General features: G+C 42.2%; 2 protein-coding genes across 2 annotated transcripts in view; both read right to left on the bottom strand.

The window, feature by feature from the left end:
* Positions 1 to 10,228: 10,228 nt before the first annotated feature.
* On the bottom strand, positions 10,229 to 214,283 carry xkr4 (XK related 4). Its single transcript, XM_078397396.1, has 3 exons — positions 213,388 to 214,283; positions 58,138 to 58,337; positions 10,229 to 12,991 (listed from the first exon to the last, which is right to left on the bottom strand). Exons 1-3 carry the CDS (start codon positions 214,179 to 214,181, stop codon positions 12,063 to 12,065), a joined length of 1,923 nt encoding a protein of 640 aa, XP_078253522.1. The 5' UTR covers positions 214,182 to 214,283; the 3' UTR covers positions 10,229 to 12,062.
* A 5,571-nt stretch (positions 214,284 to 219,854) lies between these two features.
* LOC144593101 (lipoxygenase homology domain-containing protein 1-like) overlaps positions 219,855 to 220,140 on the bottom strand; it is a 4,613-nt gene continuing 4,327 nt past the window's right edge. Inside the window, exon 5 of the mRNA XM_078398557.1 lies at positions 219,855 to 219,898. Coding sequence (XP_078254683.1) covers positions 219,882 to 219,898 — 17 coding nt within the window. The 3' untranslated portion in view covers positions 219,855 to 219,881. The remainder of the gene's footprint in view (positions 219,899 to 220,140) is intronic.

Raw genomic sequence — 220,140 nt, 5'->3', positions numbered from 1 at the left:
AATTGAGCCCAAGCTTTGGTTTCAGGAGCATGCCTTAACCCAGAGGTACATTAAAGAGCCTATCTGGACAGGATTCCTTCATGAAGCCCCCAAGATTGTCCTGATGCAAGCTAAACACCATTTTTTATTGGTTGGGGCCACTGGCCAGCAGGGTTGCTGACTCAGGGACCCTCTTTCTGCAATGCAGTCTCGCTTCACCTGCAATCAGACACAGGTGGTGCCTTTTCTCTCTTATCCATCCACCATTTTAAGGCAGCATCCATCCCAAAGCTGCTCCAGCAGTTGAGGAACTGCCACCATTATGGGAGATTGCTCTCCAAATTCTGTACCTCTCGTGCCACCTCCCACAATGCCTGAGATTGGCACGTCTAATGCGCACAATCAAAAGCACACAGTGTACATTGGAGTATTGTTTCTCTGTTGCCTCAAGAGAAATTGGTGGTTCTTCAATATGTGTTATTTCTACTCTTTCAAATCTACCTTTTCAATGGAAACTGATGCGGTGAAGATTTTTATAAACGATGCAATCACCATCTAGCAAATTTATAAAGGAAGTTTCTTTTATCAATGTGGATATTAGAATTTACATCAAAACATAAAATTGAGACAATGCACAACTCTAACAATTCAAATCAGCTTTATGTGAAGTCCATATTTAGCCTTAATGTGATATTTTCTCCAATTTATTTTCTCATATTTCCATATAACACAGGAGTAATTTGGCCCATTTGGTCTATATTGTCACTTAGATCACACACATTAGTTCCATTCCCCAACTTATCTCCCTGCAATCTACTCTCCCCTACATAGCCATCAACTCCCCACCTCTTCTCCAGCCACCCACCTATATTGTATTAGGGACAATTTACAGTAGTGAACTGGCATATCTGTGCATTCTTTCTGCAGAAGCCATGGCAACAGGGAGAAACACGTGCAATGACAATGAGCATGTGCAAGATCCACACAGGAGTAAACCCAATTTTAACTGGAGTTGTGTGCCAAGACCACATGCAAGATCTCGAGAGATCAACTTGTTTGAGAATTGCCTGGGTACATGTGTGCTTGTGTGAAGAGGACTTTAGGTCGATAATGTATAGGCTTTTGGAACCCGGCTTTCCTTCTCCTAGTTTTCTCTCTCAGTCTTTTCATCATCAGCGATAATCAATATCTTTAGCTTGGTCCGATAGCCAGGTTGTTCAATTTTAAAGAATTGTGATGGAATTTACATCTGATTTTCTGTATATTTTGAGTAAGATTTTGGTACTATTCACTTCCACAAAATGTAATGTGTTGAGGAGAAAGAAGCTTGTGACTGATATTATGCGTGATTTTAGCATTAACAAATTTTTCTTCCAGAATCGTAGAGCTGGAATTTATACTGATAAGCTAAACCGTACAAGCAGTGATTTACAGCTGACCTTTCATATTTTAAATTTGGATAAACATCAAATTTGAAATTAATTTTAATGCTTATTAGTTGTAATCCAAGATTAATAATACAACTAATCCTATTGTTGCTAACAAGGTATTTATGTATTATTCTATTCATTTAGTCTGAAATGGTAGTAAACCTGATGAGGATCTATTTAAGGCTCAAAGGTTTTCATGAGAATCTGAGAACTTCAATATCAGTTGTAAAACAATTATTTTTCATAAGACTACAGTTTTAAGGAAATAAAATAATTGAGTTTTGACTTTTTGTATTGAACAATGGAAACTGTTCTTCATTGGGTGCAGTTTCTGGTTTCATGCAGGGCCATGGCACTGTACTTTTTGCCCAGAAAACCCCCCCAGAACTCTGGACATGTTGATGAACATTCATGTGCAGAGCTTATTTCTCAGACATACAGATGTCATTAAAAGTGACTACTCACACTGAGTTAATGGAATAACTTAGTCTTATTACTAAAAAGGTGAAAATCTATTTCTAATAAATTCCCATGCAATTGGCTCTTAGATATATTGCTTTATATTGTTGTTATACAGTGGGCAGTAAAAGTGTGAAATTAACTGGTTGAGTTAAGCAGGCCCAGATTGGAATTATATTACATTATACATGTCAACATCAATCACTTTGCATCAAAGTATGATGTATACTAAAACTTACATAGGTAACGCAAATACACTTGTACATTTTACATCAATGTATAGCTAAGAAGAACTCTGCTAAATCAAGTGAAGTAGGCCACCCAGTTGGATACAAAATGTTGCAATTGTTTTAATTTCCTCACATTACACAATATATTTATACCTCCTAGATTGGATCACATTTAAAAAGTGGGCCTGCAAATCTGGATTAAAATATTTTGACAGGAAAAAGAATAAAAAGTTTATTCACACAATAACATTTAGCTCAATAAAAAGGGAAATCATGTCTGGAAATCTCTCAGTTTTACCTTTTTGCATAGCTGATGGTGGAATTGATTACTCAAGGTGGAAAAAATGCTTATCAATACAAAACCAAAAATCTAAAAAATCAGAAATGGGTATTTACAAGTTATATGCAACATTATGATAAAAAACTGATTCACAAATGACAAACAGAATGAATCACAATTACTAAAGTTATTGTACATCAATTTTGGGTGCATACATTTACTTTCACAGCACAAAATGGATCACCATTTTAACAGACAATACAAAGGTTAGGTTGAAGTGCAAACGTGTACATAATTAGCAACTAATACAGTCATATCAAAACCCTAGGATTTCACAAAATTCTTTTTGAATATTTTTACATGATAAACATTTTACACAAAGACAATGACAGTACACATACTTATTTTGACTGTGCCCATTATAGCATTGTTTCTGTTATTTAGGCCACTGTTGCCTATAATGTAAATATTTTTTTATGGCTGCCACTCCTTTGTTGAAGTTGGCAATGATAATGCACATGATGGATTTATCTTCAAAATAATACAATAAAATGGAAATGTGCAAATGCTTTGCAGGGCAGTTTGTCATTTTTATAGTGCTATTTTATGATTGTGGTGCATTTAAAAAAATCAATTTAGCTTTTTAAAATATTTTCTCATCCCCTGTAACTGTGATTTAAGGTGTACTGTGATACTCTGGTGGTGGCTAGCCATTGTATATCACTCAAGCGGACATTTTCTCCATGTGTCACCTTTGATGCTGAGTGTTAGAAACATACAGCTGGATCTTCTCTGTTCTCATCTAAGGTTCACACATGCTCTTTCCAATAGATGTCAAGGGAAAGTAAACAGAAGTGGGACTATCAGATAATTTCATTTCCTCTTTAGCCCTTGGGTAGTGAGGTCAATTATGGCTGCCTACCATTTATCTTTGTTTTCTTCTCAGCTATGGCCGAGACTAATTAAAATGGTGCACAGCAGGTTAATAATTTAAAATTGATCAGGCATAAAAACAAAATCCGTTTGTAATTTAAAATTATCACGATTTGACATAACTTTAAGAGTATTGTACAAGCTGTCTTGTGGTAAACCATGTAAACTGGGATGAAATGCTGATGTAATTTTTAGTCCATGCTGATAATAGAGTTTCTCTCAGCTGGAATGCATTGAAAATTTGAGAATAGAATATTTCAGTGTATACCACAAGATTACAGTAGTAGTAGTAAGTCAGGAACACATGTTTTTGTATCAAATTACTACACTTTGTTCCCTTCTAATTTCAAATAAAGTCAGTTTACTTCTTAACAATTTTTGCTTCTAAATTAGATCTTAGGTCCAGATCAATGTGACCAGATGTAATTAGAATATTTGCAATAAATTAATTCTTATTATAGAGATTGGGTTAGCAAATCTGAGTGCTTTGCATTGCAGTTGCTACTTAGAAAACATATGTAGTAGTGACTGTGACAGATAACAAGTTGGGTTATGGAGAAACCTTCAGAGTCTTAATGCTGGCAGGTTGTTCGCCTGTTGGGAAACCACACTGTAAATTTAATCATATGTAATTTGTAACAAGAGTCTTACAATCAAAATCAATGTACTAGGCTAGATGTATTAAAACTTTATAAATGAATCAGCATAAATAATTAATGATTACATTGCAATTTATATGTGCCATAACATTGCAAAGTGCACAATGCCTCAAATGCCTTTCCCCAATGCTTTAAACCTCTGATTCAATAAAATGGAACTAAAGTTCGACTTAAATGTAGTTTCTCGCAATATTAATTCATTATGTGAATATGAGTGCAGCTATTAAATATTAGCTAAAGTCAATGTGCAAATGTTGACTCTCCACTGTACAAAGGAACTCATTTTCAATCGTCATTTGGCGAATGGGCAGTCTGAATTTCGCTTAGCTTAGTTTAGACTAGAGATACAGCATGGAAACAGGCCCTTCGGCCCAACGAGTCAGCACCGACCAGCGATCCCCGCACATTAACGCTATCCTACTAGTATAACACACTGGGGATAATTTACACTTATACCAAGCCAATTAACCTGCAAACCTGTACGTCTTTGGAGTGTGGGAAGAGGAGTGTGGGAGGAAACCGAAGATCTCAGAGAAAACCCACGCGGTCACGGGGAGAACGTACAAACTCCTTACAGACAGCATCCATAGTTGGGATCGAACTCGGGTCTCTGGCGCTGCAAGCGCTGTAAGGCAGCTCATGAATTATGGTAGGCTCGGTTACGTTTTGTTCAAATTGCACAGCTGCACATTATCTTTTAGTAAAAATCTTGGTTTCATATTTTATGGCATCGTAGGAGCACTTTCACCAGAAAGACCTAATAAAATGGCCCCTAAGTAACTTTTCAGAATATTCTGGAAAAAAATGTCAGCATTGTCTGCATTGGCCACTTCCCAATTATAAATATAAATAAAAATGTAAATAGTCAGGTGGATATATCTTAATTATTTGAGTTATACAATACTTCTTAATTGTGGGTATACACTGAAAAATAGGCATGCTAGTAGTTGTAAGCACAACAAAGTAGGCTAGATTTTTTAAAACTCAGCAAATGAATCAATGTAAAGAATTAATGATTACAAAAGAATTGTACGAATAAAACTGTTGACAAGAATACACATCATGAGCCCAGACCTCTCTCTTAGTCATAGAGTCATAATGCATGGAAACAGGGCCTTTGGCCCAGCTTGCACATGCCAAACGGGCTGATTCATCTGCACTAAACCCACTTGCCTGCGTTTGACCCATATCCCTCTAAACCTTTCCTGTCCATGTACCTGTCCAACTGTCTTTTAAATGTTGTCATAATATCTGCCCCAACCAACTCTATATACCCATCTCTCCCTGTGTGCAAATTTGCCCTTCTGTAAATTTCCTATGTTTAAATGAAATGGAGCAAAAAATAAATTAAATGTGCTTTAAAACAATTTTGGACTCTTTGGTGCATTGTGTGAATTTGCAATACAACTGTAATTATGGACATTCTTTTGGTGACAGTTATCCCTCTTCTTGCCCTGATCCTATTTCCTAAAGTATTTTTGCAGATCTTTGATAAATGCAGAGCTTAGAATTTTTCAAAGTTTGAATGAAATATTTGTTATGCTAAACTGCTACAAATTTCTGTATTGCACAAATCATTCACAAAGAGTTGTTTTTGAAATGTTTGACTAACTGGAAATCAAACAGCATCATGGAAATGCTTGGAAGGTTGAAGAAATTTAAAAGTCAAAATATCATCATGAATAAATGAAGAGACCAGCATTAAGAGCTGGAGCATAAAATAATAAAAAGATAATTTTCCAGCCGAGTACTTCTATCAAGAAGCTTCACGTGCCAACAGTACATATTAAGATCTGGACATGCCTTGGGCATGACTTCCCGATAACTTAAAATTTATGGATGTAAAATTGTGCACAGGAATTATATCTTTCAATTTATATTCTCTTTTTGTGCGATAGGTTTGAACATTATGAGCCTATGTTGCAATACAACATTTCTACTCAGTATTTGAACAGCCTAAACACATTATTGTAAATAAGTCATTATGTTAGGAACAAGACTTCTTCATAATTGCATTGGACTCTTAGATCCTTAAATTTGGAACAAGATCCTGGTGCTTTATTGTAATTAAGGAAAAGGCACAACACTGAGCTCATGGGTGAGATATTAGTTGGGGGAAAACCTTGGTCAAAGAGGTAGGTGTAAAAGAGGGAGGGATGACAAATAGGTTTGGGGAGTGGGGTGGTATTGAAATTCGGGAACATTGAGCTACAAAGTATATAACTTATCCTTAGCAACATCAATGAGGCCTGTGTCTATTAACTGTGTAGAATGCCAAACTGTGAGAACAGAATCATGAGTGTGTTTGAAGTGTGTGCATGAGCTACACATTTCCATACAGAACTGGAGTAGTATTTGTTGCTGAATTAGTTGCAGCCCAAATGGATTACATTTCTCATCAGGCACTTCAAATCATTGGAAGGGGTATCATGACAGTCATGGGACCCACTGAACTAATCAGATGATGCCTTGGGTAAAATTTCCAGGGGAACTCCTCTGCCTTCGGTACAAACGCCTCAAAAAATTACAATTTATTTTCAATTTGTTCTCCTCAGGATGAAAACTAACAGACACAAGACCCTCCCTCTTGTTTTTGTACCCCTTTGGCAGCAACATCAGAGGGAGTTTGGGGCCTGAGGGCCATTTTGAGCCCTTGAATCTTATTAAAGAGTTTGAAGTATTTTCTGCTTGATGCGATTTTTGGCACAAACAGTTTGATGTTCTTGTAATCATCCGACATTGCCATCGACATATTATGGAAGTCAACATTAACACGGAATTCACAAAGTTCACTCGTGTTCTCCCTCAATTTTCACCATTAGGTTGCCTGATGTGTAAATTGTTCTCTTTAACAGCACTAGTATTTAAGTATTTAAATTATTTTGAGTACAAGTTACTTTTGCTTAAGACAGATAAACAAGTCAGGAAATTAGATTGTTGAATTTTGCTTTGATGACTTGAAATTTTCAGATTTTACACAGACTCCATCTTCATGAATATCTGTTTTCAGTTTAAATTCCTATAATTCTGACATTAAATACAAGCTTCTGCACACAGGTCATTTCATAAATCAGCATTCTTATACCTGATCATCGATGACTGGGCTTTTGTTTCTTCTATGTTCTTAAAAGGGAAAATGTTTTTTGCTGGGAAACCAGATGTAAATGTGAGGCCAATTATGTAAGATCACTGGCTGAATAGAAAAGACCCCAAAGGAAAACAATGTGAGTTGCAACTTCGTGAATGCAAAGTTCAAGACATCAGAAGATTGTTGGTAAAGGAAGGAAGGAACTTGATAGTTTTGAGAAAATTAGTTTGATGAAAATATATGGAATGAATTTTGATTTTGATGTTATGGATTGCAAGCAGGAGGAAGGACCTAACATTCGGAACAGTCCTCCTCACCATCAGGCATTGCTTCAAGAGGGTGGTATTTATCATCACTGTCCAGTTCATGCATCTTCTTGCACTGCCAGGTTCAAGAACTGCTACTTTCCAACAACCATCAGGTTGTTGAACCAACCTGCACAATCCTAATCATAGTTCAGCAACCATCCACCTCTTGCGTTGCCATGGACTTGTTTCTAATTGTGTTCTGCATGTTGTCTGAGTCTATTGCTGTGATGCTGATGCAGGCAAGCTTTTCATTGCACCTGTCCCTCACCATGCATGTGCATATGTCAATAAATTCGACTTGATTTGACTTGTAATAATTATGATGGTTAGAGTAATGTGGAAAGTTAACATCAGTGAGGAATCCCTAATCACAAGCCCTGTGTCATGGAGTTCCTGGGTTCCGAGAAACAAAGTGGAAAGCCAAGTGTTTCCCTCCCATCGGCTGTGACAAGTGCAGAGGGCCTGTAGATGGATCACCCTCCTGACCAAACCTTCTGGGTAGAATGTAGAACATTCTTTTAAGAAGGAGATGAGGAGGAATTTCTTTAGTCAGAAGGTGGTGAATCTGTGGAATTCATTGCCACAGAAGGTTGTGGAGGCCAAGTCAGTGGATATATTTAAGGCAGAGAAAGATAGATTCTTGATTAGTACAGGTGTCAGAGGCTATGGGGAAAAGGCAGAATGGGGATAGGAGGGAGAGATAGATCAGCCATAATCGAATGGCAGAGTAGACTTTATGGGTCGAATGGCCTAATTTTTACTATCATTTATGATTTTATGATCTTATGATCTTATGAAATAACAATAAAGCTTCTGCATGGTCCCATGTGTCGGGTGAGTGGGAACATGAAATTATATATAATTTTCTCTATGGATCTGCATTTCCAATGTGATAACAATGCAATGTTTTTGAAAATATTTAGCTGCATATGTAAATTATAGAAAATAAATGCAGTGGTAAGTTTCACTTTTATCTTTTTGGACCCAAGTTCAGAAGTTCTGGGAATTGTGATCCTTCGGCTCTTGGCCAAAGCATGTTTGTTGGTTTTTCACTAATATTTTTTACACACACAATAAGCTTGCTCAAGAGCAACCTTCTCCTCCTTAGTTTAGTTTAGTTTACGGATACAGCACGGAAACAGGCCCTTTGACCCACCAAGTCCGCACCGACCAGCGATCCCTGCACACTAGCACCATCCTACACACTGGCAACAATTTTACCAAAGCCAATTAACCTACAAACCTGTACGTCTTTAGAATGTGGGAGGAAATTGGAGCACACAGAGAAATCCTACAGGGAGAACGTACAATCTCCATACAGACAGCACCTGTAGTCAGGATTGAACCAACTTCCCAACCTAATCTTAACACTTGACTTTAATGAAAAGCTTTTTGGAGGAGTTGGTTAATTCATTCAAAGATTGAGGCCATAATCCAATAAAATAATGTGTCACTTGCTATCTTAAAGTTATCTTGGGAAGAACATGTGTTGTCTAGACATTATAGTGGGCTGTTATCGATGTGCTACATTATCAATGCAGCTGGGACCTTGAATGCTGTCAAACTGGCACTGCACTATTGCAGAGAGCACTAAGGAAAATGCAACACTCGCCTCATACAGTCTGAGTTCGGGCTTGAAGGGAGGATCCAGAGATTGCAAGCTGTCTGAGGCCCTATCAAGGGATGGTGAAGGGGGTGATAAGTTATGTTAGAGGTTTAGAGATCATGGCTACAGGGGGGAGGGGGGGGGGAGGAGGAATGACTTTGTACTGAATGGATGGGTAATCAGTGACAAGGAAGGAATGAGACCTCAGCGAATCGGGACCTCATGAAACTAAGGCACGAGGAAGTCAGAGGGCAATCGACCAAGATGGAGCCGAAGCCAGGCGACTCTTTACGTGCTGACCCCAAACGTGGATCTGATATCATTCATTACAATCACTCCACTCTTCAAAATCTTTATTTCAACAGCAGCATTTCTTGCACTAACTGTGCTCTTCTTAATCTCACTAAACCGTTATTCCCGTTATCCTGTATCTGTACACTGTAGATGGCTTGATTGTAATCATGTATAGTCTTTTTGCTGACTAGATAGCACACAACAACAAAAAGCTTTTCACTATTTTCACAAAATGCTGGAGTAACTCAGCAGGTCAGGCAGCATCTCGGGAGAGAAGGAATGGGTGACGTTTCGGGTCGAGACCCTTCTTCAGACTGATGTCGGGGGTGGGACACTTGACACTTCACTGTACCTCGGGACACTTGACATCAATAACCTAAACTAAACTAAACTAAATGAGGCATCAAATCGTTTGTCGTTTGATGATTGGGCCTGGTCTGATCAGGGTTTTTGGGGCTTGGATCAGCACAAGGTGAGATCAGATCCTCTGTTGGGTTTGGGTCTGTGCAATGAAAGTATGGATCACTTCTTGAACAATATGGACTAGGTTCCCTGAGAACACCTCAAAGCAAGTGTTGCATGGGAAAGTACGTATTTGATGTAGGTCTAGCACTGAAATTATATCAGAATGCTTTCAATTCATGCTGGGAATTGTCAGTTAAATTTCTAGCATGCCCCAGTTATTAAAGAGTTTCTCTTCATCTCATGTCTACTTTTAATTGCATAGCTCTGAAATAAGTGGGGCTTTATGATCTAAATTTTAGGCTTGTGTGTTTTTTTCTGACAGAATTTGTCCACTCTCTTAATGACATTCTGAAATGTTACATGATATATATATATATATATATATATATATATATATATTAAATAAACCTTTCCTTGCTAATTAGTAAGTTTATAGCTTGTTTCTTTAAAAAATGTTTTAATAGATGAAACATTAATGTCATCAACTTTACTGCTATTTATACGTGTAGAGATTGTGACACAGCTAAGATCAGTCAGAAAATCATGTAGATTTGATTGATGGAAATAGCAGGTGGTGCAAATGAATCAATTTATTCCCTTTACCAAGACTCTCTGGGTTACAAATCATAGCCCATGAATTTATGATAGCTGTCAATTTTTCTGTAATTTGCTATGCATTTCAAATAATGATCTGTCTCTCTGATTCGAGACCACCCTTCTTGCCAGAGAGCTCTCGCTGAGGATTGGCAAATAATAATATGTTATTGAGCTCATTTAATATCTGCACACTTGATTATCGAGGGCTGACATGTACGGCATACTGTACAACCAAAATATTAATGTAAACTATTGTAAAATGGGACATTTTGGTGTATCTTACATTAAATAATAGATGCAAAAACTTTTAACAAGTTATGTATACACATCGTATCGAATAATCAAGAAAGTAGTATCTCAAGATTTTCCCTAAAAAAAATGATAATTTTATGACAATGGATAAATCTTTTTGTGAAAAGACAAAGCAATTCCTTTGAACCCATTCTTTGCATATTCCTGTTGTATTTAGATTTTTCAGACAGAACACTTATACAGGTAAAATTATTAATAATTGCAACATAAATAATGTACAGTAATTTGAACAGTTTCCACTGACAAGCAAAATCAACCTTTTCTAATGCAAAGTATCTAAAACTATATTCTGGCACAGAAGCGTATGCCCAATTGTTCATCACTGATTTATACAATTACATTACCGCGGAATGCAGGGCTATTGTACGCTCTCAATAATGTCTACAATAACAGTGGAAACAATTTTATCAATCTTCTCTTGCAACTATTTACAATTAATCAGTTTATTGCATCCCCCATTATACTCTCACTCCATGAATAGTGATTACACTGACATTTTAGCCCAAGCACAGCTTCCAGTACTGAGGAATGTATCATAGTCAGTTATCAAGACTGGCTTCAACTAGAACTCTGCCCAGTAGCTGATAATCTGTATGAAAGTTTGTGCTTTTTTATTCAGCTAAGTTGTTTCCACTGAGTGTAGGTATGTCTCTGCATTTGCATGTTGTATCTCGACTGTTCTGGTAATTTTACATTGTTTTCTTGGCTTTCACACTGAGATAATCGTGACCCTGTTTCTCACTAAAAATGCAGGGACTTGTGTTCAATCAAATTATTAAACAGCCACAAACTGCAGGCTGATGTTTTGGTGCAGACACCTTTACTTAAGCTTTATACATATATGTAGATAATTAAAATTCCATTTCAGTTCCCACGATGATACAATGTAGAAGCTGCCAACATTGTATTCAATATCTGCATAAAATTTAGTCCACAATATCACGATTATCCATTTAAAAAGTTACTTTCTAGCATAGTTCACAATATATAAAAAACCCCAACAAAATCACATATTTTTAACTCTTACATAAATCAAGGAGACGTAGTTTGCAAATGCTGTTCAATTATAGATACTAAAAAAATGTGCATGTTCATACTGCCAGCAAATAATGCATTTTGAATTCTTGACAGGTTTGAGAAGCCCAATTTTGGAAAATTATGCTGGCAGATGAATTAGCACCATATCACTGAAGCAATATTAAGAAAACGCTAATCATAGCACTATTTCTCTGCCTCTCCACGTTCATAAACATCGATGCTCTTGGCATTAATGTACCATGCGCATCAAAACCACAAATTGCTTTATGGTCTCACTAGATGCAACACCCAGAGGAAACTTTCTACTCACTGTTATCACCACAATCCTAGTTTCAGCCTCTGTTTTGGCAACGTGCATCCTTAACAGAACCACTTGTTAATTTATCACAGAGTTGTTTCATACTCCAGCCGTTCTTCAATGAGGGCTTCATTCTTGTATTGGAGCTGAGGTGGCGAAGATGCACACTCAAAACCAAGGATGGCTTTTCGCAGACTTCTGTCCAAAACATGTCTGTCCCAAGCTGGATACTTGTTTCTCAAAAGGTCAATTTTGATCACTGTTTCTTCTGTTCGTGGGGTGCGTGAAGACGGCGTGGAGGGTGCTGTTGGTCTGACCTGAAAAACAGGCATACAACTATCCCTTTCTGGGAGTTTCTGTTCCCTGTTTTGAGAAACAGACCTCAACGCATTTGCCGACACATCTACTGGCAAATTGAAAGTGGTCACGGGTTCCTTACAAGCGCAGCTTGGCGACTGGCCAAACCTTGGTCCATTTGGATGAAAAAAGGCATAATACATCAACATAAAAACGATTCCAGTCAAAAAGCTACTAAATACAACACAAAGCGCTGGGATGGCGAAAGCATCAGTTATTTGAGGCGCTCGGTACAAGTACCACAGAGCACTCAAGGCCGTGTTTTCCAAAAGGATTCCAAAGTAGTAGATAAACAGGCGGCACCGAGTCCTTCCTTCTTTAACATTGAACCAACTGAAAATATAGATTATTCCCACCACCATGTCAAATACAATCTCTTCCCACTTGGTAATGCAGAACTCTGTTTCACAATGAACGATCCAGAAAGTCATGATGCACCAATGTAAAACTATGAAGATCCCAAAATAGAGTTGGAAAACTGATGCGAACAAGGCAAATGTGATAACTCTGGCTGCAATGGTGAAGAAATGCCAACAGAACTGAATGATAACAGCCAGGTAGCTGATAGGTTTTTTATCATTTCTGGAGTCTCGAAGTGCCTTCTGGTACGATGCCAAAGCCCAAGCCAAAGATATCAAGGATGCAGCAGCTGTAAGGCCTGTAGAAAACATAGAAGTGCACAAATGGTAAGTGACTTTAGGTGATCAAAGGTCAGCCAGACCCTACGTAAAACATGACAAATATGAAATTAGCAAGATCTTATCAAAAAGTACTTCGCCAAAATATAAATTATATTTTCACATAAATGTTATTTCTTTATTAGTCTTTTCATAAAAAATCTTTCATGAAGAATGATTGCCTTGGAATTTTATTCAGGTTGATAGCACAAAATGCACTGTAACACATTGAAGTCTGCCTCCAAAATTGACTTTTATTGATTAGTGAGATGAATTTCAAGGCAGTCAACAATGTCTTGCTGTTGCTACAAAGCAGCGTGTAACATCACTGAAATGGATGAATTTCTTTGGCAGACTTTGTACTAATTATCATCGAAGTTAAGACAGGTGATAAAAATATTCACTCTTGCACTAAACGTTATTCACATTATTCCCTTTATCATGTATCTGTACACTGTGGATGGCTCGATTGTAATCATGTCTTTCCACTGACTGGTAGCACGCGACAAAAGCTTTTCAGTACACATGACAATAAACTAAACTAAACCATCATTTTCAATTAAATGTCATGTGAGTCCTAAACCAGGAGACAAAATTGGATTAGGGGACTTGGCTCATCAAAATGGTTGGACCAAAATTCTTCTCAAAGGCACACCAAATTCTACAGTAAGGAGCAGGACATCAGCGGCAGGAGCGACCAAAGGTGACCCGTGCAAGAATGCTGAGAGGGCTCTGGATGTGTGTCGTGTATTGCGACAGCTTTGTAGCAAGGAAGATCTTACGTATCTTCCACGACAACCCATCTGCTGGCAAGTGAATCTCAAGGGTAAACTTGCTTTGATTCTGTGGCAGCTCTTTGAAAAACATATCAGTTCAGTTCCATGATGTTAAACATGTACAGTACTTAAAAACAAACCCCTCTCCCTGCAGGTGATCTGCCGCCGGGCTCGAACGATTGGGTTAAAATCAGGTCAAGGCAGGAAGGCAGCAGATTAAGGTTAAGAGGTATTAAGCGAATGCCCGCTTCAAGATCTCCTTGCACCATCCATCCCTCCACCCCACCAATCAGACCAGGGAAGTGGGGGGGAAAAGAGCATTTAAAATAGTGTCAAATTCAATAAGGTGCCACAGAGATTCTTCAGCCCAGAATTTCCTGGCAAGTGGAGTGTCATCCATGCTTGTCGACCTGCCAAGACTGGATTTACATTCCGAATTCAACCACCTAGAGCGTAAATAGCCGCTATGCAGCTGGGCCAGAACAAGCCCCGCCCACCACACCGCAGGAAATATCTGAGAGCCAGCCAGGCTACCGACTCAGGGTTACTTACCCATTTGTTAAACCTATCAATGATTCGATGATTTCTGAATGTCAGACAACCAGGGAGAAACATTCACATTCAGAATTTAAATAAAATTTGAAAGGAATTACCTTCAACTTTTTTGCCTCACTGAACTGGGACAGGATTTAACTCAATGAATGTGTTAAATGTGTTGACTCACCTGGAATAAATGCTGAAAACTCAAAGGAAATTAATGTCCCTTAAGTGGAATTCATGGAATATAGTCAGCAAAACTATCAGGACTTTGATATGAAACCATTGGCAATGCTGAGAAAGATCTGGCCCAGATAGTTCATTACATAACATCTTTCTCCTCTTGTAAAACCTATTTTACAAGTAATTTTATTTCTTCCTCCTTTCAACTTCTCTTGAGTCACAGTGTACTCACTGAAGTACATTGGTACAATTATAAGTTCCACTGCCACAGAACTTACCAAAAGGGAACATAGATTTTCTGATAGTTTTGATAGTTTTATCACATCACTTTACCTAAATTTACTTGGCACCTATATTAAATGTCAAATCTACATGCACAACCCTGAGAAATGACATTATAAATGATTGGGATATGAGTGCATCAAATAATCAACTTGTTTTAACTATCTATCTAACTGGTTACCATGAGTGGTTATTTTAAATTTGACCCCATTGAATTCCATGGTGCTTTGGTCTCTCACTAAAAATCAATAACAAGACCTTTTAAATTCAGTCTAATATTCACAAATGTCAAGTAGGTCAAAAATCTCTTTAGTGTTATAAACTGCAATAAAGATTTACTTGCACCATTACGCCGATTGCTCCGATTATTTTTCATTTACCGTAATACCCTTATAAAAATATCTTTAAAATTTGTTATCAATTTTTAGGCTTGCTATTTTAATACTATGTTGAAATCTTTTGGTGAGAAATATCATTACAAAAATTAGAAGAAAACCTTGGAATTAGAAGAAAACATTAAAATAGTAAATTAATTTCAATGTGACAATAAATTTCAATGAGCTCAAATTATCCATAACAACGGGGGTAGTTTATATTCTAAATATAGCAGTGAATTATTTTATTGACCATCTTGTAACTCATTTACACACACATTCACATCTATTTAAAAGCCCTATATGTTATTCATTACCCTGCATAATTATGTTCTTTAGCGTTTCAGTGAATTGAGTTGGATCCAAGTTACTCCTTAGAGGAAAAGACTCCAGCAGGCGGTATGAAGTGCTTGCTTGACAATAACAATGGCTAGCGTGCCTGTTAAAGCTAGATATTTAAAACAACCTTGAAAGGAGCTAATGCTCGGCAAGAAATATTACACACAAATTTGGCTGTTCATTGTGATCTTTATTTTAAGTGCTGCTTTGCAAGATAATCTATTACCTTGTGACTTAGATAAAAACATGAGGACACAGAAGAATTATGATTAACCCAGTTAACTTAAAATCTCATATTCATCTCTAAATCAAGGCAACTTGAGAGGAATAATTCCTGTATAAAGTAATGCAGTCTAAGAAATTAGATGGGCTATGGCTAGAAAATATTTAAGGATGCAGGTTGTTTGGAAGAATCCATTTTCTGACATTCCTGCCATTAAAAAAGGCACTTGTCATCCCTACATGTGAGCTAACACACAGCTTAATACATTATAACCAAAGAGTCAGCCATTTGTTAAGTAGAAATGCCACACACAAAAATTCTAAGCCTGCAACTATAGAAATGCCAGGATGCTCAATACAATTTATAATAAATTCTGACTTGTGCGAAAAGGCTGATCAGAACTGGTCTAAATGGAACATATCAAGAACAATTTATGATAACTCAGGCCTCAGAAGCTTGGTGATAAAACCCTTGAAGAAATAATTACCTTAATGTACATTAGTACAAAAATATGCCAGCAGTAACTTCATATTCCCAATAAAAAGCTGACAAGGTGAGCTTTATAGTAATTCAAGTCATATTGTCAACTGGGTACTGCGATTACTTTTGGCTGAACTCTTTTGTTACATTAATTCCCACAAAAGGTTTGCCAATAGGAAAATATATGTTTTTAGCTGGAAGTATATGGAAGAGTTGGATTAGACGTGGACCTGCCCCGACATTTCTTCCTCATTCTCCCTCCCTTTTATTTGTAAAAGCCATCTACATTCTAGAGAGTCATAAAGTCATTTTACATTTTCAAACATAAAAACAGATAAAATAATTACAGCTAAAACTGCCAGTGTCATCCGACAATCCTGACAATCTAAAATGTATTAATGAACTCCTAATTCTAACTGAATGTCTTGACTTTGTAACCTGGCAATTTCTGATTGAGTAAATTGCCATAAAACAATATATTTGGTAATTTACAACAACAATGAACTAGTCAACCTTTATTGGTTGGTTTGATTGAATCAGTCATAAACATTGCACAAAATTATATTTTCTCTTCTGCAATGAATGGAAAAAACATGAATAAGTTAATTCAATCATGGCTGATCTATCTTTCGCTCTCAACCCCATTTGGGCAGTCACAGTGGCGCAGTGGAAGAGTTGCTGCCTTACAGCGAATGCAGCACCGGAGACTCGGGTTCGATCCTGACTTTGGGTGCTGTGTGTACGGACTTTTGTACGTTCTCCCCATGATCTGCACGGGTTTTCACCGAGATCTTCGGTTTCCTCCCACACTCCAAAGACGTACAGGTTTACAGGTTAATTGGCTTGGTAAATGTACAAATTGTCCCTAGTGGGTGTGGAAAGTGTTAATGTGCGGGGTTCATTGGTCGGCGTGGACCCGGTGGGACGAAGGGCCTGTTTCCGCGATGTATCGCTAAACTAAACTAAAACTAAAATTAAAAAATTCTAATGAGTCCATATCCAATAACTCTCTTCTTTATGAAACTGAGGTAAGATAGGCATTTTAAATTTCTGCCAATCCATTATTCCCCACTGCAATCCTGTCTTTATCATGGTTCTTCCCCGTACCTTACCTATTCCCATATAATGTGAACATAAAAGCTTTTGTTTTATAACCCACAATTATTTTTAATCATTTTGACTGCTTCTCAAACATTTTGTTTCCTGTTTCTTGCTTTCCTATATTCTTTATCTATGATTTGGCTTTCAGTTTTATTATCAGCTGTGTAAGTGTTCTGGATGTGAGACCAATGATGCAGGGAATTACTGGAATGGGCATTCTAGTGAGCTCACACAAAAAGACAATCAAGCTGGTTCAATTTTCTTCATAAATGCTGAATGCTTATTTCTTTTCAAATGTTCTATTCGAGAGGTTAGAATAGTGCAGGAGATAATGAGGCCATTTGGTCCATCATCATTCTGCTGGGTTTTTTTTCCATGCAATCCCCAGCAATTCCACAGAATTTTCTTTTTTAATAAATATTTTGAATGGTCCGATAGCTAAAGTTATTCTCCTTAGAATAATTAATCTCGGATACCCATATTTTTGTTTCTTTGCATTGATCTGTCGTGGACTAACCAAGTTCATGCAATAGCCAAGAAGGCATATCAATGCCTCTACTTCCTGGGGAGACTGAGGAAATTCAGCATATCTCCAGTGACTCTTACAAACTTTTACACATGCACCATAGAAAGTACACTAAAAAAAAGGCACAAAATGCTGGAGTATCTCAGCGGACCAGGCAGCATCTCTAGGGAAAATGTTCGTGGTTTCTTCAGAAAGCGTACTGTCAGGTTGCATCACAGTTTGATTTGGGAACAGGTCTGCCCGACCACAAGTAATTGCAGTGAGTTGCAGATCATCACACAGTCCATCACACAGACTGGACATCCCACCATTGACTCCATCAACACTATGCTGCCTTGTAAAAGCAACCAACATAATCAAAGATGTCCCACTCCAGTCATTCCTTCTTCCCCCTGCACCCGTCCGGCAGACGATACAGAAGCTTGAAGGTGTGCACCACCAGACTCAGGAACAGCTTCTTCCTTCCATTATCAGGCTTTTGAAAGGTCCTTCCATAAGCTAGGGTACTGTTCAATTCACCTCTACCCCATTGAGGACATTGGACTTTGTCTAAGAAACTGATGCGAAAAACAAAGCTATTCACTGTACCTTGGTACATGTTACAATAAAAAATCTTAAACTTAAACCTAAAACAAAACCTGGCTCTGCATTTAACATGGGGGTTTGTCTACATTACGTCTCCAGGGACAGGGATGTTTTTTGAGTGCAATCATTCATAAACACATAGCACATATGGGATATGCAGTCCATTTGTAGTGCTGCTTGCCATGCAAGGGTTTATAATTGTCACTATATTTTATTTCAAGCATGATTTCTCATGCTTGGGGTGAACTGGGCAAATGCAATGCCATTCCAACGTTCCTCTCGTTCCACTATGCTTCTTCAGAGCCATGGAAGTCTCCCCTATTTGATGGACAAAGATCTCATAACTGATTTAAAAGAGGACAAAACCCATCAGAAAGAGAGAGCCAGTGAGCAGATCGTACATGCCAATCCAAAAAGTCCATGAAAACTCATAAAACTAAAAATAAATCCTGACCCAAGCTCATTGCTTCAAGGAAATAAAATACGTTCTATGATTATCACTATATTTTAGGGGCTAAAAATTCTAGCCTAAAAATTCAATTGTACTCGATGTTCTTTTCAGCATTATGCAATTTCAAAATGAATTTACCACAAGTGAAGCGTAATACATCCATTCTGGGTTGTTTTGGGTCATTGCAAACTTTGCCCAGGCACTGAGTGCCTCAAGTTACTCTCTCGATCTCAATTCGATTCCCATCTCAAAATCGCACTGGATGACAACTTTTCTGGTGTAACATTCCTTTTGGAGCATTACAGAGGCACCTGGACAATATGGCATGGGGACATCTTCGTGGAATGGAGACGAGGAAGAATTTTGTTAGGCAGAGGGTGGTGAATTTGTGGAATTCACTGCTGCAGACAGCTGTGAAGGCCAAGACATTGTATATCTTGAAAGCGGAGCTTGATAAGTTCTAGATTAGGAAGGGTGTCAAAGGTTATGGGGAGAAGGAGGGAGAATGGAGTTGAGAGGAAAAAAATAAACCATACATGAGTACACATGATGGGCTGAATGGCCTAATTCTGCTCCTATGTCTTATGGTCTTCTGGACATCCATTATTGGGTACACCTAAGACAATGTGGTTCTAATTGCAAATCTGTGGAATTCTTTGCCATAGAAGGCAGTGGAGACCAATTCACTGGATGTATTCAAGAGAGAGTTAGATATAGCTCTAACGGCTAACGGAATCTAGGGATATGGGGAGAAAGCAGGAACGGGGTACTGATTTTGGATAATCAGCCATGATCATATTGAATGGCGGTATTGGCTCAAAGGGCCGAATGGCCTACTCCTGCACCTATTTTCTATGTTTCTGTCCTGGAGCTCTGCATGGGCAGCAAGCAAATAAATATAATACTTGACAAATTTTCTTCTCATCTACCTAACCTCCACAATATTGGTAATACAATCTCCACCCTTTCCCCTCCCACCCCACACATCAGCATGAGAACATTCCTGACCTGTTCTTTACATCTGCACAAGCTGCAGAGTATTGGAAGTGGCATATCATTCCTTCCTTTACCACAGTGTTGGGGCATTCCGCATGTCTCTCTCCACATCACCACTTCTCACTTCCAATCCTCCCACGTCCAATTTTCTCAGGAAAGGAGGACCAAATGATACATTTTCAAATATGTTTGTTTTGATGCAGTATTACGTGGGTATCATTTTGATACGTGGGTTTTCTCCGGGGGCTCTGGTTTCCTCCCAAATTCCAAACACATGGAGGTTTGTAAATTAATTGGCTTCTATAAATGTTCCCTACTGTGTAGGATGGAACTAGTATATGGGTGATCATTGGTCGGTGCAGACTCGGTAGGCTGAAGGGCCTGTTCCATGTTGTATTTCTAAACTAAACTAAAAGAGGAAAAAACATTTTTTTAAACAAGATCCAATGTAATATTCCGTCTATGCCGCATCTGCGCCCAAGATGAGGTGTACCATACCAGGACATCCTCATTCCCCTCTTCCATCATAGATGAGGCTTGCACTAGGGTCTCCTCGATATCCCGCAGCTCCACTCTTGCTCCCCCTCCCCCCAGTGGTAACAGGAACCGAGTCCCCCAAGTCCTCACCTTCCACCCCATTAGCCGTCACATACAGCACATAATCCTCTGACATTTTCGCCACCTCCAATGGGATCCCACCACTAGCCACATCTTCCCATCTCCACCCCTTTCCACTTTCTGAAGAGACCGTCCCCTCTGCAATTCTCTGGTCAACTCGTCCCTTTCTACCCAAACCACCCCCTCCCCAGGTATGTTCCCCTGCAACTGCTGGAGATGTAACACCTGTCTCTGTACCCCCCCCCCCTTGAGTCCATCCAAGGACCCCAACAATCTTTTCCAGTGAGGCAGAGGTTCATTTGCACCTCCTCCAACTTCATCAACTACATCCGCTGTTCCAGGTGCGGACTCCTGAATATCGGCGAGATTAAGCTCGGCGATCGTTACGCTGAATACCTCCGCTCAGTCTGATTTCCCAGTTGCTGAACACTAACTTCCCTTCCCATTCCCAAACTGACCTTTCTAACCTGGGCCTCCTCCATTGTCAGAGGAGCCCCAGCACAAATTGGAAGAATAGCACCTCATATTTTGCTTGGGCAGCTTACACCCCAGCAGTATGAACATTGACTTCTCCCATCTCCCTCTCTCTCCATCCCTCCCCCTTCCCAGTTCTCTGACCAGTCTTCCTGTCTCCGACTACATTTTATCTCTGGTTTGCTTTGTTGTTACCTTGTCCCAGCTAACAATTCTACATTTTCCTTGACCATTCCCTTTGCCCTGTTTTCACACCCTCACACTTCCTGATCTATCTACCTCCCTCCTCCCTGATGTCAGTCTGAAGAACAGTCTCGACCCGAAACGTCACCCATTCCTTCTCTCCAGAGATGCTGCCTGTCCCACTGAGTTACTCCAGCATTTTGTGTCTATCTTTGCTGAAATACTAAATCTCTACTCTTCTAAAAGTTAATTTCCAGTGCCAGACAGGCTTACTGGCAGTATTTAGCACATCTCACTACTGTAAAGGTACTCACATTTTAAATGGCATAAAGCCTTGAGCTGTGTAGGAAAATAACTGCAGATGCTGGTTCAAATTGAAGGTAGCACAAATTGCTGGAGTAACTCAGCGGGTCAGGCAGCATCTCAGGAGAGAAGGAATCGGTGACGTTTCGGGTCGAGACCCTTCTTCGGACTGATGTCTGCAGAAGGGTTCAGTCTGTTCAGTCTGAAGAAGGGTCTCGACCCGAAACGTCCCCCATTCCTGAGATGCTGCCTGACCCGCTGAGTTACTCCAACATTTTCTAAAGCCTGTAGCTGGTTATCTTGTTTCATATTTAGTGAACAAATCATCAAGATGCTCTATGCATTTCAATGGGAACCAGGCAGACAAAGGAGTTTTATGATTTTTATGGAGCAATAGTATATACAACAGAAGATTTTTAATTTCTGTATTTAATTATCTATCAGTCCCTGTGCGAGGTTGCCATGGTGCTTCCACTTAAATAATGGTGAGCACAGTTAACTGTGTTACTAATGTAACTGCAATTCCTAGATTATTCATTATACGCAGTCATTAAAATAAATGTGAATTATAAAGATGAGTTTATCGTTTTAGGACCCAAAATAAGAAGCGAGAGATGAATGTCACCTTGGATTATCAGGATACAGAGATGTGCTCATTGGTGCACGGCTACTTCTTTGGGAGGTGAACCAAAGGTAACAAACACGTTTTTTAGGTGGACATTTATCAGGTGCTGCCCGGTTCTCTGTTGGTCTGGCCATTGCTCTGATCAATTTACTCTTCAACATAAATTAAGGGTGGCATGGTGGCACAATGGTAGAGTTGCTGCCAGAACCCGAGTCCGATCCTGACTACGGATGCTTATCTGTATGGAGTTTGTATGTTCTCTCCATGACCTGTGTGCGTTTTCTCCATGAGCTCCGGTTTCCTCCCACACTCCAAAGACGTAAAGGTTTGTAGGTTAATTGGCTTGGTATAATTGTAAATTGCCCCTAGTGTGTGCAGGACAGTGCACATGTGTGGGGATCGCTGGTCAGCATGGACTCAGTGGGCCGAAGGGCCTGTTTCCACGCTGTACCTCTAAACTAAACTAAACTAAATTGATGTCCAAGACATTTTTATGCCACATATTATATATAATAATAATAAACATTTATTTTTTATAGCGCTTTTCCAAATGCTCAAAGACGCTTTACAAAAACAGTCAAGACATAAAAACAAACAGACAAACTATCCTGATGGAGAAGCGGCGAACAAATAGCGCCAGCGTCCTCTCACGTCAGGGTCCGGCAGTAGACAATAAAGAACACAAGACACACAATTACAATTTTTAACACAAACAGCCATCGAAGTGATTGCTCCAGGCACACCCTCACTGTGATGGAAGGCAAAGAAAAGTCTTATCTCCTCCTCATTCTTCTCCCGTGGTGCCACGAGGTGATCGAGGCTCCCGACTTTTGAAGCCGAGCAGGCCGATGAAGGTCCTGAGCCCCCACCGGGCGATGGAAAGTGCCGCGGCCAGGCCACGCAGGGCGATGAAGGGCCTGTGAGCGGGTCAATCAAACCTCGCGCTTCGGGGTGGTCGAAGCTGCTACGGCTGGAGCTCCCGAAAGCTGGTCGCCAGCCAGTGACCTGCGAGCTCCCGATGTTGCGGTCTGCAGGGCCCACGATCGAAGCCTCCGAGATGGTAAGTCCAGGCCCTGCGACCGGAGTCTTCAAGGTCAATCCCAGCTGGAGGCCGCCGACTCCACGATGTTAGGCCGTAGTACGAACGGAGACACAACACGGTAAAGGTCGCATCTCCGTTGAGGAGGAGATTAGAAAAAAAGGTTTCTCCCACCCCCCTCACCACCCCCCACATATACAGAGTTAAAAATAAATCAAAAGAAACATTTAAACGATAACAAAGACAAAAACAAAAAAAAGACAGAGAGACTGCCAGTGAGCCGCAGCTGCAGAACGCAGCCACACCACCCTTCTTCAGACTGGTCTGGTGTTTGTCGGTGGGGTCATGGTCCAAGGATAAGTAGGAAGAGGTGTCTGAGAGTTGTCGTCTGGCCTCGGTCCGGTAGAGGTCAGCCGGTCAGACTACCACAGCACCTCCCTTGTCAGCGGGTTTGATGACTAAGTCAGGGTTGTTGCAGAGTGAGTGGAGGGCTGCACGTTCAGGAGGGGAGAGGTTAGAGTGAGTCAGGGGAGTGAAGAATTTGAGGCGGTTAATGTCACGCCGGCAGTTGGAGATGAGAGTCTGAAGAAGGGTCTCGACCCGAAACGTCACCCATTCCTTCTCTCCTGAGATGCTGCCTGATCTGCTGAATTACTCCAACATTTTGTGAATAAATACCTTCGATTTGTACCAGCATCTGCAGTTATTTTCTTACACTAAGTAAACAGAATTCCAATATTTATTGAGAGAAAACTGGCCTCTTCTCAGTGTCTTGTTCAGTGGTACCTTGTTACCAAAAACACTTTGTTTTGCAAAAGATATTGTAATTGACTGAAGATAGACACAAAATGCTGGAGTAACTCAGCGGGTTGAGCAGCATCCCTGGAGAACAAGGATAGGTGATGTTTCGGGTGGAACCCTTCTTCAGACTATCATTGGCTGAGTCTGAAGAAGGGTCCCGACCCGACACATCACCTATCTATTTCCTCCAGAGATGCTGCCTAACCTGCTGAGTTACTCCAACAATTTGTGTTCTTTTGTGATGGATGGCCCTGCACCAAAACCCTGCCCTGGGCTGGATTAAGGTTCAAGTGTATGCACAACTGATGTCAATTGCAGTCAATGAACGAGTGGCTGGAGGAATTCAATGGAGATCATTATGCAATTCTGCAATGGTTCTGATGCAAAGTCCTCAGTCATTAAATGACTTCATAACCATTAAGAAAACATTATATGACTAGCAGACAGAAAGAGGAATTAACTTTACACTGAAACTAATTCCCCTTAGAATATTTTCCCCCTTGAAAGTCAGTTACTGTCATTACTTGTAGACCCATTACAATTAGATTCTAGATTAGATTTAAGTTGCATTTTGTATAAAGAACCTGGCTGATATTTTATAAAGGGAAAAATAATGTTACGACGACCTATTTAATTGTCATTTAATGGTCAGTGCATTCTTGCCTGTGAAAACCATCTCTGTTAAATACTGCTGCTGGCATCTAATTATCCTGTAATTATGATTTCATTAAAACATGAGAACTGAAATGAAATAAAAAAGTGTAATGTAAGGTTTTACTGGATTAGTCAACCGAACTGTTAAATTTTCCATGGCAGATGTCCTAGGTAAGATATCACTCGAATGTGGATAATTCAGTGCGGACTATAAAACATAAGAATTTAAGTCCTTCACCAACAACTCCAAAAGTACGGCATGGTGGTGTAGCGGTAGAATTGCTGCCTTACAGTGCTTGCAGCGCTGGAAACCCAGGTTCGATCCCGACTACTGGTGCTGTCTGTGCGGAGTTTGTACGTTATCCCCTGACCATGTGGGTTTTCTCTGAAATCTTTGGTTTCCTCCCACACTTCAACGATGTGCAGGTATGTAGATAAATTGGTTTGATATAAGTGTAAATTGTCCCTAGTGTGTGCAGGGTAATGTTAGTGTGCGGGGATTGCTGGTCTCTAAACTAAATAAAAAAAACTAAACTAAACTAACCGTGTGCAAATCGGTGATTGATTAAAAAATCCTTTTGTTTTGTGTTTTTGCGATTTACTAAACATCCCCTCCTCCACCCTAGTCTTTTAACCAGTTCCACAGTTCGCACCAATGTATCCCTCTTGAGATCACACCTTCCAAAGCCAACAATTGGCCTAACAGGGAACCACCCTGCCTGAGATCATTTGTTGCCTGCCCTGATTTGTCCTGGTCTTTTCTCGCCTCTATTTCTCTCCCCACCCACTATCAGTCTGAAGAAGTTTTTCGACCCGAAATGTTATCTATCCTTTTTCTCCAGAGATGGGACCTGACAGTGTTTTTTGTATCTATCTTTGGTTTAGTTTTAGTTAGGTTTAAGGGCCTGTCCCACTTAGGCAATTTTTTAGGCGACTGCCGGCGACTGTCATAGTCGTAGCAGGTCAGGTGTGCCATAGCACCTACAAACAGCATAGCAGTAAAACTCAGTTTATCTTTGTGTTAGTAGTGTCTGTCTATTTGTGAGTTTCGGCCTTTAATAAACGTAGTGAAATGCCTGTGTATGTGTTTGCCTCATTGATCTAAATAAATGAATGAAAAGTGTTCTCATAATGCAGCACGTGTGTCAGCATTTGATTTTAATGGACAGAATGAATGTGACTAGAATCTTTGAATGAGATGTCATGATAAAGTACTTAGAAATTCAATAAATTCCGACACCTATTTTTTTTTAAATCACCAAAATCAACTTTATTCAAAAACTCTTTGAATGAGATGTCATGATAAAGTACAGGCGACAACCTTGCAAACCTGGGGACAGCATGCGACAGCGCCTGCAATAAGCAACAATACCTGCCGACAAGCCAGCTGTCGCCGAGAAATTTCACACCGGTTGATTTCTCAGCGACGCGTCGAGATCCACTACGATTTTTGGAAGACTCCTCACGATTATGCCCGCGACACCCCGGCGAACTGTCGGCGACAGCCTAATCGCCGGCAGTCGCCTTAAAATCGCCAAAGTGGGACAGGCCCTTTAGTTTAGTTATTACAAATCACAAAAAGCATCCATAGCAAAAAGATGAATGAAAGAACTGCAAGTTTTGATACATGATCTTTGTAGTTAGCATTTCAATCTTTCTAAAAGACTAGGGTGGAGGAGGGGGCAAGGGGAGTGGGGAGGGAGGGGGGAGGGGAGGGAGCGGGAGGGGAGGGAGGGGAGTATTAGTAGGAGTTACTTAAAATTAAAGAATTCAACGTTCATATCACTGGTAAGCTACCTAAGCAAAGTATGAGGTGCTGTTCCTCCAATTTGCGTATGGCCTCATTCTGGCAATGGAGGAGGCTCAGGACAAAAAGGTCAGCATGGGAATGGGAAGGGGGAACTAAACTAAACATGGACCGGCAGTCTCTGCTGATCAATGCAGCAAGCAGAAAATCAGTAGCTTAGGGCTTCTAACCAACCCGTGCTCTCTGGTGTCCAAGAATATATTTGGGTTTGGTTCTCAACCCAGTGCCACAATTCATGAGGTTTGATTGTGAGGAAGGGAACAAAGTGGGGGACGTAAAGTCTAGGATTGCCACACGCCTTAGTATCATGCAAAAGCTAAAAGCCAGAAAAAATGGAATAAAATTTATCATGAGCATCTCATGTGCCTGTGGAAACAAGGGACAGCAGATGCTGGTTTATAACAATGATAGACACAAAGTGCTGGCGTAACACAGCAGGTCAGGCAGCATCTCTGGAGAAAAAGGATAGGTGACATTTCGGGTTGGGACCCTTCTTCAGACTGAAAGTAGGGGGTGGGGGAGCGGTGTACTTCCAGTTCCTCTTTGATTGCAGCAGTGCCATTCTCCTTGGTCAGCAATGCAACTACCCCACCTCTTTTACCTCCCTCTCTATCGTCTCTGAAATATCAAAATCCTGGGATGATGAGCTGTCTGATCCATTCACAACCAATTCTCTGTCATGGTCACAACATCACCCTCCAGCCCACTATTCATGGTTTTTTGGATGAGAATATTACAACAGATCCAGGCTTTAAGTTTATCTGCTTTAACCATAATACTCTTTGCATTGAAATGCCAACTCCTCAGCCCATCAGCCTCACCATGTTCATTAACTTCCCCCTGCCTGTCCTTCCTTTCATACTTCCTTGTCTTAACCTCCACCTTTCAATCAATCCCTCTGCTTGCTGACCTACTTCTCTGGTTCCTACAGCAGGGAAATCTCGTGGTATGTGCTTTCAAGCCTTTGTATCATCTGTCCGACTGAAGAGGGGAGAAGAGGGAATAACTCTGGTTATGTTGGCTGCTTTCCCGTGGCAGCATGAAGTTTAGATGAAGTCAATGGGGGGGGGAGTGGCAGGTCTGTGTGGTGGACTGGGCTGCATTCACCTGCATTCACCACTCCCCTGAAACTCTGTAGGAAAGGACTGCAGATGCTGGTTTAAATCGAAGGTAGATACAAAATGCTGGAATAACTCAGCAGGACAGGCAGCATCTCTGGAGTAAAGGAATGGGTGACGTTTCGGGTTGAGACCCTTCTTCAGACTCTTGCAGTCCTGATCCGAACAACTGCCACATCAAGCTGTGATGCATCTAGATATAATACGTGTTTAATTATTAAAAACAATTGTAAAAGTTTAATAAAATTATTGAAAGGTTCATGTTCTGTGGCAGAAGGTTAAACTGAACTCCCAACCCGACCTCCTGATAGGACATTCAGACAAGTCAGGGAGAGTAGGGGGGGGGGGGGGGGGGGGGAGAGGGAAGTGACGTTGGGGGAAGGGGGGAAAGAATCTCTGGTCGACAGCAGGATCACGAGGCACAGTATGACCGGGTCCAGATAACAGTACAAGATTATGATGGGCATGGGGAGAGCGTGAGGGTGACTTTGAGCAGTTAGACAAATGAAGCTCAACTTTGCATCATTATAGATCGGGGTGAGAGGGACATTGTCATGGTATTGGAGCTATGAAGTGGGAGGAAGCAAAAGTTGTTCAGGGTAAGTATAACCCCATCAGAGTAACTGAACCTTTCTTATTCCTGTGTTTCAGCCCTCTCTTAGTGCAGCTATGACATTCTTCCCCATCAGTAATCCAACGCTCCCAATTTTCTTAGACCCCTCTCTGTCATGTCTGAAATATCTACACCCTGGATCAATGAGCTGCCAATTCTGCACTTCTCTCAACTATGTTTCTGTAATAGACACAATATTATAGTTCCATGTTGTAATCCAAGCTCCAAATTCATCCAGTTTAGCCCGTTATACTCGTTGCATTAAAATAAATACACTTCAGGCTATCATTTGTCATCCTGACCATTCATTATCCTGGCACTGGCAGGTTTTCCTATTAGACTTACACAATTTTACCTCAATCACTCCAGCCTCTGACCTACTGCTCTGGTTCGACCTACCTGCCACCTATTAAACCTTTTTCCAAGGAAATTGGTGGCCCTCCAGTTTAGGTGCAACCAGCCCTTTTTGTGCAGGTCCCACTTGCTCTGGAAGAGATCACATTGACCCAAATGGCATTTTCAATATTTTTGAAAATGTGACATAGATCCAAATATTCAATTAGGCTGTGCAGGAAGGAACTGCAAATGCTGGTTTACACCGAAGATAGACACAAAAATCTGGAGTAACTCATTGGATTAAGCAGCATCTCTGGAGAAAAGGAATAGTTGACGTTTGGGGTCAAGACCCTTCTTCAGACTGGAGTCCGAAGAAGGATCTCAACCCGAATTGTCACCTAATCTTTTTCTCCAGAGATGCTGCCTGACCTGCTGAGTTACTCCAGCTTTTTGTGTCTACCCACTATTCAAATAGGTTTTTGATCTTCCATGATCTGAATGTTTCTGGTTTAAGTCTCGTACACACTGAGAATGGCAGCTCTCAAAATGGCTACCAACTTCTTCCATTATTGCCCATATAAATCATATTTAATTTAATTTTAAAATATATATTGTACATTATAAAAAGCATGCATTTTTTTGGTGGAGCGCCTGATTAAGATAACTTTAAATGGCCATTGAAAAACGCAGCTTGGTGCCTCAATTCTATTTATCATCCTTTAGCACTTTGCACTGTTATGGTAAGTTACATTGTTATCAGCAACAAACATGCTGCTCAGAATATCATTGAATTTAATTGTTTCCTAGTTATAGATACCTTAACCATTTGGGAATTTTGTTCCCTTTGGATAAGTTTAAGGGCAAATAATGTCATTGCGTTGTGCAAAAATTATACAAAACTCATTGTAACTTCGAGGCAGCACTTAGGGGCAGTGGTGCAGCGGCAGAGTTGCTGCCTTACAGCGCCAGAGACCCGGGTTCAATCCTGATTACAGGTGCTTGTCTGCACGGAGTTTGTAATGTTCTCCCCGTCACCTGCGTGGGTTTTCTCCAGGATCTCCGGTCTCCTCCCACACTCCAAAGACAATTTGTAGGTTAATTGGCTAGGCATAATTATAAATTATCCCCGGAGTGTAGGATAACATCAGTGAGCATGGATCGTTGGACGGCATGGACTCGGTGGGCTGAAGGTCCTGTTTCCACGCTGTATCTCTAAAATAAACTAAACTAGTGGGTTCCAGCCAGAATGTTATCCGAAAAGTTCAACCATTTTAAAATTTGAACATCTTAAAAACTGAAAAAGATTTTCACAATTAAATCTTTTTCTGAATGGGGAAAGGGCACATTTATTGTCTATCTATACCTGTCCAGTGACCAATGACAACATGAATTAATTTATTTGTCAATGGTCCAGAGGGATCATTGCATTTGGAATGATGTCATTTGATGTGCATCTGATATGTAAAATAACTATTGGCCAGTTGGTGAAGGGGGAAATAGTACAGGAGTCACTGCCTTGAAAAGACAACCAGCATTGTCAGAGACCCACACCACTTTGGCCACATTCTTATTGCACTCCTGTCATTGGGAAGAAGGTATAGGAGCCAGAAAACTGTAACATTCAGGTTCAGGAACAGCTTCTTCTCAACAACCATCAGGCTATTAAACACACTGACCTCCAAATAAGCTCCAAACTACATTGACTTGGGTGCATTGATTTTGCCTTTGCACTAATATTGTTTATTTACTTTTTAATATACTGAACTGTTTTGTTGTTTATTATGGTGTTTACAGAGTACTATGTTCCCATATCTGTTGGACTGTTGCAAGTAGGAATTTCATTGTGCCATTTTGGGATATATGACCATAAAACAAGAGTCTTGACTTGACGTTTGAAAACCTAACAGCGGACTAGGCGTCTGGGAGGGGTGCTGCATTGATCAAAGTATTGGGGAAGGAGTTATGGATGGATTAGGACTAGAGGATGGATGGGGGTCTTCAAAGGGATGGAAGTTAAGGCTCCCATCGGGGCAACATCGAGGTGTTAGGTACTTGGGGGGAGGGTCTGGGTCTAGCATTGATTTGATAGCCAGGGCCAGAGACAATTGGGAGTTGGAGCTAGCAGTGTGTGTTTCAAAAACACAAAATAGCATGAAAACATTAATACAACCTATTGATTGAAAATGTGGACTAATTTCCCTGTAAATGTTACAAAAGGAAGTTCAAACGAAAGCTTTTCCTTTATGAGTCCCCTCCATGAAAGATAGAAGTGGTTATGGAAGAAATACACATGAAGAAATAAGGCAGCGCAGTGGCACAGCTGGTAGAACTGCTGCCTCACAGCACCAGAGACCCAGGTTCAATCCTGACCTGGGGTGCTGTCTGTGTGGAATTTGCATGCATTCCCTGTGACTGCATGGATTTCCTCTGGGCGCTCCTGTTTCCTCCCACATCCCAAGGACATGTAGGATTGTATGTTAATTGGCCTTTGTAAATTGCCTCTTGTGTGTAGGGAGTGGATGAGAATATGGGATAACATAAAATAGTGTGAGCAGGTGATTGACGGTTGGCGTGGACTCAATGGGCTAAAGGGCCTGTTTCCATGCTGTATTTCTAAGTTAAACTAAACATAAGGGGGACGGCTACAGAGATAATGACTGTGGTGCGGGTGAGAAATAATGACAGAAGTCGGTGGTAATTTACAGCTCAGGGTTAGTGGACGTAGTGAATACTCACAGACAATTGTGAGAGTGGCAGAAATGCACACAGGAAATGTTGTATGTGAAATACACACAGGAAACAGTGATGTTTCTTCAGACTGAAAGTAGAGGGGCGGGAACTGGAGGTAGGAAAAGGCCAGAACAAAGCAGGACCGATAACAGATGACCAAAGAAAGGATCCAAGGATGGCCCATTGTTGGCTGGGGATGAGGTGATAACAAAAGGATACAAGGACGCAAGCAGTGCAACTAGTAGGATGACTGGGATGGGGGAGGTGGGGAGAAAGGGAATGCAGGGGTTACTTGAAATTAGAGAAATCAACGTTCATACAGCTGGGTTGTAAGTTGTCCAATGAGGTGCGGTTCCTCCAATTTGCGTTTGGCCTCACTCTGACAGTGGAGGATGCCCAGGCAGAAAGGTCAGTGTGGGAAGGGTAAGGGTAAATGTTTGGAAACCGGGAGATTGCACAGGCCAGGGCTGACTGAGCGTGTGTTCAGCCAAACGATCGCCCAGTCCACAACGGATACAGTAGACGAGGTTGGAGAGCTGCAAGTAAACCTCTGCCTCACCAGAAAGGACTGTCAGGGACCCTGCATGGCGTCAAGGGAAGAGGTATAAGGGAAGAGGTATAAGGACAGGTGTTGAATCTCCTGCGGTTGCAGGGGAAAGTTCCTGGCGAGAGGGTCGGAAGGTTGGGATGGGACGATTGAACCAATGGTTCTCCAATCCCTTCGCACCTAAACGGTTCACTCATCCCTTCCTACCCAAACCACCCTCTAGCAGGGGAAGAGGGAAGCATAATGAAGTTAAAAGACTCATACAGAATGGAAGGCTAACAACTTTACTGCAGAATAGAATTTCACACTAGTAACATTAAAACCAGGACTGCACGCTAATTGATGTCACTGGTCATGCTCAGCTTTGCAAACAATCCACACAGACAAACAACCTGGAACATAACATTTTCAATAAAATCTACCATATGGCATTCAAAACTATTGTCACAAAATTGCAACAAAATTTCTTCCCTGAGATTTATTAATGAATTTGCCATGAGTTAACAAAATCATGCACCATTTTTAACTTAAAAATGTTTTCCACAGGTACAAATTCCTCAGCGCATTCAATAATAAATTAATTAAAAAGTTTTCAAGGTTATTGGTTAGTGTCCATATATTCAAGTTATTACTAAATCTTTGGAGCGGAAACTTCCGATAATGATCACCCTCTCTGTGGAAGAGCGAATTTTATGACAGAGCTTATTTCTAGCATAATGATTTTTAAACTGGTGTAAAAGCTTGCAAATTTTTCAATAGTTTGCATTGCAGCCATAGAATTGTGCACTTTGTGTAGGTAGCAGAATCGTGTCAAAAAAATCGAGCTTGATCAAAGAGATGCTGCCTGAAAGGTTGAGTTGCTCCAGCACTTTGTCTTTTTTTTATGGACCAGCACCTGCAGTTAATTTTGTCTCTCTCTCCACTCTGGGAATCTCTGGCCCTGTCCCATTCAAAGCAGAGAATGAGCTTTTGGATCGGATGGAAAACGACAGGCTTTTAATGTATAGGAAAAAACTGCAGATGCTGGTTTAAATCGAAGGTAGGCACAAAATGATGGAGTACCTCAGTGGGACAGGCAGCATCTCTGGAGAGAAGGAATGGTTGACGTTTTGGGTCGAGGCCCTTTCTCAGACCCGAAACGTCATTAATGCCACGATAAGACTCTATATATTTAAGAACTTTGAAACTTGAAGGATACTTTGGCGCTGGAAACATGATGGTCAAGTCAAGTCAAGTCAAGTTTATTTGTCACATGCACATACACGATGTGCAGTGAAATGAAAGTGGCAATGCCTGTGGATTGTGCAAAAAAAGAAATACAGTTACAGCATATAAATAAAAGTTAATACAGAGAAGATAAAATGTAGTCCCTGGAGTTATAAAAGTTAACAGTCCTGATGGCCTTGTGAAGTACCTAAATACAATCTACTGTTCTTACTCTCTTGAACTTGGGCATGAATGTGCTCATGTATATTAAGATTTTATTGAATTGTATGCAAAAAGGAATTTCACTGTACCTAAGTACATATGACAATAAGGAACCATTGAACTACTGAAGTGGAGACTCCTGGTAATAGTATTTAAATGCTTAGTCAATAATGTTTTAGTGGCTGATCACAGCTATCAATGGTTATGTAGGAATTATATTGGATTTGTTACTGGAATAATTAATAGTATATGCATTACCTGTGGTGTCTAGCATATAATTGGTCTTGTATAACAGCCAGCAAAGACAATTGGCCTACCCTGATACGTTTGTCTTCTTTCTTTGAATATACACATTATTCAAATACTACAAAATCATGAGATTTGGGAGGAGGAAAATATGTCAACACCAGCTGAAAGGCTTGATCTGCAAAAGTTTGGTTTTACAAGGCTGCTAAAAATCAAGAAATTGTGTGCTAACTATCCTGTGACAGCTGATGCCAATGGAGTTTTGATTAAACATTATCCAATTTGTATAATATGCAAAGAAATTTGCATAATGTACTCAGAAATTGGATTGTGTCACACATTTTCATTCAGCACTATCTGATCCAAAATCGACTTTACCCCATGTGAATTACATTGGCAATCATTCCCGAGTGATCCTGTGCCATTTCTGGAGTTCAACTGCAAATTTTCAGTCATGATTCACGTTAGCACCTGATGTTCGCTCAGCATCATCCTTCCACCTGCCGTGAGTTGTCAAGCAACATGTTTCAGTCCATTGTGACGTGAAATTAAGTTTCCGGGTCCAGTAAGGAACCGTTGTTTAAGTCTCAGGAAAACAAGCCACACAATGTACTGTGTACTTTACACAGGTCCCATTTAAAGGATCATGTTGTACATATCAGCTCCAAACCCCCTTGGAGATTGCCCGTACACATTCCAAACTGTTCAGTCCACATGCTAAAACTAACAGCAATTGCTTCATAGAAACATAGGTGCAGGAGTAGGCCATTCGACCCTTCGAGCCAGCACTGCCATTCAATATGATCATGGCTGATCATCCCAAATCAGTACCCTGTTCCTGCTTTCTCCCCATATCCTTTGATTCCTTTAGCCGTAAGAGGTAAATCTAACTATCTCTTGAAAACATCTAGTGAATTGACTGCCTTCTGTGGCAGAGAATTCTGCAGATTCACAACTCTCTGGGTGAAAATGCTTTTCCTCAGCTCAGTCCTAAATGGCCTACCCCTGATTCTTAAACTGTCAATAGTCAATAGTCAATAGTCGTTTATTTGTTACATACACATAAATGTGTAGTAAAATGAAACATTACCCGCAGTTGAACAATAAGACCAATAAGATTAATCAATAAAAATGCAATAACACATACAATCACAACTAACACCAAACAAAAAGAAACATCCATCACAGTGAGTCTCCTCCAGTCCCTCCTCACTGTGATGGAAGGCCAAAATGTCTTTTTCTCTTCCCTGCCGTCTTGTCCCGCGGTCAGGCTGTTGGAGTTACCACGTCGGGGCGGTCGGGGCTCCCGATATTGAAGCCCCCGCTGGGCGGTGAAAGGTCAACGGCCTATTTCAGGCCGCGCCGGATGGTGAAAGGTCCGTGGCGGGCCAACCCAAGCCCCGCGATTCGGGGCGGGCGAACACGCTGCCTCTGCCGTTGCCGGAGCTCCCGATGTCGGCCCCCACCCAGGGGTCTGCGGGCTTCCGACGTCCACGCGGCCCGCGCCGGAGCCTCCGGAGACGAGTCGCAGCAGCGCCCGCAGCATCCGCAGGCAGCCAGCGCCGCAGGTGGTGAGTCCGCGCCGCGGGCTCTGCGAACCAGGGCCCCAGGTGGTCCCAGGTGAATGGCCGGTGGTAGGCCGCAACGGGAACGGAGACACGACACAGAAAAAAGGTCACGTCTCCGTTCTGGAGAGAGAATGTTACAGTTCCCGTTCCCTCCCACCCCCCCCCCCAAACATAACATACAACACTACATCATATTAAACTACAATTCAGACAAAAACAACAAAAAACAGACGGACTGCAGGCAAGCCGCAGCTCCCCCAACATCAGGAACATTTTACCTACATCTAGCCTATCCAATCCCTTAAGATTTGTAAATGTTTCTATAAGATCCCCTCTCATCCGTCTAAATTCCAGTGAATATAAGCTCAGTCGATCCATTCTTTATAAGCCCAGTCGATCCATTCTTTATAAGCCCAGTCGATCCATTCTTTATAAGCCCAGTTGATCCATTCTTTGTGACAAATGTAACTAATATTTGAATGTGATAAATGTGAGAAAATAATTGTTTCTTTAATTCAATGCTCATCCAACAGTTAGCACTAGAGGTTACATGTGGCAATTGACCCGGTGAAACAGACCCTGCAGGACAAAGCACAGCTGCACAAATGATCTGTCATGCAGTCTCTCTCCCCTACGGCAACCCCGTGTGCTACTGATATCTCACTGCCATGGGAATTGTGTCATTAAGGACTGGACATCTTTTGTAAAAGCTGCACTGCAAAGCCTCTGAGACTGGGATCCAGTAATTCTTCTTCTCAGGCCTGTGCAAGTTGCAATTCCACACATCCAATGATTCAATCATACTGTATTGTCACATGTGCCTAGGTGCTTTGTTCTGCGTACAACCTGGTAGAATCATGTAGTAGACCTCACCCAGACAGTACACAAGTTTCTCCCCCCTGCCGGTCCCCCCCCCCCCCCCCACTCCCCCGCTGGGTTCCCCCTTCATCTCGGACCCCTCCACCCCCTGCTGGGTTTCCCCTTTGTTATTAGCGCCCCCACCTCTGCCGAGTGCCTTAATGAATCCATGTTAATACTGCTGCACACTTGGTTTTTTTAAAAACTAAGTTTGTGTTCTTTTAGGGAGGATTTGGAGGTAGTGTTACGTGCAGTAGTGTTTTAGTGCTTCAAGAATTGTTTAATTCAGTCTCTCGGAAATGTTCTTTTAATGGATTTTTTTAATGCAGCGATGTGCTGCTATTCTGGGGCCCTGGGATTACAGGGAAAAATTGTTTTGAAGAAATGTTAAGGTTAATATAAAAATGTAGGCCCTCAAAGAATCAAGCAAGGTAATGGAGTGTTGCTTCGGAATAGATTTGTGAAGAGATTTGTAAGAATGTTGACACAATCATTTCAAAGAAAGAAGACAACCTTGTCAAGGTGTGCTCATTTGTCTTCACTGGCTATAAGACCAATACCATGCTGGACACTATAAATACTAATTAAAAGAGGGAGGGCATCCAATATGAGTTTAGGATGGGTTGTGAAAAGTATCCATCCGAGACAACGAATAAAGCAGGATTAATCTTTGGCTGGTGCCTATAACTTACTTCTTCTGTGGGATGAAACTAGTACTACCAGTAATGTAAATATATTATAGAAATAAAATCAATGAAGCACACAAAAGGAGATAATGCCAGCTCTCCAGAAGATTAATATAGCTACTCCCACTCTTCCCGTTACCCTGAAGCCATGCAGTTTCATTTTCCCTTTCAAGTTAATAACCAATCCTACTTGGGAAGCAAGTCTGTCAAGCATTTCATTCCATACACTAACCTCTTGCTCCCTGAAAAAGATTTCCCACATGGCACGTTAGTTCTTTTACCAATCATCTAAAATGTGAATCCTCTGGTTATGAAATTTCCAAAATGCCAATAGTTTTGCTGTATCCACTGTGACTGGGCACCTTATTATATTGAACACCTGTCTTACAGCTCTGCTCAACCCTCTCGACTCAAAGGAATGCAATGCCAGCATTTCTATTTTCAGAACCATTCCAGTAATTATTTTTTGCACCCTCCACAAGGTCATCTCATTCTTTCAAAAGTACAGCCTTAAAATAAATATAGAACTCTAGATGTGGCTGAACCAATTTGTGTAATTTATTTGCTTTTGTGCTCTTATACCTCTATTTCTGAAGCCTAGCTTCCAATGTGTTTTTTTGATTTCCCTGCCATCTTCAAAGATTTATTCCAGAATACACCTACTTTGCAGTAGTTATACTTCTTACAGTATATTCTAAGATGTTTCCAAGTCTTTCATCTACTCAGTCTGAAGAAGGGTTCCGACCTGAAATGCCATCCATACTTTTTCTCCAGAGATGCTGTCTGACCTGCTGATTTACTCCAGCACTTTATGTCCATCTTCATTAATGTACACCTTTGGTACAAAAGCCACGATCTCAGCACCAACCCTGGGAATCACATTGCATACCTTCCTCCAGATCAATAAACAAGTGGATACCATAGGTCTCCACTTCATGTCACTAAACCAGTATCACTTCCTGTCCATACTGCCTCTTCCTATTTTTATCTCATGGACTTCTTATGGATAAGCAGCCATGAAAACGTTGTTTGCAAGTTGTACATAAACTGCATACTGTACATGATTGAAAGTGAGGAAGAAAGCTGCAAATGTAAGAAAATAGAGATGATCAAGTCAATTGGACAGGAAAGAGTCAACTGGACTTCAGTCTGGAGAAGTCTGAGGTACGACATTTGAGCAGGTACAGTAAGGCAAGGGAATACAGAATAAGTGAATAATGAGTGGTATAGAGGGGCAATAGAGTGAGTACATATCAATGGATCTAAGATAGCATTATAGATCAAACAGATGCTTAAATAGGCACTTGAAATAGAGTTGTATAGATGCCTACAGCATGGGCCACCTTGTCCATGCTGACCAAGTTGACATATTGGGCTAGTCCTATCTGCTTGCATTTGGTCCGTAGTCCTCAAAACCCTTCCTATCCATGTATGTGTCTACATGTCTTTTAAAGTCATAATTGTATCAGCACTCTGGATTCCTTTGGCATCTCATTCAAGTTATGGACTACCCTCTGAGTGAAAAAGTTGTCCCTAAGGTCCCTTTAAATATCTTCCCTTTCACCTTAAGCTATGCTTTCTAGTTTTAAAATCCTCCACCATGGGAAAAAGACTATGAGCATTCCATACCCCTCATGGTCTTCTACACTTCCATTCATTCACCCCTCAGCGTTCTAAGCTGAAAGGAAAAAGTCTCAGCCTATCCGGCTTTTCCCTATATACTCAAGTCTGCAAGTCCAGGTATTATCCAGGTGAATCTCTTCTGCACCCTTTCCAACTTAATGACATCTTTCCTGTAGCTGGGCGACCAGAACTGCACACAGTACTCCAAGTGTGGTCTCACAACGACCTTTACAGCTGCATCGAGATGTCCCAATTCATTGTACTCGATACACTTCCCAATGAAGGCAGCCATGACAAACGCCTTCTTCACAACAATGTCCACCTGATGTGGCATTTACAGGGAACCGTGCACCTGTTCTCTCTGTGTTATGCAACACTCTCCAGGGATCTGCCATTGACTGGGAAAGTTCTGCCTTGGTTTAACATATTAAAATGCAACATCTCACATGCAGAGGACGCTCCCTGAATTAGAAGGGTTTCAGCAACACGAAGAGGTTGATAGGCTTGGCTTTTTTTTCTCTGGAACGTTAGGGGTTGAGGGGAAAAGTAGATAGAAGGATATAAAATTATGAGAGGCATAGATAGTGTCAACAGTCAGAACCACTTTCTCAGCGTGGAAATACCCAACACTAGAGGGCATAGCTATAAGGTGAGAGGAGGAAGGCTTAATGGAGATATGAGGGGGCAAGCTTTTTTAAATGGGGGGGGGGGCTGGAATGCATTGCAGGGGTGATGGTGGAGGCAGATACGATAGTGGCGTTTTAGAGACTTTTAGGTAGGCACATGGAAGTGCAGGGAATACAGGGATATGAATCGTGTGCAGGTAGACAAGATCAGTTCAGCTACGCATCATGTTTGGCACAAACATTGTGGGCCGAAGGACCCCTTCCTATGCAGCACTGTTCTATGTTCTATGTTACCTGAATGGGCTTGAGTTATCAGGAGAGATTGGATCTGTTTTCACATAAGTAAAGAAGCTGAAAGGTGGTGTGAGAGAGATATAAAATTATGAGTGGCATAGATAGGGTCTGTCTCCCATGGTTGGGGTGCTAGAAACTAGACAGCATTGATTTCAGGTGGGAAGGGGGAGGTTTAAATGGGATCTGAGAAGTACATTTTTCAAGATAGTTGGCATTCGGAATGAGCTGCCACAGAACATTGTGAAGGCAGGAACAGTAACAACATTTAAGAGAAATCTGAACAGCTACTTGAATGAGCAATGCATAGAAATGGAATTGATGCAAGCAAGTAGGAATAGTATAGATGAGCTTGACAGTCAGTAGAGATGCAGCGGGTAAAGGTCCTGCTTCTGAGCTGCACAACTCTAACACTCTACCACATTAGTCAGTCCGCATAGATGCTCTATTCAGTTTTGGTCAACATGATAAGAAGGCTGCGTACACTAGAGAGGCTGGCAGGGAGATTTGAGGATGTTGTTAGGACTGGAATTTTTTTAGCTGTAGGGAAAAAAATGGATAGGCTGAGGCTTTCCTTTTTGCAATAAGAAAGCTTGAGGGAAGATTCAATTGATGTATATAATACTACAAGGAGAGTAAAGGAGGATAAATAGGTTCTTCCTACTCTCTAATTGAGGAACCAAGGGCCAGGAGATATAAATCTAAAGTCGTCGGTAGAAGGATTAGAAGTGAGATAAAGAAACACTTTTTCATGTAAAGGTTGGTATTTACTGTTTGAGAGGGTGGCAGAGGCAGGAACCCTCATCACAGTTACAAAGCACTTGTGGGACTCAGTGCTAGATGAATGGAGTAGGTAGTGTAACTCTTTCTTGACCAGTATGGACACAGTGGGTCATACATTTTCTAAGTTACAAAGACTATGCACTTATTGCAATTGTACAACAAAGGTCACAATTAAACAATTAATACTACAACACACTTTTCCCTCACTCTTATAAAAATATATTACTCAGTAGCACAACAAATTTTCCAACCAACTAGGTCGGGTTTCAAGGGAATTAAGGAGGGAGTATTAAGTGTAATAAAGGGATTGCAGGAACCATGGCTCCACCTCATGGGTACCAGGGCCCTAATCCATAAGAGAGAGCAGGAGAACAGTGGCCCCAGTGCATTAAAGGGAGCACAGGAACCGGGGCCCCAGAGCATTCGAGGGAGCAAAAGAACTTAAGCCCTGGTGCATTAGAAGGAGCATAGATGCTGAAGGCCTGGTGCATTAGAGGGAGCAAGAGAACCAGGGCCCTGGTGTAGCAGAGAGAGGAGAATGGTGACCCTAGTGCATTAGAGGGAGCAGGATGACTCGGACATTGGTGCATTAGAGTGAGTATGGATACTGGGGCCCCAGTACCTTGAGGGAGCAGGGAAACCAGGGGCCCCGGTGCGTGAGTGTGGGGGTCATCACCCAGTGAACCAGAAGCCAAACTGCCAGGAATTCCATATAATTGGAATGCGGTTTTGCCCGAGTTTTACTCTTAGTATGTCTGAATATAGGCACTTTCCTTTCTCATAGAGTGATATAGTCATATAGCGTGGAAACAGGCCCTTCAGCCCAACGCCTACACCAACCAACGTGTCCCATCTACTCTAGTCCAACCCGCCTCCTTCACACAGCCTTCCTAAGGCTGCCTCAGCAAGTCCAGCAGCATTATCAAGGATGAGTCACACCCTGGCTATTCCCTCTTCTCCCCTCTCCCATCAGGCAAAAGGTATAGAAGTGTGAAAACGCACACCTCCAGATTCAGGGATAGTTTCTTCTCCACTGTTATCAGGCAACTGAATCATCCTACCACAACCAGAGGGCAGTGCTGAACCACTATCTTCCTCATTGGTGACCCTTGGACTATCCTTGATCGGACTTTGCTGGCTTTACCTTACACTAAACGTTATTCCCTTATATATTGTAAATGGCTCGATTGTATTCATGTATTGTCTTTCCGCTGAATGCAACAAAATGCTTTCCACTGTACCTCGGTACACGTGACAATAAACTAAACTAAACTGAACTAATTAGCAAGAATATGTTTTCAGCATTGTTTTGCTTTGTTTGTCAAATGCTTTGAAAAGGTGTGCATTAAGTTTGCTTACTTGACATGCATGAAAATGGGTGAATGCATGAAAATGGGTGAATGCAGACTCATTTCTGATCCCTTTCATAGTTCAATATTCTGCCAAGATGTATTTGTTAGCATATAAAGAATAGCTAAGCCCAGGAGGCATACAAGTAAATCACCCAAAATCACAAGAACCCGCTATTGAACGGGGAGGTAAATTGGAATTATATTTTCTACAGGAGAGCAAGTCCACTTTATTTTAAACATTTTAATAGATTTGTGAGGCCGAATGTACATTTAATAAGTAATACCATATCAAGAAAGTCACCACCATGCAGCATGACAGTGGTTAAACATTCTGCTTTCTGGTTAAATGCTTAAATCAATCACTGCAGATACAGAAGGAGAGGAAAATGCATTACGTCATTGCTTGATTTCACAGCTGACTGTACACCAAATTTATCTGCATTCGGTTTCCCAAACCCCTGGTGAACAATTCATACACAGAACAAAGATAAATAATCCAAACGCAGCCTGAACATGCCGAACATCCTGCTGCAGAACACTATCAGTTGAAAATTAATGTACTTTACAAAGAAACACTAATAAAAAAGGCTTGATTCTAACAATTTATTAATTCGATTAAAATGCTTCAATTTCTTTATCTTATGTACAAGCAATTTGTGTCCGTTAACCAGACCACTAAGAATCAATCTTTATCAAACCACTTCTGTGCATCTTTGTGTGGTGTCCTTGTGCTGATACTGCAGCGAACAAATTAGTACATCCTTGGCACTTTCACACAGCAGGTGGATACCATATTTATATCTCAAGTGGGAAGCGGCATCTGCCAATGATTTCATGCAGATCCTTTTGCCCACTTATAGTCCTTTAAAGGTTAGGTAATAAATCTCTCAGGTGTAAGATAATATTCTATTATGTATTATGAAGATTTCTGCTCATTTGGTACATGTTAAACACAAAGCAAGAAAAGTGCAACGTGATAAAAAGCACAATTAAGTCCAATTCAAATCACAAGTGTGAGAGGAAATCAATAGGTCGACAGAATGGACAGATGATGTTTTGGATCGGGACCCTTCTTCAGACTGAAGAAGGATCCCATCCTGAAACGCCGCCTGGCCATTTTTTACCCCCCCATGCTGCCTGACCCGCTGAGTTCCTCTACCAAATTCTGTTTTATTCAAGATTCCAGTTTCTCATGTCTCTAACGAAGTCCAATTGTTATCTTAAGAAAGCTAAATACTATGTAGGCTAATACATTTTCTGCACGAAGTAGAGATTGAAGCACTTCATTTTGTTTAGAAATATCAATATGTCCAATGAATTCAAAAGTTACATGTGTCTAAGGACAATTATTTTCCACAGACACTGGAAATTCTGTAGGAATTCATTTGAACAACAGGATATAAATGTACAAACCATTTTAAAGAATCCGTTGTACATTTCCAAAATATGAAGCTAAAAAGTGCAATATTCAAAAAGAATCTTCAAATTCAACATCTTTTGGGTAAGGAAGAAAACATAAGCAACAGATTGGGAAATCTTTAAAGATTTTCTCACAGGGAAATTATGCTCTTGCCATGAAAATAACTGAAAATGAAAATTAGCTTGCCTGAAAATAACTGTTTTAAGTGCACACTTGCACACAGCATTATGTAATGCATTAAAGCTGAGAACAACTGGAAACAAATTGCTTTGGCATCAATTTTCAGGAAATAAAATGCAGCACGCCAATGAAAGCAAATGGACCCATGACACCACTGATCTTAAAACATTTGTCGACCGTATTAATGAGAAATTAATATATCGAATGTAACAACACTACTTGAGCACAAGCCAAAAGATTTTACTCTGTAAATTGCAAACTGAATGCAATGGATTAAAAAAAACCTTACTAAAATTCCTAAACTGATTGATAATTAGTTGTCACATGTACTGGGTACAGTGAAATTCTTTGTTTTGTATGCAATACACAAATGCAAAGAGTAAACCTGCATCTGCCGCTCCTTAGATAGACACAAGGAGCTGGAGTAACTCAGCAGGTCTAGTTTAGTTTAGTTTAGAAATACAGCGTGGAAACAGGTCCTGCAACCCACCGCGTCCGCACCGGCCAAAGATCCCCGCATATCAATACTAATCTACACGCACTAGGGACAATTTACAATTATACCACGCCAATTCACCTACAAATCTCTACGTCTTTGGAGTGTGGGAGGAAACCGGAGATCCCGGAGAAAACCCACGTGGGTTACGGGGAGAACGTTCAAACTCCGTTTAGACAAGTACCCGTAGTCTGGATCAAACCCAGGTCTCTGGCGCTGTAAGGCCATTGTTGGACACATAACAGATAACGATGAGTCAAAGTAGGGGGAGGAGATTGATAATATAATTTAATGGTGCCAGAACAACAATCTTGCTCTCAATGTTAACATGCCCAAGGTGCTGAATGTTGATCTCAGGAAAGGAAATCTGAGGATCCATGATCCTGTCTTCATTGATGGGACGGCAGTGGAGAGAGTCAAATGCTTCAAGTTCCTGGATGTGCGTATCTCTTAAGATCTGTCCTGGACCCACCATGTTGATGCAATCACAAAGAAAACATCAATCTCCTCAATCTACTTCCTGAGTAGATTGAGGAGATTTGGTATGTTGTATCTCTGCCTGGTTCAGTAACTTGAATGCCTAGGAACGAAGGAGGCTGAAGAAAGTGGTAGAAGTTACCTGGTCCATCACAGGTATTGACCTTCCCAGCACTGAAGGGATCTACAGGATTCGCTGCCTCAAAAAGGCAGCTAATATAATCAAAGATCCATACCACGCTCTCATTTCTACTACTATAAAAAAATAGGTACCTGAGAACCATGAACTCCACATTCACGAATAGTTTCTTCTCAGCAACCATCAGGGTCTTGAACAACACCAAGCACAATCCTACCTCAGCAAATATGATGTACTATAGACTTTGTTTTGCTTGCACTTCAGCCTTTGGTTTTGCACTATTAGTGTCTGCTTACCTAGTATTACTGATTATTAATTTATTGTATTATTGGTTATTGCATTTATATCTGTTGTGTTATTGTGTTAATGGGCCTGTAAAGCTGCAATAAGTATAAATTTAATTGTTCTGTTGCTGATTCATATGATAATTGAACACTTGAAATCACTGTTTAAAATTTCCTGTATTTTGAATACTAAACAAAAATATAGTCTTTGATGCAAAACATTGTTATAAAAATAATTATGAAAAAAAAGTCTAGATTTTTGTAATTAAAAAAATTGTTCTCTATTTTTATTGTAATGCGTCAAACATTCTTGGCTTGGTGGACAAATTGTATAATTTATCTTTACGATGAATTTGTACATATTGCAGTATCATGTATTCAGCAGTAGAGGGTCCTAATGGGTTATCTTGGTCTTACAGTATACTTCAGTGCTGGAAATGTGTATTGTCGATTTCTATGGGTATTTGCTGTGGACTATGGTTCCTACCAGAACTACCAGAATTCAGTCATTCAGAACGATGCAAGTCTGTGAAGCAGGGCTTCCTGACTGATCGGGAGAGGTAATCTGTCAAATTCTTCCACTGCTGACTTCCCATGGGGTTTGATGGTGGGGCCATCTTCCACAAGATACCTCAGCATTTGTCCAAGAATAGCCACTCTGATCCTTCATCAGCTGGGCACCAGGCAAAACCCAATTGATTTCACCAGGTCTTCCACACTCCCAGAAATGGAAGGTATAGCTAAATTAGATAATTTATTCCCAAATCATTATATTTCTTTTTCATTTTAATTGCCTCTAAAGTGCTTTCGCTTTTTTTGTCAATTAACTTTAATTTTTATTTTAGCATTTTGTGATTATTGACCTGAATTATAATAGTTATTGTATAACAGTTGTAAAAACAGTTAAGAGATAGCTTTGGCAGAAGACAAAGTTCCAAGCTCAGGGTTGCCTCCTGAGAAAGGTGCTTTGGGGACATTCCGAGCATAGGCCTCCACATTTCCCATTCTTAGCACAATTTCTATCTTATGGGTGTGAAGGGCCAGTGATAGAAGACAGACCCAGTCATGTTTAGGCTGGCAGAGACCACAGATAGCAATTTGAGGCGGGGAGATGTGGTAGACTTCATCCACCCCATAATTGTCAAGATAATACCCTTTCACACAAAGGGTGGTGGATGTAGGGAACAAGCTGCCAGAGGAGGTGGTTGAGGCAGGGACTATCCCAACATTTTTAGAACCAGATAGACAGGTGCATGGATAGGACAGGTTTGGAGGTACATGGACCAAATTCTGGCAGGTAGGTCTGGGACATGTTGGCCGGTGTGGGCAAGTTGGGCCGAAGAGCCTGTTTCCCCACTGTACCACTCTATGACTCTATGATTCTACTAAAGCTTTTGTCACATTTTTGATTGAAAGATACAGCATGGAAACAGGCATTTTGGCTCACTGAGTCCTTGCAAACTATTGATCACACATTCACACTAGTTCTAGGTTATCCTACTTTCTCATTCACTTAGTACACACTAGGGACAATTTACAGAGGTCAATTAAAATACAAAGCTGCGTGTCTTTGGGATATGAGAGGAAACTGGAACACTTGGAGGAAACGCATGTGGTCACAGGGAGAACGTGCAAACTCTACACGGGCAGCACCCGAGGCTAGGATCAAACCGGGATCTTGATGCCGTGAGGGAGCAGCTCCACCAGTTGCGCCACTGTGCTGCCCCTCATTTCTATTTCTAAATAGATTTTAGCGTACACCAATGCAAATGTACCATTATGTTTCGGAAATTATTCCTGCCATTCAATACTTAAACATATCTACAAAGCAATTTGCATGTAGTTACTGCTAATTATAACTGTGGAGAGTAATATATCTAATTTAACTTTTGCATAATCCAGATGCTGATTTTAGTCTGGATACTGTAATATAAGAAAACCTACATTTAGTTCGAAGTCTGATTCTGTAGGTATTTTTCCCACTCAAATCCAGATTTCCATTTGGTGATTTTCTTTGCAGTACATTCAAGATCACAACTATACAGTGCATGAAAAAGTTCCACTATTCTGTTTACTCTCTCTGTAAGAGCAAAAAAAAAAGCCAAATTACTCTGAAGAAGTCCAATCTAAAAGACAAAATCCCATTTTATTCAAGCCATCTATCTTACTGTGTCATATATTGTTGGCTCCAAAATAAATTACTTATAAACATCCACTATTTGCACCCTTTTGCCTTCTACACTTATCACCTCCAGCCTTAGTTGCTCATTATTACATAACTCTTAGACTTTATCCTCATCAGAAGCATTGAGAACTATTAAAAGAGTTTGAACACTGAATCTTTACATAACCCTTCCATTTCTGAATGGTAACCCATTTCATTCATTCAAAATTCTTCTTAATTTTGGGGATTCATCTTCAGAAATATATATTTTCTAAAAATGCTTTGTTCCCTGAATTTGATATTTTTCAGCTATCTCTTGGCCCTCCCCTCCCACCCTCCATAAATGAGAACTCCATTCTGCTATCTGTTTGCTTACTTAATACAAGTTTCTCATCATCATCCAAGTGCTGGCAATGGCATGTGCATTGTTTCCTGATCTGCCAACATGTTGTTATTAAATGTTCATTCTTGTTTTCAAATCCTTCATTGGCTTTATCCCTTCGTATCTCCAAACCCTCTTTAAGTTGTTGGGGTACACATCCTCTGTGATCCTGTGATAACCTTTTGTCCACCTCTGACTACCCAATGACGGCAGTCATGCCTTCCATTGCTTGGATCCTGGAACCCAGGATGCTATAAGCTGCTCCAAATACTTTCCTCCTTTAAATAACTTCTTAAAAGCTACTTTCTTGATCCAGATTTTGATTGCCTGTTCCAATATCTCTTTAGTGGTGCAAGGGATCGTAATCGGTGGAATCTGGAGCAAAAAAAGCAAACTGCTGGAGGAACTTAGTGGACCAGACAGCAACTGTGGAGAGAAATTGACAGATGATGTTTTAGTTATTTGAAGGGTTCTGACCCAAAACGATGTCCATCCATTTCTCTCCACAGCTGCTGCCTGAACCTCCAATATCCTGTTATGTTGTTTCTCAATAGTTTTTCAGATTCTGGATATTTCACATGCAGCCTGTGGTGACTCTCACTCCAAGTCCCAGTTGGTGTACTTCTGGCTTAACCCACAGGAAAACACAAAGTGGTGGACTCAGCACTCAGCAAGTCAGGCAGCATCTCTAGAGGGAACGGATGGGCAACGCTTTGGGTCAGTTCCCTTCTTCAGACCAACCCAAAACACTGCCTGTTCATTTCCTCCACAGATGCTGCCTGATCTACTGGGTTCCCCCAGCACTTTGTATTTAACGCAAGATTCCAGCACCTGCAGTTCCTTGAGTCTTTTTGATCCATCAGAGCTTTTTCAAACTTACCCATTGTACTCCTTTCGATATCATTTGAATGTGTCAGAGTCCTGAGATTCTTAGACCAAATTTCATAGGTAACCTGTTAATTGATCTGTTTACTCAAACTGGATGTCACCTGCACATTTATTTTATATTGGTAGTGTATTATCTATATGAAGAGTTCACTCTTAGCCTTATCCACAATTTACAGCACTGCACAGCTAATTTGGCCATAAATCTCTGTAAAGAACAATATGATCAATATAGCCCAACAAGCCGTGTTGTAACAATATATGCCCACAGCTAACAGTCATGACAGGCCAAGCTGAACTTCCTCTCTTTTTTCAGCTTCTCTTTCATTTCAGACCCTGCAGAAAAGTATCAGGTTTAAATTTATAATAGTTTATTAGCACAGAGGCAACTCTTTAGAAAAAGGAAACTTGACACCAATGTTTCATTTATCATGGAATTGTCATACCACCACCAGCAAAGTCAACTTTAAAGGATTCTCAGTGAAGCTAGAAACTAAAGATGATGCAAAACACAAAGTATTGGAGGAACTCAGGGGTTTTAATTATTTTTTGTTTCCTTCATTCCTCCTTCTCTTGACTCCCCCTGCCGGCGTTCTACCCTCTCTTGACCTTTTCATTTCCAACTGCCACAGCGACATCAACCATCATGACTTCTCCACTCCTCTTACCCACTCCAATCTCATCCCCTCCTAATGTGCAGCTAGAGTTGCCAACTTCCTCACTCCCAAGTACGAGACAAGGTGACGTCACTGCCGAGCGCCCCACGTGACCTCATCCAGCCAGAGGTCACGTGCTCCAGCTCCACCGATGGTGGCTGCCCGGGCCGGGAGGCGGGTTGCTACGCAACCTCCGTCAGGCGGTGCCCGGGCCTCCGGACCTAAACTGTCCGGAGCTAAAATGTCAGAAACATAGAGTGTCGGGACCTAAACTGTCGGGACCTACAGCGTTGGGGTCTACAGTGTCGAGGTCGAAAGCGTCCGGGCCTACAGCACCCCCTGGGCCTAATACCGTATCAGGGATGTCACCCCTTTAACCCTTGTTTGGGAGTGAGGTAGTTGGCAGTCCTACTAATATGGGACAAGGGCGGTCCCGTACGGGACAAACCAATTTAGTCCAAAATAAGGGATGTCCCGGCTAATATGGGACAGTTGGCAATCCTATGTGCAGCCCTCCACTCACTCAGTACCAATCCCAAAACTGGGAAGTGCCGTTATAAACATGACTTCAACTGTGCTGCAGCCTGACATCAGCCCTTGGTTCCCATCTGATACGTACCCCTTGACCATGACCAAAAAAAGAAAAGATCGATCTGAAGAAGGTTCTCAACCCTAAAGTCATCTGTCCATTTCTACCACAGAATTTGCCTGACTCACTGAATTGCTCCATCACTCTGTTTTGATTAAAGAATTCTCTTAGGGTATTACAAAATGCTGGAGTAACTCAGCAGGTCTGGCAGCATCTAGGAGAGAGGGAATGGGTGACATTTCAGGTCGAGACCCTTCTTCAGACCGAAAAGTCCCCCATTCCCTCTCTCCTAGATGCTGCCTGACCTGCTGAGTTACTCCAGCATTTTGTGATACCTTCGATTTGTACCAGCATCTGCAGTTATTTTCCTAAATAATTCTCTTAGGTTTGCTGCTTTTTTGTGGTGCGATTGACAAAACACAGAATGGTTGCTTTTACTTTTACATCATTACAACAAATCACATTCCGCTGTGAACCTGTAAAATGATTTTTGCTACTGTCTCTGAAACTCTTTGCTCTACAGCTCATCTTTCATACCTTCACTTCTTTTAAAGCCATGGAATATGATGTCATTATTTTCCTTTGCGCTTTCAAGCGAGTTAAGTAAGCCAAATGCATTATGCAAAAGAAAAGAAACAAAAAAACTGCTGGAGATGCTTGAAATTTGAAATAAAACCCAAATGGAAACATTCAGTAGGCATTGGAGTGTGAAGAATGGTGGGTTAATATTTCAACTTGTGACCTTATTTCAAAGTGTAACGTTGTGGTTAATTCTGCATCATGGGTAGAGAAATCGGCATGTCCATATCAAAGTATGAAAGCAAAAATGGAAGACAGATAAATCAAGAGAGCACTGAACCTAATCTCTTGAGATTAAGTGTAAGTGAAGTTGTTCTGTTGAATCAGATGCATTTCATTTGCACTGTGGAACACTTGATTTAAAAAAAAAATAACAGGTTCACCTAGAAGTTCCTCTTAACACCCTTGTATAAATATTTTGCCTGACAGCTGATGTTGAATTAAAGTATGGGTAGACTTGATGGGCCAAATGGCCTAATTTTGCTCCTATAACTTACGAACGCATGCACTAGTTTATAAGATTAGGACTTTGTGAACAGCACAATGTTGCTCTGCAACAATATGAGTGAGAAACATTTCATCCGATTGCCATTATTTATTGGTGCCTACATCCAATAGTGGTTGCATCACAAGGATTTTCTTTAGACACTTACAATACAATTTGACTCCAACTTTAGACAATGTTCAGTACGTTCAAAGTGATCTATCAGCATAGAGTATTTTTCCCAGGTTGGAGGCTGATTGTAAACAATGAGCCAAGGCCCGACAGTTGAAATCCCTTTAGTTGTACTCTGCCACTAGTCAGCAGTCAGCAAACCAACTGACACCAATCAACTCTACTGAGGCTATTTTAACATAAGCCATCAATCGTGAAACTGACAAAATCAGCTGTAACGCTGGCTTCGCTCCACACCAAACTGAACTCAATCAGTGTGACAACCGGTGAGATATAACCGTGCATTCCGCCTAAACCTGTGGGTTTCATACCTTGTAAGTTAAAGTTCACCGCCTTAATTCCACATCCTGCAACTATGCCCTCTAGTGCTTTCCGCCTCAAACAGATCAAATAACCGCCTCAAACAGATCAAATTCACCTGAATAGAATAAAGAAACTACGCAAAGCGCTGGAGTAACTTAACGGGTCAGGCAGCATCCTCAAAATGCTGGCGATGCTGCCTGACCCGCTAAGTTACTCCAGCGCTTTGTGTCTTTTTTCTGTAAACCTGCAGTTCCTTGTTTCAACTCTTCCACCTGAATGCAATTTTGTTTTAATCATAGATCTGTGATATTTCCATTTTTGTAATGGAAAAATAGAAACCATCTTCCTGAACCGGTGCTGATAACAAAGATGGAACCCATTCTGATTACTCTGGTATTTCCCCCCCCTCCCCTCCCCCAGTCTTTACTGGGAAACAAATTACCTGGAAATGTTGCAACCTGGGATCAGAATTACAAATACAGTGGGAACAAACTCTGACTTTGCGTCAGCTGTATACAACTAAGTTTCCAATGTTATTATTTTAAGTTTAGATTTTTACACGTCATTAATTTTTTCTGTATTGGTGGAATATTGGTAATGAGTGGGCAAGTTCCTGATTCATTAAATTAAGATAATTTAAGATATTTCTGCTTTTCTTATACTTGGAATGAGTGACCTACATTACCCAAAGGCTCTTTTCCTCGCAGATAACATAAAACTTCATAAAGGTTTGTCACACTTGTTTGAAATTTACAAAGATCAGTTTATTTTGGGATTTCTGTTTAATCTCAAAAGGTTTGAATTGTGACGTTGCCCAATCTAGGGCAGAATTATTTTGAAAATGATTATAGAACGGTGCGCAATGAAAGTACTGTCACCCCCCACAACAACACAAATTTCTAGAGTATTCTGAACTTAAATGTTCCAGGGCAACAAAATAAATGGGTGCAAATAAATAAAAATGGGTAAAAAGAATAGGAAACCAGTTGTATAAATTATGAATCTGGCAGTCGCGTTTTCAAGTTTAAATCATGGGTGAGGTTTTCAGCAGCTTATAAACTTAGGCTGGGAAGGAGTCAGCTTCACTGATGATACAATTATGTGTTCTGAAAATCATTTAAGGATGCATACAGAAATGTTGCAAATAACCTGGTTCTACCTTCGACACGTTATCATGGAAAAGGGTGGAGTTCTGGATGGCAAACTACATTTTAACACAGGGTCAGTTTAACATAAGCTTCTCTTCACCTCGGACTACATGTGAGATCACTAGACATAATTTAGAGGGTGTAAAGGGAAAAAGAGACAAGGTGCTGTTGTACATCTAAGTATCATTCACTAATGTGTGCAAAACAATAGTGTATTTTCTGATAATGTAACGAGGGGTAACTAATAAAAGTTTGTCTTTCATTTCAACCAAATCCTCTACTGTTTGCATTTCCGGCTAGTTGGTAAAAATTGTATGACAAAATCTAAACACCACCACATTTCCTAGACCCAGTAGCAGCAACTTACAATCCAAATCTATAACAGTTCCTTATATTGCATATTTTCTTTAAAACTGAACTTATCAGCTGTGGTCATTATGGGTGGTAAAATCTTTCGAAACTCTTCCTGAATAAAAAAAAACATGATAGGTATTGTACCCTTCTTAAATTTATTTGAATGGCATTTCCAATTTCACACAATAGGGAATTAAATCTATATTTTAAGTCAGATTACTCATGAACAAAATCAATAATCGTTTTATGGTTGAGTCTTAAATTGAAACTGTTCAAGCTCATTTAATTCTGCCATCTCAAATCATTAAAAAATTTGAGACTTTTATGTCATTTTTAAAGAACAGATCATCAAATGACAGCTTGCTACAGTGGACTGACACTTTCTGGAAGACTTTGGTCAACTGGCCCTTTGAATCTGCTCCTTCATTCATAAAATCATAGACTGATCTCATTAACCTCAATGTCATTTTTCATCATAATGCAGATGATACTAAAGTGGGTGGTTTTGCAGAGAATGAAGATGGTTGTAAAATATTGCAGCAGGATCATGATCAATTGGCCAACTGGGATGAGGAATGGTTGATGGAATTTAATGCAGAAAAATGTTGTTACATTTTGGGAAGTCTAACATGGGCATGAATGTTTGGGCTCTGGGGAGTGTTGTAGAGCAGAGGGATCTAGGAGTGCAGGTGCATAGCTCCCTGAAGTTGGAGTCACAGGTAGATCAGGTGGTCAAAAAGGCTTTTTGCACATTGGCCTTCATCAGCCAGAGTATTGAGTATAGAAGTTGGGAGGTCATGTTGCAGTTGTATAAGACACTGATGAGGCCACATTTAGAGTATTGTGAAGATAGACACAAAAAGCTGGAGTAACTCAGCGGGACAGGCAGCATCTCTGGAGAGAAAGAATGGGTGACGTTTTGGGTCGAGACCCTGTGTCTGTTTAAACAAGTATCTGCAGTTATTTCCAACACATTTAGAGTATTGTGTTCAGTTCTGGGCACCGTATTATAGGAAAGATGTTGCCAAGCTGAAAAGGGTATAGAGAAGATTTATGAGGATGTTGCCAGGACTAGAGGATCTGAGCTATAGGCAGAGGTTGAGTAGGCTGGGAATCTATTCCTTGGAGCGCAGGAGGATGAGGAGTGATCTTGTAGAGGTGTATAAGATCATGAGAGGAATAGGTTAGGTAGATGCACAGAGTCTCATGCCCAGAGTAGGTGAATCAAGAACCAGAGTACATGGGTTTAAGGTGAAGGAGAAAAAAATTCATAGGAATCTGAGGGTTAACTTTTTCATACACTTTTTCAGGGCGGTGGGTGCCTGGAACAAACTGCCAGGTAGTTGTGGCAGGAACTATCGTAACATATGTTGAAAGACTGGAGCGACTAGGTTTGTATACACTGGAATTTAGAAGGATGAGAGGGGATCTTATCGAAACGTATAAGATTATGAAGGGGTTGGACATGTTAGAGGCAGGAAACATGTTCCCAATGTTGGGGGAGTCCAGAACCAGGGGCCACAGTTTAAGAATAAGGGGTAGGCCATTTGGAACAGAGATGAGGAAAAACTTTTTTAGTCAGAGAGTTGTGAATCTGTGGAATTCTCTGCCTCAGAGGGCAGTGGAGGCCAATTCTCTGAATACATTCAAGAGAGAGCTAGATAGAGCTCTTAAGGATAGCGGAGTCAGGGGGTATGGGGAGAAAGCAGGAACGGGGTACTGATTGAGAATGATCAGCCATGATCACATTGAATGGCGGTGCTGGCTCGAGGGGCCGAATGGCCTCCTCCTGCACCTATTGTCTATTGTCTATTGTCTATTTAAGAAGCAGTTGGACAGGAACATGGATTGGACAGATTTGGAGGGATATGGACCAAATGCTGGCAGGTGGGACTAGCGTAGCTGGGACATGTTGGCCAGTATGGGCAAGTTGGGCCAAAGATCCTGTTTCCACACTGTATCACTCTATGACTCTATCCCTTGATTCCCCTTAAAATCCAGAAATGTATTGATTTTTGTCATGACGAACACATTGACTGTGTCTCCAGAATTCTCTAGAGTAGAAATTCCAATGATTCATCATTCTCAAAGAGTGAAAACGTTGCCCCTTAGTTTTAAAGTAAATCATGTCCCTCTCACCTTAAACAGATGGCCTCTTGCTTTCCATTCCCCTACTCTGGGTAAAATTAGCTGATACTTTTCCCCTCAACAGCACATTAGAATTCTTGGTTTTGACGTTGTCCTTTTGAATACTCTTATGCAATATCCAATCTGCATAATGTGCCTTTCTGAAAGGTGAGTAGCAAAAAGCAAAGGTATCTAGACTGATGCATTAAAATGTAAAAATAAGGGACTGCAGATGCTGGTTTACAAAAAGTAGTTCTGAAGAATGGTCTTGACCCGAAACATCACCTATCGATATTCTCCAGCGATGCTGCCTGACCTGCTGAGTTACTCCAGCAATTTGTGTTGTCTTTAGCCTGAAGCATTCCTTTATTATAATGCAATTTCTCAGTGGGATCAGTCATTACTGGTCCAAACAATAGCCTGGATCTCCTAAAAGAGACGTTTGATCAATGATTTTCCTCTTTCATTTCCAATGAGCACTACACTGCTTACACTGACGTCAACGTGATTAAAAGCAGTCATTTGTTGTTAATGGTGCATCTTTGGTCAGCTATCACTTTAACACATATTCAGTGCAAATCAATTCATGACGAGCTAATGTTGAAAGCATTGTTCCTCAACTGGGACCTGTCTGCACTTAAAGGGATCCCACAATCCTACATCCAGTGACCCTTCTTTGCCCGGCCAGCTTAGGTCTTGAAAATTGATGACATTAATTCCAAACAAAGCATCTGTTGCTTCTGTTACACACGGTATGAATGTTGCCCTGGGTCACCAGAGAGGATGTGGTAACTGGAGATATTTATCCTGTGGTTAGCTTCACACTTTCATGTTGTGCACAAATCAGTGTTTAGTGGTGGGTAGAACTGTGCAGCAGCCTGACAGTGGGAAGCATGTGGGCTGATGCTTGGGCTCTTCCAACCTCTGAAGCAATTCTGGTGTGAGACCTGTGATGGATTTGCGAATGAGACAAGTCAAAACATTCTCAAGCAAACAGCTCTTGTGGCAGGTGCAAAGTCTTTTCATTGGCATAAATATAGCAGGGTTATTTCAGTTAGTTTAGAGATACGGCATTGAAACAGGCCCTTCAGCCAGCTGTGTCCATGCTGACCATCCGTTCACATTAGTTCCAAGTTATCCCACTTTCTCAACCACTCTCTACACTAGGGGCAATTTGCAGAGGTCAATTAAACTACAAACCCGCACGTCTTTGGGACATGGGTGGAAACCAGAGCACCTGGAGGAAACCATGCGGTCACTCCACACAGACCATGGCCAAGGTGAGGATCGAACCCGGGTCTCCGGTGCTGTGGGATAGGAGCTATACCAGCAATGCCACTGCGCTGCCTAATTAAGGATGGAATATCAGGGTGCATAGTTTCATAACATAGGTTACAGGTACAGTAGATTAGTGCTTATGATGCTCAGGGGACTGGGACGAATATGGTTCTGCAAAGATGACAGATGGGAAAAAAATCATTTAGTCAGTTTCACTCATCTGCAATCCCTTCTGGATCACAGTGTAACATTACCCAGTTTATCCAAAACCTTTATGATCTTCTGGGAGAATCAAAGGAATGCAGGTCAGGGTTAAATGCTGAAACCCTAGTATTAATTGCCTTAAATGCCTGGGGAAATAAATTCTCACTGACATTTTAGATAATTAAAATGTCCAGAACTTTGTATAGACTTTTATTTACTTTATGGAATATCCACCTGTTAAAATAAATGATCTTTGTCATGGACGGTTTTGTTGTAAGCATCTCAAGTACACGGTGAGAACCCTCATACATCACCTGCCTGCTTGTCTGTCTTTATCGGAGGGACATTATGAAATGTCTGCAAATTAGCATTGGTGCATAAATACAGAAGAAATCAGTTCTCATAAATTAAGGAATATGGAACCTTTCCAGAATGACATTTCAGCCGTGGCAAAACTGTTCTCATTTTTAATGATCCTGAAAAATGATTTTGAAATAGCCATTACTGCAATTTCAGAAACATCTGCACCTTGAACAGCTGTAATGATGAAAGCCCCAGTCTAATTTCTCATTCAGCCTTGTATGCTTGTAGTTTGTGATTTATCATTTCAAATGCCTCACTCTGCAATTGAAACTGTTGTCATTAGGAGCTTTTCAAGCAAAAGAACTGGGTATTTGCCACTGTCATCAATATTTATAAACCCTCAGAATTGACAAAACAATTATCCGCAATCACACTGTAGTCTTCAGATCTAGGTCAAAAATCTGAGGTGACCCAGGCTACATTGGCTTGATTGGATTGAATCAAAACTAAGCATTCGCATTCAAAGCTGAGCCCTGGCACTTGAGGATGAAATGTGGTGGTAATGGTCTATTTTTAGCTACTCAGCTTCTTCCAAATGATTACATCACCACTAGCAGTACACTGCAGTCACAATACGGAAACAGCACAAAGAACAAGAGGTACTGCTGCAGATGTGCTGAATAAATGGGTGGGGGTTAGAAATTTGCCATGCGTTATGGCAGTGCGGTATAATGTAAAACAATCCTACAAAGCTTGGGATTATGGTTTTGTTGCACCAAAGCAAACTTGCCCTCTGTTACAAGTGCAGAATTTTAAATCCATGCCAGTATCCAAAATAAACTGCAAATCTTGTTCATTTTCGCATTTGCAGACAAAGACGATGGTTCTCAGAGGGGAGTTCAGCAGATTAGTGACAGGGCAAGGAAAGGGGCAGTCGGATAAAGTTGGTAATGAATTTCATTGCTAATCCTTGATCAACTGGAGATGGGAGATGAAAGGATCACTTTGTGTCCAAACGTAATCCTGATGGTTTCAGTTTGTAATAATATGGCATTGATTCACCTGCAATATAAATCTTTTCTGCTTCGTTATACCTCACGGTGTGTGTGACAAAGATGTATTTTGACACTCAATAGAATACAGTCAGACAAGGGCCAGGTTCTAGTTAATAAATCAGACATATTTTGGATAAAGATAACGGCAACTAAAATTCAAGTATTGCAAGGTGGTGTTTATCTTATTTCTGTAGTTACCCTTCACCGGAAAAGAATGAGAATGAGACGAAAAGTTTCCCCAAGGATAGATTTGAGGACTGCAAGGAAGTTTTAACATGCATGACAAGAAATTGTTACTGAACCGGAGATTTTAAAAGGAAGTTAATCCATTGTTTGCTTCCATAATTTTTCATGAGAAAGAGTAAAAAATCCCCTCCCTCCTCAGTTGCAAGCAAAAGGAGGATTACCACTTCATCTTAGGGGTAACAGCTCTGATATACAGCAACGACTGTTCTACCTAAGAACACTGAAGAAGTCTGGTCTACTCCAACAGCTGCTGACGACATTCTACCGCTGCACCATAGAGAGCATCCTAACACATGGCATCCCTGTGTGGTACCTCAGCTGCACGGAGGCAGAAAGGAAAGCTCTTCAGCGGGTAGTCCATAGAGCTCAGAGGACCATCGGAACACAGCTACCAGCCTTGGAGGGCATCTACAACACACGATACCTCAGAAAAGCCACCAGCATCCACAAAGACTCTTCACACCCCTGCAACAGTCTGTTCGAACTCCTTCCACCGGGCAGACGATACAAGGCCTTCTACGCCCGCACCTCCAGATTCAGGAACAGCTTCATCCTCAGGGCCATGGCTGCTATGAACTGGTCCTGCTGAGCCGGATGGTCACATCGCACAGTGATCCGGCACAGATCTACTTGCACTTTATTCTGTCTTAACACTGTTACAATTTGTTTTGTTGGGTTGTTGTTGTTTAAATTAATACTGACTAGCTAATTAAATTATTGCATCGTATGGGAGGCGCATTCCCAATCTCGTTGTACCTCTGTACAATGACAATAAAGATATATTTTATTATATTGTATTGTATTGTAGTAGAGATAAAGTGGAATAAAGGAAAATGTAAGAAGGTGGGACATCTGATTAATATCAATGCTGGAGTGGAATTTTTTGCTTCCATAATTTTGGAAGTATAGTTCCACACTAACACAAATGGCCTGTGTTGCTATTACAACATAATTTTATATACCACAGGCATGGAAAACTTGGGTTTTAATCACATTTTCAGCATATGGATCATTTCTTACCTTGAAGTGCTTCTAAGCGATGACTCTGAATCACAATGCACAGCTGCAGCACAAGCTGTGGAGCACTTTCCAAAAACGTTGCCAGCAGATGTAACATACTTACATCCGCATACTCATACACCATGTTCCAGTAAAAGCGCCAGCGGTCAAGCTCCCCACTCTGCCGGCTTCTGATACCAAGATATATGGTGCGCAGATATCTGAAGAAAAAGGTAAAAGTGTTAAAGATAGTTACGCAAATTAGACTGATTAAAGACACAACCTAATACAGTGAACCCATGTTATAATGGACCATATGGGGTGGGGGGGAAGTATGGTGTCCGTTATTGTCGATGTCCGCTTTAACTGAGTAAGGTATTATCATTGTATGTTCAGAAGAAATAAGGAACTGTGGATGCTGGTTAATACACAAATGGACACAAAGTACTGGAGTAACTCAGCAGGTCAGACAGCATCTCTAGAGAACATAAAGTGACTTCTCGAGTCGAGATAAGGGTTCCGACCCGACTCGCTGAGTCACTCCAGCATTTTGTGTCACCCTTCTTCACACTCTCGGCCTGGAAGTGGGCCTGTAATCTAGGTGAGTTGAGGCAAAGACAGGTGGAGGCACTGCCGGCTGGAGTGCAGGTAATGGTCGGCGGTGGCGGTGACGGTGACGACAGGGGCGGCTTGGAAGCAGCTAAGGAAGCGCTGCAGGCCAGCAGTGGAGTTTGCAGCTCGGTCTGGAAGCAGCCGGAGAGGTGGTGCAGGCTTGTGATGGCAGCCTGGCCTGGAAGGTGGTGTGGGCCGGGATGTTGTCAGCAATCCTGGTTGGAAGTGGCTGGGAAGGTGATGCGGGCATGGGGTAGTGTCAGCAGTCCCGGTTGGAGGTTGTTGGGGAGGTGGTGTGGGCTGGGATGTTGTCAGCAGTCCTGGTTGGAAGCGGCTGGGAAGCTGGTGTGGGCCGGGATGTTGTCGGCAGTCTGGGTTGGAAGTGGTCGGGGAGGTGGTGCGGGCTGGTGTCGGCTGCACGGCCTGGAAGCAGCTGGGAAGGTGGTGCGGGCTGGGATGTTGTCAGCAGTCTGGGTTGGAAGTGGTGTGGGCCGGGGTGGTGTAGGCAGCCTGGGTTAGTAGTGGTCGGGGTGGTGTCGGCAGCCCGGCCTGGAAGCATAGAAACATAGAAAAATAGGTGCAGGAGTAGGCCATTCGGCCCTTTGAGCCAGCACCGCCATTCATTATGATCATGGCTGATCATCTAAAATCAGTACCCCGTTCCTGCTTGTTCCCCATATTCCTTGATTCCTTTATCCCTTAGAGCTAAATTTAACTCTCTCTTGAAAACATCCAGTGAATTGGCCTCCTCTGCCTTCTGTGGCAGAGAATTCCACACATTCACAACTCTCTGGATGAAGAAGTTTTTCCTCATCTCAGTCCTAAATGGCCTACCCCTTATTCTTAAACTGTGACCTCTGGTTCTGGACTCCCCCAACATCCAGAACATTTTTCCTGCATCTAGCCTGTCCAATCCTTTAAGAATTTTATGTTTTACTAAAAGATCCTCTCTCATCCTTCTAAATTCCAGTGACCCGTTCTTTCATCATATGTCAGTCTTGCCATCCCGGGAATTAACCTGGTGACCTACGCTGCACTCTCTCAATAGCAATAATGTCCTTCCTCAAATTAGGAGACCACAATTGCACACAATACTCCAGGTGCAGTCTCAACAGGGCACCTGTACAACTGCAGTAGGACCTCCTTGCTCCGAAACTTAAATCCTCTCACAATGAAGGCCAACATGCCATTAGCTTTCTTCACTGCCTGCTGCATCTGCATGCTTACTTTCAGTGACTGATGTACAAGCACACCCAGGTCTCGTTTTACATCCCCTTTTCCTAATCTGACATCATTCAGATAATAATTTGCCTTCCTGTTCTTGCCACCAAAGTGGATAACCTCACATTTATTCACATTATACTGCATCTGCCATGCATCTGCCTACTCACCCAACCTATCCAAATCACCCTGCAGCCTCAAAGCATCCTCATCGCAGCTCACACAGCTTTGTGTTATCTGCAAACTTAGAGATTCACATTTAATTCCCTCGTCTAAATCGTTAATATATATTGCAAAATAACTGGGGTCCCAGCACTGAGCCTGGTGGCACCCCACTAGTCACTGCCTGCCATTCTGAAAAGGACCCGTTAATTCCTACTCTTTGCTTCCTGTTTGCCAACCACTATCTATGTCAATACCTTACCCCCAATTTGATGTGCTCTAATGTTGCACACTAATCTCTTGTGTGGGACCTTGTCAAAAGCTTTCTGAAAGTCCAGATACACCATATCCACTGGCTCTCCCTTATCCACCCTCAAAAAATTGTTACATCCTCAAAACAATTCCAGAAGATTAGTCAAGCATGCTTTCCCCTTTATAAATCCATGCTGATTGACTGATCCTGTCACTGCTTTCCAAATGCACTGCTATGACATCTTTAACAATCGACTCAAGCATCTTGCCCACTCCTGATGTAAGGTCAACTGGTCTATAATTCCCTGTCTTCTCCCTCCCTCCTTTCTTAAAAAGTAGGGTTACACTGGCTACCCTCCAGTCCACAGGAACTGATCCAGACTCGAAAGAACATTCGAAAATTATCACCAATGCATCCACGATTTCTAGGGCCCCTCCTTGAGTACTCTGGGATGCAGACCATCAGGCCCTGAGGATTTATCTGCCTTCAGTCCCAAAGGTCCCTAAGGAAGCAGCCGTGAAAGTGGTGTGGGCCGGGTTGGCGTCGGCAGTTCGGGTTAGAAGTGGTTGGGGAGGTGGTGTGGGCCTGATGTAGTGTTGGCACCCAGGCCTGGAAGTGGTTGGGGAGGTGGTGTGGGCCTGGTGTAGTGTTGGCACCCAGGCCTGGAAGTGGTTGGGGAGGTGGTGTGGGCCTGATGTAGTGTTGGCACCCAGGCCTGGAAGTGGTTGGGGAGGTGGTGTGGGCCTGGTGTAGTGTTGGCACCCAGGCCTGGAAGTGGTTGGGGAGGTGGTGTGGCAGCCTGGCCTATCGGTGAATGTAAGTAGGTCTGTCCGCTAAAACCAAAATCCGTTATAAAGAGGTCCATAAAAATGAGGCTTTACTGTATATATAATTATGTATGTGATAACAAGGAACTGCAGATGCTGGTTTATTCCAAAGGTAGATTCAAAATGCTTGAGTAACTCATGGGTCAGGAGCATTGATATTGCCTGACCCGCTGTGTTACTCCAGGATTTTGTGACTAATTACGTATGTGTCTGAGGATGTGATTAAAAAAGAGGGGGATGGAGAGGTGAGTAGTGGTGCACCAGTGCCTCATGGACCCAACTGAAAGTGGATTAGACAAAGTGACATAAAATTGAAAATCTTTCATTCTTTTTTGGTACAAAAAGGTTGCTGGTCAGAAAATAGCAACAGCCAAAAAAATGCAGATCAGAATTTGATGAAGCAATTCAGATGAAAGGTCATTGACCTGAAACGTTAGCTCTGCTTCTCTTTCCATTGATATTACCCGACCTGTTCATTATTTCCAGCATTCTCTGTCTTTATTTTAAGCAGGTACAGAAGAAGAAATTGGAGTAAGGCCATTTTGATGTTTTTGTTTACACGGGTCGAACTGTTATATGAAATAGGTGGAAAAACATTTCCTCCTGTTTGCAACTCCTTGACATTTTCTCTCCATGACAGTGCCTGGCAACAGGGGCACTGGGTTAATGCTGTGGATAGGATGCTATGGATCTCAATGGGCAGGCTCTTACAGCTGCTACATGGGGAAAGGGAGAGAGATATCCATTCAAGAACACTTGCACAAAGTACAAGGGAACTGAAATGAAGTGGACTCCAACTTGGAAATTACTCGCATCACCTTCTTTTGGAAAATGTTTCCCTGGTCATCCTTGAATATACATGCCTGGAATGACTGTGGGAAATCAAGACCCAATTAACGGAAGGCCTTGTGTAATCCAGTTCCTATTCCAGGCTCCCTTTGTCATCTAGTCTTGCTTTGAAAGTAAACCAGTGTTTTCAGTTTTATCCCTCTTATATTATTGCAGGCAGGAAGAGCAGTTGACAGCATTGTCAGTGATCAAAACTCAGACAACAGCCAAATGCCTGTCTCACATTTCCAAGCCTCACTGCACACGTGAAACAGAGTAACTGACGGCGACATTATGCCAGCGATATTACTATGCAATTTCCCTTTGAAAAGGCATCACTACGTGAACACATTTAATATTTTGAGGATGCTAAATCATGTTACTCAACCATCTTACAGTTAAACACTTCTAAATTTATATAAGAAGCTTTCAAAAAAGTTGCATGTAAAATATTTGCAGGAACATGAAAACAAATGGATAAGTGAAAAAATTATCCAAAAAATGAGTGATGTATCTTTTCAAATTTTAAATCTCATCAAACTATGGGGTCAATCTTGATTTACTCAACTATTATTTAGTCAGAAAAGAGGTGAAATTGCTGTTCATGCTGATTGATCATCTGTTCTTTAGCTCTGTGACCAACACACATTAACCCTGTGCTGGCCTGGGGGGAAGCAAAGGCACACTGTTGGAGGAAATGGTGATCTTTGCAAATATCCCTAAGCAGATGGCATAGCTATACAAATAACACTTGTGCTACGGCAACTCCTCCTACCGGCAAGTACATCTGAGTTTATAAATATAATCAGTAACCTTCTGGCGAATACAGGTTCTTGCTGTTTCCCTAGCATGGCTTGGTTCATCTTTTATCATTTTAGGTTTGAATAATTCCTAGCTGTTCTCCCTAAAAAAAAAAACGTCTTGGATTAGGACTTTAGGCCACATTTGGAGTATTGCATGCAGTTCTGGTCACCCATTTATATGAAGGACGTGGAGGCTTTGGAAATGGTGCAGAGGAGTTTTACCAGAATGATGCCTGGCTTAGGACATATTAGCTATAGGGAGAGGTTGGACAGACTTGGATTATTTACTCTGGAATATCGGAGGTTGCGTGACATGCTAGAAATATATAAAATTATAATTGGCATAGATAGGGTAGACAGTCAGAATATATTATCCCAGGATGGAAATATCAAATACTAGAGGGGCATAGTTTAAAGGAGATGTGCAGGGCAAGATTTTACCCAGAGGGTAGTGAATCCTGGAACGTGCTGCCAGAAGTGGTCATTGAGGCAGATACGTTAGTGGCATTTAAAAGGTCTTTAGATAGGCATATGGGTATGCAGGAAATTGAGGAATATGTGTTATGTGAAGGTAGTTTTCCTCTCCCCGCCCCCCCACAATCAGTCTGAAGAATGGTTTAGACCTGAAACATCACCTATCTTTGTTCCCCAGAGATGCTGCCTAATCTGCTGAGTTACTCCTGCACTTTGTGTCCTTTTGTTGATAAGCGATGTTCTTGGCATCATGTGCAGCAGAGACTTTGTGGATCGAAGGGCCTGTTTTTGCTCTTTACTGTTCTATGCTCTATCAGGAAGCCAGTTCAAAGAACATATGACTGTTCCAAATGTGGAGCATGTATAGGCCACATGGACCCTTGAGCTTGCTCTGGCATTCAGTAACATCATGGGAGGGGAGATGCTGCTCTTGCAGAGCTGTTCGGTGTAACCTAAGTGCAGCCATGACCTTAGCAGCCTGTCTGTTCTGATTTCAGTAATACAAGTGCACTGGCTGGATACCAGGGTATAATATGGAGCCTTAACTGACAGGTCAACTGAAAGTACTGCAGGATTTTAGAACCTTACATTTTCACATGGTCAGTTATTGATGAATTAACGACAAATTTCAACATCAAATTAATACTGCAGGAAACTATTACATGACAGTAATCTTCATTATACACTTAAGTATGATATCGCATGCGAATGAGATGGCATTGGTCTACTGTAGGAGGGAGACACCTACACTGCAAGCAGTTTCCCTGGTAACCCTGCCATCTGTCATGGAGGATAGCTCGGAAGTGCCAAGTAGTTGCTGGTGGAACAAAAGAAACTGGTGTGGGATGATGGGACAGGAAGACGAGGATGATATTGGCTTGACGGTGATAGTTTAGTCCACCGAGTCCGTGCTGACCAATGATCACCCATCCTACACACCAGGGGCAATTTACAGAAGCCAAATAACCTGCAAACCTGTAGGTCTTTGGGATGTGGGAGGAAACCAGTGCACTCGAAGAAAACCCACGTGGTCACAGGGAGAACATAAAAACTCTGCACTGACAGCAGCCATAGTGAGGATCGAACCCAGGTCTCGAGGTCTCCAACCCAGGTCTCCAAGGCAGCAACTCTACTGCTGTGTCACCATGCCACCCCCAAGTGATGTTTCTATTTTTTGTTAATTCTAGATGGCACAGTGAAGAGATGGGGAATTCATGCCCTGTGTGAGAGACACAGGTATCAGTAAAAAAAAATAATTGGTAATTAGACCACTTTTCATTCCAAAGAAAGGTTAATTACACACAGTTGCACATTTTGCCAGCATAACACTCCTATGCTTATAAAATTGAATATTTGCAACACAAACAGTGCCATGGGAAATCCATTTGTGATTTAAAAATGGAATGGAGAACACTCCAATGTTTGAATGGGTGTGAAGCAGTTTATAATCACACGTAGCAGTGAGATCCAGTCCTTTTCTATGGTTCAATTAATTATTCTTGTTCCAGATTGCAGAAATCAAAGCTAAAACACCCGGAATTGATATTCCTGTTTAGACTTTAATCACCAATTCTAGAAACGGACACAAGTGCACAAAACTGACCTCAGTGTCATCCAGCCCGGTTATCCAGCCCAAGCTTCATGGTGACATAGAACAGGGTACGATGGAAAGCAGAGGGGTAGAGGGTTACAAGTGATTTCATTCCGCAAAATGCTGACATTTTGATCACATGAAATGGTTCACATGATAAATTTAAATGTTCCTATTTTTTTTAAAGACACTATATCCAGCAGGGGAGAAAGGATAAAACGATAATTAAACAATAAAATTGGCTAATATTTTTTAACAAAACTTAGTTTAATGATAGCCAGGGGCATAAACCAAGTTCTTCCACTGTGTGACACACTTTATTTGGTCTTTATATCACCAGTGATTGCCCATTTTACACCTTTCAATCTACTACTACATCAGGTTAATTGTCTGTGTTTTATGCTGTTAAAACCAAAGCACTTGAATCGTAATGATATAACAATATATGAGAAGGTGTGCACCTTATCCCACATCATGTGTTATTTTTTTTCTCTAATACTTGCGAAGTGAACACCACATTGTTCGGTCTTTCATGTATATTTTAACAAAGAGTATATCTCCAATGAGAGTCAGAGATGGGAAAATTGGGGAAAAAACCCCCCTATCGGCTCTTTATCTGAATGCACATAGCATTCATAGCAAAATTCGGAACAAGAGAAACGGATGGGACTGATGAAAGTAAATAGAAGTGATTTAATATTCTGTATTGAGACATTGTTGCAAACTGACAAAGGGGAGACATTAAATAATCCAGGATACTTAACTTTTAGGAAGTTAGGAATGGGAAATGGACGTTTGCCTTTATTGCAAAAGGATCAGGGGGCAAGAGTAAAGATACTTTACTACAGTTATGTTGCTGTGGTTAGACGGGAACTGGTCTGGACTTCCTACACGAAGGATATTCTTGCAAAAGAGTGCAGCAAAGATTTACAAATTCGGTTGGAGGCTACTGTTCTGTGAGGGATGATTGAGCTGATACGCCTGGTGTACAGAAGAATAAGAAGTGATCTCATAAAGTAATCAAAATTATTAACGAGCCTGGCAAGATTATTGCTGGGATAATGATTCCCTTTGTGACTGTGTGCAGATCCAGCTGTTACAATCTCAGTACTGAGAGGAAATAAAATCTGAAAGGTAGTGCATTTTTATCATTCTCTATCCAGGAAGCTTAATTGCTGAGTGTATTTAAGGGAATCAAGGGATCTGTAGTTAGTACAGGAATCAAGGAGAAGACTGGCCACCATTGGAATGAATGGGGAAGTGTGTACATGGAGCTGTGTGGCTGATACCTTCTGTGTCTCGTGTTCTTTATTTGTGCACACCATCAAAATTGAGTCAATGTTCCTCAAACATTGTCTGCCTGATGGGACAATGTGTACAAATGGCCAAATATGTTTTATACGTCCTGCTCTGTCCTTACCAGAGATCCCCTGCTGGTCAAAGTAATCTCTACAGACACACACTTGTAGTTATCTTGTCTGTAAATACCAATGCACCTTATCGTATGTACTGAAAGGTCATTAATTTGGTGGGACTGTGACCATCCTGTCTATCTGAAGTCCGAGATCTTAGTCCCAACCAACCGACCGTTGCACGTTGATTCCAAACATGCCACTCAGTGTCTTCTCCCAAGGCCAGGCTTAGGAGGTTGCCCACTGACCTCAACGGGCTTGTGGCTAGGAGGTAGGGAAGGCCTCAGAGGTTGTTGATTCATTTGCACCGTGGAGTTGTAGGAAGGGCTAGGGTGATAGATGGCACAGAGCTACAGCTGGTAGCTGGCTTCAATTCTGACTTTCCTGCTGTCTGTATGAAGTCTGCAGAATCCCTGTGACTGCACAGATTTCCTCTGTGTTCTCTACTTCCTCTTGCATTCCAAATACATACGGATTGGTAGTTTAATTCGCCACTACAAATTGCCCTTGGTCTACAGGTGTGTGATAGAATTTGAAGTGAGATGATGAAATCTGAGTTAGTCTGTATTTGTGAGGTGGTGAACCTGTGGAATTCTTTGCCACAGAATGCCGTGGAGGCCAAGTCAGTCGATATTTTTAAGGCAGAGATAGATAGATTCTTGATTACTACAGGTGTCAGAGGTTATGGGGAGAAGGCTGAATAGCCTAATTCAACTCCTATCACATGATCTTATGACCTTATAAAATGTGGGTAGAATAGAAAATCAGATTAAAGTATGATTAGTGTTAATTGGACAAATTGGAAATACAAGGATGGAGTTTAAGGGAAAGAGAGTATAGGAAAAGTTAAGAAAGACACCAGAATTAACAGGACAGAAAGCTCACGAAGGGATAGGAGAGTATAGCCAAGTGAAATAGGAATCGATGTGAAAGGTGAGGTGAGTAATGGATAAAAAGTATTATATATGAATGTGTGAAGTATAAGAAGTAAAGTGGATGAGATTGAGGCTCAGTTAGAGATTGGTAGATATGACATTGTGGGGACATTGTGGCTGCAGGAGGATCTGGGCTGGGAACTGAATATTCGTTATACATCCTGTAGAAAAGACAGGCAGGTGGGCAGAGGAGGTGGAGTAGCTCTGTTGGTGAGGGATGAAATTCAGTCCCTTGCGAGTGGTGACAAAGGGACTGATGATGTAGAGTCGCTGTGGATAGAATTGAGGAATTGTAAAGGTAAGAAGAGCCAAATGGGAGTTACCTATAGGCACCCAAACAGCAGCCTGGATATAAGGTGCACGTTGCAGCAGGCGTTACAATCGGCATGTAAGAAAGGTAATGCCACTGTGGTTATGGGATATTTCAATATGCAGGTAGACTGGAAAAATCAGGTTGGTTCTGGACCCCAAGAAAGAGAGTTTGTAGAGTGCCTCCAAATCTGGATTCTTAGAGTAGCTTGTATTGGAGCCTACCACAGAGAAGGCAATTCTGCATTTAGTTTTGTCTAATGAACCAGATTTAATAAGGGAACTCAAGGTAAAGGAACTGTTTAGTGGTAGTGACCATAATATGATTAGTTTTAATCTGCAATTTGAGAGGGAGAAGTGTTAGTGTTGCAGTTGAACAAAGGGGACTATGAAGGCATGAGAGAGGAGCTGGCCAAGGTCGACTGGAAAAGGATCCTAGCAGGAATGATGGTGGAATTGCAATGGCAGGAATTTCTGGGCATAATCCAGAAGATGCCGGATCATTTTATTCCAAAGAGGAAGAAAGATTCTAAGGGGAGTAAGAGGCAACCGTGGCTGACAAGGGAAGTTAGGGACGGTATAAAACTAAAAGAAAAGGTGTAAAACATAGCAAAGAGTAGCGGGAAGCCAGAGGATCGGGAAACTTTCAAAGGACATTAGAAGGTAACAAAAAGGGTAATACAGGGTGAAAAGATGAAGTACGAAGGTAAGCTCGCCAAGAATATAAAGGATGGTAAAAGCTTCTTTAGGTATGTTAAGAGAAAAAGATTAGTAAAGACAAATGTGGGTCCCTTGAAGGCAGAAACAGGTGAAATTATTATGGGGAACAAGGAAATGGCAGAAGAGTTGAACAGGTACTTTGGTTCTGTCTTCACTAAGGAAGACACAAACAATCTCCCAGATGTACTAGAGGACAGAGGATCTAGGGAGAATGAGGAACTGGAAGAAATTTGCATTAAGTGAGAAATAGTATTGGGTAGACTGATGAGACTGAAGGCTGATAAATCCCCAGGGCCTGATGGTCTGCATCTCAGGGTACTCAAGGAGGTGGCTCTAGAAATCGTGGACACGTTGGTGATCATTTTCCAATGTTCTATAGATTCAGGATCAGATCCTGTGGATTGGAGGGTAGCTAATGTTATCCCACTTTTCAAAAAAGGAGTGAGAGAGAAAATGGGGAATTAGAGACCAGTTAGCCTGACATCGGTGGTGGGGAAGATGCTGGAGTCGATGATTAAAGAAGTAATAACGGCACATTTGGATAGCAGTAAAAGGATTGGTCCAAGTCAGCATGGATTTATGAAGAGGAAATCCTGCTTGACAGATCTTCTGGAATTTTTTGAAGTAAAATGGATGAAGGAGAACCAGTGGATGGAGTGTATCTGGACTTTCAGGAAGCCTTTGATAAGGTCCCCTACAGGAGATTAATGGACAAAATTAGAGCACATGGTATTGGGGGTAGGGTATTGATCTGGATGGAGAATTGGTTGGCAGACAGGAAACAAAGAGGAGGAATAAACCTTCAGAATAGCAGGCAGTGGTGAGTGTAGTGCCGCGAGGCTCGGTGCTGGAGTCGCAACTATTTACAATATATATTAATGATTTAGATGATGGAATTACAAGTGACAATAGCAAATTTGCAGATGACACAAAGCTGGGTGGCAGCGAAGAGGATGCTAAGAGGTTGCAGGGTGACTTGGACAGGTTGAGTGAGTGGGCAGATGCAGTATAATGTAGATAAATGTGAGGTTATCCACTTTGGCGGCAAGAATAAGGAGGCAGATTATTCATACATCATCATCATATATATACAGCCGGAAACAGGCCTTTTCGGCCCTCTAAGTCCGTGCCGCCCAGTGATCCCCGTACATTAACACTATCCTGCACCACTAGGGACAATTTTTACATTTACCCAGCCAATTAACCTACATACCTGTACGTCTTTGGAGTGTGGGAGGAAACCGAAGATCTCGGAGAAAACCCACGCAGGTCACGGGGAGAACGTACAAACTCCTTACAGGGCAGCACCCGTAGTCAGGATCGAACCTGAGTCTCCGGCGCTGCATTCGCTGTAAAGCAGCAACTCTACCGCTGCGCTACCGTGCTATCTCAATGGTGTCAGATTAGGAAAAAGGGAAGTGCAACGAGACCTGGGTGTCCTAGTAGACCAGTCATTGAAAGTAAACATGCAGGTACAGCAGGCAGTGAAGAAAGCTACTGGCATGTTGGCCTTCATAACGAGAGGATTTGAGTACAGGAGTAAAGAGGTCCTTCTGCAGCTATACAGGGCCCTCGTGAGACCACATCTAGAGTATTGTGTGCAGTTTTGGTCTCCTAATTTGAGGAAGGACATCCTTGCTATTGAAGAAGTGCAACGGAGATTCACGAAGTTAATCCCCAGGATGGTGGGACTGTCATATGAGGAAAGATTGGAATGACTGGGCTTGTAATCACTGGAATTTAAAAGGATGAAAGGCGATCTTATAGAAACATATAAAATTATAAAAGGACTGGACAAGCTAGATGCAGGAAAAATGTTCCCAATGTTGGGGGAGTCCAGAACCAGGGGCCACAGTCTAAGAATAAAGGGGAGGCCATTTAAAATTGAGATGAGAAAAAACTTTTTCACCCAGAGAGTTGTGAATTTGTGGAATTCTCTGCTACAAAAGGCAGTGGAGGCCAATTCACTAGATGAATTTAAAAGAGAGTTAGATAGAGCTCTTTGGGCTAGCGGAATCAAGGGGTATGGGGAGAAGGCAGGCATGTGTTACTGATTGTGCATGATCAGCCATGATCACAATGAATGATCGAAGGGCCAAATGACCTCCTCCTGCACCTATTTTCTTTGTCTCTATGTTTCTAATTAGTGGATGTGTGGTATGGACTTGGTGGGCCGAATAGCCTGTTTCTGTGCTGTATCTTTCTATGATGGTTTGACTACCATTGCAGTTGGAAATGAGGATAAGTTCAGGACTGCCAGAAACATTGGGGGAGAGATTGGGAAATAAGCATTAAGTTGGGGGGTCTGTTTCCCATCCAGCGACAGGTTGTTGTGCTATTATGCCTTGGATGTTTGAATATCTTATCAGAATTTTATTTCGTTTATATAAAGAAAATACATGGATCTTGAAAGCTACCAAACTACTATCAGTATCCTTGTCAGCATCTGTAAGGGCATAGGAAGCAACAAAAAGGTCAAGGCAAATGACGAAAATAAGTAATGGTTTAATGCCTCTGCAAACGATATCTTTGATTTTGAACAAATTTTGAAGGAGCTCAGCATTTGTTTCACAACAAACTACAAAGCAATGGATTGCAATTTACAATTTAAACAAAGCAACTGAAATTTTTGACCAGTCATGATTTCCCATGCAGTGCTTCAGGGACAGCAATGAAAACCTACTGACTCAAGCAGAGCATTTTGCACATATCTGTATGAACTAACATACACAACTGTTCGTAGAATGCGTAGGGAGGAACTGCAGATGCTGGTTTAAACCAAAGATTGACACAAAAAGCTGGAGTAACTCAGCGGGACAGGCAGCATCTCTGGAGAGAAGGGATGGGTGACGTTTTGAGCCGAGACTCTTCTTCAGACCTAGAAGACTAACTTCAGTCACTAGAATGTATTCTGAGAAACGTGTGCACTTCTCCAGATATCTATCTCTCGGTACTGCGAACTATATACGCTATTCCTGTAATAAGAAAGACTGGTTGGTTTCCTAACAAGCTGTTTTAATCAGTAATTATGCCACTTAATGTTGTAAGGTGACAGTTTTGTACCGAAATCACAATACTCCACAATAGGATATTTCATAATTATCCAATTCAATTTTGAATTTGAAGACAAAATCACGTGAACATCACTTAAAGGAGAAGCTTTCAAATATTCTGCTACCACTTAGTCAATAAGAAATTCAAGTCAACTTATTGTTTGACTAATATGGTCGTGTGTAAATTTTCAGTATATGTTCCAAGTAGATGAGATAATTCATCAGAATATTACTTCACGATTTTTAAAGATTGAAAAACATGGTCATCGTGGAAGATTACAACAGGATATATGTGTTTTCCTAATCTTTGTAGCATAAGGGAGTGAAAAGCAAAATTGCAATACAATCCAGTAGATATTGGATAACCTCATCATACAAAAGATTAACCTGATTCCCAACTGATTGTCCATTGCCCATGAGCAAGCAGGTTTTGTGCTACACTGAAGCTGATGTGATTCTAGATTAGCAAGCGTGTCAGACGTTATGGGGAGAAGGCAGGAGACTGGGGTTAGGAGGGATAGATAGATCAGCCATGATTGAATGGCAGAGTAGACTTGATGGGCCGATTGGCCTAATTCTGCTCCTATCACTTTTGAACATGATCTTATGTTTGCCATCACCAAAAACACAGAGGTGAGTTTCCAGTGCAATCTTAAGTTTGGAGCTATGTTCATTAACCTTTCCGCAGGATGTGGCTCTGTGCGGAAGGATGGTCTGTTGCTAAAAATATCCTGCCTTCTTCTGTACACTAAGCTGCTCTGCCTTTTGTGGGCATTTCTGAGGAATCAACAGATACCTTTCAATATCTGACACAAAGTGACTGAGCAAGGGTTATAAATAACAGCCTCCTGCAGGGAATTGTTCTTGCCCTGACTCTCCTCAAAACTTTTATAAGAAAAATGCCTGCTGCCTTTTTTCTGGAAAAAATTACATATTCTGATAACCTGCCATTAATCATGCAGGCAAGCCTTCAAGAGATTGATGACATGCTGACATCCAATCTGTCAATAATGACAGAGTATTTCTAAAAATAGACGCTGCAATCTACTCCTACCATGCCCACCGTACTCAAAAATTACAAGTTTATCACAACCTCACTTTTTGCAGATCACAATGATCTTGCTCTGCCCCGCCTATGTGTGACAGTCATTTGCACCGTAATCATTCCTAAGGTTCTTTGAGAAATAGATGTAAAGATTGAGTTGGGGAACATAACATGAAGGTCAACATAAGCATGTAGGGGTATCTGCACAAGAGCACTCTGCACCTCCGCTGTGTCGTCGGTCTTCCTTAAGGGCAAGTGCTGTGCATTTGTCTGGGCCCAAGGCACTCACCTGATGAGTGGATTTAAAAAAAATTACTTTAGAGTTTAGAGATAGAGCGCGGAAACAGGGCCTTCGGCCCACTGAGTCCGCGCCGACCAGCGACAACCCCGTGCACTAGCGCTATCCTACACTCTAGGGACAATTTACAATTTTTTTACAGAAGCCAATTAACCTACAAACCTGTACGTCTTTGGAGTGTGGGTGGAAACTGGAGCTCCCGGAGAAAATCCATGCAGGTCACGGGGAAAATGTACAAACTCCGTACAGACAGCACCCGTAGTCAGGATCAAAATCGGGTCTCTGGTGCTGTATGGCAGAAACTCTACCGCTGCGCCATTGTGCCGCCTGAAAACTAATCTTGTTAGATCTTAGGATATCTTGTTAGCACAGAAACCTCTCCATGGGTAACACTGCTGGCCAATCTTGACCCCCCCCCCACCGACACTCACTGCAAAGCTGCTGCGTTCGAAGAAGCGCCTGCATGAATGTCTATCCAGACTTAGACAATAGATAATAGGTGCAGGAGTAGGCCATTCGGCCCTTCGAGCCTTGTGCACAGAGATTTAAAGAACTCAACAGCCCACAGCCTGGTCTCACAGAAACCCATGTAGATTTGTGTTACAAGACCTTGCAGGACAGGATAACACAACTGTATTTTAAGTGGGCAACACAGAGTTGCTGCATTATAGCGTCAGAGATGGAGATTAGATTCTGACTATGGGTGCTGTCTGTGCGGCGACTGTGGGGGTTTTCTGCCAGTGCTCCACTTTCCTCCCACATTCCAAACACGTGCAGGTTTGCAGGGTAATTGGCTTCTGTAAATTGAGTACGGGGTGATTGTTGGCCGACGCGGACTTACTTGGTGGGCCGAAGGGCCTGTTTGCACGCTGTAACTCTAAGCTAAACTAAACTAAACAACAGTTTTGAAGAAAGCAAAAATGAAACCAACAACTGAATTCCATGTTAAATTTTGTACCAACCAATGTTGGTACTTCCATGCTGACTTTCATAAAAAGGTTCTAAAGTGATGCAGACTGGGTTTAGACACTGTGGTCACTTAATACACAAGGCATTCAAATAATTCCTCAGATGGTGACTCAGGCAACTCTGGTCGACTTATGGACCACAGAACAATTCTCTACCCCATTACAAATTTTACTATGACCTTGTTGAGCTATGCATCCATTTCTCAAGAGGCATTAGTTTTGATAACTGAGGTATTAGTCTTAATAACTGAGGTATTAGTCTTGATAACAGTTTTGATATCTGAGGTTTTAGTCGATAACTGAGGTATTAGTCTTGATAACTGAGGTATTTGTCTTAATAACTGAGGTATTAGTCTTGATAACTGAGGTATTAGTTTTAATAACTGAGCTATTAATCGATAACTGAGGTATTAGACTTAATAACTGAGGTATTAGTCTTGATAACAAAGGTATTAGTCTTGATAACAGGCTTTCGTCATGATTTGCAGGAAAGAACTGCAGATGCTGGTTTAAATCGAAGATAGACACAAAATGCTGGAGTAACTCAGTGGGACAGGCAGCATCTCTGGAGAGAAGGAATGAGTGATGTTTGGGGTCGAGATGATCAGTCTGAAGAAGAGTCTCAACCCGAAAGGTCCCCCATTCCTTCTCTCCAGAGATGCTGCCTGACCCGCTTTAGTCTTGATAACAGGGATTCATTATTCTTGCTCCAGTGAGGCAAACAAAAGAAGCAATTTTTAGGTTGTGCTGTAATTGTTTATGATTAAGTCTATAAAAATGATTCTATGGTCACATATTGCTTACCACCAGGATCACATTGTTCCCAGTCTCTGACATATATCTCTTAGAGCTAGATCCTGGCAGAATCTCAGACAAGTCCAGAACAATGGGATTATTGCCAATTTAACTTTTAAAACTGTATGATTGTTTTTGCAACAATCTGGAGTAACCCAGGAACTATTTCCAAATTACACCTTACAAAGTACAGTCCGAATAAGGGTTCTGACACAAAATGTTACCTGCCAATTTCCTACACAGCAGCTGCTTAACCCACTGTTCCTCCTGTTCCTCCAGCACTATCTCCCAAATTATACCATCAAGGGTTTCTTGAGATATGAAAGGAGGTCTGAAAAATTCCCTCTCCCCATCAGAACTGCCCCCTCCATCGACTCCTTTAGATAGAACTTTATTTATCCCAGGAGGGAAATTTATCTGCCAACAGTCATTAATCACAAGATGCATGAAACATGAAAGTAAAGTGACGTGGAAAGGATTGCGGATGTGAAAAGATTGTGGAGGGGGAGTCAGTCTACCCCACGATAGAAGGGGGAGTTGTACAGTTTGATAGCAACAGGGAAGAAAGATCTCCTGTGGTGTTCTGTACTGCATCTTGGTGGAACCAGTCTGTTGCTGAAGGTACTCCTCGGTGGAGTGGGGAGAAGGAGCGAGCCAGAGGAGTGAGGAGAGAGTGCGAAGACAGCATGAGTGAAGAGAGAGAGAAGGCCCTAGCAAGGAGAGGGAGAGGCGGAGGGATAGGGAAAGAACAGGCGGGAGGTAAGCGGAAGAGTGAGCAGCAAGGATTTGGGGGAGCAAGTGCCAGAGGAGTAGGGAGAGAGCGCCGGAGTAGGGAGAGAGCGCCGGAGTAGGGAGAAGGAGGGCCAGAGGAGTGGGAGAGATGGGGGAGAGGGGGGGTCATCAGGTGGTGAAAGTGGCCTGGGGACTTGAGAGAAAAGAGCCGATGAGCGAGGAATCAGAGGGCCGGGATGTGTGGGGAGACAAGGCCAATATTCAAGCAGAGAGGTCTGGAGGAGTGAGGTGTTAGGGTGAGGCCGGAGGTGTGTGGAGTAAGAGGGCCGGAGACTGGGCAGTTGGGCGGTGACGTGCCGGCTGCCCATTGGGCCACACAGCCCCGCCGCCAACACATTCCAACCGCGGCTTTGGCAACACATTCTAACCGTGGCGTTTGGGGAGCGGCGCACGCAACACAGCATCCCTCAGTGGGATGCCGATGTCAAGCATTTAGCACGGGGCCCTCGAAAGCGTGGGGCCCGTAGCAAATGCTACTTTTGCTACCATGATAATCAGGCCCTGGCAGTAGCATCCCATATTAAAAGAACTCACACCACAGGCATCTTGCACTCAGAATAAGGTTGAGAGCAAATTATGCTCGACCCAGAGGAACTGCCTAAAATGAAGTGGAAAAAGAACTCAGAGAAATGAAACGTGTTACAAAGGGGTTATTTAGAGCAAGAAAAATCATGAAAATTAACTCAGCTTTTGCTTGCAAGGCACCACATCCTTTCTCTGTGTGTCTGCCATGTCTTAGATGGTAGAACAAGAAATCGAGGTATGGCCTCAAACCAGCACCAACATATTAATTAGTAAGTGGGGAGAAAGAAAATGTAGTTAGTTAGCAATCAGCTTCATCGCCAGATCTGGCCTCAATCTGTAACCAGTTCAGGTAGGATTATAAAAGTGTATACTCACTACATTTTTTTCTGTTCACAATCTTGTTTTCATCTCAATAGCAAAATCTTTAAACTGTGAATGTTAGTCATCAAATATATTGTAGGGATACTCATAAAGAATTTTATTATTACCAACAAGAAATGATATGGAAAATTACAGAATTTTGATGGCTGTTTCAAAATGATTCATGGAGAATCTATAACAGCTCATTAACTCTTCACAATGTGTATCGTGAACTCAAATGGTCAGGGTCAGTTTATGCCTGAAGATTTAATGCAGACAGGATCATAAAAACATCTTCAGATTGTGCTTCAAATGCTGCACTAGGTTTAGGTTGATTATTGTCACGTACGCCAAGGTCTAGTGAAAATTCATATTTTGCCTGCTTTCCAATCAAATCAGATAATACTATACATTAATATCAAGATAAATTCATGTTCAAAAGGTAGACCAAACGGAAAGATACAGTGTGGAATTTAGTTCTCACCATTATAGTGCAACAGTTCCAGAAACAAAGTCAAATGCCCACATTGTGATATAAGGGAATCGAACTGTAGCAACCATTAGTTGCCCTTCCATTTGTTTAGTTTAGTTTAATTTAGTTTAGAGAAACATTGCGGAAACAGGCCTATGGCCCACACACACTATACTGTCCCCATGCACTAGCACTATCCTACGCACACTAGGGACAATTTACAATTATACCAAGCCAATGAACCTACAAACCTGCACGCCTTTGGAGTGTGGGAGGAAACTGGAACACCTGGGGAAAACCCACGTGGCCACATGGGGAGCGTACAAACTCCGTACAGACAGCACTCGTAGTCAGGATCGAACCCGGGTCTCTGGCGCTGTGAGGCAGCAACTCTACCTCTGCACCACCTTGCCGACCCAGACTGTTGTACGTGTGCTGTGAAACTTGCAAGTCTGGTAACTTGCTTGATGTAAGGATAGACTTTTAGAAAACTATTTGCTAATTCCAAAATGGAAACAATGTCAAAATTACTCTGGGAAAACGCTAGTATTAATACAGTAAATCCACTTTCTAACGGACCATGGGGGGAGAATGGTGACCGTCATTGCCGATTGTCTGCTATAACTGAGTACGGCAGTGTCATTTTATAAGTAGTAGAAATAAGCAACTGCTGTTGCTGGTTAATACACAAAAGGATGTAAAGTGCTGGAGTAACTCAGCAGCTCAGGCAGCATCTCTGGAGAACATGGATAGATGACTTTTCAGGTTGAGACCCTTTTTCAGACTCTTGGTCCAGAACTGGCCTTGGTATCCAGGTGAGTTGACGGCCCCGACCTGTTGGCAGCCAGGGGAAAGTGAGGATTGGTGGAGTCAATGATCGTGGCCCATGGGCAGCCGGAGTGCAGGGAAGGGTCGGCAATCGCACTGGTGGCGGCAAGCACGGCCTGTAATTGGCCCTTCGGGACGCGATGGGAGCTGTTTGGTGGCATGGCCACGGGGGCTGTAAGCGGTTGGGGAGGTGGTGCGGGGCAGCAGTGGCCTGGGCAGCCATCGTTAGGTCAGTCCGCAATAACGCAGATGGGCCGAAAGGCCTGTTTCCACACTGTATCACTCTATGACTCTATGACTAGCTCACATCGGCCTAAATGTCCCATCTACACTAGTCCTACCTGCCTGCATTTGACCCATATCCCTCTAAACCTGTCCTATCCATGTACCTGTCTCAATGTACCTACTCCAAAGACATACAGGTATGTAGGTTAATTGGCTGGGCAAATGTAAAAAAAGAATTGTCCCTAGTGTGTGTAGGATAGTGTTAGTGTGCGGGGATCACTGGGCGGCGCGGACCCGGTGGGCCGAAGGGCCTGTTTCCGCGCTGTATCTATAAAATCTAAAATGTCTCTTAAACGTTACGATAATACCTGCCTCAACTATCTCCTCTGGCAGCTCGTTTCATACACCTACCCTTTACGTTAAAAGGTTACCCCTCCGGTTCCTATTAAATCTTTCCCCCCTCTCCTTAAACCTATGTCCTCTGGATCATTTAAAGAGATTTTAAAATAATTTTAAAATTATTTTAAAAGATCTTAAATACAGATCTTTTAAAAATAATCACCCTTTAAAAAATGTCTTCGCTTTCAATTCTCATCTCTCACCTCAAATCCATTTTTTCTTCTTTCCTACTCTTTCTTTTCCTCTATCTAATTAGACAATATACTGCATTAAGAGTTAGCAGCAAGCTGGCAATGGGAATAAGTCATTCATTATGATCCACTCGGTCACAGATCCTTGATGGGATCTTGCTCAGAAATTTACTGTAAATCAGAAGAGGAGCAAACAACAAGAATCATGAAATGTTTGTTAAAATATTGAATTAAAGGACAAATCAGGACAGAACACACAAAACACAATAACTGTAGACAGAAGACTGGTTATATAAACCATAATAAATATTTTAAAAGTTATAATCAGAAGAGTCTAAATTTATAAAGTTATTCTGTAGTCATGAAGATTAATTGCGTTGCTAAAAAGACGCTTACAGTGAAATGGATAATCACCAACTTTACTGCTGAAATAACATCACGTGGATGAAGTGCAGCAAATTCACACTATTCAACAATGCATTTGAGTGGTAAGCTATTTGGCAAATTGCCACTTTGAGAAAATCGAAAAGGTGGCAGAAGTAGGTCGTACAGGTCATCAAGCCTGCTCTATTATTCAACACTCGTCTGACTGACTGAAATACTTGCCCACTTACACTTCTCTGCTCCTTCAATTTCCTTGATTTACTCAATGCCCACAAATCCTTTAATCCTAGTCTTCAATATATTCATCAACTGTAAATCAACAGCCTTTGCTTCATCAAAAAGTCTGTGGAGATGCGACCTCATAGAGTTTGTGGAAACCGGCCCTTTGGCCCAAATTGCCCACGCCGGCAAACATGCCCCATCTATACTAGTCCCCCCTGCCTTAGTTTGGCCCATATCCCTGTAAATCTATCCTATCCATGTACCTGCCTAAATGTTCCTTAAAAGTTGTGATAGTACCTGCCTTAACTACCTCCTCCAGCAGCTTGTTCCATACACTGACAACTCTTTATGCAAAAAAGGTTACCCCTTAGGTTACTATTAAATCTTTCCCCACTCACCTTAAACCTAAGTCCTCTCGTTCTCGGCCTGCTGATAATACTACATTGTTTAGCTCCATTTACTACTTCTCTGAGAATAAAATAACCCAAACTAGTAGGTACAAAGGTCTTGGTAATACGAATATATTTCCCAAAATCATTACCATTTGAGGATATGGTTGCGATACAATTCAGTTGAATCAGTCAATAGCAGGGCAACGAGGATGAGGAAGACCAAGGTACATGGTGATGAATGTTCAGCACCTACCCCCTGCCTACATCTGGCACCTATCACTTGTTGTTCACAGAATATCTCAAGTGCTTGGGTGTTACACAGAGATCACAAATCTCTGACTAGAATTACATAACTGATGGCCATTCCCACTATATAAAGCCCCGTAAGTGATAGATCATGAAATTCAGAGAATTCTGCTGTTATTTCCTTTTAAACACAAACTGGGTGCTAAATGCCAAAACGAACACCAGAAAATAATCAAAAGTCTAATAATTAAAATCTCACAATGATGTTCAGGCTGCCATGTTGAAGTTCTGCAAGTTTAATGATCTTTCTGCTGGCTTCCAAATAATAGATGATACTATAGAGAGATCCAGCAATGAAACAGGCCATTTGGTCAACCAACCTTAGAAACATAGAAAATAGGTGCAGGAGTAGGCCATGCAGCCCTTTGAGCCCGCACCAATCATGGCTGATCATCCAAAATCAGTACCCCTTTCCTGCTTTCTCCCCACATCCCTTGATTACGTTAGCCCTAAGAGCTATATCTAACTCTCTCTTGAATACAGCTTGTGCTTGACCAACCTTGAGGCTGCTCCTACATTAATCCCACTTTTTATTCCCCCCACATTCTCATCAATTTCCTCCAGACTCCACCATTCATCCACACACCAGGAGTAATTTATTGCAGGCAATTAACTTACCAACCTGTATGTCTTTGGGACTAGAAGGACATCAGAGCAACGAGAGGAAACCCACATGGTCACGGGGAAAATTTGCAAACTGTGGTGAATAGGGTGGCACGGTGGCGCAGCAGTAGAGTTGCTGCCTTACAGCGCTTGCAGCGCCGGAGACGTGGGTTCAATCCCGTCTACGGGTGATGTCTGTACGGTGTTTGTACGTTCTCCCCGTGACCGCGTGGGTTTTCTTTGAGATTTTCGGTTTCCTCCCACACTCCAAAGACAAACAGGTTTGTAGGTTAATTGGCTTGGTAAATGTAAAAATTGTACCTAGTGTGTGTAGAATAGTGTTAATGTGCGGGGATGGCTGGTTCCTGTTTCCATGCTGTATCTCTAAACTAAACTAAATCTTCACAGACAGCACCCAAGGTCAGGATTGAACCTGACTCACCAGTGCTGTCAGGCAGAGGGTCTACTAATTGCACCATCGCGCTACCCATCTGGGAGTCAAGTGATGATCATGTCATCATCAGCTCATCCATAATATTATTTTACGGCCAGCGTTCAAATTGCATCAAATTGATCTATAATTTTGTAATCGACTGAAATGGTGGGCTCAACTACAAGAAGTTTTGATCTTAATAGCTACAGGCAAGAGCAGACGGAGTTGTTTCAACACATGGCGCTCAACAAACTTAACCCTGCAATTTACTCCATGGTTTCATGGAGCATTAACACTTTAAAAAAATGGCCAACTTATTATATTATTACCAAAATATAAATTCCAGTCCATTAATTTGGTCTGTATATAATTATAATTATAATTAATTTGGGTAATCATATGATAACTTATATATTGGTTAGGGTGCAGATCAACTTTTCAATTCAAAGGCAAAATTCCTGTTTGCTATTTTGCTCAAGGGATGCACTCACAAATAAATCTTCAGAGCCTGCAACTCAGAGAGAATTAAACTACCATGGAAGTAAGGTGCTTCCCCTCAGGGAGAGGCAACATAACAAAATCATGTGTACAAAACCATGTGTACAAAATCATGAGAGGAGTAGATTGGGTAGACGCACAGAGTCTCTTGCTCAGAATAGGGGAATCAAGAACCGAGCACATAGGGTTAAGGTGAGGGGGGGAAAGATTTAATAGGAGCCTGAGGGGTAATTTTTTTCACACAAAGGGTGGTGGGTGTATGGAACAAGCTGCCGGAGGAGGCATTTGAGACTGGTACTATCGCAACGTTTATGAAACATTTAGATGAGTACATGGATAGAACAGGTTTAAAGGGACATGGGCCAAACACAGTGCCGGTGGGACTAGTGTAGATGGGATGTGTTGGCCGGTGTGGGCAAGTTGGGCCGAAGGCCTTGTTTCTGCTCTGTAAGGCTCTACGACTCAATAACAAGATCTATTTTTAAGAATTAATGTGGTGGTAGCAAGCAACAATATGTTATGTGCTTAATGCATAATCAGATTCAAGACTGATACCTAAATATATTCCAAAAAAACCTGAAGATATGCATACCAATCCTGATTTCACTGCCTTGAATACAAATCTTGTCCGTTTGCGTGCAGTTCTTGTCTCGCTAAATCCTAGTTAAATACAACATTATCCCTTGAGGCTGAAAACCTTAATGTAAATTAGATGCAAGAAAATTGAAAATTGCACTTTTCTTTCAACCTTATCAAAAGGGAAGTCATACTTTTTTGTCTGCCGCTGAAGCTATAGATTGTTAATTACTTTATTCTCCCTTCGGAGTATTACACCCTTCAATTGACTGTTGTTCAGTTCCACAGTTGGAGATCACTAAGAGGTGTTGACACTGGAACACATTAGCAACTGCTGGTACTTTAATTGGTTTGGAAAAGAGGGAAAACTAAAGAGAACCATAGGTAGGATCCTCTGCAGTGATGTCAGCATTTTTCATTAAAAAAAGTTTTTTTAACATTATCATTTTATATATGTTATATGTACCAATGTAAACATTCATTACACACACTAGTCTGAAGAAGGGTCCCCACCCAAAATGTCACCTTTCCTTTTTCTCCAAATGTACTGCCTGACTCGCTGAGTTACTCCAGCACTTTGACTCTATCTTCACACTCATAGTAATGCGTAGTGCAAAATATTATGAAAGAATATTGTTTTTCTGACTCAGGAGGTTGTGGTACAAGCCCTAGTCCAGGGACATAAGCATAACACTCCGACACTCCTGTACAATAACCTAATCTACAGGTCGGGCAGCATCTCGGGAGAATCTCCCGAGATGCTGCCCGACCTGCTGAGTTACTCCAGCATTTTGTGAATAAATCGATTTGTACCAGCATCTGCAGTTATTTTCTTATATAACCTAATCTACAGTCCTTTCATACCAGTTTATGCTTACACTGATAAGGGCTCAATAATTTGATATGTTAATTCTTTGTCTCTCAGTATCAATGCCGCCTAACTTAGAGTTATAACGAGTGCTACAGTGAGAAAACAGGCTCTTTGGCCCAACTAACATACACCGTCCAACATGCCCCATCCACACTAGGACCACCTGCCTGCGCTTGGCCCATATCCCTCTAAACCCCCCCTATCCATGTATCTGTCTGAATGTTTCTTAAAAGTCGTGAACCAAGTTTCTTAATACTTGCTGAGTTCCTCCAGTGCTTTGTGTTTTGTTCAAGACTCCAGCATCTGTAGCTCCTGAGTGTCCATTGAAATGTTAATTCTTTCTCTCTCGCTATTGATGCTGCTTAACTTGCTGAATTCTTCTAGCGTGTTCTGTTTTTGAGCCTAATACAGTATTTAGGAAATGACAGATTGTCAGTGGTGTTGTAGTTTGCATAACACTCACAAGTGGAAGGAAAGGATTACTTTGAGGAAGAGCTGAGCACTCTGTAAATCTTGCAAGCTCAGCTCTTTGGTTGTGCCCATCTCGAGGATGTTCTTGACTACTGGATGTTATTCTATAAATACTCCAACACTTTTATTTCACTTTTTTAAGACATTGTAGAGTGGTATATTAATTTTTACAGTGAACCCAGTACATTTATAGGGACCACGGGAGCCAGAGCTCTCATAGGTTTCAAGGGACTACAGGAAACAGGGCTCATGGAGATAATATGCTCAGTACCAGAGGGAAAGTTACTCAAAACAGTGAGCTGTAACAATATTTGTTAAAGGCTTGTCAAAAATATTCTTTCCTTTTATGCCATAAAATCAGAGGTTTATGGCACAGAAGGAGACCATTTTGCTTCTAGTGCCAATGTTGGATGGTCATTTAGGATGGTACAATGACACAGGTGATAGATGTGCTATTTCACAGCTCCAGCGACCCAGGCTTGGTCTTGACCTTCGATATTGCTTCCGTAGAGTTAGCAAGCTCTCCCTGTTACTGCATGGGTTTTCCCTGGGCACACACCTGGTTTCCTTCCCACATAATCATAATCATAATAATCATAATCATAATCGTAATTTATTAGCCAAGTATGTTTTGCCACATACGAGGAATTTGATTTGCCATACAGTCACACCAAAAATGCAACAAGACACACAACCACACAAAAATTTGACATCAACATTCACCACAGCGGCTCCTCCACATTCCCCACTGTGATGGAAGGCAATAAAGTCTTATCTTCTTTCCTCCTTTTTCTCCTGTGGTTGGGGCAGTCGAACCATCTGCAGTCAGGGTGATTGAAGCTCCCGCAGCTGGCGATCGGAGCTCCCACGACCGGGCGATCGAAGCTTCCGCGATCGGGGCAGTCGAAGGTCCTGTGGTTGGAGCTCCCGAAGTCGGTCCCTGACAAAGGGACTGCGAGCTCCACGATGTTAAAGTCCGCAGGCTCCCTCGGTTGGAGCTCCCGAGGTCGATCCCTGACAAAGGAACTGCCAGCTCCACGATGTTAAGTCTGCAGGCTCCCGCGGTTGGAGCATTCAAGGTCAATCCCCAGCAGGAGGCCGCCAGCTCCACGATGTCACGCCACAGTGCAGACGGAGATACGACACGGAAAAGGTCAAATCTCCACCGAGGAAAGAGATTAAAAAAGTTTCCCACATCCCCCCCCCACATAATACAAAACTGAAGGTACACTAAAACATACATTTAACAACAAACTAAAAACAATAAAGAAGGAAAAAGATGAGACAGACCGTTGCCGAGGCAGCCATCATTCGGCGCCACCTGTTGGTCCCAACAAACATGCGGACTTGTAGGTAACTGACCATTGTAAATTGCCTCTAGTGTGCAGATGAGTTGTAAAATTTGGAGAGTGGAGGAAGTTGAGGTGAATGTGGTGAGAATAAAATGTGTCAGAGTTGGATTGGCCTGAATGAGTGTTGGTTGGCATGGACTCGGTGGGATACAGGGTCTGTCTCTGTACTGTGTCTCTCTGCTACTTACATGTTGAGTAGCAGCAGACACGGAATTCTCTTTTAAAAATAATCAAATCACATTCTAAAAAAAAATAACATTGATTATTGTTCTCATGAGTGGAATATCAAATGAGGCCCATTCAGTCACTTCAGTAACAAAACAAATATACTGGACAAAATAGGGAATAAAATTTACTTCTGCTTCAGAAATCCCCATGGATTAACCAGTGAGGCAATGAATTGAAGCAGTTGCTTGAAGCTGATATTTCATGCTGCATACATGTTTTGTGTCTGTTTTGTAGCAATATAATATTGTTGGAGTCTTAATGGCAATGCATTCTCTGGACAGCTACTATGACAAGGAGATGATTGCCCACCTCATCGCAGAGTGTAGATTTGCGAAGGTGGTCCGGAGAATGATACAAGGGTCCTTTTCACGGTTCATCCCTGACAACTCCCTAACAGAGAGCTCTCTGATTTATGGGTTGTTTCCAGGAACACCTTTGTACGGATGTCAAGTGCTCCTGGAAGATCATCATCTCAGTGAAAGACGCTCTTTAGTCTGCCCGAAACTGGTTGGTTTCTCAGCACAACAAGATGTCCGCCAGGGAATGTTACCAGTTAGCCCATTCAAGACTGTAGGACTGTGTATCGAGGGACACACTGAAGCTTAGTCTCAGCCAACACCAAGGCTCTGTGGGGAAAGACCACAGTCTTGGCTCCTTTCACTGCTGAATATTGAGGGGCAGAGTCCGATGGGGACATCCATCAAACAAGGGAAGAGATATCACCTCAGGGGGCCACAAGAGTGACAAGGATAGAAACAGAGAACTACAGATGCTGGTTTATATCAAAGATAAACTCAATGTGCTGGAGTGACTCAGTGGGTCAGGCAGTATCTCTGGGGATAAAGGATAGGTGACGTTTCAGGTCAGGACGCACCTTCAGACGAGCATTTTGTGTCTACCTTTGAGTGACAAGGGTATTCTGTTTCATAGAAACATAGAAAAATAGGTGCAGGAGTAGGTTATTCGGCCCTTTGAGCCAGAACCGCCATTCAATATGATCATGGCTGATCATCGAAAATCAGTACTCCGTTTCTGCTTTTTCCCCATATCCCTTGCTTATTTTAGCCCTAAGAGTTAAATCTAACTCCTAAGAGCGAAATCTAACTCAAAGTAAGTGAGAACGCCACTGAGAATGATGCTATTGAATGTACATACATTGAGAATATATGAAGACTTTCTACACTGTTTTTATTCTGTATGTATCTTTTATTCTGGATAGTTTATGTTTGGAAAAAAATATATAATATTGTTCCAGAAAAGTTTTGTTCCAAAAGTCTGTTTGCCAGCTTAAAGTTTCAACATGAAAATCGTTTAAAGGGTCGCCTTTTTTGCTTATACTTTTTTGGATGTCATGATACCTAATGTATCGTAATACTTTCACAAAGGCATTACCAATCACAAAACCAAGGATTTGCAATTAAAAATTAAAGTGATTTTGTAGGTTTTGATGTGATAGCAATTATTTCCAGTGGGAGTCAGGAAATAGGACCAGGCACATCCAGATGCCATTCATTGAATTGTGGCTTGGTTTTCTCCCACCAGACCTACGTGCCTGATAACACCTTACTTACTGAAATTGGAGAAATAATGAGCAACCAATGACCTTCATCTATAGCTCTCTGTAACACAAAGAACAAATCTTGCTGCAAGTCCGCTTGGTGACTTGAATTAAAAGAGCGAGACTGGCATATGCATGTGCAGTCTGCACGTGCTTGCCTGAGTTTTCAATACTGTGCATAATTATTACATCATTGCTGGGACTCGCAGTGTGCTTTTAAAACCATGCACTGTTCAGTTATGCTGCAATCGCTGCCTGAATAATGAGTCTGTGCTGTGTGGTGGTGTGGGGCAACTCGTAGTATGGGACATAATGGGCAAGGGCTACTCTGATGGGGTGGAGGAAGGACTGGTGACCAAACACGCTGAAGGCATGCCTCTCAACATCCCAGCAATTTTCCTTCACCTCTCCATCAGCCTTTTCTCTGCTGCCTTACAAATGATGCCACGGAGAAGCTTTTTTTTAAGGCTGTGACGAGCTTCTCATTGTTCCCAGAGGCAAAGATGAAGCAGCTGCAATCCCTAAAGATGCCTGCTCTCGGGAACTAAGCAGGCTGCATTTTAATGCAACAATCAGATGACAACCACCCGAGCAATTTATTAAAGTTATATTCTGCCAATTTTGTGTTCTTTTTGGGTCACCTGATTAGTCGTTAGTTCTATATGTTTCCCAGTAATGACTGGTAATGACTTAAAATAGATTGATGTGAAACACATGGGTTCATGTTCCACCATGGAATGTATTATAGATGAGTTCTGGTCTACATGTCATTTCTTGCTTTACCTGAGGGGTTCATTTTTGACAGTGGGGTACTGTCGCAATCAACATTGCTATAAAATGGAAAGGTATTAAACAGACTCTTTTTCCTTCATATCATCTAGCTTCAAATGGAGTAAGAGGTCAATAGAGAAAGAATTGGCACCGTGATGTCAGTGTTGCAGGGATATTTGAAACTCAGATGAAACATCGCTTCCTGCTGGAGCACAAAACAAGTCTCCATGGGTGAACACCTTAAAAACTCCAGATGTTGAGACCACTTGAGAAGCTGCTTTCATCTTGCACAGCCAACTTTAGCTTTTGAATAATGGTAGTTGCATTTAAAAGGTTCCTATGACATTCATCGGAAAGAATGCAGCTTCAAGCAAAGCAAGCCCATTCATATTCTTAGCCAGAAGATAGACACAAAATGCTGGAGTAACTCAGCAGGTCAGACAGTATTACCCCACACACCATCCCCTCCCCCAACTGCCTGTTTCCTGTTCACAAGCTTCCACATCTACATACTTTCATATTACAAATCAATATGTTGTTATCAGATAGTACATTTAGAGTTACCGACTAGGAATTAATTTCAAGGGAATCGATTACTGAAATATCAAGGCTTACTAAAATTGTATTTAAGAATCATTTAAGAAGTAATTATATTGCTTCAATTTTCTTCCTTTTGATAATTCCCCCCCCCCCCCCCCCGTCATTAAAGATTGGGGTTTGCATTGTTTTCAGCAGCTCAAATTGCTCTTAAAAAGGCTAAGAATTGTGGGATGTAAAATGGAGGTTTAATGCACCAAAAGGACGAATCCACGTACGGGCTGCTTCAGAAATTCATGTGATAGGAGCAGAATTAGTCCATTCGCCCATCAAGTCTACTCCACCATTCAGTCATCACTGATCTATCTTCTCCTCTCAACCTCATTCTCCTGCCTTCTCCCCATAACCCCTGACACCTGTACTAATCTATAGAATCAAGAATCTATCTATCTCTGCCGTAAAAATATCCATTGACTTGGCCTCCACAGCCTTCTGTGGCAATGAATTCCACAGATTCACCACCGTGATGTTCCCAGGCACCTTGGTGTTTAACTGTTCTAACTTCTTTTTATTTTGTTCTTTGTTGTTTCTGTGCTTTATTTCCTTTCTGTTCTTATTTTTGAGGGGATGAGAGATGATGAGATGTATTGGAGGAAGGCACTCTTGATAGAAGCAAGTTACATTCCGGTATAAGTGAAGTTATATATTTTGATAGTTTTGTTCCAAATTCACCCTTCTTACACTCATGCTTCCTCTGAATCAGACTCCACTATCATGTCTTCCATCTGTTGACTTTATATGTCTTCTAATATTTAGATTATTAAAGGCACCTATTAGGGCTGGGGGGTTGCACTTAGCTCATATATTATTTTCTTCCCCATGCATCCTTAATACTCCATCCACTGCTCCAACAATGGTTTATTAATGTCATAAGACCATTACAGGTATGCTGATTCACATACAACTTCATTGAACACATGGGTGATACATCATGGAGGAAATTCTGCCTGACTTTCAGCAGTAGTCCATCCAGCCATTCAAGCCTGCTCCATCGTTCGTCTGATTATCCCTGATCTACTAACGGCTGCAGTTACCCGCACTATCCCCATATTCCTTGAGTCCACTCATATCTAGAAATCTATCAGTCTCCATTTGGGATGAACTCAATGACTGAGTCTCTTCAGTGCTTAGGGGTATAGAATTTGTAGGAGTCACTGCCTCAAAAAGGCAGCCAGTAACATCAGGGACTCACACCACCTTGGCCATGCTCTCTTTTCACTACTGCCATCAAGATGGAGGTATAGGAGCTTGAAAACTGTAACATCCAGGTTAAGGATCAGCATCTTCCCAACACCATCCAATTAAACTCCAAACTACAACCTGCCTTGATTGCACGAGGAACTTGGAGGGGTATAGTTTTTGTCTTTACACTATATTGTTTGTTCATTTTTATATATTAAGCTCCTTTTTGTTATTTATTACGAACGAATGAATGAATGAATATAACTTTATTGTCATTCAAAACTATACAAACGAGTGCATGTTTGAACAAAATTCCATTGCAACTGGCTCACAATGTAACATCAAATAATAAAAATTGATTAAAGAAAAATAAATAAATAAGTAACTCGCACATAAAATAATGGCGGCGGATCATTGTGAATTCAAGAGTCTGATGGCTTGGGGGAAGAAGTTGTTGCAGAACCTGGCTGTTCTGCTCCATATGCTGCAGTGCCTTTGACCAGAGGGCAGCAGGGTGAACAGTCCATGATGGAGATGGGTGGGGTCTTTAATTATATTTTTGGCCTTGGGCAAGCAGCGTTTGTGTGCAATGTCCTGGATGGAAGAAAGTGAAGTCCCGATGATTTTCTCAGCCGTCCTCACCACTCTCTGCACGGACTTCCAGTCTGAGGCTTTGCAGTCCCCAGACCAGACAGAGATGCAGTTGGTCAGTACGCTCTCTATGGTGCCCATGTAGAAAGTGGTGAGGATGGGATGGGGGAGGTGTGCTCTTCTCATCCGGCGCAGAAAGGTGCCTACTGAGTACTAAGAAAGGCATGGTGTCTACTGAGTACTATATTTACATTTCTGTTGTGCTGCTGCAAGTAGGAATTTCATTGTTCAATTTTGGGACATATGACAATAAAATAGTCTTGACTCTTGATTCTTGATGCTCTCCTCTGGGAGTTCACTCACTGAAGAAATTTCTCCTCCTTTCACTTCTAAAAAGCCTACATCTTATGCTGAGATAGTGAGTCCCGGCTTTAGAGTCTACGTCAAGGAAAATACCTGATTCCACCGTCCTGAACTCTGAGAGAATCTCATAGGTTTTAATGAGACTTCCTCTCATTTTTCTGAATTCTGAGAAGAAAGCCTTGTCTACTTTGGGGTGAGGGGTGATCTTATAGAGGCGTATAAAATCATGAGAGGAATAGATTGGGTAGATGCAGAGAGTCTCTTGCCTAGAATAGGGGAATCGAGGAGCAGAGGACATAGGTTCAAGGTGAAGGGGTAAAGATTTAATAGGAATCTGAGGGGTAACTATTTCACACAAAGGTGGTAGGTGTATGGAACAAGCTGCCAGAGGAGGTAGTTGAGACTGGGACTATCCCAACCTTTCAGAAACAGTTAGACAGGTACATGGATCGGACCGGTTTGGAGAGATATGGACCAAGTGCAGCCAGGTGGAACTAGTGTAGCTGGGACATTGTGGCCAGTGTGGGGATTGGGCTGAAGGGCCTGTTTCCACATTATCAATATACTAAAACTCTGGTTTGTTTGTTTGTTCCTGAACTACAGCCAAAACAGTACACAATAGCACAACAATTTTAGGCCCACCTTACTCACCGTCGTCCCTTTGGTGCTAATGGAAGACATTTCATTGAAATCAGTGTTATATTTTTAAAGTTATTCACATTTTAAAGTTTAAATCTATCTCCTAGGGAGGGAGGGGGAGGATAAGGGGGGTTGAGGGGGATGGAGTGGAGGGAGGGGAAGGGGGAGGGGAAGGGGGGGAGGGGGAGGAGGAGGAGAGGGAGGGAGGGAGGGAGGGAGGGGAGGGGAGGGAGGGAGGGAGGGAGTGGGGGAGGAGACGGTGCTGCACCAATGCAGGAGTGGTTTGGGCCCAACGGATCCACTTGGTCTAGTATCACTCTATAACTCTAGTGTAAGAAAATAACTGCAGATGCTGGTACAAATCGAAGATATTTATTTCACAAAATGCTGGAGTAACTCAGCAGGTCAGGCAGCATCTCAGGAGAGAAGGAATGGGTAACGTTTCGGGTCGAGACCCTTCTTCAGACTGAGCTACAGTCTGAAGATGGGACTCGACCCGAAACGTCACCCATTCCTTCTCTCCTGAGATGCTGCCTGACTGCTGAGTTACTCCAGTATTTTGTGAAAAAAAACTCTATAACTCTATGATTCTACTCAATTGCTTCTAATATACCAAACTGCCCATTCCAGGAGCAAATCACAAAGTGCTGGAATAATTTAGTTGGTCAGGCAACAGTGCTGGAACTGGACAAACTTCACACTGAATTCAATTAAGTTCAAGATTATTCAATATTTGCCCCCAAAATTTTTATTAAAATTTTCTTTGCCTCTCTCCCTATATTTCTTATTGAATATGGTTGCATTATTAAAAACTGATATCTATTTTTGTATCCGTGTCAAATAATAATAAAAGGTTGCACTTCAATAGCATGTCAAACACAGCAAATTGGCTCAATTACGTCAGGGATAAGGGAGGGTGAAACCAGACAATAACTGGCTAGGATATTCTTACACAAGAATAAAGGCACTTGGACTGTTACTAAAGATCAAACTTATAGTGAAAGTGTGGCTGTGTGCCTAATTCTACTCAATTATTCTTATTCAATGTAATAGTTTGGTATGAATTGTGAAGGGCTGTCATACTCGATGGAAAAATCAATGCTGGATAAAAATTAATATCAATCATTTCCCGGCTTTTGATAAATTACCACATTCTGTGTGATCACCTTGAAGAAAGAAAAAGGAATCAATCAAGTTCAAAACACAAAATTCCGGAGTAACTCCATGGGTCAGACAGCATCTCTGGAGGACGTTGATAGATGACGTTTCGGGTCGGGACCCTTCTTCAGACAATTAATCACGTTTATTGATCAAAAGGAGATACTGCCCACAATGAATTCACATGTGCAAGCTCAATATGTCATATACTCAGAGGAAGGATATCAAACTTTTCTATGTTATATTAATACCTTGGTCCCTCAGGTTAACTCAGTTAACATGACCAATTAATCCCTCTCAAAATCAGAAGTAAAACTTATTGAGTGCACCAATTGTTAGAAGATAAACTTGGTCAGAGCATTTTCTCATCATGAAATCAGCACCGGAAATGCCATTAGTGGAATTTTCCTAATCAGGCTAATGAATAACATTATATTCTAAGGCAGCAAGCACCCCTTTAAGCTTACATATACTGAAGAAGACAGCCTTCAAATGAGTCTTAAAGCATTCTGATCCTCAAATGTATGTCTGAAAACCCTGATGAAGAAGGCTGGTTGCAGATGAGATCATCTCTTCTTGATGGCGTGTGGAATTATTCAGACATGTCTCTCAGGAGCAATGGGGAATGACAGAGGATTGGCCTCAGGAAATGTCGGGAACAGTATAATGATTTGTCTAAGGGGTTAAAGGTAAGATGCCCAACATCCATCTTTCATCATTCCCAGCTGAATGAATGGTGAGAGTGCAATGGTCACATTTTAAGACAAGTAACACAGAGAAATGAACCAAGTTCAAATTCCACCATGGTAGATGTGGAAATTAGGAACCAAAAGCACATTTTCTCAGTAATCGTGGCCATAAAATTGTCATAAAAACCCATCTGTCCACTGCATAGTGCACGTCTGGTCATCAAGAGTCTGGAATCTTGACTCTTCCTCTTCAAAGCTGGTCTGTGTATCAATACCATTAGGTTGAAACAGAGAAAGAACAAAATAACACGGACCACTGGCAAAGTCACTCAGAGCCCAGTAGACCTTGCAAAGCCAACCTTATGAAAACCTGGAAATCACTCCCTAACTTGGGAGAAACAGCATGACAAAGAAAGGCAGAGTAGGCTTCAGGGGCTGAACAATCTACTCCTGTTCCTACTTCTTATGGTCCCATAGCCATCCGCGGAGAATCAGATCAGGTTCAACTTCACTCCACCAGAGATGGTGGCACAGTGCAGGGAGAACTCAAAGTTTCTCAACATTAACTTCAACCTGAGTGCCACCTACCATGCCCCCCCCCCCTGTTTTCTATTCTCCTATTCTTGAGCTGTTGGATGGCAGGCAATATCTTCTTAAACCTCCGATCTCAATACAAATGTTAACAAATACTGTTTACTAATATGAACTGTTCATCCAGATAATCTTGTGATTAGTAGCATCAGCATTATGGCATTTGATATGTCAAAGTATAACATCCGTATTTAATGAGGATCTCAGATGTCTGTTAGAGATGTCTACATGATTTCTGCATCTATAATGTAACAAAGTGGAAATGTATCCTTGTAACGATCACTGAAGGTGGTTGACCACCCGCTGAGAATGTCTTCCCTTTCCTTTCATCTTTAAATTGTATCTACTATTTTTGCCATGCCCACAATTGTTTGCTGGTCTTTGAGGCCATCTCATCCCCGAAGCTCGTTTTCACCCTACAAACAGCTAACAATGGCCTGTTTCCTTTATCTTCGTTACATTTTTGCATATGTTTTTTTCATTGTTCTTTATCTCCCCACAACATCATCGTCCACATCTCTCGTTTCCCTTATCCCTAACCAGTGTGAAGAAGGGCCTCGACCCCAAACGTCACCCATTCCTTCTCTCCAGAGAGGCTGCCTGCCCCGCTGAGTTACTCCAGCTTTTTGTGTCTTATCTTCGGTTTAAACCAGCATCTGCAGATGCTTCCTACACACTCATTCCCAAAGGGGCTGTTTATCAGTCTCTCGACCTCCGAGGTGTTTTTGCCACTTTTACTTGCTCTTCCATCACTTGTCACCTCTTCTACTTTTCAGCATCATTCTTCTGTTCCTTTGCCATTGGACAGCACTCATTTGAATGTTGGGCATTATCTGAACTTCCCCACAGAAACATATGCTCTCTCTTCCTATATAGGTAACAATAACTCAGAAATAACTCCTCATGTCTCTTTACTTTGGCAGACCCTTGAGATTGAGCATGACTTTCCATCACTACAGTTCGTTTAGTTGAGGTGACTAATGAAGCCAATGTAGGAACGAGAGAATCTTCCATAGATGGGAACAAGGTGTTGACAGTTGTGGGTGGTTAATTTGTAAATTATAGAGTTACAGAGCTATACAACATGGAAATAATCCTTTTAATCCAACTCGTTCATTTCAGTCAAATCGTGCTACTCCTATTTGCCAGCAACTGGCCCATATCCCTTTAAATCTTTCCTTTCCATATATCTGTCCACGAGTCTTTTAAATGTCACATTGCACCATTTTCTTTGGTAATGCATTCCACATATGCACCCACCCTCTGTGTGTAAAAGCTGCCCATTATGTCTCTTTTAAATCTTTCCCCTCCCACCCTAAACCAATGTGCTCTAATTTTAGACTCTCCTATCCTGGGGGGAAGGCAAAACTGTTCACCTTATCAATTCTCCTCATAATTTTATATACCTCTGCAATAGTCACTCCTCAGCCTCTTACACTTCAGGGAAAGAAACCCCAGCCTATTCAGCCTCTCCTTATAACTCAAACCCTTCAAAACTAATAACATTATTGTAATTCTATTTTGCATCTTTTCAAGTTAAATGGCATCCTTCCTATCGCAAAATGACTAAAACTGTATACGGTACTCCAAATGTGGCCTTACCAGTGTTTTGGTACAACTGTAACATGTCATCCTAACTCCTGTACTCAAAGCCCTGACTGATAATGACACGCATCAACCTGTCTACCTGTGGTGCAACTTTCAAGGAGCGATGTACCTGCACCCCCAGATCTCCTTGCTCTAAAACACTCTCCAGGGACCTACCATTTACAGTATAAATCCTACCCTGGTTTGTCTTACCAAAATCCAAAGTCTTGCTTTTATCTGAATTAAACTCATTCCTCCGCTCATTGGCCCAGTTGATCAAGATATCATTGTAACCTTAGATAGCCTTCCTAAATGTCCACCATACCATCAATTTCCACAAACTTATTAACCATTCCATCTATATTTCCATCTAAATAATTAATATAAATAATGAACAACATTGAACTGAGCAATGATCCTTGTGGCACATCATCATGTAAAAAAACTTCATGATTAAAAAAATAATAATTCAATCACTTTTGTAGCCATTTGTGTCTTCAAGCAACAATCCTGAAAGCATGGTGGTCTGGTTGATATCATAAGGTCATAGGAATAGGAGTAGAATTAAGCTATTCGGCCCATCAAGTCTACTTCGCCATTCAATCATGGCTGATCTATCTCTCCCTCCTAACCCCATTCTCCTGCCTTCTCCCCACAACCTCTGACACCCGTAAGGTAATATATCTATTTCCTTACAGCTCCATCAACCTGGGTTCAGTCCTAATCATCGGGATTGTTTGTGTGGAGTTTGTCCTTGCTCTAGAAACATATAATATTCTTAAAGGATTGGACAGGCCAGATGCAGGAAAAATGTTCCCGATGTTGGGGGAGTCCAGAACAAGGGGTCACAGTTTAAGAATAAGGGGTAGGCCAATTAGGATTGAGATGAGGAAATTATTTTTCAGCCAGAGAGTTGTGAATCTGTGGAATTCTCTGCCACAGAAGGCAGTGGTGGCCAATTCACTGGATGTTCTCAAGAGGGAGCTAGATTTAGCTCTTAAGGCTAAAGGAATCAAGGGATATGGGGAAAAAGCAAGAACGGGAATCGATTTGAGATGATCATCCATGATCATATAGAACGGTGGTGCTGGCTCAAAGGGCTGAATGGCCTACTCCTGCACCTATTTTTGTATGTTTCTGTTCTTCCTTTGACCATGTGATTTTTTCAAAGTCTTAAAGATGTATGGGTTGGCAAGTTGTTTGGCTACTGTACATTTCCCTAAACGTATAACTGATTGGGGGATGGGAAGATGAAGATGAAATGGAATGAGTGTAAAGGGTGATTGACAGTCAATATGGACCAAAGTGCCTGGTACATCTACTGTACAAATTTACAACCTTAATGCTCCTTGAAGGAATAAGTTTCAATTTCTAGTATCATTGGAGAGAGTGCATGTGGAAAGGATGTTTTCACTAGTGGGGAGTCTAGGACTCAAGGTCATAACCTCAGAATTAAAGGACGTTTTTTAGGAGGGAGATGAGGAGAAATTTCTTTAGTCAGAGGGTGGTGAATCTATGGAATTCTTTGGCACAGAAGGCTGTGGAAGCCAAATCACTGGATTAAGGCAGAGATAGATAGATTCTTGATTAGCACAGGTGTCAGAGGTTATGGGGAGAAGGCAGGAGAATGGGGTTAGGAGGGAGAGATTGAATGCCGGAGTAGATGGGCCGAATGGCCTAATTCTACTCCTATCACTTATGATCATCCTGATGAATCAATGTCATATCCTCACGATGACATGGGTGCATCTATTTATTTATTTATCTATTTTGGACCCTAGACTGCAGATGGTATCCCAGCATTGCTGCTACATGTTTATCTTAATCCCTTTTGCATCTATATTCTAAAACCCCATAAATGGTACTATATCAGTCGGAAGTTTTCATAGGTTTTCCTATTCAATAATTTATCCAATGATTAGTTTTCCTTACAAAATCAACTGTCTTTTTACTTGCGAATAGAAAAGTACATCTGCTGCAGTTCAGCCCAGTATATGCAGGGTCTCTCTCTGAATATTTTACAGTCCCCCTCTCTCTGATTAATCTGATTAATTCTAAAGGATCTTGAATCATGAAGTCCAAGAGTTTGCCTAAAATTGTTTGGCTGATTAATGTATAGTCAATCTCTTTAACCTTTACTCCCATCTTGATTAATGGTCTTATACTGGGTGATTCCCAGTAGTGTGACATAATGCATACATCCACTAATTTGGAAATATTGCACAGGCATCTGAGTATTGTAAAAGTTTAGTTCTACAGGCACGGTAGCGCAGCGGTAGAGTTGCTGCTTTACAGCGAATGCAGCGCCGGAGACTCAGGTTCGATCCTGACTACGGGTGCTGCACTGTAAGGAGTTTGTACGTTCTCCCCGTGACCTGCGTGGGTTTTCTCCGAGATCTTCGGTTTCCTCCCACACTCCAAAGACGTACAGGTATGTAGGTTAATTGGCTGGGTAAATGTAAAAATTGTCCCTAGTGGGTGTAGGATAGTGTTAATGTACGGGGATCGCTGGGCGGCACGGACTTGGTGGGCCGAAAAGGCCTGTTTCCGGCTGTATATATATGATATGATATGATATATAAGATGCATTTCTCTGCATGATGGAAACTTTTTAATATTAACTCTTATTTGCATTATATAAATATTTTCAAAAGAACACTTCATAATCTCAAGGTCACCAATGCTAAATCCATTCCACAAATTTTATGAAGCAGATGAAACAACTGTGCAACAACAACGCAAGTTGCAAAAAATCACAGCAGGATCTTGATCGATTGATCAGGTGGGCTAAGGAATGGTTGATAGAATTTAATACAGAGAAATGTGAGGTGTTGCATTTTATAAAGTCTAACATAGGCATGACCTACACAGTGAATGGTAAGGCTCTGGGAAGTGTTGTAGAGCAGTGGGATCTAGGAGTGCAGCTACATAGTTCCTTGAAGGTGATGTCACAAGTAGAGAGGGTGGTCAAAAAGGCTTTTGGCACATTGGCCTTCATCAGTCAGAGTATTGAGTGTAGAAGTTGGGAGGTCATGTTGCAGTTGTATAAGACGTTGGTGAAACCGCATTTAGAATATTGTGTTCAGTTCTGGGCACCATGTTATAGGAAATATGTTGTCAAGTTGGAAAGGGTACAGAACAAATTTACAAGGATGTTGCCGGAATTAGAAGGTCTGAGCTATAGGGAGAAATTGAGCAGGTTGAGACTCCATTCCCTGGAGTGCAGGAGGATGAAGTGTCATCTTACAGAGGTGTATAAAATCATGAAAGGAATAGATTGGGTAGATGCACAGAGTCTCTTGCCCAGAATAGCTTGAAGCAAGAATGAGAGGGCACAGGCTTAAGGTGAATGGAGAAAGATTTTATAGGAATCTGAGGGGTCACTTTTTCACACATATGGTAATGGGTGTAAGGAACAAGCTGCCGGAGGAGGTAGTTGAGGCAGGTACTATCGCAATGTTTAAGAAGCAATTGTACATGGATAGGACAGGTTTAGACGGGTATGTAGATGGGACATGGGTAGATGGAACATGTTGGTCAGTGTGGGCATGTTGGGCCAAAGGGCCTGTTTTCACACAAGTATGACTATGACTTTAAGTATAACCTTGCATGCACTTGTAGTAAGGTGACATTGTTAATCTTTTCTTCCTGGCTATGAAGCTTCTCCAAATAGTGTTACTGTCCGTATAGGTTTTATATCTCAAAAGTATATTTTTGTTTTGTTTAGAGATACAGCAAGGAAAAGAAGCCCTGCGGCTCACTGAGTCCATGCCAACCAAAGATTACCCATTCACATCGTAGTGCTATGTTATCTCACTTGCTCCTCCACTCCCTACACATTAGGGGCAATTTACAGAGGTCAATTAACCTATAAACCTTGACGTTCTTGCGATGTTCTTGACCTGCATCCAAGGCCACAAAAACCTGGCAGCAGGTACCAGCTATTTTATTTGGTTGCTTGTAAAACTTGGCTAAATTATCACCCGTGGAGATGCTGCCTATTCAGCTGAGGGTACTTCCGCCACACATTTTATGTAAGCGTGCTTACATTCATTGCTTCATCTATATTTCAGGAAAGTACATTAGTATTTCATGTTAAGGACATCAAAACCTATTACCCTAAGAAACAAACAAGCAGCTTACTAACTACACTGGGATACGAATGTTGAATTTAATTGCACAAACTCACAAATCACTTAACTTGTGTCTTTATTACTTGCACATTGAGTGGGGTACAGGAAACATTAATTCAGTGCAGAACTTCTATTTGTTACATCAAATCAACATCAATAAACAATAGACAATAGGTGCAGGAGTAGGCCATTCGGCCCTTCGAGCCAGCACCGCCATTCAATGTGATCATGGCTGATTATTCTCAATCAGTTTCTGCCTTCTCCCCATACCCCCTGACTCCGTTATCCTTAAGAGCTCTATCTAGCTCTCTCATGAATGCATTCAGAGAATTGGCCTCCACTGCCTTCTGAGGCAGTGAATTCCACAGATTTACAACTCTCTGACTGAAAACGTTTTTCCTCATCTCCGTTCTAAATGGCCTACCCCTTATTCTTAAACTGTGGCCCCAATAATTTCTTAATTGCCTATCAACCCCCCACCCCTCCCCCCTTTGCCTGTATTCATCTGTTACTAGCCATGCTTTGCCCTGTCTCTTCTCTCTTCCAACATTTCCCCCCACAAGCAGGAGCACAATGCGAACTGAAACATCACCTGACCTATTTCTCCAGAGCTGCCGCCTGACTCATCGAGTTGCTCCAGCACTTTATATCCTCTTTCTCTAAGTTAATTTGTTAATTGTGTATTACTGAGTAGTATAATAAAATATAAAACAGTACACTGAATGTACTCATTAGGTCTCATAGGTTCTACGGAGGCACAATGTGTAAGTTGCAGTTTTGGGTCTAGACTCTGCATCGAGACTACAAGGGAAGAGGAAAGATTGTCAGTTTATAGAAGTATGAGTGGGTGGGAGGTTGGACAGAAGATGGCGGTAGGTGAAACTAGATAGGGAGGGGAGAATGGACAGAGGGAGCCAGGTAGGGGTGAATGAGGGGTGGGGGGGGGGGAGGGGGGGGGGGCACGTGCCTCAGAGTTCCAGCTATCGAGCTTCCATTGTGATTGTGGGTGCTGTCAATGTGTAGTTTGGAAGCTCTAACTGCTCAAGTTTCTTTCACAGAGGTGGAATAATAGGTTGGAAAACAGCAAGTGTAAATTAACCCTAGTACAGGTGGATGAAGGAGAATCAGGGTGATGCTGATGGGCAAGTGAGAGAGAAGAGGTTGATGGAAAATAAGCACAGGAATGGGATCGATGGGATGACCCTGAGAGTCATTACACACATCATGGGCCAAATGGCTGTCCCCTGTGCCATGAGAAGAAAAATGATAAAGAAGAATACTGAGTAGGAATACTGAGGAGGAATTTCTTTAGTCAGAGGATGGGGAATCTGTGGAACTTATTGCCACAGATGGCTGTGGAGGCCAAGTCATTAGGTGTTTTTAATGCCTCCCATTATAGATGAGGCTCTCACTAGGGTCTTCTCTATATCCCACAGCTCCGCTCTTGCCCCCCCCCCCCCATTCGTAAGAAGGATAGAGACCCTTTGTCCTCACCTTCCACCCCATCAGCCGACACATACAACAAATTATCCTCCAACATTTCCGTCACCTCCAACGGGATCCCACTACTGGCCACATCTTCCACCCCTTTCTGCTTTCCACAGAGACCATTCCCTCCGTAACTCCCTGGTCCACTCGTTCCCTTCCCCACCCCCTCCCCAGGTACTTTCCCCAGCAACTGCAGGAGATGCAACACCTTCCCCATTACTTCCCCCCTCGACTCCATCCAAGGACCCAAACAGTCTTTCCAGGTGAGGCAGAGGTTCACCTGCACCTCCTCCAATCTCATCTATTGTATCCGCTGCTCCAGATTCTCTACATCGGCGAGACCAAACGCAGGGTCGGCGTTCATTTCGCTCAACACGTTCGCTCAGTCCGTCTTAACCAATCTGATCTCCCGGTGGCTCAGCACTTCAACTCCCCCTCCCCTTCTTACCTTTCTGTCCTGGGCCTCCTCCATTGTCAGAGCGAGGCCCAGTGCAAATTGGAGGAACAGCATCTCATATTTTGCATGGGAAGTTTACACCCCAGCGGTATGAACATTGACCTCGAACTTCAGATAGTTCCTCCTTCCCTCTCTATCCCCTTCCCAGTTCTCCCTCTAGTCTTCCTGTCTCCTACTATATCCTATCTTTGTCCCGCCCCCTCCGCTGACATCAGTCTGAAGAAGGGTCTCGACCCGAAACGTCACCAGAGAAACTTCTCTCCAGAGATGCTGTCTGGCCCGCTGAGTTAATCCAGCATTTTTTGTCTACTTTAAATTTCATTGGGTATTTAAAAAAAATGTAAACGGAGATTGACAGATTCTTGAGTAGTAAGGACGTCAAGGGTTATGAGAAGGCAGGAGAATAGAATTGAGAAGGAAGGATAGATCAGCCATGATTGCATGGCGTAGTAGACTCGTTGAGCCGAATGGCCTACTTCTGCCTCTATGACGTATGAATTTAAGAGTGATCTATTCTTCAGAATAAATTTCGAGTGATCGATTCTTCAGAATTAATGAAGCTAATTGATAGGCTAAATTGAGAGGAACTGTTTTTCGTCTTCTTTCTGGACTCATGCAAATAGAGAAATCCATACATGTAGAGTCTGGGTCAAACAGGCAAGATTTCATGAAGGACTGCTCCACACAAAGGTGATGGAATATGGGAATCCCTTCTTGAAAAAGCTGTTTTGGACATGTAAGTCAGAAATATTAAACCTTCAAATTGTTTACATTTTTGGTAGACAGAGTTATTTATGATTATAGAATGAAGATGGGTGAATGGAGTTGTGATTGAGATGGGGTTCTAAAAGCTGAATGATCACCTCCCTATCCAGTGATTCTGCTTCATTAATGTGTCAAATAATGGGAAATCATTTGAATCCTCAGATATATCGATGTCTCAAAGTCCAATCCTATTTCTCTGTTGACAAAAGAGACTGCAGAAGCTATAATCTAGAACAAAAAGCAGAATGCTGGAAGAACAAAGGCAATGGAGAAGGCTGCGGACGTACAAGTTGTTGTAGGAGTGGGAAAGAGAGTTAACATGAAGTGCAATCTGATGCAGGAAAAATGTTCCCCATGTTGGGGGAGTCCACAACCAGGGGGTCACAGTTTAAGAATTTAGGACTGAGATGAGGAAAAACATTTTTACCCAGAGAGTTGTGAATCTGTGGAATTCCCTGCCATAGAAGGCAGTGGAAGCCAATTCACTAGATGTTTTCAAGAGAGAGTTAGATATAGCTCTTTAGGGCTAATGGAATCAAGGGATATGGGGAAAAAGCAGGAACGGGGTACTGATTTTGAATGATCAGCCATAATCATATTGAATGGCGTTGTTGGCTCAAAGGGCCGAATGGCCCGCTCCTGCACCTATTTTCTATGTTTCTATGTTTCTATGATGCTCGGGATGCCTACTCCAGCATGATCCAATCACCAGTCATGTCTTTCCATATCCCCACATTCCCACTCTGCTTTCCCTAGAGACTATTCTCTTTGTGACTCCCTGATCAGTTCACCCTTCCCCTCCCACCCTTCCCGTCCCCTGGTACTTTCCCTTGCAACTGTGGGGATGTAATACCAGTCCCTACATCTCCTCCCTCCACCATCCAGGGACCAGAAAAACCCTCCGTGAGTACCAATGTGCTGTTGCCTTCCTAATTCAGGAGACTACAAGACAAATCTTTTAGCCATCATTATAAACTAAGTCTGAACAAGGGTCTTGACCGGAAACATCGCCTATTCCTTTTCTCCAGGGATGCTGCCTGACCCGCTGAGTTACTCCAGCTTTTTGTGTCAATCCTCATTATAAATTAATTTTCCCCATGATGTGCAGGAGAATATTCTAACAGCAATTTTAATAAAATATTCTTAGCAACTTCAGGTGCATTTCTGTAAGTATTTTAACATAATACTTTGATTTTTCCTTTTAGGATTTTTGTATAGAATGGTGCAGGTACAACCTACATTTGATTGGAAATTTAAACTGAAATCAGTTGAGACAATTTGTACCTTTTTCCCAGAGGTAAAGTTCCACAACATTAAACTATCTATAATTTGGCAATAAATATACTATCAAGCTCAAACCCATCTGGTGTACTTAATAAGAAATGTCATATTTGTTTAGCGAAGAAGTATTGCGCATAGTTGGAACCTAGAATATAGCTAGCACCCCTTATTAATTCCACAATGTTCATGATCTATGATTGTTTGACGGAGTCAGTAGATATATTATTTAATATCGAAGATAGATATCATTAAATATCGAAAATGCTTGAGTAACTCAGCAGGACAGGCAGCATCTCTGGAGTGTAGGAATGGGTGATGTTTCGGGTCGAGACCCTTCTTTAGAGTGACATATTAAATGTCATATTAAATATCTCAGGTCAACATACCTCACCAACTAGACTCCCCTGCAGTCTCCCTGTGCCCTTACAAACCTGATACTGAAGCGTGGGCCCAGTCATGATGGGATCCTGGGCCTCTGGGGGAACCTGGCTACAGCTCTTGTACCATTGAAGGTCCATTGCCAGGGCACCCTTACAGTAGGCAAGGCCATAGGTGGAGCCTTGTGTCCTACTAAAGATGTGAAGGCTTTGCAAGTGGCTGTAAATACAGAGACATTTTAGAAAGACATTGAAATTGCTTTAAATAATAATGAATGGACCTCTTCTTTCTAATCTGTGGGTAAGTAGATGAATGGGGATTACAATCTGCCTGATCTGCTGAATGTTTCCATATGCGGTCCAATGCTGAGTGACTAATGCACCAATATCTGTCACAGCTCAATCTGTGTTTACAATGGGGCTACATAGATCTGGGGTATTCTTGCCAGCAAGCAGCTAAACAATAGCAGTTCCCTTTGGATCCATCTGTCACAGCTAGCCATATTTGGTTCAAATTTCAGTGACCTTCACATCCACGAATACGACATTCATCCACTCATTTCTGCCCTTACAAAAACCTATTATCACATATTTTGTACAAGTTTTGGAATGATTTTATTGGGCGTGTAAAGATCTGTTGCATACAGCGATTACTCATCAGGAATAACTCTGGAATATTTTTTGAATCTTAGTCACTAGTTACAAATTGCTCTTAATACTGAGTTTGTCTAAAATGGCTCAATTCACTCTCCTCACCTGCATAACCACCTTATATTTCTGTTGCGGACAGTTGCAATGTGCGAACAGTTGGAATCTCATTTCAGATCTGGGGTTGGTTTTGGTGATATTTGTAATATACACATGCTTTTGCCCTGGGAATCTGTCAAACAGCTTGGGTTGCTGAAACTGGTTGAGGACAGCTAAGGTAAACACAGGTAATGAGCTCATCCCATCTTACAGAGCCAAACTCTCCTTCGACAAACACATCAAACACATCACAAAGACAGCCTTCTTCCACCTCAAAAACATTGCCCGTCTCCGTCCATCCCTCTCCTCCACGGCTGCAGAAACCCTCATCCACGCCTTCATCACCTCCCGTCTGGACTACTGCAACAACCTCCTCTATGGCGCACCCTCAAAAATCATCAATAAACTTCAATACATTCAAAACTCCGCTGCCCGTCTACTCACACACACCTCGATCCATGACCATATCACCCCCGTCCTTTATAAACTCCACTGGCTCCCCATCCCCCAGAGAATCCAGTACAAAATCCTCCTCATAACCTACAAAGCCCTCCATAACCTGGCCCCATCCTACCTGACCGACCTCCTCCACAGGCACACTCCCACCTGCACCCTCCGCTCTGCCGCTGCCAATCTCCTATCCCCCCACATCCGGACCAAACTCAGATCCTGGGGGGACAGGGCTTTCTCCATCGCTGCTCCCACCCTATGGAACTCACTACCCCAAACCGTCAGAGACTCCCCCACACTCACCACATTCAAAACATCACTGAAGTCTCACCTGTTCAGTACTGCCTTCAACCACTGAAGGTCACCTCACCTTCTGTCTCCTTTCTCTGTTCATTTATTTATTTACTTATTTATCTATTTATTCATTTCCCTATGTTCTCAAAATCTCTGTAAAGCGTCTTTGAGTATATGAAAAGCGCTATATAAATAAAATGCATTATTATTATTATTAAAACATTTTCACTGGCTGATCATAGAGACTGCATTGTGAACACTGTCATCAATCCATACTGCTCCTTCCTTTAGCAGCTCCAAATCCACGACAGCAAGGAGACAAAAGGTAGCAAACCTACAACAGCTAATCCCAATGCAAGCAGTCACTGAGTTACCTTACAAAGTGACAAAACATGAAAGCTCTGTGTACAGGGACTCGTGCATTCACTTAATGCAGTAAATTACTTCAGAAGATAAAACTTTATTCTTTGGATCATCATAAAGGAATATCATTGAGAGGGTTTTCACACATGCATTGGCTAAGAATAAAAGATAATTCTACATACTGCTAATCTTAACATAAAGGCAGAAAATACCAGTTTTAGTAAACCACACAGTATGGTCACTGCCCCATCATGTTGTTTTTCTTTCCTTGTAAATAAACCCGAATTGACAAGATTAGGTGTTGCATTTGGGGAGGTCAAATGCAAGAGGAATGTGTTCAAGGCCCTCAGGAACATTGACGTGCAGAAGGATCTGGATTTACAGGTTAAAACGTTTTAACATCACAGATGCCTCGATCTTTACCCTTGATCCTTGTGCTGCCTCAGTGGCTTAGAAACCTAATGCATGTGGGTCGGGGGGAGGGTCTCCATATGGTGACTCATGTACCACAGTCTGCCATGAACAGAGCTCTTTAATCATGCTGGCACACTTCCCTTAGTTGTGCACTTAGGCATGAAACCATAACAACAATTTATTAAAGAAAAGGTGCCCTAATTTTGCAATTTTTTTCCGGTGACTCTTATTTTAGCATCAAGGCAAAAAGAGTGTGCATTTTGGACAGCAAACATGGGCAAACTCTAAATTCTAAGCAACTTTATTTATTGTTTTGCCTTTTTCCATTAAATCACTCTTACCATGTTTTCTTATTTTGCAAATTATAAACAAGCAATCACTAGGTACTTTACTCTTTAGTGCCCCTGGAAAGCAAAGCTTCGTCTCAGGAAGACTTGAAAGTGAAGCCATCTAAACTTTGCTTACGATAGACACAAAGTGCTGGAGTAACTCAGCGAGACAGGCAGCATCTCTGAACGGAAGGAATGCGTGATGTTTCGGGTCGAGGCCCTTCTTCAGCCTAGTCAGGGGAAAGGGAAAGGAGAGATATAGACGAGGATGTAGAGAGATAAAGAACAACGAATGAAACATATGCAAAAAAGTAACGATGATAAATGAAACAGGCCACTGTTCGCTGCTTGTTGGGTGAAAACGAGAAGCTGGTGCGACTTGGGTGGGGGAGGGATGGAGAGAGAGGGAATGCAGGGGTTACTTGAAGTTAGAGAAATCAAAACTCATACCACTGGGTTGTAAGCTGCCCAAGCGAAATATGAGATGCTGTTCCTCCAATTTGCGTTTAGCCTCATTCTGACAATGGAGGAGGCCTAGCGCAGAAAGGTCAGTGTGGGAATGGGAAGGGGAATTAAAGTGTTTGGCAATCGGGAGATCAGGTATTTCCAGGCGGATTGAGCGAAGCCGTTCAGCGTAACGATCGCCGAGTCCACGTTTGGTTTTGTCGATGTATAAGAGTCCACATCTTGAACAACGGATACAGTAGTTGAAGTTTGAGGAGTGAACCTCTGCCTAACCTGAAAGGATTGTCGGGGTCCCTGGACAGAGAGGAGGTATAGGGACAGATGTTGCATCTTCTGTGGTTGCAGGGGAAGGTACCTGGGGAGGGGGTGGTTTGGGTGGGAAGGGATGAGTTAAACAGGGAGTTGCAGAAGGAACGGTCTTTGCGGAAGGCGGAATGGGGTGGAGATGGGAAGATGTGACTAGTGGTGGGATCTCATTGGAGGTGGCGAAAATGTTGGAGGATTATGTGTTGTATGCGATGGCTGATGGGGTGAGGGGTAAGGACTAGGGGGACTGTCCCTGTTGTGACTGGGAGGGAGGGGGAGCAAGAGCCGAGCTGTGGGGTACCGAGGAGACACATGTGAGGGCCTTATCTATGATGGAAGAGGGGAACCCCCATTCCCTAAAGAATGAGGACATCTCGGATGTCTTGGTATAGAACATCTTTAAACCAGCGTCTGCAGTTCCTTCCTAAACTTTGCTTCCTATTGTTTATGTTATAAACTGCAGAAATTCAGGTGGACTATATTTTTTCCAAAAACTATAATTTCAACTTGCAAAGACAGGCAAGCTCAGATATTCATGTCCAGTATCTGAAGTGCTAATCACCAGCTTAACGCTTAAAATGGTGTGCAACAGGACAATTTCACTGTGGGAACTGAGACCAGGTTATTCATTCTGATTTCTGGCTGCTTGTGTATTTAAAGCAACAAATACATTTATGGAACTGAGGACTTTCTCTGCCAACTTAAAAAAAAGTATTGAAGGGATCAATGCAATTTTATAAAGGAAATTGCCAGGCATTAAAACAGATTTATTCAGATAGTATCTTCTGCACGATGTAGCAACCTCTGGCCAACCTTTGCTCCTTCACTGCTTCTTGTTGAAGCACAACACAAGGAGAGGAACCAAATTAGGACAATTAGGGAAATAATTGACATGGATTGAAATGATTCAGTCTCGGGGAGTTGCAGTTCAAAAGTATGTTGGAATAATTTCAAAAGGCCATTTGGAGAATGAATATCTGGATAGGAGTGAAGCACAGTGATGACAAATCAATTAAACTATCCATTGTTCTGCTCCTTGATATTAATAACATACTACAGTACGTACTTCCAATGGATCAATACGGCATTTTGATCTGCAAGACAAAGTTCCCTTCAACAGGTGTGAACACTGCTATTGAAGGAACAAGATAAATCATAAGATCAAAATACCATAAGTGATTGGAGCAGAATTAGGCCATTTGGCTCATCAAGTCTACTTCGCCATCCAATCATGGCTGATCTATCTCTCTCTCCTAACCCCATTCTCATACCTTCTCCCCATAACCTCTGACACCCGTATCTGGACAAAATCAGGACTATTGGTCCATTTGAGCAAGCAATATTAATTATTGACAGGCAAAACATAAAGGGAAGCAGAGGGAAGGATTCCCGCAAACAGTTATTGCTATAATATTAATGCCACACGACTTTACTAAATACCAACACAGCCACACACCGAGCAGTAAAAATGTTGTGACTGGCTTTGGTTAATTGCACCAACAATTTGACAAGTTATTCCTCTCTCTTTTCAAAGAAATGAAGAAACAGATTTTTTTAGCTGGTGCATCGCAGTTTTCTGCAGTTGGCAAAGAAGGTGCAGGACATGAGGTAAATTAAGGAGAATTGTGTATAATAAATGGTGGATTGGTTAGTATAAGTTAGAGAAGGCTTTTTGTCTAGAATATGGTTACTGATCCTATTGTATAACCTTAAGTCTTGGCATTTAGAACTTATCTCCAAGGATTTTTTTGAAGATTGTGCACATGTATAATAATAAACCGAGCATGTAAAGGACAGTGTGGTACTCATGGATCACACACAAGAACACATGAATGTAGGAGTGGGAGCAGGCCATCAAGCTCTTCAAGCCTGTCCCACCATTTAATCTGATCATGGATGATTTATGCTGTGCTCAACTCTTCTGTGCAATTTCTCCATACCCCTCTGTTCTTTCATCTATCAAATATTTATCTATCTATGCTTTAAACACTTCTAAGGATCCAGCTTCCACCATGCACAGGGGGAGAGAATTCCAGAGCTTCACACACTCTGCAAGAAGACATTTCCATGTACCTTAGTTTTAATTGGCTTGCCCCTCATCTTGTTTTTCTATTCCTTTGTTCTTCCACTCGTGGAAATATCCCAAATTGCACCTTGTCCAGCCTCCTTGGAATATTATATCATTACCCTCTCCCTCCCACCCCCCTCCTCATTCTTGCAAATTGAAAGAAATACAGGTTCAAGCTATTTAGTCTCTCTTGGAAAGACAACCAGGAATTAGCTTCTAATATCACTGTGTCTATATTAGGGGAGGAGGTGAAACTGTACATAATATTCCAGGTAAGGCATCACTAATACCCTGTACAAATGCAACAAAACCTCCCTATTTTAAAAATCCAACCACCTTGCAATGAAAATCAAACTGTTCTTCTTCACCACTTGTTGGACCTGCCTCCTAGCCTTTTAGTCATTCATGCTGTAGAACACCTTGATGCCTCTTTACTCCACTCTCCTGCATTCTCTCCCCATTTAGATAAGAATCTATCTTTTGTTTTTTCCAAATGTAGTGCATGACCTCGCAGTCCTCACATTGAACTCCATTTGCCAGTTTCTTGGTGCCTCACTCAATCTCTCTGCATCCTGTCGCAGAATCACATTATCCTTATCACAACAGGCCCTTCTTTTTGTTCTTGTATAATTGGCCAATTTGGAGACCTAACACATTGCTCATGCCTTCAGAGCAATAAAGTAAAATTAAACAACAGCTGGACAAGAACTGATCCCTGAGATACTCTAATTGTTATCTGCTTCCAATCTGAAAAGGATGCATTTATTCCAAGTCTCTATTTTCTATGAAGTAGCCAGTTTTCAATACGTTCTAATAAAGTCTCTGATATCAACAGTAGCAGAGTTGCTGCCTTACAGCACCAGTTCAATCCTGACTTTGGGTGCTTGGCTGTACGGAGTTTATACATTCTCCCCGTGACCTGCTTAGATTTTCTCCGGCATCTCTGGTTTCCATCCACACTCCAAAGACATACAGATTTGTAGGTTAATTAGTTTGGTATAACTGTAATTTGTCCCTCGTGTGCGCGGATTGCCTTTAGTTTGCACGGATTGCTGGTCGGCACGGACTTGGCGGTCCGAAGTGCCTGTTTCCGAGCTGTATCTCTAAACTAAACTAAACAATTGATATGTAGGTTAGAAACTGCAGATGATGGTTTACACCGAAGATAGACACAAAATGCTGGAGTAACTCTGCGGGACAGGCAGCATCTCTGGATAACAATTGATGTACCAGGCTCCTATGTGACACCATGTCAAATGCCTTTTGGAGGTCTAAATACATCACATCGACATGTTCTCCTCTACCAACTCTCCCTGTTACATCCTCAGAGAATTCAAGCAAATTTGTCAAAGATGATTTATCTTTCAAAAAAACAATGTTGACAAGATTTAATTAGATTCAGTTTCCCCAAATGATTAACTATTTCCTCTTTATTTATTGATTTGGGCATCTATCAAATAATAGCTGTTAAACTAACCAGCCTGTAGTTCCCTGCATTCAGCCTTTTTCCTTTTTTGAACCAATGAGTTACATTGGCCAATTTTCAGATAATCTTGCAGGATTCAGCAAGTAATGGAAAATTTTAACTAATGCAGGTACTACCTGTGCACCCACTTCTTTTTAAATCCTAACGTGCAGTCCATCGATGGCTGAGCACTTCAACTCCGCCTTAACCAACCTGATCTCCCGGTGGCTGAGCACTTTAACCAATCTGATCTCCCGGTGGCTGAGCACTTCAACTCCCCCTCCCACTCCCAGTCTGACCTTTCTGTCATGGGCCTCCTCCAGTGCCATAGTGAGGCCCACCGGAAATTGGAGGAACAGCACCTCATATTTCGCCTGGGCAGCTTGCAGCTCAGCGGTATGAACATTGACTTCTCCAACTTTAGATAGTTCCTCTGTCCCTCTCTTCCCCTCCCACTTCCTAGATCTCCCACTGTCTTCCTGTCTTCATCTATGTCCTTCAACAGTCTGAAGAAGGGTCTTGACCTGAAACGTCACCCATTCTTTCTCTCCTGAGATGCTGCCCGACCTGCTGAGTTACTCCAGCATTTTGTGAATAAATACCTTTGATTTGTACCAGCATCTGCAGTTATTTTCTTACACTAGTCCATCAGTCCCCGTCACTTTATCTGCCGATCTTATATCTGAGGTACATTAGCAATATTTTCCACAGTGAAAATTGATGCAAACATTTATTTAACATATCTACCATTTCTTTGTTTGGTGTTATTAGTTCACCAGTCTCATTCTCTAAATGCCCCACATTTTTACTTAGCTGCCCGTTTCCAATTTATATTCCGAGAGGAACTTTCACCGCTAGTCTCTACCCTACATGCTAGTTTCCTCCTTCACATTCACATCCTCCTTTTTTAGAAGCTTTTTAGTCCTCTGTTTCGGAATTCTGAATTGTTCCCAGTCCTCGAGTTTAACACTATCTCTTGCCACTTTGAATACCTTATTTTTCAGTTTAACATTATATTTTATGCCTTTAAAAAAAAATCAAAGACTGTGTCTCCTTTTAATGGAAACCCTCTTTTTGATTGCTGAGCATTTTAGTCAGCTATTTTGCCCTGTGATTTTGCATTGGTTGCTACATAGTTTGAAGGACTTTGACATCCTGCAGTTCATAATTACGCGCTACATATTGCACAAAGGCATCAATCACTGTGTCCTTGGGAAGTCAGTGGACCTTTGAAAATATATTGCCGATTCTGTAGCTAATTGGAAAATCAAAAGAAATGCTCATATTCCAGAATAAGGCTTTGATAGATCTGTACATCGAAAACTGGATCGTATTGCATCCCGTAGTGCAGTGGTTCCCAACCTTTCAAATATAGCGACCCATTTTAGAACAAGCAATCATGAAGCGACCCCAACCCTTAAAATATCTTATATATACATTCGGTTTTTGTACAACAAACTGCCATATATTGCGATTATTGAATTATAGATTATTTATTCATAAAAAATTCCAAAGCTCCTACAAACATTAATTAATTGCAAATCAATTCAAAATTGTTCGAACACACAAATTTCCACCGTTATGTAAAATATGTTTATGAACTGACTTTAATGAGACGGCTGGTATTGCAGTTTTTTAGCTAGCAATTCTATCCTGGGCTCCGTTGTCGATATGGCACACCTCAAGTCGTCTTCCAGATTTAATTTATTTCGGTATTTGTTTTTAAGGATGAGAAGTTGGGAGAATGCTGCTTCACATAAGTAAGTTGTTGGGAAGGGCAATAAATTCCTTATCGCGATTTCTGATATTACTGGGAATTTTTGGAAACTTTTTGCCCAAAATTCTTGTAGTTGCAATTCACCAAACCATGATTTAGCTTCAAAATTGTTTTTTAAGTCGATGAACTCTTCTTCTGCTGCTTCAGGGATATTAGATACATTGGCATTGAATGGGTTGATTGTAAGGGAGAAAGATTTGCAACATTCATCAGGAAAATAACTTCTTAATCGAACAGTAAGAATTTCCAAATGCTCTTGTATCAAGCTATATAAGTCATCGATGTTAATTTCATTTGCCGCTTCTTCAACAAATTGGACAAGTGTTGGGAACATGTATAATTTCTTATGGTTAATTTTGGTGATCCAGAGTTCCAATTTCATTTTGAAAGACGATATGTTTTCAGACAAAGATATTATCGTACTTTCCTTACCCTGTAATCCTGTATTAACACTATTAAATATCTCAAAAATGTCGACCAGGTATGCCAATTTGCACAACGTAAATTCATCCGTCAACAATGATTCATATTCGCTTGCATTTTGAGAATCGAGAAATATTTGAAGCTCTCCTCTTAATTCAAAAAATCTCTTCAACGCCTTTCCTTTCGAGAGCCATCTTACCTCTGTGTGAAACAATAGTGCTTCATGCGTTGATCCCAAATCCTCACATAAAACTTTGAAGAGCCGTGTTGCAAGTGGCCTTGATTTAACGACATTTACTGCTTTAATCACTCGGTTAAGCACTTCTTTCAATGGTTCAGGTAACGTCTTGGTAGCTAATACTTGTCGATGAATCATGCAGTGAGTCCCAATTACTTCTGGAGTCACTTTTTTAACCAACGATTGGAAGCCAGACTTACAGCCGAGCATTGCAGGTGCCCCGTCAGTACAAACTCCGCATAATTTCTTCCATTCAATTGAATGTTCATTAAAGAAATCATCAATTAAATCAAAAATATCAGCAGCAGTAGTTGAAGTTTGCAGAGGCTTACAACACAAGAATTCTTCTTTAATTTTTTCATTTTTATAATAACGAACATACACAAGAAGTTGTGCAAAGTTTGTCACATCAGTAGTTTCATCAAGCTGTATGCTGAACAGCCCAGTTGGAGTTTCTTTTAATTCTTGAATAATTTGGCATAAAATATCCTCGGACATATCTGTTATCCTTCGTTTTACCGTATTGTTTGACACGGATAGAAGCGATAATTTATTTACCGCTTCAGGACCGATCATGAGACGTACAATATCTTTGGTGCATGGAAAAATAAGATTCTCAGCTATTGTGTGTGGCTTTTTAGCACGTGCTATTCTTAATGCAACCGTGTATGAAGCTTCAATGGCGGCTACATTTTTGTTTTGAAATAATCCACTGCTATCAAGCCGGCGGCTTTTGACACCAACAACTTTTGCTTTAAAAAAGTCAATACTTTTATCTTTCAAATCAGGGTGCTTAGTTTCGAGATGTCTTTGAAGTTTAGCTGGTTTCATAGACTCATGAGCAAGAACTTCCAAACATACTACACACTGTGGTCTTTCCACACCTGCATTAACTATGTCAGTGAATCCCCATTTCAAGAAATCATCACTGTACTTTCTCTTTCTTACACTCATTTTTAAAGGGTTAAGAATCACTCGAACAAAACTAACTACGTGTCACTGCAAGCGCGCGTACAACACTAGGTAAGTGGGAGGAGCGACAGCGGTGGCGCGACCAAGACAAAACAGAAACCAAACATGTTCAATACTGGCTTGAGTGACAACACGTTGTGTTGAGTGACTTAGGGAACTGTTACATTTAGTTTCATAGTATGAATTTATATAACTATCTTAATATGCATTTCACCGTGTTTTATATAATATTCATATCAGCTCAAAATCATTTAACGACCCCATGGCATTGGTGTCGCGACCCCGTTTGGGGTCGCGACCCACAGGTTGGGAACCACTGCCGTAGTGAATTCTCGGAACAATCTTAAAGCCAGGGTATTTAGTGTGCAATGGCTTTTATTGCCACTGGAATCAGTATGTGAACAACTGATTAGATTTGCAAGTTTCCATTCATCTGTCATTCAGCTCTATCTCAGCTTTTTCCTATTCTTTCAAAGATCATTCGAGGTAGGAACAAGAGTAGCCAATTTGGCAGCTTGAACCTCGTCTGTCATTCAATGTTCAAGGCTGATCTTCTACCCTACCTCCCTTCCTTCATAATCCCCATATCAAGAAATTAGCGCAGTATTCAATTAACTCTTGCTCTATGTTTTTTTAAAGCAACTTACCCACCTGTTTTTATCTTGGCCTTTGACCTCAGTGATCCGTAACATCCACTACCTTGCCCATAGCTGACATCCAATTTCTCATTGATTTGCTACCTCTCTGCTTACCTCCCACCCATCTGCTAACATGAAGTATTAACTGCATTTAAATCCCACTTAACTCCTGACACCCTATCAGTGCAGTTTACATGGTCATCAAAACTGCATTTTAATTTGTCCCAACCACTGAATCTTTCCTGAATACCAACTCCCTGTCACCACCAACCTCCCCTCAATCACTGACCCCACACTGCTTCAAGAAGCCCAGTATAAGATCAAGGCACAATGCCTTATCTTGCATCTACAGGGTAGATACAATGCAACAATTTAATTCAACAATTTCAGATAAACAGTAGTTCCTGTTTCTGTCAGAATAGGCCAATTCTAATACAAAGTCACCCACCAGTACATTTTTTCTCTCTCCACAGATGCTACCAGTTTTGATAGATATTTCTAACATTCTCTTTTGCTTCAAACTTCCAGCAACCACTGGGGTTCCGCATCTCACAGTTCTACGTGGTCATTTATTTCCCTTCCTGACTCTAACTCATTCTTCTATTAACAAGATACCACCAAAAGCATTGTGTAAGTTGGACACCCTTCCTCTCCACTCTATAGGCACTCTCTTCACGTATCACCTCCCACAAGTTACCCCTTATCAACCCTGCTGTTTACAACCATAAATTGTCCACAAAATTTGTCAAATACAACTTTGCCTTCAAAACTCTGCATTGACCCCCAAAACCCATTCTCATGATCTTCAACATGGGCTAACCCTTCTCCCTTTAGTCAGTAGTGACTGATACAACCCTGCAGCCATTGCAACAATGCCCACTATAAATCAGAGGGGCAAACACATGGCATGAGCAAAGTGAGAACATAAGAAAATGATAAAGAGTATTTTTCTCTATTTATAAATCACTTCATAACTGGTTAAATGCTTTACAAGTGCAGTCACTGCTGTAAAGAACAGCAGTCATGTTCTTTGCAGAAAATTCCTCAAAACAGTGATGTCACGATAACCGGTTTACCTGCCAGAAATTAATCACCAGTCAATAGCGTGAAACACTGTGGGTGGTAACATCAATGCATTTTATCCTGCCATCTTACATTTATTCCTTTCACTTCAATAGAATGAATTTAGAAGACAAAGTACAGCAAGATGGCATGAAAACCACATGACAGTGCTTAAACATGACAGTGTTTAACTTTGTCAATCTTGGATGGATTTCTAAAACTGTGGTGGTGTGGGTTGAAAGGTAAAAGCTGGCTGGAACACTGGGAGTTATAATATGGACATCTTAGAAATAATGGACTGGGATCATTTACATTCATCTGAAAGAGCAGAGAGAGCCTTGCTTTTATTCGCTTGATTTGCATAGACAGCACTCTTACTTGTATTCATAATTGCAATCAGGATATCGTGTACATCATGGGATGTCTGTATTTATATCATACGATCATAAATTATAGGAGCAGAATTAGGCCATTCGGCCCATCAAGTCTACTCCGCCATTCAAAGCTGATCTATCTCTCCCTCTAAAACCCGTTCTTCTGCCTTCTCCTCATAATCTCTGACACCCATATAGTATAGTAATAAGGCTCATAGGGGCCACAGACAGGTTTCATACATGGGAAGCCCATGGCAAAACTCTGAGAGCAGATTGCAAATAATAATAAAATGGTAAGTGCAGCTCCATGGTTTCTGAACTGGTCCCTGACTTTCTGAGAATAAGAGGTGAATTAAAATTAGCCATTGGATTTTAGAATTTACAACGCTCGTCTCAGTGTAACTTATGACCTCTGGTATTACAACTGTTGGAAAGCACTGGCATTAATCCTATTTGATAAAACTGTACCAAACGTTTTATGTTGAATGCCAGTCTTTACCACTGATTTGAATACCATTGGAACAATGCATAACATGCCTCTGAGAGGTTTTTCTGTGTTAAAACACAGAAAGTGGGAAAGACTCAGCGGACCAGGCAGCATTGACAGAGACAGAAACAGTTAACATTTCAGGTTGGTTTACTTTCATCAGAATGTCTGCAATAATTCCAAAGAGTATCTTAATCATGTAATAATAATCTGCTTGCAACTAGGCCAACAATACCTATAGTGATTTGTACGAAAAACAGCTGCTTCTGAACTTAGCTCAGGCATTATACACATATACAAATGTTAAGGTACTTGATATACTTATTTACTGAACCAAAGTTTTTAGCTCAGAAAATCAGCAGCGTGGTATTAACATGTGTGAAAAACAATAGAGTTAAAGAGTATTAGAGCTTCTTAGAGCTAAACTCAACTCAACTCAGAGCTGTACAGGCCCTTTGGCCCACCTTGTCAATGCTGGGTAATTTGGCATATTGGGGTAATTGCTGCAGTGAAGATGGTGTCTACTGTGGACCTGTTGGGAGGGTAACCAAACTGCAATGGATCAAGGCTGGCTGGCAGACTGGAGTTAATGTGCGCCATCACCAATATCTCAAAGCACTTTATGATGGTGGACATCAGAGCCACTGGATGGTAGTCAGTAAGGCACTGTACTTTACTTATTTTTGTATTCACTTCTATAGATTCCTCTGGCAGTTCATTCCATATATGGACTATGCGGAGTGAAAAAATTGCCGCCGCTGAGCTTCCTTGTAAATCTCTCCCCTCTCACTCTAAGCTATGTATTCTAGTTTTAGAATCCTCTACCCAGGAAGACATTATGAGCATTCACTTCATCCATGCCCATCATGATCTTATACATCTCAATAAGTTCACCCCTCAGCGTCCTACACTACAAAGAAAAGGTTCCCAGCCTAAACAATCTCTCCCTCTAACTCAAGCCCGCAGCTCAGGTAATATCTTGGTGAATCTTGTTTGCACCCTTTTAAAATTGAAAAAGTGTATCTTCTCTAACCGTACACATATTCTGTACAGTGTGAAGTTTTACCACTACTTCTCTGTCCATCTGATTCAGGTCCATGACCTAAGTATGGGTTTCTATTGAGAACTGCCACTTCACAAATTCTCACAATGGTGGGTGAATGTATAGTTGATACGTCTTGAAAGTACATACATAACCTCACAGTAGGCCTAGGATTTACACCACTTGTGCACAAGTTTCCTTCCATACATACTGTGTACATATTGAAATTAATTTAGTTTAGAGATATTCAGAGATATAGTGTGGAAACATGCCCTTCAGCCCACTGAATCCATGCCGACCTGCGTTCACCCTTACACTAGTTCTACCGTAAGAACTAGGGCCAATTTTTACACAAGCCAATTAACCTACAAGCCTGTATGTATTTGGAGTGTGGGAGAAACCAGAGCACCCAGAGAAAACTCACATGGTCACAGGGAGAACATACAAACACCATACAGGCAGGATTGCACCCGGGTCTCTGGCACTGTGAGGCAGCAACTGTACCACCTCGCCACTGGGCCCCCACTTTGCTCCCCCGTGACACAAGAGTAAACTGGTGTAGCTATCTTGCACACAACTACATATTTCTAGTCATGTTTCTCACTACTACCACCCTGTTAACTTACATCTTTTCTCTAAAATAATGGTATTATCAACTTTCTAATGTTATATTTCAGCCTGCATCCATTGATCCACTAGCACTTCTAACGTGTGATATTTTACCGCTTGAAATGGCAACACCATTAGGATTAATCACACTAAATAATACCTGCTGCATTGGAACTAGACAAATACAACCATGGTTGCTAGGTTATTGCCTAGCAACCATAATAAGACATTAAGAAGCACTCAGACAGAATTTATTTGAAGGGTACAACAATTGCTGTTCTGTTACGTTGATTAGTGAGTGAGGGCAAAGGGTTAATACAAATGTCCAAGGTTATGAGCCACTGGACACTGGGATATCTAACATTCTAAGTAATGAAAATGAAGTAAAAAATGCCCCATCTGTGGCACCATGAGCCAATGAAATGAATACAAAACATATAAATAAATCATTAGTAGGCTGCTCTACTATATAGATTTAATCCATAATGAGCACTTTGCACATATTCCACCGGTTATATTCTACACAGCCTGTTGTGCTGAAACAACAAACATTGCACATCCAAGGGGCACATTAAAATGCTCAGTGCAACTATTCTTTAAAGGTTTAAAGTAAAAATATATTGCCTTCAGACTTTAAAATGCATTTGTGTGGGACTAAGGAAGAGGCATTTTGTTTTCTTTTCTTTTTATTAAAGCATAATAATCATCATGGCAGAAATTTCACAGTTGAGCGTGATGCAGGGCCCATTGGCATACTTTGTAATGCAAAGATATTTATAAGATTGTATTCATCAAACTTCCAATTATTTAATGATCAGAACAATTTTCAAGTATTCTCATGCATTATTACACCATTATGAATGAACCACATTATAGATGGATATTACCAGTTATGGGGAAAAAAACTCCTGGACACTTAAAATTAACTCCTGGACACTTCCTAGTGATTGTGGCAGTTTGCTCTACCAAAGCACAGCTGCAAAGACAGAAAAAAAATCATTTTCTCCAGTGTTTTTCTGCACTTTCACTTGGTTCTTTTTCTCTCCACAAAACCAAGATCTATATTTAATTAAACAAGTGTTACTTGTTCACATTTTACCTTAAATGGGTGGCTTGGACTGGAAAGGGTGAAACGGAAATAAAGTTGGATATGTTCTGGGGACAGGGGTGGCACAATGTTCATGCACTGCTTGTTCACCATTAGCAATGGCTTAAAATCCAGTCCAAATGTGTTGAGAGAGAGTCAGTTGTTTTGGTCCCTGTAGATACCATTTCATATAAAAAATGTGCCTGGAAGCTATCACTAATTGGACCTTCAATTCAGATACTTTGAGGCTGAGGATGCAATAAATGAAATGTCACACTGGTGTAACAGCTTCTCTGTTATGTAGAAGGCTAAGGGAGTACACAAGAAAATGCTCCCAGAAGGTTATTTGGGGGCTTCTTTTCCTGCATTATGATTGAAATAAAATGGGCTTTCCTTCCCCATTTCTCTTTCTTATTCGAGGATAATGGGAAAGCATCCAGCTTTAACTGGGTATAAAATAGATTGCAACAGAATCACGGGCACGGTGGTAGAGTTGCTGCCTTACAACGCTCGCAGTGCCGGAGACCCGGGTTCGATCCCGATTACGGATGCTGACTGTACCGAGTTTGTACGTTCTCCCCGTGACCACGTGGGTTTTCTCCGAGATCTTCGGTTTCCTCCCACATTCCAGAGGCGTACAGTTTGTAGGTTAATTGGCTTGGTATAAATGTAAATTGCCTCGAGTTTGTGTCAGATAGTGTTAATGTGCGGCGATCGCTGGTCGGTGCGGACTCGGTGGGCCGAAGGGCCTGTTTCCACGCTGTATCTCTAAAACTAAAACTAAAATTAAAACCTAAAACTAAAACATGAATGGAAAGGAAAATGTCTTGTATGTGTAACAGGTGTTCAATCTACTGTATGGCTGCTCTCTTCAGTCCCCCTAATTTTAGCTGTTCACACTTAGACTTTGCCAGCTTTAAAATGTCATGTATGCCTACCAATCTCCTCTAATCAGTCCACTGGCCATCTCTGTGAACTTGCTGATTTTATATTTTACAGTGGAATCAAATGCCATTCTTATTCATCTTCTGTATTTATTTTCAGGTATCAAGGGGTAGAAGGGTACAAGTAATATTAACAAAACAATGTTATTTGAAGTGATTTTCCTTTCTAAAGCCCTTAGCAATAAAATCCTTTGCAATACTTGCACAGACTCTTTGGTTGGGATTCTTCAAAATCTGAGATGAAATATACACTTTTAAAAATGAAAAGTTCTACTGGAGGTAAATTTATCAACTGAATGTAAAATGTAAAATATTTGGTGGATAAACATTAATGTAAAATAAAAAATATTACAATCAAAATTAAAATCTCTGCTATGCTATTATTTAAACTTTGAACATTTAGCTCACATTGAGACCATTGATTCCACATTATACTTCCAACATTATTTTTTGTAAAACTATTGGACAAAACTGATGTGCCATTTAAGATATTGAGCCCAATTCTCTCAAATGTTGATGCAGAGTGATAATATTTTATTAGAATTCCACATGGAATTAGCATTACTTCAATACTTTCATGAATGAATCATCTAAAGTGTTGCCCTGCTAGGAAGACACTACAGTAATAAAATGTTACTGGTTCAGAAGGTGACAAGGCAACCAGGATGTATTCATCACTGTCACATTCTACCATTGACAACCTTCAAATACTTATTAGATTTTTTGAAAGATTTGATTGGTAAGCATATTTATTCAATGCTTTGTACAGAGTCATAGAGTGATACAGTGTGGGAACAGGCTCTTCAGCCCAACTTGCCCACACCGGCCAACATGTCCTAGCTATGCGAGTTCCACCTGCCTGCGTTTGGCCCATACCCCCCCAAACTTGTTCTATCTATGTACCTGTCCAACTGCTTCTTAAACGTTGGGATACTCCCTGCCTCAACTACCTCCTCTGGCAGCTTGTTTCATACACCCACTACCCTTTGTGTGAAAAAGTCATCCTTCAGATTCCCATGAAGTCATTTCCCTTCACCTTAAACCTATGTCTTCTGGTCCTCGATTCACCTACTCTTGGCAGGAGACTCTGTGCATCTACCCGATCTATTCCTCTTATGATTTTATACACCTCTATAAGATCACCCCTCATCCTCCTGCGCTCCTGGGAATAGAGTCCTCGCCTACTCAACTTCTTCCTGTAGCTCAGACCCAGTTGTTCTGGCAACATCCTTGTAAATCTTCTCTGTGCCCTTTTCTGCTTGAAAAAAACCCAATGTGTTTAGATTGTCCTGCATAATAGCTTAAGATTCTGCTTACTATTTTCTCTTCAATCTGTTTCATAAAACTTCTAGATACAAATGCACATACTGTAGAACCACAGAATTTCTATAAATATTATAGACAATAGACAATAGACAATAGGTGCAGGAGTAGGCCATTCAGCCCTTCGAGCCAGCACCGCCATTCAATGCGATCATGGCTGATCTATATGTTAAACTAAACTGAACTATATGTGAAGAAAGATTTCACATAGAGCTTTGATTTAGTTAGTTGCACCTTTCCCTCGGAACCAGTAAGTTATGGGGCAGCATCAAACCTGAGTGCATACCATTGTCTGGCAGCTCATTCCACAAAATAAAACATGCCCATCAAACGTTCAGGAAGTAACTATTGTTATTTGTCTTTGCATATTCAAAATGGTCATCCTGTCTTTCCACTCAACATCTGATACTAACCTACAAATATATTCCATCATAAGAGGTGTATTTTGAAGCAGTTTTGAAATATGATAAATTGCTGAAGAAAATATCTGCATTTCCATAGCACTCTTTATATTCGCAGCACTTGTTAGACAGAAAAGACAACAAGATGGTATCCTGGAGAGATGAGTAGAAATTGAAAGTGAATAGGGAATAGGTTCAAACAACAAATGGCACAGATTTCATTCTTTGGCATGGAAATTATTTCTTCTACAGAGAAAGGGGAAATTCTTCTCCCCTTTTGCACTCCATGTCTTTCACTATTTCCAAATGTTTTATTCTATCAGTATGCTTTTAATTTAGTTTTTGTTAATTGAATGAAAAGGGCATGGTCCTGGATCTAGTCCTGGTCCATGGAATTGCTGGCTCTACAATGCTGAGAATTATATTCTGCACTCTATATCGTTCCCTTTGCTCCATCTATTGTACTTGAGATTGACTTGATTGTATTTATGTGTATCTGATTTGTTTGGACAATGTGCAAAACAAAGTTTTTCACTATACCTCTATACACATGCTAATACTTAACCTAAACCTATTCTTTGCCCTTCTAAGCACGTCAGCCTGTAATAAATTAAAGAATAGAACTATCCACTTACTGTGTCATGATTTTTAAAATGTAAAACTGGACCTTTTACCATGTCCAATACATAAATTAAGATGTACCAGTGTGCTGAACACTAAATAGGACTCCTATATTCTGAATCTGCAGAAAAGGCAGATTTTACCTTGCTTAAAATATAACTGACATGCTCAATTACTTAATTAATATTGTCAGTACCAACAAATGACAACCCCCAAATTATCTATAATTTTCATTTCTTAATGATGAAATCTTAATTTTGAGATTATACGACTCCCTTGAATATTTAGTAATTTCACTAAAATAGAGTTAAATCTAAAATCACTTATTCTTTTGTTGTGTTGTAGCCCACATGGTGATTACAAATTAATTTAACAGTACTTTAAAAACAAATTTTACTATTTATTCACATCAGTATCCCAATATCTATCTCAAGATCTATCATTCTGCATAAATTGGTGAACAAATGCAAACACGGCAAACAATCTGAATGCAGAGCAGTCATTGAGTGCAAAGCTACACATAAACTTAAAGTTTCCATATCACTTGCATCAATTATAGCATTGTTGGCTTATAAGATTACCGTAGGAAGGAAAATCCTATTGAATTTCCATTTGTTTTAACATGCAACTGAATAGCAGCAAAAGCCCGTTCATTTAGCTTCCACTGTTCTTCCCACAAATATAATGGATTAATATGGAAATGAATACCACTCTCGGAAAACATGTACGTGGAATGCATTTCTTAAACACATTTTCTGTCAATAGTGCCTAGCACTTCTGCTGTATACAATGCTGCGTGCACCTCACTAACAACTGATCTTGATCAGCTTCCTCTTCTTGAGGGATTTCTGCCACATTGGCCTTCATTGCTCTTCGCAGCGCACGGTTCCTCCAGAGATGTTGGTTCCCATTATTAATATGGGCCATAGTTCATCACTCACTACTTTGTTCATGGCCAATACCTTTCTCCTTCTTGGCTCTTTAAATCCATGGGTCTCTGAGAACCTCTGCATCCAATCATTCTCACCGCTGATATCACAGAAATTGACAGGTATTAATTTGTACTCCCTTATGTGAATTTATATTGTCTATAGTACCAGCACAGACAATTAAACCTTGAACTGGTTCATATTATGCCGTGTCTTCCTTCTGTTTACATTCACTACCTGCTTCATGTAATGAATGTCCGACGTAATTATATTTGAACAAGAGTCCTGCCCCAAAATGTCACCAATCCATGTTCTCCAGAGATGCTGCCTGAACTTATGTCTTTGTTTATAATCCAGCATCTACAGTTTCTTGTTTTTACTTTCTATTTCATGTAATTACTGCTGTATGTCATAGAGTCATACAACATGGAAACAGACCTTTTGGCCAATTTTGGCCACGCTGACCACACCAACATGCCCCATCTACATTAGTACCACCTGCCAGCATTTTACCCATATCCCTCTAAACCATGTGTCTAAATGTTTCTTAAACATTGCAATAGTACCTGCCTCAACTACCTTCTCTGGCAGCTCAATTCCATACACCCACCACCCATTGTGTAAAAAACTTAACCCAATAGGTTTCTGTTAAATCTTTACCCCTCACCTTAAACCTGGGTCTGCTGGTTCTCGATCCCCCTACTCTGGGCAAGTCTCTGTGCTTCCCGATCTAGTCCTCTCATGATTTTGTATACTTCTATAAGATCACCCCTCATCCTCCTGCTCTCTAAGGAATAGAGTCCTAGCTTGCTCAACCACTCCCTATAGCCCAGGCCCTCAAGTCCTAGCAACATCCATGTAAAGCTTCGCTGCACCCTTTCCAGCTTGACAACATCTTTCCTCTTAATTGGTGACTAAGATTGAACGCAATACTCTAAACGTGGACTCACCAATGTCTTATATAACTGTTACATGACCCCCCCAACCTCTATACTCAATACACTGACTGATGAACAGCAAAATGGCAAAACCCAATTTGATCTTATAGGCACTGGACTTAACAGTGCCCGGTGCGGCTCGGCCGCGGGGCCTAACATCGCTGGTGCGGCTCGGCCGCTGGACTTAACAGTGCCCGGGCCGCGGGGCCTAACATCGCCCAGCGCGGCTCGGCCGCGGGACTTTTCATCGCTGGTGCGGCTCGGCCGCTGGACTTAACATTGCTCGGTGCGGCTCGGCCGCGGGGCCTAACATCGCCCGGTGCGGCTCGGCCGCGGGACTTAGCTGCGCACGGCTTGGTCGCGGGGCCTTCCATCGCCCGGTTCGGCCGCGAGACGTCTCAGCGCCCGGTGCGACTCGGCCGCGGGGACTTCCATCCCCTTGCGGGGACTGTGCGGGTCGGTCGGGGACGAGCTGCCTGTCCGTGGGCGTGGGGAAGAGAGTGGAAGTTTTGTTGCCTCCATCACAGTGAGGGGGTGTTTGGAGTCACTGTGATGGACGTTTGTGTTGGGGTCATGTGTCTTGTGTTCTTTTTTGTGTGTGACTGCTATGTAGTTTCGTTCGGTACCTTGGTACCGAATGACAAATAAAGCTCTGTTGAACTGTTGAACTATCTACCTGTGACACCACGTTCAAGGAATTGTGCACCTGCACTCCTACATCCCTCTGCTCTACAACAGTCCCCAGAGCCCTACAACTCACTATGTAGGTCCTGCCTATGTTAAACTTCCCAAAATGCAACACTTCACATTTCTCTGTATTGAATTCCATCAACCATTTATCAGCCTATCTGGCTAACTGATCAAGATTCTGCTGCAATTTTTGACAACCATCTTCACTATTTATATTACCAGCTACTTATATTACCAGTCACTTTAGTGTCCTCTGCAATCTTGCTAATCAAGCCTTGTACATTCTCACCCAATTCATTGATATAGATGATAAACAGCAATGGGCCCAGCACCGAACCCTGAAGCACACTAGTCACAGGTCTCCAGTCCGAAAAACAACTTTCCACCATCACCCTCCGCCTCCATCCACGAGGCCAATTTTCTATCCATTCAGCAATCTGACCTTGGGTCCCATGCGATCTAACCTTCCAGAGCAGCCGACCATGCGGAACCTTATCAAATGGAATTGATCTTAATTTCTAAATCTGCTCCAGAATCCATTATCATGACCATCTACCCCAGAATCCAACACTAAAATCATGGGAGTAAGGATAAGCATAAGCTGGTTTTGCAAGAACTAAGGCACTTCAAAGCTAGCAAGGCCTTCTGTACAAAATCTCCTACTTCTCTATTATTATTATCCTAGATGGAAAAATAACTTGCTGCTTCGTTTGTCTCTGAGTAACTGTTTTTGGTCTGCCATACACAGTTTCTTCTGACTTAGAGTCATAGAGTCATGCAACACAGAAACAGGGCCTTCAGCTCAGCTTGACCATGTCGATCAAGATGCCCCATCTACACTAGTCCCACCTGCCTGTGTTTGGCATTTCCTATCCTTGTCTTTAAAATGTAGTACTGATAATACTGTTCATAGTACCAAAATGTTGTTATAGCAACTTAGTGAATAAAATCTCTGAAGTGTCTGCTGGCTTTATTATGCGCCACATTGCACTGTGGGGCTATTTTTAAGAGCATGGCAAAGATTATCATTCAAATATATCATTTTTTTCATGGCCAATGCTGTCCTTTTCTGGGTAACTCCAGGACTAGTTTTCTATGTTTGCAGGGTCTTTTATGGAAAGGAATATTAATTGTCCACAAAAATAAGATTGTTATTTCTGAAACATTGCAGTCCCAATGGATTGCAGTGCATATCAATGCAATATGGTCCTTCAGACATAATGAATGATTGTAAACCTAAGGAGGAAATAGTAACACTAGAATGTACTGGTGCTGTGAATTGTTTCTTCCTGGAAAAACATTTTAGCAACATGACCCCAATTATCGATTACAACAAATATTGACAACCGTGTCTAAATTCTATTGACAAGTGATTGAACTTCCATCTGGGATGCATTTCCATGCTGGAAGAGTTTGCATCACTCAGTTTCTTTTGGCAGCCCTTTAATCACCAACAACATTTGTCTGGGTGTTTCTATCATCTGTATAATAGAAGGCTTGGGACTTGACAAAGAATAACATCTGTTTCAGCACTGTCAGGTCATGCTATAGTGTGCATTATTGATAAGAAACTCTATCATTTAACACTGGACCATTTTTTTCAAAAGGCTATAGGCATGTTTGCATGGTTTTTTTAAAATAAGGAAGTGCAAAGGAATTGATGAAGCCTGTTGAAAAATAAGCAAGCTGCACCTGGTTGTGCAACATAAATTACACCATTCACTTGTTTTATAGTGGAAGCGAATAAGCATTGCATTTGGAAATCAGTATCAATGTCTCCCTTTCTCTCTCCTCTATCTCAATAATACAATCAACCATTATGTCCAATAATGTATTTATTTGTCCCAGTCAATACCTGTTCCGTCTATGTCGACACAAGGAACTGCAGGTGTTGGTTTACCAAAAAAAGACACAAAATGCTGGAGTAACTCAGAGGGTCAGGCAGCATCTCTGGAAAACATGGATAGGGCAATGTTACTCAAGCACTTTGTGTCCTGCTGAGTTACTCCAGCATGTTTCTGTTTATCCCCAATTCTATTCGAAAACAGATATTTAATAAGTTTCTATTTTTAAGAGTTAAATAAAGTAAGGAAAATTATCTTTATTTGTAAGTCGTGAATTTGACAGACACTCTCTATAGTTTTAGTCATAACAATGTACCAATGTACAGCATGGTTTAACAAGGAAGCGAGCAATGTTGCACTCAGCTCTGGAGAATAAATTAAGACAAGTACAATTCTCACAAGTGGGGAACTGAGATCATAACATCAAGAGGTTTAGAACAATTCTAGTACAGTAAATGTAATAGTCAATAGCAAAAATATTTAATTGAAAGGTTTATTACAAAAGGTATTTGGCCTGTATTGAGTGAAATCAAAAACTGGTAGGCCAAACAGTAAATGAACAATGAAACAGCGTGGAGATTGTTTGGGTGCAGAGGATATATATTGTCGTGAAGGGGAAAGGGCATGCATCGAAAGCAAGATAAATATCTAGAAATTAAATTATGTACCACAGTGTTTTTATCCCTAGAGGATGAATTTTGGCAAAACCTGCTGAAGATGATTGGGCACTTTATGTGCTTGTGGCAAACTTCAAATTTTCAATACCAATGGCATGTAATGACTGTTTTATGCCATTTATGTAGAATTGTGTTGTGCAGACATTCTCTCACACAAGCAGATTTAGCAAGAGGGTCGAAGATTGCTTCAGGATTATTTAAAGGGCTGACTTAACTGGACTACGACTGGGAATTCTTGTCTTCCTCCTGGTGGAAACTTTTATTTTTGAAATTGTCTTTACTCTCCTCATCTCTGCTATCGATGTCCTCACCCACCCCTCCCCAATGCAAATCTCACCTTCTCCACAACCAACTCGCCAACAACTTAACTAGATCTGCAGCCATTTCCCTTATTCTTTCTGCATTATATTTGGTTCCCTACTGTAGGTTTGTCACGAGTCTCCTTTTAAAATGTAATTTTAATTTCTGTGAGGTGGCAATGTGTCCCTGGTTACGTATGTGAAATATGCACATTTAGCAGTGACTGCACATTGCACTGAGGTCACTGACGCAGGAAATGTGGTACGTGTTACAGTTTAGTTTATTGTCACGTGTACCGAGGTACAGTGAAAGGCTATTGTTGCATGCTAACCAGTCAGCGGAAAGACAATACACGATTACAATCGAGCTATCTGCACTGAATAGAATAATGATAAGGGAATAAAGTTTAGTGCAAGGTAAAGCCAGCAAAGTCCGATCAAGGAGAGTGCGAGGGTCACCAATGAGGTAGATAGTAGTTCAGCCCTACTCTCCGGTTGCTTTAGGATGATTCAGTTGCCTGATAACAGCTGGGAAGAAACAGTCCATGAAAGTTGGGGGAAGTAAAAAAGGAGGTTTGTGGATAAGATTGAATTATGATAGAACAATGTCATGAGGGAGAGGCCAGGACAGGATGGCCCTGCAGAGAGTAGTGCATTTGGCAGAACGCACCATGGGAACTACACTCGTCCCCCTGCAGGACCTATACATCAGGAGGTGCAGATCCAGAGCAAGCAAGATTATGAGGGACCCCTGCCACCCCAGCAACGGACTGTTCCAGATGCTATGGTCAGGCAAATGCCTCCGCTGTCACGCTGTGAAAACGGAGAGGATGAGACGGAGTTTCTTCCCACAGGCCATCAGGACTGTTAACTTTTATAACTCCAGGGACTAAATTTGGTCTTCTCTATATTAACTTTATTAACTTTATTTATATGCTGTAACTGTAATTCTTTTTTTGTGCACAATCCGCAGGCATTGCCACTTTCATTTCACTGCACATCGTGTATGTGTATGTGACAAATAAACTTGACTTGACTTGACCCCCAATCTCGGAATTGGCATGCGATAAAAGGGATCTGCATTGTAACATCAATGTTCTGCACACAGCATCTCTCAGCCCCACTTACCAATGACCACTGAAATGTTAATAATTCATTGGAGCTCTCTTCAGACTCTTTCTCTTTACAATCAGTTGTGACTTACGTGCACTTGCTCATTGATCAGTCAGAAGCTTGGCGAGACTCAACATGTAAGTCATTCTGACTAGATCACTGGATGTGTGTGTTGACACACAGGGAGTGCCATGTCACCACTCTGCCCGAAGATAGACACAAAATGCTGGAGTAACTCAGCGGGACAGGCAGCATCTCTGGAGAGAAGGAATGGGCGATGTTTAGGGTCGAGACCCTTCTTCAGAATGGTCTCCTGCCCTCTGTGGCCAGCTTTGGTGTTGCTTTACAGTTGATGGTATTAAGTGTTGACTCACTTCCCACTGATCAATATGGCAATAATATGGCCGCTTTGCATAGTAGTTACGACAGAAATAGTAAAGGATCCATGCAAGTGAATGAATGTGTGAGCTAAATGTCATGGTGTTAATTTTCACAAATCTTTAGGAGCAAAAGCAATATTTTGATTGGAGTACATGCTACCAATACCCAGAACCTGAGATTATAATAACAATAAGGCATACACTCAAATCTCTAGACTTTAGGGCAACCGTGTCCTGGATATGGGCAGATGCCCCTCTGGTAATGAGGAGACGTATTCAAACTGCTGAAAACACAAGGAACTGCAGATGCTGGTTTACAGAAAAAGGCATAAAGTGCTGGAGTAACTCAGCAGATCTGGCAACATGTCTGGAGAATATGGATAGTTGAGTCGGGACCCTTCTTTAGACTGGTCATGAAATGTCAGAAAATGTTGCCTATCCATGTTCTCCACAGATACTGCCTATTCCCTGTCACTTGTTTCAGTTCCCAGATGATACTTTAAACTTCCTCTTCATTGAGTTCAAGAGGACCAGGAGTGAAGTACATGTGAAGGAAAGAACTGCAGATGCTGGTTTAAATCGAAGATAGACATAAAATGCTGGAGTAACTAGAGTAACAGGCAGCATCTCTGGAGAGAAGGAAAGGGTGACGTTTCGGATCTCGACCCAAAACCTTTAGCAGGTTGCTTAATTTTTCTTGCTGGTTATTATCTCTTGGATCTATTTTTGCATTTTTAGCAATTTTGGAGCTAAGCCATAAACGACAAAATCTTTCTTTTTTAAAAAAAATTTGTATAAATTTTATTTAAGTTTTAACAGAACTCATACATGTTACATTTCATAGTAAGCAATAATAACTACATTATAAATTCGATTATACATGTATTGTTCTGTATTATCTCCCCTCCCACACCCCCCCTTCCCCCCACCCCCCCAGTTAAAAAGAAGGAAAAAGAAAAAGAAAAAGAAAGAGAGAAAGATAGAAACCTGGAGTCCAGAAGGAGACACTTCCGGGTAATTTCTTATTAAATTCTTATTAAAGGTATCAAAACAATCCTAAATTTAAATATTTCCAATTCTTAATCCTAGCTTTAAAATGAATGGGTTCCACACCTTCAAGAAGAAGTCATATCCATTTCTCAGATTATACGTTGCTTTTTCTAATGGGATACAACTACGCATTTCTGCATACCATCTTTCAAATCTTATTTCATTTTGATCTTTCCAAGTGACCGCTACACATTTTTTTGCTACTGCTATTGCTATTTTGAGAAATCTTTCCTGATGTTTATCTAAAATTAGCTTTGGTAATATTCCTTTTGTATCTCCCAATAAAAACAACCTTGAATCCAATGGTATGATCTTATTCATCAATTGTTCCAAATTTTTTTTTAGGTCTTTCCAAAAAGGAGTTACCTTCTGACATGCCCATGTAGAGTGTAAAAAAGTACCCACGTCTTGGTTGCATCTAAAACCAATTTCAGATGAGTTTGGTTTTAAATTGTTTAATTTTTTCGGGGTTAAATATAGTTGATGTAAAAAATTATATTGTACTAAACTATATCTCACATTAATAGTATTTTTCATACTATCTAAACACAGTCTTTCCCAACTTGGTTCATCAATGATAATATTAAGATCTGTTTCCCATCCTTGTCTTGATTTTTGAATCCCTATCTTTGGACTAGATTTTTGTAATAATTTATACATTGATGATATAAAAATTTTTATTCCCTTGCCCTGAATCAAGGATTCAATTCCTTTAATCTGAAATAGAGCCATTGAATTACCTAACTTTTCCCTTAAAAAAGATTGTAATTGATAATAGAAAAAAATACTATTCCCTGGAATTTGATATTTATTTCTCAATTGAGAAAATGTCAAAAAGTTATTTCCTTCATAGCAATCTCCTATATTTTTAATACCCTTCTGTTCCCAGACTTGTAGTATTTGATTTTTGATCTCGACCCAAAACGTCACCCATTCCTTCTCTCCAGAGATGCTGCCAGTCCCGCTGAGTTACTCCAGCATTTTGTATTTATCTAGGAATAAAATACATATCTTCATATGTAATTCTGTGTGAATTGCAGTTATTCACCTTGAATAGGAATTAACCTTTAGCAGGTTGCTTAATTTTTCTTGCTGGTTATTATCTCTTGGATCTATTTTTGCATTTTTAGCAATTTTGGAGCTAAGCCATAAACCACAAAATCTTTCAATTGCAATTTCGCTGCTCTTAACATCACAAGCTAGAGTTGTTAAAGGAAAAGAACTCACTAGTACTTTCTGATTTCTTATTATCAAATTATGTTTCTCAAAATGAAGAGAGAGAGAGAGAGAAAGTCGTATCATGGGAAATCTTACAGGTATGCTGAGAGAATTTGCATTAACTCCCATAATCAATATGCACTTTTTGTTTGAGAGAGCAGACACAGAGCGCTGGAGTAGCTCAGTGGGTCAGACGGCTTCTCAGGAGAACATGGGTAGGTGTTGTTTTGGGTTAGGGCCCTTCTTCAGATGTATTGTAGGGGGGAGGGGAATGAAAGCTGGAAGAGAGGAGGGGAGGACAAAACCTGGCAGGTAATACGCTGACACAGATGAGGAGGGCCATTTGATAAGCAAACGGTTGGCCAAAGGCCAGAGATGAAAAGAGAGAAAGGTGTGAGGCAAAAGGATTGAAGAGTTACAAATTGTGAAGCACGAAGATTGAATGTAGGTGGAAGGTGAGGGGAGAAATAGGTGCATCCAGGTGGTGAATAGGGGAGGGGAGAATAGACAGGTGCGTGTATATGGGGCCATCAGGAGAGGAGAGGGTTATATCTATATACTAAAAATCTCATTTGTTTGTTTGTTTGTTCCTGATCTACAGCCAAAACGGTACACGATTGCACGACAATTTTAGGCCCACCTTACTCACCGTCGTCCCTTTGGTGCTAATGGAGGAAGTTTCATTAAAATTGGTCATATTTTTAGTTATTCACATTTTAAAGTTTAAATCTATCTCCGAGGGATGGTGGGGCGGGAGTGGGGGGAGGGAGGGAGGGGGTGGAGAGAGGATAAGGGGGATTGAGGGGGATGGAGTGGGGGGGAGGGAAAGGGGGGGAAGGGGGAGGGGGAGGGAAGGAGGGAAGTAGGGGTGGGGGGAGGTGGGAGTGGGGGAGTGGGGGAAGGTAGATGGGAGTGGGGGAGGAGAGGGTGCTTCACCAATGCAGGAGAGGTTTGGGCCCAACAGGTCCACTTTGTCTAGTAGTTACCTAAAATTGGAGAATTCAATGTTCAAACTGTTGGGTGTGCACTTTTTATTTAACAATATAGTTGTTTTGAGAACAGTTTTGGAATAGTTCAGTCGCTTGCCTCTTTAACGGGTCATACCAGCAAGCAGGCACTATGTAACACAGAAACATCTCAGTCTCCAATCTGGTGTTAAAAATGAAGAGGATAACTCCTCCTCCACTTTAAATGTAACAGGCGTTATAACAAATAAGATAGGCATTTCAGATGTGAACTTTTTTTCCACCTTATCTCCAAAAGGAATACAGTGTTCACTCAAAATGAACTGTTAAATAAAGTAGAAAAGGGAACAAAAAATTATGGTGGAAGCAACATGATTACGCTCCACGTCTGTCTCCATGGCGATCGCTAATGAAATTATGCAGTGCTATGTGGATGCACAAAATGCTTCTTGAGGAAAACAATTGAGATATGAATTTAGCTGCTATTTTATTAAACAATAAATGCTTATTATTTAGTGGAAAATCATATTCACCAGGTTACACATTGCAACATGCACCTAAGTTCGTGTTTTTTGCTTCCATTTGGTATAAAAGCTGGGGTGGCTCATAAAAATCGTGAAAGTACCGCAAATAAACGTGTAGGCAAGCACTTAGCTTCCACACGCACTGACCCTGCAGTTTGGATGTCAAAAATTTGTGAGCTGAAATGCAGAATCATGGAAAGAAATCCACTTTCAATTACTGCTAACATTTATTACTGAGAAGCCTCTCACCTCCCCAGCTTGCGTTACCCCCCCCCTTAGTTGGAGTCAGACAATTATTGTACTGTGAACCACAGTTAACGGATAACATCGGACTACATGGCCAGTATCTCCTTGTGGTCTATTTGTGGAGCTCACAGTGTCTCCTTCAGGCATTAGAATGTCTCTCCCAAATTCAAGCTGACAGCCAGGCACTGTGAGTTTTTGAAAACAAATAGTATTGCTGCAATTCAGTATGAGACCAAAAGGTCATAAGCCAGGTTAATGTGAAAATATTTGCTCTCATAAAAACTGACCGAGCAAATTAAATTCACGGAATAAGATAACAAATAGAAAATTATGCGTTTCTGATGAGTTGATTGATTGATTGAAAAATACTGTATGGAAACCGGCCCTTCGGTCCACTGAGTCCACGCTGACCATGTACACTAGTTCCATGTTATTGCACTTTTGCATTGACTCGCAACAGACCAGGACAATTTACAGCGGACAATTAACCTACAAATTTGCCTGTTTTGGGAATGTGGGAGGAAACCGGAGCACACAGAGGAAACCCACATTGTTACAGGGAGAATGTGTAAACTCCACATTGACAGCACTTGAGGTCAGGACCCATTGGGTACCTGGGTCAGGAAACCATGTTGCAGCTTCATAAATCTTTGGTTTGGCTGCATTTGGAGAATTTTGTGTATTTCTGGTCACCCATTGCATAAAAGGATTTGGAGGCTTTGGTGAGGGTGCAGAAGAGATTTACTACAGAACTGTTGAAACAAAGAACTGCAGATTTGGGTTTATATCAAAGATAGACACAAAGTGCTGGAGTAACTCAGTGGTCAAGCAGCATCAAAAGGAAGGGTGATGTTTCGGGTTGGGATCCTTCTTCAGACAAAGTATGTGGTGATAATGGGGAGGGGGGAGTAGAGAGCTGTAGGCGAGAAAAGACTGATTGGGCCTGTTCTTTTCTCACTTCCAGCTCTCTACCTCCCCCCTCCACCCCCTCCTTTTAGTGTGAAGAAGGGACCCGATCCAAAATGTTACCCATCCTTTTTCTCCAGAGATGCTGCCTGACCCACTGAGTTAATTCAACACTTTGTGTCTACCTTTATTATGATGTTGCCCAGATTAGAAAGTATCAGCTATAAAGAGAGGTTGAACAAACCTAGATCATTTTTCTGTAGCATCGGAGGCTGCAGGGAGACCTGACAGAAGTTTATAAATTACAAGAGGCATAGATAGGACAGACAGTCAGAACCTTTTCCCCAGGATAGAAATATCAAATGCTAGAGGCCAAAGCTTCATGGTGATTAGGGAAATGTTTAAAGGGGATGCGCAGGACAAGTTTGTTTTTACACAGAATGTGGAAGGTACCTGGAGCATGTTGCCAGGAGTGGTTGTGGAAGCAGTTACGATAACGACGTTTGAGAAGCTTTTAGATAGCCACATGGATATGCAGGGACTGAAGGGAGATGGATCATGAGCAGGCAGAAGGGAGCAGTTTAATTTGGCAGGATGTTTGGTGCAGACATTGTGAGCCAAAGTTACTCCAGTTGCTGTACTGTACTATTTTATGTTGTATGCCTGAATGCATCTTTCAACACCATTTACCACCAGCTCTGCCGTAGTCTCACACAATGCACTCAGCCATTACTCACCTGCCAGCAATCTTTAGCGGACAGGAAAGGAATTTAATATATTTGCATATGCCACGGTATTTTGAAATATATACCACAACTATAAATTTTACTTGCAAGGTTCAAATTTTATTGAGAGACATATGACATAAAGTGAGGCATCTCTGGAGAGAAGGAATGGGTGACATTTCAGGTCGAGACCCTTCTTCAGACTGAAACATCATCCATTCCTCCTCTCAAGAGATGCTGCCCGACCCGCTGAGTTGATCCAGCGTTTTGTGTCTACCTTCGAATTAAACCAGCATCTGCAGTTTTTTTCCTACACTTAGTCAGAAAGATCGACAACAAAGAAACGTGTTCCACAGCCCACCAAGTCAATGCTGACCTTTTTGCCCATCTATACACAAATCAAATCCACACTAGGGTCTGTAACCTTTTAGGCCTTGCCTGTCTATGTCTATGTCCAAATGTCTCTTAAACGTAGGGAATACATCTGACACCTCATCTGACATTTTAACCACTTCCTAATTAAAAAATAACCTTTCCCTCAAATCCCTTTCAAAATTCATTTCCTCTCACCTCTGCCCTCTTGATTTTGATACTCCTATCATGGGGGAAAAATATTGTGACAACCTACCTTTTCTATTAACTTTTCTACCTTTATCTGGTCATCTCCTCAACCTCTTTGGCTCTAGGGTAAAAACCCAGCCTTTCCAATCTATCCCCAAAATTTAAGTCCTCCAATCTAAGCAACATCTTGCTAAATATCCCCAATGTTTTCTCTACCTTATTCCCATAGTATGGTGACAATACTCCTTGCCTCTTTCCTCCATTAAAAGTTGGTTAACCAGTTCAACATTTTGCCACAATGTATCCCTCTTGGGATCACACGAATCCTTGCCAACAATTGGCCTATCTGCGATCCACCCTGCCTGAGGACATCTGTTGATGGCCCTGATTTGTCAAGGTCTTTTCTTACTTTCAGCTCCCCCCACCCACCCCCCCTCCCTCCCACCCCCAATCCAATCCAAAACATCACCTATCCATTTTTTCCAGAGATGCTGCCTAACCCACTGAGTTACTCCAGCATTATTTTGTGTCTATCTTTGGTATAATTCAGCATCTACAGTTCCGTGTTATTACATTTTATCCCAATTTTTTTTGGCCCGACTTGGCCATTTGCCTTCCTCATCAGTCATCACCCTATTGACCTGTGCTACCACTTTCAATTCATTGGACATAAACTACAAGATCCCTCTGTTCACTTCTTCCTTTCTTGATGGAAAGGCCATACATTACAGCAGTGGAGAAACCTCATGGATCACCTCAATGGAGATCAGTGAGCTGAGTACCGTTGGACTAGTTACTGCAAAATACATGGCTAGTAGCAGGGCAGAGACTATTTAAGGTAACAGCATGTCAATGCAGAATCCTCTTCATTCTCTCTTCTTGCATTCTCTTCTGTTTGACAAAGTACATATGGTATGAACATGAATTGACTTGGGGTGGCATGTAGACCACCGACAATAAGACAGAGGTAAATTCTCTTGCTAGTTAAAATGAATGGCATTTTTTAAAACAGGTATTCCAGACTAGGGGGAGCAGAGATGAGTTAAGACCGTCACATCAGTGCTTTCGGAAGCATTGAGCCAAAAGCAGAATCCTCGATGTTTCAGCCATACCTGGAGCGTATGCGAATATCTTGCTTCCTTGTTTTGTTAGTAATCACAGATACTGTATGCCAGTAGTTTTGAGTCTAATAAAGATTGGTAGTTCATAGAATTCTTATTAAAAAGGGATGATTGACAGGAGCATTTCAGCACTGGATCTAAAATCTATCTCAGCGTTGGAGTGGATTGTTAGTAAGGAGAAGCATTCATAAGGCTGTTTAACTGACACGGTGGCGCAGGGTGGAGTTGCTGCCTTACAGAGCCAGAGACCTGGGTTCGATCCTGACTACGTCTATGCTTGCCTGTACGGATTTTGTACGTTCTCCCCGTGACCTGCATGGGTTTTCTCCGGGATCTCCGGTTTCCTCCCACTATTCAAATACGTACAGGATTGTAGGCTAATTGGCTCGGTAAAATTGTAAATTGGTCCTAGTGTGAATAGGATAATGTTAATGTATGGGGATTGCTGGTCAGCATGGCCTCGGTGGGCCGAAGGGCCTGTTTTCTCGCTCTATCTCTGATCTAATAATCTCAAAAAATTGTTTTAAGAGGAGCTTCGTGTAAAATGTCACCTTTTTTTCCTTGGGAAAGTCAAAAAATTGTCGATGCAGCATGCAATTATCAACACATGCAAGGTGTGACATTTCTTCACACAGAACTTTGACTGGTTCAATTCAAAGCAGCTATCTCCTTACGCTTTAAAATGGCAACCTACCACTGTAAAGAAACATAATATTACATTTGTAGATTTTCAATACGTGTATTGTTGTGCATACCTCTCCAGTACAAAAAAGGGTTAAGACTAATTGAAAAGGGATAGTTTGACACGCATATGGAACAAAAGATAAAATGTATAACATAATGAGATTGTGTGAATCAACTGGATGGGAATGAACAAACAAATTTAGTTTAGTTTACTTCAGAGATGCAGCATAGAAACACGTTCTTCGGCCCACCCAGTCTGCGCCGACCAGCAATCCCTGCAAACTAACACATTCCTACACACACTAGGGACAATTTACAATTTTACCAAGCCAATTAACCTAAAATCCTGTACATCTTTAAATAGTGGAAGAAAACCGGATCCTGGAAAAAACTCACGCAAGTCATGGGGAGAACATGTAAACTCCATAAAGGCAGCACCCATAGTCAGGATTGAACCTGGGTCTCTGGCGCAGTAAGGTAGCAACTCTACTGCTGCGCCACCATGCCACCATGATGATGTTAATGAGTGAAGCTCCAACCAGGCCATGTGATGTACAAGACTAAAAATTAGCCTGCCATTCATCTATGCATGAGGTACAACATGCTTTTAATTGTATGATTTGATTAAAAAAGAACTTAAATTTTAAAGGCAATGCATACAATCAACAAGACAAGTTAAAAAATACAGTAGAAATAATTTGACTTAAAGCAACCCTGATAATCTAAATTCAATTAAACTGCTAAACATATCACTTTTGTAATTCCAAATCTGAGGCCTGTAAATTAGATTGTGGGACTACAGTTTTGTATTAGTACCTTGTAAAACGGTTCAACAGGAGCCTGGAGTTCAAACAGCGAACACAGGGTTGGGGATGTTGCCCAGAATATCGCACAAACCAACCTCACTTCTATTGATTCCCTCTTCACCTCAAAGCCACCAGCATAATCAAAAACCCATCTCATCCCAGTCACTCCTTCTTCTCCCCTCTCCCATTAGGCAAAAGATACAGAAGTTTTTCTCCCCTCTCCCATTAGGCAAAAGATACAGAAGTTTTTCTCCCCTCTCCCATTCGGCAAAAGATACAGAAGTTTTTCTCCCCTCTCCAATCAGGCAAAAGTAACAGAAATCTGCATATCTCCAGATTTAGGGACACTTTCTTCCCAGCTGTTATCAGGCAACTAAATCGTTCTCTCGTCAACTAGAGAGCGGGCATAACCCCCCCCCCCCCCCCCCCCCATTCACCTCGTTGGAGACCTTTGGAACTATCTTTAATCAGACATTACTGGACTTAACCTTCCACAAAAACATTAGACCCTTCATCCTGCATCTATACTCTGTGGATAGCTTGATTGTAATCATGTATAGTTTTTTTGCTGAATGGAGAGCATGCAACAAAAAACTTTTCACTGTTTCTCGGTACATGTGACAATAATAACTAAACTAAAAAAATATGATTTGAACTCCATACCCTTGGCTAGTTCTAAAAATTCTCTTGATTTGGCAATATTTGCTTGATTTCAAGTTTTATTGTTATTTTGCTTTGTGCATATTTAATTTGTACTCATCTTCTGTTCTAAATGTTTTCTAATAACGAGGTATCCCAATATCATATTAAGGACATTTTCTTTAACAGTGGACTCACACCTATTAGGAGTTGCATTGATAACACCCAAACTCATTTGATGCCGGCTTTCAAACAGCTGCCATATGGGGAAGACTGTCGTCCAATCTGTCCGAGTTCAATTTAAATCAAAATCCCAGAGGAAAAAAGATTTTCTTTTGACCAATTGCATAATCTAATCAGGGTAATGAGTTTGGACTTTGTTACTGTAACTATAACTGCAATACAATGGAACCATTTAATTAAGTCTTATTGCTATTCTGAGCAGACCTCAGTTTGGATAACCCTGCAATATTCAACCCATGTCTATAATAATACTGCTACAGGATACTGTTCAGAAAGCAATCAAAAAGAAAAAAAGAGACTCCAGTATTTTCACTATATATAGTAAATAAATAGCTTGGGAAAACACATATAATTTCCGCCACAAATATTACGGTGCATGGTGAAACAAAATGTGGCAATTTAATAAGTTAGGATGGACACAGGTCCGGACTAGTACAAATTTATTTGCTGCCGTCTGAAAAGCATAATACTTATTTAATAAAGATTCAATTATGGCGAAATTTTAATCACGTGCAATATTTATAAATGGGGAAATAAATCTTGTACGGACAATTCATTGAATTGCATATATTACGCCAGACAGGTTAAACAATAATACATTCATCAGAAGATAGACACAAAAAGCTGGAGTAACTCAGTAGGACAGGCAGTATCTCTGGAGAGAAGGAATGGGTCATATTTTGGGTTGACACCCTTCTTCAGACCCAACCCAAAACATCACCCGTTCCTTCTTTCCAGGGATGCTGCCTGTCCTGCTGAGTTACTCCAGCTTTTTGTGTCTATCTTTGGTTTAAACCAGCATCTGCAGTTCCTTACTACACAATATATTAATTAGCTTTGGTTAATGAAGAGAAAATATGGATTAGTTATTTCACCAGTCCTCCAGACGGTACACTCCTGCAATCTCTACTTTGACAATCAACATAAAATTGATAAATTGATGTGAACTTAAGAATTTTATGAACTGTGTAAAAAAACACTGACAATGTTATGGCTTGGCTGAACAATGTTCAACTAAGCTATAAAATGGTGCACTAAGCCATAACTACTGCTGAGCTACTGCTCTTGACTAAAGAGTATGCTTTCTTATGTGTACTGTCTGATTCTCTGAATTATTATTTCAACATTTCATGGACTTAAACTAAATCGTAAATATTAAGAAATTTCACTATCTGAAAGTTCAAGTCTACTCCGCCATTCAATCATGGCTGATCTATCTTTCCCTCTCAACCCCATTTTCCTACCTTCTCCCCATAGCCCCTGACACCCGTACTAATCAAGGATCTATCAATTTTTGCCTAAAAAATATTCATTGACTTGGCCTCCACAGCCTTGCGTGGCAAAGAATTCCACAAATCCACCACCCTCTGACTAAAGAAATTCCTCCTCATCTTTCTAAAGACACGTCCTTTTATTTTGAGGTCATGACCTCTGGTTCCAAGACCCTCCCACAAGTGGAAACATCCTATCTTTATCTTAGAGTGTTCTATCTTAGGCTTAAGGTGAGGGGGGAAAAGAATTAATAAGAATCCGAGGGGTAACATTTCATGCAAAGGGTAGTAGGTGTATGGAACGAGCTGCCAGAGGAGCTAGTTGAGGCAGGTACTATCACAAACTTTAAGAAACATTTAGACAGGTTATGGATGGGACAGGTTTAGAGGGTTATGGGCCAAACGCAGGAGGGTGGGACTAGTATAGATGGGACATGTTGGCTGGTGTGGGCAAGTTGGGCCGAGTGGTCTGTTTCCACGCTGTATGATTCCATAAGATAAAACATAGAACAGTACAGCACAAGAACAGGCCCTTCAGCCCACAATGTCAGTGCCAAACTTGATGTCAAGACTATAACTCATTTACCTGCACATAACCCATATCACTCCATTTCCTGCATATCCATATGTCTATCCAAGAGATATTTAAATACCACCAACATATCTGCTTCAACCACCAGCCGAGGCAGCATGCTCCAGGCACCCACCACCCTTGGTGTAATAAGCATGCCCCACACATCTCCTTTAAACTTTGCCCCTCTCACCTTAAAGCAATGCCTGCAATTTGATGTTTCCAACCTGGGAAAAAGATTCTGACGGTCTACCTTTTCTGTGATTCTCAGAATTTTATGTACTTCTATCAAGTATCAGGTCTCCCCACAACCTCCACTATTCCAGAGAAAACAACCCAAGTCTGTCCAACCTCAACCTGTATCTAATACCCCCTCATCCAGACATCATTCTGGTAATGCAAGATTTTTATTATGTTCCCAATCTATATATGTATCCCAACCTTTTAGCTTGCTTTTCGTGAATTTTTTTTAATTTAAACGAGCTTTATACTTTCTGTTTTGTTAATTGTCACAATTCTTCAGTTTGATTGGCTTCTCGGTCCACTGGCTAACTTCACTGAAAATCCCAAAATAAACTGCAGATGCTGGAAATCTGATGTAAAAGCAGAAAACTTGAGGTCATTCCAACATTCGTGGAAAGAGAAAAAAAGTTAATGTTTTAGGTTGTAGATAATGCTATAGGTAATGTTTTAAGTTGTAGATAATGCTATCCTCCATAGCTAGCACAGTGGTGCAGCAGTGGAGTTGCTGCCTTACAGTGCCAGATATCTGACATCGATCCTGACAATAGGTGCTATCTGTACAGAGTTTGTACGTTCTGACCTGCGTGGGTTTTGCCCACAAGCTCTGGTTTCCTCCCACACTCCAAGGATGTGCAGGTTTGTAGGCAAATTGGCTTAGTAAAATTGTAATTTGTTCCGAGGGTGCGTAGGATAGTGTTAGTGTGCAGACTCGGTGGGCCGAAGGGCCTGTTTCCGCGCTATATCTCGAAACTAAACTAAACCTGATAGCAACCAATGTTCGGAAAGAGGAAACTCACAACAGAATCAGAAACCATGCACAGATTTCTTTTGAAGTTAACAGCAAACATCTTCCCTTTGACCCAACCATTATCCTTAAATAACTCCAAGTATAAATGAACACAGGGCAGAAACAAATGGCAGTACCTATTCTACTCGACTAAATTCAAAGGGCAATTTCTCTGTTCAATGAATCTGATAATCTCTTTCTGCTTGTGTTTCTTGTTAGATTCATACTGGGAACAGTGAGATTCTCATTTCTACAGGAACTTATTTTGGAAGCATAATACAGCACCAGTAGTTCTGAAAAAAATGCAGCTGCAAATTTAAGTCCAAAAGAACATTAAACAGCAAAATACAGAGGCTAAGAAATCCACAACTATGGCACCTACACTTGTGAGATCAAAGCAAAATTGTCTTATGACTGAGCCTTTGTTATTCAAAATGAGTTGCAATGGGGATTGCAAAGGCACTTTGAAACGAGAACAAAGATTGATAATTTTAAATGCACGTTGCTGTGCTACTTAGCAGTTCCAAAAATAATGCGGGTTGAGTTATTTGAAGACACATATTCACCCATGCACATGAGACTTACTGAAATCTATACAAGGTGACAAATTATTACCGGTCCAAATTTAAACTTTTTTTCTTCTGGTTTACTGTCAATTAGTAATTACAAGTAAGGTTTGTGTTTTTTACACCTGACTTCAAATGTGGGTGTAAATAAAAAGGGAAGGACTCATCCGACAGGAACAATTAAAAAGCAACGACCCGCTGAGTGTCAGCTGTTCTCTCTCCTGCAATTGGAAAACTTAGCTCTGACCTCCCCCATGGTACTGCTTCAGTCAACACTTCTCTCTTTACACCGTCTTCCTGTGACAGGTTCACCAGTAGCTCCTGGGAATACGAGGAATGATGCAAATCATCCTCCTACACGCATGTACTTACACCTACGAGTACTTATGCAAAGGAAGAAATAGTGCATCGACGACCAGCCATCTGGACATGATGCACTTTACATGATGGCTCCTGACACTGGCAGGCTTGCACCCTGTGGGAAAATCACTGTGATTTTGGCCTCAGTACATTTTCAAGGAAAGGTGTCGGTCAATAGATTTTGAATAAAACTCTAGGAAAAGAGGAGGCTTGCTTATTTACCAAAAGTGGTTCACTCCATTCGCAAAATAAACTCTGCAAGATTGTTTATAAAACTGTGATAATGAAGACAACGTATTGCCTCATGATCAAAGCACTCAGGAAACTGCAGCCTTGAATGTCTTACTTCAATTTGGCAATCAGTTTAGATTCCAATAACATTTTTGAAATGCTAGAATAAGCGAGTTCGGTATTCCGACTGAGCATGCGCAGGTCATAGGTCGTGGGGGCATAGAATTGTCACCAGCTGATCTCCAAAGTGTAAACACACCTTCGTTTCATCAGTTTTTTCCAGTTTTTCTCCGTATAAGCAAGAAAATACTGTTTTCAAAACTTGATTTTGTGTATATATGGTTAATTAGTAAAAACTACGATGATTTTGTAGGTTTTTTTGCTTTATGCGGCGTTCCCCACAAATCTCCCCGACTCTTTAACTTGTCCCGGAGCCGTGGAACCGCAGCGGCGGCGGTGGAGACTGGAGGCAGAAGCTGCCGGCGAAGGTTCACCGGAGAGTGGATCGCCACTGACCCAGAGCCGGGGCAAGGCGAGAGATCGCAGCACCCCCTCGCAAACAACAAACCCAAGGAAACTTCCCTCCTCGCCGCCATCACCGCCGCTCACCCCGGGGCTTCTGAACAACAACTACAACACTTGTGTTTGTTCTTATTTCACTGCGTTACAGGGAGACAGGGCTGGGGAACAGAGTGGAGGTGTGGCGCAGGGGAGAGAGGGCCCTGCAAGTGGCGGCGCTCCTTCACCGGACCCTCTGACACCCTCCCCCTCCCCGCGCTCCCACTCTCACCCGCTGCTCTCTCTCCCCCCATCTCTCTCTCACCTCTCTACCCCCTCTCTCTCTCCCCTCTCTCTCCCCTCTCTGAAGAGGAGCAGGATAGTGGAAGTAATAGGTGTGCACCGTAGTGGGGGGAGGCACAAGAAAGAGAGAGGGGGGGGAGGTGTTACTTAAAATATAACAACGGGAAATCCAAACAAAAGGCAACTTGAATACGTTTATGCTTACATTAACTGATAAATAGATAATAGGAAAACAGCCGACACTTTCTTATTTTATATCCCTGCAATAGCAGAAGAGTGGCCTTGTGAAGAATTATTGTCTATAGTAACAAAGAATGGATAAGTATTTTTGAAAGTGGATTTCACAAGCTCTCTGAAGGTTCTGTGAAGTATTGTCACCCTCTGTGCCACCTCCTTTCTCCTGGCAGCAAACTGACTGATTGAGAGTAAAAAACTAGATGAGAGGTCACCACTGGAAATATAGCTCTCAGATTGGGCGGCACGGTGGCATAGCGGAAGAATTGCTGCCTTACAGCGCCAGAGACTCAAGTTCAATCCTGACTACGGGTGTTGTCTGTATGGACTTTGTACATTCTCCCCGTGACGGCGTGGGTTTTCCCCGGGTGTTCTGATTTCCTCCCACATTCCAAAGACATACAGGTTTGTTGGGCAATTGGCTTCCCTAAAGATTGTAAATTGTCCCTAGTTGGTGGGATACCATTAGTGTGCTGTGTATGGTGATCGCTGGTCGGCATGGACTTGGTGGGCTGAAGGGCCTGTTTCCACACTATATTTCTAAACTAAACTAAAGTTACTAGGATAAAAGTTCCCTCGTCCTCATGACTGCAGACAATCAGTGTGAGGGGTTTCAGCTGCCTCAAAGAGAAAATCACACCCATACTTTGACGCCTTAATAGAACCATGCTTGTTTTGGAGCAAACGACTGAAAGATACACTAACAAGAAGGCAGAGGCATAACTGGCTACCAGCGATCATGGGAGAGATGGTGCAAGAGATCAGTCTGAACATTTGATGGGAGATCAATAGACAATAGACAATAGCTGCAGGAGGAGGCCATTCGGCCCTTCGAGCCAGCACCGCCATTCAATGTGATCATGGCTGATCATTCTCAATCAGTACCCCGTTCCTGCCTTCTCCCCATACTCCCTGACTCCGCTATCCCTAAGAGCTCTATCTAGCTCTCTCTTGAATGCATTCAGAGAATTGGCCTCCACTGCCTTCTGAGGCAGAGAATTCCACAGATTCACAACTCTCTGACTGAAAAAGTTTTTCCTCATATCAGTTCTAAATGGCCTACCCCTTATTCTTAAACTGTGGCCCCTTGTTCTGGACTCCACCAACATTGGGAACATGTTCCCTGCCTCTAACGTGTCCAACCCCTTAATAATCTTATACGTTTCGATAAGATCCCCTCTCATCCTTCTAAATTCCAGTGTATACAAGCCTAGTCGCTCTAGTCTTTCAACAATGAGAATGTTAGGCCCTGAGTCAATTAGGGAGATTGGCAGAGACCTGAGGGTGGCAAGTATTTTGGGGATTGGATGATGTGGAGGTCAGGCAACACGTTAGTTGCAATTTGTCGGTTAACATGGGGCAAAGGTCACAAATTGGGGAGGAATTATTAGGTTGTGACTGGGAGAGGGGCTCGAGAAAGAATTACCTTGATGTGTATATGTTAAACATGTTAATATTATTAAAATATATTAAAGGAGTTCTATTAAATGCTGTAGATTGGCTTTCTCTATCTTACAGTTGAAAGAAGGGTTTTGACCTGCAATGTAGCCTATTCCTTTGCTCCAGAGATGCTACTTGACCCGCTGAGCTACTCCAGCATTTTGTGATTAACGGCAGGTTGGGTGTGAAGGAATCCATGGCTCAGGCATTTCCCTTATAAGCTACTCTGAGACAGGTCTCAAGAACCTTGATGTTCCACATCTGCAGCAGTGGATTCGCCCACTATGTATCTCATGCATGATCCAGTATTATGGAGGTGGTGGCCAGAGCTGAGTTATATGACATTGAACACTCTCTGCAGGCCATGCCTCCTCTGCCTGTTGACAATAGACAATAGACAATAGGTGCAGGAGGAGGCCATTCGGCCCTTCGAGCCAGCTGATCATGGCTGATCATTCTCAATCAGTACCACGTTCCTACCTTCTCCCCATACCCCCTGACCGCTATCCTTAAGAGCTCTATCCAGCTCTCTCTTGAATGCATTCAGAGAATTGGCCTCCACTGCCTTCTGAGGCAGAGAATTCCACAGATTCACAACTCTCTGACTGAAAAAGTTTTTCCTCATCTCAGTTCTAAATGGCCTACCCCTTATTCTTAAACTGTGGCCCCTTGTTCTGGACTCCCCCAACATTGGGAACATGTTTCCTGCCTCTAACGTGTCCAACCCCTTAATAATCTTATACGTTTCGATAAGATCTCCTCTCATCCGTCTAAATTCCAGTGTATACAAGCCTAGTCGCTCCAGTCTTTCAACAAATGATAGTCCCGCCATTCCGGGAATTAACCTAGTAAACCTACGCTGCATGCCCTCAATAGCAAAATTGATGTAAGCCCACTAATTCATTTGCAATTGATTTTTCATTGAAATTGAATTGTGAAGCACTCCAAATCTAGCACAACTACAACCCAATTTCCTAGTCTGGTAGAGTCACATAAAAGTCACACAAAAATTCACATATGGTGCTTTTAGAGAAGTATTTTGTTCTTTTGAGTACTAATGGTCAACGAATGAGTTAATTTCCTTGGTGCACCATGTAAATTTATTCTTAGTATGTTCTTAAAGAGTTACCACAAACGCTCAACTGAGCAGACAATCAGAACACAAGCTACAATGATGATAATAAGTGCATAAGAGCTATAAATAATGCTCAGTGAGTCAATCCAACTGTGGAGCTGGAAAATTGGAACAATAATGATGGGATTAAGGCAAAGAAAGGACAGGCTTTTCAGATTATTATAGTACCCTGGAGAAGCGGAAAAATACTCTTGACAGGTTTTAAGGACAAATGTAGGCAGAAGTACTCGTGGACCTTCATATTCTATAATGTGCCAAACAAGGTGTTAGATTTGCAGAAAAGAAGAATACAAAGTCTCATTGTGAATTCTGTCCTGGCACCCTCTAACATGTGCCAATCACTTCACGTTGCAGATAATGCTCCATTAATAACTGTACTTTACTGAGGGAGTTGCAGGTATCAGCCACAATGCTGAATAATTTTAATTGCTTTTAAAAATTAGAATTGAATTATCAGACTGTTCTTAGATGTGAAGCAAAATAAAGGAGCTAGAAACAAAGAACTGCAGATGCTGGGTTACACAAAATAACACAAAGTGCTGGAGTAACTCAGCAGGTCAGTCAACATCTCTGGAGAACATGGATTGGTGACGTTTCGGGTTGGGACCCTCCCTCAGATTCAAGAAGGGTCCCGACCCAAAACATCGCCTGACCCTCTGAGTTACTCTAATACTTCTGTGTCCTTTAAAATAAAATAGCTAATGTATTTAGATTAGAGAAAGCATGTTTCTTTACAGGTAGCTGAGAAAAGAATGACTTTAACATGAATGACTGACCAAACAAAGTCAAAGTTCAAAGCTAGCAAATATATCAACTTTAACTGGAACACATATGGTGATTATAGGCATGGATGATTATAGGCATGGATGCAATATTAAAAATATGTTTTTAATTCGGCCAAATGATTTCTCAGACTTTACTTTATATGAGAAGTAGTCCTTTGATTATTTTAACTGGTCGCAACTTGCTGCTGTGACCAGGTTTCATGGATAATGCAGGCAGCAGACTACTCGAGTGCTACACCTTCCCTACATTCAGGGAAATTAGTTTGAGCTCAGTTTATAGTAAATCAATACTGCTTTATTGCCGTATCCAATTTACTCATCTTCACACCATACCCGTTATTATTTTTGTTTGATAGAAATCTACCAATATCAGATTTGTAATTCAACATTACCAAGCGGCACGGTGGCATGGCAGTAGAGTTGCTGCCTTACTGCACCAGGGACCTGGGTTTGATCTTGACTAAGGGTACCGTCTGTACAGAGTTTGTATGTTCTCCCAGTGGCCTGCGTGGGTTTTCTCCGAGATCTTCAGTTTCCTCCCACATTCCAAAGACATACAGGTTTGTAGGTTAATTAGCTTGGTATAAATGTAAATTGTCCCTAATTGTGTGTAGGATAGCATTAGTGTATGGGGATCGCTGAAGGGCCTGTTTCCACAGCGTATCTCTAAACTAAACTAAAATTACACCGGTACCAATTGTCACATCGCCTGGCACTCACATATACACCCACTGCCTATGTCACTGTACATGGAGATAACTTTCCAAACTTCATTCGTAAAATGACAAGCCCTGATCTGTGCCCTACATTCCCTGGAGTAGCAGGTGCACCATCCGTGGCTTCGTACAAGGCGGGTGTAAACCGTATACGATATCCAACAACTAGCGATAACCATGGTTGCTAGGATTCATCAAAGCTGTTGAGACCACCTGTGGCCCAACACAGAAGGATGCACCCTGCTAAGAATGGGACAGAGCTCATCAACGACAGAAACACAGTCAATACTCAATCGAAGAAAGACTTTGGAGATCTCTTCAACAGAGACTCTGTCAATAACGAGTTTCACCGAGTATTTTCAGCTAAATACTACAGCCAGTCCAATCCAATAACTAGAAAACAGCAAGAATTCAGGAACAGGTAAAACTTCTGATGAAATACCAGTACATGGCAGAGCTGGGGCGCAGTGGTAGAGTTGCTGACTTAAAGTGCCAGGGACCCTGGTTCGATCCTGACTATGAGCACTGTCTGTACGATGTTTGTACTGAGGGTGGGATGAGGAAAGTAAACCACCAAAATCAAGACCAGCTTCAAGAAAAAAGATGCCTAGTTCAAAAGGGCACTGGAGAGTGGCAAATTTTGCCAACAGCTGGGCACAATAATATTAAATATACCCATTTAAAACTCCTAGCCCTAATAAAATCGGCACAAATCAGTATTGTAGATAACGGGCTTCTGGATCATTTGTGAATTAACAATCTTACGATCGTCTGTCAGACATGGAAATCCCATCTCTTGGACACACAGCACAGTTAGTATAATAGTTGGAAGTACAGGGGAGGCCCAGAAATAAGGTCACTGGGGTGGCCCCCAAGTAAGAATGCAGTGATGGGGACCACAACCAAACTCCTCCTTGTGTTCTCTTGGACAATGTACAATCCCTACAAAATAAGATCGAGGAATTAAAGAACAGGATTGCTTCATCAAAGGGACAAGAGGGAATGCTTTGTCCTCTTTTTCAGCAAAACATTGCTCACCCCCAGCTCTCCAGACTTGGCCCTCCAGTTTCTCAACCCATCACGTGGAGCAGGCGGTCATTCGTGTGCTGGAGACCTCAACAAAGGTCTGATAAAGGGTCCCAGCCCGAGATGTTGTGTCTATTCCCTCCACATATGCTGCCCGACCTGCTGACTTCCTCCAGCATTTTGTGTTCTTTTGAATATTGAAATGTCAGGCTGATGGGCTGAATGGCCTAATTCTGCTCCTCTGACTTATGAACATGAAAATTACACCTTTGAGAAATGCATACTGTGTATAAAAATTATGCTTTCCTGCAATTCTGTTGGTGATTTTTTTCCATTTAAAAAGTCTTAATAAGAATTTTGACAAACCTATTACTAACAAAATTAAATTATTTCAGACATTGCACAATTGCTTTATACAGTATATTAGTTCACTATCATATCTCTATCCTATTTTGTAACCCTAACTGGATTTATTCTCAGATGAATAGCATGTTTCTCTTTGGTATGTTACAGCTGGAGAGAGCAGAAATATAAACTCAGATGTTTCACACCATTGCACATCGTGGCTCCTAGATATTCTGACGGAATTGGAATTCAATGAGATGGACACCAATGGAAAAGGCTATTTTGCATTAAGTGTCTTTGACCTTAAACTAGTCACATCATCTATTTGCTGCTTATTGGATTCCAGTTTTAGTCTCACTTACCCTCACGAGAGATCAATTTCCATGTGATCACTCTTTTGAAAAGAGTTTCCTAAATGTTTTTTTTTTTTTACTACCATGTTTCCATTTGTTTTAACTTTGTGGCATAAATTGTTCTACAATTGTTTTATCTTGTGCACATCTGTCTCACAGCTACCTCCTTTCAAAGCTGGAAACTTCAAGTTTGTCTCGTCGTCCCTCATAACTCAAAGCCTGGACAAGAGCGATCAGTCTTCCGTCACGTCTCTGCCTTCAGGCCTTTAATGTCTCCCCTGTGCCTCAGTGATCAAAAGCAGCCACAGCATTGAAGGAAGTAAGACCCACAACCATGCACAGTTTAAGGATGATTTCCTCTGATTTATTGACTGCCTATGCTCCGTTGATTTCTGCTCCATAATCATCAGATGTATTGAGCTTCAAACTAAGCAGTCCTGAGGTCTCTTTCAAAATGGATATATTTATGATATATGAAATAATTATATATTTCAAATATTAATACAGAATGGAGAATAGCCATTTAAAATTATAGCATGGTTTTCAATTGTCCAGTTGTTTCTACATGTTTGCGTTGACTGAAATTATGGGCTGATGCTTCTGATTAAGCCAATTCTCCTGGATTTTAATGCATTATTCACCCCTCGCCCAGCAATCTATATTGGCCAACTTAAGTTGGATTTGTGGCTGATGAAGTCCCTTTATATGATTTAGCTTTTCACTTTTCACTGTACCTTGGTACATGTGACAAACCAAACTAACTTTTAGTTTTAGTTTTAGTTTAGAGATACGGCATGGAAACAGGCCCTTCGGCCCACTGAGTCCACGCCATCCAATAATCACCCGTACACTAGTTCTATGTTATCCCACTTTTGCATCCTACACACTAGAGGCGTTTCACAGAAGTCAATTAATCTACAAATCTGCACTTCTTTGGAATGTAGGAGGAAACCAGAGCGCCCGGAAAAACCCCACCTGGTCCCTGGGGGAATGTACAAACACCGCACACTCATAGTCAGGACCAAACCCGGGTCTCTGGCACTGTAAGGCAGCAACTCTACCATTGTGCCACTGTGCCACCCTCACAACAAGGATATGAAGCAATTTACACTACTTTTCTTAATTGTAACTTTCCCCCAAACAATCACAATGTATTTAGGAAACATAACTGTCACAATTTAAGTTCTCATTACTCTACCGATGTATTGGTACAGCTAAATGCTGGAGAAAAACAACTTTGCTCAGCGATTTGTGAGATGACCTATGGTGGGTAAGTGTGATATGCACCCATCTCCAGATGGGCTATGATTCCAGTAGCGTAACATAAACTGCAAATCTGGGCCCACATCTGTATGGCATGCTTCATGGGCTGCACTAAAACTAGTTCTAACCAGAGGACATAGGTTTAAGGTGAGAGGGGAAAGATTTAATAAGCACCTGAGGTGCAATTTTTCATACAGAGAGCAGTGGGCATATGGAATGAGCTGTCAGAGGAGATAGTTGAGGCAGGTACTATAACATAATTTAAAAAACAGTTGGACAGGTACATGGATAGAAAAGGTTTAAAGGAGTATGGGTCAAATGCGGGCAGGTGGGACAGCCATAGATGGGGCATCTTGGTTGGCATGGGCATGTGGGACCACCATAGATCTGGGTTGTCATGGGCATGTGGGACCAGCGTAGATCTGGGTTGTCATGGGCATGTTGGGCCGAAGAGCCTGTTTCCGTCCTGTACTATTGTCCCTAACACTAAGCCAATTAACCCAATAAATCTGCATGTCTTTGGAATGTGGGAGGAAACCGAAGCACCCAGAGAAAACCCCCACGGTCACAGGGAGAACTTACAAACTCCATACAGACAGGATCGAACACGGGTCTCTGGTGCTGTAAGGCAGCAAGTCTACTGCTGCACCACTGTGCTGCTTCTCACTGCATTCATCCAAAACAAGATGGCCTATCACTCCTTGATACCGAGTGAGAGTGAGAGTGTGAGTAAGAGAGAAAGGGAGAGGGAGGAGGAGGAGGAGGGGGAGGGGGAGGAGGAGGGGGAGGGGGAGGGGGAGGGGGAGGGGGAGGGGGAGGGGGAGGGGGAGGGGGAGGGGGAGGGGGAGGGGGAGGGGGAGGGGGAGGGGGAGGGGGAGGGGGAGGGGGAGGGGGAGGGGGAGGGGGAGGGGGAGGGGGAGGGGGAGGGGGAGGGGGAGGGGGAGGGGGAGGGGGAGGGGGAGGGGGAGGGGGAGGGGGAGGGGGAGGGGGAGGGGGAGGGGGAGGGGGAGGGGGAGGGGGAGGGGGAGGGGGAGGGGGAGGGGGAGGGGGAGGGGGAGAGGGAGAGGGAGAGTGCAGGAGTAACTCAGCAGGTCAGGCAGCATTTCTGGAGAACATGAATAGGTTTAGTTTAGCTTTAGTTAGTTTAATTTAGTTTAGAGATACAGAATCTCACCTGGTGTCCACATTGACGATCGATGGCCTGCACAATATTTCTATGTGCACTATTGTCCCTACACACGGAGCAATTTACAGAAGCCAATTAACCTGCAAACCTGTACGTCTTTGGGATGTGGAATGTGGGAGGAATCCAGAGCACCCAAAGGAAACCCACACAGTCATAGAGAGAGCGTATAAACTCCGCACAGGCAGCAACCGAGGTTAGGATCGAACCTGGTCCTCTCGTGCTGTGATTCTGCAGCTCTGCCGCTGCGGCACCCAGTGACGTGTCGGGTCAGGACTCTTCTTCAGATTGATTGTAGGGTGGGAGAGAAAGCTGAAAGAGAGGAGGGGCAGGACAACGCAAGGCAGGTAAAAGGTTGATACAGGTGAGGGGAGAGGGGGTTTGATAGGCAGATAGTTGGACAGATGAAAAGACAGAAAGTGTGAGACGAAACGATTGAAGAGTTCGAATTGTGAAACTTGAGGAAGGAATATCGGTGGAAATGGAGGGGGAGGGGAGAAATAGTTGTAAATCCAGGTAGGACACAAATATGGCATGGTTTTCACGCTGGCTATCGATCATCCATTCACACTAGTTCTATGTTATTCCACTTTCTCAACCACTCCTTGCACACAAGGGGCCATTTACAGAGGTCAAGTAACCTTCACGCCCGCGCGTCTTTGGGATGTGGGAGGAAACTCGGACGAAACCCACATGATCACAGGGAGAACATGCAAACTTCACATGGACAGCACCCACGGACAGTATCGAACCTGGGCCTTTGGCCACTGTGCTGCCCCTGTGCATCACTTGAAATTGAGTAAAGATGCTCAGCATTTGCATGAGAAAATGCATGCTTTATCCAAGATATTTTTGGTTGCTTTTCTATCCCGAAGCCTTCACCAGTTATGGAAGCGCAGTGAGTTTTTTCTAAGTTGCCTTTTACTGCACTCATGTTTGTTTATTGCCTATTGTTCTGGGTCATTTTGAAGTATCTTGTTACACGGAATACAATTTGCATAATTGTAAAATTTTCTATATTAACTGTTGCACCTGTCTCAAATTCCCTCTTTTCATTGCAAATTTTGAATTAACTTCTGTAATTTTAAATTTTATTTGCGAATCATAGGTGCATGAGGGGATAGCAGTAGTTCTAACAATGCTTAACTGCAATTTTCATATGGGCCAAATCATTAAAAACAAACTATGCACCTAATGGTCTAATTCACCATCACAATTAATCTTTGTAATTGCATTGCAGCGCATACAAGCTGTAACAAGTTCTTTGGGAGGCATTTCTGGAGAATTATTGTGGGATTGTAAGCCTTTGTACAAAGGTAAGCCACTTGATACCACACGATATGGCAGCAACATTAGGCCACTGAGCAACAACTACAATACTACGGGTGGGATTGCCTTTAATTAAATCAATGTCCTAATGGAGATGTTAAATGGATCCGTATAACATGATCTTAATTAGTCAATGTAGATGGGCTATTGCATGCTAGCCAATCGTAGTGCTTGTTAGTAGTAGTCCCGCCTAGTACGTGCTTTATAATATTAAGAACTCACCTACATTGCTCGGTATCAACGCATGCCACGATCTAGGCCTGGTGTTTCTCGGACGCGCGGTCCACAAACTCTGCCTCGCTGATGAGCCTACTCAACAACTACCTTCTCATGACAAAGATCTCTTTGATGATGAACTGGGCACGCTGCCTGCCAAATATCGCATCACTGTTGAGCCTACCGTCACACCTGTGGTCCGAGCGCCACATCGAGTTCCACATGCCATGCGTGACAGAATACACAACAAACTCAAACGCATGGTCTCAATGGGTGTTATTGCCAAAGTAACTGACCCATCTGATTGGGTTTCCACCATGGTCGTCGCAACTAAGAAAAACAAACAGGAGATCCGCAAATGCATCAATCCCAGAGATCTTAATACTGCTATCAAGCACCCTCACTACCCTATGCGAACCACAGAAGATGTCGCTGCACAGATTGGTAACGCAGCAGTGTTTTCGGTCCTGGATGCCAAAAGCTCCTTTTGGCAGATTCCACTTGACCTGGACTCCTCCAACCTCACTACTGTCGCCACACCCTTTGGCCGTTACAAATTTCTGAGGTTGCCCTTCGGCACCAATTCTGCCAGCGAAGTTTTCCAACGTACTATGGAACAGTGGTTTGCAGAGTACCCGTGCGCCATCATCGTTGATGATATTCTTGTCTACGGTCGCGACCTGGCTGAACGCAATGCTAATCTGAAGAGAGTACTCGACCGCGCCAGGGACATTAATCTCAAACTGAATCCACTAAAGTGCAGGTTTTGCGTTCCTGAGGTCACTTACGTCGGACACATTTTCACCAGCAGCGGTCTCCGACCAGATCCACTGAAAACTGCAGCCATCAATGAACTGCTGGTTCCTACTGACGTCGTGAGTTTACAACGATTCCTCGGCATGGTTAACTACTTGGGGAAGTTTATCCCCAACCTTAGCGAATTATCAGCCCCCCTGCGCGAACTGACGCACAAAGACACGGCGTGGTCCTGGTACCAGCAGCACCAAAGGGCTTTTGACACCCTCAAGCTACAGCTGGCTAGCACACCAACACTTTCATATTTTGATCTAGAGCTACCGGTTACCATCACCTGCGATGCGTCCCATTACGGGCTAGGCGCATGCCTGCAGACCACGACTGATGGCGGCTTCAAGCCCGTCTTGTATGCATCCCGTACTCTGACTGACACTGAGCAGCGCTAGGCACAGATAGAAAAGGAACTGGTCGCAGTGGTTTTCGCCTGCACCAAATTCAAGGACTTCATCTTTGGCAAGACCGTTACCATTGAGACTGACCACCAGCCGCTGGTCACTATTTTGAACAAGCCGATTCACGCTGCCCCTGCACGATTGCAACGGATGATAATGCAGCTGCAGCGCTTTGATTTCCAAATCGTCTACAAGAAAGGTAAAGACATGCACATAGCAGACATGCTATCCAGAACCCCGCGGAGAACCAATGAACAGCACCTCTCCGAACAGGACGAATTCTCAGTCATGAAGGTCTCGTTTCTGCTGACTGATCGTTTACGCCGCCTAGCCAAACACACGGCTGCTGATGAGACTTTACAATTGTTGTTCACAGTCATACGGGGCGGTTGGCCCCACAAACAGTCAAACACCCCGCCTGAGATACGCCCCTACTTCCTGGTTCGCGACGAACTAGTGCTCCAGGATGGAATCATAGTCAAGGGCCACAAGGTGGTGGTCCCAGCCACACTCCGGGATGAATACTACAACGACGTCCACAGGGGTCACCCCGGCGCTGAGGCAACCCCTCAACGGGCGCAAAGCATGTTTTACTGGCCCGGGATGACTAAATACATACGTGAAAGAACCGAAACGTGCGCTGTCTGCAACAGCCTGGCACCACATCAGCAGAAGCAGCCCCTACTGCCCCAACCTGTCCCGCCTCTTCCATGGTCCTCGTTGGCTACCGACATCTTCGAATGGCACGGGAAACACTACCTGGTTTTGGTTGACTCTTTACTCGGGCTGGTTCGAGATAGACCTTCTGCAGACCATTTCCTCAGAGGCTGTGATCGAGAAGCTGCAACGCCACCTCTCCGTACATGGCTCCCCTGCACGCATTCAGTCTGACAACGGCAGGCAATTCACCAGCCAAGCATTTAAGAACTTTGTTAAACGATGGGACTTCCAACACATTACCAGCAGGCCCGAATTCCCGCAGTCCAATGGGCTCGTCGAACGTGCCGTCTGGAGTGCGAAACAACTCATGGATCGAGCTTACCGTGCCAAATCCGACGTATACCTGGACTTACTCATTCTATGGAACATTGCACGGGATCCTGTCCTAGGCTCGCCAGCCCAGCGACTAATGTCTCGCCAAACCCGTGCTCCCCTGCCTGTCTCCCAGCAGCTACTCCAGCCGCACGTTCGGTCCCCGCCCGTGGTGCAGAAGCAACTACAATGTCAACGGGACACACAGAAGCGGTTCTTCGACAAGTCCAGTAAGCCACTCACACCTCTTGCACCTCTTGCACGTGGACAAGTGGTTCGTCTGCAAACCGACAAGGGCCATGCACGACTGGGACACATTTACGGCCCTTCCAAGGACTGAAGGACGTTAATACCTGGTCGAAGTAGACGAGGTCATCTACAGACACAACCGTCAACACATCCTTCCGGTGAAGGAACTGCGTCCTACGACTCCGAGTCAATAGACAATAGACAATAGGTGCAGGAGTAGGCCATTCAGCTCTTCGAGCCAGCACCACCATTCAATGCGATCATGGCTGATCACTCTCAATCAGTACCCCGTTCCTGCCTTCTATCCATACCCCCTCACTCCGCTATCCTTAAGAGCTCTATCCAGCTCTCTCTTGAAAGCATCCAACGAACTGGCCTCCACTGCCTTCTGAGGCAGAGAATTCCACACCTTCACCACTCTCTGACTGAAAAAGTTCTTCCTCATCTCCGTTCTAAATGGCCTACCCCTTATTCTTAAACTGTGGCCCCTTGTTCTGGACTCCCCCAACATTGGGAACATGTTTCCTGCCTCTAATGTGTCCAATCCCCTAATTATCTTATATGTTTCAATAAGATCCCCCCTCATCCTTCTAAATTCCAGTGTATACAAGCCTAATTGCTCCAGCCTTTCAACATACGACAGTCCCGCCATTCCGGGAATTAACCTAGTGAACCTACGCTGCACGCCCTCAATAGCAGTCCTGACGCCCCGCATCTCGTGTTCGCTCCCACAGTTGATTCAGCTTCCCCACCACCAACCGTTGTTCCTGCCGCTGATTCCCCGTGTCGGTCAGTGCTTGACACGCCCATGTCGTCTCTCACTAATCCTGTCAAGTTGCCTGTTGCGTCCCCACTCTCCTTCCCCGTCTGTTCTCCCGTGAAAGGAGGTGAGGCGGTCTCTTACCGCACGAGGGCCGGACGGGTTTGTAGGCCACCCGTTAGATATGGCGATTTTGTGTAACTTTGCTAGTATATTCTTCACATTTTTGTTTTCATTGCGTAAGCTACCGTTGTTCCTTTATTTCTACAAGAAGAGATGTAGATGGGCTATTACATGTTAGCCAATCGTAGTGCTTGTTAGTAGTAGTCCCGCCTAGTATGTGCTTTATAATATTAAGAACTCGCCTACGTCAGGCAGTAGATGTAGCAGCTCGGAGCTGTAATGTACTGCAGGTCCTATGCTGTAAGTGCTTCAATAAAATGATGCGTTGTATCTTAGCGTGTACTTAAATACTTTGTTACAGTCAAGGTCACTGCTTCTAAAACAAATAGAGTTAATAAAACTATTGCAAGGTACTGATAAGCACAAAGTTATTAAAAAATAAATATTGATAAAACTTTTGAGGGAAGGGGAAAATATATGTTTAGAGTGAAGAAGGGTCTCAACCCGAAACCTCACCCATTACTTCTCTCCAGAGATGCTGCCTGTCCCGCTGAGTTACTCCAGCATTTTGTGTCTACCTTCTAAATACAGTTTAGAGTTTAGTTTATTTTAGAGATACAACATGGAAACAGGCCCTTCAGCTCACCAAGTCCACACTGACCATCAAACACCCAATATATCCTACACACTAGGGACAATTTACAGAAGCCAATTAACCTACAAACCTACGTGTCTTTGGAATGTGGGAGGAAACTAGAACACCCAGAGAAAAGCCACATGGAGACGGAAAGAACGTACAAACTCCGTACAGACAGCACCCACCGTCAGGATCAAACCCAGGTCTCTGGCGCTGTAAGGCAGCAACTCTACCACTGCCCCACTGTGCTGCCCAAATGGCTATATTATAGAAATATAGTGTTATAATAAATGTGGTAAACAAAACAAATATTACTATTGAAGGAGCAAGGAATATTTTTGCAAAATCAAATGACAAAACCGGCTACAAAATCAGGTCAAAGCCGTAAAATATTATAATTACTGCCCAATCCTAATTTCAAAAAATGTTTCAAGCCAAAGTTGATGATGAAGCATTTGAATAAAGCAGTAGAACACAAGGATTTCATTGGAACTGCATTAGTAGAAAATTCAGTCAGTATGGAGAAAGAATGAGGAACGGGTGCAGAATAATTATTTAGTGCACTACATACCCCTACACATTGGAGATGATTTAAAGTTAGAGATTGACGTTTAGAAGGAAATGTGTGTTTTTAACTAGGCTCTAAAGACATACAGGTCACTTCAGTAAATTGTCCCTAGTGTGTAAGCATAGTGTTAATGTTAGTGTGCAGGGATTGCTAGTCGGGATGGACTCTGTGGGCCAAAGGGTCTGTTTCCACGATGTATCTATAAACTAAAGTAAATTAAACTATTCAAATATGCAAATAGTGTTATGAGTTTGGAAAGCAGCTGATTGAACACCTTTGTCCACATTGCTGTCATCTCACATGAGACTTATATACGCATTGCTGCCTTGATCAATGTGGTGAACATTGTGAATTGTGTTACGAAGCTGAGTGGCCAAAGGATAAGGAATTTCTTGGCAAATTGATACTAGAAGTGGCTGTTTTATAGCTGATCTTTCAATGGTGAGTGGCATTTACTGGAAGCATCTGGTGGGAATTCAAGGCCCAGTGCCAATAATTTTATGTGAAACAACATTAATCATTTTATAGATCTAATAAAAAACGAAGCACATAGAAGCATCAACACTCACATCTTCAGCTAGTACCACGGAACTCTCTGGCTACAGTGGGATCTGTGTGAGTGAAAGCAGCCCAAAGTGGCCCTGTCCAGCTGAACCATGGAAGCATTGGAGGAAGATAATGTGTAAAAAATAAGCAAGAGGCTGAAGACAGAGATTGGAGGCAGGTTAAAATGGAAGAACGGAGACAATTTATAACAATTGCCAACACAAGTCATATATGATATTGATACATGTGATTTCACAAGGACTAGTTTTAGCATTGTGGGAGAGGCAGGAGTTTGATTTAGGAATTTTAGACTTAAAGCTGCAGGGGATATTGTGATGGATGTAAAACCACATCTAAAGATGAAATGGAATTACAGTTGGAGATAAGGCTGTAAGTTTGATGGAGGGGGTTAACAATGTTTTGTTATGAGGAGGTGGTTAATGTCAGAAGATTTGAAGGGGAGAAGAACTGTGCTGAAGGAGAATTATCTTTATACAACTCGATTACAGTGAACCCTTGTTCTCACAGACCATAGGGGGTGAATGGCGTCCGTTATTGACGATTGTCCCCTACAACTGAGTAAGTTATTATCATTGTATGAGTAGTGGAGAAAACAATTGCAGATGCTGGTTAATACACAAAAGGACACAAAGAGCTGGAATCACTCAGCTGGTCAGGCAGCATCTCTGGAGAACATGGATAGATGACGTTTCAGGTCGGGACTCTTCTTCAGACTCTTGGTCTGGAACTGGGCCTGGAATCCAGGTGAGTTGATGGCCCTGGCCTCATGGCGGCCGTGGAAGGCACAAGGATCGGAGGAGTCAATGGTCGTGTCCCACAGGCGGCCAGTGTGCAGGTGAGGGTCAGCACTGTGGCGGCGACCCTGGCAGTGGCCAAAGAACTGTGTGTGGGCCGGGGGTGGCAGCAGAAGGTTGGGCCTCAAAGTGGCCCGAGCCAGGGAGTGGCATAGGCAGCAATCAGTAGGTTAGTCCGCTATAACCAAAATCCATTATAAAGAGGTCTGTTAAATCGAGGGTTTGCTGTAGAATAGAACTAGGGTGACACATGTGGGGGGTTTTTCAGTACACTTAGTAATTGAAACAACAAATCCTTGAGAAGATTTCTGATGAAAGCAATCACACGGAGATCTTTGCTGGCCTGGCAGCTAAGCAAACATTTAATTGGATTTGCAGGTCTTCATTCCAAGTTAAACTACTTATACCTCTGAGATGCCCTGGCACAAATAAAATATCATTTGCAATTAGCCAAGACTAACCTATTATTAAAAGCTTCTTGCAGTCAAGTTTTCACAAGCAATCAAGCTCACGGCTCTTTATTTGCAATTCTGGCAATTCAACTTCTCGTTGACAGGCAGCTTAGATCATGGCTCTTTGATCTTAATACACACTCATTCAAATTTTCATTCTATGGCAATGGCTTGACTGCTAAACTTAGTTATCATGCCCATCACTAAAAGAGAGGGGAAATTCCCATAGAACACAGCTGCATAAGCCTAAAAAATTACTGCAATAATAGCAAGATACTGGGTCTTTTAACAGTATCCAATATGACATTTTTTGTGAAGGCAAGAAAGCTCTCCCATGTGCTTTTAAGAACATTTGCAGAAATACTAGTATAATCATAAAAAATCTAGATTATTGCTATTCTTCAATAGTCCCTTGGGTTGAGGAAGACTTGCATCCCCTCCAGTTCTAAAGTCACTGATCTATTATTACATATTTATTACATATGTAGACTGCAGATGTATAGAAAGGAACTGCAGATGCTGGTTTACACTGAAGATAGACACAAAAAGCTGGTAACTCAGCGGGTCAGGCAGCATCTCTGGAGACAAGGAATAGGTGATGTTTCGGGTCGTGACCCTTCTTCAGACTGAGAGTCAGGGGAGAGGGAAACGAGAGATAAAGAAGGTATATCGAACAAATGAATGAAAGATATGCAAAAAGCAATGATGATCAAGGAAAGGTGCAGCCCACAATGGTGCAGATGATGTTCTCAAGGCAGCCACATTTGAGAAAGATTCTTCGCAGTTTAACATTAAGTTGACTCAAAGTCAAATGTCGAGGGTCAAATGTTTGATATTTCTTGCTGCTTTTTATTTTGAGCTGAAAATGCATCCTGTACGCAGGGCACTGCAGTGGTGGTGTAGGGTGAGGAAAGGATGCTCCATCCTACTACTAAAAGCAGGCAAGTTGAACACAGAGTGTTCACTGCAGACAAATTTTGCAGTGGTGCCATCGAATCAACACTACAGGGAGGACTGACTTCACAATCTGTCAACTCTGTGTATCTCTAGTGTACACAATCGTCACTGGTGCTGTCAACCTTACTGGAATGACAGATGGTGCAAGTTGTACAGCAGGGAGCTAAATTTCATAGCCAAGGTTTGGAATTGCTAGTACAATGCATTTTATTAAAGCTTCTTATGAAAATAATCCTATGGCGCCAAGAGTCAATTTCACATATATTTCATTAATAACCAATTTCACAAACTCTTGAGAGCTGCAGGAATGATCTTCAAGGAACAGTTAATAGCAGTCCTAACCGTGCAATAAATGTTTACTTCAGGGGTATTTTCACCAAATAGATAGCATTATAAATCTGCATTACGGGATATTTAAAATTGTAAATTGACACTTTTATTAAACAGTGAGACCTTCCTGCTGCTGTTGGAAAAATCAAATTTCTATAGAAATATTGAATGTGATTTTCCTGGGGATTGCAGCCAGAGGCAATTATTACCATTGAGTAGGGAGACCGCCCTATTCTTTCTGGAGTAAGTAGAACCGGCAAACTGAAAATAAGGAAAAAAGGAACTGTGTCTCTACATGGATCTACCTAATGCTAACAGGTAAACTGCTAGATAACAGGTAAACTTATTCACCGTGTTATTTATTGTAATGCAATGGTACCCTGGCTCCTGTGATTTTCTCCCTTCAACAGTAGACATATTCAAGAACATATATGAATGTGGAAAGACTGATTTATCCACAAGTAAATAAAGGCCCTCTCCCAGTTAGGCATTGTTTAAGGCGACTGCCGGAGACTGTCATAGTCTTAGCATGTCGCCGAAAAACTGGCGACTGGACCCCCCCTACGACAATGTCTACAACAAGCTACAACAACCTACCACCTAGTCGACGTCAAGCTGCGGCAAGGTACCAAAAACCGGACCCAATCGTCGCAAGTAGAACGTCCACCTACGATCGCACCTACGACAACTTACCACCACAGAGGCAACAACCTACGACAACCGAAGAAAACCTACATTCACCCGCGACAAGCTACGACAAGCAATGACCCTGAAGACTGAAGACAACTGAAGGCAATTCACGTTTCACCCACTTTCCCTATAAAAGGGGGTGTATGGTAGGGTTTCCAATCATTCTGCATCATGACTATTTGAAAGTGATGCCATGGGAAACTACTCTGAAATACAATAACTTCATACATCAATTTTCCATCAAAATGTCAAGAATTTCCTTAATTGATATACAAACATTTTTTTTTTAGTTGATAAGAACATACAACTGTGCATACAAAAATATTGTAATAAACTTCAATAAATTTCAATAAACTTCAAACTTTAAAATTCAAACTTTAAACAGAATACAGGTGCAAAAACATACAAAACCTAACATCATTTATGGACACATTACACTGTTGGATGATCAGATCAAGTCCACACTTGGAATTCGCTGAAGTCAGCACCTGGCGACAACCTTAATCACCTGGTGACAACCTGGCGACAACCTACGACAGCGCCCACGTCAGGAGACATCAAGCTACGCTCATTGGCGTCAAACCAACAGTCGCCGAAAAATTTCATGCCTTCACAAAATCCAGCGACGACCAGAAAAATGCTACGACTCTTTGGAAACTACTCATGACCATGCCCGCGACACCCCAGCGACCGTGCGGCGACAGCCTAGTCGCCTGTCGTCGCCTAGAAAATCGCCGAACTGGGACAGGGCCTTAAATAGTGAAATTAAACACTTTCTAGTTATCAAGTGTTGCCAATTGCTTCAATGCAAATGAAAAAAAACTATTGCCTTACCATAGTGCTCTTGCAAATCAGGATTTGCATTCATCTAAAGATAGACACAAAAAGCTGGAGTAACTCAGCAGATCAGACAGCATCTCTGGAGAAAAGGAATAGGTGTTGTTTCAGGTCGAGGATGAGAGAAGATCTTATCGAAACGTATAAGATTATTAAGGGGTTGGACACGTTAGAGGCAGGAAACATGTTCCCAATGTTGGGGGAGTCCAGAACAAGGGGCCAGAATAAGGGGTAGGCCATTTAGAACTGAGATGAGGAAAAACCTTTTCAGTCAGAGAGTTGTAAATCTGTGGAATTCTCTGCCTCAGAAGGCAGTGGAGGCCAATTCTCTGAATGCATTCAAGAGAGAGTTAGATAGAGCTCTTAAGGATAGCAGAGTCAGGGGGTATGGGGAGAAGGCAAGAACGGGGTACTGATTGAGAATGATCAGCCATGATCACATTGAATGGCAGTGCTGGCTCGAAGGGCTGAATGGCCTCCTCCTGCACCTATTGTCTATTGTCTACTATGTTGTGCTGCTGCAAGTAAGAATTTCATTTGTTCCTTTTCGGGACAAATGACTCCCTTATCCACCCCACCTTAATCCCTTCCATCCTTCAGGATGGGTGGATCGGTTACTAGCATGAGAAGAGATGTGGTTCTGAATTGTAGTGACCAGGCCTGCCACAATACCAGATGATGTCTGATCATTTGTTTCTAAGTGCAGGCTGAACCGCTAAGTCTCTGTTTTAAAGATAAGTTTGCTACCAACTAAACTAAGCCACCTGGTCTAAGCTAGTTTGGTCCTGTTAAATATGCAGATGAGATTCTGCAGAGACCATCAGGGTCCAGTCTGCTATCTTAACCCAAACTTCTCTTCTGAGCCAAAGCAGCCAGAAGCCAGAAGAAGACCAGCAAAGAACGTTTTTGCATTTTCTTTGTGCTTCTGTGTAAACCATCCTCACAAAGACATCAATCACAACGTTTCCTTCCTCGCATGTCTGAGATCCCCACCTAATACGTCCAGGTTCCTGGCAATGCCACTTGCCAGTAATTCTGATCATCGGGCAATCAATTCGTAGTGACTCAGATTTGTTTGTGTGTTATGGAAGTCAGCATTGCCACCCTGGCCGTTAAAATTACCCGTGGTTCCCAACACTACTTCATCAGCAACTATCCTGATTTGCTTGTCTAATGGAAGAACCGATAGCCACCATGACCAAGGATATCCAGGATTTTCTTAAATGAAGATAAAAACAAATCAACTGCATTCCACTGCAACTCAATAGAAGTCGCCACAGTTAAGGAATTCAACCTGGTTTTGCTTTTTCCCTCATAGAGTCAGAGAAAGTGGTCGGCGTGGACTGGTAGCGCCGAACGGGCCTGTTTCCGTGCTGTAATTGTTATATGGTTATATGGTTATTATATGGTCATACAGCGTGAAACCAGGCCCTTTGGCCCAACTTGCCCACGTCGACCATCATGCCCATCTACACTAGTCCCACCTGCCTGCGTTTGGCCCTTATCCCTCGAAGCCTGTCCTATCCATGTACCTGTCTAAATGTTTCTTAAATGTTGTGATAGCAACTGCCTCAACTACCTTCTCCGGCAGCTGGTTCCATATAACCACCACCCTGTGCAAGAAAGGTTATTGTCAACTCTGAGGACCAAATGCAAGAGGAAATATAACTTGTTTAACATTTATATCTAGCATAAGACAATAGTGCTTTCACGTTATACATCAGTGGAATATTTTTATCAGGTTGGTACAGTGGGTGCATTCAGACATTTCAGACATTTCATGGAATGAGCTGAACATTTGAGGCATGACCGTCCACTTCAAAACATTTCAGTTTAATGCCACATACAATGTTTAACTAACAAGCTGCAAATCCTGATTTATTAGCAAAACGAATACATGTTGTTTTCTCAAGGAATTTATAGATGATAATTTTTCTTATTAAAAACTAAAATAAATTAAAGTTTCCAACAAATGAAAGGATCAAATTAAAGATACAGCCATTTCCTCTGTTTTCACAAGGAAGAAATAATTCAATATCTTGACTGTTTACATTAGTCAAATTCTATGCAAACCACTGTTGCTCTGATCTAATCTTAGACAAAATTATATAATATAATGCAGAGCAACAAAATGAAAGTAACACTTCATTCAAAATGTCAGGGATGGGTTGCAAGCGAAGGCTCCAAAAATGCTCTTTCTTGACTCAGGATACATGCAAGCACTAAATAAATAAATAGTTATTATTTTTTGTGTTTACAAAGTAAGAAGATAGTTGAAACATTACCATGGAAAAGGTTGTCAGTAAATGTTTCATTTTGTTGCTCATATATTAAAAACGTGAGAAACAGCAGAAGAGGCTGTACAGTCCCTGGAGCCTGATCTGACATTCATTAAGGTCACGGTTGATCTTGCTTCACTTTCCTGCCGGAACATCATATCCTTTCTCTTCCTTACCAATTACCTCAGCTCTGAATGAAATCGCTGACTCAGTCTTCAAACCCCAAAGGAGTGCCAATAATTCCAAAAATTTACCATTTTCCTGGTAAAGGAAATTCTCCTCACCTCTAGTTTAGCTTATTGTCACGTGTACCGACGTACAGCGAAAAGCATTTGGTTGCATGCTATACAGTCAGCGGAAAGACTATGCATGATTACAATGGAGCCATCCAGAGTGGACAAATACAGGATAAAGGGAATAACTTTTAGTGCAAGGGAAAGTCCAGTAACCTAAATGATCAACAGCAATCTTGTTTTCTTAAATAAAGCAGATGCAGATTATTTACAAATTTTAGTGGTAGTACCTCATAACTTGAACAGTTATAGCACTTTCCGACCTTTGGTCATTGCATTATGTGGGTTTGCTGGGCATAATTAGTGGTCTCTGGGCATGTGAAAAGATGTGTGAATGTCATATTGGTCTTTCAGCTGAACACCCTTGGTCATTACCATTTCAGAACTATCAGGGGTTGTCATGATTTGGATGTTGTAAAACCATACAATCTTAATGATACCAAAATAAAATTCTATGGCCTTTAAATTCAATCATTTTACTTTACTGTAGAAATGCACGGCCCATCGGGTCCACGCCAACCAACATCACCCAGTACATTAGCATTATCCTACACACTAGGGACAATTTACAGAAGTTAATTATCCTACAAACCTGTACATCTTTGGAGTATGGGAGGAAACTGGAGCACCCGGAGAAAACCCACGCAGTCACAGGGCAAACGTACAAACTCAGTTCATACAGCACCCAAAGTCAGGATCAAACCCCGGTGTTTGGCGCTGTAAGGAACCAACTCTACTGCTGCACCACTGTGCTTCCCTTGTGAAAATGTGGAAGAAACGGCGACATAACCAGTGTTCGGCTAATATCGGGGCTATTAATGTGTTGAATTTTGGTTTATTATAGATTATCTATGTGCAGTGAGTTTACAGGCCTGTTGTGTTGCTGCTAGTAAAATTCTCATTATTCTATTGTCGGCACATATGACAATGAAATCCCTTTGACTCTAGACTGTTTCCTAAAACATGGGACTAAAAATCAACCTGGATCACCATTTGGCAGACCGACCAATAATTATCCAAATTAATGGGGAGATGAAGGGCAAAAGGAAGCAGATGGGGAGGGGGTCCAGCGGGTGATAAGTATGTATATAAATAGGTGGAAAGAACCAGGAGGGGGAAGGAGGATGGAAATGGGTGATAAGAGGCTGGATGGGGAACAAAAAGAGGAAGGGTGCACATGGATCAGGAGAAGAACGAGAGGGGAGAGAGAGGGGAGGGATAGTGGGAGGGGAGGGAAAGAGGAAGGTAGAGGGGGCAGGGGGCGGGAACAGTGAAGGAGGGGTCAAAGAAAGCGAGGGAGAAGAGAGCAGGGAGAGAGAAGGGGAAAAGAGAGAAAGTGAGGGGGGAGAGAGAGAGAGAAGGTGGAGGGGTGAAGAGATGGAGGGCAAGGGGGTGGAGAGTGAGAGAGAAAGGGAGGGAAATACAGGAGGTAAGGGTTACCTGAAATTGGAACAACCACAATACCTGCTCTTAAATCTCTCTCTTAGCAACATAGCAGCATCAAGAAACCTACGCAGGGAAGTGGAACAATGTCCTGCAACTGCGGAGGATGTGCCAGACGTCAGCAAGGGATGAGTAGACCAAGGAGTAATGGAGGAAATGGACCCTACAGAAAGCAGAGAAGAGTGGGGAGGGGGAGATGTGGCTGGTGGTGGGATTCTGTTGTAGCTGGCGGAAATGACAAAGGGTAATGATATTTTCTCTCGCCAAGTCCTACAGCATATGAGTGCTCCTCTTGGCATGTATCCCATTCACTAGCCCTTTAATGTCTCTTTTTCCTTGCCTCTCTCTTCAATGGCAGCCATAATGCACATTGGTGCTGAAAACAAACTGCTGGAGGAACTCAGCAGGTCATTTGTGGGAGTGAAAGGTAATGTAGTTGGTAAGGGTTACCTGAAATTGGAAAATGCTGTTTGGCTACTGTGGGTACTGTGCCTTTAGTTTCGAACAGGGAAAAGCTTTCTGTTGTGGACTATCCATTTAGCAAAAAGGCAAAATATGATTACAATCAAACAGTCCACAGTGTGCAGATGCAGGATAACGGGTATAATGGTTAGAGCAGGATAAAGTCCAGTAAGGTCCGAATAAAGATAGTTTGAAGGTCCCCAATGGGGTAGATGGGAGGTCAGACCAGGGCCGTTTTTACAGCATTATGGCCCCCCAGGCAAAGCAGTGTACTGGGGCCCCTACCGTTACTCTCCCCCACCCCCCTTTCCCTACCAGCCCCCCCCCCTGTCGTGCCGGCGAAAAGCACTTACCGAAAAGCACTTAGCGATGGACTTAGGGTGCTACATTGTTGCGAAAAGCACTTACAGATCGCTGTGAGAAGCACGTAGTGACCGAAAATGTTGCGAAAAAAGCACTTATTGAACCTACATTTTTAAAGTAGTATTTATTTATTGCAAGTCACTTAACATACACAGATCAGCATGGGGCCCCTATGCTCGTGGGGCCCCGGGCAAGTGCCCATCAAGCCCATGCGTTAAGACGGCCCTGGGTCAGACCACTCTCTAGTGGGTGACAGGACGGTTCAGTTGCCTGACAACAACTGGGAATCGTTTAAGCACTGAGGATCTTCTGATTGCTGTGCAACAAATTGATGGCAGCTGCAATAAATTGTAAGTGCTCTCATCGTGACCCACAATAGTCATGATTTAATTCATCTTTTTGGATTGGAAAACAATGTTGGTTGCATGTTTAGCGCCAATTTTGTGATCTTTTTGGGGGCTGAAATAAAGATATCCAAATTCTAGACAACCGTATGGTACAAGAAAATAATCTGTTATTCAATGTTACTCACAACCGTAATGTATATCTAGGAGGCTAACACACCTGGTGTCGGCATGGACCAGGATGCCAATATACAAGTAAGCCTCTTGTTATGGCCATTCGGGTCACGGAAGTACGTCCTTACAGAATTCAAAAACCACTAAAGATAAAAATGGAGATACAGAATAAAATTTGATCTTACAGAATTCATGTGAGAAGAAAGTAAATAAATAAACACAACATATTTTGCTTCAACTCATGTTTCATGATGCATGCAAAGAAAACACAGCTCAGATTACAGAAATTTGTAGTGTGTATCATTTTCTAGAAATGCAAACACCTCTTTAATGCAGGGGTCACCTGTACTTTGGCTAAGTGGTGAAGACAGCCAACACACTGATTATTATTGCCGCTCACTAACATCTACGCTAAACATTCACAATGGTAATGGAAACAGATTAAGTGTGCAGAGTGCTAAATAAATGACTTAAGAATAATTCAAAGGCTCCACTCACGTGGGCAAATCCTCAATATTATGTAACAGATAATTGATCTGAACAGTTAATGTTGGTACAAATGTAAGTAGATATTTTTAAAAGGAACAAAATTAAAAATCCTGTTTTGATCTCTTAGATTTGAGCTTGTCAATAATGCCAATTATATTTGCACTGGCCAACAGATGAGTAGTGTCCAAAATAAATGATTTAAAAATTCTCATCTACCAAAATCAAAAATAAATTATGAGACAGATTGTCAATAAAACTTATAGCCACAGTCTCTGGAGCAGATAATTAAGTGGTGGGCTTAGTGTAAGTTCACTGTTAGTCAATTATTAAATAGAGCTTAGGTCATGCTTTCAAACAGATCTAATTTCTTGGCAATAGTAATGCTTGGTGAATAGAGATGATGCCTTCATACGGTAAAAGCTCCTGTACAGTAAATTCTATAATAATTTGATGTTATATATAAGGCAAGACATATCCATTAATGATGATTTCACGAGGGGTTTGTTTCCCACTAATTAAAATGATCTGTGTTACAAAAATTGAATAATTGGTTTTCATTATTTAATAGATCATCTCGGAGGTACAACATGAAAGACAATGAGTAAGGATCTATTCTTGAGCAGTTAGCACTGCTGCAAACTGGTACTGACTAGGCAGAATTCCAACACAACATATTTGCAGTTCATTGTTCTCCCTTACCCTTACATGCCCAGCAGCATCCTATTTTATTTTGGATTTCCAGCAACTGCTGTGTTTTCTATCTCTCACTTCCATGATCCAAACTGATTACACATAGATAAAGCAAAATTCAACAAATTTATAGTCCTAATACCAGTGCAGAAAACTGGATATGTCACTGTATCATCCAGATTTCCACAATAGTGCAGCAGTAAAGTTGCTGCCTTACAGCGTCAGACACCTGGGTTCGATCCTGACTATGGGTGCTGTCCGTATGGAGTTTTGTGCTTCAGTTTCCTCCCACATTCCAAAGACATGCAGGTTTGTAAGTTTCTATAGATTGCCCCTAGTGGGTCGGATGCAAAACTGGGATAACATAGAACTAGAGTGCAGGTGATCATTAGTCAGCGCGGACTCAGTGGGCCAAAGGGCCTATTTCCACGTGGCATCTCTAGACTAAACTAGACTGATTTCAACTTGGGAACTAGAACTCAAATCAAAAACAGTTACTTTCGGACAAACCAACTATCTACATCAACTGATCACTCTTCCCTGATTTGTAGACCTAGCATCTGAACTTTTAATAAGCTGCCCAAATTTAAAGTATTTGTTTGGATCTCTCCCCTCTCCCCCCCAAAAGCCCCCACAATCCCAAATCACAAGCAGAATTCAATATTGCTCAGAAACATCTCTGCAATTTACGAGATACAATGTCAGCACAAAAAAACATTCAGAAGATTTAATAGAAACCTATTTTTTCACACTCAGGGTTGTGGGTGTATGGAATGAAGAGGTAGTTGAGGCAGGTACTATTGCAATACTTAAGAAACATTTAGACAGGTACATGGATAGGATGGGTTTGGAGGGATATGGGCCAATGCAGGCAGGTGGGACTAATGTAGATGGAGCGTGTTGGTCGGGGAGGGCAACTTGGGCCAAAGCGTCCTTCTCCATGCTGTATGACTCCAAGACTCTTAATCAAGAATTCCTTCTATCTTCGAATTTCAAGCTGATCTGTATACATGTTTTAAGGCGTGTACAATGAGCTTTTACTGAATACACGACTATCAATAGAAATAAATTCACACTCAGTAACATTGTGTTGAATGAATAACCTTTCCATTTCTTTGTTGGCAAAGTTAAAAATCGGAATTCTCCAGAGGTATTCTCTAACTAGGCTGTATTTTCCAACTGCTAGCCTTATAGTGCTCAGCTGGTGTTTCAAAGCCTTTCCAGTGAATGCATCCAATCTGGCATCGCCGACGTGTCCCTTGAGACAAAAAGTCTTGAATGTCACAGAGCTGTCAGTTTTAGCACAACACTCAAAGAATTTCAAATAACAAAGTCAACAAGTGCACAGAGACAAATCTCAGTTATTTGTTTCTCCACATGTTCAAAAAGCAGAAATGTCATTTATTGCGAATTAAATAAAATCACCGTAAATTAATTTCATTACGGTGAATTGACGATATTTTGTTAAGCATGAAAGCCAATAGATATTTATGAATACAATCCACTTTTGTGAAGAGGCCCTATTTTAAAATAAATATTATGTAACTTAATAAATACTCTGAATAAAAAACAGTAAGAGGCTGCAAAATGAAATGTCTACAATAATTTTTATTCTGTAAATGGCACTCCTTTCAGGCAATGCTTGATAGATGTTGTCTATTGTGTGGGGTTGCAGGAATGTTTACTTTCCATAAAGTTTACTCGAGCATGATGCATGCCTTGATAGAAGCATGGAACTGAACTGAACTTCCATTGCATATTGAGCCAGTTTTTGGATTTCAAGGTGCTTATTTAAGAATGGCCAGCAATCTTGGTGCTTTGATGAGACTAATGCGGTTAACATTGCAGCTGCAGCTTCTTTTCAAATGGTTTCCTATAAATCACAGGCCTAAAAGGTGTTGTAGAAACAAGGAACTGGAGATGCTGGTTTACTAAAAAAAAAGACACAAAGTGCAGGAGTGACTCAACAGGTCAGGCAGCATCTCTGTGGAACATGGATAGGTGATGATCCGGGCCGAGATCCTTCTTCAGACTCCCCAGTGATCCCCGTGCACTAGCACTATCCTACACATTTACAATTTTTACCAGAGCCAATTAACCTGTGTGTCTTTGGAGTGTGGGAGGAATCCGGAGCACCCAGAGAAAACTCATGCAGTCACGGGGAGAATGTGCAAACTCCACACAGACAGCACGCATAGTCAGGATCGAACCCAGGTCGCTGGTGCTATAAGGCTGAATGGTTGAGTTAAATGCCCTGGGTTAACTACACGGTGCCCCTGGTTGGCCTATAGTTTGATTTAAATTTACTGCTTGTGTGGCTGCATTTCTGACTTTTGAAGTGTTTGGGTTATGAATGGTTCTCAGGAATGGAACCTGTTGTAAACTGGGGAGGACCTGTAAACAGTGATCTCATTGTAATAACCTGGAAATATTGCACCTTATAGCATGAGGTATGGCTAAGTTTATAATTTTGTGCTAACCCGTAAATACTGCAAAATAAATTGCCTTCTGTGATTTTAATTTTATGCATGTTGATTATCCTTCACTCAGATTAATGCTTTAGCATGGATTCCAAATCTTTCTTTTTAACTTTTTGAAGCTTCATAAGTTCAAGGATTTAGAATTAGGCCCTTCTGCCCATCAAGTCTACTCCGTCATTCAATCATGGCTGATCTATCTTTTCCTCTCAGCCCCATTCTCCTGCCTTCTCCCCATAATGCCTGACACCCTTACTAGTAAAGAATCTGGCAATCCACGCCTCAAAAACATCCATTAACGGCCTCCACAGCCATCTGTGGTAGCTTGCAAATGGTTTTTCAGCTTTTACCTGAACCTTGTGTTTGGTCCAATTATTATTTTGTTCTCAGTGAAATGTTAAAGCTGTATTTTTACTTCCTGATTTGCTGCCTGTGTGAAATACCCAATGTGATCGGAAGCTCAGCATGCTAAGTGGCATCCTTTTTGTCTGTCACCAAACAGAAACTGACCACCACATCCGGCATGGTACAGACTGTTACAACTTTGCGAGCTGATTTGAAATTAGAGGCTTAGTGCGGCAGAGAGTAGGACTACATCAAGGCTGCCGAGGCTTAGCTTAATAATATTCCAGCTGTACCATTATGTAAATAAAATATCTGTTCTTTGTCCTCTCTAATCTACTTGCAATCAGTGGGAGTATGGGTTCTTACATCTCAGAATTAGAAACTCCTTTTACTAAGATTGCTGCAGTTTAGCATTGATTTTGTGTTGACCAAACACATTTGCAAGTATTGGTTCAAAGAATATAGTGAACTGGGTCCTCATACTTCCCGTAGTTCAGCCATTAGGCAATGGAGATACACTGCATGGATGCTATTTATGAAAAGACCCTTCACATGAAGAATAACAGGAGCCCATAATCGGAGATTCATTATTTTACGAGGGATGAAATCATCTTCCATAGGGATGAGTGTCCCTTTCCAATATGCATAACCTCCAGAGGCCAATGGTTTTGGGACTGAAAGCTTAAATCTGAAAACTACTTTAAAAATAAAATGTTTTAGTTTTTAGTTTTAGTATTAGAAATCAAGCATTGAAACAGGCCCTTCGGCCTATCGGGTCCGTGCTGACCAACAATCATCCATACACTAGCTCTATCCTACACACCAGAGACAATTTACAAAGGCCAATTGACCTGCAAACCCACAAGTCTTTGGGATATGGGAGGAAACCGGAACACCCAGAGAAAACCCACGCGGTCACGGGGAGAATGTGCAAACTCCACACAGATAGCACTAGTAGTCAGGATTGAACCCGGATCTCTGATGCTGTAAAGCAGCAACACAATTGCTGTGGCACTGTGCCGTCCTGTGTTATAAATTAACAACTGAGAATGATGGAAATATTCAGTGGTTCAGGCAACATCTGTGGAGACAGAAACACTCACAAGATAGCCTTTCATAAGAACTAGGAACAATTAAAAATCAACATGTCTTAAGTTGAAGAGAAGTTGATAGATGGGTCAATGGAGAAAAACAATGATAAATGTTAATTAGGGTGGAGTTTGAGAGACACCAAATGACACAAATGGTGGTGGGGCCAACTGAGAGAGGGTGGTCAATCGCAAACTGTAGCCGCTAGAAATCAAACTTAAAAACATTCTCTTTTTAATTCAGATTTCCGACTGTAGTTTATTTGCTTTTCCACCAAAATATTGTAAATTCTGCCACCACTCAAGGCCGGGCTACATTTCTGAGAAGAGAAACAGGGTGACTGCAAATAAAGGTTCTTGAATTGTCCAATGTTATCTGAGTCAGAACGGGGCTATGGGATACTGGGCCAGCCAGAGAAGCAGAACAAATTGAATGGTATTGGTAAATGCCCACTAATGGTTGCTCAGCCAATCCACATATACTCTGAGGCCAACTGCAAGAAAATCCAATCCAGCACAAAGCTCAAGTGGAGTTGTAATGCCGAACAGTACCTTAACTCATGAATGTCTTTCTGTTGAGTATGTCTAATCTAAAGTGCACAAATAAATTAAACTAATTTATGGTCTGGTTCGGAGAGATCCTCTTTGGGTAATGGAGAATTGAGCCTCAACAGGTGCTGTGAAAATCTTCTTCTGATTGGGTGGCCCAGAAACAGCCCATCTACACGGATGTACAAAACACTGGTCAGGCCCCACTTGGAATATTATGTGCAGTTCTGGTCTCCATACCACAGGAAGGATGTGGTAGCTTTAGAAAATGTGTGGAAGAGATTCATCAAGACCGAGATTCACCAAAGGTGTATAAGATTATGAGATAAATAGGTAGGGTAGATGCGCAGAATCTTTTACCCAGAGTATGTGAATCAAGAACCAGAGGACATAGGTTTACGGTGAGAGGGGATAGATTTAATAGGAGGGGCAACTGGTTCACACAGAGGGTGGTGAGTATATGGAACAATCTGCCAGAGGATAGACACAAAGCGCTGGAGTAACTCAGCGGGACAGGCAGCATCTCTGGAGAAAAAGGATGGGTGATGTTTTGGGTTGGGACCCTTCTTCAGACTGAAAGGGAGGGGAGATGGGGAAGGGAATAGGAGGTAAGAAAAGGCCAGAACAAAGCAGCACCAGTAACAGATGACCAAGGAAAGTTGGAGCCACATGTGCTATCCACTAATGCCTGATCTGCCTTTGAAATTGAATTTTCACTTAAATGCAATCAAGTAGTGCTAAAAAAATCAGTGTTATGTGACTCCAAGTTCCAGGAAAACTTGTTTTTCAAAGAATAAGATAGCAAAGATGAGCAGGAAGCCAGAGGATTGGGACTCTTTTAAAGAGCAACAGAAGATAACTAAAAAGGCAATACGGGGAGAAAAGATGAGGTACGAAGGTAAGCTAACCAAGAATATAAAGGAGGATAGTAAAAGCTTCTTTAGGTATGTGAAGTGGAAAAAAAAAATTAAGGCAAATGTGGGTCTCTTGAAGATAGAAGCAGGAGAATTTATTATGGGGAACAAGGAAATGGCAGACGAGTTGAACAGGTACTTTGGATCTGTCTTCACTAAGGAAGACACAAACAATTTCCCAGATGTATTAGTGGACAGAGGTCCTAGGGTAATGGAGGAACTGAAGGAAATTCACATTAGGCAGGAAATGGTGTTGGGTAGACTGATGGGACTGAAGGCTGATAAATCCCCTGGCCTTGATGGTCTGCATACCAGGGTACTTAAGGAAGTGGATCTAGAAATCGCATTGGTGATCATTTTCCAATGTTCTATAGATTCAGGATCAGTTCCCGTGGATTGGAGGGCAGCTAATGTTATCCCACTTTTTAAGAAAGGAGGGAGAGAGAAAATAGGAAATTATAGATCAGTTAGCCTGACATCAGTGGTGGGGAAGATGTAGGAGTCAATTATAAAAGAAGAAATTGCAGAACATTTGGATAGCAGTAACAGGATCGTTCCGAGTCAGCATGGATTTACCAAGGGGAAATCATGCTTGACTAATCTTCTGGAATTTTTTGAGGATGTAACTAGGAAAATGGACAAGGGAGAGCCAGTGGATGTAGTGTACCTGGACTTTCAGAAAGCCTTTGATAAGGTCATACATAGGAGCTTAGTGGGCAAAATTAGAGCACATGGTATTGGGGGTAGGGTGCTGACATGGATAGAAAATTGGTTGGCAGACAGGAAACAAAGGGTAGGGATTAACGGGTCCCTTTCAGAATGGCAGGCAGTGACTAGTTGGGTACCACAAGACTCGATGCTGGGACCGCAGCTATTTACAATATACATTAATGACTTAGATGAAGGGATTAAAAGTAACATTAGCAAATTTGCGGATGACACAAAGCTGGGTGGCAGTGTGAACTGTGAGGAGGATGCTATGAGGATGCAGGGTAACTTGGACAGGTTGTGTGAGTGGGCGGATGCATGGCAGATGCAGTTTAATATGGATAAATGTGAGGTTATCCACGTTGGTGGTGAGAACAGGAAGGCAGATTATTATCTGAATGGTGTCAAGTTAGGAAATGGGGAAGTACAAAGAGATCTGGGTGTCCTTGTTCATCAGTCACTTAAAGTTAGCATGCAGGTACAGCAGGCAGTGAAGAAAGCTAATGGTATGTTGGCCTTTATGACAAGAGGAGTTGAGTATAGGAGCAAAGAGGTCCTTCTGCCGTTGTACAGGGCCCTAGTGAGACCGCACCTGGAGTACTGTGTGCAGTTTTGTTCTCCAAATTTGAGGAACGACATTCTTGCTGTTGACGGAGTGCAGCGTAGGTTTACTAGGTTAATTCCTGGAATAGAGGGTCTATCATATGTTGAAACACTGGGGTGACTAGGCTTGTGTACACTGGAATTTAGAAGGATGAGAGGGGGTCTTATTGAAACATATAAGATGATTAAGGGATTGGAAACGTTAGAGGCAGGAAACATGTTCCCAATGTTGGGGGAGTCCAGAACCAGGGGCCACAGTTTAAGAATAAGGGGTAGGCCATTTAGAACGGAGATGAGGAAAAACATTTTCATTCAGAGAGTTGTAAGTCTGTGGAATTCTCTGTCTCAGAAGGCAGTGGAGGCCAATTCTCTGGATGCTTTCAAGAGAGGGCTAGATAGAGCTCAATGATAGTGGAGTCAGGGGGTATGGGGAGAGGGCAGGAATGGGGTACTGATTGTGAATGATCAGCCATGATCACATTGAATGGCAGTGCTGGCTCGAAGGGTCGAATGGCCTACTCCTGCACCTATTGTCTATAATATGAAATACTGGAAAATGAAATACTCAGCATGCCAGATTGCATTTGTGGCAAGAAACAGAATTGACACTACAGATTTAATAACCTTTCTTTAATAAAATGACCTTGTGAATACTTGAATTTTAGATTTACTACAGGCTCAGAATTAGCATTGCAGTGCTGCAAAGTAAGGTTTTAAAAAATAATAAGTATATCCATCTGGTTGTTTTGATCATGCTTCAGCTGGTTAATCGTTATTCACACCTAATGGTACCTGGGAGCTGCTCGTCAGCCATGCTAGTACTGATGGAGCAGGCCATGATAATTCACATTTATTTTCATTTTGTAATGCACTTTGTACTGGCGAGGCGAACATTTTTTGCTGGATTAAAGCAGAAAATGCTGGAAACATCCAGTTTCATCGGACCGTGGGACCACGCTCGAAAGCTCGTTGGTTGGCGGGACGCACCCGAAGGCTCGTTGGGATCCCGCCCAAAAGCTCGGTGGACGGTGTAACCGGGAGGGAGCTGGAGACGTCGGATGCGAGGACCGGTAGGAAGGTGAACCAAGGTATTGCCCCCAGTGCCTTCAAAGTCAGTGCAGGAGGCGCCCCCCCCCCGCGACACAAAAATGGCCGGACGAGGAGAGGTAGGTCGGTTTGCGGGAACTGCTCCAGTAGACCGAGTGCGCGGGCCGACCGGACTTTGGCAATGCCGCCAAAACATGGTGGTACTCCAAAGACGTACAGGTATGTAGGTTAATTGGCTGGGTAAATGTAAAAATTGTCCCTAGTGGGTGTAGGATAGTGTTAATGTACGGGGATCGCTGGGCGGCACGGACTTGGAGGGCCGAAAAGGCCTGTTTCCGGCTGTATATATATATATGATATGTAAATATGCAAAAATAATTTCACTGAGCCGTTGCACATGTGACAAATAAATAAAGCAACATTGAACCATTGAATTCAGGCAGCACCTGCAGAATGAGAAACAAACGTCACCTTGTTTTTCCCCCAAGATGGCGCCTCCCCGTCCAGCAGCCGTTGCAGCAGCTCCTGCTCACAGGTGAGCGTTTTTCTCTTTCTTAGTAGTTAGTTAAGTTATTTCTCTCACTATTCTTGTATATTAGTTTTGTATATTAGTTTTGTGTAACTTTGGCGCGGTATGGAGACTAAAGCCGTTTTTGCATTATTTGTTTCACTTACCGTATCCGGAGATCCCGCACGCAGCCAGGGCCCTATTGTTCACAAGAGGGAGCAGCTGTTAGCGCTGAGGAGAGACCCGATGTCCCCCGTGAGCTGAGGAGGAGGAGAAGAGGGTGGGTGGCATGCTGGAATCCAGCGTCGAGTCAGGAGGAGACGCTACAGACCAGTGCTCCCGTCCATCGTTGTGGGAAATGTAAGGTCTCTCCCCAACAAGATGGACGAGTTGGCGGCATTGACCCAGCACCAGAGGGAATATCAGGAGTGCCACATCATGCTGCTTACAGAGACCTGGCTGAACACGTTAACCCCGGACACGAACGCCTCACTGGACAGTTTTCACCTGAGGCGGGCGGACAGAACAGTGGAGAGTGGTAAGAGAAAAGGAGGAGGGCTGGCTGTGTTTGTAAATGATAGATGGTGTAACCCTGGGCACATCACTGTTAAAGAGCAGCTCTGCTGCAGGGACATCGAGCTGTTAGCTGTTAGCATGAGGCCTTAATATCTACCGAGGGAATTATCACATGTTGTTGTGATAGCAACATATATTCCCCTCTCTGCTAATGGCGACATGGCCTGTGATGTACTGCACTCAGCTGTGAGCAGTTGCAAACACAGCAGCCACATGCCCTCTTTCTAATCTTCGGGGACTTCAACCATGCACCCCCATTATCCACTCTGCCCACATTCACCCAGTACGTCACCTGTCGCACCAGAGACAACAAAATACTGGACTTATTTTATGCCAACACCCAAGGAGGCATATAACTCAGCACTCCTCAAAACCATCTCTGGGTACAAGGAACCAGATCCTGGGCCGTGGGGGACCAGAAGTGGGTGAATGATTTGAACCTTTTCTTCAACAGGTTTGATCAGTCACCTACCCCTCTCCCGGTCCAGTCACCCCTGCTGCAGCCCCCCTTGTCTGCATGTCAAGTTCGCTGCCACACCTCCCCTCACACAGCACTTGGGTCAGTCACCACCCACTGCTTCTGCTTCTCCTGCCCCAACCCCACCACACCCTCCTCCTCCCCCCACACCATCCCCCCCCCACACCCTCTCCTCCTCTCACACTCTTGAGCACCCAGCCCCTGTGCTCCAATCTGTCTTTCTCCACAGAGCAGATGAGAAATGCGCTCAGGAAGATCAATGCAAGGAAAGGCGGCTGGTCCGGACGGCATCAGCTCGAGGCTCCTCAAGTCCTGTGCAGACCAGCTGTGCGGAATAGTGGAGCATGTCTTCAATCTGAGCCTGAAACTGGGGAGAGTTCCACAGCTGTGCCAAAGACACAGCACCCGAAGGAACTCAACAACTACAGGCCGGTGGCACTGACATCACACCTGATGAAGGTACTGGAGCGTCTGGTCCTCGCCCATCTCTGCCCCCTGGTGAGACCATCAATGGATCCGCTGCAGTTCGCCTACCAAACTCGCATCGGGATGAAGGACGCCATCATCTACCTATGGAACAGAGCTCTTTCACACCTGGAGAAGCCGGATAGTACTGTGAGAATCATGTTCTTTGATTTCTCCAGTGCATTCAACACCATCCAGCCGGGGCTTCTGGGGGGCAAGCTGGAGCACACAGGAGTGGATCACCACCTCACATCCTGAATTCTGGACTACCTCACCAACCGACCACAGTATGTGAGGACAAAGGACCTGGTCTCGGACAGGGTGGTCTGCAGGGAACAGTGCTAGCTCCATTCTTGTTCACCCTGTACACTGCGGACTTCAGGCACAGCTCTGCAGTCTCCTATCTACAGAAGTTCTCTGACGACTCTGCCATCGTCGGCTTCATCACGGGCGACGAGGACAGGGTGTACAGAGAACTGATCAAGGAGTTTGTGGAATGGTGCCAGCGGAACTGCCTCCGGATCAACGCGGGGAAAATCAGGGAGATGGTGGTAGATTTCCGCAGGCGCAGCCAGGTCCCCCCGACACCGGTGAACATCCAGGGAATGGACATCAAGAGGGTGGATTCTTATAAGTACCTGGGCGTCTACCTCAACAATAAACTGGACTGGACTGAAAACACTGATGCGCTATACAGAAAAGGCCAGGGCAGACTTTATCTGCGAAGGAGACACAGGTCCTTTGGAGTGCATGGGGCACTCCTAAGGACCTTCTACAACACGGTGGTTGCATTGGCCATTTTCCATGGAGTGGTCTGCTGGAGCAGCAGCATCTCAACGGCGGAAGGGAAGAGACTCGACAAGCTGGTCAGGAAGGCCGGCTCTGTCCTGGGTTGCCCCCTCGACTCAGTGCAGGTGGTGGGAGAGAGGAGGATGATGGCAAAGCTAACATCGCTGCTGGACAACGACTCCCACCCCATGCAGGACACTGTTACTGCACTGAGTAGCTCCTTCAGTGACAGACTCCTTCACCCTAAGTGCGTGAAGGAGAGATATAAGAGGTCCTTCCTTCCCGCTGCTGTGAGACTGCACAACCAGCACTGCTCCCAGCAGACGTCAACAATAACAGCTAAGAACACACGGAAAACTGATGACAATTTATGTATCTTCTATTTATAATGAATGATCTCTTGCTCTCTTGCTATCTACTTTGCTGCTGTAACACTGTAAATTTCCCCGGTGTGGGACGAATAAAGGAATATATTATTATATTATTATTATTATTATTATTTTTCTTTCCACTGATGCTGCACGATCTTCTGAGTTTTCCAGCAGTTTCTGTTTTTGTTTAAGATTTTCAGCATCTTCAGTTTTATTTGATTATTATTTAATGCTGGAGGCCTTGCAAAGATGGCGATGGGTGTGGTATTTGAATGACAGGCACAAGAGTGAAAGTAGTCCCACAATACAACCTTCATTATATTTCCAGAATTCACTTTAAATTTAATTTAAATGCTCAGTTATAATGCTCGGTCGGATTTGTACTGGAAATGAAATCTGTCAAACTTAAACCACAACATTTGCAAATCTCAAACTGGAACCAAACATGTCCAGTAATCAAACTTTTTAATCAGCACATGATATCGTTTCCAAAAAAGTTTAACCTTAATCAAAACTACCATTATAACTTCATAATTTATATCAAATGTAATTTTAAATGAGATTTATTAATAAAGTTGAATACAAAGGACCTGCCAAAAGGAAAATACAGTTTGTCAGGATAAATGTCATCGTACGGGTCACATTTAGTAATACATATCAAATGCAGAGCATTGTGCTGTACTCTATTCATATCAGTGCTCTCAAATTTTAAAAAACAGGGCCGTCATAATTAAATAAATGCAAAAATCAGAAGAAACCACATTTTTAAAATTTGTGCCACAGAATACATTGTCAATGAATTAACAGCTTCCCTTCTATTATTAAATTGCATGTCAAACTGCTAAAACTAGCAACGCCTCCATTAATTGAAAGAAAGTCAGATTATACACAGGCAATGTGCTTTATATTTTTTAAACATATCCAAATGCTAATTATCTTTGTGTTGTAAAAATCATGAGAAATTGGGTATCACAGAAAAACATGCGCTGGAATCACAATGCCTGATTAACCATGACAGCTTAATAGAGTACGGTACAGATTGAACAAGAAAAAAGCATCCTTATTCATCATCACCTTTGTAACTTAAGACAGCTGCAACCATTTTGCTTTTCACAATAATGCAATTCCACAAGGATGCAATCACCCTGTTAATACTACTGGAAACTGGCTGACACTAACTGAGGACATCGATGTACCTCTTAAAAAGGAAGAAGTTTGGGGGGCACAAAGAACAGCAGATGCTGGAATTTTGAGTAAAACACGGTGTTGGAAAAACTCAGCAGGTCAGGCAGCATCTGTGGAGGACCTGGATAAGCGGTGTTTCAGGTTGGGACCCTCCTTTAGACTTTGGGAAGCTTGCTTGAAACCATGTCAGAGCACAGAACATAGTGTAGTCATATTCACAAAATGCTGGAGTAACTCAGCAGGTCAGGCAGCATCTCGGGAGAGAACGAATGGGTGACGTTTCGGGGCAAGACCCTTCTTCAGACGTCTGAAGAAGGGTCTCGACCCGAAACGTCACCCATTCCTTCTCTCCCGAGATGCTGCCTGATCTGCTGAGTTACTCCAGCATTTTGTGAATAAAAACCTTCGATTTGTACCAGCATCTGCAGTTATCTTCTTATACTACATAGTGTAGTCATAAACTTACAGAAGTGGATTTTGATGCCTCGATAGACAATGTAAATTGCAAAGAGGAGCCGAAAAATCAAAGATTCCAGTTAATCACCAATGTAACGTTTACATTGGAGACACATCCAGAACATGGTTGCAATGCAGCAGGTCTAATGAACTCACACTGTTGATCAAGGACAACAAGGACATTAACAAATCCCATCTCGCAACTACAGCAACACTAGCCTCCCATTGCCACCGTCATTACACCCCTCATTACTCACCTCAAATTAAATTCACACAAAAGGCTTTTGCATCCCGCCACATCCTAACAGCGTACGTCTATTTCAGAAACAGCTTACATATCTCAAAACCTCTGCACATCACAATTAAATCATGACAGGAACATGACTCAGATACTCCTCTGGAGGAGGAGAATGTCCGATGCAATTACTTCATCAACAGACTGGAAGCTGGGGGAGGAGGCAAGGGTTGTCCATCATCTTGAGCCTAGGGTAGAGAGTGCAGCCTATTATTGAGGCAACTGTCATAGAATCAATGGTCAGCAATAAGGCAGAAGCCACTGCCATTCAATATGATCATGGCTGATCATCCTAAATCAGTACCCCGTTCCTGCTTTCTTCCCATATCCCTTGATTCCATTAGTCCTAAGAGCTATATCTAACTTTGTCTTGAATACATCCAGTGAATTGGCCACCATTGCCTTCTGTGGCAGAGAATTCCACAGATTCACAACTCTGGGTGAAAAAGTTTTTCCTCATCTCAGTCCAAAATGGCCTACCCCTTATTCTTAAATGTGACCCCTGGTTCTGGACTCACCCAACATCGGGAATATTTTTCCTGCATCTAGCCTGTCCAATCCCATAAGAATTTTAGAATATTAAGAATGCTATCTGTTCTAATTTACAAGAAACAGATGAGGAACATGTAGTTTGTTGTCTCTCCTTCCCAGAATCCTAACTCATAGTTCTCTTATTTCTGATGTCCAAGAATTCATAGGCTCCCATGGAGCAGGTTCCAAGTCAGGAAGCATCAAGACAAAAAGTGAAAAAAAAGAGCCATCTATTAATCCAACATTTGCATCCATTAGTATAATTAATTACATGCAGTATATTATAGAGAATAGTTAAAAAATGAAATTACATGTTACAAGTCACCAATCTCATGTAACCTGCAGCTATGTCGGACTTAAATGTAGCCCTGGTGTAGATTACTTGGAAAATCATCGACCAATAATAATGTATGGTTTTTACTCTCCACAAATGCTGCCTGACCTGCTAATTATCTCAATATTTTTTTTCCTTCCATTCCAACACCTGCAGTCTCTTTTGTCATAAGGTCATAAGTAATAGGAGCAGAATTCGACCCATCGAGTCCACTCCGCCATTCAATCATGGCTGATCTATCTCTCCCTCCTAACCCCATTCTCCTGCCTTTTCACAGTGGTTAGTCTTAGGATTAACGGAATCAAGGGATATGGGGAGAAAGCAGGAACGGGGTACTGATTTTGGAAGATCAGCCATGATCATATTGAATGGCGGTGCTGGCTCAAAGGGCCGAATGGCCTACTCCTGCACCTAATTTCTCTGTTGCTATGTCTAGGTTTCTCCCCATAACCCCTGACACCCCTTCTAATCAAGAATCCATCTATCTCTGCCTTAAAAATATCCATTGACTTGGCCTCCACAGCCTTCTGTGGTAATGAATTCCACGATTCACCACCCTCTAACTAAAGAAATTAGAGTCATAGAGTCATAGAATTCTTCCACATCTCCTTCCTAAAGGAATGTCCTTTAATTCTAAGGCTATGACCTCTAGTCCTAGACTCTCCCACTAGTGGAAACATCCTCTCCACATCCACTCTATCCAAGCTTTTCACTATACAGCACCTTTCAATGAGGTCCCACCTCATCCATCTAAACTCCAAAGAGTACATCAAACACTCATCATATGTTAACCCACTCATTCATGGGATCATTCTTGTAATCCTCCTCTGGACCCTCTCCAGAGCCAGCACATCCTTCCACAGATATGGTGCCCAAAATTGCTCACAATACTCCAAATGTGGCCTGACCAGCGCCTTATAGAGCCTCAGCATTACATCCCTGACTGGCTCATGTTCAGAATTACAATCTACCATGAATCAGTCTTTCCACATTTTGTCATATTTTCGCATAATCTGACTCCATTTTCAAGGTCGTACTGTTACACAAAAGGAATGGACAGCAAGATTGGGAGAAACTGGCTTGTGGAAATGTCTTAAATTGAAAAGCTCTAACACTGCACATCAGTGACTGCAGTCTTCAAAAACCTGAAAGAGCTCTCGAGTGTACCAAACTCAATAAATGTGGCAACATTCAGAAAAATTCAACTGCCAGTGGCAAGTAATGGGTGGATCTGCTGCTGAACCCATGACTAACTGGTCCTATCTGGCAGTGCTTGGATCAAATCTGTGTTCCTTTCAGATTGACATCATGACCTTTTTAATCTGCATCCTTCAGGCAAGTATTATTCTTATTGTGCTAACAACTATCTCAAATTGGCAACTAATGTGATTCATGCCTTAAGTCAAATTTTGGACCCACATTGACATCAAAAGTTACACTGAATTAAAAAGTAATTAATCAGTCTTAATAGGGTGGCACAGTGGCAGGGTTACTGCCTTACAGCACCAGAGAGCTGGGTTCAATCCTGACTATGTGTGCTTGTCTGAACGGAATTTGTATGGGTTTCCTGCATGGGTTTCCTCCGGGATCTCCGGTTTCCTTCCATACTCCAAAGATGTACAGGGTTGTAGGCTAATCGGCTTGGTATAATTGTAAATTGTCCCTAGTGTGTTTAAGATAATGGAGGTGTGCGGGGATCGGTGTGAACTTGGTGGGCCGAAGGGCCTGTTTCTGCACTGTATCTCTAACCTAAACTAATGAAACGAAGAAACAAAAAAATGCAGATGCTGGTTTATACCAAGGATAGACACAATGTGCTGGAGTAACTCAGCGGGTCAGGTAGCATCCCTGGAGGAAAAGGATAGGTGATGAAATGTCAGACTGAAGAAGAGTCCCAACCCAAAAAGTCACCAGTCTGTTTTCTCCAGAGACGCTGCCTGACCTGCCGAATTACTGAAGCACTTTGTGTTGATCTATAACAATGAAATGAATTGCTATCAGTTGATCATGGTGATCAGACATATGAATATTTTTTCTAAATGTCCAGAGTTACTGTAGTCCTTTCTGCATAGTATGTTTGAAAGAATTTCTCAAAAGCAGTTATAAGATTTCACATATACCATCCGCTCTCCACTCCCTTACCTAAGAAGCATTCATTCATGCCTGAGCAGTCTACAAGCTATTAACGTGGTGGCTTGACAACCAGGACTGATCTTGTCATAATCCACTCTTCACACTGGCACATTCTCCAGTGAGAAGGAGGACAACGATCAACAATGATTTCTTCCCCCTCTCTCTTGCTTGAGCTGCTAAGTCCAAGTGCAGTACTTTACAATGCTGCCTCAATTATCGTGGTGGAATCAGTAAATAAATCTGGGAGCTTCCTGGTCTGTATTGCTGTTTTAGATATCAGGACGATCCATCAGCTGAGTCACAGGAGGAGACAACAGTTCTGTGTGGAACTGTTACCATTTATTCAAGTCACAACTTCAGGTTTCTTGTCTGAATGTGGAAGTGCTGGCTGCTTTTGCCAATTAATGTTTGATGTTGTACTCCTCATGAAGCCCATCGTTTTCAAAGTCCCCTGCATTAGGTTAGGCACGTCGCAGGGGAAGGCAGTTTATGTATTTCAGTGGAAGAGATAGGCTAAACTAGTTAGATAATGAATAGAAAAAAGTGAGTTAGGTTAAATGATTTAAATTGGTTTAAATGCCCTTTCTAATATTTTTTAAACAATTCATTGATTTTTATCAGCATTTTAATGCAGCAGAAGCACCATGAAATGCAAGTGCTTGAAAGGTATGGGAATTGACTTAACCGGCTGTCAAATGTACTTTTTTCAATTATTTTATGGTGAAGCTTGTTCTGGACCTCTTCTCTTAACAATCAACAACAATCTCCAGTGCACTGATAAAGATCAGAGAGTGTGACGTAACCTTCTTCATCAGGTAATTGGAATAAGGAGGAATGTAGTTTAAAAAAATTGAGGAACAGATTCAGATCTTTCTATGAAGATCACTATGTTTAAGTGACGGAGAAAAGTAGTGGTGAAAATGACATTATCTGTTATTAGTAGCAAATGACTAAAATCTTCAGTAATTCACAGCAGAACACTCCCTGGATTGGGCTGCAGGTAGTGCAGCTGTTTCACAGCACATGTCATGTGGGCAGAAATGACAGATGCTGGTTTATACCGAAGATAGACACAAAATGCTGGAGTTACTCAACGGGTCTGAAGAAGGGTTCATGGGTGGGCTTTGTATGTTCTCCATGTGGCCAATGGGTTTGCCCAGGTTGCTCAGATTTCCTCTTGTATCCCCAAAATGTGTTGGTCATTAAATTATTTGGTGGATGTCAACTACAACTATGTAATACTGTCAATTACATCTATGTAATATGACTATGACCTAAAGAAATACAAAGTCAAATTCGTCTCATTCTTTTGCTGGTCAGCCCAAATGTTTTGCTCAATACTAGACGGGTGTGGACCCGTTGGGTCCAAACCTCTCCTGCAGGCACGGCAACCGGGGAGTGTTCCCCGGGGCAGGGGGCGGGCGAGGGGTAGAGGAATGGGGAGAGGGAGCCACTCACCCCGGCCCCGGGGCGCCGTCCAGAGCGACCCGTGGGCCCGTTGGGTGCAAAGCTCTCCTGCAGCACCCAGCGGCAGCTCGATGGCGATGGCTGTTGCTTTGAGCGGGAAGAAGCCCCGGCGGACAACCAGCGCGCTTTGAGTGCACGCGCGGATGCGGCGGCCATCTTACGTAAGTATTAGATCAACGGGCCCCAACTGCGCAGGCGCGGACCTTCTCCCATTGTGACATCGAAAATGGAGGTATCACTGCGCAGGCGTGGCTGACGGGCAGGAAAGTGGAAGAGGGATTTATTAAAGTTTAAAAAATGATTTTTAAAGTTTAAAAAGTGAATAACTTAAAAAATATAACAACCATTTGAACCGCAGGCCAATGGTGAGTAAGGTGGGCCTAAAATTGTTGCACTATCTGCTTTGGCTGTATTTGTTGCAAACTGCTAGTTTTTTCAACAAATGGATTTTATCTATTTTCTAATATTTGGCACATTTAATTTTTTGAATGAACACAAACAGGTTTAGAAAATTGCGACTCTTATGTTTAATTCAAGTGATCTGTTTGTTCTTCATTTAATCTTTATTTTTCTAATTCACTTTATATGCGATCAGACCAAACATTTGAAGTTGACAGGAATTTAATTTGCAGATACATTAATAGCTTACATTTTTTTGTATGTATAATACAAATCACAATTCTATAAATATGTACAGTTCAATTAATTATGATTTGGAAATAGCTGTCTAACAACTTGATATTGAGCTGTCAATTGAAAAAAGCCATTCCACCCATTTGACGGTGGTTTTGAATGGATTTATTCATTTTAATGTCTTTAATTATTATGATGGGTTTCAATGACTCAAAGAAACATTTCAAAGCCTTCTATCTAAGAGGGATATTGAAGCTTTGGAGAGGTTACAGAAGAGTTTCACAAGGATATTGTCTAGATTTGGAATGGATTAGCAATAAAGGAGAGGTTGAACAACCTTGGATTGCTTTGTCTGGAACTGTGGAGGTTGACGGGTAACCTGATAGAAGTTTATAAAATTATGAGAAGCATAGATAAGGTAAATATTCAGAGTATATTTCCCAGGGTGGAAATGTGAAATACTAGAGGGCACTGGATCATGATGAGAGGGGGAATGTTTAAAGAAGATGTGCAAGGCAAGTTTAGTTTAGAGATACAGCACGGAAATAGGCCCTTCGGCCCACCGAGTCTGCACCGACCAGCAATCCCCGTACATTAACAAAAGCCTACACACCCTAGGGACAATTTACGCTTAGACCAAGTATACAAACCCAAGCCAATTAAAGCTACAAACCTGTACATCTTTGGGGTGTGGGAGGAAACCGAAGATCTCGGAGAAAACCCACACGGTCACGGGAAGAACGTACAAACACTGTACAAACAGCACCTGTAGTTGGGATCGAACGCAGATCTCCAGCGCCGCAAGCGCTGTAAGGCAGCAACTCTACCGCTGCGCCACCTCAAAGTCGTTTTTTTACATTGAGTGTGGTAGATTTCTTGTTGACCAGTGGTTTGATAGAAACGAGTACGATAGCAACATTTAAGAGGCATTCAGATTGAAACATGATTCTGGAGATTATGTGCAGGCATTAGGTTAGATTGGTCTAGTGGTCAGATATGGTCTAGACATGGTCAGCACAGGCATGATGGACTGCAGGGCCTGGTCTAGTGCTGTACTGTTCTCAGTTCTAAAACAGTGGACAACAACCTGGGACAGTACGAACACTACAAGACCATCAATGTAGTCTGTGCCTGGGTCATTATTCACTTAAAGAAAATGAGCCTCACAAAGTCACCATTTTAATAAGTGAGCTAGACAGATCAGGTTGGTCCCAAATTTAACCTGTTGGCAAAGATGAGTAACTGATTTTACTGAATGCAATTGCCTGGTACTAAAATTGTATCCATCATCACCAGGTCAGTTAAGAGGAAATGTAATTAGATTTGAGCCTAAAGACTGTGTGTTGATACTGGACATTTTTATAATCAATATGGCAATGAAGCAACCTCCACACTCATATGCACAGTTTAATTTTATTTTTAGTTTTTGAGGTACAGATTGGAAACAGACCCTCTGGCCCACCGAGTCCACGCCGACCAATGTTCTCCCATAGACTAGCTCTATCCTACACACTAGGGACGATTTACAGAGGTTAATTAACCTGCATGCCTGCATGTCTTTGGAATGTGGAAGCACCTGGAGAAAACCCAGGCGGTCACAGGAAGAACGTGCAATCTCTTTTTATGTACAATGTACAAACAGTTGCCTATCCTTCCATCATTTATCATTGTCTGAATGATAATATGTCCATAATATGTCTAATAGAGTACATTACAGGGTGGCGGCATACAACGGCTGCCTCGCCAACTGTCTGTCTCGTCCCTTTTTCTCATTGTTGTTTTTTTGGTCTGTAGTGAAATGTTGTTTTAGTGTTTCTTTAGTTTTGTACTAGACCAAGTGGACCCGTTGGGTCCAAACCTCTCCTGCATTGGTGCAGCACCTCCACCTCCCCTCCCCTTCCCTTCCCCTCTCCCCCCCTGCCCCCATCCTCCCCGCCCCCCTCCTCCACTTCCCCCTCCCTCCACCCCCCTCCCCCCCTCCCCATCCCCTCCCCCCCTCTCCCCTCCCCTTCCCCCCCACTCCATCTCCCTCAACCCCCCCTTATCCTCCCTCCTCTCCCATCCCTCTCTCCCCCCCTCCACCCCCCTCCCTCCCTCCCTAGGAGATAGATTTAAACTTTAAAATGTAAATAACTTTAAAATATAACATCGATTTCAATGAAACCTTCCTTTAGCACCAAAGGGATGACGGTGAGTAAGGTGGGCCTAAAATTGTCGCACTATCGTGTACCGTTTTGGATGTAGTTCAGGAACAAACAAACAAACAAGAGTTTTAGTGTATAGATTATGTGTGGGGTGAAGGGGGTTGGGAGAAACCTTTTAAATCTCTTTCCTCGATGGAGATGCGACTTTTTCCTCGGTGGAGATGCGACTGCGGCCTAATGTCGTGGAGCTGGCGGCCTCTTGCTGGGGATCGACCGTGGGAGCTCCAACTGCGGGAGCCTGCGGATTTAACATCTCGGAGCTGGCGGTGCCTTTGCCAGGGATCGACCTCGGAAGCTGCAACGGTGAGAGCCTGCGGACTTTAACTTCGTGGAGCTCGCGGTCCCTGGTTAGGGACCAACTTCGGGAGCTCCAACGGCAGGAGCTTCGACCGTCTCGATCACGGGAGCTTCGATCGCCACGATGTGGGGGCTTTGATCACCGGCTGCGGGAGCTTCAATTGCCCCGACTGCAGATGGTTTGAATCCCCCAACCGCGGGAGAAAAAGGAGGAAAGAAGATAAGACTTTATTGCCTTCCATCACAGTGAGGAATGTGGAGGAGCCGCAGTGATGGATGTTTATGTTAAATTTTTATGTGGTTGCATGTTTTGTTGCTTTTTTGGTATGACTATATGGCAAATCAAATTCCTTGCATGATTTACATACATAGATACATAGACAATAGGTGCAGGAGTAGGCCATTCGGCCCTTCAAGCCAGCACCGCCATTCAACTTGATCATGGCTGATCATCCACAATCTGTACCCCGTTCCTGCCTTCTCCCCATACCCCTTGATTCCGCTAGCCCTGAGCTCTATCTAACTCTCTTTTGAATGCATCCAGTGAAACGGCCTCCACTGCCTTCTGGGGCAGAGAATTCCACAAATTCACAACTCTCTGTGTGAAAATGTTTCCTGCATCTAGCTTGTCCAATGTCCCTAATAATTTTAAATGTTTCTATAAGATTCCCTCTCATCCTTCTAAATTCCAGTGAATACAAGCCCAGTCATTCCATTCTTTCATCATATGACAGTCCCGCCACCCCAGCAATTACCCTCATGAACCTACGCTGTACTCCCTCAATAGCAAGAATGTCCTTCCTCAAATTAGGAGAGCAAAACTGCACACAATACTCCAGGTGTGGTCTCACCAGGGCTCTGTACATCTGCAAAAGGACCTCTTTGCTCCTGTACTCAATTCCTCTTGTTATGAAGGCCAACATGCCATTAGCTTTCATCACTGCCTGTTGTACCTGCATGCTTACTTGTTTTGTTTTCATACTTAGTTGGTAAAATTAATTACAATTAGATTCTTCAAATCACATGTGAGAAAACCCGGCACAATCTTCAACTGACTTATTTTGTGACAATAAATGATTAAAGAATTAGACTACAAATGTCATGGAGTCGTAAAGCTAACCACATGGAAACAGACTATTGTGTCCAACTCATCCATGCTGACCAAGTTGCTTAACCAAGTTAGTCTTATCTCCCAGGTTGGAAATGTCAAGGACCAGAGTCTTATTTTCCTGTCTCTGACCCATATGCATCCAAACCTTTCCAATCCATGTACCTGTCCAAGTGTCTTTTAAATGTCATCTACAATCTACATCTACCCATCTCTACAATTTGCTCTGACAGGTTAGACAAACTTGCAGTGTTTTTCTCAGAACATTGGAGGTTGAGGGAAGACCGGATAAAAGTATATAAAAATATGACATAGATAGTGTAGACAGTCAGAACCCTTCTGCCAGGGTAGAAATGTCAAGGACCCAGAGGGCATGGTTTTACAGTGAGAGGGGCAAAGTTTAAAGGAGATTGAAACATGGGAGGAGCCAGCGCTGCCGTCGCAGCTGCGGCTTGCCTGCAGTCCATCTGTTTTTTGTGTTTTTTGTTGCTTTTGTATGAATTGTAGTTTTAATATGGTGTAGTGTTTGTATGTTATGTTTGGGGGGGGAGGGAACGGGAACGGGAACTGTAAAATTCTCTCTCCCGAACGGAGACGCGACCTTTGTTTCTGTGTCGTGTCTCCGTTCCCGTTGCGGCCTACCACCGGCCATGCACCTGGGACCACCTGGGGCTCTGGTTCGCAGAGCCCGCAGCCCGGACTCACCACCTGCGGCGCTGGCTGCCTGCGGATGCTGCGGGAGCGGCTGCGATTCGTCTTCGGAGGCTCCGGCGCGGGCCGCGTGGATGTCGGAAGCCCGCAGGCCCCTGGGTGGGGGCCGACATCGGGAGCTCCGGCAGCGGCAGAGGCAGCGTGTTCGCCCGCCCCGAATCGCGAGGCTTGGGTCGGACCGCCGCGGACCTTTCACCGTCCGGCGCGGCCTGAAATAGGCCGTGGACCTTTCACCGTCCAGCGGGGGCTTCAATATCGGGAGCCCCGACCGCCCCGACGTGGCAACTCCAACAGCCTGGCCGCGGGACAAGACGGCAGGGAAGAGAAAAAGACATTTTTGGCCTTCCATCACAGTGAGAAGGGACTGGAGGAGACTCACTGTGATGGATGTTTCTTTTTGTTTGGTGTTAGTTGTGATTGTATGTGTTATTGCATTTTTATTGATTATTCTTATTGGTCTTATTGTTTAACTGCGGGTAATGTTTCATTTCACTACACATTTATGTGTATGTGACAAATAAACGACTATTGACTATTGATGTTGACTATTGAGATGTGCATTGTAAGTTTTATTTTACACACACACAGAATGTGGTGAATGCCTGGAACGCACAACCAAGCATGGTGGTGGAGGCAGATAGGATGGTGGCATTTAAGAGGCTTTTAGATCGGTACCTGGATATGCAAGGAAGGGAGGGATATGGATCATATGCAGGCAGAGATGAGTTTAACATGGTAACATGCTCGGCATAGACATTGTGGGCCATTGAGCCTGTTTCTGTGCTGCAGAGATGAGTTTAACATGGTAACATGCTCGGCATAGACATTGTGGGCCATTGAGCCTGTTTCTATGTAATGCTTTGTTTTAATGATGTGCAAGTTGAAAATGTACCCAGTGGATTGAGGCTAATTTTAACCTCCTTCTTAGGTAAGAAGCATTGAAACAGTTCATGTGGCACATCAAATCATGGCCTGTAAAATTCATTGCTATGTTTCTGTTTATACTATTTGGGCTCCTGTAACATTCAATTGCTTGACTGTTAAAAGTCAAACAGTGAACAAAATAGACTTGATAACTCTTTTTCTTTGCAATGCTTTCTGACAAATATTATGGTGTGAGAGCAAATATGATGTTATTGCTGCACCGATGGCAGCGTTTCCAGATGACAAAGACAAGTCAGAAGTGATAAAAATCAATGTGTCAGTTTCACAACAAGCACAGTGTTCACCAATTTCAGACATGGTGGTGAAAACAGTTTGTCGAATGACATTTTAATGCTTCTGCAAAACAAAATTAAAACTAAAGATGGTAATGTCACCAGGTCTATCAACTCCGTTTGCAATCATCAAGAGTTTAACATGAGACACCACAATCCTCTGCATAAATGCTCTGTGCCAATGATTCCTGACAGTAGTTACATTTATTCTTCTGTTAAGTATGATTAATGTGAAGATTCTGAACAAAGATGAAACTTTTAAAATGTGTAGAAAGGATGTGCCGATGCTGGTTTATACCGTAGACGCAAAGTGCTGGAGTAACTCGGCAGGTCAGGCAACATCTCTGGAGAAAAAAGATGGGTGACGTTTCAGCTTGGGACCCTTCTTCGGACTTTCATAATGACTGAAAGTCTGAAGAATGGTCCTGATGCGATACGTCACCTATCCTTTTTCTCCAGAGATGCTGCCTGACCTGCCGAGTTATTCCAGCACTTTGTGTCTATCTCGATAAAAAATATAGATAGTGGAGACGCACACTCAAATCAAGTTCTCCCTCCCTGCCTGCTGGAATTCTGGTTTGACAAACCAAAATGAAATGTCAACAATTTCCACAGCTGGTCAGGTCAGCTGGGACGAGAAAAAGAGTCGTCGAGGGACGGTGAACACTGTGCATGTCGAGGGAGGGCGTTTGCCAGTCGACTTGAGTCAATGTGTCGGGTCAATGTGTCCGTGGACTGGGCAACCTGTAACTCCGCAGCAGCAGCCACTGGATCAGGCATCACTGCAGGCCTTACAGAGATCAGACAAGAGCACAGATTGGGCACAGCCTGTAGCAGCACAGAGCTGCAGAGCAGCAGTGGAGGACGGAGATCATCACCAGGCCTGGCCGAGCCCTGCAACTCTGACCCAGTGCCATCCCCAGGAAAACATGCCTCTAAGGCCAAATTAAGACATAACTTTTTTAGGATCTTTGAAACTTGAAGGGTACAAGATGTCACCACAAATGGGCGACTATTGTTTAGTTTAGTTTAGAGATACAGCACGGAAACAGGCCCTTCGGCCCACTGAGTCCGCACCGACCAGCGATCTCTGCACATTAACACTATCCTACACACTAGGGACAATTTACACACACACCAAGCCAATTAATCTACAAACCTGTAGGGAGTGTGGGAGGAAACCGAAGATCTCGGAGAAAACCCTCGCGGTCACGGGGAGAACGTACAAACACCGTACAGACAGCAGCCATAGTCGGGATCGAACCCGGGTCTCCGACGCTGCAAGCACTGTAAGGCAGCAACTCTACCGCTGCGCCACCATGCCACCCGTTGTGTATTGCATCAGTGTCATCTCCCATTCTTACACACTTGTACTTAATTATGATTGTGCTTATGTATAGTATCCAACTAAACACCAAACTATAAACTGTTCTGAGAGAAGGAATGGGTGACGTTTTGGGTTGAGACCCTTCTTCAGTCCCGACCCAAAAAGTCAACCATTCCTTCTCTCCGGAGATGCTGCCTACCCGCTGAATTGCTCCAGCTTTTTGTGTCTATCTTCGGATTAAACCAGCATCTGCAGTTCCTTCCTACACATGTGAACTGTTTTGGTTGCACTAAGGACTTTGGGATTTGTCTGTTTTGCAATAAATTGGGTGTTCTATTTATTGAACTTTTTTTTGTTTTTATATTATCTATTGAGTACTGGGTTTACTATCCTATTGTATGCGGCAAGTAAGAATTTCATTGTTCCGTTTCGGCACGTTATATACTCTTGACTTTACTGAGTTGTATGCAAAATAGGTTTTATACTGTAGCTACATACACGTGACCATAAAGAACCATTGGGAAAGTTTCAGAAACATAGAACGAGAAAGAAAAAAATGCAGTTTCAAATTTAGTTCCGGCTTCAGAGGAGCATAAGAATTGCTCAAGTGAGAAATTGCGCAAGTTCCAATCAGTTCCTTTCTCAAGCTATACTAACAATTATTGATTAATTAAAACAAGTGCAAAAAATGGAGTTAAACCTCGATCAACAGTGGAAATTAAACTTGACATTATCTTGGAGCCACCAGAGTGCTGATGTTGGATCTTGGGGTGGGAGGGCATTGCAAAGCTGGCCTCTTGTCACTGAAAGGAACTCAGTTCAGAACAAGTGATGATAACAGAGATGGTCGAATTGGTCAGCAGATACATGATTGCTAAGGATCCCCTTAAGTGTTACATTAGACAGGGAGGCTGAACAGTGGACCCAGAGGTTCATTCAAGAACACTGCTGGATGAAAGGTTGATCATTTTTAACCTGGTGCAAAAAAAACTTCAAGAAGAAAAATATACAATTAAGAACAGTAATAAGGATATATTTATGATATGCCATACTGTCTCGACAAGGCCACTGGCATAATCAAGGACCAGTCTCATCCTAGTCAGTCCCTCTTCTCCCCTCTCCCATCAGGCAAGAGGTTCAGAAGATTGAAAATGCATACCTCCAGATTCAATGACAGTTTCTTCCCAGCTGTTGCCAGTCAACTGAACTGCCCAACCATGAACTACGGAGTGATCCTGACCTCCCATCTACTACATTGGAGACCTGCGAACTATCTTCAATCAGACTTTACTGGACTTTACCTTGCACTAAACGTTAGTCCCTTTATCCTGTATCTGTACACTGTGGACAGCTTGGTTGTAAATCATGATTAGTCTTTTTGTTGACTGGATAGCACGCAACAAAAACGCTTTTCGGTACACATGACAATAATAAACTAAACGACATGAAACAAGTAATGGAGTTACAGGATGAAAGAAATTAAAAGAAAATGTTATGACAAGAACTTCGAAAGGTGAATATGAAGTGAGGCACTGGAAAGGAACAGAGTCCCTGACTTTGCAAAAAACGTAGTGCGATATGTAGTCAAACAAGGCATCCTGGCTGAGGATCAGGGTAGAGGAGATGAAGGAATAAGAACGATTTGAAAACCAGTCGGGAGAAACATGTTTAAAGAGATGGATTATATCAATGTAAATTAAATGTTGAGGGCAAAGGAGCATATTGTGTGTAATGGCACACCTTCGGAGTAAGTTCACTGCAATTGTGGTTGATGGTGTTTGAAACATTGCAGCAAAAACAGGTGCCACCCACCATTTAATAGGGAATGTGACTAGGTCAGTCCCAGGAGGTGGGATTTCACTACCCTACCTGGAAGGGTGTTCCAAGCTGTGTTAGCTTGGGCATAAACCATTTCCTTACTTTCACCCCCACAAGTTGTGGCCAAATATATTAATTCTGTACTTCTAGTTAACAAAACCTCCTGCAAGTGGAAATCATGCCTTGACTTTCCTTGCTCTAAGGAGTTTAATTTCTCTTTAGTTCAGTCAACAAAAAATACTAATTGTGTAAATCCATGATTTGACGTTAATTGAGCAGACACAATTTTTTTCCTTTACTCCGAAAGTCCAAAGTAAATGTTTCTAACATATGTTAATCCACAGATTCTACATTAAAATCCTTTTTTTGCAAACTGTGTGTTAAGCAACAATTAAATTGGAATTGGCAAATTTACTTAGGATTTTCTTCATTCCAACATTATTATAATTGCCATTATTGAATGCAGTGAGATTGAATATTGTTCTAATAAGAGGAAGTATTTGATGAGCTTCATAGCATATTTATTTACACCACAGTCAATAACTACACTGCACTTTGAATTGCATAAAGCATCAAGCACCAGGACAACCCAGAAACCTGAGACCACAGGAGAAGAAATGTGGATCTAAGTCATTTTTGAGGCATTTTGAGTAGCCTTAATGTGACAAGCACTTGAGGAACAGAGTGTAAGGAGAATCCAAAAATGACACAAAGTGCTGGAGAAACTCAACGGGTCAGACAACATCTCTGGAGGGTATGTTTCACATCAGGACCTTTCTGAACTGAGTATTGTAGAGGGGAGAAAGCTGGAATAGAGGTAAGGCAGGACAAAGCCAGCCAGGTGAATGCTGGTGAGGAGTATTAGTTTACTTTATTTAATTTAGAGATACAGCGTGGAACCAGGCCCTTCGGCCCACCGAGTCCGCACCTACAGCAATCCCCGCACATTAACACTATCCTACACACACGAGGGGCAATTTACACTTATACCAAGCCAATTAACCTACAAACCTGTACGTCTTTTGGAGATCTCGGAGAAAACCCCCCACGGGATCACGGGGAGAATGTACATACTCCGTACAGACAGCACATGTAGTCAGGATCGAACCTGGGTCTCTGGTGCTGCAAACATTGCAATAGACAATAGACAATAGGTGCAGGAGGAGGCCATTCGGCCCTTCGAGCCAGCACCGCCATTCAATGTGATCATGGCTGATCATTCTCAATCAGTACCCCGTTCCTGCCTTCTCCCCATACCCCCTGACTCCGCAGCAAAGCAGCAACTCTACCACTGCGCCATCCATTGTTGGCAGATGACTGTATAATGGCCAGAGAAAGAATGGGTGACGTTTTGGGTCGAGACCCTTCATCAGACTGATGTCAGGGGGATGGGACAAAGTAAGGATATAGGTGGAGACAGGAAGATAGAGGGAGAACTGGGAAGGGGAGGGGAAGAGAGGGACAGAGGAACTATCTAAAGTTGGAGAAGTCAATGTTCATACTCCTGGGCTGCAGACTGCCCAAGCGAAATATGAGGTGCTGTTCCTCCAATTTCCAGTGGGCCTCACTATGGCACTGGAGGAGGCCCATGACAGAAAGGTCAGACTGGGAGTGGGAGGGGAAGTTGAAGTGCTCAGCCACCGGGAGATCAGGTTGGTTAAGGCGGACTGAGCGAAGGTGTTGAGCGAAACGATCGCCGAGCCTGCATTTGGTTTCGCCGATGTAAAGAAGTTGACATCTAGAGCAGCGGATGCAATAGATGAGGTTGGAGGAGGTGCAGGTGAACCTCTGTCTCACCTGGAAAGACTGTTTGGGTCCTTGGATGGAGTTGAGGGGGGAGGTAAAGGGACAGGTGTTGCATATCCTGCGGTTGCAGGGAAAAGTGCCCGGGGATGGGGTGGTTTGGGTAGGAAGGGACGAATGGACCAGGGAGTTACGGAGGGAGCGGTCTCTGCGGAATGCAGAAAGGGGAGGAGATGGGAAGATGTGGCCAGTAGTGGGATCCCTTCGTAGGTGACGAAAATGTTGGCGGATGATTTGTTGGATCCGCTGGCTGATGGGGTGGAAGGTGAGAACGAGGGGGATTCTGTCCTAGTTACGAATGGGGGGAGGGGGAGCAAGAGCAGAGCTGCGGGATGTAGAAGAGACTCTAGTGAGAGCCTCATCTATAATGGGAGAGGGGAAGCCCCGTGTCCTGAAGAATGAGGACATCTCTGATGCCCTAGTGTGAAACACCTCATCCCGGGCGCAGATGCGACGTAGATGGAGGAATTGGGAGTAGGGGATAGACTTTTTGCAGGAGACAGGGTGGGAAGAAGTGTAGTCCAGATAGATGTGCGAGTCAGTGGGTTTATAGGAGATAAGAGGAGTAAAGTGTAAATCCAGACGAAGAGAAAAAGAAGGAAGGGGATGGGGGAAGGAGAAAGGAAGATGGGATTGTGGGAGAAATGGGCACACATCCACGAGGGGGCACAGGGAAGAGAGTGGCGGGAGAGGGGGGGGGGGGGGAGGCGAGGGAAGAGGAGGTATTTGTTGGTAGGTTACCTAAAATTGGAAAATACAATGTTCATACCATTGGGTTGTAAACGACACAAGCAAAATATGAGGTGCTGTTCCTCCAGTTTGCATGGGGCCTCACTCTAGCAATAGAGAACGCCTAGGATAGAAATATCAGTGTAGGGAAGATAGACACTAGGTGCTGGAGCAACTCAGCGGATCTGTAGTATCTCTGGATGAACAGGTGATGTTTCAGGTCCGAACCCTTCTTCAGGCTATTATCAGTATGGGAATGGGAAGGGGAGATAATATTATTAGGAACAGAGATCGAGCAGGCCTTGGTGGACTGAGTGCGTATTCAGTGAAATGGTCACCTAGTCTACACTTTGTCTCACTGATGTTTTAAAGTAAGCAATATCGAGAGCACCAAATGCAGTAGAAAAGGTTAAAGAAGGTGCACGTGAACCTCAATCTCACCTGTAAAGACTGCTGGGGTCCCTGGATTGATGTGAGGGAGGAGGTACAAGGATGGATGTTTCATCTCCCGCACTTGCACGGGATAGCTCAGGGGGAGGGAGGGGTGTTGAGTGGGAAGGAATGAGTGCACCAAGGAGTTGCAGAGAGAGTGGTCTCTGCAGAAAGTGGAAAGGGGTGGGGATCACATTGGAAGTGGCCGAAATGTCGAAGAGTGAAGTGTTGGATGCTTAGGCGGGTGGGATGAAAGGTAAGGATCACAGCACTCCATTCTTGTTCCATCTGAGGGGAGGGAGTGCGAGAGCAGGGTACGGGACACAGACGAGGCGTGGGTGAGGGATGCATCTATAACAGCAGGCAGAAAACCATGTTTATCAAAGAGGACCTCTCGGACGTCCTAGAATGGCAAGGCTCGTGTTGGGAGCAGAAACGGCAGAGACAGAGAAATTGAGAGGCGGGGATGGTGTCTTTGCCAAAGGCAGGGTGGGAGAAGGTGTAGTCCAGATAACTGTCAGTGGCTTTATAACAGGTGTCAGTCGGCAGTCTGTCCCTCGTGAAGGAGACAGAGATTGAGAAAGGAGAGCAAGGGTGTTAGAGATCATCCAAGTGAATTTGAGGTGAGGGTGTAAGTTAGTGGTAAAGTTGATGAAGCCATTCCCTATGCAGTTGTCAATGTGGTGGAGAAAGAGTTGAGGGATGGTGCCAGTGTATGGTTGGAAATACAGAACTGGAAATACCGGGAATACAAATAGGAGAATACGGTTTAATAGGTTGGCATTAACAGATTGTGTCAGCTTCTAGATCCAACTCGGAAGTAAAGAAGGAGTCTCTGTAAAAGTGAAAGGGATAACTGCTCTTTCACCCTTTAAGTTGCTGAGTGCCTCGAAACAACTGGACACATCACTCAGATGCGCCAATGAGAGAGTTGATCAAGGCTTCAAGTTCAGCATGGCATGTGAGAAAGAAATAACTTAATCTGCATGCATTACACTATTCAGTGCTCAAGAGGGAAAATCTGACAGGTACTGATTAGTTATTTATTGAAACTGAGACAGTCATAGTCTCTGTTTTGCAAATCAGGCAGAAAGAACTCCTTGTACAGAGACAAAGTGCTGGAATAACTCAGCGGGTGAGGCAGCATCTCTGGAGAAAAAGGATGGGTGACGATTTGGGTCGGAACCCTTCTTCAAACTCTGAAGAAGGGTCCCGACCCGAGACATCATAAATCCTTTTTTTCCCAGAAATGCTGCCTGACCCACTGAATTACTCCAGCACTTTGTGTCTATAGAAACATGGTAAAAAAGTGCAGGAGGAGGCCATTCGACCCTTCGAGCCAGCACCACCATTCATTGTGATCATGGCTGATCGTCCCCAATCAATAACCCGTGTCTGCCTTCTCCCCATATCCCTTGATTCCACTAGCCCCTACTCTATCTAATTCCCTCTTAAATCCATCCCGTGATTTGGCTTCCACTGCCCTCTGTGGCAGAGAATTCCACAAATTCACAACTCTCTGGGTGAAAAAGTTTTTTCTCACCTCAGTTTTAAATGGCCTCCCCTTTATTCTAAGACTTTGGCCCCTGGTTCTGGACTCGCCGAACGTTGGGAACATTTTTCCTGCATCTAGCTTGTCCAGTCCTTTTATAATTTTATATGTTTCTATAAGATCCCCTCTCATCCTTCTAAACTCCAGACAGTAACGACTATCTTTGATATAAACCAACATCTGCAGTTCCTTTCTACACATAAAGAATTCCGTATCTTGTACATTTCGTTTAAATCAAAATTCCACAATAATGTTTCTGCTTGTGGTTTTTCTTCAATTGTCATGTCCAATTTTTTTAATTCTTTGTCTGACAGCACGCTTAAACTATTTATATCCATAAAGAATCTTGAAGAAGTCACTTGCTTTAATTGGCAAGACCATCCTTCAATATATACAGTTCACAAGTTCAGTCAGACACAGCAAGCTCCTGAAACAGCTAGTCATATGGCTCTGTTCATATTCAACAGTGATGTGGTGAAACTTGGCACAAGCAATATCCAATGATTTTCCAAACAATTGGATAGCAGGTTATCATGGTTTTACTGTAGTTTAACCTATTTAGTAAACCATGGCCACTTGCTATCTTATGCACTTTTAATAGTACATGCAGAGGCCTACGGCAAACAAGATTCCAGGCAAGCAGTATCAGGGAAACAGTGAAAAAAACAGCTTTGGTGCTTTGAATTCACCTAACGGCACGGTGGCACAGCGGCAGAGTTGCTGCCTTACGGCGCCGGAAACCCGGGTTTGATCCCGACTACTGCTGTTGTCTGTAAGGAGTTTGTACGTTCCCTGTGTGGGTTTTTTCTGAGATCTTCGGTTTCCTCCCACATTCCAAAGACGTTACAGGTATGTAGGTTAATTGGCTTGATAAATGTAAGAATTGTCCCTAGTGTGTGGATAGTGTCAGTGTGTGGGGATTGCTGGTTGGCGCGGACCCAGTGGGTCGAAGGGCCTGTTTCTGCACTATCTCTAAACTAAACTAAACATCCTTCAACGATGGCAATTATCATTTTCGTTGCCAACCTGCATTCACAAATGCAATGAGACACTACGCATATGCAACCAAAAGTGGCCATGGTTTACTAAATAGGTTAAACTACAGTAAAACCATGATAACCTGCTATCCAATTGTTTGGAAAATATGAAGGAAGGAAATGTAGATGCTGGTTTAAACCGAAGATAGACACAAAATGCTGGAGTAACTTAGTGGGACAGGCAGTATCTCAGGAGAGAAAGATTGGGTGACGTTTCGGGTCGAGAAGAAGATCATCTGAAGAAAGGTCTCGACCCGAAACGTCACTCATTCCTTCTTTCCAGAGATGCTGCCTGTCCCGCTGAGTTACTCCAGCATTTTGTGTATGCTTGGAATATACAGTATGATGGTTTGCCATCTGGTCTCTCATGCTACCTTTAGTCTCACAGGGCCAAAGGTACCTTTCAAATTTACCAGATTCTCTGGAAAATATATCACACTAATGTGTAACATCTAATGTGTTGAATTAAATGTGTGTTGGCAGACCTCTTAGTAGACAATACAACCTGCTAGTCTTGCACCTGAGTATTTATCTTGCTAGTGCTGACAGAAACCTCGAGACAGTGGCAAAGTTACAGTTTTCATATTAAAAAGCACTGAATGTACAGCCACCAATGTTGAACATCTGATTTTCTTAATGCATCTTCCAAAATATTATACAGCGATTTAATATGATTTTTGAGATATTTTGGAAATTGTTGAATCATGTTAATGCTTGTGTTTGGGAACCATGAACTATCTTTGTTGCACTAAGGATTTAGGGCTTTTTGAACTAATATTAAGGTTTTGAGTTTATTGATTTTTTTGTATATTCTGTTGCCTCCAAACATTGTGTTTACAAGCCTGTTATGCTGTTGAAAGTAAGAATTTCATTGTTTCATTGTCATCCATATGGCATTTAAACATGTAGGAAGGAACTGTAGATACTGGTTTATACCGAAGATAGACACAAAAAGCTGAAGTAACTCAACGGGACAGGCAACATCTCTGGAGAGAAGGAATGGGTGGCGTTTCGGGTCGAGACCCTTCTTCAGAATGAAAATCACAGGAAAGCGAAATGAGAGATGTAGATGATGATGTAGAGAGGTTTCGAACAATGAATGAAAGATATGCAAAAAAATAACAATGATAAAGGAAACAGGCGATTGTTAGCTGTTTGTTGGGTGAGAACGAGAAGCTGGTGCGACTTGGGTGGGGGAGGGATATAGAGAGATTGGGAATACAGGGGTTACTTGACATTAGATAAATCAATATTTATACCACTGGGTTGTAAGCTGCCCAAGCATTTAAACATTACAGATATGACATGTGCTCCTTTAAATGACAAAGTACACATGGACAACTGTTGAATGACCTCCAGCTGAGTGTGTTAGAGTTTAGTTTTCTTGCCCATCCACAAGCTGGTTGGGAGAATGGTAATAGGTGGGGGTAAATGATTAATTTCCATCACTCACACTCACATCAGAGGATCAGACAGGTGTTGTAAACGGTGCATTTTGGAAGGGAAAATCCTCTCAGTGGCAAATATTGGTCCAGCCATTAAACACTATGCCAACACAACACCAGAAACATCGATAGACACAAAATGTTGTAGTGACTCAGCGGGACCCGCAGCATCTCTGGAGAGAAGGAATGGGTGACGTTTCGGATCGAGACCCTTCTCAACCGAAATTGTCGCGCATTCCTTCTTTCCGGAGATGCTGTCTGTCCCGCTGAGTTACTCCAGCATTTTGTGTCTATCCTCGGTATAAACCAGCGCCTGCAGTTCCTTCCTACACCCCAGAACAAAACTGAATTACACTTCTGAACATTTGGACACCAGAACATTTGGAAGTGTCTCTCCCACTGTTTAACTGCCGATAAATACTGGGATAATGCAAGGCTCTCTTCAAGCAATCTTGCAGTTAACTCATAACAAATCCAGACTGTAAAGAGTTTAGTATCCTCCATTCCTTCATGTTCATGAACCATGAAGTGAACTAGATGATTACCTCTATAACGCACCATAACTAAAGTTAACACTCCATCCTTCAGCTTTGTCTGTACCTGTGGGATCTGAAGAATAGGGGCTGTGTAGGAATTTGAATTGAATACTTTATTGGCACATGTGACATCTCACAATGAAATTCTTTGCTTGCATACCCAAGGTATGTAACTAATCGCCCAAAAAGGGCGCTTACAAAGTTACAAAATGTCTCCTGCGCCCGGTTGCCCCCTTTGTTCTTTCCCCCCTCCCCCCTCCATCACGGCAGTCCCTCCATGCCGGGTCCCCATTGCTCTTCCCCCTCCCTCACAGCGGTCCCCCCACACCAGGTCCTCCTTTATTTCTTCCCTCGGCAGCTGCGTCCTCACTTCCATGTGTCCGTCCTCGTCCGTCGGTCGGCGCCATTATCGACCGCCGCACCGACCTCTTCACTATCGCTTCCGGGTCCTCTCCGGAAGTCTCCATGGCGCCGACCTACGCCCCTGCCACAGGATCCGCAGACCCAGGCACCAATGGGCTTCGTCGACCATGGGGCCGATGGCCGCGGGCTCCATCAACCCGCAAGGCTCTGCCTCTGACCCGTGTGGTTCCGGCTCGCGAGGCCCGGGCTCCGGCCTGTGAGGCTGAGCTGAAAGATTTGCCAAGTGGCGGGCTATTGCTTACTTCTGTGTTTAGCTTTTGTGATCATTATTTGTAAAGGATAATATTTGTTCCCTTTGGAAAGTCACGGACATCCCCTGAAGTTTGTGTGTCTGGGATGGTGCCTGGTTGAAATGATGTGAATGATACATTGCAGATTGTACTCAATAACCCAACTATGCCGGCTTCCACCTCTTGCATTGTGGGAAGAAAAGTATGGGCAAGACATTGTACGAGGGTTTTGATAAGTATTACATTTTTTATAGAAACATCTAGTTTGTTTCAAACTCGAACATTAACAATGCATTGAACTCAAAAGAACTACGTCACACAGAACCACAACAAGGAGACACTGATCTCTTGACAAAACTTTGCCACCTTCAGGCTCTGTACAGCTTCCTAATCCATGACATCTTGTTAGAGGAAAGCAGCTCCATCTGGTGCATATTGTACTAGCCCTGGTACATTGGGACCTTCTGTTGCAGAGAAAAGAGCAATTTGTATTGCAGGAGATGCAATACTGCAGAGAGAAGCAAAAATGCACAATGGTCTATACATTACCAGATTTGATAAAGTGAAACATGAAACGCTTCAAAGACGGTAGATAAAATGGAGTTGCATCCCTCCAACAGCATTAAAGCTAGCCTCATTCTCTCACCTTTTTCCTGAAGTCCTGCAATATTTTTTTTCTCTGTTAAGCACTGTTGCAATTTAAAAGTGATGATTGAATAATCCTCCACCACCCCGACAGGCAATGCATTCCAGAGGCTAACTGCTTGCTGTTTAAAAAAGTATTTCCACCAGTCACTTTTTTTTTGCCCATTACCTTCAATTTCTGTACAATGATACTTGACCCTGAGAACAATCTCTCTCTATCTATGCTGTCAACATCTCTCATTACTTTAATCATGAACAATTTTATAATTAGTAAGTAAGCATGCAAACTGATTCAAGGAATCATCACTGACATCTGCAAACCTGCAGAATGGAAATTTACTGATGTACCATAACTGACACCCAGCTATAAATAAAAAAAAACTGTGAATTAGATGACAGTGACACCCATATACAATGAAGTGATTTAAGCACACACAATCATCACTGCTCTTCTCTGCATGTCTCCTCAATTTGGATGTCACCTTGCAATTCTGCTGTGGCAATTTGTACAAACCATTGTAACATCTTCTATGAACAATTCCCTATGCTTGCATCTTGGGTTGGCGGAGTCAATAATCATTCTTGATGGGCACAAGTCTTTCCTATTTTCCCCTTCTCCTAACAACAATTTAAAGGACCTTATACACCGATCAGCCAAAACATTATGACCTGATGAGCCAAAACATTATGACCACCTGCCTAATATGCTGTTGGTCCTCCGTGTGCAGCCCCATAAGCAGCAGGGTGCGATGCACTGTGCATTGTGATACATTCCTCCTGTGACCACCATTAAAATTTTCTGTGACTTGTGCCACAGTAGACCTTCTGTCGGTTGGGACCAGACGGGACAGCCTTCGTTGCCCTCGCGCATCGATGAGCCTTGGGTGCCAAACACCCTGTCGCTGGTTTGTGGTTTGTCCCTCCTCGGACCACTGTCAGTAGGTACTCACCACTTCTGACCGGGAGCACCTCACAAGCCTTACCGTTTCAGAGATGCTCTGACCCAGTGGTCTGGCCATAACATTTTGGTCCTTGTCAAAGTCGCTCAGGTCTTTACTCCTGCCCATTTCTCCTGCATCCAACACATCAACTTCAAGAACTAACTGTTCACTTGCTGCCTAATATATCCCACCCTTTGACAGGTGCCATTGTAACAAGATAATCAATGTTATTCATTTCGCCTGTCAGTAGTCATAATGTTTTGGCTGATCGGTGTATGTAGAGAATGATCTTTTCTATTTCTTACTTCCTCCAGCATGATTCAGTTACTGATGTGGGTATGATTTATAACACATTTAAGCTGGTTACTGGGTAATGTAGTATCTCCAATACTGTAGTTTTTAAATGTTTGTTAGACTATGCTGCACTTTTAAACTCTTTTTAAAAACTTGCAAGAAGTAGACAGGTGTGATGGTGTGAAGGTACAAATGAAATAGGAGAAAATTGTAATAAATTAAATCTGTAGATGATTCAACATTGAACACATAACTATGTTCCGAGATTAACACCAAGAAGTAATGTAATGGATGTTGTCAACGTCACTACATTTGGCCTGGCAACCTATCCTACGTAGTCCCCGTGCTCCAAGTACAAAGATCAGGTGAGTCTAGAGATTAAATCAATCTTTCACCATGGGTGAAACACTACATCTTAGAGTCATAGAGTGATACAGTGTGGAAACAGGCCCTTCGGTCCAACTTGCCCACACCGCCCAACAATGTTCCAGCTACACTTGTCCCACTTGCCTGCGCTTGGTCCATATCCCTCCAAACCTGTCCTATCCATGCACCTGTCTAACTGTTTCTTAAACGATGGAATAGTCCCAGCCTCAACTACCTCCACTGGCAGCTTGTTCCATACACCCACCACTCTTTGTGTGAAAAAGTTACCCCTCGAATTCCTATTAAGTCTTTTCCCCTTCACCTTGAACCTATGTCCTCTGGTCTTTGATTCCCCTACTCTGGGCAAGAGACTCTGTGCATCTACCCGATCTATTCCTCTCATGATTTTGTACACCTCTATAAGACCACCCCTCATCCTCCTGCGCTCCATGGAATAGAGACCCAGCCTACTCAACCTCTCCCTATAGCTCACACCCTCTAGTCCTGGCAACATCCTCGTAAATCTTTTCTGAACCCTTTCAAGCTTGACAATATCTTTCCTATAACATGGTGCCCAGAACTGAACACAATATTCTAAATGTGGTCTCACCAATGTCTTATACAACTGCAACACGACCTCCCAATTTCTGTACTCAATACTCTGACTGATGAAGGCCAAAGTGCCAAAAGCCTTTTTGACACCTTATCCACCTGCGACTCGACATCCCAAAATGCAACACCTCGCACTTCTCTGTATTAAATTCCATCAACCATTCCTCCGCCCACCTGGCCAATCGATCCAGATCCTGCTGCAATCTTTTACAAGCATCTTCACTATCTGCAAAACCACTCACTTTTGTTTCATCAGCAAACTTGCTAATCTTGCCCTGTATGTTCTTGTATTCTCAATTTGGACAGTTTTGACATTGAGCTATGAAAGCTTTCCTCTTTATTAGAGTCACATGGCATGGAAACAGGCCCTTCGGGCCAACTCGTCCATGCCACCTAAGATGCCCTGTGAACTGCAGATGCCGGTTGTAGGAACTGCAGATGCCGGTTGAAACTGAAGATAGAGGCACAAAATGCTGGAGTAACTCAACGGGTCAGGCAGCATCTCTGAAGAAAAAGGATGAGTGACGTTTTGGATCGGAATCCTTCTTCAGATATTCCGACCCCAAACCCAATATTCCACCCATCCTTTATCTCCAGAGATGCTGCCTGACCGCTGAGTTACTCCAGCACTTTGTGCCTGTCTCTGTATACCGTTCCCCGTACCTGCCCAATTGTCTTTAAATGGTATTATTGCACCTGCCTTAACTATCGCTTCTGGCAGCTTGTTCAACATATATACACGTGTGAAAAAGCTATCCCTCAAGTTCCTATGAAATCTTTCCCATCTCAGCTTATTTAACTTTTCAAAATTATTCACCCAAAGAACCAATGTGTTATGGAAATAGCATTGGTTTTGATCATTCGGGGTTCGTCTTCCCAAATAACTTATCAAATTGATAGTGAGGGATGTTTCTTGAACCAATCTACCTCTGCTTTTATATTTCCCTTTGTCTTTGCAACTGATCAATTTCTCCAACCAACATTAAACTTATGAAATATCTAAATGAATGCACATATTTTATAAGTTCCCTTCAACACCTTGGTGTGAAAATATAATTTCCAAAACTAATTTACACATTTACTCAAAGAATTGCACTTTATTCAATTTTAATTCTAAACTTGGAATTCATTTTGTTGATCACTGAAGACTCATTTAATTAATGCTTACCGGAATAATTGTAAATACCGGAATACTTATAATAGTTGCTAACACCAAATCAATATTTCTAGACATATCTTTTATCCTATCCACAATATTGTAAAATCTCAACCTTTTTACTATCTGATGTGCCATTCATAATTTACTAACCAAGTGACTCTTAAATACCGCAGCAATTTTTTGTTGTAAAGACAATAAATATTTCTACACATTAATTATTGAACTGCTAAATATCTAAGGGCACAAGAGAATGTATATCTCTTGCTGTACAATGTCGCACCTATTTTGTAGACTGTGGGCATTCTAAAGAGCCATCTCCTTTTGCATGTAATCTCATGGATTTTTCTTAGTATTTTCTTTAGCTGTAGTAGATTTTTCTACAGGTTCTAGAACTGCAATTTAATTGAGTGATACAGTGTAGAAACAGGCTATTTGGCCCACCGAATCAATGCCAACCTGCAATCACCTGTACATTAATTCTATCCTACACATCAATTTACAGAAGCCAATTAACCTATAAACACGCACATCTTTGGAACGTGGGAGGAAACTGGAGCACCCAGAGAAAACTGACGTGGTCACAGGAAGAACATACAAACTCTGGGCCGACAGCACCAGCAGTCATGATCGAACCCTGGTCTCTGGCGCTGTAAGGCAACAACTCTACTTCTGCACCTCTGTGCCATCCCAAATTCAGAACACATTTTATGCCTATTCCACCATGATCTGGGAGATACTTCCACTGAATAATTCTGTTTGCAGACAATATAAAGCAAATAAATTTGCCAGGAATTACTTTGAATTTTTCTATGTGGTATTTCACTATTGCCCCCTACAGCTTTTTCACTCAATGTAATTACAGCTTGCCATGAATCTGATTTTACATCAACTCATACTTCATTCACATCATGTAAATTTATCCAAATTTCTTCTTTTTTTCCCAAAACATTTAACTTCTTTCTACAGAAAACAAAGGCGCATCATGACAATAAAATTAATTGCTATTCATCCTAGCTTATGAGGAAATTACAGTCAAATAAAAACAATTGTCACTTTATGCTCTTTATTGATCTACAAATGGACACAAATGTCACATTGCAGTTTTTATAGTATAATAATCTTCTTGAAAATTGTTTCTCCTGCTTTTTAGAAGAAAAGCCAGATGTATCATTTCAATGAGAGAAACTAGCTGCATTTTACCAGACTTGTTCATACCACAACAGTCTATGAAGAGAAGATGGAACAGGGTATAAATAGTGAATGCAGAAAACCAAGTGTAGGAAGGAACTGCAGATACTGGTTTAGAGCGAAGATAGACACAAAATACTGGATTAATGCAGTGGGATAGGCAGAATCTCTGGATAGAAGGAATGGGTGATGTTTCGGGGTCGAGACCCTTCTTCAGACCCTTATTCAAGAAAACCATATACAATATGCAAGAAGGAATAGGTTTATGAATTTTTGGGGGGTAAATATAGGTGATGCTAATAGTTAAAATGAGAGGTTTAGGAAAAGGGAAAGAGGTTGAGAGTGGGTATGGAGGTGTTCTTCTTCAGCCAGAGAGCTGTAAGTGCCTGGAACACACTGCCTGAGAGGGCAGTGAAGCTGAGCCACTGACAGCATTTGAGAAGTGTCCACTTGAATCATTTAGGCAAAGAGGGTAATGATCCAAGTTCTGGGTGATGAGGTGAATACACATGGTTACTCACTGGTCGTCATGTGTCCCTTTAAAAAATAAACTACCAGCCACTAAAGTAAGGCATGAATTTAGTATCGGTGCCATAAAGGCCATATTTATGGTTTATATTTCCTAATATAGGTAAAACAGAAGATTAACAAATGAAATAGGGCCAAAGCTCTGCCAGATAACTGAAAAAAACCCTTATTAAACAGATAATGCTGAAAACACCTAGCAACTCAATGATCTGCAAGTTTATTCATTTCTTCACATGGGCTACCTTTGCTTAATGTTTCCAGCAGCTTCTGTTCCAGAATTTCAGTATTGTGGTATTTTGTTTTGTTCACATTGATTTGGTAAATACCATTATACATGTAGAATTAGAAATTATTTCACATTTTTAATTGATTACTGGAACACTGATAAAGAATGTGCAATGTCACAAATAATGGTTAGGTATATTAAAAACACTGTAGTTTCATAACTTAATTATTATTAGTCAAAAATATAAAGTTTATTTTTTATACTGATAAGTTTAAAATTTTCTCACAAACTGTTCAAACTTATTGAACCACAAACCATTTAAGCAATAATTTGATCATCAATTCACTTAAATATATTTCACCAAAACTGCCAAGACTTCTAAAAAAAAGTTACCATCCATCTATAGTATTCCGTTACATAACTAATTCCATGATGTTTAAAACTAGGGCATACGAGTATGTCAAAGGGATTTTATTCAATGGATCTGCATTTGTATATAAAAGATTAATATATGGATGTGGAGAGGCAAGAGACTGCAGACTCTGGGATCTTGGGCAGAAAGCACAGTGTTGGAGTAACTCAGAGGGTCAGGCAACATCTGTGGAGGAAAAAGGACAGACGAAGTTTGGGGTCGGGATCCTTCTTGATCCCTACCCAAAATGTCGTCTGTCCATTTTCCCCCACAAAAGCTGCCTGACCACCTGAGTTCCCCCTACACCATGTTTTATTGCTCAGTGTATGAATGTGGTTTGCCCTCATTCCATGACCCTGCACTGCAGCTCTACAGAGTATTTCCAATTCCTTTGCAAATATATAATTTCAGGATATTAAATCATGGTTTCTTGTGTATGTTCTGAAAGTTTGTGGGACATTTGTGTGGTCTGCCTATTAAAAGTACTTTTAATCAAGAATAGAGTTCCCATTCTTATTGACTTAGCATTCAAAGCACAGACATTACATTCCTGCTGAAAGTTTAGCAAAATGTAGTTATTCTCTTGAGCAAAACACTAAGTGCTTTATTCTCATATATGTTTTCTTATGTATGAATCAATTGGCTTTGAAATTAAATGCATTGGTGATTATGGCATCAGGTTTAGTGGTGTGTCCTGCTTAGTGCATTACTAGTCAAGTGATAAATTATCATATCATATCATATACATACAGCCGGAAACAGGCCTTTTCGGCCCTCCAAGTCCGTGCCGCCCAGTGATCCCCGTACATTAACACTATCCTACACCCACTAGGGACAATTTTTACATTTACCCAGCCAATTAACCTACATACCTGTACGTCTTTGGAGTGTGGGAGGAAACCGAAGATCTCGGAGTAAACCCACGCAGGTCACGGGGAGAACGTACAAACTCCTTACAGTGCAGCACCTGTAGTCAGGATCGAACCTGAGTCTCCGGCGCTGCATTCGCTGTAAAGCAGCAACTCTACCGCTGCGCTACCGTGCCGCCCCTGATCAACAGTGCCACAGGACTATGGATCATGTCATAACTGGTAGACAACAATTATAACACAGTACAATTATAACTTAATGGTCTGCGATGTGAAAAATCAGTTTCACACATAACCTGAGTAATGGCTATTGAACAGTCAGAATACAAAATTGAGCAGCTGTGCCTTACAAGTGTTCTTTCACTTGTGAAATTAGCTCACACCACAAATAAGTTATGAACTGTGTTCATTCAAATTTATGAAATGTTAAAGGTGATGTCTTGAGCTGCCAATGATATATCTTCCATCTGCATTTCAGAATTGTACCTGTCATTCGGTTTACAACTGTTGCTGGTGGTCAAAGCCAAATTACACTTTATTGAATTTTCTGCTTCTGATCTGTTAACTTAAGAATATATTCTCACATCGGTGCACTGCGTATGTTTAGTCTGTGTATTAACAGCAAAACCACCAAAGGTCACACTCACAGCTGAAATGATGTAGTTTTCCAGACCTGTTCATTTTCTGTAAGTAAGAACGTGATTGGCAGCCAGGATTGTTGCTAACTTCATACTTGTAGAAGGTACAAACATAAAATACACATCATAAGTTCGTAAGTTGTAGGTGCAGAATTAGGCTATTTGGCCCATCAAGCTCATTCCATACACCCACCACCCTTTGTGTAAAAATGTTGCCCCTCAGGTCTGCATATTCCCCCCCCTCACCTTAAACCTATATCCTCTGGTTCTTCATTACCATGCACTGGGCAAAAGTGCATCTATCCCACCTATTTAATCTCATGATTTTATACACCTGTATAAGATCACCCTTCATCCTCCTGCACACCAAGGAATAAAGTCCAATTCTTACGTGAAAATTAAAAAGGTTCAGAATCCACTCAGGATTCTCTATTTTCTGGTTGAATTATTTAATGCTGTAGTTTTGTTAATGTTCACCGTCCACAAAATATGATTTAATAGTGTGATTTTACAACATATTACATTTTACAACATTGGTGATCACACCCCCCCCCCCCTTTCAACATTAATGATTTAAAAGAGGTATGTTATGCTTCTAATATTTGCAGTAAGATCACAATACCATCAAACTCTGCTCCACTCAACTGTTTGAACAATCAGTTTCTATCTGATCTGCCGAATGTCAGCACTGTAGTAAAGACCCTTGCCCATGACCACATGCAATTTAATAAACAAAACCCTCTCGGTAGCATTTAATTACAACTAAAAGGAACGTTAATCACTCATTTCTCAAAGAAGCGTCGAATAACAAGCAGATTGTTTTCAAAAATTATAGCCGAAAGCACAAGCTTGTTTGTTTTCGCGTTAAGTCCCAGACTCACGAAATGCTATGCATAATCTAACACAGAGCATAATCACAAAATTACTGGTTGACTGCAAACCAATTGAAGTATCCAACAATAATAAGCAACGAGACAGTGTTACAGATTAATTATAGGGGGATTGCGTTCATTACAATCTATTCACTGTCTAACATAGAAGCCATGCACGGTACGGGTCCGTTTAGAGCAGCCGATCTCTCAACAACTTCAGTGTAAGAAAAATGATGTCATGCTGTTTAAAGTTGGTAACGCGTCTGTATTTTGAACAGTGAACTCCACGCGTTAAGAAGACTGCATGATATTTGTACAGCTCTTGTCAGATGATGTCATGTACACAATGAAATAGTATTTTGAGTAAGAAGTTATGTGTTTTCGTGATGCGAATTTCTTTCAAGCTACCGATTACCACGCCAAAAATGTATGATGACCATGACCGCAATGTTACCGACGTTCACTATTAACCTCTCAAAACTGGCAGCTTAACACTGACTGGACGCAGGATCAACGTTGGCAAGAACATGCACATTTCAGAGAACAGACCCGAACATCACACGTGAATACATCTGGTCGTAGGCAAGACAATATGCCTTGGATGCTGCAGAACCAGCCGAACCTCACAAAGCATTGCAGGAACCAGCACTTATCGCTAACCACATTATGCCAGATATTTATTTTATATATATTCACACACACACACACACGCAAGACTTTATACCAAAATGTTGCGCGACGAGCCACAAGCCAAATCCCCATTAGCACCTTAGTTATTGTTTTGCATTTGCGGTAATATAAATGTTATCCGCACTTTGACAATAGAACAGGGCAAGTATTGGGACTTGTGTAGTGCAGTTAGTGACGGGGCAGCTTACTTTAAGCGGGTCTGTCTCCATTTGTGTTATTGGAGGTGCTGTGTGCTTTACCTTTCCCACGGCTACTGCTACAAGGGGTTTATTTTTGGCGGATTGAATGCAAGTTACCTCCAGAGCTGTCCGAGCTGAAGGATGTGGATGACAGACTGCAGGAGCCAGATGCAGAAGGAACAGGAGGATGCCTTGTTGCCTTTGGTCGTGGCGTTTGGAGGCTGCCTCTGTGGGGAGCGGGCATCGGTCTCGCCGCTGGCACCGGCGCTGCCCAGCACTTTGCCGTCCACAGGGCTGCAGGTCCTCACGGCCGCGCCGCCGCCGCTGGAGCCGAAGTCGTGGATGAACCACCTGAAACTGAAGACCTGCACGGCCAGCGAGCCCAGCACCACGAAGAAGAGAGTCAAGCCGAACCACCAGTAACGGGAATGCAGGTAATAGTCCACCGCCAGCCACACGTCGGTGCCCACGTCCGAGAAATACACGGTGACAGCGGCCACGATCCACAGCCCGTCCCACAGCGTGTAGCGCTGGTGCTTGGAGAAGCGTAGACATCGACCCCGGCACAGCCCGGTGCAGCAGCGGGGTGGTAACTCTGCAGAGCCGTGCCCGGGGCTCTGCTGCCGCTCGTGCTGCTGCTGATGGTGCTGCCCCTGGAGCTCGTGCTGCTGCTGCTGATGGTGCTGCCGCTGCTCCTGGAGCTCGTGCTGCCCGTCCCCGGGCTGCAGCCGCTGCTCGTGCTGGAGCTGGTGCCGCTCCTGGAGCTCGTGCTGGAGCTGGTGCTGGAGCTGCTGCTGCTGATGGTGCTGATGCTGATGCACCGGGTTGCTGTGCTCGGAATTCTGCAGAGGAGTAAATGCAACATCGCTCTTCTTCATCATCTTCAACAGCCCGTCCGACTTGGCAGCCATCGGGGCTGCCGCTGCCTCCCCTCTCCTTCTCTCTCTCCTTCTCTCTCTCCTCTCCTTCTCTCTCTCCTCTCCTCTCCCTCTCTGCTGCTGCCAATGAATAGAAGGGCGACCTCCACTTCCGGCGTGCGGGGCTGCTGATCCACCGCTAAACTTCCGCTATCTCTTATTGATGGGGAGATCTGTCTGCCCGTGTGGGAGAAGAAAGGCAACTCGGATCACTCAGGCTGCGCTGGGCTGCGCTCAGGCAGGGCTGGGCTCGGGCAGGGCTGGGCTTGGGCAGGGCTGGGATGGGATGGGATGAGCTGGGATGGGATGGGATGGGATGGACTCAGGCAGGGCTGGGCTGGTGGATGGGCTGGACTCAGGCTGGGCAGGGCTGGGCTGGGCAGGGCTGGGCTGGGCTGGGCTGGGATGGACTCAGGCAGGGCTGGACTGGGATGGGCAGAGCTGGGCTGGACTCAGGCAGGGCTGGGCTGGGGGCTGGGCTGGGATGGACTCAGGCAGGGCTGGGCAGGGCTGGGATGGACTCAGGCAGGGCTGGGCTGGGATGGACTCAGGCAGGGCTGGGCTGGGATGGGATGGGCTGGGCTGGGCTGGGATGGGATGGGCTGGGATGGGCTGGGATGGGATGGGCTGGGATGGGATGGGATGGGATGGGATGGGCAGAGCTGGGCTGGGATGGGCTGGACTCAGGCTGGGCTGGGCTGGACTCAGGCTGGGCAGGGCAGGGCTGGACTCAGGCAGGGCTGGGATGGGCTGGGCAGGGCTGCACTCAGGCTGGGCTGGGCTGGGCGTCCGTGCAAACTTCGCTCCTGGGGGGATGGACGGACAATCGCCCACCTCCTCTCCTCTTCTCTTCCCTCCACTCATGCCGACTCTCTGCAAGGTTTGCAAGGTGTCTGTTTCAGAGTCACTGTTACTCCACAGCACCAAATGCATGTTCTGCACTTTACATCCTAACATTTCTCCCCCCCCCCCCCCCCACACAGGGCTTTTTATAGCATTTGCCGCGCTTTTGATCCCCCAATGACTTTCCCCAATAGGGAATATCAGTTGTTCACACCTTATTTATTAATTAAACTTCACTAGAAGCTATTCGACACGATCAGAGTAAACAAAATTGTGTTTATTAGTAACACAATAAAAATAATCATTAGTACGACAGGTACAACACCTCTGGAGAATACATATGTCCAATGTGGGCACTTGCCAATAAAATAAAGATAGTAAAGCATTGCTATTCTCCGAATTGATGTGGCCAGCATTGATAAAACTTGACTTCAAGTTTGCTCACAGGACGTTTCTTACAGCAGCACATTTGCCTTTATTTTGACTTTTGACCTTGCCACTCGATTTATTACGAAGATAGGCACAAAAAGCTGGAGTAACTCAGCCACCATCTCTGGTGAAAAGGAATAGGTGACGTTTCGGGTCATAGAAACAGAGAATACCGGTGCAGAAGTAGGCCATTCGGCCCTTCAACATGATCATGACTGATCATCCTAAATCATTCGAGACCCTTCTTCAAGTGAGAGTTAGATTTAGCTCTTAGGGCTAAGGGAATCAAGGGATATGGGGAAAATGCTGGAATGGGGTACTGATTCTGGATGATCAGCCATGATCATATTGAATGGCGGTGCTGGCTCGAAGGGCTGAATGGCCTACTCCTGCACCTATTTTCTATATTTCAGATTGAGACTCAGGGGACAGGGCAACAAGAGCTATAGACGGTGATATAGAGAGATATAGACAGTGATATAGAGAGATACAGACGGTGATATAGAGAGATATAGAACAAATGAATGAAAGATTTACAAAAAGTAACAACGATAGAGGAAACAGGCCATTGTTAGCTGAGGGCTAGGTGAAAGTGAGTTACAGACAATGAGACTCAACAAGACTACTTTGAAGCTAGTAAACTTGTGTGGTGGAGGGCTGGAGAGAGAAGGAGATGCAAACGTTACTTGAAGTTAGGGAAATCAATGTTCATACTGCTGGGTTGTTAGCTGCCCAATCAAAATAACCCAGACTTGATTTATTACAATTGAACATATGCGTCTTTGTAGGTAATGAAGAGGCAAAAATATAGCAAAATAATGGAGATATTGTAAATGTGAAAGATGTAGGTATCGCTGGAAAGAGCGAACAGGTAACACAACAACCGTGGAGAGACAAACGTGAACATTTTGATATGGACCCTTTTCTAAAAAAATGCATTTACAGAATTGGCCTCCACTGCCTTCTGAGGCAGAGAATTCCACAGATTCACAACTCTCTGACTGAAAAAGTTTTTCCTCATCGCAGTTCTAAATGGTCTACCCCTTATTCTTAAACTGTGGCCCCTTGTTCTGGACTCCCCCAACATTGGGAACATGTTTCCTGCCTCTAACGTGTCCAACCCCTTAATAATCTTATACGTTTCGATAAGATCTCCTCTCATGTTGCTGCGTCCCAAACATTATGGTGCCCTAAAATGGGGAAACTATGTATAAACACTGCTGTAATTTCTACATGGTGAAACCAAAATGTATAAAAATGGCTTTTATTAAAATCTGACCATGTGCACTTTAACCACATGTGATTTTTTCTATTACAAATCTCAAATTGTATAGTACAGAGGCAAATAAATAAATGATGGGTCTTTGTCCCGAACATCATGGAGGGCACTGTATTCCATGCTGTCATCAGATATCATCAGAGAGAATATAAGAGTGACGCTTTAAAAATAAGGAGTAGTCCATTTAGAGCTGAAGTAAGGCAAATCTCTTTTAATCAAAGGGCTGTGACTTTAGAATTCTCTGTACTGTTTGCCTGTGGAAAACCAATCACGTGTTCAGGGCTGAGATTGATAGATTTCTGGATAATAGAGGAATCAAGGGACATGCGGAATAGGGTCGGGAAATGCTGTTGACATTAAAACTTTTAGGTGTGATACTGAAAGGAGAAACAGACTCAAGAGGCTAGTTGACCAGTGCCTGCTACTATTTCTTATGTTCTCATAAAACAAAGTTAATGTGAAAATACTCAAAGACTACAAAAACCAAAGGCAAGAAAGCATTCAGATTAAAGGAAGGTTGCAAAATGAATCTTTCAGTTAATCTTTGTGTTAAGAAGGTGCTACAGTACTGGCCACTTGTTGTACCGTCTGAAGAAGGGTCTCGACTTGAAACACCACCCATTCCTTCTCTTCAGAGATGCTGCCTGTCCCGCTGAGTTACTCCAGCTTTTTGTGTCGATCTTTGGTTTAAACCAGCATCTGCAGTTCCTTCCTACACGCTTGTTTTATTCTTCCCTGATTTTCAGTACCACTGGTAGACCAGGTGTCCATGTAAACTTAGAAAGAGAGAATAACTGAGTGAGAGATGGCCTGGAAACAAAGTTCTGGATGAGCCGAATTTTATTGAGGGTAGAGCACTGGAAAAATAGCTTTGAAATAATTGGGTAAAAACAATGATGAGGGTTTTGGCAGATCATTGAACATCAATGAGGGTGGTACAGTGGCACAACTGGTAGAGCCTCTGCCTCACAACGCCAGAGACCTGGGTTTGATTCTGACCTTGGGTGCTGTTCTGTGTGAAGTTTGCACATCCTCCCTGTGAACGCTTCCGTTTCCTCTGGCGGTTCCACTTTCCTCCTACATCCCAAAGATGTGCGGGTTTGTACGTTAATTGGCTGTAAATTGCCCTTGTTTAGGTGGTGGATGCGAAAGTGGGGTAAAAAGGAACTAGTGTGAACATGTGGGTCGGCGGGGCCGAAGGACCTAATTCCATGCTGTCTCTCTAAATTAAACTAAACAATGAGGGAAGGTGATGGAAATGGAAATCTTAATGATGTAGTGTTGTGCAGTATTTATAATAGAAGTTTGAAAATAACAAAAAAATAGCTGAAATCATAGAAAGTTAAATTAATTTTTAAAATTGAATTAATTAAAACATTCTGAACATTTTTAGTTACCAAGTAAATTTTAGAACTACAATTGTTATTCAAAAACTATCAAAATATATTACATATTATTCACATTATTGATTTTTAACAATAATAAATAATACGATAATTTCAATAGGGATGTGATTAAAAGTCATCCAATGTTAATTCAATTTTTTTTCTCCACAAATGGTATCTGGACATTTCAAGATTGCATACTTCTGTTTATTTATTGATTTTCTTATATTACTGAATGCTTTTCTTATATCATATTTGTGCCCGATTATTTTACTCGTGGCTTTTAATTGTTCACAAATTACAGACAACTGTGACATGATCTTTAAATTTCAAAAGTAAAATTCTTTCTTTTAAATGAAAAACTAAATATATTTTGGTTTATTATCAAATAGTGTTTCTTCTGAGACTATAGTATCGGTTAACTTCCATCTTGAAACTACATTGTGGTTTACTTTTTTTTTAAAAAGGACATAAAGGTGCTGGAGTAACTCAGCAGGTCAGGCAGCACAATAGACAATAGACAATAGGTGCAGGAGTAGGCCATTCAGCCCTTCGAGCCAGCACCGCCAGTCAATGCGATCATGGCTGATCACTCTCAATCAGTACCCCATTCCTGCCTTCTCCCCATACCCCCTCACTCCGCTATCCTTAAGAGCTCTATCCAGCTCTCTCTTGAAAGCATCCAACGAACTGGCCTCCACTGCCTTCTGAGGCAGGGAATTCCACACCTTCACCACTCTCTGACTGAAAAAGTTCTTCCTCATCTCCGTTCTAAATGGCCTACCCCTTATTCTTAAACTGTGGCCCCTTGTTCTGGACTCCCCCAACATTGGGAACATGTTTCCTGCCTCTAATGTGTCCAATCCCCTAATTGTCTTATATGTTTCAATAAGATCCCCACTCATCCTTCTAAATTCCAGTGTATACAAGCCTAATTGCTCCAGCCTTTCAACATACGACAGTCCCGCCATTCCGGGAATCAACCTAGTGAACCTACGCTGCACGCCCTCAATAGCAAGAATATCCTTCCTCAAATTTGAAGACCAAAACTGCACACAGTACTCCAGGTGCGGTCTCACCAGGGCCCGGTACAACTGTAGAAGGACCTCTTTGCTCCTATACTCAACTCCTTTTGTTACGAAGGCCAACATTCCATTTTTGGAGAACATGGATAGGTGACGTTATGGGTCGGGACCCTTCCCCAGACTCGTTTCGGGTCCTGACCTGAAGCGTCACCTATCCCGGTTCTCCAGAGATGAGTAACTCTCCTACTCAGTTACTCTTGCAATTTGTGCTCTTTTGTTTAAACCAGTATCTGCAGTTCTTTGTTTCTACACTATGGGTTAATTTGCAAGTTTCATTGAGGAGTCACTTTACATTCATACGAGGTATAAAGAGACGGTCAAATGCTGAGTATCTGTACAAAATACATAGCTCAAGAATTCACGGTGTAAAGGACATCATATAATTGGATGTGAACCATTCTAATGGCAATCTGTACAGGAAGAGCCAGATTCGGGTAGGTTGGATTCCTGCTATCAAATTTAGGATTTCCCGCTGACTGTTATAAATTGACTTTCTTAAAATCAACAACACTTACCAAAAAAACATTAAGAAAAACATAATCTGGATTATGCTTGGATTTCTCTTTCAAGTTTATTTACAAAGGGTGTTTGAAAGGGCTTAGCCATTAGTATTTCTATGACTGGGCTGTATTTGATTTATTGCCATTGTTATCATTGCGGTGTGCAGTTTTCTTTATTTTGTTTGGTTTTCTGAAAAAAAATAATGTTAATGAAAACACATTAGACAAATGAGTAGCTAACTGAAAAATACATGATTACAAGCTATCTATTTTCCGTTACTGAAAACATTCATTTGAAGATATCAGTCGCTCTGATACAGATTTCTTTTTACATCACTTCATATCTCCTTCTCTGGACCTTGTCTCCATTGTAGAGCACCAACCTATAATTTTGTTTAAAATCTGCCCTTCAATGCCACCAATTATATAGTC

The sequence above is a fragment of the Rhinoraja longicauda genome, chromosome 4 (assembly GCF_053455715.1).
Source record: "Rhinoraja longicauda isolate Sanriku21f chromosome 4, sRhiLon1.1, whole genome shotgun sequence".
NCBI lineage: Eukaryota > Metazoa > Chordata > Chondrichthyes > Rajiformes > Arhynchobatidae > Rhinoraja > Rhinoraja longicauda.
Note: the sequence above shows the minus strand (reverse complement) of the source record. Positions and strands in the feature narration are given on the sequence as shown.

Excerpts from the sequence above, each read along its gene's own strand:
- xkr4 (XM_078397396.1), bottom strand. The coding sequence starts at position 214,181 with ATGGCTGCCAAGTCGGACGGGCTGTTGAAGATGATGAAGAAGAGCGAT. Across the intron at positions 58,338-213,387 it reads CAGCTCGGACAGCTCTGGAG|ATATCTGCGCACCATATATC; the intron begins GTAACTTGCATT and ends CTTTTTCTTCAG. Across the intron at positions 12,992-58,137 it reads TCGCTTAGAAGCACTTCAAG|GCCTTACAGCTGCTGCATCC; the intron begins GTAAGAAATGAT and ends TGTTTTCTACAG.